Source organism: Oncorhynchus tshawytscha, linkage group LG16, assembly GCF_018296145.1.
Source record: "Oncorhynchus tshawytscha isolate Ot180627B linkage group LG16, Otsh_v2.0, whole genome shotgun sequence".
Lineage (NCBI taxonomy): Eukaryota > Metazoa > Chordata > Actinopteri > Salmoniformes > Salmonidae > Oncorhynchus > Oncorhynchus tshawytscha.
The window spans coordinates 52,326,379-52,579,990 of NC_056444.1; the positions used below are offsets into that span (position 1 = coordinate 52,326,379).

General features: G+C 41.9%; 7 protein-coding genes and 1 pseudogene across 14 annotated transcripts; 6 read left to right on the plus strand and 2 right to left on the minus strand.

Annotated features, from left to right (window-relative positions):
- The first annotated feature begins 3,191 nt into the window (after nt 1-3,191).
- Nucleotides 3,192-12,399, plus strand: LOC112233016 (annotated as a pseudogene).
- A 7,902-nt stretch (nt 12,400-20,301) lies between these two features.
- LOC112215887 (histone-lysine N-methyltransferase SUV39H1) lies at nt 20,302-31,058 on the plus strand. 3 transcript variants are annotated; one of them, XR_002948264.2, is made up of 7 exons: nt 20,308-20,404; nt 21,276-21,450; nt 26,971-27,633; nt 28,350-28,496; nt 29,339-29,468; nt 29,617-29,751; nt 30,508-30,639. XR_002948264.2 is itself a non-coding variant. In XM_024375351.2 (6 exons), exons 1-6 carry the CDS (start codon nt 20,386-20,388, stop codon nt 30,639-30,641), a joined length of 1,239 nt encoding a protein of 412 aa, XP_024231119.1. In that variant the 5' UTR covers nt 20,302-20,385; the 3' UTR covers nt 30,642-31,058. The 3 variants fall into 3 exon arrangements, 2 of the variants coding, with proteins under 2 accessions (XP_024231119.1, XP_024231118.1); XM_024375351.2 differs by lacking the exon at nt 29,617-29,751 and having other exon boundaries at nt 20,302-20,404; nt 21,305-21,450; nt 30,508-31,058; XM_024375350.2 differs by lacking the exon at nt 29,617-29,751 and having other exon boundaries at nt 20,309-20,404; nt 30,508-31,058.
- Nucleotides 31,059-37,202: 6,144 nt separating this feature from the next.
- On the minus strand, nt 37,203-49,282 carry LOC112215888 (probable G-protein coupled receptor 173). 4 transcript variants are annotated; one of them, XM_024375355.2, is made up of 4 exons: nt 48,257-49,282; nt 48,025-48,087; nt 42,558-42,623; nt 37,203-40,244 (listed from the first exon to the last, which is right to left on the minus strand). In XM_024375355.2, exon 4 carries the CDS (start codon nt 39,999-40,001, stop codon nt 38,838-38,840), a length of 1,164 nt encoding a protein of 387 aa, XP_024231123.1. In that variant the 5' UTR covers nt 40,002-40,244; nt 42,558-42,623; nt 48,025-48,087; nt 48,257-49,282; the 3' UTR covers nt 37,203-38,837. The 4 variants fall into 4 exon arrangements, with proteins under 4 accessions (XP_024231123.1, XP_024231122.1, XP_024231121.1 ...); XM_024375354.2 differs by adding an exon at nt 43,211-43,285 and having other exon boundaries at nt 48,025-49,282; XM_024375353.2 differs by having other exon boundaries at nt 48,025-49,282.
- Nucleotides 49,283-54,761: 5,479 nt separating this feature from the next.
- Nucleotides 54,762-67,139, plus strand: LOC112215889 (forkhead box protein P3-like). 3 transcript variants are annotated; one of them, XM_024375359.2, is made up of 14 exons: nt 54,762-55,602; nt 56,215-56,274; nt 61,954-62,129; nt 62,717-62,794; nt 62,944-63,064; nt 64,120-64,306; nt 64,454-64,558; nt 64,658-64,745; nt 64,899-64,973; nt 65,125-65,272; nt 65,467-65,543; nt 65,839-65,940; nt 66,055-66,176; nt 66,356-67,139. In XM_024375359.2, exons 3-14 carry the CDS (start codon nt 61,962-61,964, stop codon nt 66,411-66,413), a joined length of 1,329 nt encoding a protein of 442 aa, XP_024231127.1. In that variant the 5' UTR covers nt 54,762-55,602; nt 56,215-56,274; nt 61,954-61,961; the 3' UTR covers nt 66,414-67,139. The 3 variants fall into 3 exon arrangements, with proteins under 3 accessions (XP_024231127.1, XP_024231125.1, XP_024231126.1); XM_024375357.2 differs by having other exon boundaries at nt 54,767-55,602; nt 65,122-65,272; XM_024375358.2 differs by lacking the exons at nt 54,762-55,602; nt 56,215-56,274 and adding an exon at nt 56,299-56,426 and having other exon boundaries at nt 65,122-65,272.
- Nucleotides 67,140-75,948: 8,809 nt separating this feature from the next.
- Nucleotides 75,949-180,494, plus strand: LOC112233057 (semaphorin-3F-like). The gene is made up of 18 exons (XM_024400436.1): nt 75,949-76,353; nt 126,502-126,635; nt 160,984-161,144; nt 161,507-161,569; nt 161,709-161,828; nt 164,010-164,103; nt 164,215-164,334; nt 164,653-164,798; nt 165,172-165,286; nt 165,443-165,512; nt 167,287-167,431; nt 167,821-168,043; nt 173,678-173,766; nt 173,903-173,944; nt 174,048-174,205; nt 178,556-178,623; nt 178,850-178,980; nt 179,098-180,494. Exons 2-18 carry the CDS (start codon nt 126,533-126,535, stop codon nt 179,500-179,502), a joined length of 2,253 nt encoding a protein of 750 aa, XP_024256204.1. The 5' UTR covers nt 75,949-76,353; nt 126,502-126,532; the 3' UTR covers nt 179,503-180,494.
- A 9,314-nt stretch (nt 180,495-189,808) lies between these two features.
- Nucleotides 189,809-214,292, minus strand: LOC112233056 (sodium-coupled neutral amino acid transporter 3-like). The gene is made up of 16 exons (XM_024400435.1): nt 214,106-214,292; nt 209,983-210,105; nt 208,659-208,734; nt 208,413-208,528; nt 203,277-203,350; nt 202,791-202,883; nt 202,230-202,311; nt 197,355-197,437; nt 197,055-197,113; nt 195,353-195,478; nt 193,526-193,605; nt 193,193-193,293; nt 192,901-193,025; nt 192,005-192,149; nt 191,659-191,762; nt 189,809-191,414 (listed from the first exon to the last, which is right to left on the minus strand). Exons 2-16 carry the CDS (start codon nt 210,039-210,041, stop codon nt 191,310-191,312), a joined length of 1,428 nt encoding a protein of 475 aa, XP_024256203.1. The 5' UTR covers nt 210,042-210,105; nt 214,106-214,292; the 3' UTR covers nt 189,809-191,309.
- Nucleotides 214,293-218,314: 4,022 nt separating this feature from the next.
- Nucleotides 218,315-226,682, plus strand: LOC112215893 (coiled-coil domain-containing protein 22). Its single transcript, XM_024375362.2, has 15 exons — nt 218,315-218,729; nt 219,212-219,389; nt 220,094-220,226; nt 220,435-220,541; nt 220,858-220,942; nt 222,361-222,530; nt 222,638-222,850; nt 222,990-223,181; nt 223,314-223,550; nt 223,629-223,730; nt 223,849-223,956; nt 224,087-224,182; nt 224,323-224,382; nt 224,523-224,597; nt 224,744-226,682. The coding sequence occupies exons 1-15, from the start codon at nt 218,680-218,682 to the stop codon at nt 224,855-224,857; spliced, it is 1,920 nt and encodes a 639-aa protein (XP_024231130.1). The 5' UTR covers nt 218,315-218,679; the 3' UTR covers nt 224,858-226,682.
- A 650-nt stretch (nt 226,683-227,332) lies between these two features.
- Nucleotides 227,333-248,304, plus strand: LOC112233054 (5'-nucleotidase domain-containing protein 2). Its single transcript, XM_024400434.2, has 14 exons — nt 227,333-227,959; nt 228,484-228,668; nt 228,782-228,856; nt 228,995-229,050; nt 229,184-229,277; nt 229,793-229,921; nt 239,000-239,060; nt 239,757-239,859; nt 242,391-242,492; nt 242,632-242,713; nt 245,926-246,012; nt 246,213-246,353; nt 246,637-246,701; nt 246,854-248,304. Exons 1-14 carry the CDS (start codon nt 227,605-227,607, stop codon nt 247,113-247,115), a joined length of 1,797 nt encoding a protein of 598 aa, XP_024256202.1. The 5' UTR covers nt 227,333-227,604; the 3' UTR covers nt 247,116-248,304.
- Nucleotides 248,305-253,612: the final 5,308 nt, after the last annotated feature.

Genomic DNA, 253,612 nt, shown 5'->3' on the forward strand with positions numbered 1-253,612 from the left:
CGAGCCACTTTTGCCTTATGGCAAGGTGCTCCGTCATGCTGGAAACGGCACTTTTCGTCACCAAACTGTTCCTGGATGGTTGGGAGAAGTTGCTCTTGGAGGATGTGTTGGTTTTATTCTTTATTCATGGCTGTGTTCTTCGGCAAAATTGTGAGTGAGCCCACTCCCTTGGCTGAGAAGCAACCCCACATATGAATGGTCTCAGGATGCTTTACTGTTGGCATTATACAGGATTGATGGTAGCGCTCACCTTGTCTTCTCCGGACAAGTTTTTATTCGGATGCCCCAAACAATTGGAAAGGGGATTCATCAGAGAAAATTACTTTACCCCAGTCCTCAGCAGTCCAATCCCTGTACCTTTTTCAGAATATCAGTCTGTCCCTGATGTTTTTCCTGGAGAGAAGTGGCTTCTTTGCTGCCCTTCTTGACACCAGGCCATCCTCAAAGTCTTCACCTCACTGTGTGCAGATGCACTCACACATGCCTGCTGCCATTCCTGAGCAAGCTCTGTACTGGTGGTGCCCCGATCCCGCAGCTGAATCAACTTTGGGAGACGGTCCTGGCGCTTGCTGGACTTTCTTGGGCGCCCTGAAGCCTTCTTCACAACAATTGAACCGCTCTCCTTGAAGATCTTGATGATCCGATAAATGGTTGATTTAGGTGCAATCTTACTGGCAGCAATATCCATGCCTGTGGAGCCTTTTTTGTGCAAAGCAATGATGACGGCACATGTTTCCTTGCAGGTAACAATGGTTGACAGAGGGAGAACAATGATTCCAAGCACCACCCTCCTTTTGAAGCTTCCAGTCTGTTATTTGAACTCAATCAGCATGACAGAGTGATCTCCAGCCTTGTCTTCATCAACACTCACACCTGTGTTAACGAGAGAATCACCGACATGATGTCAACTGGTCCTTTTTGTGGCAGAGCTGAAATGCAGTGGAAATGTTTTTGGGGAATTCAGTTCATTTACATGGCAAAGAGGGACTTTGCAATTAATTGGAATTCATCTGATCACTCGTCATAACATTCTGGAGTATATGCAAATTGCCTTTATACAAACTGAGGAAGCATACTTTGAAAATTCATATTTGGGTCATTCTCAAAACTTTTGGCCACGACTGTATATAAATGCTTCAAAATTCACAAAAAGTGAAGTTAGCTGATTAAGATTCTCATAGAACAAAATGTTTCCGATCTCCTAAGCCTGTGTTTACCAAAAACCTTATTTTCAGAGTTCAATAAAACTAGTGATGCACTGATATTACATTTTTGGCCGATACCGATATCTGTTATTTTCCTTGCCAAAAAAAAAAACGATACTGACCATCGATATTTAACATTTTAGCAGCCTTTTAAGCATTCTAGTACAGTTAAATAGTTAACACACACACATGGATGTAGCGGTCTAAGGCACTGCATCTCAGTGCAGGAGGCATCACTACAGTCCCAGGTTCGAATCCAGGCTGTATCACATCTGACCGTGATTGGGAGTCCCATAGGGTGGCGCACAATTGGCCCAGCGTCGTCCGGGTTTGACCCGAGGTCGGCTGCCATTGTAAATAAGAATGTATTCTTAACTGACTTACCTAGTTAAATAAATATTACAAACACGCACATACACAGCACACTGACCAAAAAATGTATTTTGTTGGCATTTATGTATGTCCCCATTACCAGTAAAACTTAATCAAAACCTATTTCTTTCACTTACTTGCTGTGTTTCGTTGTTCATTTGTTCAGTCGTTTCAATCTCAACTAGGATTTTATCATACATGTCAAGCAGTGAAGTTTCAGCTCGGCCTGTCCGTGGCCTCTCTCCCCCAATGCGCACTGTAACTGGGTCCATTTCCATTTTGTCCAGCTGTGTGTTCCAACCCTGCAACCACTGACATAACAGGGAATCAAGTAGGAGACGGTTTGGATTAAAAACCTTTTTGCTGTTCTATAATTTGTGAACTGTCCCAAAATGACAGTTTTTAGAGAAACAATCTTTTCATGTCAACAGTTTGACCCTGACACTTTTGTAACAGGAATGTGGCTGGGAAAATTTACTCGCATTGTACATTATTGACAACACACAATCATGGAGTAGCACATGATTTTTTAATTTTTTAATTTTTTAATTGTATATTTATTTCACCTTTATTTAACCAGGTAGGCCAGTTGAGAACAAATTCTCATTTACAACTGCGACCTGGCCAAGATAAAGCAAAGCAGTGCGACAAAAACAACACCGAGTTACACATAAACAAACGTACAGTCAATAACACAAAAATAGAAAAATGTATGTACAGTGTCTGCAAATGTAGAAGAGTGGAGAGGTAGGCAATAAATAGGCCCGAGAGGCGAAAATAATTACAATTTAACATTAATACTGGAGTGATAGATGTGCAAGTAGAGACACGGGGATGAGGTATCTTGCCTAATAGATCAGACTGTGCTACCAATTATCTACCGGTTGTCTGTCGGTTGTCTACCGGTTGTCTGTGCGGTTGGTCCTTCAGCTGTTTGAAATGTTAGACAAAATATCCACAGGAAATTATAATTTAACCAATTTTTCAGAGTGCCGGTACTGCGGTTAAAATGTCTATCACCTGGCACATGTGCAAAACCATGTAAAGACTTCGGTTTGTAAGCATGCGTCGCGTACATGTACTTATCTTTTACACATGCCTTAGGTTATGAGCAAACACATCGTGATTGCCACACACAGAGACCCATGTTTTGAATTCGTTTTAATAATACTTTCCTGTGTATATTTTGTTTAACATTTCAACCAGCTGAAGGAGCGACCCCACTGACAATCGGCAGAGTAAGTTCAAATATAACTTTATTCGGTATTCGTGACAGACAAGGGACTTTTAGAAAAAAATGCAAATGGATGGATATGCTGTATACAATGTAAAGAATTACCACATTTTGGGACTATACCAATTTACAATGCATAATAAGTTATACACAAGAAAGCCAGGGCTTTAATTGAAATTACATTGACAATTGAACAGTAGGAAATCTTACACTTTATTTTTTATTTAACTAGGGAAGTCAGTTAAGAACAATTCTTATTTACAATGATGACCTACACCGGCCAAACCCGGATGACGCTGGACCAATTGTGCGCCGCCCTATGGGACTCCAATCACGGCCAGTTGTGATACAGTCTGGATTTGAACCAGAGTGTCTGTAGTGACGCCTCTAGCACTGAGATGCAGTGCCTTAAACCGCAGTGCCATATTGTGACTTTAACATTGATCACTCACTTACAACTACATTGTTTCCATGTTTCTCCAGTGAGAGCCAGGCATAGTTGAGGCTACACCATGGAGTTCAGCAGGATAGAGTTCTTCCAAGAGCTAGCGGAGAGCTGTGTTCTGCCTACGTCCCAGCAGGGAGTGGAACAGGTCTGGCAGCTTCTGCTCCTCTGCCTGCTCTGTCGACTCCTCTGTAGGCCGGGTGAGTTCACTTGACCAATAACATGATACACTACATGACCAAAAGTATGTGGACAGCTGCATGTCGAACATCTCATTCTAAAATTATGGCCATTAATATGGAGTTGGTCCCCCCCTTGCTGCTATAACAGCCTCCACTCTTCTGGGAAGGCTTTCCCCTATACGTCGGAACATTTGCTTCCAGCGACAGTTTGAAACTCGGTAGTAAGCTCTGCAACCAAGGACAGAGGATTTTTACGCACTTCAGCATTTGGCGGTCCTGCTCTGTGAGCTGTGGCCTACCACTTCTCGGCTGGGCCGTTGTTGCTCCTAGACGTTTCCACTTGACAATAACCGCACTTACAGTTGACTGGGGCAGCTCTAGCATGGCAGAAATTTGATGAGCTGACTTGTTGGAAAGGTGGCAACCTATGACGGTGCCACGTTGAAAGTCACTGAGCTCTTCAGTAAGGCCATTCTACTGACAATGTCTATGGAGATTGTGCTCGATTTTATACACCCGTCAGAAACGCGTGTGGCTGAAATAGGGGGAAACACAGATGATGTGCCCCACTTTGGGGATACAGTTCCTCTGCTCAGGCATTGCTGACGCATGCCAGATTTTACAACGCCTGGATAGGATGTGTTTAGCTGATAAATAAAATACCTATGTTATAGCAGTCTGGTGCCCAACGGCACAGTAAATGAAGTGGCCTGCGATCATTGGTTGACGCATGCAACATCTGAGCAGGGGGAACACAACCAAAGACTGAGTCATGTAATTTATACTTTGCCATGAAGCCATCTGCTGTGTATGGGACACATGTAATGATGACAGATAAATGAGTCCCATACCGAGACCTATAAGCAGCCCAATTCCTACAAAAACCTTTGGTGCCAGCCTGGTATACCTGTATTTAGTATTGCCTGTCCTCCAGTAGGTCTCTTGTCCTCTGTGAAACATCTGGGCTCAGTGGCAGCGGGTCTATATGCCCTCTACCTGTTCTTTGAGCAGTCCATGGTGTGGGTGTTACTGCTCAGTCTGCTCTGCTACTCTGCCTTGTTCCTCAACCGCCACTTCAGCAGCCGAAGAATCTTCCTCTCCGCCACCATCCTCATCTATCTACTCATGGGGTAATGAATAATTAACTCCATCTATAGTTAATGCTCTATGATAGGCATTGGTGCTGGCACCATCCTCCAACTGTTTTCTCATATTGTTTTCTTACAGGGAGCTGCATATGATTAACACAGTGACCTGGCATAAAATTTGAGGTAAATGTCCTGCAAAGACTATATTTGTCACAAAATCTGAACTTTATTTTCCTGAATTTCTATGAAGCATTACATTTGATAACACATCATTTAATACATTGAACAATATTGAACGATTGGATGGCAAGGCAGTGTGAGACAAGTATGATTGTATAGTTTCAGCCACAGACATCCTCCTGTAGTATTGAATTCGAGGCCTTACTGATGGAACCACTGTCCATGCTTTGCCTGTCATCCGCAATTCCCCAGGTTCTCAGATGGTGTGGGCCATGAAGGGCAGTTCTCTGGCCTTTGACCTAGACAGAAGCACTGTGCTTGCTGTTCCCAATTCTCTGGAGTTCACAGGCTACATTCTCTTTGTGGGCACTGTCATCTTTGCGCCCTGGGTCAGCTACTCAAGCTACAAAGAGGCCATTGAGAGGTACAAGCTGGTAAGCCTCAGCTGAAGAGGCGAAGAAATGTGTTCTCAGTGAACTTGTTGAAAGAAAGCTAACTAGATGCCTGGATAGTACCTGAGTTTACATTTCGCATATAGGCTTACAACATATTGGTCCATATTTACTAATTGTTTGCACTTGTGCAAAAAGTTGACACCACTTTTCACTATATTTAGATCAATATAGCTGCTTAAGTAAAAATGGCTGCTAAAATCTGTCATTTTTTACATGGTCTTTCTGTCCCCTAGACTTTGGCCTGGCTCCAGATGTTTTCAGTGAGCTGGGTCAAATGCCAGGTGTGCTTGGTGATATCCAACTGCATTGCCCCATACCTCTTCCCCTACTTCATTCCAATCCACGGGGGCGGAGGACTGAGCACATGAGTGCACATTTCACTGAGCAATTCCTTGGTCATGCCATCTCTGTCAGGGTTGTTTCGACATGTGAATGTAGTACAACTTTGTTAGTGATTTCCATTTGATTTGACTTTCTCTGCTTCCAAGAGGCACAAAAGCAAGATAAGGGTTATCGTGACGAAGAAAGTTCTTTAGACAAACACTGGTAGTAGCAGTAGTTAAGTCCTAGCCTAGTAGATCACACTTCAAGATGGCGTCAGTGCATAATGCTATTGCATTATTGCTGAAATGAGAAAAGGCTATAAACAGTATCTTAGAGCTATCTTGTCTGTTTTTCCCCTGTGTGCAGGTGGCTCCACGCCTATGAGAATGCTATATCCTTCCACTTCAGGAACTACTTTGTTGGCCACCTTAGAGAAAGTACAACTGTGCTAGCAGGAGTAGGTTTTACTGAAGACGAGGACAATGTTAAATGGTGAATTCAATACATAAAATCTATGGTTCAGTCAGTATATTATCAATTTGCCCTTTTAACTAAGTGTATGTTTATAATTGCAATATTGTGATTGGATAGTAACGCAATGTGTATGTGCCTATTGTAATATTAGTTTAGGTAGTTTAAGTAATGTGAAAATAATGTGTGTTTGCATGTGCATAGACTCATGCACAAAATGTGTCTTTAGGGATCTGAAAGTGGTTAAGCTTCTCAATGTGGAGTTGCTCAGGTCCATGGTGCTTGTGGTGACCTCCTGGAACATCCCATGTCTCGCTGGCTCAACATATGTAAGCATCATTACAACTCAATTTATTATAAACAGATTAGAGGTCGACCGATTTACTTTTCAACGCCGATACATGTCATTGGAGGACCCCAAAAAAACAATACGATTAATCGGCCGATTTTTATGTATGTATGTGTGTGTGTGTGATAATGACAATTACAACAATACCGAATGAGCACTTTTAATTTAACTTAATATAATACATAAATAAAGATCAATTTGGTCTCAAATAAATAATGAAACATTATCAATTTGGTTTAAATAATGCAAAAACAGTGTTGGAGAAGAAAGTAAAAGTGCAATATGCGCCATGTAAAAAAGCTAAAGCTTAAGTTCCTTGCTCAGAACATGAGAACATATGAAAGCTGGTGGTTCCTTTTAACATGTCTTCAATATTAAGTTAAGAAGATTTAGGTTGTATTCCTATAATAACTATATGTCTCTATACCATTTGTTTTTCATATACCTTTGACTATTGAATGTTCTTATAGGCACTATAATATTTCCAGCCTAAACTCGGGAGTTGATAGGTGTAACGGCTTTCTTCTGTGGACGAAGGAGAGGACCAAATCGCATCGTGGTTAGTGTTCATCATGTTTAATAAAGATGATAACCGGGAACACTACAAAATACAAAACAACAAATGTGAAAAAAAAAAAAACAGTTCTGTCTGGTGCAGACACACGAAGACAGAAGACAACCACCCACAAAACCCAACACAAAACAGGCTACCTAAATATGATTGGGAACCATATTTAGGTAGCCTGACTAACACCTGCCTCTGATTGAGAACTGTGTCAGGCCAAACATAGAAACGGGAAAACTAGACACACAACATAGAATGCCCACTCAGCTCACGTCCTGACCAACACTAAAACAAAGAAAACACAAAGAACTATGGTCAGAACGTGACAATAGGCTTGAAATCATAAACAGCACTGTGCTTCAAGCATTGCGAAGAGCTGCTGGCAAATGCAGGAAAGTGCTGTTTGAATGAATGCTTACGAGCCTGCTGTTGCCTACCACCGCTCAGTCAGACTGCTCTATAAAATATAAAATCATAGACTTAATTATGATATAATAAACACACAGAAATACGAGCCTTAGGTCATTAATATGGTAAAATCCGGAAACTATAATTTCAAAAACAAAACGTTTATTCTTACAGTGAAATACGGAACAGTTCCATATTTTACCGAACCGGTGGCATCCATAAGTCTAAATATTGCTGTTACATTGCACAACCTTCAATGTTATGTAATAATCATGTAAAATTCTGGCAAATTTAATTACGGTCTTTGTTAGGAAGAAATGGTTTTCACACAGATTGCAATGAGCCAGGCGGCATATACCCTGACTATGCTTGCACAGAACGCAAGAAAGGTGACACAATTTCCCTAGTTAATATTGCCTGCTAACATGAATTCATTTTAACTAAATATGCAGGTTTAAAAATATATACTTGTGTATTGATTTTAAGAAAGGCATTGATGTTTATGGTTAGGTACATTGGTGCAACGACAGTGCTTTTTTCACGAATGCGCTTGGTAAATCATCACCCGTTTGGCGAAGTAGGCTGTGATTCAATGATAAATTAACAGGCACCGTATTGAGTATTTGCAATGCAGGACAAGCTAGTTAAACTAGTAATATCATCAACCATATGTAGTTAACTAGTGATTATGTTAAGTTTAATGCTAGCTAGCAACTTACCTTGGCTCCTTGCTGCACTCACGTAACAGGTAGTCAACCTGCCATGCAATCCCCTCGTGGAGTGCAATGTAATCGGCCATAATCGGCGTCCAAAAATGCACATTACCGATTGTTATGAAAACTTGAAATCGTCCCTAATTAATCGACCATGCTGATTTAATTGGTCGACCTCTAGATTAGATAGAAATGTTAAAACTATAGGCCTTGTTTAACCAAACCAGGTTAGAATGTTTTTGCGATATTAAAATGTCAACTGTTTGTGTCTTTCCCCCATTTTGTTATGCAGATGTTTTAAAAAATGTGTTGAAACTTGGCACATTTCCTTCCATCATTGTGACTTACACAGCCAGTGCCTTGCTACACGTGAGTATGAGTCAACCAACTGAGTGAATTCATCTTACGTGATGACTCAAAGGTCACCATCGCACTTGAATACTGCTCTGTGTTTTTAGTATGATTTTGAAAATGTCCCTGCCTGATCCCTCTGGCTGATGCCAAAGTGAAGTGTTGGTTGAGTTGCTTCCTCTGTTGTGAAGCCAATCTGACATGTAGTTTCTTCTAGGGCATGAGTTTCCATCTTGGGGCCGTGCTGCTGGCTTCATCACTTATGTGGAACATGGTAAAGTTACTTCTATCTGCTTTTCACATTCACCTGCTCACTGGTTTTGCATTGGCATCACCTTAGTTGTCTTTCCATCTTCTGTCAGTTCTGAGGGAGAGGCTGGCAGCCATTTTTAGCCCCTGTATCCTGTCCAAACAGTGTCCCACCAATTGCTGCCATCAGCACCAGAAGGTACATGCTTGTCACATCCAGGACTGTTTAACACCCATGTTTATATTTCATATTTTGACAGTGCATTCCATAAGAGACCCTATTGTTAATTGCATATTCAAATCAAACTTTATTTGCCACATGCGCTATATACAATGCTTGCTTACTTACAAGCCCTTAACCAACAGTGCAGTACAAGAAGAAAAAAATATTTACCAAGTAGGCTATAATAAAAAGTAATACAATAAGAATAACAATAACGTGGCTATAATAAGGGGGCACCGGTATGGAGTCAGTGTGCAGGGGTACAGGCTAGTTGAGGTAATCTGTACATATAGGTGGGGACAAAGTGACTATGCATAGGTAAAAGGTTTTGTCGTACCCTCTTCACGACTGTCTTGGTATGTTTGGATCATGACAATTTGTTGGTGATGTGGAGACCAACAAAGTCGTGTTTGTCACATCCAGGACTTTGGAGTCGTGTTTGGCCACGCAGTCGTGGGTGAACAGGGAATACAGGAGGGGACTAAGTACACACCCCTGAGGGGCTCCAGTGTTAAGGATCAGCATGGCAGACATGTTGTTGCCTACTCTTACCACCTGGGGTTGGCCCATCAGGAAGTCCAGGATCCAGTTGCAGAGGGAGGTGTTTAGTCTTAGAGTCCTTAGCTTACTGATGAGCTTTGTGGGCACTATGGTGTTGAACACGCTGTAACAACGCTGTAGTCGATGAACAGCATTCTCACATGGGTGTTCCTTTTGTCCAGGTGAGAAAGGTCGGTGTGGAGTGCGATTGAGATTGCGTCATCTGTGGATCTGTTGGGGCGGTATGCGAATTGGAGTGGGTCTAGGGTTTCCGAGAGGATGCTGTTGATGTGAGCCATGACTATATTTTCAAAACACTTCATGGCTACCGACGTGAGTGCCACGGGGCGGTAATCATTTAGGCAGGTTACCTTCGCTTCCTTGGGCACAGGGACTATGGTGGTCTGCTTGAAACATGTAGGTTTTACAGACTCGGTCAGGGAGAGGTTGAAAATGTCAGTGAAGACACTTGACAGTTGGTCCGCGCATGCTTTGAGTACCCATCCTGGTAATCCGCTTGGCCCAGCGGCTTTGTGAATGTTGAGCTGTTTAAAGGTTTTGTTCACATTGGCTACTGAGAGCGTGATCATACAGTCATCGAGAACAGCAGGTGCTCTTGTGCATGCTTCAGTGTTGCTTGCCTCGAAGCGAGCATAAAAGACATTTAGCTTGTCTGGTAGGCTCGCATCACTGGGCAGCTCGCGTCTGGGTTTCCCGTTGTAGTCCGTAATAGTTTTCAAGCCCTTCCACATCCGACGAGCGTCAGAGCCGGTGTAGTGGGATTCAATCTTAATTCTGTATTGATGCTTTGCTTGTTTGATGGTTCGTCTGAGGGATTATTCTCCCGCTCCTTGAAAGCGGCAGCTCTAGCCTTTAGCTCGATGTGGATGTTGCCTGTAATCCATGGCTTCTGGTTGGGATGTGTACATACAGTTACTGTGGGGATGATGTCATCGATGCACTTATTGATGAAGGCGATGACTGAGGTGGTGTATTCCTCAATGCCATTGGATGAATCCCGGAACATATTCCAGTCTGTGCTAGCAAAACAGTCCTGTAGTGTAGCATCCGCGTCATCTGACCACTTCTGTATTGAGTGAGTCACTGGTACTTCCTGCTTTAGTTTTTGCTTGTAAGCTGGAATCAGGAGAATAGAATTGTGGTCAGATTTGCCAAATGGAGGGTGGGGGACAGCTTTGTATGCATCTGTGTGTGGAGTAAAGGTGGTCTAGGATTGTTTTTTTGTGTGTTTTCCCCCCCCTAGTTTCACGTGGCATGCTGGTAAAACAGATTTAAGTTTGCCTGCATTAAACTCCCGTCCACTAGGAGCACTGCTTCTGGTAAGAATTTTCTTCTTTGCTTATGGCCTTAGAGTTGGTTGAGAGCGGTCTTAGTGCCCGCTTTGCTTTGTGGTGGTAAATAGACGGCTACAAGTAATACAGGTGAGAACTCTCTTGGTAGATTGTGTGGTCGACAGCTTATCATAAGGTACTCTACCTCAGGCGAGCAATACCTTGACTTCTTTCATATTAGACATCGCACACCAGCTGTTATTGACATAAAGACAGACACCAATACCCCTCGTCTTACCAGAGGTAGCGTCTCTGTTCTGCCGGGGGTGCATTGAAAATTCTGCCAGCTCTATATTGTCAGTTTCTTTGTTCAGCCACATCTCGGTGAAACATAAGATGTTACAGTTTAATGTCCCGTTGGCAGGATAATCTTAATAGGTCATCAATTTTATTTTCTAACGATTGCACGTTAGCAAGGAGAATGGAAGGCATTGGGAGTTTACTCGCTTGCGTCCGGATTCTCAGAAGGATCCCTGATCTGCGTCCCCTTTTCCGGCGTCTTTTCTTCATGCTGAAGGCGTGGATCTGGGCCTGCTCCATTGAAAGCAGGATATCCTTCTCGTCAGACTCGTTAAAGAAAAAAGTTTCTTCCAGTCTGCGATGAGTAATCACTTTTCTGATGTCCAGAAGTTATTTTTGGTCATAAGAGATGGTAGCAGCAACATTATGTACACAAGTTTAAAAAATAAGTTACAGAAAACACAAAAAAATAACAAAATTGCACAATTGATTTGGAGAATGTAAAACGTCAGCCATGTTCTTCGGCGCCATCGTATCACTTATATTAAATTGGTCCAAGTGGGGGGAGTGAGCTAGCTAGTGCACATAGCATGGAGAAAGTTGGGGATTCAGAACACCGCCCTGGTGTAGTGAATGGTCTGCTTCTCTTGTAGGAGCTATGGGTGTATGGGATCAACATCACCTTCAGTGCCATGGCCATCTTCCATCTGACATACCTGGGCTCCCTGTTTGACGCTGACATAGAAAACTTGGCTGCAGAGGAGGTAAGACACACCAAAGAACTGCTACAGCTGCCTGGGGCCAAGTTAATGGAGAACATAATAATTAACAGTGGTCTACATGAACTGCATGAATGTATTACTTCTACAAATTTAGTCACCGTTGTTGTCCTCTTCCTCCTCAGGGTTATGTGGCCAACCACAGCATTCAGAAGTGGTCAGAGTTGAGCTGGGCCAGCCACTGGCTGGTCTTCGCCTGCAGGGTATTCTACCGCCTCATTCAGTGATCTCATTTGACGGAAGGTCTGGACTGAACAGAAGACAATAGCCTGGTTCAAAAAGAACCCTTAGCTCACGGGTGGGCCATCTTACCTGGTATGGGTTGGTGTGGGTGAAGACTTAATGGACTCAGAGTAGCTTAGTGTGGGGCCAGGATGATTGTCCCACTCCATCATGATTGGAAGAATGCTGCTTTGTTTACCGGGGTCTTGCTGTATTCGTTTGTTTGGTAAACACTTAAGAACCAGTCACTCACTAGTTCAATGCCATGATGTATCACACTGTTGAGATTGAGAACCAGCAGTAGGCTGAAGATTCATCAGTGGTTTCTGTAAAGGCTACTGTTCTTTCAGGGCTTTGTAGTTTGATCACACACAATGCTATAGGAATATTGATGTATCTGTGTATATCAGTAGCACTATGATTTTTTTGTTTGTTCATTATACAGTATATTTGGCCAGTGATGTTTATATAATACATTATGTTCTCAATGGAGTTACTTTTTTCAACTGTATCTGTTTTTCTAATAAAAGGCTATTTTTTTCTAGTTCTGTTGACCTACTTACACATGAATAAATGAAGGGTTTATTTGATGGCTGGTAAAACACATGTCCTAGTTGCAGTATTTATTCATCAAGGGTCAGGCAGATTGCAAAGTATTGTACAGTCTTTTGCTGCTAATTGAATAATTTAAAATGCCACATGAATATTATGGTTAGTACATCAAGAAGATGAGGCTGCACTGCAGAAATAGCTCCATCATTTCCTGGTTGCTAAAATTTGAATAGTTCACTTCATTTCAGGTTGTGACAAAACAAGCACGTATAGCGTAGAGAATCATTGTACCATCTAAACCCACTGTGAAATATCTTTTCCATAACCAAAAATATTTTATTTTCAACTGTTTGAAGCTGGTGTACAAAACCGAAAGTAAAAGTTTAAAAAACGAAAGACAGAGAAGCATAGAAATAAAACAGATCTTCTTAGACTTTCTTTCAATGATGACAGATCTATAACTCACATTTCTGTGTGAATTTGGTCGGGTTGCCCAAAAAGTTACATATTGCAGCTTTCATCTTAAGTATTTAAAAGAGTACTATGCTTATTATAACAGTTAAGTGTCCTGCACAAAGACTATTTACTATCATTTCTTGTCTCAGACAATATTTTCACCACGTAGCTTGTTTGGATACCCCTCATGGTCGGTTCAGAAACAACACAAGTTGACACATTCCAGAGTGGACTTGGCTCCCTACCTGTCGGTTCGTTTACCTGTGTTTAGGCAATCATTACTCACTGCTATCGGAAAGGAATCATTCAGACAATGATGCCACCTCAACACGGAACTGACAAGACACCCACCAAGTGTCCGTCTTCGGAGAACAGAAAAACAATCAGTCTTTCTATAGGAGGTCAGTCAGTTCAAATTGAATTGTCCCTTCTGAAATGTGACAGATATCTGGTTTTATAGAAAGCCTACTCTAGATTCTGTTCTATTCATGAGTCTGGCGTTTGTGATGTTTGTTGGTAGTAGGAACTGTACTCCCTGAGAAGATGAGAGGAGACAACTGCAGCTGGTTAGGAGCAGAGATCCCACTGTCATGGGAGTTGTTCAGGGGTAAGACCAGCATTTATGCATTCACACAATCTATATGGGTTATGTTATTGACTGGCCAGAGATTACTTTATTTTTTTTTGTTCATTGGATCTGACACACATTAGGTTCTGTGTGATAGGTCTGTGCTTGAAGGCACCAGAAAGTGAAAAAATGCCCAAAACTGCGCAATGCTTTTTTTAATGCTTTGTCTATGTGCAATATTAGTGTTTGCCGTCTTAGATTCTGAGTGATAACTTAGTCATCCTGTGCTACACCAGCTCTTCTAGTCTGTGTTGTATATGATCTGTCCCACCACTAGTCCATGTATTGTGTGTTTGTCCTCAGTGGTCAAGGATGAGCTCTGGTTGTTTATCATTCCTGCCGGTTTTGCTGTGATCATTCTGGCCCTGTTCCTAGAAGAGGTGGGCTTCTTCCTGCGTCACGTGCCCTCCTCCAGACGCCGGTGCCTCTACCTGTGGATACTGGGCATGTACCCGGTAAAGGGACACCTCCTTTTTGCCACACATTTTTTTTTTTAATTGGATAAGTATTTGTAAATTTTGTCCAACTTCACTCATTCTCTTTCGGTCAGGTCTTTGGATTAGCCTCCATCATTGCACTGTATGTTCCTCGCTCCTCCTCACTTTGTAATTTCATAGCTTCTCTGTAAGTATCGAGTACAACCATTTTTTTCACCATCACGATTATTGCGTACAAACTTAAAGTTGACGGAAACATTATTCACGTCATTCTGTGCTAAAAACCTCCAGTAAAACAAACTAGCTCTCTGTCTGTCTGTTTCTCTCAAGGTACCACTCAATCACTCTGCTAAAGTTTATGGGGCTCATCACAGACTTCTTTGGGGGAAAGGCCCGCATGCTGGAGATCTTAGCTGGAGAGCAGGGTTCTCCAGATCCATTCCCATGTTGCTGCTGCTGTTGCCTCCCTATGATAGCGATCAACAGGTACTTTACCAATGGATGTCCTCATCCCCAGTGTGCACATCTATATCGCGATAATGATAGATTCATAAGATATTGCCGTACCGTGATAATGATAGATACACAATATATTGCTGTAACTGCCCCATATTGCAATATTGGTAAATACACAATATAGTTGCCATTATCGTATAATGATAAATACACAATATATCGCTGTAATCGCCCCCACCCCACTACCCCTCCATAGGACCAGCCTGGGGTGGATGATGGCTGCTGTGCTTCAACTGTCTGTAGTCAGAACCATCCTGTTCTTTGTCACTCTGGTCCTCTGGACAGATGAGCAGTATGACTATGAACATGTGAGTGGCAAGCATATACTGCAAGACATATTTGCATTATAACCATTCTCTGTGTGTCCTTAATTTAACCAGGTGAGCCCGTGGTTAATAAGTCAATGAGTTAATTATACAAGTAGATGCTGCTATTTGTTAAACCATACCCATGTCATTTTTCACAGGTGGATTCTGTCAATCCCAATGTGTACGTGAATGCCATCATAAGCGTGTCTACCTTCCTGTCTTTCTATGGCCACTTGCTGTTTTACAAGGCCACCAAAAAGGCTCTGCCTGGCTATGGGCTGAGGGCCAAGTTTGTCTGTATCATTCTAGTGTTGGTGCTGTGTGGCCTACAGAATGGAATCCTGGAGACCATGGGGGCCCTGGAGGTGGTGCCCTGCTCCCCTCCCTTCTCTGTTCTCATGCGTTCTCAGCGTAAGTGCACCGTGATGGAATTTATCCCCCATACATCTCCCTCCCGATATCATCTCCATGTCAATATTGTTACAGTGGAGAGAAATGCATATTAGGAAATTATCAATGTGACATCTATTTTATTCTCTTCCTCTCTCAGTAATTTACCACTACTCTGTGATTGTGGAGATGTTCTGCATATGCCTCTTTGCCCGCCACACGTTCCGTAAGGTGGAGCCCAGTCCGGAGGAGGCCTTTGCGTTGGAGGAGAGGCCCCACAGAGGCATGCTACTGGAGAAGGCAGTTCAGACTGAGGACGTGGTGCCACTCAGGGAGAACCCCTGGCCTGGCTGGTGCGGCGCTGGTGTCTCCAATCCCGACTATAACAGTGAGAGCAGCGAGTACAGCCTCTGTAAGATCGAACACGCCTCCCTGGATCGCTTCCCTTTCCCTCTTCAACCCAGACGTCAAAAGATGATGCTAGAGAAGGTAACTGATGAAAGTGCCACTTTGGAGCTGTCCAAACTGACTGTTACTGCTGACATCAACTTTGCGGAGTCTAGGGATGTTACTGTTGTATGACACTATGGAATGGACTGTCCTGGAATCTCCTAACAGGAGAGCAACATGGGTCACCTCCAGGAAATGGAAGAGAGACACCACACCGCTTGAGGTAGTACCTTGCCCAGTTTTTATTTTTATGTATATTGACTGAGATCATGCATTTACTCATTCCTCAGCTGAATGAAGATGGTAGCTAATGGTGTGGTAGGATATTTTTGTTCTACCCATAATTTCTTGCCTACATTTTATATTGAGCATGCTCAGTACATTTTGTTTTGCAATGTTATCTCAAAAAGCCAATAATTAAAAAAAAAGCCTATTACACAATACTTTCAGAGGTATTCATCAGTCTCTCATGCCTTCTCTCAAAACTTACAATAAACCTTTGGAGTTTGAAATCAATTTGATTACCTTAATGGGTACATTTCATGTAATATTGAATACAAAGTAAACACTAATAGAATCTGTTCCTTGGAGTAGATGGTATTTGCTCCATGAGCTTCTCAAACCACACACACAGTATGCCTCTGGCCTAGCCTTCCCTCTGAAGTACATGGATACCAAAGATAAGTCTCATATTATCAACTAAAACGTAAAAAATATTTTAAGTAGTTAACTCTGGCTCGGTGCTCGACTTGGGCCGGAGCGCTGTACCGGCACTACTAATTTTTGGGGAATTGCATACCAGATCTACATTGAATAAAAATAGAGTACTACAGTATGAGTCATAATACCCATATCCACGGGAAGTAGGGGTGCTGAGGGTGCCCCCCCCCCCCCTCACTTTGATAACATTTGCAGAACCCCTATCCCCCAAACTAAACTCAGCAAAAAAGAAATGTCCCTTTTTCAGGACCCTGTCTTTCAAAGATAATTCGTAAAAATCCAAATAACTTCACAGATCTTGATTGTAAAGGGTTTAAACACTGTTTCCCATGCTTGTTCAATGAACCATAAACAATTAATGAACATGCACCCGTGGAACAGTTGTTAATTAAGACACTAACAGTTTACAGACAGTAGGCAATTAAGGTCACAATTATGAAAACTTAGGACACTAAAGAGGCCTTTCTACTGACTCTGAAAAACACCAAAAGAAAGTTGCCCAGGGTCCATGCTCATCTGCGTGAACGTGCCTTAGGCATGCTGCAAGGAGGAATGAGGACTGCAGATGTGGCCAGGGCAATAAATTGCAATGTCCGTACTGTGAGACGCCTAAGACAGCACTACAGGGAGACAGGACGGACAGCTGATCATCCTCGCAGTGGCAGACCACACGTAACAACACCTGCACAGGATCGGTACATCCGAACATCACACCTGTGGGACAGGTACAGGATGGCAACAACAACTGCCCAAGTTACACCAGGAATGCACAATCCCTCCATCAGTACTCAGACTGTCCGCAATAGGCTGATAGAAGCTGGACTGAGGGCTTGCAGGCCTGTTGTAAGGCAGGTCCTCACCAGACATCACCGGCAACAACGTCGCCTATGGGCACAAACCCACCGTCGCTGGACCAGACAGGACTGGCAAAAAGTGCTCACCCCTGTCTCACCAGGGGTGATAGTCGGATTTGCGTTTATCGTCGAGGGAATGAGCGCTACACCGAGGCCTGTACTCTGGAGCGGGATCGAGGTGGAGGGTCCGTCATGGTCTGGGTTGGTGTGTCACAGCATCGTCAGACTGAGCTTTTCGTCATTGCAGGCAATCTCAACGCTGTGCATTACAGGGAAGACATCCTCCTCCCTCATGTGGTACCCTTCCTGCAGGCTCATCCTGACGTGACCCTCCAGCATGACAATGCCACCAACCATACTGCTCGTTCTGTGCATGATTTCCTGAAAGACAGGAATGTCAGTGTTCTGCCATGGCCAGCGAAGAGCCCGGATCTCAATCCCATTGAGCACGTCTGGGACCTGTTGGATCGGAGGGTGAGGGCTAGGGCCATTCCCCCCCAGAAATGTCCGGGAACTTGCAGGTGCCTTGGTGGAAGTGGGGTAACATCTCACAGCAGGAACTGGCAAATTTGGTGCAGTCCATAAGGAGATACACTGCAGTACTTAATGCAGTTGGTGGCCACACTAGATACTGACTTACTTTTGATTTTGAGCCCCCCCTTTGTTCAGGGACACATTATTCCATTTCTGTTAGTCACATGTCTGTGGAACTTGTTCAGTTTGTCTCAGTTGTTGAATCTTGTTTATGTTCATACAAATATTTACACGTTTGCTGAAAATAAACGCAGTTGACAGCGAGGACGTTTCTTTTTTTGCTGAGTTTAGTTCTCGTGGCTATGATAATACCCATAAAACCTAGCGGTCAAACAGGGAAATGGTTCCAATAATTTTTCCACCATTTGTTTTATGGGTATTATGACACCTCCACTCTGGGGCACTATGGGGAGTGGGCATTCATTTTCTGATTCGGCATTGTTCAAGTTTATTTGCTGCGAGGCTGTGAATCTGTGCATGACAGTAGGCTGTTCGAGATTGTGCAGATTGAAAAGGCGCCAACCTGAATGGGCATGATGTGCTGTTCCAAGTTGTCAAATTAGGGTTTGTAAGGTTATGAAAAGTAATGGAAATTAGTGTCATACTTTTGTTAATGTAATTCATTTAGACACATTTAAATATGATCAATCACTTAAAAATCGACATATCAACCGTTATCGGAATGACTCTTCAGTGCGTATCTGTGTGTGCCAGTGCAAGTGGGCCGTTGCCTAAGAGGAGAGTTCAACATTTCAGCTGCAGGTATAAAATAATGACAGTATCTAGATAGCCAATTCAAAAAATAACTTGTAGCAGCTAACCAATCATTAAAGTAGTTGTCGCCTTTCCACTGACCTAAATAAATCTGCACCATTGGAAAGCTGTGATTCCCCTCCAAACAATAGTCATAATTGCGACAATGTTAAAAATATTCTACAAATATCATAATTGACAAATAACGTGCCGTGCATAGATCTCCCCTGAAACATTAATATTTTTTGCCTTATATATAAACAATGAGTGAATCATTTTATAAAGATAGCCAAAAATATTGATGTTGTAATGCAATATTTTATGTCAAGGGTGGCAACCATCTTCCAGGATAGCTACTGGGTGTGCAGGCTTTTGTTCAAGCCCTGCTCTAACGACATTGTAGCCTAAACATAATCTGCTCAACACGACCTTGATAAGCGAACTTGGGTATTTCAGGGCTGGTTCAAAAGCCAAGCCTGCACACCCAGGAGCTATCCAGATGGAGGGTTGACAACATGTGACTAACAGTGCAGTTCTACTTTGTGGGGGGGTTAAGTGCCTTGCCTTGATCAAGGGCACAACAGCAGGAGATGGTAGGCCTACATGGGATCAGACGCTGTAGGCTATAATAGTCATGAACATTTGGTTAAACGTCATAAAATGTGTATGAACCCTTTAACATTGAATAATCAGAGGTCTCTATATCATAATGTAATTTGCGAATTTCGGTGAACATAGTCTAGACAGACAGACTTGGAAAAAGACAGCTCTTGCACGACTTTCATCCTAAATCAAGCACTGCTCTGGCTACAAACTGAAATGGTCCACCCACACAGAAAGTGTGGTAAAGAAGGTGCAACAGCGCCTCTTCAACCTCAGGAGGCTGAAGAACTTTGGCTTGTCACCTAAAACCCTCAGACTTCTACAGATGCACAATTGAGAGCATCCTGTCGGGCTGTATCACCGCCTGGTACGGTAACATCACCGCCCACAACTGCAGGGCTCTCCAAAGGGTTGTGCGGTCTGCACAACGCATCACTGGGGGCAAACTACCTGCCCTCCAGAACACCTAGAGCACCCGATGTCACAGGAAGGCCAAAAAGATCTTCAAGGACAACAACCACCCGAGCCACTGCCTGTTAAACAGCCATCATTAACAGAGAGGCTGCTGCCTACGTACAGACTTGAAATAATTGGCCACTTTAATAAATGTATCACTAGTCACTTTAATAATGTTTACTTATATTGCATTATTCATCTCATATGTATATTTTATTCCTTCTATTGCATCTTGCCTAAGCCGCTCAGTCATTGCTCATCCATATATTTATATATTCCTATTCCATTCCTTTACTTAGATTTGCTTATATTAGATAATTGTTGTGAAATTGTTAGATTACTTGTTATATATTACTGCACTATCGGAACTAGAAGCACAAGTGATTCGCTACTCTCGCTATTACATCTAACAATGTGTACATGACCAATACACTTTGATTTGATTTTCAACTCCCATGCATGTAGCAGAGCCAATTTTGAAATGGTGTGTCTACTGCACCCTCTAGTGTTACACATTTCAAATGATTTAATTAATAAATAAGGATATGTTTTATTTTTAATATTCGCTGAACATGTGTGAATGACTATTATTTTTTCCATACCTTGCTGATCTTGCAAAACGATTACATATTTGCAAAGTTTTGCAGTCGCAGAGCTTTTTCTGCTCCAATAGAAATACCGCTAGAATATTCTGCATCCAATCAACAGCATAGAACAGCTGCTTCCTCGAAAGAATTTTCCCCCAATCGAAGGATTGTTCAATTTTGGCGGCGCAGTAAACATGGCGGAAGAGTTGGAAGGTAAGGAGAGTGGGAAGTTAATACTTATATGTGTTGTGTTTCTTGCATGTTGTTGCTGTTTGAAATTAAAATGTTACACTTAATTCCGCGACCTTTATCACACGCTTGTCGTAGATTACCTAGCCAGGTTAAAGCAAGAACGATGTTTGAGTAGGCAGAACTATCTGCACATGTGGATTGTGTGGTCTTTTTTTCAGGACTAACAGCTTGAAGTTGATACCGTTAACTTTTAAAAAGCCCAACGAATGCAAGCGGATATGGAGTAATTACTAGCTAACTAAAGTAGCCCAAGAACTAGCTAGTTAGCAAGCTGTGTATCATTAGGACGCGTCAATTTTTTTGAAACTCGCGTGTTTTTCTGACAGCCCTACTTGCTTGCAAACATTTAGCGCGCCAAAACACAGACCTTGTTCTGTAGAACCACAGTTTCTGAAACCAGAGGCGCAACATCGCGAGACTTCCAGGAACGCTAGCGAAACAGACCAAGAAGACCAGGCTGGGGTTTGAGAAGTGAAGAATTATTCCTTAGTAGTTAATTGTCTCAATCTAAAGACATAACCTAGATTTGAAGGAATGTCTTAAGTGGTTGAACAATTTACTAATCCAATCTCGTGACACTGACACGCTTTCATTTTCCGCGCAGTTCGGCACGAAACAACCGTTATACCCGGTGACGTGTTTCTGCGCATGAGCTTAACTAGCTACCTTTGCCATGACATCGCCTACAAGCGCTTTCAGGGATTTCTATTGGATGAGCCGTTTCTGCCTGTCTTCAAACTGTCTTTATTGTGGAACTGTCTGGCAGTGTCTGCAATTACAAATAAGAATACTCAAGCTGAATGTCTTTTTTTCTCGTTTATTTGTAACGTAGCTAGCTAAACATGGTGGCTACAATTGCAGGTTGTAGCGTATCCTGCAAGCTGTCTTTGGACGATCTGCAGGCTGTCTGCCGCAGGGAAAGACTCCATTGTAAACAGCTACGGGTGAACAAGCATAACATCGATGACTATGAGGTTGAGTACCTCTGTGACTACAAGAAGTCTAAGGTGAGTGAATTCATTCTCTAAGGGACTATGAAGGCTGAGGCAAGTCCTGGAGTTATCTCAAGAATTGCAACCTTCAGTTGGTGATTAATTTAAACTTTTGTTTTTTTAAAGCCACAGTCCATAAAGCAGTCCATGGAAACAGATCATCAGCCAGAATTTACAGCTACAGGCATGTGACCATATAATGATGTAATTTAATAGGATCTCTATTAGTGATGAGGGAAAAAAATCGATAGTTACAAATCAGGATATTATTTTTGATATCATTTTGACAACATTGCAATATTATTTCTGTGCTAGTTTGCTGTACCTGCACCAAAACACCAGTATTTTTCCTTGTTCTCAATCTTCTTTTTAAATAGGGAGCCAATTTGTTTTCAACACTTATTGCAATGACTGAGCCAAACTCGTTTTTATCATGTCTTTCTCTTGTCCCTCTGCAGCAGACATATGGTGAGTAATATGTTTGGAACATTGTATCGCAATACATATCGTATCGGCACCTAAGTATCGTGATAATATTGTATTGAGAGTTCCATGGCAATTCCCAGCCCTAATCTGTGTTTGTGTGGCCAACTGTTAGCCCATTATACCGTCTATTAACATATCTGCAGTCCGGGGGATATTCCCACATGCTGTCCTGACGCTCTGTCTACTAATTACTATTCACCTTTTAACATGGCCCACCACACGGTCATATTTCCAACCTGTTTTAATTAGCTATCTAGGGTCTCTGAACACCTGGGTGTAATGGAAGAAGGATGCCAGAAAATGATGTCCTGTTGGCTGCAACTGTGTTAACAGTGTACAATACGTATATATTTTATAAACTATTTTGTAGTGTCATGAAAGTAGAGGGCCTTATGGTTCTAGAACAGTATCGCAATTGAGAATTGTTTCACATTTAGATGGAGTACTTAGCTGTTTTGGCTGCCAGACCCAGTTTACCTTTGAACATAACATATATAAAGGTCCTTGGACATTAAAGGAGTCGGTTAGCCTACACTCCTTAACAGTACATCTTTGGCTAACCAATTGTTAGCAACTTAGGTAACTGTATATGCAAAAAGCACTTTCAGACCTGTCAAGACATTTTGTGTACCAACTATGAAATTAGTCCATGTACGCAGGTAACAAGATCTGAGCAGAAATGAATAGGGCCTGATATTTATTTTTCAACATTTTAATAAAAAATAAATTCACTGAGTAAATCTAACATCCTGATTCTCGAGCTGCAACACACAGACATGTATGGAGTTTGTGTCAACAGACATGGAGATGAATACATCATTATTTGACGTAGCTATCCCGTGTCTGCCCCTCCTCCTGTTTGTTGTGATGCTGAGTTTGCTGACTGTCAGCTGTACGTAAACACATGGCCTAATCCCTTTTCGACGCCGTGTGTTGTGGAAAGGTAAACACTGATTGTTTAATGCTAACGTTAGCGAACATAAAATGGACATTCAGTGGGCTCTAAAGTGCCAGCAGTTCACTCGCATTTGCTAGTGAAAGAAATTAAATGCAAATACAAAAAATAACAAGTCGCATTTTTACGTGTGATTTACATTTAATTCTGTGTCCCATTAATTGTATTTTCCACGTAACGTTACGATGACCTGATAGACTAACTGTAATTATGATCCACGTCACAAAAAGCATAATCAAAAATAAATATAAACATCTTGGCATTAAATGGAGTTTAGAAGACTGCGATAAAGAATGAGTGAGTGTCTGGTATTAGCTATAGAGGCAATGCTTCTAAAATGCCTTTGCGCTAGATTTAAGATTTTATCAATTTTGAAAATCTGAAAATTATGTGTGCGCTGCAAAGAAATACAATAGGCATATTTACATATGCTGAAACATCACTCTTCTAGCGAACAACGACTTGAATCTCTAATTTGCTGCTCGGGTCTGGTACTCTAAAAAGTTGGACAGGTTTGGCAGGAATGCTCTTTTATAAAATATGAATGTATATACAGTACCAGTCAAATGTGGACAGACATAGTCATTAAAGGGTTTTCTTTATTTTTACTCTTTTCTGCATTGTAGAATAATAGTGGACATCAAAACAAGTAACATATGGAATCATGTTAAGCAAATCAAAATATGTTTAATATTCTTCAAAGTAGCCACCCTTTGCCTTTGACTGCTTTGCACACTCTTGGCATTCTCTCAACCACCTTCACATGGAATGCTTTTCCATCAGTCTTGAAGGAGTTCCCACATGCTGAGCACTTGTTGGCTGCTTTTCCTTCACTTTGCGGTCCAACTCATCCCAAACTATCTCAATTGGGATGAGGTCGGTTGTTCTGATGCAGCACTCCATCACTCTTCTTGGTCAAATAGCCCTTACACAGCCCGGAGGTGTGTTGAGTCGTTGTCCTGTTGAAAAACAAATGATAGTCCCACTAAGTGCAAACCAGATGGGATAGCGTGCTGCTGCAGAATGCTCTGGTAGCCATTCTGTTTAAAGGTGCCTTGAATTCTAAATAAATCAGTGTCACCAGCCAGCTCCATCACACCTCCTCCTCCTATATTTCACGGTGGGAACCGCACATGCAAAGATCATCCGTTTACCTACTCTGCATCTCACACAGACAGAGGTTGGAACCAAAAATCTCAAATTTGGACTCAACAGACCAAAGGACAGATTTCCACCGGTCTAATGTCCATTGCTCGTATTTCTTGGCCCAAGCAAGTCTCTTCTTATTGGTGTCCTTTAGTAGTGGTTTCTTTGCAGCTATTCAACCACGAAGGCCTGATTCATGCAGTCTTTTATGAACAGTTGATGTTGAGATGTCTGTTTCTTGAACTGTGAAGCATTTATTTGGGCTGCAATCGGAGGTGCAGTTAACTATAGTGAACTTATCCTCTGCAGCAGATGTAACTCTGGGTCTTCCTTTCCTGTGGCGGTCCTCATGAGAACCAGTTTCATCATAGCACTTGATGGTTTTTGCGACTGCGCTTGAAGAAACTTTCCAAGTTCTTGAAATGTTCCTGATTGACTGACATTCATGTCTTAAAGTAATGATGGTCTGTCATTTCTCATTGCTTATTTCATATGTTCTTGCCATAATATAGACTTGATCTTTTACCAAATAGCGCTATCTTCTGTATACCACCTTGTCACAACACAACTGACAGGCTGAAATGCATTCAGTAGCAAAGAAATTCCACAAATGAACTTTTAACAAGGCACACCTGTTAATTGAAATGCTTTCCAGGTGACTACCTCAAGAAGCTGGTTGAGAGAATGCCAAGAGTGTGCAAAGCTGTCATGTTTTGCATGTTTCAGTGCAAAACAAAGTCACTTTTTTGTGTCCTCACCAGTTTGCCTCCCTGCTCTTGACTTTTTCCACATTTTGTTAGGTTACAGCCTTATTCTAAAATGGATAAAATAATTTTTTAAAAGTAAATCTACACACAATACCCCATAATGACAAAGAGAACACGTTTCTAGATAATTTTTTTTGCAAATGTATTAAAAACAAAATACTTTATTTTTCTAAGTATTCAGACCCTTTGCTATGAGACTCAATCGGGTAAGCTCAGGTGCCTTCTGTTTCCATTGATCATCCTTGAGATGTTTCTACAACTTGATTGGGAGTCCACCTGTGGTAAATTCAATTAATTTGACATGGTTTGGAAAGGCTCACAACTTTCTATTTAAGGTCTCACAGTTGACAGTGCAAGTCAGCACAAAAACCAAGACATGAGGTTGAAGGAATTGTCTGTAGAGCAGCACAGATCTGGGGAAGGGTACAGCAGCAGGGATTAGGAGACTAGTCAGGATCGAGGGAAAGAGGAACGGAGCAAAGTACCCAGTGCCCGGACTTGAAACTGATCAAACACCTGAAAATAGACTTGGCAAAAAAAGAAACGGCCCTTTTTCAGAACCCTGTCTCAAAGAATTCGTAAAAATCCAAATAACTTCACAGATCTTCATTGTAAATGGTTTAAACACTGTTTCCCATGCTTGTTCAATGAGCCATAAACAATTAATGAACATGCACCTGTGGAACAGTCGTTAAGACACTAACAGCTTACAGACGATAGGCAATTAAGGTCACAGTTATGAAAACATAGGACACTAAAGAGACCTTTCAACTGACTGAAAAACACCAAAAGAAAGATGCCCAGGGTCCCTGCTCATCTGTGTGAACGTGCCTTAGGCATGCTGCAAGGATGCATTAGGACGGCAGATGTGGACAGGGCAATAAATTGTAGTGTCCGTACTGTGAGACACCTAAGACAGCGCTACAGGGAAACAGAACGGACAGCTGATCGTCCTCGCAGTGGCAGACCACGTGTAACAACACCTTCACAGGATCGGAACATCACACACCTGCAGGACAGGTACAGGATGGCAACAACAACTGCCCGAGTTACACCAGGAACGCACAATCCCTTCATCAGTGCTCAGACTGTCCACAATAGGCTGAGAGAGGCTGGACTGAGGGCTTGTAGGCCTGTTGTAAGGCAGGTCCTCACCAAACATCACCGGCAACAATGTCTCCTATGGGCACAAACCCACTGTCGCTGGACCAGACAGGACTGGCAAAAAGTGCTCTTCACTGATGATTTGCGGTTCTGTCTCACCGGGGGCGATGGTCAGATTTGTTTTTATTGTCGACGGAATGAGCGTTAGAGGCCTGTACTCTGGAGCGGGATCAATTTGGAGGTGGAGGGTCCGTCATGGTCTGGGGCAGTGTGTCACAGCATCATCGGGCTGAGGTTGTTGTCATTGCAGGCAATCTCAATGCTGTGCGTTACAGGGAAGACATCCTCCGTCATGTGGTACCCTTCCTGCAGGCTCATCCTGACGTGACCCTCCAGCATGACAATGCCATCAGCCGCACTGCTCGCTCTGTGTGTGATTTCCTGCTAGACAGGAATGTCAGTGTTCTGCAATGGCCAGTGAAGAGCCCGGCTCTCAATCCCATTAAGCACGTCTGGGAACTGTTGGATCGGAGGGTGGGGGCTGACTTTACACGTTAAGTTTGCTCAAAATAAACACAGTTGACAGTGAGCGGACTTCTTTTTTTTTTTTGTTTTTTTTGCTGAGTTTAGCTCTGCAGCATCACTCCCCATCAAACCTGACAAAGCTTGAGAGGATCTGCAGAGAAGATTGGGAGAAACTCCCCAAATACAGGTGTGCCAGGCTTCGGGACGTGCAAAGAAGACTCAAGACTGTAATCGCTGCAAAAGGTGTTCCAACAAAGTACTGAGTAAAGGGCCTGAATACTTATGTAAATGTGATTTCAGTTTTTTTATTATATGAATTTGCAAACAATTCTAAAAATCTGGTTTTGCTTTGTCATTATGAGATCTTGTGTGTAGATTGAGGAATAAGACCAATTTCATCCATTTTAGAATAAGGCTGTAACATAACAATGTGGAAGAAGTCAAGGAGTCTGAATACTTTTCGAATGGACTATATGCGTGCATAATGTATAAAATGTTAAATATTTTGTGCCATAATATGCAACCCAAGTCATGTCTCCTTTTGTGAATCAGGAGCAGGAGTCCTACCTGGTTAAATGGAAGGGCTACCCCGAGTCGAGCAACACCTGGGAGCCCCGCAAAAACCTCAAGTGCAGGAAGCTAATGACGCAGTTCCACGAGGACATGGAGCACGAGCTGAGGCAGAAGAAGAGACGCACCACCTGCCCCAAGCGGCTGGACAAGGACGTGGCCTGGACCCTGGTGCAGAAAGCCAAGCTCCGCAAGAGGCTCCAGTGCTGGGAAGCCGACCTGAACAAGACTCGTAACCACCCGGGGCGCATCTTTGTCCTGAACGAGGTGGACCTGGACGGTCCGCCCAGGGACTTCACCTACATCACTAACTATAAGGTGGGCGAGGGCATCGTGCTCAACGAGATGGCCGTCGGCTGTGAGTGTAAGGACTGCTTTAGTGATCCGGTCGGCGGCTGCTGCCCCGGGGCCTCCCTCCACCGCCTGGCCTACACTGACAAGGGCCAGGTGCGAGTGCGGGCTGGGGAGCCCATCTACGAGTGTAATGCCCGCTGTAGCTGCGGGCCTGACTGCTCCAACCGCTTGGTCCAGAAGGGCATTCAGTTCGACCTGTGCATCTTCAAGACTGGGAATGGCCGAGGCTGGGGCGTACGTGCACTACAGCACATCAAAAAGAACACCTTTGTCATGGAGTATGTTGGAGAGGTAAGTAGTATAAAGTATTGGCCAATATTTGGGGTAAAAAGTATTGGCCAATATTTGGGGTAAAAAGTATTGGCTGATCATGTCCGCTGCGTTTACCAGAATTAGCTATTCTGTCACAAAAAGAAATTGGATTAAAGTGTGAGGCGTGCCTCCCTAGGGAAGCACTAGCATTTAATATATTTTTAAGGGTTTATTAGGTTATTTATACATTTGTCATTTAAAATAAGTTTTGATTGCTACATTTAAAAAAAAAAATGTTTTTTAAATTGATCCCAGCTTTCCAGTGCTACAATGTTTATTTCTCAACTCCTAAAATTACACTTGTGGCGCAGTAAAAAAAAAAAAAGTTTGGTGCAACTGCGTAACAGATGTCTTAATTAAAGGGGCAATGACATGCCTTGTATTAGAATGGAAAAGAAATCAGATAGCTAGCAAATTATAAAGAGGGGATGGAGTGGCCAAAAATAGTGGTTCCCTAACAGATTCATTACAACTATTTAAAACTGAAAAATAAATAGTTGCAATGGGGGGGGTGTTGTCTTGATGTTCTGAAGGGTGGCCCACAGTCTCAGACGCCTGGATTAGAGTAATGGACAAAGGACATAAGACAAATGTTTGTGTCGGAGTCTGCTTTTTTAACAGAAGCTTACTTTAACTTTCCATTCAGGGTGTTTGTGAGCAGTTGCTAAAGTGGTGTGTTCGTCTGCCTCCGTCAGATCATCACATCGGATGAGGCGGAGAAGAGAGGACACCTGTATGACCGGCAAGGCGCCACCTACCTGTTTGACCTGGACTACGTGGAGGACGTTTATACGGTGGATGCCGCTAACCATGGCAACATCTCCCACTTTGTCAACCACAGTGTGAGTGGCACATTATCAAAAGAGTTAACCTTTCAATAAACATACCTGCAGAATAGCCAAAGCCAAATGTCGTACATTGGTAGTAGTATATTTTGGTATTCTATGTGCAAGTGAAAGCAGATGCATTGTAGACACAGCAGAATAAAAGCTGTTAAAAATGCCACTTGAGTCCCCATGGACGTGTTCTAGTATTGCAGTGTAATATGCTTTCGCATACGGAACAAGAAGTGCACCAAATTTTTCTAACTGAATAAGATTTGTAGTGAAAAAAACAATTTTTTCCTCAATGAAAGTCATAGTATAATTGTGTTTTTCTGAAATGTATTATAAGCTTTCGGCTATTCTGAAATATAGCATTGATTGCTGTAGATATGCTTTGACCTTAAAGGCCCAGTGCAGTAAAAATGGGAATTTTCGTGTTTTTATATATATTTCCACACTGAGGTTGGAATAATACAGTAAAAATTATTATTAATGCCCTTTTAGTGTAAAAGCTGTTTGGTGGGATCGAGTTTTGGCCTTCCATGCTGACAACACCGTGTGGTAAATTAGTTTAATAAACCAATAAGAAAGCGTTCTAAACCGCTCTGCCAATAACGGCAAATTATCAGTTTTCCCCTCCCAACTCGGACCACTCCCAGAAAGTCTACGCTAAATTATTGCTTGAGAAATTGCACTTTGCTAAGAAACTATTTTGGTTTATTTTTTACCGTTTTTTTTAAATTGAAAACAATCACAGTGAGATACTTAATTGTTACCCAGAAAATATTTGATATTGAGAACTGCTACATTGGACCTTTCTTAAATTGTTTACCTTTTAAGTTGTCTTCTCTGTTTTGCAGTGCAACCCCAACCTGCAAGTATACAATGTGTTTATAGACAACCTGGATGAGAGGCTCCCGAGGATAGCATTATTTTCCACACGCTCCATCAGGGCAGGAGAAGAGCTCACTTTTGACTACAAGATGCAAAGTAAGTGTAATGTTCCACTGCCTAGTATGACGCCAATGTGACATTTTAAACTTTAAAGGGATACTGAGATATATTGGCAATGAAGCTGTTTTTTCTTTTTTACCCAGTCTGATTAACTCCTGGATACCGTATTTTTTGTCTCTGATAGCGTATGCTACCGTACCTGTGTACTTTGAAGTCATTGCGCTAACGCTAGTTTGCATTGGATCAAGAAACCAGCTCTAACTTTCTTCATACTACACTCAAAGACCTATAAACGGTATCCACAAGTTAATTTGACAGGGTAAGTGAAAAAAACAGAATCCTGCAGTATCCCTTTAAAGGTAGATAATACAGCTGCTGTTACTAATAGTGACTAACAGTTGATATCAACTGAAAGTCACTTGATTTTCAACAGTTGATCACCATGTAGGTGTCTCTTTCGAGCAGCAGGCCCACAGCGTGATAGGTAGTGAATTTATCAACCTCCGATACAGCACCGGCAGGACGCTATTGTGAGCATCAATTGTTAATCTTGCCTCAATATCGCTGGAGTCCAGCTTTCCAAAACATATGTGCATCGCTTTCTTTGATTTGCACATTTCACCTGGCTCATTTAGGCGTGTCATTTTCCTTCCATTGAAAATGAATGGGCTCTGTCATTTTGCCATCACCCATTGCTGCTATTAGAAATTGCCGTTAACTTACTAGCTACATTGACTAACTACATAGGTGGGTGTGGGCAGTGGACACCAAATGTGTCAAATTACCTACTCAGTCCTTTTCAGGGCTAGGTAGGCAAGCGCAATTGGGTAAACCCTCTTTTGTCTTTTTAGTCACACCTTGAAATTGTATAATGCAATGGAATCAGTGAGCACTGGAAATTCCAACATTAAACTTTGTTTTTGCTTTTTAGTGTTTGATGCTTGGACAATACTGCTTTTCATATTTGGCTTGTTAAACAGTTTGGCAATTATGTGGTGCAGGTGAGAACCATGACACGTTTCTCAGTTGTGTTGGCTATCTTGGCTGAATTTGGCTCTTGACATTGTCGTTGCAGTTGATCCAGTTGATGCAGAGAGCACAAGGATGGACTCAAATTTCAGTTTAGCGGGACTCCCAAGCTCTCCCAAAAAGCGGATTCGGGTGGAGTGCAGGTGTGGATCTGACACATGTCGAAAGTATCTCTTCTGATATAGATTGGAAGCGGAACGTCAAAGCTAGAACAGACACATCATATATTTTGGGGAATTCTGAAAGTTGTACAGCGTTTACATGACTTTATATTTGTCTACTTTTACTTTACTTTCATTAACTTTTAAGCCACATTGGCGCATGGGTGATATCAAAACTGATATGTTTGGGGACATAAAAAATAAATCACCATATCTAGTATGTTGGTAAACGATTTTAGTGAAACAATGAACAATATGGTCTACATTCACAAATCTGCGTTTTTAAGAATTTCTTCAGAGATTATACACTGCGTGTACAAAACATTAACAACACCTGCTTTTTCCATGACAGACAGACTGACCTGGTAAAAGCTATGATCCCTTATTCATGTCAATTGTTAAATCCACTGCAATCAGTGTAGATGAAGGGGAGGAGACTGGTTAAAGAAATACTTTTTTTAAGCCTTGAAACAATTGAGACGTGTTTGTGTGCCATTCAGAGGATGAATGGGCAGGACAAAAGATTTAAGTGCCTTTGAACGGGGTATGGTAGTAGCTGCCAGTGTTTTATGCGAAACAGTTTCCTCTGTATATCAAGAATGGTCCACCACACAAAGGACACCCAGCAAACTTGACACAACAGTGGGAAGCAATGGAGTCAACATGGGCCATCATCCCTGTGGAACGTGTTTGACATCTTGTAGAGTCCCTGCCCCGACGACTTGATTGGTGCAACTCAATATTAGGAATGTTCTTAATGTTTTGTTCACTCAGTGTATATCTGTAGTGCACTGTTGTCAGTTTGTCAATTTTCTCAATGTTTGAGATTTCAAAAGTTTGTAGGCTATGTACACAGGCAGACAAATTCTGATATTTTCCCACTTATTGGTCTTTTGGCCAGTCGGGTCAGCTCTTTTGATGACAATTGGGCAAAAGATCAGAATTAGACTGCCTGTGTAAAAGCAGCCATTGAGCTTCAAGCCCTGTTTGTGGAAAGTAATGTAATTAAGAGGTGTACTTGTACTTTTTATACTAATAGGCTTTCAGTTGCACTTACAATTACCGGTAAGTGCAGTTCTTCCACACTTCTTGCAAGTAGTGCTGTATATTCTTGTCTTAAAATAAGGTATGAATTAGTTTACCCCCAAACTGTCCCGGTGCTTGTTGGTTTTCAATCTGCCTGCTTTTTCTTAAATGTGAATGATTCCATTCCGACGCTCCCATTTTGTTGTCCTGCAATTCACGGCAAGCAAGCAGTACCATGAATCCGCTCTCCATGCTTTTAACCTATTTTTGTGTGAAGCAGTTGGAAAATATTCTTTGTGTAGTTAGTCATTTTACTTTTCATGTAGCTCTGATAGCGAAAGTAAACACAGTTCTGTTTTTTCACTTAACATTACATTTGATACATTGTTTTTGCTGGCTGCAAACCTTCACATTTTAAGTAAATGTTTTAATCAATGTATTGTCCTGGAAAATGTAATGAGAATTTACCTGACGCAAAATGTAGTTTAGTACAACCACAACACCACTAGATGGTGTAACTGCATTCCTATTGACTTCAGATCAACAACTGAAAATGTACACTTTCCTTTTATACTTGTCCTGAAGTTATGGCTGCGTTTAAAAAATGAAGTCCAATGCTGATATTTTTTCTCACTAATTGGACTTTTGACCATTCAGATCAGCTATTTTACCAATAATTGGGCAAAATTTTAGAATTGGGCTGCCTGTGGAAATGCAGCGTAACTATTTGCGTCAGCTCAAATGGCAAAAATAAGACACGTCTCTGGGTAGCTATTTAGACAGCAATACCTGCATTGTCTTTCAGTTAAGAGTAGTGCTTGTTTCCCCACACACGACACACATTGTCCTTGTCCCCGCCACTCTGCCTGTTCTCACCTCCCACTCACTCAGATGAAATCACCAGGCCACAGCTGCCTCTGCTCTTGGCTCAAGGATATGTACCGGAGCTTTTTAGTCATGGCTGCATATGCAGTAACTGGCATTAGTGAGCACAGCACATGCGCTGTTAGTAAGATATTCCCTGATCGCTAATGATATCAGTGCTCTGACACATTTGCTTTCCTTTGGAGGTCAGATAGTGTGCTCGTGAGGGTGGCAGCGCTAGGGTAGGTTAGATGTATGCTGAGACCCTTATTGAATTTGCTGAATTTATGGAGGATCAGCGGCGCTAAGCACAGGCAAAGAAACACGAGGCTAAGGAAATGGAGCATAAGCCAAAGCACCCAGATGGCCCTAGTGTGGAATGGCCATGTGTGAGAACAGGGATTTGATTATATGAATAGGCTGACTAGAGCGTTGTTTTCAGGTTGCTCATCAACAATGGTTGATGAATGAGGATATACAGTATAACACATTAATTCTCTGAAGAACCATTAGAAAGATATTCAAGTTTTTTATACTTTGGTCATCTTCAAAAAAATATCTATCTACAGCATGTGGGATAGCATCAAATTAAAATACACTGAACAAATTTAAATGCCACATGGAAAGATTTTACTGTGTTACAGTTCATATAAGGAAAACAGTCAATTGAAATAAATTCATTAGTGCCTAATCTATAGATTTCACATGATTTGGAATGCAGATATGCATCTGTTGGTCACAGATGCCTTAAAAATGGTAGGTCCGTGGATCAGAAAACCAGTCCGTATCTCGTACATGAGGCAAATGGTGGTCACACATTTCCTTCACATAGAGTTGATCAGGGTGTTGATTGTGGCCCGTGGAATGTTGTCCCACTCTTCAATGACTATGCGAAATAGCTGGAGTTTGGTGGGAATTGGAACACGCTGTTGTACATGTCTATCTAGAGCATCTGAAACATGCTCAATGGGTGACATGTCTGGTGAGTATGCAGACCATGGAAGAACTGGGACATTTTCAGCTTCCAGGAATTGTGTACAGATCCTTGCGACATGGGGCCATACATTATCATGCTGAAACATGAGGTTATGGCGGTGGATGAATGGCACGACAATGGGCCTCCGAATCTCGTCACGGTATCTGTATTTAAATTGCCTTCGCTAAAATGCAATTGTGTTCATTGTCTGTAGTTTATTCCTGCCCATACCATAACCTCACCGCCACCATGGGGCACTCTGTTCACAACTTTGACATCAGCAAAGCGCTCGCCCACATGAAGCCATACACGCTGTCTGCCATCTGCCCAGTCAGCTGAAACCAGTATTAATCTGTGAAGAGCACACTTCTCCAGCGTACCAGTGGCCATTAAAGGTGAACATTTTCCCACTGAAGTCTGTTATGAGGCCAAACTGTAATCAGGTCAAGACCCTGGTGAGGACGAAGAGCATGCAGATGAGCTTCCCTGAGACGGTTTGTGCAAAAATGATTTAGTTGTGCAAACCCACAGTTTCATCAGCTGTCTGGGTGGCGGGTCTCAGACGATCCCGCAGTTGAAGTCAGAGGTTGAGGTCCTCGGTTGGCGAGGTTACACATGGTCTGTGGTTCTGAGGCCGGTTGGACGTACTGCCAAATTCTCTAAAATGACGGAGGTTGGCTTATGGTAGTCAAATTAACATAAAATTATCTGGCAAGAGCTCAGGTGGACATTCCTGCAGTCACCATGCCAATTGCACGCTCCCTCAAAACTTGAGACATTTGTGACCTTGTGACAAAATTGCACATTTTAGAGTGGCCTTTTATTGTCCCCAGCACAAGGGGCACCTGTGTAATGATCATGCTGTTTAATCAGCTTCTTGATATGCCATACCTGTCAGGTGGATGGATTATCTTGGCAGAGAAGAAATGCTCTCTAACAGGGATGTAAACAAATTTGTGCAAAAAAAAATTGAGAGAAATCAGCATTTTGTGCGTATGGAACATTTCTGGGATCTTTTATTTCAGCTCATGAAATCTAGGACCAACACTTTACATGTTGCTTTTAATATTTTTGTTCAGTATACATTTGTGAGGAAGCTTTGCAAGTTTGATGCTGAAAGTTAGTATAAAGGAAAGATGGCATCAAAAGTTGAAACTTAATGTGACGGTTCTGCAAGCTGATCATGAGCCTCTTTCCAACCTTTCCACAAGTGGGCTAATCTGGGGCTTTGTAAACTCTTTGCAACTTGGTGACCTGATGAAGATGGATAACGCATGGGAAAGGAAGACCGTATATTTACTGCCTTTAAATGTATTAACTGTACAAGATGGTATCTTGTAACCCTTTGACATCATACTTTTGGGGTGGGGTTATGTCCTCTTTCTGTTGCGTGGGCTAAAAAAAATTGTGAGTCCAATACCCACAATAAATGCTATCAATAATACCCCAGGTGAGGTGCAACATAAAAGTAACTGCCAAAATAATGGAAACACTTGAGTAAATTAAGGATTCAAAGTGTATTGAAAGCAGGTGCTTCCACACAGGTGTGGTTCCTGAGATAATTATTAAGCAATTAAAAATGCTGGGCAGGCCATTATTTTGGCTATCATGGCGATGCCCTCATTCACAGGGCACGAGTGGTCACTGAATGGTTTGATGAGCATGAAAACAATGTAAACCAAATGCCAAAGCCGTCTCAGTCACCAGATCTCAACCCAATTGAACACTTATGGGAGATTCTGGAGCAGCACCTGAGACAGTGTTTTCCACCACCATCAACAAAACACCCAAATTATTGAATTTGTCGCATCCCTCCAATAGAGTTCCAGATACTTGTAGGGTCTATGCCAAGATTCTTTGAAGCTGTTCTTGCTCGTGGTGGACCAACTCTATAAATACACTTTATGTTGGTGTTACCTTTTTATTTTGTCAGTTACCTGTAGCTGACAATGTTTTATAACCGGAGCCATGTCTCGACGACTGGTTGGCGAATTTGGGTGTCTTATGTTTGCATTCACAGCATAGAATAACTTTGTTACAAGCTCCTAACTTTTAGATAATGTGTTATGTTTAGTCATTGCAATCTGTCAATAGTTTCAAAGGAAATTAATGTTTCATTACAAAAACCAATGACAAAAAAATCATAAATGGCCAGAGATGTGCTTAAACAGCTCAGGCAGTTTTTATTTATTTTTATATAATACAGAAAATATATGGAAACCACACCCTCTGACTTCCAAGATATGTAGGGGCCCAAAGACATTTACATAGGTATCCTTCAAACCTCTGCTATTTTAGATTTGATATTCAACTGCAGATTTTTTTTTTGTGAGCTTTGACATTTTGTGGTTCAGCTTAAAGGGCAAAGTCAAAAGTATTTCAGTTCTGAGATTCAGGATTTGTTCCACTATTCAGAGACATATAGGACTATCCTTACGAGTCTTGTCTTTTCATAGATTTAATGTATAATAACACTGTGGTTGCACATGTGTCTGAGACAGCTTTTTCTGTCTTTACATTTCTTTTCATCCATAATGCAGTCTCTCCACATACAGAGTCATAATAACTACAGCCACACTGTAAAATCAGTGAGTTATTAAATAAGACATTCAGATGTCAAATTGGGTTTTGGCTGGCTTTGGGCTTTTGCAAAGTCAAAACTACAGAAGAGGCAGAAATGAGAAATACGGAAAGTATTAGAATGTTAGTTCTATGACCAACATAACTCAGTGTATTTCAAATGTCAAACCCCAAGCCAGGATCATGTATAAAAGTTATTCCTTTCACTGAGACACATTGGAACTTAATAAGAGTGCAATAATCATAGAAGCTATGTGGATAGAACCACTCGCCCCAAGACACAAGCTCAAACGGATTTCACCCTTCATATTCCCATACATGTATGCAAGAACAGAATCTCCATTGAGATAGAAGGCTCTGTAGTCCAATTTAGAGGAACTGCATGTGTATAAAATGTTATTTGGCTACCTCTTGAGGCTCTGCAGTTGAATGGTTTAAGAAGACACTCGCCTCAGATTTTTTTAATGAACCTCATTGGTTTTAGCACATTCAATTCTCTGTGTCAGGAACAGGCTGAGGATGAAAAAGACTGAATAAGCATTTGCAGGAGTGTCATTTCAAAATGCAAAATTTCTGGCCATTCCTATTTCCCACATGTCCTTTGTTTTCATCCCTCTAGCCTCTAAACATACGCACATTCATACTTGCGTACAGAAACACTCACACACACGTGTTGTAAAAATGCGATGACCAGGAACCCCCTTCTCCCCCTCTCAATTCCAAGTCAGTCCATTGTCCATATAATACACATTAAATAGTACGGAGGTCATAGATAATTTACAAAAGATAGTCTGCCTGAAGCAACTAAAAAAGCACTGTCAGGCATTTCTGCTTATCAAAAAATCACGCCCGGTCTCCCTCCTTACCTCCCCAACAAAAACCAACCCCAAAATCCACACACATTTTTTTAATCCTTGTTTTCACAGATCAATGCACAACACCAGCCTCAGCCCCCCCACTGACTGATAAGAAAAGAAACAACAACAAAAAGTCTAAAATAAATCCACAATAATCCAGGAAGGGCTTTTGTTAATTCCATTAATTGTCGATGTTGGATTAAAGTTTCCTCTGTCCTTTACACACAATTGCACACTCCTGTGTTACAATTCGGCAAGCGTTCTTTCTTTATTACCATTAAAGTTTTTCACTGGTGTTTTTTTTTTTTTTAAGGTTGCGAGGAGGAGAGATGTGTCCTCCGAAAATAATTAATTACACAGTTTTGTGTTTCCCCATTAGTTGGAATAATCTCTTTATGTTTATTACTTTAACACATAGAGGCATACAGCTGTCAACTCTTTCTTGCATTGGTTATAAACCTTTTTTTTTGAGAGAGAGAGTGAAGAGTAAGGCCATAATGCAGATAATAGAAATAACAATTCAGTTATCTGTAGCTTCATTGTTATTGTTAGTTTTTGTTGTTGTTATTGTTTGCAGACAACATTAGAGCATTTTGAAAACTAAAATAAATGTACATTTGTACATATCATGTTCCAGACCTCTGCTTGACATTCACTTAAGATATTACAATCTCTGTGTCCCGGCCTACACTTAGTTAGCATTCTGGTTCAAGTCTAAATCATGTTAAGAAAAAAAAAAGGATTTATCAATTCCTCAATTCCTGTGTGCAAAAATATAAATGGGCTGAATTTTCCCCCACCTCTCTACAAAGACCTTCATGTGAAGTGATGAACTTTATCCTATCTGAAGATCTAAACATTCTGGTTAAGGTTTTATGAACATTTTCTATCAACTGTCTTTTTAAACAATTTCAGATTGAAGAAAAAAAAATCAAAGGTTCAGTCATCTGCAACAATACCACCTACAGCAAAAGGAATTTGGCAAGAGCATGGAGCATTTTCTGTCAATTTATCATAGATTTTTGTGTGGTCTCAAGTTCTCAGTTTGTCACTGATTGGGGCATTGATCTGTTTAAGTTATCCTCAGAAATCATGTGATTACACATATCAGCTTAACATGCATTTCATAATTCTGTCTGCCTATTAGCACTTCACAATTATTATCTGCTCATTTCTGTTAAACGCTAATGAACACAAGATCAAACTGTTCTCGATGGCAGCTCTTTTAACATTTTCCCATATCCAATAGTGTACTCATCTGAAGTGTTAGACCAAATTAGAATGTAATAGAAACCCCAAATAAACTCCAAATGAAGCCAACAGTGCCTGAATATGCTATTTGTACAAAACTCATAATTTCTCTGTTTGACTGTATTAATGATGCCTTTGATTCAAGTGGATGAAGGAAGGAAGCAGTGCTAGAACACTCTCCTATTAGTCATTCACTAGCAAATTGTCAGAGGACCATCTGACATTTTTGGTCTGAGAGAACAGACGAGGGAGTGACTGAGAAATATGACCAGGTTGTCCCCACAACCTACAGAAAAACTGTCACCCTCACTTCAATCTCTTTCACAATAGCAGGCCCAGAATGATCATTCTCTTGGCCTCGCCTGTTTAAAGACTGCCTACCAGTTTCATAGGTTCCACATTAAAATGAAGAATACAAACATGCATCTGAGTTAGACTGTTTGAGTTGTTGGTTTAGTCTCGTATTCTGTCTGTGTGTAGAAGGAATCCCTCTCTTAAATTTGTTTCCTGACCAAGGCCATTTATAAAAAAGGAAAGACATTTTTTTTAATCAAAGGCCACAACAACTAAAATGGTCCCTCATGCCATCCTAACCACTCACAGACATCCCTGCCACCGCCCCTCCACACCCTCCCCAGGTAACAACCGCCCACCGTCCCCCTCACATGACAAAGTAAGGCTCTCGGGGCAGATGAGGTTTAGTCCTACAGCAGGCTGGCAGGTGGGCCAGGAGCCCCTTCTTCAGGTCCTTGTTGAGGAAGAAGCAGATGATGGGGTTGACCCCTGCCTGGGCAAAGCTCATCCATACGGTGGTGGAGAGGTATCGGTGCGGTATGGTGCAGGCCTTGACAAACACCCGCCAGTAGCAGGCCACTATGTAGGGCGACCACAGCACCAGGAACAACAGGGTGATCACGTAGAACATCCTGCCAAGCTGCTTCTCTGCCTTGAACTCCTCCATGCCCAGCAGGCGCCGGTTCTGGTTGTGCAAGTTCTGCCGGATGCCCAGCAGGGTGGGTGGCATGGGGCCCCGGCCAAAGCCTGCAATCCAGTTGGCTGCTGCCTGGCCGGTAGCGCCGGGCCCGTGGAAGGTCCAGTTTTGGCTGATGGCTGGCACCATCTGGACAGGCTTCATCTTGCGGTGCTTGTACTCGAAGAGCAGCAGCTTCATGTAGACCACGTGCGTGGCCAAGATCAGCACGGCCAGCATCAGCATAAAGCCCAGTGTGTCGTTTGCCTTAAAGTAGCGGTGCTCGAAGATGCACTGGTCCTCCTCGCGGATGAACTTGTAGGTGCCCACATCAAAGACGGGTGGGAAGGCCATGGCCACTGACAGCGTCCACACCATGCACACCACTGCCACGCACGTCCAGAAGGTCATGCGCTTGGAGTAGAAGCGGTGGTGGGCGATGGCCATGTAACGTGTCACGCTGATGCAAAAGAGCATGAAGGCGGCATGGAAGCAGAAGAGCACGGCCATGAAGGCCACCACCTTGCAGCTGAGCACGCTGTAGGTCCAGGCCGAGCCGTTCTTAATGGACACCAGCACGAAGGGGAAGCAGACAGCCGAGCGGATGGTGTCGGCCAGGCACAGGTCCAACAGGAAGTAGTAGGGGGCCTTGTGCAGGGCCCGGTCCCTGAGGACCAGCAGAGACACCACCAGGTTGCCCACCAGGCTGATGCAGATGATCAGACCCAGTAGGACCAGTTTGATGTATGTGGACACGACCGACGATGGGCCCCCGACTGCCATTCCTCCCGTCGTGGCCACCACTGCAGCCATGGGACCGCCAAGCCCCTCGCTGCTCTCGTTGCCATTGGCCATCCCTTTGGCTCCCGTGTCAAGCCCTCTTTTCTCCTGAAATCCACCCCTCTTCCTTCTCCCTCTCCTCCTCCACCGCCACCTCCTCCTCCTCCAGCTGCCCTTTCGTTCGTCCTCGTGGTTGCCTCTTCTCTGGAGCTCACATGGAACCAGAGTGCTTCACTCTGCATTGCCCCATGTTGCACTGAGCCCCTCGTTTCCTGTAGCGCTACCCCTCGGTGCCTCTTGTTCTTACAGCGTCAGCTCCTGTAAACAGGAAGTATGAACAATAAGCATTAAGTTTGGATGGGCATCCTGGTCTGACATCACTGGGGGATAATACAGTGTAAGCATTTGCAGGGAATATACCGTATAAGGTTAAATATGAGAGCTGTGACTTCACGTGTGTGACTTGAGGCTTTTCTAATATTACAATACATTGCTTTTATGATTCCAGCATTGGCTGCTAAAAGCATCAGTTTTTTTATATCAGAAAGCATTTCCAGGAAGTGGTGGTTATTATATCCAGTGATTACCTAACTGCGCTAGGCCAATATGTAGTTAGGTAAGAGTATGAAATGTGAAAGAAATGTGGCCATCCTCCCCAACCATGTAACTACCTGTAATTACAGACAAAGTACACGGTAATAAGAACATATGTTTTTCACATAAAGATGAAAAATTTGTTAAGTCTATCCCATCTGGGTTTATCCCAAAATAAAGTTCCTGCCTGTTGTTGTTAACAACATGAATACATTGTACTAAAGCCCCCATCTTCAAACATAATACAGAATCGATTGTCATAATAGTGGAGATAGACGTTCAAGTCTGAAAACATCATCCTCAGTATTACACAAATAATTTGTCCCACGGAATCAATCAATTGTTTTTCCAATGGGCGAAACAGGGCTCACATAGGCATCTGCTGTAGCATGCTGTGGAACATCTTCTCCTTCCCCCTTAGCACCAATCAGATCAGCTGTTTTCTCCACACGCTACATGGCCTGCCAGCAACTAGTCTGTCACGGTAATTACCTTGCTTGTTGCTAGGCTACAACACCTTATATCCTTTTTCTCTGTGTGTGTGTGTGTGTGTGTGTGTGTGTGTGTGTGTGTGTGTGTGTGTGTGTGTGTGTGTGTGTGTGTGTGTGTGTGTGTGTGTGTGTGTGAGTGTGTGTGTGTGTGAGAGAGAGAGTGTGGGGAGGGATTCTCTGTGTGTATGAGGGTTGGTGTGTGTGAAGCAGATCGGGGAGAAAAAAACAAACGGGATTTGCTTGCTGAAGCCTCATAGGTGCAGTCACTTTGGGGACCACTGACGAGGCATTTCCAAAAGAGGTTGCATTGCACAGTGACACATGAGATATACAGTATGTCTGATAGCTCAGTAGTGTGCATGCGTAGGTGTGTGTGCGCGCTTGTATATGAGTGTGAGTGGAGTCAATCTGTACTGACCATGCCACCACCCTCATTTGTATTGATGAACGCTTCGAGAGTGATCGGGGAATGCACAGGTGATGATTATGGAGTATGAGCCAAAAAGAGAGAAGGGCTCAGGCCCATTGTTTCAGCGCAGGCATACTAATGTATTTCTGTCACAGTAATTACAGCAGCTTGTTGCTAAGCTACAGGACCACTCTGCCTTATGCTGTGCGTGCGTTTGTGTGTGTATAAGACTGTAAGAACTGTTGTGAGGAATGGTGGGGGCATTGGAAAGTTTCAGATATGATCAGCAACAAATAAGACACCTTCCAGCAGTGACATACTGACACTAAACTTAAAGTGTCAGTTTCCCAGACACAGTTTAAGCCTAGTCCAGGAGTAAAAAGTGAATTAAATGGAGATTCTCGAGTGAGCATGCTTTTTAAGTCAAAGCTTAAACTTTGTCTGGGAAACCAGCCCAAAATGTCTAGAAGATTGTGTAGAGAATACAGATGGTTTCATTTTTTCTGAGGCACGCATAAAATATGAGAAGGCCAATGAAAGTAACACACGATAAACTGAGTTGTGTTCAGTTATTAGTGGAGAGTATGATTCGGAGCAGAAACATGTTGTATTAGCTACTCTGTGCACATTGCACATGTATCCAAAGGTACAATAAGGTTAGAGGTCAGGTATGAATGTGTATAAATAAGCCTGCTGTATGTATTTATTATAATTATATACCCCCTGTATGTGTTTATGTAGAGTATGGTGTGTCAAGCTTATAGTTCACTGATGATACCAAAGACAAATGTCCATCCTTGGATGGATAAATAAGTTATAGTCTATATTTTCTTGTGCCTTGTAATACAATGGCAAATGTAGCTTGCCACGTTCAGTGTCTTTTGTCCATTTATGAAATGTGTAAAAAGCTGTTAGTGTGTTACCATCACAATAGTTTTGGCAACATTTGCTTTGACAGAATAACCGGTTAAATACTTGGTAAGTATTTTCAAATGAATATTATGGCCTGAAATTTGACACTCATAGCTAGTTCTCACAGTATATGATAACACTTTAGAATAACCTTCTTAATAAACATGAATAATTTATACACAGAGTACAATCATTATACACATTTAGAATCATTTCTAAGCATACCTTAGTTAATACGAAGTGCTACCGCAGTTCCTCGTGTCCCAGTGTTCCTTGGTGACCCCAGTCCTCCTTCATTCAAAATAACACCCATGTTATTGAACAGCAACACCGATACAGTTGCGGTCAAATATATTGGCACCCTTGCACTTTTCTTAAATAGTTTCCTATTTCTTCTAAAATAAGTTTAAATAGAAATAAAGTATTGTCTCCACACCTTGTTATTAGATTTTCAACATTTCAGAACCAATTGTATTTTTGTAAACCTAAGTTTACCATTTTAATTTTGAAAATACAGACAATGGCAAGGACAGAATGACTGGCACTCTGGATCTAGTACTTGATTGCACACCCAATGGCCAAGATAACTGCAGACAAACTCTTATTGTAGGCATCAATGAGCTTTCTGCACCTTTCTACTGGCAATTTGGCCCACTCTTTAGCAGCAAACTGCTCTACTTCAGTATTTGAGGGCTGCCCTCCACCAACTGCTGTTTTCAGATCTCGCCATAGGTTTTGGAAGTGATTCAGATCTGGACTATTCGCTGGTCATTCCTGGGTGCTCTTTTGATGTGTGTTTGGGCTCGTTGTCCTACTGGAAGAACACAGCCTTCAATGGAGACCCCGTTTTTGGACACTGTGTTGAACATTGGACTCACCTGATAATCTGCTGATATCATGATGCCTTGTGCACATTCAAGGACCCCAATACCAGAGACAGCAAAGCAACCTCCCTGTAGAAGAACTAGGGAATTATTTAACAAAGGTGTAAGGGTGCCAATATATTTGGCCACAACTATTAATGAATAAGAACTGAAATACCTAGCTAAATGTACATTAAACCAATTTCAATATGGCAAAAACGGGGCCTACATTCTTGTTAATTGCCTTTTCATGCACAATCTCTCATATGTAAGGATCTAGTTTTAATTTCTTGCTGTGTTATAATATTTCAGATATTCTTTTAAAATGGGCTCACCAAATCAGTCATGAGAATTACACTCCATGGACTTGCGATTGTTTTTTTCTTTTTCTAAACTAAAGTAAAGTCACAGTTTTGTGTTGCTAGTTAATGAAAGGATACCTGAACTAGGCCTACCCCATTCTTCAAATCAAACATCCATATACTACTTGTTTGCTTCTCTAAAATGGTGTCACCAGGCTTTGTTGCGCCTTACCAACAGTAGGCCTTCTTACAGCCTATTCTAATGTTCTATCCACCAAGGTCCATGTCACATGATGTCACATCTAATAGTCCAGAACCTTATATTTGGATTATAGATTATTTATCTCAATATAATGCTCTGGAACAGACTAATTCATTCAAACATCATAGGACATAGTCCTACAAGGATGGTGGTGCTTGAATGGGAGGCACCAATAGTGTAGGCTACTATAAAAAATTATTCCTCGTTATTTACCAACTATTAGACTATAACAAATGTGAGTTTCTGCTATTGACCCAGACAAGTGACCCTCAACCACATACAGTTGAAGTCGGAAAAGCTTGGAAAATTCCCAAAAATGGTGTCATGGCTTTAGAAGCTTCTGATAGGATAATTGACATCATTTGAGTCAATTGGAGGTGTACCTGTGGATGTATTTCAAGGCCTACCTTCAAACTCAGTGCCTCTTTGCTTGACATCATGGGAAAATCAAAAGAAATCAGCCAAGACCTCAGAAAAAAACATTTAGACCTCCACAAGTCTAGTTCATCCTTGGGAGGATTTCCAAACGCCTGAAGGTACCACGTTAATCTGTACAAACAATAGTATGCAAGTATAAACAGCATGGGACCACGCAGCCGTCATACCACTCAGGAAGGAGACGCGTTCAGTCTCCTAGAGATTAACGTATGTCGTTGGAAAAGTGCAAATCAATCCCAGAACAACAGCAAAGGACCTTGTGAAGATGCCGGAGGAAACAGGTACAAAGTATCTATAACCACAGTAAAATGAGTCCTATATCGACATAACCTGAAGGCCGCTCAGCAAGGAAGAAGCCACTGCTCCAAAACCGCCACAAAAAAGCCAGACTACGGTTTGCAATTGCACATGGGGACAAAGATCGTACTTTTTGGAGAAATGTCCTCTGGTCTGATGAAACAAAAATATAACTTTGGCCATAATGACCATCGTTATGTTTGGAGGAAAAAGAGGGAGGCTTGCAAGCCGATTAACACCATCCCAACTGGGAAGCACGGGGGTGGCAGCATCATGTTGTGGGGGTGCTTTGCTGCAGGAGGGACTGGTGCACTTCATAAAATAGATGAGGAGGGAGGGAAATTATGTGGATATATTGAAGCAATATCTCAAGATATCAGTCAGGAAGTTAAAGCTTGGTTGCAAATGCATCTTCCAAATGGACAATGACCCCAAGAATACTTCAAAAGTTGTGGCAAAATGGCTTAAGGACAACAAAGTCAAGGAATTGGAGTGGCCATCACATAGCCCAGACCTTAATCCGATAGAAAATTTGTGGGCAGAACTGAAAAAGATTGTGCGAGCAAGGAGGTCTATAAACCTGACTCAGTTACACCAGCTCTGTCAGGAGGAATGGGCCAAAATTCACCCAACTTATTGTGGGAAGCTTGTGGAAGGCTACCTGAAACGTTTGACCCAAGTTAAAAATCGTAAAGGCAATGCTACCAAATACTAATTGAGTTTATGTAAACTTCTGACCCACTAGGAATGTGATGAAAGAAATAAAAGCTGAAATAAATCATTCTCTCTACTATTATTTCACATTCTTAAAATAAAGTTGTGATCCTAACTGACCTAAGACAGGGAATTTTTACTCAGATTAAATGTCAGGAATTGTGAAAAACTGAGTTTAAATGTATTTAGCTAAGGTGTATGTAAACTTCCGACTTCAACTGTATATAGCTATTGTTGATCTAACTCAATATAGAGTGCCTGTTGTAATCTTTACTATTCCACAAATGTAAATTTGTGAATGCTATTTTGAAGACATACAGTGCCTTCAGAAACTATTCACGCCCCTTGACTATGTCAAAGTGGAATTATTTATTTCGATTTTTTGTAAAAAATGTATTACAAATGAAAAGCTGAAATGTCTTGAGTCAATAAGTATTCAAGCCCTTTGTTATGGCAAGCCTAAATAAGTTCAGGAGTAAAAATATGCTTAACAAGTCACATAAGAAATTGCATGGACTCACACTGTGTGCAATAATAGTGTTTAACATGATTTTTTGAATGACTACCTCATCTCTGTACCCCACACATACAATTATCTGTATGGTCCTTCAGTCAAGCAGAGAATTTCAAAAACAGATTTAACCACAATGACCAAGGTTTTCTAATGCCTGCAAAGAAGGGCACCTGTTGGTAAATGGCATAGACTTTTAAGCTGATTTGGATCAAAACTGTAACTATGCCACTCCGGAACATTCAATGTCGTCTTGGTAAGCAACGCCAGTGTATATTTGGCCTTGTGGTTTAGGTTATTGTCCTGCTGAAAGGTGAATTTGTTGGTTCAGTCTGCTTTCCAACAGACACCAGGAGACATATTCACCTTCCAGCAGGACAATAACCTAAAACACAAGGCCAAATATACATTGGCGTTGCTTACCAAGTGGCCTAGTTACAGTTTTGACTCAAATCAGCTTAAAAGTATATGGCAAGACTTGATCATGTCTGTTTGCTACCTTAATTACATCTACTGATGTACACAACCTACTCCACATTTCCAAAGTGGAAGAAAAATTATGGAATACTTTTCAAATGAATAAAATAAAAACGAAGATGCCTTGATTGCTGAGTCTTCACACCCCAGACTTAATACTTGGTGGAAGCACATTTGGCCGCCATTACAGCTATGAATCTTTGTGAATAAGATTATACCAACTTTGCACACAACTCTAAGGGCAACATACTGTATATCTATCGTTTTTGTCAAAAATTGCTCAAACTGTGTTGTACTACCTTTTAAGATTTTGTTGTAAGGCAGCCAAATGTGAAGGCAGTGCAAAGGGTGTGTAGACTTCAGCGACTGTATCTATCTATCTATCTATCTATCTATCTATCTATCTATCTATCTATCTATCTATCTATCTATCTATCTATCTATCTATCTATCTATCTATCTATCTATCTATCTATCTATCTATCTATCTATCTATCTATCTATCTATCTATCTATCTATCTATCTATCTATCTATCTATCTATCTATCTATCTATCTATCTATCTATTTATTGTTGGTCTATCTACTAACGTGATATATCAGGTGCCACAGTGCCTGTTGTAAATTATAGTATTTCACAAATGTAACCGTAGTGAATGCTTAAATAGAATACATACTGTACGTCTATGACCATAATTACATCACGTGAAGTGTCAAATGATACCACACCCCTTTCTACAAACAGGTGAGTGGAAAAAGTGTTCAAACGATGGAAAATAGGCCTACAGTAAAACAAAGACATTGAGAAGGAAGATTACATCGTCACGTGTATGTCACTTTGATTGCTAAATGAATATACAGGATAGGGATATTTAGGCCGTGTCCTAAGAGCTTCATGGGAATACTGAGAAGCGATGGCTCATGAAGGGAGGGGCTTGGAGAAATGGGAGTTGGTTGGTGATAGAGGGCTGAGCCATTGCCAAGAACTGGATAGCAACAGCAATCGAGTACCGCTGCCGTGGTCGCGGTGGGAGGAGGCGACGCGGAATTCACCCACCAAAGGTTCCGGAATCACTCTGACACTGTTCAACACCGACCGAATGCAATTATAAACAACGATTTTAGAATATGAATTAACGCATCCGGGGCTTCGGGGAAAATACTTTATTTACAATCGTGAACAATGGGTAGTGTTGTGCTTGACGCGTCATGTTTGAATCCAAAGAAATGCATAAACAATTGCGTATAGGCCTAGAGCATATCGTAGGCTGTGTCATGTGAAGTGTTCAACCAGCTCCGATCCTGTCAAAATTCACGAACAGTTGTTGATGTTTATAATAATTCATCAAAGAGGGCTGATGACGGTACCCCAACACCCCAGTTGCATCGCATTTGCAAATGGATAGATAACCTGTATCGATGCTGTCATAATGGACATTCGCCCAGTGAATAATATACAGCCACCGATGGATATCGGCCTCTTCTACCTCCCTGCCTGTGTCCATAATGCGGTTCCCTGTTATAATTTACCATTGGGCCTATACCACATAAAGGCCACTCAAATCTGCAGTGGTGTGTGTGTGTCTATAATAACAAGAAGATTAGAAGGGCCTACGTGTAGCCTACAGTTTGTCTGTGGCATGCGTCATGGGGCTGCCTGAATCATAACAGTATAGGCTATGTTGTAGGCACAAAAAGGGGTTTCACAAGGGTTTCAACGAATTAACCAGGTAACCGAGGGAAAAAAACATGGCAATGTGAGGCCTAGGAGTACTTACAAAACCACAGAAACTAAAAAATGTCATAGGAAGGTAAAAGGAAATCTTACCTCATGTATTATACTTGTCCTCGAGACAAAGGCTTACGGTTTTATTCTAGGCCGTTTGGGGAGCTTGTTGCGGTCCACATTATATATATATAAGGATTCAAAATCAAGTAAAGCAACAGTAAATGGCATAGAGGGTTCAACAAAACGAGCGTCAATTCCAAATATAATCCACAATGATAAATGACTGAAAACATAAAGAATAGATTAAATAATTAATATAGGGTATTGTCACCTCCATAGAATCGGCCAGATCTTAATGCAAAAATAATGTCTCTTTTTGCAGACTTCTTAAATGAACACAGGTTTTAAAGAACAAAAAGGATCGTTTCCTCTTTTTTCGTGTGCATGTCATGTCTTCAGGTTTTCCATAAAGCTCTCCCAATGTTCAGCAATAAATTCCCATCAAACTGGCAGAATAGAACAAATGAGTAAATTCGAATTGCTGACAATGTTGGCTGTTTTCAAATACTTATATCTCGGTGAATGTCATCAACTGGATCCTGTCACTGGTAAATACATCTAAATTCTGAAAATAACGGTGGTCTTATTAGGCTCCAGCACAAGACACTTTTATTGAGGGTCTACGGATCTTGCTCTGCTTGTTGGATTCTCCATCAAAACCAGAGACGCCTTTTTTCGACCATTCTAGTCTCCAGCGCAAAGAGCTCTCTTTATCTTTTCAGTGATAATACATCCTTTTGCATATCCAACTGAATGTATATGCGGACTCTCCGTTCACAGATCTTATGTGAAAATATGTAGCCTACACTGTGCCTGTAGGCTAGGCGCTCTATATATTTAAACATGTACCCGCCTTGTTTGGTCTTTAATGAGATTGAAAAAAATCCTTGTTTGCGGTGATAAATCCCCAGGTACCATATCTTTCACGGACATGTCAAGTCGTTCTGAATCCAGCCTCAGTCATTGTTTAAATAATGGAAACTAGGAAAATGACCAACATGATAGGGCTGTTAAAGCGATGGTGAAATGGAAACAGCGGCTCTCGTCTATGCGCTGAGCATCGGTTCTCCCTCGGCTCCCTTTGGAATCTGCGAGGCAAGATTCGGGATCTTTCGGCAGAGGATAGGCGCGTTGTGCAGCGTTCTGTAGTAAAAATGAATGTTTGTGATATACACAATCTGTCACTTAACTTCAGACTGAAGCAACAGCTGCCGTTGTAGAAAGCTAAAGGAAAAGTCAGGTCCACTGCTATTTCTGTTTGAGAACATCCTCATCGTGATTTAGTTTACATGACTATCTGTTTTGAGGTCATGTTTTTTTACTTGATGAATCATCAACCTCATTATCTGCCCATTATCACCATCGTCATCCTCACCCTCATCCTTATCATCATAATCGTCATCATGTCTACACATACCTCCATAACATTAGAGAAGGTCAGACTGCATCATGGATGCATCAGGCCACATGGCTTCACCAGGTGATGTTGGCATTGACATAAAATGCAGTGATGTAAATCACCTCCCTTGTAAGGCTCTTGGTGCCCAATCATTTAATCCTGCTCTAAATCCCTGGTAAAAAGTTGTTTTGTCTCGGCATGACACAAGACTGTGCCGAGTGCCCTCATGCCTGCCCTAACAGCTGTCCAAACCACTGGAAGCCAAGGGAGCAGATGGCATCTCCTGACAAAGGGAAATGTTCAGGAAAGAGAGCGGGACACAGAGTAACTCTCCCAAAAATTATAACAACAATCCATTGGAGGTTTTGCTTTGTTCTGTGGGAAATATCGGAAATAATATAAAACTGTAGAGTATTAGCTTGTTCATCCAAGGTCAATATCAAAGTGAATGGTGAATACATTAAATAACAATGGACTTCTAGGAACTGGACTTTTCTGTCATTGTCCTCTTCTTGCCATTGTGTGTATGGCAAGTGAGGCATAATGTGCACCCCCAACCGGGAAGCCTGGTCATAGGTTTGATCTTGGCTGGGAGGCAGAGTGAACTACAGCCTGTCCCTTCTGGTCATGATTCCTAGACAGCTATTTCTATCTGGCTCAAAGGACCATAAAACAGAGCTGAATATCATATGGATTAGTCCCAGTCTCTGATGTGTATGGACCTGTGAGTCTGCAATAAACAGTGGTTATTACCCCCCATTGTTTTCTATGTTATGGTACTAATATTAAGCTATATAGTAATAATCATACCAAAACTATGGATGGCAGATTCTGTAGGTTTTTACACTACTTTGTTAATAAGATTTGGTAAATCTGTAATTTGGGTGAGCTTTCTCTTTAACAGAGATGGTCCAACTCTCTCAATAGCCTTGTGCTCACATGTTTGTGGTGCCATCTGTTGGTATAACCACTACAGTGTTATCTGAATAAAGCCCACATGAAGATAGGTGTGTGAAACTGATGGGTAAATTCTCTAGAATGAGGGCCAGGCATGTTTATATTCAATGACAATATAAAAATGAAAATATAAAAGATGTTGTGTAATGTTTACCATTGGGTAGTTGACTGATCAAGATTGTTTTACAATAATAGTATTATATGACCTCAAGATTATTATACTGGAACTAAAAAGTCTCAAATCCATCTGCATTACTCAATGTCAGGTCCGTACAGGCTAAACCACATATGAGTATAACCAAGAAAAGTATAATTATCTAACTTTAACATGAACTAACTGAAATTTGATGAGAGTTATACAACTAGGCTGAGTTCTGAAATAAGTTTTAGGACAAAACAAAACAACATTTGGTCAATCTGCATTCTCAGTCAAAGCCTTGAATTTAAAAAGAATTAAATAATTACCAATAGATGTAATTAATTGGTGGTATTTTCATTCATAAAGGATCAATAGATTTTTACAACGCATTACTATTTCATTTATTTTGTGATATCAACAGATATATATCAGTCATTTTCTATGTATTTTGTTGCTTTAGTTTCAACATGTAACCAGGGACTGCAGATAAACTATTGGTTTTCAACTAATAGATTTGTGATGATGAATTAACATACACTCTCCTCCATATGTATTTGGACTGTGAAGCTAAGGGTTTTAATTTGGCTTTATACTCCGTTTGAGAAAATGTTTCATGAGGCAACAGTACAGATTGTTTTATTTGAGGGTAGTTTTTTAAAATAAATAACAGTTTTACCGTTTAGAAAGGACATCACTTTATGTGTCTTGTCTCCCCATGTGAAGAAGAAGTCATAAGTATTTGCAAAAATGTACTTATACTGTATTAAATTAGTTAAAAGTTTAGTATTTGGTCCCATATTCCTTGCACACAATGATTACATCAAGCTTGTGACTCATCAAACTCTTTGGATGCATTTGCAGTTTTTTGTTTTTGTTTTTTGGGGTTATATTTTGCCCAAACATTTGCCCTAACGCACTTGCCTTTCGTGAACTAACACTCGCACTTGACTTTTTTCTACAAGCACTGGCTTTGCTGATACAGTGCCTTCAGAAAGTATTCATACCCAATGACTTATTCTACATTTTCTTGTGTTACAGCCTGAATTCAAATGGAAAATACACTTGAAAATCTTGAAAATCTATGGCAAGACCTGAACATGTTTGTCTAGCAATGATAAACAACCAATTTGACAGAGAAATCAATGTTTTTCTCACCCATCTACACATAATACTCCATAATGACAAAGTGAAAACATGTTTTTAGAAATGTTTGCAAATGTATTAAAAATGGAATACAGAAATATCTAATTTACATGAGTAATGACTTCCCTGAGTCAATACTTTGTAGAAACACTTTTGGCAAGAATTACAGCTGTGAGTCTATCTGGGTAAGTCTCTAAGAGCTTTCCACACCTGGATTGTGCAACATTTGCCCATTATTCTTTTCAAAATTCTTCAAGCTGTCAAATTAGTTGTTGATCATGGCTAGACAAACATTTTCAGGTCTTGCCATAGATTTTCAAGTAGATTTAAGTCAAAACTGCAACTCGGCCACATTCTTGGTAAGCAACTCCAGTGTAGATTTGGCCTTGTGTTTTAGGTTATTGTCCTCTTGAAAGGGGAATTCATCTCCCAGTGCCTGGTGGAAAGCAGACTGAACCAGGTTTTGCTTGAGGATTTTACCTGTGCTTAGCTCCATTCCATTTAATTTTTATCCTGAAAAACTCCCCAGTCCTTGCTGATGACAAGCATACCCATAACATGATGCAGCCACCATCATGCTTGAAAATATGAAGAGTGGTACTCAGTGATGTGTTGTGTTGGATTCTCCCCAAACATAATGCTTTGTATTCAGGGCATAAAGTTAATTTCATTGCCACATTTCTTGCAGTTTTACTTTAGCGCTTTATTGCAAACAGGATGCATGTTTTGGAATATTATTCTGTACATGCTTCCCTCTTTTCTCTCTGTCATTTAGGTTAGTTTTACAATGCTGATCCATCCTCATTATTCTCCTGTCACAGCCATTAAACTCTGTAACTCTTTTAAAGTCAACGTTGGCCTCATGGGGAATTCCCTGAGCGGTGTCCTTCCTCTCCGGCAATTGCGTTAGGAAGGACACCTGTATCTTTGTAGTGACTGATTGTATTGATGCACCATCCAAAGAGTAATTAATAACTTCACCATGCTCAAAAGGATATTCAATGTCTGCATTTTACATTTTTACCAATCTACCAATAGGTGCCCTTTATTTGTGAGGCACTGGGAAAAATCCCTGGTCTTTGTGATTGAATCTGTGTTGGAAATTCACTGCTCAACTGAGGGACCTTACAGAATATTTGTATGTGTGGGGTACAGAGATGAGGTAGTCATTCAAATAATGTTAAACACTATTATTGCACACAGAGTGAGTCCATGCAACTTATTATGTGAATTTTAAGCACATTTTTACTCCTGAATTTATTTAGGCTTGTTATATCAAAGTGGTTGAATAATTATTGACTCAAGACATTTCAGCATTTCATTTTGAATGAATTTATAATATAATTCCACTTTGACATTATGGGGTATTGTGTGTAGGCCGGTGACAACAAAATCTCAATTTAACCAATTTCAAATTCAGGCTGTAACACATCAAAATATGGAAAATGTCAAGGGCTGTGAATACTTTTTAAAGGCGATGTAACTACTTTATTGACAAAACATGTACTTACTTTATCTTAGCTAGGTGAGACAACCACATGTATCTTAAGATGAATGAGTTGCTCTGAGTAAGTGCGTCTGATATATTACTAAAATGTTTGAATTTTTTAAAATGTAAATGCAATAGTAACTGAATGGTGAATGATGACTGGAGTCATTTTCTTTCTAAGTGAGTAGATAAGATGTTTCTGACCACTTCTAAATGAATCCTGATAATGCCATGATTTTTTTAAAATCATGAATGAATCTAGAATAATGACGAGTGAGAAAGTTACAGAGGCTACTACAAAATCTCTCACCCATACCAATAATAGAGGAGGTAAGCATTTTTTTTTGGGGGGGGTATGATCTTTGTGCCTCCGTAACCTTCTCACGCATCATTGTTCATGATCCATTCATGATTATCCATAATCATGGTAGCATCCACATAAATGTAGAAGTGTTTAGAAACATCCTCTTTTCTCACAATAAAAGTGACTCCAAAATGGCAAAGTGACTCTACAAACTCAGTTCCTACTGGGCAAAACATCATCCAAAACACAACCAAAACATACTGCAAATACATCCAACAAGTTTGTGGAGTCACAAGTCCTTGTGTTCAAGGAATATCAGACCAAATACTAAACTGACCAAATACTAAATACTAAACTGAGTAGTTTAATACTCTGTAAGTGAATTTGGCCAAAAAATTATGATTTAAAAAAACACATCATGACATTAATTGAGAAAAGTTATGAAAAACAACCCCGACAAAGGTTTTTGTGAAAGCCTGTGTACAGTTGTTATCTAATAAGGGGAATGTTTGTTAAGATTAAAAAGGAAATTGAGATGCTCAAGCAGACCGCTTCCTTGCAACGTTCTGTGGTGTATTTTAGATAGATGACCTTTGAGAACCTGAAAAATAACTCTTCAGAACAAAGTGTTTTACACCTGCTTAGAATGTCATACTTTACCTCGCGCGGGCTTCCCCGTTGCGTAATGGACTATTTTTTCATTGGTTATGTTAATGTTTCCTCTGTAAAATGCCTCGTTAACCATTTTTGGTGGTGATGCTGGTAGTAATGATAATGATGATTATTATCTTTATTACAAAATAAAACAAGTACAGCGGACACAACAACAGCAAAACAAATCAATTTCTCACAAGAAATACACCTTTTGATGTCTCTATCACAATTGTAATGTTGATAGTTTCATATACGGCTCATGCTATTAACCATTTGAGCATACATGTCATAACGAGAAAAAAATGTAATCTTACTTCAGCTCGTCATGATTAGGACACACCTGAGGTCAGCAACCGGCCGCTCTAGCCCCCTATTACCACTCCTCTGCTTCTTCTAGAGATCCTCACACACAAGGAAAAGTTTAATCACAGACAACATTTTTTACAATTCATGATGAATTACATCCAAAGATGTAAGAATGCAAATGGACAACATATGACTTTTTGAATGTCTTGTCAGCAACTATCCTTACAGTATGTGTGGTCAGGAGTGACAGAATATGTGGTAAAAGATGGAGCAGTCTGTGTCCTTGCTCTGTTCCTCCGCAGACTGAGGTCGGCGAGAAAGTGCATAATTTCATTGTTTTCCCTCAGATTGTGTGTTGCGTTCACACGAGAAGACAAGTTTCAAGTAAATGTGTCTTGGTACACATGAGAAATCGTACTCCTCAGCATAGCCAGTCAAAGACTTAAACAGGGGTAAAAGGAGAGCTAGAAGAGTATTTTAGCCATGGAAAGTTATTTAACAATGTGGTTTGGAGAATGTGTTGGGTAATTGTAGGGTTTAGAGCCTGCCGATATCACTGCGGACTGTTTAGGCCCCTCAGAGTCATGGTGCGGCATTGCCTTTGTAACAGAGGTGGTTCAATGAGCCATGCTTGCATGTTGAGTAACTTTGTCGGAAACCTAAAGACTTGCGCTAGCTTCCCAAGCTTAGGGTTTAGCTCAGTGAGCCAACACAACTTTGTGGTGCGCAGACGACCAGGGCTGCAACCGAGACTGTCCCATCGGTGCCAGTCATTCAGTTGATGCCTATTAGCTGCTGGGGTCATTGTGGAGAGGGAGACGAGGTCCTGAAGACTTGCGAAAGCTCCCCAAGCTAATGCCTAGGTTTTAGACCACCGGGCTAACACAGACAACCCAGATTAATTTGATTTACACTAATTCAGTACAATACGGTGGATCAAATAATCAACAATCACAAAACAAACCATTTCTGTGCACTGCCATTGTGGCTTGTAGCATTTATTTGTTCTGAAATAGGTTGTGCTTCATACTATTGAGGGTAGGGTAAGTCATTTACGCTTATTTGTGTGAAACCTGTTACAGTGATGTAGGACATTTCCATTTCGATGGCAGGCGTAAACTTTTTTTCCTACTGTAACTTCCAGGTATAAATACAGACTGGATTCTGGCAAACACACATTTCACGCATCTGTTCCCTCTCTCACACGTTGCTTGTGACATTTTCAGGTGAGTGTTGAATGAAGGGGATCGTGATTCTGCGTTATTCATGCTCTCTGTAATCCGAGTGATTTCTCTTTATTTGAGCATGTTATTGTGATTACGCAACGTTATTTGAACAATTCTACTCATCATGGCTGTCCATTGTGTTGACACACAGTGAAATTATACAAGGCCGCATGATTGTGTTTAGTCTGTATCAAGATTTTTTTTTATGTAGCTATTGTGAAAGTTACCTGAATACGATGTGTTGGAAAAGCAAAAATAAGATACTATTGGAGGAGATTAATGTTAACATTTATTTGTACCTTAGACAAAACATGCTGATAGGTTTTGGTCTTACTTGCCTAACAAATGAATAATTAATGCTGAAATCCAATATAATTGTTTTATAGCATCAAATAAATATACTTTTCATAAACATTTTTATATTTATAAACACATTTTAATAAACATTTCCTTTTCAACATTTCTTTGCTCTTACCATAACCTGTTTCCCCGTTACAGTGAATATTGCTGGTAGTCTGTGTTCTTTCAAACGTAATAAACTTCAAACATCACTTGTGGAATTACTACCCCCTCTCTCTGACATTTGTTACCTTTTTTTTCTTCATTTTCTAGCATCTCATCCTCTTAAGAACAGGAAGACAGAAAGCGAGCAGGAGATACGGAAGGTGTAAGGTGAGAAAAACTGTCTGTTTTAACGTGTGACCTTTACATTTTAGGAATGCACTTCTTTGCTTTCAGCTAGAGTTGGCAACCATTCTGTGTATCAGAAAGGAGATCATTCAGTGGACAAGTGTCTCCCAAATTGGGGTGCGTGTCCCCAAGAGGTACGTACAGTACGCAAAACTCAAGACCATGGTGTAAATCTGGTTTGGTGTCATCTGTAATGGTGGATTGTTTGTAGCTGTGGTGTATGAGCTATTTTATAGTGTAGTCTAATGATCATGTACCTTACTTCTAAAAGCGTACAAAGTATCGATGCTGTATATCAGTTGGGTAACATAGATTGTAGGCATATAGCAAAAGGGTGAAAGGGGAATGATAGGTCTTAATATTAAGTAAACACAACTAAGAAAATAACTTTGTTTGTAATGACTGCTTTAGTGAGGAACCTGTTAAAAGGTGTTAACAGGTGTAAAAGTAAGTATTTAAAGCATCACTAATCATATAGGCGAAAACAATCCAATCTTTCTTCTACACATTTTTAAAGCATTATGTTCAAGAGAACTTTTAACTTCTCATTGAATGGATTATTCAATGACAACCCAGTCGACACAATTCTAACACTGGGCACATTCATTCACAAAATTGAAACGACTTTGGTATGATATCTATCACGGTTAGGGTAGATTAATTTGAACTCACGATATTCAAGGAAATAATTGGTGAAAAAAATGTAATAATTGAAACTCTGAAATATCTATGCGTTACTAAAAAAATGTACAATCTCATTGTGAATGTAATTCTTAAAATGATTTGGGTTTAGACCCAAGACCTGATATTCATAACATGATGGACTGTTGGTGGATTGAAGTCTCATGGTGCAAAAAGGTCATTTGTGACGAATCTGTGGGCTTGTCCAGAATTAGTCTTTAATCATTAAATGATACTGGGATTTTTTTAAATGTATGTCAAGAATGTGTACCAGTATCATCACATGTTGCTGTGTCATCAGAATGATCATACATTCAGATTTTTCTGACGGTAGTCAATATCTGTACTTTGTTACCACAAAAAAAGCAAATGATGGAATATGGTAATATTTTCGGTACCACAATGTCAAAGACGATGAATCACTTTACAGGAATTACACTGTTATACTTTGGTCTTTCAATTGTGTTACTTTTGATCTGTGAGAAAACCAGAAAGCATTTTCTCTCTATGAATATTTTTTTGTCAATATATAAATGTAAGTATTGAGGCTTACACTACAATCACAACATGCATTTAATCTGCAAATTGCCAAAATATTCCAGGTAGATTAGGTTTTTATTCAGTTAACCTAATTTAAAGATCAGATTAGGATGAACAGATTAATTACAAGCATATTTTTTTTTGTATTGTAGTTTATAGAATAATACATGTAGGTCAAATTCTGGCGAAAGCCAATAGTGATACATAGTTATAAATGGAAGCTCCAAGTCAGTGTGACATGATTGTAGGGTGTTGTTGTAGCTGGATTTACGCTGCACATTAATGTGACATTAGTAATCATGAGTAGTAGTTCTATCTCAATTCCTTTTTATTTGTATTTAATTGTATTTGTACTATTAGGGATCTATTCTACTATTAGGGATCCCGATTAGCTGTTGCCAAGGCAGCAGCTACTCTTCCTGGGGTCCAAACACATAATGGCACTTACATTACACTAAAAACAAAAAATAAAACAGTACATCATATAAAAGTATTACACCACTACATATCTACAATACAAAATGTATAATACCACCATACAACAATATTACAATGTACGTGTGTGTAGAGTGAGTGCGCTAGCGTGTGTGCGTATGCGTGTGTGTGTCTCTTTACAGTCCACCTTGTTCCATAAAGTGGTTTTATTCGTTTTTTTTCAAATCAGATTTTACTGCTTGCATGAGTTACTTGATGTGGAATAGAGTTCCATGTAATCATGGCTCTGTGTAGTACTGTGCGTTTCCCAAAGTCTGTTCTGGACTTGGGAACTGTGAAAAGACCCCTTGTGACATGTTGTGTGGGTATGCGTGGGTTCCTGAGCTGTGTGCTAGTTTGAACAGACATCTCTGTGCTTTCAACATGTCAATACCTCTCGCAAAGACAAGTAGTGATGCAGTCAGTCTCTCCTCTACTTTGAGACAACAGAGATTGACATGCATGCCATTGATGTTAGTTCTCCATGTACACTTAAGGGCCAACTGTGCTGCTCTGTTCTAGGTCAACTGTAATTTGCTGATGTCCCTCTTTGTGGCACTTGACTATATGACTGGGCAGTAGTCCAGGTGTGATTAAACTAGGGCCTGTAGGACTTGTTTTGTTGATAGGAATGTCAAGAAAGTAGAGCAGCACTTTATTATGGGCAGACAACCTCTCCCCATCTTAGCTACTGTTACATCAATGTGTTTTAACCATGACAGTTAACAATCCAAGGTTACACCAAGCAGTTTAGTCTCCTAAACTTGCTAAATTTTCACATTATTCATTAGAATATTTAGTTGAGGTTCAGGGTTTGTGAATGTTGGCCCAAATACAATGTTTATAGTTTTTTAAATATTTAGTTCTAGCTTTTTACTTGTCAGTGCTGGGATCTTTGGGACATTCCTAACCCTAACCTTAACCACTATCCTTACCCTAATCCTAACTTTAACTCTAACCTTAACCCTTACCATAACCATTTAAAATGTCATTTATGATGGGGTAGGGACATCTCAAGGATCGCAGATAGCACAGGCCATTCTAAAACTGACTGCAGCTTTTTGTTAAGTTATTTTACTTGCTGTGGTAGCTGACGTTTATAATGTTGAGCCATCAGCATACATAGACTCACAGGCTTTACTCAGTGCCAGTGGCAGGTCATTGGTAAAGATTGAAAAACATAAGGAGCCTAGACAACTGACCTGGGGAATACCCAACTCTACCTGGATTATGTTGGAGAGGCTTCCATTAAAGAACACAAAACAGCAACCACAAGCTTCTTATTATCAATTTATTTCAGCCAATCATCAGTGATTTGTGTAAGTGCCGTCCGTATATGTTGAGTGCCCTTCCCTATAAGTATGCTGAAAGTCAATTGTTGATTTGTTTACTCTGTAATAGCATTGCATCTGGTCAACCCAATTTTTTCCAAAAGTTTACTAAGGATTGGTAGCAGGCTGATTGGTCAGCTGTTTGAGCCAGTAAAGGGTGCTTTGCTATTCTTGGGTAGCGGAATGACTTTTGCTTCCCTCCAGGCCTGAGGGCACACACTTTCCTGTTGGCCTAGATTGAACAAATGGCAAATAGGAGTGTCAATATAGTCCGCTATCATCCTCAGTAATTTTCCATCCAAGTTGTCAGACCCAACATTTCTGCAACTACCGCCCCCTTACAAGCAACGTTTGAAATATGTTCTACCTTCTTGTGGCTTTGAGTCAGTGACTCTTATCACAGAATGAAATGTTACATTTGAGAAGTTAAACAATTCTTTTTTCACCTCTTCCGCACTCACTTTACGGAATTCAAAATTACAATGCTTGTATTTCATAATTTGGTAATTTATTAATGGATGTGTAGGTTCAGGGTTTGTTTTTGGCATGTCATGCCTAAATTGGCTAATCTTGCCAGTAAAAAAACGATTAAAGTAGTTGGCAATATCAGTGGGTTTTGTGATGAATGAGCCAACTGATTCAATGAATGATGGAGCTGAGTTCACCCTTTGGAAATACAGAAGTTGGACATAAATGTTCAAGAAACATCCTAACTTTGTAATATAAACTGCAATATGTTTATTTTATTTTATTTTCTGTAGGACTGGTATTATATGACCATCAAATTGAAAGTTAGTCTTCATGCTTATTTTGCCATTTAGATTAATTCAATAATTTTGGACATAAATGTTAATGTAGCTGTCTCTAAGTCACCACTACAGTATAGTATTTTCTCTAATCTATTTTTCTAAAAGTTTTTCTTCTCATTCAAAAAGAAATGTTGAATTAGAAGAAAACATATTATAAATTAAACATAATATAATATTGGGGGGGGGAAAAAAAAATATTCTGCTTAATACTGTCCTTTGTGGATCAAAGATCAAAAATAATGATTACTCTGCTTATAAATTCCTTCCTCTCCTACTGTAGTGTTATAGGTCAAAGAAAGCGAATCTACAAATCAATATCACCCACAGGTTCCTTCCAAAGTGCCAAGATCAGACAGATATTTTAGATATGGAAGCATAGTGAGTAATAAGAAAACTCACTGAGAAAAAAGTTTCAATATGATACAGAAGGAATAACTTTCCATATGTAGTTGATTGTAAATATAGCATTTTGATAATCAAACCCAGTCCTAGACTATAGTAAAAGCTGAACGTAATTGTCCTCAGTTGAGAGAAGTGTTGTAAGAAGTGTTAATATATCACAATTTTCTACTTGTAATGTCATTGTAGCACATCCATTCATCAAATCACACCCTACAAACCTGTGCGACATAAACATGTACTGTAGCTCTCAATTCCAAATCCAAAAGATGTGCTTATTCATTTAATGTCTGTTTTATGTGACATGATTCAATTGTCACTTTGCATTCCAACAAATACTTTGCCTTGATCTGAGCTTTCTGTAAAGAAGAAATGTTTGGTTTTGCTAGTGAAGTGGAGATAAAAGTGAGAAGCCACAAAGAGCTTCAGTACTTTCTCTTTCTACTGAATTCCTGTTTCCTCTTCCTGGGTGAGAGCGTGCATTTGCAAATGTACACAGTGGTCACCCATAGACTTTTAAACATTTGAGGTATAGAGTTCTATGAGGTTGCCTTTAGAAGCTCTTGGGTAGCACTTTATTCTACAGTACAAAAATGACCAGATAATTTACACATTTACCTAAAAATGACATGATATAATTACACGTTTGTTTTTTTGCTGAGTTTTAACAGATTTTTGGTACCAAGTAGTTCTTTCAAGTATACTAAGCACAATAACGTAGCCATTGATACCACATTATTTCCTTCTAAATACAAGGTGAAGACCACTGAAACAGTATCAGTACCAGTACCAGGGGTACGAGGGGAGAAAAGAATTGGAGCACCCTCTCCCCTTCCCTCTTTCCTGTGCTATATTTTTGAGATACCTGCTGCTATCAGCTTCATCTCTGTACCCTCCACTGTCTGTGTAGTCAAAGGTTGCACCTGTGCACAACCACAAAATCTCTCAGCCCAGACTGTGTTTGAACTCCTCTCCCTTTCATTATGTCTGATAAAGGAACAAAGATAATATGCCTCCAAACCTGTAGCTGTCTAACATTTACCAAAGAGCAAATTTGTATCCCCCCTCACTCTCTCTTTTTCTCTCTCTCTCTCTCTCTCTCTCTCTCTCTCTCTCTCCCTCTCTCCCCCTCTCTCTCTCTCTCCCCCTCTCTCTTATTATATTATATTGTAGCAATATGTTGTTTTAATGTCATACATTGAACAATATGCTGGACTGAATACAACATAACCTTACAAATAGGAACATACCTACATAATTGGTGCCCTGTGTGGAGATGATCTATTGCGATGTGTGTTTATTTACGATTGTTTATGTTGTCTACACATTTGCAGCGTGAGAGTCAACCTTTATCCACCACCACCCCTGCATTCCTAGGGGTAACATGCACTTAGCATTAACCCTCCATTTCTGCTCTTCTGCACCAGGCCCAGGGATGCCACAGACTGAGAGTGAGAGGTTGAAGAGTGGGCGACTGAACAGTGGGCGTCATCAGCGGCAGCGAGAGCGGCGGGGGGGTGAACAGGGAGAGGAGCCAGACGCACGTACCCAGCCCAAAGATTCTGCCTCACCTCAGCTCTGTGCTCGTACGTCTGTTACGCAGGTACTGGTTGAACTGTTACTGTGGTTTCAAGCCAAATTTGAGCCAGATTTACAAAGAAAAATAATAATACATAATGAATACTAAAATAAACATGAATTGAAAGTTAAGAGCTCAAGCTAAAGTGTACATCAATTGGTTTCATACCATTTGCTTTTTATTTATTTTTTGGTCTACAATTTTTTTGTATAATAATACTAATTTAAGACTATTAAAGCTAGAATCCAGAAAAAATAACAAAGCCACACCCAGCCTCTGTTTCGATAAAAAGCTGAGGGACGGGCCTAAAGACATGGAACTACTCTCAAATTCATAGACTACGCTATGGATGCAAGGACTGGCCATCCGTGATATCAAAATGACAGTTTCAACCATGTTTTGAGGCTATACAGTGGTTGTTTACATTTACTTTGTTGAACTCAGCTTATCAGGCCTTAATAAGTTTTCTTCAAGGGTAATTGTTAAGTCCAAACATTAATGTTGCAACTAAGGATTCTAGCTTGGAGGAAATATTTATACTTTCATTACATGGAATATCTGTTGTCCTTGTAGTGAGAGGAATGATGTAAATAAATGTCCATTATTCATAGATGGGCTTCCCATTGATGATTAGACCTGGAGTTTCACTTATGGCCTCGTCTCAGCTCCAAAGCATATTGTTACGGCAGGTATGATATTCCTTCTTATACATGTAAACCCATACATTATTGTTTCAGTTTCACTGACATTAGCACAAGAAAGTTGCTTGTATTTGCTTGGACAACTCCATGCTGGTGAAAAGGGATACTGTAAGTGCCTTGTTGCGTGTCCTCCCCAGTGTTCCAGTGAGGAGGAGGGGAGACCACTCCTGCAACGGGTGTCTCTGTGCCCCCAGTTGAGCCAGCACAGACCCTCTGTTCTACGCCAGGGTGTCCAGGCTGCCCACGTGCGACCGCAGGGTACGCTTTGCGCTGACTGACTCTCTGCAGCCCCCTTGCGTACACATGTTTTTTTATTTTATTTATTAATTTCACCTTTATTTCAACCAGGTAGGCCAGTTGAGAACAAGTTCTCATTTACAACTGCGACCTGGCCGAGATAAAGCAAAGCAGTGCGACACAAACAACAACACAGAGTTACACATGGGATAAACAAACGTACAGTCAATAGCACAATAGAAAAATCTATGTAGTGTGTGCAAATGTAGTATGTCTTAGGAGAAGATATAAAGCCAGCTTGTAGTCCTAAAAAAACAGAAATGAGTTAAATCTGGTTCGTTCAGCCATTCCTTTGGGGAAATGAATGGGGAAAGAATAGGGTTTTGGAACAAACTTAGAAAATAAGGTCTGAGGTTAACACAGGCTTAGGAGATCTTATACGTTTGGTTATATGCGATAATATCAGTTGACATGACATTTATGAATTATGAAGCCTTCATGTGCTTTCTTTCATTTACATACAGTCAATGCTTCAAAATGCACAACAAGTGACGTTAGCTGATGAAGATTATCTCATAGAACAAAACGTATAAGATCTCCTAAGCCTGTGTTTACCACAGACATATAAAACTCCATTCATTTCCCCGTAGGCTTTGTTCCACGGACCATGGCTGTGTCAGTGCTTACTAAAAGACGCCATTATTATTGCTCTCTATAAAACAGCTCTTTATGGAGAAAGACCTACAGTAGAAACACTGTCCATGACTCTCAAGTGTATAATGGATATATAGAATCTATAACTAACCCCATAGTTCTGTCCGCTTGGACAGTATTCACAACTGGACCATTAAATCATTGTCAAAACATTTTCATTTTTCCCTCACCCTATAATGTGTGTGTACAGTCACACTTTTGAATGGAAACACTAGCGGCTTTAAAAGCATGGAGTCATTCTATATGTTGCATACAATTCTATACAGCCATTATACTGTACATTATTCAAAGGAGGCTCATGGAATGTGTATCTAGGTCTTTCTCCATAAAGATCCATTTTTCTCTACCTTCTGCTTCTCCAGCACCATGCACTCTAACAGAGGCCAGTTCAGCTCAGCCCATCTCACTGTGCAAGGTGGAGGTGGACACAGGGAGCCGTGGACAGTCCTCTCCCCCACACTCTGAGCACTCTCCTGGGCCAACTCGTCACCCCTCTCCCCCGGGGACAGCCAGTCCTAAGCAGAGCTCCATCATCACCAGGCAACATGAGTGAGTTCCGCGTGTGTGTGTGCGTCTGTGTGCATGTACGTGCATCTGAGCTTGTGCCATGAACAGAAACTGCATAAACATTGCCAGGTTGGTTTGATTGATTGCGTTCAGTCCTAAGTTTGTAATATTCCTCCCCTCATTCTGCAGGGCAGGTCACCCAACCCTAGAGGGGTCCAGTGCTCTGTTTCTCAACGGACTCTGCTGCTGGCCTGGCTGCGATGCAGTATTTGAAGAATTCCCCAGTTTTTTGAAGTAAGTAATGAGCACCAGTATATTTCATTAGTCATTGTGATACAGTTGTGGCGCTGTTGTTTATAGTCATGACAGTGATGCTCTTTATGGTGTTTCCAGACACCTCCACTCTGACCATGGCCATGGAGACAGAAGCATTGCACAGTGGAAGGTACAACAAGACATGGTGCAATACATGGAGACCCAGGTTTGTTCCTGTAGTTCTACATATTATATAGTTTTACAGAAAAACTCCAACTAGTGAACACGGAGAACCCGGGAAAGGTTGTAAAAGCTCCAAGTCCAGCTAAGTGAAAATGTGGCCCTTAATGAACCTCAATGAATCTTCTCTCTTTTTTAGCTGACTGTGGAAAAACAGAAACTCTTCGCAATGCAACTACATCTGCACCTATCTGGACACAAATCAACTGTCTTGGTAACTTCTCTTTTGAATAATTCCCTCAAGTGACTATAGTAACCGGCCATTGTCCATTATCCTGCACTTTTTAAGACAATTTCTATGTACCTCAACTTGTCCTTGTTGAATGTCTGTGTTGTTGGGTCATGGTCTCTCTCCCTGTCAGAAGGCAGCTTCAGACTGGCCTTACAGGCACAGCCTGTCACTAGGCCTGCCCCAGAACCGAGGTGGAGTGTCACGCTGCACCACTAAAGAGCCAGAGGAGCTGGTGCAGCACGAGTATTGGCCCTCTGCTGCTCCCCACCACCTACGGCCAGGTAACACTGCCCCGCCCCTCCCGCTCTTCTTAAGCCTGAGGGAGTTCCACTCCATTTTGATTCTGAATGCCACTCTGAGTGCATTCCTACAAGTGTTTTGCTTGTCTGTTTTGGTGATGTTGTCTTTCGTGTTGTTGTGAAATCTGATCCAAACTCAAGACCTGGTATGTTTGCTTTCGTTGGCCGTCCTACAGATCTTATCCCGAGTGTTGAGTGTTACAAATACAACAACATTAGGCCACTGTACACCTACGCCTGCATGATAAGATGGGTGAGTTGTCTGATTTAAACAGTAAGAGTCTCTCTGAACACTTGTGTAAAAGGAGCACTTGAGAAAAGGAAAAGGTAGACTGTCGAGAGTCTGGCTGAGTGTCTGAGGAGCATACAGTTTGCTCGGTAGTTCATGCATCCTTGTTGGACTGCAAGACAGCGACAAGTGTGACATTAATATAACATCTGTTGTTTTGGACTACATGTGTAGCAAGACCTCAATCTATGTCTAGACCCCATGTGAGTTGTTTCAATTGCACACGCATATTGTGAATGTCCACCATGTCTGTCTGCAGTCTATACTGGAGTCTCCAGACAAGCAGCGCTCCCTGAATGACATCTACAACTGGTTCACCACTATGTTCTTCTACTTCCGACACAACACGGCCACATGGAAGGTTAGGCTTCTCCTTGGATCATTATGCTCGCTTTCATATGAGTCCTATATTTGAGTCTTGAGCAATATTAGCTCCTGAACTCCTTACACAAGCTGTATTCATTTGCCGCCACAGAACGCTGTCCGTCACAATCTTAGCCTCCACAAGTGTTTTGTGCGAGTGGAGGGAGGCAAGGGGGCCGTCTGGACAGTGGATGAAATGGAATATCAAAGGAGAAAGGGACAAAAATACCACAGGTAGACAGACCTATGGTCTGGATGTGCTCTCTTGATTCATTCTTAGTTTTGCAGCTTCATTCCAACTCAACAAGTGAGGGTGCTATTGTTAACCCTGTTAATAAAACACAGCTTAACCCACCCATTAACACAGACATGTTTTTAAAATGATATTGTAATAATATGAACCATCTTTTTAGGGATCATCATGTGAAATGGCTGGCACCCTACTCCTTATTTCGTCCAGAGGAACCTTGAACATAACCACCCCTTCAGTGAATGAAAAACTACTGGGAAAGGAAGTCACTAGGACCTATTACTGAATCAGGTATTTTTTTAACAAGGCTGGAGAAAAAGCCCTCCAGGAGAGTTGACCTGTCCTGGTCTACAGTATCTACAGAACCTATCATCACCTTCTTTGTTCAGCAGCAGATGGTGCTACAACATAGCACAGCCCAGGACTCTTTTGCCTCTAGACTCTTTTATCATGAAGATGTGTGCACAGCTGGAATGGCTATACGTTTTGCAGCATTTGAAAGAAAAATATATACTTAGCAATTATTTGTCAATCAAACTTAGTGAAAGGGTAAACAATTGTTTTGTTGTGTTGGCTACATACAGTATACTCTATCCCACTGGGCTCATCATTGTAAACTGTTGTTTTGAGGGTGGAATTTCAACCATAGGATTAGTTCAACATTTTAATTAATTTTCAACATAGACAAACATTGTATGAAATATAATGAATTTGTACCTTTGAAATAATGTCAGATCATCACTCAATCAGTTAGCCAACAAACTTATTGACTTCTGATTTATTGAGTGGGTGAATAAAGGTTGAAATCGCATTGATCAACGTTTCTACCAAATATTACCCAAATGTCCACGTTGAAATTAAATTGTGTGCCCAGTGGGATGTTACAGCAAGCATGTACAATTTTACACTGTGTTAGAAAAATAAAAAATACTCTGCAATTAAATGTATCTTTGATTATATCTTGTGGATGTGATCTGTCTAATGAATCTATCAAGGGTTATCCAGTTATTTATATCCAAAGTTACTTTTCTAAAGGACAACATGCCTTTATCTGGTGTGCATGGGTAAGCATGAGACTGTTTGATATGAGCAAACCTCAGTCTGGACCAGATCCATGGAAGTTAATGCATGTGTATGTGCTTTCCAAATTCAAAAGTATACTAAAACCATTTAACTGTAATTCCATATGAGGGGGGTGTTTTTGCACATTCCTTTTCTCCCAGAGAGAGAAAATGCCCCCCCAATATGCAAATTAGCCCCATATTTTGTTTTAGGTCTGTAAAGTGTCTGCCTCGTCTCTCTCAATCACAATCTCACATCCACAAACCTGCTAGCTCTCAGAAAAGGACCTCAGGCAAGGTATTTTTGACAGGACAAGACAGAGAGAGTGCAGTAAATACGACACATTTCCACTTTTCAGACCTTGATTACACATCTCAGGGCATAGTCATAAATAATAACTAGCAATTGCCTGTTCAAGGCAACCACTAACATATAAAAGTGTTCACCTGTAAATCAAGAACAAACTGATTTCATATCACGATTCACATTTTTACCGATAACAGATACATAGATACATCAGATTCATATTCTGACCTGTACATCCAAAAGGATCATATTAAAATACTGATTTTGCAAGCGAGCACTTAATCGGTGGGTATGTTTGTGTATAAATTGAGAAGTGTACCCTTTGGATAAAACAATTTGGTTCTGTTATCATTCTGTCACAGCTCAGAAATACTGTATGACCTGGTGGCTGAAGTCTTGACAGAGTTGTAGTCCTTTTCCAGCTCTCAGTGTTTTGCTGTTGGGAATTATGGCTTCAAAGGTCCCAGACGAGTATCACAGCCCTCCAAGCCCAGCCTACACACTTGAGCCCAATCTATAAAAAATGTTATCCTGTTTTATATATATGTATATATATACATAACAGGATTCATGTCTGATATGAATTCCTATAATGATTGCAAAATATAAATTCAAAGGATTTAGTTCAGAGAAATGGCATTGTCTGTGTCTTCCCATAAGTGATTCCTCTGTGATGGTGCCACTCAATCTTTGAGAGAGAAGACGCTGTATCTAAAGAGAGAACATGAACAGAAAGCTGGTTTCCATTTCACTGGATGGGGTTGTCCCACCGGAGGCCATGACAAGCTTCTGATGCCGTCTGACAGCCCAGAACTTTCCACCACTTTGATGCCATGACATTTGAATGGAGCAGCCTGGGGGGAGACAGATGATAACTTGCATGAGTTCACCCATTTCTCTGTCTCCTGCTGGCGGGCTACATAAAGTATAATTGCTCAGAGCATGATTAAAGTCTTTCAGCAAGGTGTAAACACATTAAACACACCCCTTGAACATCCTTAGCAGTCAAAAGAGAGACGCAACACCCTTGTGACTTTGAAACATATCTCATAGCCTCAGATAAAATAATAAAAGAAAAATGAATTGTGATGTGCTTGACAACAGTTGACACAGAGGGACAGTTTATACTACATTTAAGGTTTATCCCTTTGTGTGGATTTACATGCCCACCGGTTCTTGGCTATTGCAATGGAATTGTCCCACTTTGGCACTAAACATGCTTTTGTAAACAACAATACTATTGTCTGTGATTTCACACAGCAGAGCTACACATAGCTATGCATCTCCACTCATTGACTCAAATACACACGCACACACCACAAAGACAGACAACCCCCTTCCTTACCAGCACATCGGCCTATTTACACACACATGCACCCACCCACGCACGCACGCACACACGCACGCACGCACGTGCACACACCCACACACACACACACACACACACACACACACACACACACACACACACACACACACACACACACACACACACACACACCCACACACACACACACACACACACACACACACACACACATTCTAGTAGAGAGCAGAATGATGCATAGCCCCATCTCCTTGGATATGACAGAGTTATGCAAACCAGATGAATGGCTTGATCCAACACTCCATGTCCCATTGCCTAAATGCTATCCACCCCAATATCCCCCCTCCACGCATGCACGCACGCACGCACACACCACCACCAACACCACCATTCCGCTAGGGTGAGAGGTTGTTAACGTTCAAAGAAACCACACTGGCATCTTTAGATTTGGGTAAATGAAGTCCGTTGTGGGAACTTGAACAACTAGATGTTAACGACCTTCATCCATGTCTAAATGTTATGGATGTTTTCTCCCCTCAAAAATGTACTTTGGAATTATTGTATATCCTTGCACAAGAAGATTTTTCCCAATATGTTTTTTTTAAAGCCTATTGACAATGATTTGTTTTAGCTGTTTTCCAAACATTCTCATCCCTGATAACCTACTGAATGTCAATAAAACTATAACTATATGCTATAAACCATTATGGTAATCCAGATAAATATGAGCTAATCTATCTCATTACTTTTGAAGAGCTATCTTCAATGAATGATCTGTGCCAAATGAAAAGAGCATACATCATTGATGAGTTAAATCATCACCAGAAACATATTTGTCTGCAGTTTCCTGCACTTACAGTACACTAAGGAGTGATAGATTTATACTTTCATTGGACAGATGTCCCAGACTCCCAAATCCCATCTCTGCAGCCTGAGTACTATCATTAGTATGCTTTGGAGGAAATATGTCCAACAACTTGCCTATTGAGCAAGTCATAGCTCTGTTATGGCTAAAATGCAGTGGTGTAAAGTACTTAAGTAAAAATGAAGTCGTTTTTTTGAGTATCTGTACTTTACTATTTATATTTTTGAGAACTTTTACTTTTACTTCACTACATTCTTAAAGAATATATTGTACTTTTTATTCCATACATTTTCCCTGACAACCAAAAGTACATTTTGAATGATTAGCAAGACAGGAAAATCACGCACTTATCAAGAGAAAACATGTGGTCATCCCTACTGCCTCTGGCCTGGCGGACTCACTAAACACAAATGCATATTTTGTAATGTTGGAGTGTTGGAGTGTGCTCCTGGCTATACATACATACATTTTAAAAACAAGAAAATGCTGCCGTCTGCTTTGTTTAATATTGGGAATTTTAAATAATTTATTTTAGCAATTACATTTACTTTTGATACTTAAATATATTTAAAACCAAATACTTTTAGACTTTTACTGAAGTATTATTTTACTGGGTAACTTCTACTTTTACCTGAGTCATTTTCTATTAAGGTATCCTTACTTCAAATCAAATCAAATCAAATCAAATTTTTATTTGTCACATACACATGGTTAGCAGATGTTAATGCGAGTGTAGCGAAATGCTTGTGCTTCTAGTTCCGACAATGCAGTAATAACGAGCAAGTAATCTAACTAACAATTCCAAAAAAAACTACTGTCTTATACACAGTGTAAGGGGATAAAGAATATGTACATAAGGATATATGAATGAGTGATGGTACAGAGCAGCATAGGCAAGATACAGTAGATGATATCGAGTACAGTATATACATATGAGATAAGTATGTAAACCAAGTGGCATAGTTAAAGTGGCTAGTGATACATGTATTACATAAGGATGCAGTCGATGATATAGAGTACAGTATCAACGTATGCATATGAGATGAACAATGTAGGGTAAGTAACATTATATAAGGTAGCATTGTTTAAAGTGGCTAGTGATATATTTACATCATTTCCCATCAATTCCCATGATTAAAGTGGCTGGAGTAGAGTCAGTGTCATTGACAGTGTGTTGGCAGTAGCCACTCAATGTTAGTGGTGGCTGTTTAACAGTCTGATGGCCTTGAGATAGAAGCTGTTTTTCAGTCTCTCGGTCCCAGCTTTGATGCACCTGTACTGACCTCGCCTTCTGGATGACAGCGGGGTGAACAGGCAGTGGCTCGGGTGGTTGATGTCCTTGATGATCTTTATGGCCTTCCTGTAGCATCGGGTGGTGTAGGTGTCCTGGAGGGCAGGTAGTTTGCCCCCGGTGATGCGTTGTGCAGACCTCACTACCCTCTGGAGAGCCTTACGGTTGAGGGCGGTGCAGTTGCCATACCAGGCGGTGATACAGCCCGCCAGGATGCTCTCGATTGTGCATCTGTAGAAGTTTGTGAGTGCTTTTGGTGACAAGCCGAATTTCTTCAGCCTCCTGAGGTTGAAGAGGCGCTGCTGCGCCTTCCTCACGATGCTGTCTGTGTGAGTGGACCAATTCAGTTTGTCTGTGATGTGTATGCCGAGGAACTTAAAACTTGCTACCCTCTCCACTACTGTTCCATCGATGTGGATGGGGGTGTTCCCTCTGCTGTTTCCTGAAGTCCACAATCATCTCCTTAGTTTTGTTGACGTTGAGTGTGAGGTTATTTTCCTGACACCACACTCCGAGGGCCCTCACCTCCTCCCTGTAGGCCGTCTCGTCGTTGTTGGTAATCAAGCCTACCACTGTTGTGTCGTCCGCAAACTTGATGATTGAGTTGGAGGCGTGCATGGCCACGCAGTCGTGGGTGAACAGGGAGTACAGGAGGGGGCTCAGAACGCACCCTTGTGGGGCCCCAGTGTTGAGGATCAGCGGGGAGGAGATGTTGTTGCCTACCTTCACCACCTGGGGGCGGCCCGTCAGGAAGTCCAGTACCCAGTTGCACAGGGCGGGGTCGAGACCCAGGGTCTCGAGCTTGATGACGAGCTTGGAGGGTACTATGGTGTTGAATGCCGAGCTGTAGTCGATGAACAGCATTCTCACATAGGTATTCCTCTTGTCCAGATGGGTTAGGGCAGTGTGCAGTGTGGTTGAGATTGCATCGTCTGTGGACCTATTTGGGCGGTAAGCAAATTGGAGTGGGTCAAGGGTGTCAGGTAGGGTGGAGGTGATATGGTCCTTGACTAGTCTCTCAAAGCACTTCATGATGACGGATGTGAGTGCTACGGGCGGTAGTCGTTTAGCTCAGTTACCTTAGCTTTCTTGGGAACAGGAACAATGGTGGCCCTCTTGAAGCATGTGGGAACAGCAGACTGGTATAGGGATTGGTTGAATATGTCCGTAAACACACCGGCCAGCTGGTCTGCGCATGCTCTGAGGGCGCGGCTGGGGATGCCGTCTGGGCCTGCAGCCTTGCGAGGGTTAACACGTTTAAATGTCTTACTCACTTCGGCTGCAGTGAAGGAGAGACCGCATGATTCCGTTGCAGGCCGTGTCAGTGGCACTGTATTGTCCTCAAAGCGGGCAAAAAGTTATTTAGTCTGCCTGGGAGCAAGACATCCTGGTCCGTGACTGGGCTGGGTTTCTTCCTGTAGTCCGTGATTGACTGTAGACCCTGCCACATACCTCTTGTGTCTGAGCCGTTGAATTGAGATTCTACTTTGTCTCTGTACTGGCGCTTAGCTTGTTTGATAGCCTTGCGGAGGGAATAGTTGCACTGTTTGTATTCAGTCATGTTACCAGACACCTTGCCCTGATTAAAAGCAGTGGTTCGTGCCTTCAGTTTCACACGAATGCTGCCATCAATCCACGGTTTCTGGTTAGGGAATGTTTTAATCGTTGCTATGGGAACGACATCTTCAACGCACGTTCTAATGAACTCGCACACCGTATCAGCGTATTCGTCAATGTTGTTGTCTGACGCAATACGAAACATCTCCCAGTCCACGTGATGGAAGCAGTCTTGGAGTGTGGAGTCAGCTTGGTCGGACCAGCGTTGGACAGACCTCAGCGTGGGAGCTTCTTGTTTTAGTTTCTGTCTGTAGGCAGGGATCAACAAAATGGAGTCGTGGTCAGCTTTTCCGAAAGGGGGCGGGGCAGGGCCTTGTATGCGTCGGGAAGTTAGAGTAACAATGATCCAGGGTCTTTCCACCCCTGGTTGCGCAATCAATATGCTGATAAAATTTAGGGAGTCTTGTTTTCAGATTAGCCTTGTTAAAATCCCCAGCTACAATGAATGCAGCCTCCGGATAAATCGTTTCCAGTTTGCAGAGAGTTAAATAAAGTTCGTTCAGAGCCATCGATGTGTCTGCTTGGGGGGATATATACGGCTGTGATTATAATCGAAGAGAATTCTCTTGGTAGATAATGCGGTCTACATTTGATTGTGAGGAATTCTAAATCAGGTGAACAAAAGGATTTGAGTTCCTGTATGTTTCCTTCATCACACCATGTCACGTTAGTCATAAGGCATACGCCCCCGCCCCTCTTCTTACCAGAAAGATGTTTGTTTCTGTCGGCGCGATGCGTGGAGAAACCCGCTGGCTGCACCGTCGGATTGCGTCTCTCCAGTTAGCCATGTTTCCGTGAAGCAGAGAACGTTACAGTCTCTGATGTCCCTCTGGAATGCTACCCTTGCTCGGATTTCATCAACCTTGTTGTCAAGAGACTGGACATTGGCAAGAAGAATGCTGGGGAGTGGTGCACGATGTGCCCGTCTCCGGAGTCTGACCAGAAGACCGCTTCGTTTCCCTCTTTTTCTGAGTCGTTTTTTTTTTTTTGGTCGCTGCATGTAATCCACTCGGTTACACTGGTTGTAAGGCAGAACTCAGGATCCGCATCGCGAAAAACATATTCTTGGTCGTACTGATGGTGAGTTGACGCTGATCTTATATTCAGTAGTTCTTCTCGGGTGTATGTAAAGAAACCTAAGATGACCTGGGGTACTAGTGTAAGAAATAACACGTAAAAAAACAAAAAACTGCATAGTTTCCTAGGAACGCGAAGCGAGGCGGCCATCTCTGTCGGCGCCGTTAGTCAGTATGACTAACTTTTACTGAGGTATGACAATTGGATACTTATTCCACCACTGGTATTTCCTTTCACCCAGTGGTTATTCAAACTCAGAAAACTAAGGCTTGTGGAGGCCAACAACAACAGGGTATGTCATGGCCACAATACATATTCACAGAAAAGTTTGATATTTTAGTGTATTTGGTCAAAGCACATAGAAGGTTGGTTCAACACCAGGTGGTGATTTTTTCGGTATTGAGGCAGCAAGTTTGTGAGAGAACACCCACACACAGAGGTGGGATTTCAACTCCTGGACCTGTATCCTGTTTTACATCTCGTCAGGGATATTATTAATTTCCAGCTCAGGAAACTCTGTCACACACACCCTGAATGTAAATTACACTGGTGTCTAGATCAACCCAAGGACCTGGAATCACCCAGCCAGTGAATGACTTATGTGACGACTTAGGAATGTCAATGAACAATGTTTTTTTTAATAATTTGAATTTGCTTCTTTCTAATATCCACGTGTTCATTATGCAGTTTTTTTTGTTGTTGAATAAAACATTTCCACGAACATCAGATCTGACCATTTTATGCATAATTATTAATTGTGTAACTTTTCCACGGCGTTGGTTTTTCACCCTAAGAGCAACCAGGGCTATGGTTTATAATTCATGATGATTTATCATACCAAAACACTCAATCTTAACAAAACACAATAATCAGCTTAGTAAAGGAAGAGAGTTTAGCTGTCATTGCAGTTCAATTGAAGTCAAATTCTCCATCATTCTCTGTCATCCCAAAATATGAATAAAGGCAGGTGGAAGTCACACTACATTTCCTTTGGGCCAGTTGACCTAGGGATCACACAAAGTCACAGCGCCATCATCAGTCATACTGTCGCTATTGCTCTATGAAACATCAGGATGCTCTCCCCTAAGACGTGTCTATATTTCCATCCCTACACTTTCAGGGATACACTGACTCAGAACAAAATGCATTAAGGAATTTAGATGGTGATGACAATGAATGAGAAAGGGAGGAGGGAGACAAGCTGGCATGGCCACTGAGTTCATGCTGTGCAATTTAAGAAAGATGTTGCTGCTGTCATTGTTCATGTGGCAGCGAGGGGGTAATTCCAGTGTCTGGGAATTCCAGCGATTCCTGCAGCTTGGTGGCATACAACAGGCGAGTGGAGAAAGGGCAACCATGAGGGGTGGATAAGACAGGTATTCACATCACAGCAAAGCCATTCCTCACCTGCCTGTAAACTCCCAAAACAAATCAGGGGTCTCCATTGGCCATTGTGCAAAATGGTAGCTAACCTTAAACACTATGGAGCAAGATCTCAGTGAAAAATCTTCCTTAGTGAGTAACTGAAAGGCAAAGACAAATGTGGGTGGTCCCTTGAAGTCAACTGTGTTAATCTACAATGACAAAAAGGAAAGATGATTCATCATCATTGTGACCAAGGGGTGTCCTTTCTAGGTCCACCTGGGCACCGTGGGGCTACTTCATGAAATTCCATATACTCTCTACACGCTAATGATGACTCATTGACACTATACTGTTCTGGGAAGTAATGTCCACGGGGAATTAAGCTTTCCTTTTTGAAGAAGTGACTTATCCATTACAGGATTCAGTTCCAAATCGGTAGTGAACACCACATAGTATAGTACTGGCTCAACTATTTACACTTGTTTTAAAGTTTTCCAGAAAACACCCACCTAACAAAATCTTAAGCAGGGACAACAGAGCGATGTCTTACTGAAACAGGAGGCTACCATAGGGAACTAGGCTACCTATTTAAATGGTTTGGTAGACCAATTAATATTGCAATTGCAATTACAATTGTCAATTTGATCAATAAAAAAGTATTTCACATTTAAAAATGAAACTGGATTAAGTTTTCGTTTCTGATTCTTACTCATAATTTATTTAAATATCATTCAATATAATTCAGTTCAGAAATGCAAATAAAAACAGGACAGAAAGAAGATCTCACATTGGTCTTGCTAGAGGAAAAAAGCTGGCATTGAGGTAGTTAACTGTGACATGGTTGGCTTGGTCAGAGGTAGCAAGAATGGGACACGCGCCTTCAACAGTAGAGTTCAGAGGGCGTTGGAGGAAGAAGAACAAGCTCATAACACCTGCCAGCACTAATTTAATGCAAAATTCTAATATTGCCCGGATTTGTCATTCCGGAGTTTTCAGAGGAGGATTTACTGGTAAATGGAAACGTACGAGATTTCTAAAGCATCACGTAATTCCTATTGACTATAATTAGAGGAAAAACTTTTTTGACAACTTGCGAAACCTTAACAAAGCAGCGAAGCCGAATTACAAGTTGCCTACAGAGATACACATTTCTACTTTTAGTTTGGAAGTCTAACGTTACTCAACGCCACGGAATGTGAAATCTAGTCTACTGTCCATCGACATCGCCAGCAGAGCCAACCTGCATTTCAAGTGAGTTTAATACTACTTTATTTTTAGAGCACGTTTGTGTCACAGAGAAAGGCCAATCGTTGTCTTGAAAACGAGTCTACTTTTCTTTCAATGCCATTGTGTAGTGCATATTGGCCTGTGGCATCTTCAGTCGCAGTTAGAGCGCGATAGGCTTACGCTATAGGCTACAAGGAGTCCAACCATTTCTAGAGCTTTATAGGTAACGTTATAACTCATAACATCCTCAGGATTCAGAAATAATGTCTTAGTCAAGTCATACTACAGAAGCTGCGTTATAAAAAAAAGGTGTAGGATACGTGTACTGCCTTGCCAAATGTTCCAAAACTCTTACCATCCTAGCATGCGTTTGCTTATGAATTATTTATTTTTTAAACCGCTATAATGACATTAGCACAAACGACGTTATAAAGGCTTTATTAAAAACGTGGTTCAACGTTATAGTTTTTGCCCCATCAGCCTCCCTCCAAATGATACAATTATGGCAAATGATTCCACATGCTCTGATGGGCATACTTTACTGATGGGGCTTTTATTAGGCTCTCTATCATCTCATTTTAGGTTTACTGATCTGATTGATAATGTTGGTATGAAATCACTCCCCGCATGGAGTTGATTATTTCTTATTTTCGTTACAAACTCCCCAGACAACTTTTTGAGGACCAGAGATGAGGTTACAAAATGCACATGATATGTTTCCCGCTTAGTGGGCCTATGTATAATTCATACTCTGCTTTCCTGGCTGAAGAGCTTATGCATAATGTATTTTAAGTTAAAAGCACAACACTTTTTATGACCTTGGGGTAAATCCATTTGAATTACATTTGACAGCATCCCTTTTAATTTAAACATTTGCTCATGGAAGAAGTAGTCAGAATGTGACTTTTTGGTAGAGCGACACCGATGAGGGATTTTTGGATCCGATACCAATTTTAGAGTGGAAATATTAATGATAACTGATATATTTACCAATATATTTAGGAGCACCAGAATTACACATTTTTTAAATGGAAAAACAGTGTGTTACTCTAGTGAAAGGAGAATAAGATTCCAGACAATAATGTGCCTCTGAAGCCTGAACTGCCTCATGCTAGCCAGCTGGAAAACAACGACATGGGACACCTTTTCAATATATTGATATTTAGGTATGTTTTCATCGATTGTAAGGCTGTAGCCACTGAATTCTGGTAGTTGTCACTTGAAAGGAAAAACAGCAATCACTAAATTTATAGCTGGCACAGTGATGCCTCTTGCCCCAAGCATTGCCTAAGTGAATGGTCTTTGCTCCCCCCTGGATCCTTGGGATGTCCATTTCCCATTTGAACTTGACATTTGAAAATGGTTACGGTAAATGCTCAGACACACCAGTAGGATTGTCAAACGTTTGTCGGCTGTCAATCTCTTTTGTGTTCACACAGCAAAGACCTTGGAAGTCGTCAGCCACTCAGCCTTGTTAGAATACTCCAAACCAGAAGGTGGCAGTAGCGTTGTTTGGCAATGCATATCCGTGCATATTGCTTATGGTCTAGATTCTAAGCTTTCTGTGCTAAGGCTGCTATTTTGTAGGAATACCTTTTTGATACTAGCCAGATGGCCACAGCTAGATAATTACCTAGCGAGATGATGAAGAAACAATTTAATTCACTCTCCATAATCCCATAATGCCATAGCCAAATGTTTAGCTCGCTAGCTAACACTAGCATTTTCCCTAGCTAGCACAACATAGCTAGCTAGCTAGCTAAGGACACTGCACTAACTCGGCAGCTGACACAGGCAGCTGTTTCATGGAAACTAGCTAATCCATTGTGATTTAATTATGTCAATACTACAGTAGCTACAGTGGTTAGCTAGCTTGGAGGAAGTATTTAATGTTGTGTGTATTGCATCTTTGCACTTAGGTAGCTGCCTTCCCATAGCCTACATTGCATATGAAAGTGTGACTGGCTCATCCATGGACGTAACCTATGGAGAAAATGCCCTCTTCTTTCCCAGGTGGGAGTTTGTGCTCTCTGATATGTCTAAGTAAAGTTGTTGGCCACTGACAAGCATTGCAATTCTACAAGTAGAATCGGTAGGTTCGTCGGTACCGGTTCGGCATGCAGCAGGTACCGCTTTTGTTCTAGCGAGAGAAGGAATGGCCTCCCTCAGCGAATGGCATCAAATACTCTCACACAGCTATTTAGCTGGGTAGATGGGGGTGGCAAAACTTACATTTGGAGCAGTCCCTAACAAGTAACAACAAATACATCAAAACGAAGCTATGAAGCGCTACTTTGTAACCTTCTATGTTTTTTAAGTGTCTCTGGAAACATTTGAATGACAAAGCTTGAGCAATACCCTTCTCAAAGACCATATACAGTGAGGGAAAAAAGTATTTGATCCCCTGCTGATTTTGTACGTCTTCCCACTGACAAAGAAATGATCAGTCTAAAATTTTAATGGTAGGTTTATTTGAACAGTGAGAGACAGAATAACAACAACAAAATCCAGAAAAACGCATGTCAAAAATGTTATAAATTTATTTGAATTTTAATAATGAGGGAAATAAGTATTTGACCCCCTCTCAATCAGAAAGATTTCTGGCTCCCAGGTGTCTTTTATACAGATAACGAGCTGAGATTAGGAGCACACTCTTAAAGGGAGTGCTCCTAATCTCAGTTTGTTACCTGTATAAAAGACACCTGTCCACAGAATCAATCAATCAACCAGATTCCAAACTCTCAACCATGGCCAAGACCAAAGAGCTCTCCAAGGATGTCAGGGACAAGATTGTAGACCTACACAAGGCTGGAATGGGCTACAAGACCATCGCCAAGCAGCTTGGTGAGAAGGTGACAACAGTTAGTGTGATTATTCGCAAATGGAAGAAACACAAAAGAACTGTCAATCTCCCTCGGCCTGGGGCTCCATGCAAGATCTCACCTCGTGGAGTTGCAATGATCATGAGAACGGTGAGGAATCAGCCCAGAACTACACGGGAGGATCTTGTCAATGATCTCAAGGCAGCTGGGACCATAGTCACCAAGAAAACAATTGGTAATACACTACGTCGTGAAGGACTGAAATCCTGCAGCGCCCGCAAGGTCCCCCTGCTCAAGAAAGCACATATACGTGCCCGTCTGAAGTTTGCCAATGAACATCTGAATGATGCAGAGGACAACTGGGTGAAAGGGTTGTGGTCAGATGAGACCAAAATGGAGCTCTTTGGCATCAACTCAACTCGCCGTGTTTGGAGGAGGAGGAATGATGCCTATGACCCCAAGAACACCATCCCCACTGTCAAACATGGAGGTGGAAACATTATGCTTTGGGGGTGTTTTTCTGCTAAGGGGACAGGACAACTTCACCGCATCAAAGGGACAATGGACGGGGCCATGTACTGTCAAATCTTGGGTGAGAACCTCCTTCCCTCAGCCAGGGCATTGAAAATGGGTCGTGGATGGGTATTCCAGCATGTCAATGACCCAAAACACATGGCCAAGGCAACAAAGGAATGACTCAAGAAGAAGCACATTAAGGTCCTGGAGTGGCCTAGCCAGTCTCCAGACCTTAATCCCATAGAAAATCTCTGGAGGGAGCTGAAGGTTTGAGTTGCCAAACGTCAGCCTCGAAACCTTAATAACTCGGAGAAGATCTGCAAAGAGGAGTGGGACAAAATCCCTCCTGAGATGTGTGCAAACCTAGTGGCCAACTACAAGAAACATCTGACCTCTGTGATTGCCAACAAGGGTTTTGCCACCAAGTACTAAGTCATGTTTTGCAGAGGGGTCAAATAGTTATTTCCCTCATAATCCTGTTGTGACTAGGGGGCAGTATTTTCATTTTTGGAAAAATAACATACCCAAAGTAAACGGGATCTTTTGTTAGGACAAGATGCTAGAATATGCATATAATTGACAGCTTAGGATAGAAAACACTCTAAAGTTGCCAAAACTGTAAAAATATTGTCTGTGAGTATAACAGAACTGATATTGCAGGCGAAAGCCTGAGAAAAATCCAATCCGGAAGTGCCTCGTGTTTTGAAAGCTCTGCGTTCCAATGCGTCCCTATTGAGTAGTGAATGGGCTATCAACCAGATTACTTTTTCAACTTATTCCCCAAGGTGTCTAAAGCATTGTGACGTAGTTTCACGCATTTATGTTGAAGAATACCCGAAAGCGGCTACATTGTGTAAGTGGTTACTTGATGGCTCTCAGAGTGATTCTCGCGTAAAATACAGAGGTAGCCATTTTTCCAATCGGTCCTACTGAAAAACCAATTGTCCCGGTGGATATATTATCGAATAGATATTTGAAAAACACCTTGAGGATTGATTATAAACAACGTTTGCCATGTTTCTGTCGATATTATGGAGCTAATTTGGAATATTTTTCAGCGTTTTCATGACCGTAATTTCCGGTCGATTTCTCAGCCAAACATGAAGAACAAACGGAGCTATTTCGCCTACAAAAATAATATTTTTGGAAAAAATGAACATTGGCTATCTAACTGGGAGTCTCGTGAGTGAAAACATCCGAAGCTCATCAAAGGTAAATTATTTAATTTGATTGCTTTTCTGATTTTCGTGACCAAGTTGCCTACTGATAGCTGGACATAATGCTATGCTAGGCTATCGATAAACTTACACAAATGCTTGTCTTGCTTTGGCTGTAAAGCATATTTTGAAAATCTGAGATGACAGGGTGATTAACAAAAGGCTAAGCTGTGTCTCAGTATATTTCACTTGTGATTTTCTTGAATAGGAATATTTTCTAGTAATATTTATGTCCGTTGCGTTATGCTAATTAGTGTCAGTCGATGTATACGCTCCCGGATCCGGGATGGGGAGTATCAAGATTAAAATGCAAGTCGATTTATAACATCTTTGAACATGTGTTTTTCTGGATTTTTTTGTTGTTATTCTGTCTCTCACTGTTCAAATAAACCTACCATTACAATTATAGACTGATAATTTCTTTGTCAGTGGGAAATCGTACAAAATCAGCAGGGGATCAAATACTTTTTTCCCTCACTGTATATTACAACATTGAGAGTTGAACGTTCTTAGTGCGGCACTTGCTTAACATTTGGGTTTAGCATCCATACCATGACACTTCACGTAACAGTATTTGGCCAGTGCACATTTTTTTTAACTTTATTGAGCTGGCAAGCTTCTCTCTACTCAGCACTCACTGTAGAAGCAGTAGCAGATAGTTCACAGTAGTTCATTCTCCTCTCCGACTGGTGTAGTTGCGTTGGGTGATAGTGTCTAATCTTGCTGTAGGCAAGATAGGTTTATAGCCATGTAAATAGCGCCCTCTACAGGTCGAATAATGAAACGCAAAAAAAAGTATAGTCCTATGAACAGCTTTTTTCCCGAGCATTTTCTCCGCATCTTATATCGGTCATTTTTTGAGGATTAAACACAGATACAAATACATCTATAAAAGTATAATATTGATTAATCGGTCGGGCTCTAATTTTTGGACCTAAATGCCAAAACATTCAGCTGATAAAGGTGCTCATAGTTGGCCCATTTTGCATACTGGTAAATTTGAGCACCTTTTATCTCTTTAACGTTTTGGCATTCGGGTCCAAAAAGTCACTTTCTGAGCACAATGTACAAATATGTATGGAAGGTTTCATTCAAATCAAAAGGGGTGCTATCAAAAAGTGATTGAATTCAAATGGATTCACCCCTATTCTATCTGATTCACCCCTATGCTATCTGATTTACCCCTATGCCATCTGCCAAGCTCAGATAGTGTCAGAACATATTATTATCCTCTTAGCTAGACTATTATTAGAATAGGGCCCACTCTCATAGTGTTGTTTGTGTAGTGTTTAATCTAAGAGATAAATGCAGGATGTGTTCAGTGTAGGCCTACTAGTTGTTCACAAGTTTTGTGGTCATGTCCCTGCTGTTTCCCCTACCTGCACACTATCCCACATGACACTGGTAAGTCTACACTAAGACCTTATGAACAAATGACATGAAGCTGAAAAAACACAAGCGTGGACACACTGTCATTTCTGACATGGAAATATATTTTCTACACTTACTGCTCCTCCTTTTTTTATTGCGTCAAACAGTGGTCTATAGCGTTGTGGTAGGAGCGAGGGCCTCGACAAATACATGAGGGAAAAACATGGAAAAGCTCTGTGGTTTTCGCCCTTTATAGCCATGGTTGAAATATTAAAGGATTAGACACAAGGACATCTCTTTAGTGAAATCATGGAATGGTTTTGTATTTTAAGTGTATGGATGAAAATGGGGGAAAAGAAAGTAATGGTAGATTTGTGTGGTGAAAAAGGCAGATTATGGTCCTTAAATGGATGTTTACCAACATTTACGTTGTAGTCATCACTACAAACATACAGTACCATTAACTGCACAGTAACCAAATAAACTCTGTTAATTGAGTGTATTTTTACAATAGTAAAATGGCTAATTAAATCTATTCACGTGGGAAGAAATACTGAAAACCGTGCACTTTCAAACTGCCATGGTTGCTTCCCAAATGATTTATTCCTCTCATATTCAACATCTGACAATGCACCAAGCTGGTTACAGTTACATTATTCCCAAATGTTAATGTCTCGGTTGAGTAGTCAGAGATTAGCATCAAATGCTTTGCACTGTAATGTAGCAGACAGCTCCTATAGGATTCTGTATGCCTATCACACATGCACATATCATGAAGCTGGCAGTTGTTTGTTTTTGCTCCTACTTGTGGAATTAACTTTAAGTTTTGATCACATTATTCCAAGTTGAATAATTGTGTAAATTCATTATTGTGATTATTTCATTATTTTTCTCAACATCCCTTGTTGGATTCGGCATCATTCTATAATTTTCTTTGCCTTTTAGAAATATGTCAATATGGTAAGGTTGTCACGACTTCCACCGAAGTCGGTTCCTCTCCTTGTTCGGGCGGCGTTCAGCGGTCGGCGTCACCGGTCTTCTAGCCATCGTCGAGCCACTTTTAATTTTCCATTTGTTTTGTCTTGTTTTCCTACAAACTTGGTTTTCATTTCCCTCATTAATTGTTGTGTATTTAACCCTCTGTTCCCCCCATGTTTTTGTGTGGGATTGTTTATTGTAAGTGCTTGTGCACATGTTGACTGGTGCGCAACGGGTTTTGTACCCATGTTTTGTTATTCTTTATGCCGTTGGTTTTGTAATTAAACTGCTCCGGCTATTACCTAGTTCTGTTCTCCTGCGTCTGACTTCCCTGCCACCGGTTACGCACCCCTTACAGAATCCTACACCGCTAATATGTAGTCAGCTGGAGCAGGTGGCCCTGGTATAGGGGTCGAGGAGCGCGTCCAGGAGCATGTGGCGATGATCCACCATCTCGGCACCACCATGGACCGCATCGTCCAAACCATGGACCGCTGGGAAAGACAGGGAGTTCCTCCAGCACCTCCACCAGCACAACCAGGGCCTCCACTACTCGCCTCCCCTTTACCCGGTCCCAGTGGGATTCGTCTTGCCCTTCCCCGGGAGTATGACGGGACGGCTGCACGCTGCTAGGGTTTCCTATTGCAGCTAGATCTCTACTTGGCAACTGTCCACCCGGCTCCTTCGGGCTGTGAGAGGGTGTCCTCCCTCGTCTTGTGCCTCTCAGGGAAAGCCCTGGAGTGGGCCAACGGCGTGTGGGAAGAAGGAGATGCGGAACTGGAACTTTTCGAGGATTTCACCCGCCGTTTCCGGGCAGTCTTCGAACGTCTCTACCATCTGAGGCAGGGGACGAGGAGCGCCCAGGAGTTCGCCATGGTCTTTCAGACCCTGGCTGCCAGTGCGGGATGGAACGGCAGGGCCCTGATCGACCACTATCACTGCAGTTTGCGCGAGGACGTCGTCGGGAGTTGGCCTGCAAGGACACTACCCTCACCTTTGACCAGCTGGTGGACCTGTCCATTCGGTTGGATAACCTGCTGGCTACCCGCGGACGTCCAGAGCGGGGTCTGTCGGTTTCATCCCCCAACACCACCGCTCCGATGCCCATGGAGCTGGGAGGTGCTGTGCGCAGGAGGACCGGAGGAGGTTCCGTCTCATGCACCATCTGTGGCCGCAGAGGTCACACTGCAGGTCGGTGTCGGGTTGGTTCCTCTGGGGATCGAGGGAGCAGGCAGGGCACTCTGGTGGCTGGGACTTTTATAGACAGATCGTTCACCCATAGTTTAGGGATCCTCATTGTTCCCGTGGCTGTGCCCTTCCCTGTTCACACCTTCGACAGTTGACCATTAGGATCAGGGTTGATTAGGGAGGCCACCGCTCCCCTGGGCATGGTGATGCAGGGGGGTCAGCTCCTAAGTCCTGTTTGTTCGACTCTTAAGGATGTGCATAATAGCTCTATTTTTATTTGAGATTTACCTTTAACTTTTATCTTAGCTCTTAAAAAGAGATTGCCATGACATCTCCAAGAATCCCTGTGAATTAGATAGACAGGTGAGAATGTAAGAAGAAGGGGAGAGAAGAGAAATCTGGCTGACATCTTGCAGTAAATGGTCAAAATATATTTTGAGTGGTGTAATTTACAGTGGCACATGATAATGATGGTATTATGCTTTTAAATGTAATGTTCAGTTCAGGGGGAATCTCTGCGTTTACAAGCTTTATTGATGGAAATATATGCTTTATTGCAGGGATTGAATATTCGTAGGTTCACTGGGAAATATGAATCCCTACTCTGAAACCCTAGTAATAACTATGTGTAATATGTCTCAGTTGTCTATTGTACTTGTTTTTGTAAATCACTTTGCATTGCATGTTTGAAGGTGATCTACTAATGACGTTGTTATTGTGGTAAGTAAAACTTTACATAAAGCAGAGCAGTATAGTATAATACTGCATTACTTGTTATAACCACATATGAGCCTTTATAATGTCTTTTAATAAGGCTTATAATATATTATGTATCTTTAAGTAGCAGATATGCAACTAAGCATGTTCATGAATTGTTCCGTCTTGACATTTGATATAGGAGAACAACTGGAGGGGAATTTCAGTGCATCAGAAGCCCACCACAAAGCTGGTGTCATGTAGATATATGTTCAGATAGGGACCTGGCTATTGTTCATCATCACTTTCTCTGACACTCTCCGTTCCTTAAATTTGGCATCAAGGATTTGGTGCATTCAAGCAGTTGTCAGGCTCCAACTCACCACAAATACAACTGGCCTCTTGAGACGGTTGTCATGACATCCTCAGTGAGTTTTGCTGGGGTAATATGAGGGCCAGCATGGGCCCTATAGGTCAAGAGGAGGTGGAAGTGGGGAAGAGAGTGATAATTGGTGATATCAGTGAGTGTGGCAGACTTAAAATACATAGGCCCACTACTGTTGGTGCCATTATGAGTGTATATTATTTTTATGAGCATTGCCATCGTTAAATAATTTCTGAAACGTGTTTCTCGGTTTTGTGCCTTCTTTTTTTCTTATTAAAGACACTTTCAATTATTACATTTTTTTTGACAAATCTTTAAAAACACAAGACCTAAGATGTACTAGGCTGTATGACGCCGATTTTGTAATTAAATGTTTTTTTTTATTACTCCAGACATTGTGCCAGCTCTGGTCTCTTGGCCCTCCCAGCCCTGCGGGAGGGCAGCTCCCCCTCAGCCCTATCCAAGCTCTTCTCTGTCCTTGCCCCCTAATGATGGAACCAGCTCCCCCCTGAAGCTACGACAGCAGAGTCCCTTACCCTCTTCTGAAACCCTACCTCTTCAAAGAGTATCTTAAATAATCCCATAGCTAAATAACACACACACTTGACTTTTTATGTACTTTATTGAAGAAAAATGTACTTACTATGATTGTGATATGTGGTTGTCCCACCTAGCTATCTTAAGATGAATGCACTAACTGTAAGTCTCTCTGGATAAGAGCATCTGTTAAATGACTCAAATGTAAAAGTACTATTTTTGTACCCACAAATCTGACCTCATCACATCAAAGACATTGGGTGTTTCTCAAAATGCATACTACCGTGCTCCGAGCATGCAAATTAGAGTACGGGAGGGTCAGAGTCCAAATCAAAGTATGCTCAACGGAGTACGGAGGGCACTTCTCGAATGCGTACTCCGTTTGTACATTTCTTGAAGCATGCATCAATGCAAGCGTCAACGGAAAGTTTTCAAAGAAATATGACACAATCACGTAAACATTTTGCACATTTTCTTGAAATTAATGGCGGCCATTATTTGTGCTGAAGCGAGAGAAAATACACTCCCGATTTAGGAATTAAATGTTGCCTATTCACATCTCATATGTTGCTTGACTACAATATTTTATCTTAATATGTTAATAGTACATGCTGTGTTATTTGTGGCATGGTTACCTGCCTACAATACGCACTGTAGTGTGCATAGCTCGTAATCCCATACTAAGTCAATAGAGCTAACTGGCTAGCTACTACTGTTAACTATCCAGATAGCCACAAATAATTGTTAGCTAGCTACACAGGAATAATTGACTAATCTAATCTATCTACTAATCTACTAATCTATCGACTTTTTGACTAATCTACCTCTGATAAAATTGGTTTTGGGTAATTTTTGTCTGTTTTCACATATAGCTAGCTGATAGTTATACACAAAGCAAACATTTTACTTCATATCTTGTTTCGTCTCTATTGCCATTGTCCTGGCTAGAAGAAGGAAGGTTCAGTGAATGGGGAGATGCAGCGTGAGTTAATACAGTAGGGGGAGTGCGAGTGCTTCTCAAATTAAATGTTTTATGTGTTCTCCACACTCTCGTCCTCACAAGAACGTACTCAAGAGAACATCCTCGGAGAATGCGCTTGGAGCACGAGAGTGTGGAGCACGGCAGTATGCATATTGAGAAACACCCAATGTGGCACTCCATGAAAAAGACAAGTAGCTCTCTGGGGAGGAAGGGCAGAGTTCTCTTTTATTATCAGTGTACGCCCACTGACAGTGAGAGATAGTATCAGACTGATTATATACTATTAATAGCATAGAAATGCTGTATACTGCCAGCACAAAGCACTTGTGTATGTCACCAAGACTTCAAAAGCAGAAGCACCTGACTGTTAAACCCCCCCCCTCTCCTCTCCTTTACCCTCCTTCCTAAATCTGGTGCCGCTTTTACAGGGAATGGCACAATACAGGGGCGTCATTGACAGCGGGCAAGGGGAGCTAATCCATGCAGCTGTCAACCCGCGGGGTATTAAGCCTTCATTCTGAAGATTATTGGCCCCCTGCCAGAAATAGAGCCAGTCTTTTTCAGACAAGCATGAAGTAGCGGCATGGAGGGCCTGGTGCTATGCTTACTATATCCCACTGTACTTTGACTGAAGTGAATTTTGGGAACCCAATGCACCATTCTTAAATCTTTTTACAGAGTGAAGTTGTAGCCAGCGATAGTAAGACTCTAGAGAGGCATTTATCATGACTGGTGTCTCTGTGTCCCACTTTGATTTACTCACTTGTTCACTGGTCTCTTGGCCTGGAGACTGAAGTGCTTGTTGTCTTGGATTATTCTATTTCTACTTTAGTGTTCAGTGTTGCATTTTCTAAGTTCTGATTCTGATAAAGCATGTTCTACTGAACATAGAATTCTGGATGTGCAGTGCAGACTGTATTGGACCGTAATGTGTGTGAAATCTATATCTAATAATGGCAACATTACTGAAGGTCTGTTAAGCCAGGATTTTGGTCTGGCAAAAACAAACATGCATGTAAAAAATAAAACAAATAAATAATGTTCTTTCATAAGCCAATCCAATGCTGGAAAACAGCTGTTGTGTATAAATAGTAGGGCAAGAGATAGTGGTAATTACAAAAGAATCTAGTGTTTATTGTTTAAATCAAAAGATCAAGCCCATTTGAAACAGGTGTTGGAATGTGATGGGAGGGTGTCCATAGATCGCCCTTTCTTTTTTCCTTTCTGCAAAATAGCTCTCTAATGCTGCCTTGCTCATGTTGTACCATTACAACACACAGGACCTCCGCTTCAAGGGATTGAGACCTGGGGGGCTGGATTACCAACAGAGACAGGCGGGGGAGGGTCGATGGACTGCATAAATGTGGGGTGACGCAAAAGCTCCACATTTGTTCTATCGCATAAGGGGGAGAGCAGGGGGCATCCTTGTCTCTCCCTGTCCATCTAGATTCAGGGAAACATCTTGAGTTTGTTTTCTAACAGTTTTTGAGACTATCTTTGGAGCTCTTTTGATGTTTAGGGGACCCAAACACAAGCAGATGCTAATTTATCTTCTGAATATGTTTTTTGTTGTTGCTGCCAGTAGTTTTGTAGTCAGGCGCTGTGATATTGTGTTTACTTTGCCCAGTGATTGTTTAGAAATAATTTTGTCAGAGAGTGGGCTTGGACACAGCAGAACGAACATGCTCACTAACACATATGGCTCTGGTTACACCTGAATGACTGGCGACATTTCAAGGACTATTGCCCAGTGTCACGATCGTCGTATGAAGCGGACCAAAGCGCAGCGTGGTATGTGTTCATGATGATTTTTTTATAAAAGAAAGCACTGAATACAAACTATACAAAACAAACGAATAACGACTGTGAAGCTATAATGAGAACTGTGCTGACACAAGCAATTAACATAGACACCCACAAACAAACAGTAAAACCCAGGCTACCTAAGTCTGATTCTCAATCAGAGACAACTAATGACACCTGCCTCTGATTGAGAACCATACTAGGCCGAAACATAGAAATCCCAAAATCATAGAAAAACAAACAGACTGCCCACCCCAACTCATGCCCTGACCATACTAAACAAAACAAAGGAAATAAAGGTCAGAACGTGACAGTACCCCCCCCCCCTCCCCCCAAAGTGCGGACTCCGGCCGCAAAACCTGAACCTATAGGGGAGGGTCTGGGTGGGTGTCTGTCCGCGGTGGCGGCTCTAGCGCGGGACGTGGACCCCACTTCACCACAGTCTTTCTCCCCCTCATTTTCCACCTCCGTGGCCTCCTAAACACGGCGACCCTGCTAAATGGCCCCACTGGGCAGCTCGGGACTGAGGGGCAGCTCGGAACTGAGGGACAGCTCAGGCGGCGCTGGGCAGATGGCCAGCTCAGGCGGCTCTGGGCAGACGGGCTGGGCAGACGGCCAGCTCAGGCGGCGCTGGGCAGACGGCCAGCTCAGGCGGCGCTGGGCAGACTGGAGACTCCGGTAATGCTGGAGAGGAGGAAGGCTCCGGCAGCGCTGGACAGAGGGGCTCTGGCGCCTCTGGTTAGAGGGGCTCTGGCGCCTCTGGACTGAGGGGCTCTGGCGCCTCTGGATTGAGGGACGGAAGTTCTGGCAGTGCCGTACAGGCGGGAGACTCTGGCTGCGCTGGAGAGGAGGAAGGCTCTGGCAGCGCTGGACTGAGGGGCTCTGGCACCTCTGGACTGAGAGGCTCTGGTGCATCTGGACTGAGGGGCGGAAGCTCTGGTAGCGCCGGACAGGCAGGAGCACCTGTATTGATGGGACGGAGAGACAGCCTGGTGCGGGGTGCCGGCACTGGTGGTACCGGGCTGGGGACGCACCTCAGGGCGAATGCCTTGCATACTACGCCAAATCAACTGCTCTCTCTCTTCACACTCCCCCAATTCTATTAACACCTCCTCGAGTGTCTCCTCATCTCCCATCCCTTCACTCTCCTCCATTCTGTCCAATAATTCCTCGACCCTCTCAGACTCAGCCCTCAGCTTCGCCGACAGCTTCGATAACATCCATGGCTCTTTACGGTAAACAGGGGGAGTTGGCTCAGGTCTGGCTCCTGACTCTGCCACACTCTCCCTGTGCCCCCCCCAAGAAATTTTTGGGGCTGCCTCTCAGGCTTCCATCCGCTCTGCCGTGCTAGCTCCTCATAATGCCACCTCTCTGCTTCCGCTGCCTCCAGCTCGGCTTTGGGGCGGCAATATTCCCCTGGCTCTGCCCAGGGTCCTTTCCCGTCTAGGATCTCCTCCCAAGTCCACTTCTCCAAATAGTGCTGCCTCTCCCATTGCTGCTGCTGTTGGTCCTGCTGCTGCTACTTCTCCTGCTGCACCTGTTGCTTCTCATGCTGCTGCTTTTGCTGCTGCCTCTGTTTACCACGCCGCTTGGTCCTTGGTTGGTGGGTGATTCTGTCACGATCGTCGTATGAAGCGGACCAAAGCGCAGCGTGGTATGTGTTCATGATGATTTTTTTATAAAAGAAAGCACTGAACACTGAATACAAACTATACAAAACAATAAATGAATAACGACTGTGAAGCTATAATGAGAACTGTGCTGACACAAGCAACTAACATAGACAATCACCCACAAACAAACAGTGAAACCCAGGCTACCTAAGTATGATTCTCAATCAGAGACAACTAATGACACCTGCCTCTGATTGAGAACCATACTAGGCCGAAACATAGAAATCCCAAAATCATAGAAAAACAAACTTAGACTGCCCACCACAACTCACGCCCTGATCATACTAAATAACGACAAAACAAAGGAAATAAAGGTCAGAACCCAGCTTGCTAGATGCACTGAACAAAAATATACAGTACCAGTCAACAGTTTGGACACACCTACTCATTATTATTATTTTTTTATATTTCTACATTGTAAAATAACAGTGAAGACATCAAAATTATGAATTAACATGTATAGAATCATGTAGTAAGCAAAAAAATGTTAAATAACTCAAAATATATTTAATATTTCAGATTCTTCGAAGTAGCCACCCTTTACCTTGATGACAGCTTTGCATACTCTTGGCATTCTCTCAACCAGCTTCATGAGGTAGTCCTCGGAATGCATTTCAGTTAACAGGTGTGCTTTGTTAAAAGTGAATTTGTTAATGAGTTTGAGCCCATCAGTTGTGTTATTATGTGTTATTAGTCCATATTATGGCAAGAACAGCTCAAATAAGCAAAGAGAAACGACAGTCCATCATTGCTTTAAGACATGAAGGTCAGTCAATCCTGAAAATGTAAAGAACTTTGAAAGTTTCTTCAAGTGCAGTTGCAAAAACCATCAAGCGCTATGATGAAACTAGCTCTCACGAGGACTGCCACAGGAAAGGAAGACCCATAGTTACCTCTGCTGCAGATGATAAGTTCATTAGTTCAGATTGCAGCCCAAATAAATGCTTCACAGAGTTCAAGTAACAGACACATCTCAACATCAACTGTTCAGAGGAGACTGTGTGAATCAGGCCTTCATGGTCAAATTGTTGCAAAGAAATCACTACTAAAGAACACCAATAAGAAGATGAGACTTGCTTGGGACAAGAAACACGAGCAATGGACATTAACCTGTCTAGGCCGTTCCGCTAGCGGAACCCCTCGCCAACAGCCAATGAAATTGCAGGGCGCCAAAAACAAATCAACAGAAATCTCATAAATCAAATTTTGCAAACATACAAGTATTAGGGACCATATTAAAGATACAATTCTCGTTAATCCAGCCACAGTGTCTGATTTAAAATAATGCTTTACACCGAAAGCTCCACAAACGATTATGTTAGGTCACCACCAAGTCACAGAAAAACCCAGCCATTTTTCCAGCCAAAGAGAGGAGTCACAAAAAGCACAAATAGAGAAAAGTAATCACTAACCGTTGATGATCTTCATCAGATGACACTCATAGGACTTCATGTTATACAATAAATATATGTTTTGTTCGATAAAGTGCATATTTATATCCAAAAATCTCATTTTAAATTGGTGCGTTATGTTCAGTAGTTCCAAAACATGCGGTGATTTTACAGAGAGCCACATCAATTCACAGAAATACTCATTATAAATGTTGATGAAAATTCAAGTGTTATGCATGGAACTTTAGATAAACAACCGCTGTATCATATTTCAAAAAAACTTTATGGAAAAAGCATACCATGCAATAATCTGAGTACGGAGCCCCGAGCCCAAATCAGCCATAAGAAATATCCGCCAGTCAACATTAGTCAGAAATAGTATTATAAATATTCACTTACCTTTGATCTTCATCAGAATGCACTCCCAGGAATCCCAGTTCCACAATAAATGTTTGATTTGTTTGATAAAGTTAATCATTTATGTTCATATCCCTCCTTTTGTTAGGGCATTTGGTAAAGAAATCAAAACGCGCGTGCAACTTTCCAAAAAGTTATATTACTATTATTAATTCCAAAAAGTTATATTACTGGTCGTAGAAACAAATCAAACTATGTATAGAATCAATCTTTAGGATGTTTTTATCATAAATGTTCAATAATGTTCCAACTGGAGAATTCCATTGGAACGTTCTCATGTGAATGCGCGTGACTAAGCTCAAGGCTGCTGGCAGACCCCTGACTCATTCCCCTCTCATTCAGCTCCCCTTCATATTAGAAGCATCAAACAACGTTCTAACGACGGTTGACATCTAGTGGAAGCCTTAGGAAGTGCAACATAACCAATATCCCACTGTATATTCAAAAGGGGCTGAGTTTAAAAACTACAAACCTCAGATTTCCCGCTTCATGTTTGGATTTTTTCTCAGGTTTTTGCCTGCCATATGAGTTCTGTTATAATCACAGACATCATTCAAACAGTTTTAGAAGCTTCAGAGTGTTTTCTATCCAATAATAATAATAATAATATGCATATGTTAGCATCTGTGACTGAGTAGGAGGCAGTTTACTCTGGGAATGCTTTTCATCCAAAAGTGAAAATGCTGCCCCCTAGCCCAAACAGGTTAAACCGGTGGAAATCTGTCCCTTGGTCTGATGAGTCCAAATTTGAGATTTTTGGTTTCAACCACCATGTCTTTGTGAGACGAGGAGTAGGTGAACAGATTATCTCTGCATGTGTGGTTCCCACCGTGAAGCATGGAGGAGGAGGTGGGATGGTGTAGGGGTGCTTTGCTGGTGACCCTGTCAATGATTTATTTAGTATTCAAGGCACACTTAACAACTTCGATATAGGTGGCGCTCTTAATTTTTGGATAAAAAAAACACGTTTTAAACAAGATATTTTGTCACGAAAAGATGCTCGACTATGCATATAATTGACAGCTTTGGAAAGAAAACACTCTGACGTTTCCAAAACTGCAAAGATATTGTCTGTGAGTGCCACAGAACTAATGCTACAGGCGAAACCAAGATGAAATTTCATACAGGAAGTGCCCCAGATTTTGAATGCGCTGGGTTCCAATGTCTCCTTATATGGCTGTGAATGCGCCAGGAATGAGCCTACACTTTCTGTCGTTTCCCCAAGGTGTCTGCAGCATTGTGACGTATTTGTAGGCATATCATTGAAAGATTGACCATAAGAGACTACATTTACCAGGTGCCCGCTTGGTGTCCTCCGTCGAAATTATTGCATAATCTCCAGCTGCGTGCATTTTTCCATTTGGTTCAGAGGAGAAACCAGACTGCCACAAATGATTTATCATCGAATAGATATGTGAAAAACACCTTGAGGATTGATTCTAAACAACGTTTGCCATGTTTCTGTCGATATTATGGAGTTAATTTGGAAAAAGGTTTGGCGTTGTAATGACTGAATTTTCAGGGTTTTTTCTTGGCCAAACGTGATGAACAAAACGGAGCGATTTCTCCTACACAAATAATATTTTTGGAAAAACTGAACATTTGCTATCTAACTGAGAGTCTCCTCATTGAAAACATCCGAAGTTCTTCAAAGGTAAATTATTTTATTTGAATGCTTTTCTTGTTTTTGTGAAAATGTTGCCTGCTGAATGCTAGGCTTAATGCTATGCTAGCTATCAATACTCTTACACAAATGCTTGTGTAGCTATGGTTGAAAAGCATATTTTGAAAATCTGAGATGACAGTGTTGTTAACAAAAGGCTAAGCTTGTGAGCCAATATATTTATTTCATTTCATCTGCGATTTTCATGAATAGTTAACGTTGCGTTATGCTAATGAGCTTGAGGCTATGATTACGCTCCCGGATACGGGATTGCTCGACGCTAGAGGTTAACCAGCATGGCTATCACAGCATTCTGCAGCGATACGCCACCCCATCTGGTTTACGCTTAGTGGGACTATCATTTGTTTTTCAACAGGATAATGACCCAACACACCTCCAGGCTGTGCTAGAGCTATTTGTCCAGGAAGGAGAATGATGGAGTGCTGCATTAGATGACCTGGCCTCCACAATCACCCGACCTCAACCCAATTGAGATTGTTTGGAATGAGTTGGACCGCAGAGTGAAGGAAAAGCAGCCAACAAGTGCTCAGCATATGTGTGAACTCCTTCAAGACTGTTGGAAAAGCATTCCAGGTGAAGCTGGTTGAGAGAATGCCAAGATTGTGCAAAGCTGTCATCAAGGCAAAGGGTGGCTACATTGAAAAATCTCAAACATAAAATATATTTTGATTTGTTTAACACTTTTTTGGTTAATAGATGATTCCATATGTGTTATTTCATAGTTTTGATGTCTTCACTATTATTCTACAACGTAAATAGTAAAAAATAAAAAATAAACATTTAGACTGGTACTGTAAATGCAACATGCAACATTTAAAAATATTTTACTGAGTTACAGTTCATATAAATAAATCAATCAATTGAAATAAATTCAGTTCTAACGTAAATTCATTACGTTCTTATTTATGAATTTCACGTGACTGGGAATAGAGATATACAGTTGAAGTCGGAAGTTTACATACACCTTAGCCAAATTCATTTAAATGCAGTTTTTCACAATTCCTGACATTTAATACTAGTAAAACATTCCCTGTCTTAGGTCAGTTAGGATCACCACTTTATTTTAAGAATGTGAAATGTCTGAATAATAGTAGAGATTATTTATTTCAGCTTTGATTTCATTCATCACATTCCCAGTGGGTCAGAAGTTTACATACAATCAATTAGTATTTGGTAGCACTGTCTTTAAATTGTTTAACTTGGGTCAAATGTTTTGGGTAGCCTTCCACAAGCTTCCCACAATAAATTGGGTGGAATTTGGCCCATTCCTCCAGACAGAGCTGGTGTAACTGAGTCAGGTTTGTAGGCCTCCCTGCTCAGGTCAGGGCTTTGTGATGGCCACTCCAATACCTTGACTTTGTTGTCCTTAAGCCATTTAGCTACATCTTTGAAAGTATGCTTAGGGTCATTGTCCATTTGGAAGACCCATTTGCGACCAAGCTTTAACTTCCTGACTGATGTTTTGAGATGTTGCTTCCATATAGCCACATCATTGTCCTTTCCTCATGATGCCATCTATTTTGTGAAGTGCACCAGTCCCTCCTGCAGCAAAGCACCCCCACAACATGACGCTGCCACCCCTGTGCTTCACGGTTGGGATGGTGTTCTTCGGCTTGCAAGCATCCCGTTTTTTCCTCCAAACATAACAATGGACATTATGGCCAAACAGTTCTATTTTTGTTTCATCAGACCAGAGGACATTTCTCTAAAAAGTACCATCTTTGTCCCCATGTGCATTTGCAAACTGTAGTCTGGCTTTTTTAATGGCGGTTTTGGAGCAGTGGCTTCTTCCTTGCTGAGCGGCCTTTCAGGTTATGTTGATGTGGACTCGTTTTACTGTGGCTATAGATACTGTTGTACCTGTTTCCTCCAGCATCTTCACAAGGTCCTTTGCTGTTGTTCTGGGATTGATTTGCACTATTTCACACCAAAGCACGTTCATCTCCAGGAGACAGAACGTGTCTTCTTCCTGAGCGGTATGACGGTTGCGTGGTCCCATGCTGTTTATACTTGCGTACTATTGTTTGTACAGATGAACGTGGTACCTTCAGACGTTTGGAAATTGCTCCCAAGGATGAAGCAGACTTGTGGAAGTCTACCATTTTTCTTTCTGAGGTCCTGGCTGATTTATTTAGATTTTCCCATGATGTCAAGCAAAGAGGCACTGAGTTGAAGGTAGGCCTTGAAATACATCCACAGGTACACCTCCAATTGACTCAAATGATGTCAATTAGCCTATCAGAATCTTCTAAAGAATCTTCTAAAGCCATGACATAGTTTTCTGGAATTTTCCAAGCTGTTTAAAGGCACAGTCAACTTAGTGTATGTAAACTTCTGACCCACTGCAATTATGATACAGTGAATTATAAGTGAAATAAGCTGCCTGTAAACAATTGTTGGAAAAATTACTTGTGTCATGCACCAAGTCTGCCGTTCTGTACCTGCCTGCCTTTGACCTGTCTTTTGCCTGCCCCCTGTTTAGGTCAATAAACATCTGTGGCTCTAACTGTCTGCATCTTATCCTGAGTTCTGATAGTTCAGTGTAGTATGTTCAGTATGTTTGCTAGCTACTAGCTAGCGGAACTGTCATTGTTGACTATGGTGCCTCATCTATAGTTTGGAAGGACATCATCTGCAAGAATAGAATGTATATTTTTTGATTCAATAAGTTGTTGGTATTGTCTAGCCAAGGCAATTTAATTTAAGTGCGGTCTTTAACTAGAAGCCTACTCTGATTCAGCGGGGTTGGGTTAAATGCGGAAGACACATTTCAGTTGAATACATTCAGGTGGACAACTGACTAGGTATCTCCCTTTACCTTTCCCTTAATCATTGCTGTTTGAGCTGTTTGATTGCTCAGTACGTGTGACTGTTGTTGTTGACTTGGATTTGTTTCAGGGCAATTTGTTAATAGTCTTTGGTAACGGTTTGATGTTTTAAAGTGCCTTTGAAAATCAAATCAAATGTTATTGGTCACATACACATACACACAAAATGCTTGTGCTTCTATTTCCGACAATGCAGTAATATCTAAAAAGTAATCTAACAAATTCACAACAACTACCTTATACACACACAAATGTAAGGGAGGAATAAGAATATGGACATATAAATATATGGATGAGCGATGGCCGTGTGGCATAGGCAAGATGCAGTAGACGGTATTGAGCAGTATATACATATGAAATGAGTGATATAGGATATGTAAACATGATTAAAGTTGCGTTATTTAAAGTGACCAATGATAGGCATTGGCAAGATGCAGTAGATGGTGTAGAACAGTATATACACATGAGATGAGTAATGTAGGATATGTAAACATTATTAAAGTGGCGTTATTTAAGGTGACTAGTGATACTTTATTAAGTCCATTTATTAAAGTGGCCAGATATCTGAGTCTATGTTGACAGCAGCCTCTCTATGTTAGTGATCGCTGTTTACCAGTCTGATGGCCTTGAGATAGAAGCTGTTTTTCAGTCTCCCGGTCCTAGCTTTGATGCACCTGTACTGACCTCGCCTTCTGGATGATAGCGGGGTGAACAGGCAGTGGCTTGGGTGTTTGTTGTCCTTGATTATCTTTTTGGCCTTCCTGTGATATCGGGTTCTGTAGGTGTCCTGGAGGGCAGGTAGTTTGCCCCCGGTGATGCATTGTGCAGACTGCACTACCCTCTGGAGAGCCTTGCGGTTGGGGGCGGTGCAGACTACACTACCCTCTGGATTCTTGCGGTTGAGGGCGGTGCAGTTGCCGTACCAAACGGTGATACAGCTCGACAGGATGCGATTGTGCATCTGTAAAAGTTTGAGTGTTTTAGGTGACAAGACAGATTTCTTCAGTCTCCTGAGGTTGAAGAGGCGCTGTTGCGCCTTCTTCACCACGCTGTCTATGTGGGTGGACCATTTCAGTTTGTCCATGATGTGTACGCCGAGGAACTTAAAACTTTCCACCTTCTTCACTACTGTCCCGTCTATGTGGATGGGGGGGATTGTGGATTGGGGCGGTACGCAAATTGGAGTGGGTCCAGGGTAGGGGTCGACCGATTATGATTTTTCAATACCGATACCGATTATTGGAGGACCGAGAAAGCCGATACCGATTAATCGGCCGATTTTATAATTTGAAAAAAGAAACTGTTTTTGTAATAATGACAATTACAACAATACTGAATTAACACTTATTTTAACTCATTTTAACAACACGAAAGTGCTGTTTGAATGAATGTTTACACGTCTGCTTCTGCCTACCACCGCTCAGTCAGATACTTAGATACTTGTATGCTCAGTCAGATTATATGCAACACAAGACACACTAGATAATATCTAATAATATCATCAACCATGTGTAGTTAACTAGTGATTTATGATTGATTGTTTTTTTATAAGATAAGTTTAATGCTAGCTAGCAACTTACATTGGCTTACTGCATTTGCGTAACAGGCAGTCTCCTTGTGGAGTGCAACGAGAGAGAGACAGGTCGTTATTGCGTTGGACTAGTTAACTGTAAGGTTGCAAGATTGGATCCCCCGAGCTGACAAGGTGAAAATCTGTCGTTCTGCCCCTGAATGAGTCAGTTAACCCATGGTTCTTAGGCCGTCATTGAAAATAAGTATGTGTTCTTAACTGACTTGCCTAGTTAAATAAAGATTAAATAAAGGTGTAAAAAAAAAGGAGAAAAATGGGCAGATCGGCGCACAAAAAAACAGATTTCCGATTGTTATGAAAACTTGAAATCGGCCCTAATTAATCGGACATTCCGATTAATCGGGACGACCTCTAGTCCAGGGTATCATGTAGGGTGGAGGTGATATGCTCCTTGACTAGTCTCTCAAAGCACTTCATGACAGAAGTGAGTGCAACGGGGCGATAGTAATTTAGTTCAGCTACCTTAGCTTTCTTGGGAACAAGAACAATGGTGGCCATCTTGAAGCATGTGGGGACAACAGACTGGGGTAGGGAATGATTGAATATGTCCATAAACACACCAGCCAGCTGCTCTGCGCATGCTCTGAGGACACGGCTAGGGATGCCGTCTGGGGCAGCAGCCTTGCGAGGGATACCACGTTTAAATGTTTTACTCACGTTGACCATGGACTAGGAGAGCCCACAGGCTTTGGTAGCGGGCCGTGTCAGTGGCACTGTATTGTCCTCAAAGCGAGCAAAGAAGTTGTTTAATTTGTCTGGGAGCAAGACGTCGATGTCCGCAAAGGGGCTGGTTTTGTTTTTGTAATCCGTGATTGACTGTAGACCCTGCTACATACGTCTTGTGTTTGAGCAGTTGAATTGCGACTCTACTTTGTCTCTTTACTGACGCTTTGCTTGTTTGATTGCCTTGCGGAGGGAATAGCTGCACTGTTTGTATTCGTTCATGTTTACCGTCGCACTGCCTAAAAGCAGTGGTTCGCGCTTTCAGTTTTGCGCGAATGCCGCCATCAATCCATGGTTTCTGGTTAGGAAATGTTTTTATAGTCACAGTGAGGTGGCGGGCCGGGCGCAGTGCGCGCTAACCAAGTTTGCCAGGTGCACGGTGTTTCCTCCGACACATTGGTGCGGCTGGCTTCCGGGTTGGATGGTGCTGTGTTAAGAAGCAGTGCGGCTAGGTTGGGTTGTGTATCGGAGGACGCATGACTTTCAACCTTCGTCTCTCCCGAGCCCGTATGGGAGTTGTAGCGATGAGACAAGATAGTAGCTACTACAACAATTGGACACTACGAAATTGGGGAGAAAAAGGGGTAAAATTCAACAAAAATAAATAAAAAATAGTCACAGTGGGTACGACATCTCCGATGCTCTTGCTAATAAACTCACTCACCGAGTCAGCGTATACATTCATGTTGATGTCGGAGGCTATCCGGAACATATCCCAGTCCACGTGATTGAAGCAATCCTGAAGCGTGGAATCCAATTGGTCAGACCAGCGTTGGACAGACCTGAGCACGGGCGTTTCCTGTTTTAGTTTCTGTCTGAAGACAATGCGGTCGGCATTTGATTGTAAGGAATTCTAGGTCAGGTGAACAAAAGGACTCAAGTTCCTGTATGTTGTTGTGATTACACCATGAGTCGTTAATCATAAGGTATACACCCCCGCCCTTCTTCTTACCAGAGAGATGTTTGTTTCTGTCGGCGCGATTGCATGAAGAAACTGGTTGGCTGTACCGACTCTGACAACATATCCCGAATGAGCCATGTTTCCGTGAAACAGAGAATGTTGCAATCTCTGATATCTCTCTGGAAGGCAACACATGCCCTAATTTCGTCCACCTTGTTATCTACAGATTGGACATTGGCGAGTAATATGCTCGGGAGCGGTGGATGGTGTGCTTGCCTAGTAGGCTGCTCCATCTGCCTCTCCTGCAACGACTGTGTTGTTTTGGGTCGGCCTCTGGGATAAGATTCCATGTCCAGGGTGGAGGTCCGAACAAAGGATCTGCTTCAGAAAAGCCGTATTCCTGGTTGTAATGTTGGTAAGTTGTCATCGCTTTTATATACATTTACAAAATGTAATCAATTTTAGAATAAGGCTGTAACGTAACAACGTGGAAAAAGTCAAGGGGTCTGAATACTTTCGGAAGGCACTGTATGTGGTGCTATTGAATGTCATATCATTTGAAAGGGATGTTTCTCAGCTTTCAAAATAGGTGTCATGTTTTCATACAGAATATGGTTTGACACTAGCAAATTATTCTCATTAATGCATGCAGAGGTTATGGTCTCAGTATATTCAGGAATTCCAAAACTCTTCTGCCAGTGATGCAACAATACCAATATGGCGATTTACAGATAGTTAGCTGGTGTTCTAAACCCTAGTGTTTCCATTCCTATTTAAGATGAATGCACTAATTGTTAGTCGCTCTGGATAAGAGTGTCTGCTAAATTCATAAAATAGAAATGTAATATATGTTGTAGCATTTCTGAAACAGTTAAATTGTGATGACTACCGCAGCTACCAAGCTTTTTGTTGATGTCGAAAATGTATGTATTCCTTATATTCGCTGAGTTTGCAAAGTGTGACACTTTCCTTGTGAAATAGCCTAGAAAATGAGGCTATGCTGCCAGTAACACTTTGAAGGAGACTGGATCTTTAATTTTTATTTAATCTTCATTTAACCTGGTAAGTCATTGACAAAACATTCTCTTTCACAATAATGACCTGACCGAGATAGGGCAATAACTGTGCAGCAAAGAAGACAGGTGACGACATTACAGACAAAGCAGACATTTTTTTAAACTCCATGCATTAACAGAAAAAGCCAAATACATTTACAAAACACATATTGCAAGAGGAAAACAACTTGAGACAAAATACGAAAAATGAGAAAGCAGACAATAGTTAGTCAGACTACTGTTTGCTTAGCTAAGGCTCACGCATGCCAACTTTTTAAATGTTTTTAGTTATTTCTTCTCGAAAAGTAATACATTAATTTGTCTCTCACCTACCACTTGCCTTGAGTCTTGTGCTTGCTGACAGGGCCGGTTGTGGCGCTACAGAAGGAGACATAGTCATGGTCATGGAAGTGAAGGACTTCAAATAGGAGCAGATAAGACAGCAGGGTCTTAACAGCCTTTGAAGGGAGGTGCTGAATCCAGTATTTAGGAGTGCAAGAGCTTAACGGTCAACTCCAAAGTTCACCACTTGGCCTGGATTACACTTTGGACCCTAGACCAGTGTGGAGGAAGCCTGGTTACAGCTACTACTGGAGAGGAGCCACAACACACCCACTGCAGGACACTCCAGACAGACCATCGGGGAGCAGCACGCACCTCCTCAAACACATATTTGGGTTCTTGGATACCGGGCTCTTGATTTAGGAAAGGAAGTCATAACACATGGAGCCTAAAGTGACAAAAGAGACAGAAGAGTAACAGGAGACTACTCCCTACAACAAAATAAGCTATGTATGCTTTGGATGCATGGCGTCATAGCTCAATGAACCGACTATTCTCGAGATGTGTAAAAAATATGAGTCATGATTGGTTAAATGTCTCAAGACTACGCCACAGGTGCATCAGCAGGTGGAGGGGAGGCATTGACAAAATATTCCTTCTGTGAGTCTGAGGCCCTCTGACTTGCCAAGCATTTTAAAAATGTGTATTTTTTCACCTTTATTTAACCAGGTAGGCTAGTTGAGAACAAGTTCTCATTTACAACTGCGACCTGGCCAAGATAAAGCAAAGCAGTGCGACACAAACAACAACACAGAGTTACACATGGAATAAACAAGCCAGCTGGTCTGCTCATGCTCTGAGGACGTGGCTAGGGATGCCGTCTGGGCTGGCAGCCTTGCGAGAATTAACAAGCTTAAATGTCTTACTCACATCTGCCACGGAGAATGAAAGCTTATGGTCTCCAATTCGGCGGCACTGTGTTTTCCTTGAAGCGGGCGAAGGTGTTTAGCATGTCTGGGGAGCAAGACGTCGGTGTCCGCGACGTGTTTGGTTTTCGCCTTATAATCCATGATTGTCTGGAGTCCCTGCCACATTCATCTTGTGACTGAGGCGTTGAATTGCGACTCCACTCCATTTAATTGATTTACGAAGGGCAAAACTGGACTGTTTGTAATAAACCACAGTTCCAGTCACCTTGCCAGTCAACTTTTTGGAGAAATGTCCTCTGGTCTGATGAAACAAAAATAGAACTGTTTGGCCATAATGACCTTCGTTATGTTTGGAGGAAAAAGGGGGAGGCTAGCAAGCCGAAGAACACCATCCCAAACGTGAAGCATGGGGATGGCAGCGTCATGTTGTGGGGGTGCTTTGCTGCAGGAGGGACTGGTGGACTTCACAAAATAGATGGCATCATGAGGGAGGAAAATGATGTGGAAAAATTGATGCAACATCTCAAGACATCAGTCAGGAAGTTAAAGCTTGGTCGAAATGGACAATGACTCCAAATGGACAATGACTCCAAGCATACTTCCAAAGTTGTAGCAAAATGGCTTAAGGACAACAAAGTCAAGGTATTGGAGTAGCCATCACAAAGCCCTGACCTTAATCCTATAGAAAATGTGTGGGCAGAACTGAAAGTGTGTGTGCGAGCAAGGAGGCCTACAAACCTGACTCAGTTACACCAGCTCTGTCAGGAGGAATGAACCAAAATTCACCCAACTTATTGTGGGAAGCTTGTGGAAGGCTACCCGAAACGGTTGACCCAAGTTAAACAATTTAAAGGCAATGCTACCAGATACTAATTGAGTGTATGTAAACGTCTGACCCACTGGGAATGTGATGAAAGAAATAAAAGCTGAAATAAATAATTATCTCTACTATTATTCAGACATTTCACATTCTTAAAATAAAGTGGTGATTCTAACTGACCTCAGACAGGGAATTTTTACTAGGATTAAATGTCAGGAGTTGTGAAAAACTGCATTTAAATGTATTTGGCTAAGGTGTATGTAAACTTCCGACTTCAACTGTAGATCTGTAACAGTTTGGTTCTAGAGTGTCTCCCCCTTTGAAGAGGGGGATGACCGCCGCAGCTTTCCAATCTTTAGGGATCTCAGACGATACGAAAGAGAGGTTGAACAGGCTAGTAATAGGGGTTGCAACAATTGCGGTAGATAATTTTAGAAAGAGAGGGTCCAGATTGTCTAGCCCAGCTGATTTGTAGGGGTCCAAATTTTGCAGCTCTTTCAGAACATCAGCTATCTGGATTTGGGTGAAGGAGAAATTGGGGAGGCGTTCTGAACATTGTGACGGTCAGTACGCTCTGATCAACCCTACACCTCGGCCAGAGCTTCCAGCATGGGCTCTGAATGCTCCGAGAGGGAAACGCTCTGAATTTACAAACAGACAATATGGTAATGCTCTGAATTTACAAATGCACTTTGGCACTCCAGATTGAATTTATGAACACACCGAAGTGTCTGGCTAGTAATTTGCTATGGTAACAAGCTAGCAAGAGGTTGCAAAGCAACAGTATCAACTTCCAGTAGACAGGCGTAGCGCTATTATACACAACTGAAATGATACCATTTGTTTACAGTATACTAAAATGAACGATTAGTATGTAGTATATACTCATTAAGTATGTAGTATACAATATGTTCGTATGAGAATTCGAACACAGCTCTTATCTATCGGCGCCATCTTCAATGTTGTACGGATCATGATAGGTGATACAGCATTGTAGTAGTAAAAGTTTCACAGGGGTATTTGATTGACTTTCATTATTCTATGATTTACAGTGCCTTCAGAAAGTATTCACACCTCTGGACTTTTTCCACACTTTGTGTTACAGCCTGAATTTCAAAATATTAAATTGAGATTTTTTTGTCATTGGCCCCTACACACAATTCCCCATAATGTCAAAAGGGATTTATGTTTTAGATTTTTTTAGCAAATTAATTAAAAATGATAAGCTAAAAGTTGATAAGAATTCATCCCCTTTATTATGGTAATCCTAAATAAGTTTAGGAATAAAAATGTGCTTAACAAGTCACATAAGAAGTTGAATGGACTCAGTCTGTGTGCAATAATAGTGCTTAAATCTCTGTACCCCAAACATATAATTATCTTTAAGGTCCCTCAGTCGAGCAGTGAATTTCCAAACACAGATTCAACCACAAAGACCAGGGAGGTTTTCCAATGCCTCGCTAAGAAAGGAACCTATTGGTAGATGGGTAGAAAAAAAATCTCACATTGAATATCCATTTGAGCATGCTGAAGTTATTGTCACTTTGGTTGCTGTAGCAATACTCGCAGTCACTACAAAGCTACAGGCACCTTCCTAACTCAATTGCCGGAGAGGAAGGAAAATGGCTAATGGTGATTTTAAAACAGTTACAGAGTTTAATGGCTGTAATAGGAGAAAGCTGAGGATGGATCAACACAGTGCAGTTACTCCACAATACTAACGTAATTGGCATAGTGAAAAGAATGAAGCCTGTACAGAATTTAAAAAAAATCCAAAACATGCATTCTGTTTGTAACAAGGCACTATAGTAATACTGCAACAATGTGGCAAAGCAATTAACTTTTTGTCCTGAATACAAAGTGTTATTGAATTTACCTCAAACATACAACACATTAGTGAGTACCACTCTCCATATTTTCAAGCATAGTGGTGGCTGCATCATGTTATGGGTATGCTTGTAATCGTTAAGGACTAGGGAGTTTTTCAGGATAAAAATAAACGGATTGTAGCTAAGCACAGGCATAATCTTATAGGAAAACCTGGTTCAGGCTGCTTTCCACCAGACACTGGGCGATGAATTCACCTTTCAGCAGGACAATAACCTAAAACAGAAGGCCAAATCTACACTTGAGTTGCTTACCAAAAAGACAGTGAATGTTCCTGAGTGGTCAAGTTACAGTTTTGACTTAAATATGTGTAACGATGTACGCTTAGAGTCAGGAAGCAAGTTCAGGGAGTGAATACATTTAATAAATAAATGAACAAAACAAGAAACAAACAGCGCACCGACATGAAACAGGAACAATGACAAGTGGGGAAGAAACCAAAAGGAGTGACATATAAAGGGCAGGTAATCAAGGAGGTGATGGAGTCCAGGTGAGTATCATTATGCTCGTAAAGCTGGTGACACCTGTGCGCCCTAACGAGCAGCCTGGTGACCTAGAAAATATATGGCAAGACTTGAAAATGGTTGTCTAGCAATGATCAACAACCAATTTGACATAGGTTGAAGCATTTTTAAAATAATAATGTGCAAATATTGTACATGCCAGGTGTGCAAAGCTCTTTGAGACGTACCCAGAAATACACAGCTGTAATCGCTGCCAAAGGTGATTCTAACATGCATTGACTCAGGGGTGTGAATACTTATGAGAAATTTCTGTATTTAATTTTCAATACATTTGCAAACATTTCTAAAACCATGTTTTAGCTTTGTCATTATGGGGTATTGTGTGTAGATGTGTAATTTTTTGTATATATTTAATACATTTTGATTTCAGGCTGTAAAACAACAAAATGTGGAATAAGTCAAAGGGTATGAAAACTCTCTGAAGGCACTTTATATGGCATGTGCTGCTTCCATTCCAGAGATAGAGAGAGAATGAGACAGAAAGACAGAGAGAGAGACCCACTCGGTGTTGCAGGAGATGGCACTAATGACAAGGGTTGGGCTTGGGTAAATAATTCTTAGGTTTTTTTTGTAGACGATGTGGAAACATGACCCGTGCTGGCGGTTGCTGTCCCTCCTGGGGTCGCCCTCCAAACCTGTCGCAGCTTTCTTTCCAAGAGGCCGTGCTAATGAGCTCTCACGTTGACAGCCCTGTCCCCCAGCCGGCACGTGTGGAGAGATGCTGCATGGGGATGACTAGGGCTGTAGCGGTCATGACATTTTGTCAGACGGTGATTGTCACACAATTAACTACCGGTCTCACGGTATTTTACTGTTAATTAACATAAACACTTTTAGAATTTCCTGGGTGCCACGCATATTCTACAAGCCATTGATGCAGACAATATTTTAAAAAGTCAAATAAATCCATTTAATATATCCTACACCATCACAATAAATCCATTATTTATTTTAGACAGGTCTACAGAAACATGATACAAAGAAAATGTAGCCTTTTTCAGAAGAACAGAATAGCATATTCTGAGTTGTCCTTATGTTAGGCCCTGATCTGGCTATGCCATATGGCTGTGGGCTACACTAGTTCATTTATCAGACAAGATTTGCTTAGAATTCTGTCTAATTATTTTATAATATGAGGAATATACAGTACCAGTCAAAAGTTTGGACACACCTACTCATTCAAGAGTTTTTCTTTATTTTTAAACTATTTTCTACATTGCAGAATAATAGTAAATACATCATAACTATGAAATAACACATGGAATCATGTAGTAACCAAAAAAGTGTTAAACAAATCCAAATATATTTTATATTTGAGATTCTTCAAAGTAGCCACCCTTTGCCTTGATGACAGCTTTTCACACTCTTGGCATTCTCTCAACCAGCTTCATGAGGTAGTCACCTGGAATGTTCATTTCAATTAACAGGTGTGCCTTAAAAGTTAATTTGTGGAATTTCTTTCCTTAATGCATTTGAGCCAATCAGTGGTGTTGTGACAAGGTAGGGGGTGGTATACAGACGATAGCCCTATTTGGTAAAAGACCAGGTCCATATTATGACAAGAACAGCTCAAATAAGCAAAGGGAAACAACAGTCCATGATTACTTTAAGACATTAAGGTCAGTCATTATGGAATAATGTGCTTAATTTTAAGAATTGAGCAATAAATATAGCAGAACCTGAAAGCTGGGATCCTCTTTTAAATAGTGGCAGTCAAAACTCTGCTTTTACATGCGATTGCGCAATGACTAGGCTAATAAGAAAATGTTTCACTAGGCTCTGTAGGCTATGTGCTCTCTAACTGTGTTTCACAGGTCCTAGGCGTATAGACTGCGTTTTGAGTTATATTTCCACTTTAGTTGTGATCCAAACTTATCAAAACATATGGGGCTAGGCTAAATGATGTGTATGACTAATTCGAAAAAGTTGCAAAAAAAGGCACGTGCAGTTTCTTGCCTTACTGCACATGCTGGGCATCATTCACAAGTGATAAGACATCATTCACAAGTGATAATATTGTCACCCATCAGACTTTTCTTAATTTAATATTGTCTTTACAAATAGTAAATAATGTATGCGTGAAATTAGTTTTGATTTAAAATGGACCATTGTCATGCACCTGTTGGAACAGGGGAAGGGGAAAAAACACATAATCTATGCACTTAATTAGCATATGGAGGACACTTTTCCCACTGTTCATTTTCATGCCAGCCAGGAAGGCTATACTCATGCTGTAAAGCGAAGCAATGAGCTTAATATTAAGAGAGTTGAGAAATAAATATAGTAGGCTTAGCCTATAGAATGCTGATGGGATCCTCCTATTTTTAATGGAGGCCATCAAAACTCTGTTTTCTCACAATTGCATAGCCTATAGAAATGTTGCGCAACATGAGCTCATGCCTCAAGGGCCTTCATAGTGTTTGATTTTGATTTTTGTTTTGATTTGCATTGATGTCAGAGTGATTCGAGGGACAATCAATTGTTGTGTACCTGGCCATTAGCGACTGGCAGTTAGCAAGTTTAGTAGGCTACTAATGACCATCAGCAGCATCAGAGGGCAGTTATGGAGAAGCCTAGTTACCGTGACTAAACGGTTACGTGGAATTCAACTGTGGTCATGACCACAATATGGTCACCGTAACAGCCCTACACTCTTTGAAAAAAAGATGCTATTTACAAAGAGGATTCTACATGGAACCCAAAAAGTGTGCTCCCATGGGGACAGCCGAAAACCCTTTTGGAACCCTTTTTTCTAAGAGTGTAGGGACGACCACTCAGACCAACATCAGGCACTAATCGCTGGCCAAGCGCTCACATGATCCAAAGTCACATTCCCCTCAGCTAAATACTAGACTGACTAGCCATGACTGCCAGGCTCCTACAAGGTTTATTCTATGGTAAGTGTCTGTGGCATGCATTCCTTTAGCATTCAGGAGCTTGACTTGATTGATGTTAGGGTAGACAAAACCAGAGAACTTTAGGCTAAAACTCAAGGACAAGCTTGCTGAACTGTGTAACACTTCGAGTCTGAGTCACAGTGAGGAAAATATGCAATGTTTAATACCAGCCTTTGTCTTTTTATTGAGTTGAATTAATTTGACTTGTGGAATGCTCGACGTCCACATGATCAAATCAAAGATGGAAACCCTCAGAGGGATCCTAGGACATATCATTTTGATTAGATTTATTTAAACTGATGCTATTTGACTTGGAAGCAGTGAAATACAGTAACAATTTCTACAGTTTGACTAATTCAAGGTTCCTAGCGGTAGAGCACTCAAAACACCAGTCAGAGATGAGATAATCATGTTTGTCTCAGACTTTATTCCAGATGGAAACGCATAGGTACAGTTGGAAGAGTTTCCTGGGCAAGTCATTCTTTTTAACTTCTGTCTTGGTTGTTGAACCCCTCTTCTGTGAATATATTGTTTGCTGAAGCATGGAGAACCCCATTTGATATGATCCCAGTCTTCATCAATATACTTTCATGAATGAATGGTGTGGCAAAGAATGGGAGGGGAAATAAGGGCCCAGTCATAGAGATCGAACACTAGTTGTATCTCTATGCGCCCTGTACTGTTGGAGATGCAGTATGCATGGTGACATACACAAGAGATGGCCTCTTGGGCACGTCCTTCCATTTCCCCTGTGACCATGTGCCCTAGAAAACCATATACAATCTGTTACTTCAACCAGCTCCTAATCTGCACTTGAAATCAGAAAATCTGCACTTGAAATTTGAAATTCCTTCTGCAGAAGGATCCAAAAGCCTTATGAACCAATTATTGTATGTTTTTATTTTTACCATCCATATCCACAGTTCTCCTGCCAGAAATGTGCCTTTAGGAAAAAAATAACCTCCATAAGCCTGGTTATATGAAACAGAGAAACCAAGAGCAGGAGGATTACTATGAATGGTGGCTTTTGGAAATGTATCAACATTCTTTATGGACACTAAACCCTCAAAGTCCTGGGTAAACTTCTGCTCTCTTGTGCAAACTCTTAAGTCTTTGTTTCACCTGGGGTGAACTTCTGAGATGTTTGTATACTTAGTGCATTCTGGGTCAAATTAAAGTTTGTATACTTAGTGCATTCTGGGTCAAATTACAGTTGTCCAGATATACAGTGCATTTGGAAAGTATTCAGAACCCTAGACTTTTTCCACATTTTGCTACGTTACAGCCTTATTCTAAAATTGATTAAATCGTTTTTCCCCCCTCATCAATCTACACACAATACCCCATAATGATAAAGAAAAAATAGGTTTTTAGAAATGTTAGGGTTAGGGTTAGAATGGGTTAGGGTTAAAAAATGAAAAATATCACATTTGAGTAAGTAATTAGACCCTTAAAACTTCTTATGGCTTGGCAGTATTTCGACATCTGGATGAGAAGCGTGCCCAAAGTAAACTGCCTGTTACTCAGGCCCAGAAGCTAGGATATGCATATGAATTTTGGAAACTCTAAAGTTTCCAAAACTGTTAAAATAATTTCTGAGTATAACAGAACTGATATGGCAGGTGAGAACCTGAGGAAAATCTATCCAGGAAGTGGGATTTTTTTGATGTGGGTAGTTTTCAATTGAATGCCTATAGAGTATCTCATGGGTTAGGACCCAGATTGCAGTTCCTATGGCTTCCACTAGATGTCAACAGTCTTTAGATATTGTTTCGGGCTTCTTTTCTGAAAAATGAAGAAGAAAGAGACCTTTCTGTCAGTGGACTGTAGAATCATGCAGTGCTGGTTTGCGTGCGTGACCGAGTGCGCGCCTGTCAGAGTCCTTTAAGGACAGTGGGTTTGGAGTCAGGCGCAGAGAGCAGAGGGTTCGAATAAATGTATATTTTATTACCGGAAAAAATGGTCATGCCAAAAACACAAGGCGCATCAACAGACCGGCCCATACACAGGACCCAAAATGTCAGGAAAAATAAAATACAATCGAACATCCACAAACTAACAGTATAAAATCCCGCACAAACCTAGGCGGGCCTAACAGGCTTAAATAGACAAAAATCAAGAAACACAATAAGGAACAGGTGCAACTAATAAGACCAAAGGAACAGAAAAGGAAAAAGGGATCGGTGGCGTCTAGTAGACCGGCGACGACGACCGCCGAGCACCGCCCGAACAGGTAGGGGAGCCACCTTCGGTGAGAGTCGTGACAGCGCCCTTCGTTGTTTTTCCTTTGAAATATTATTGATTATTTAGACAATTTACAACCTGAGGAATAATTAAAAACATCGTTTGACATGTTTCGACGAACGGTACTATTAGGATGTATTTGTCTGCATGTTTTAACCGCCTTTGAGCCAGTGGATTACTGAGCAAAACCCTCCAACAAAAATGTGTTTTTAGAATATAAAGAGGGACTTTATCGAACAAAACAAACATTTATTGTGTAGCTGGGACCCTTGTGACTGCAACCAGATGAAGATCTTCAAAGGTAAGTGATTAATTTTATCTCTATTTCTGACTTTCCTGACTCCTCTACTTGGTTGGAAAATGTTTGTATGCTTTTGTAAGCGGGACGCTGTCCTCAGATAATCGCATGGTATGCTTTGGCTGTAAAGTCTTTTTGAAATCTGACAAAGCGGCTGGATTAGCAAGAAGTTCATCTTTAAGCCGATGTATAACACTTGTATTTTTATGAATGTTTATTATGACTATTTCTGTATTTTGAATTTGGCGCTCTGCAATTTCACCAGATGTTGTCGAGGTGGGTCTCTAGCGGAACGCATGCGCCAGAAAGGTTAACTCAGTACTTTGTTGAAGCACCTTTGCAGCAATTACAGCCTCTAGTCTTCTTACAGTAGGTATGTTGCTACAAACTTAGCACACCTGTATTTGGGGAGTTTCTCCCATTCTTCTCTGTAGATCCTCTCAAGCTCTGTCAAGTTGGATGAGGAGCGTTGCTGCACAGCTATTTTCAGGTCACTCCAGAGATGTTCGATTGGGTTCAAGTCTGGGCTCTGGCTGGGCCACTCAAGGACATTCAGAGACATGTCCCGAAACCACTCCTGCATTATCTTGGCTGTGTGCTTAGGGTCATTGTCCTGTTGGAAGATGACCCTTCACCCCAGTCTGAGGTCCTGAGCACCCTGGAGCAGGTTTTCATCAAGGATCTCTCTGTACCTTGCTCTCCTCATCTTTCCCCCGCCACCACCATGCTTCATCGTAGGGATGGTGCCAGGTTTCCTGGCGTTCAGGCCAAATAATGCAATTTTCATAAGACCTGATTGGTGGAGTGCTGCAGAGATTGTTGTCCTTCTGGAAGGTTTTCAATCTCCACAGAGGAACTCAAGTGCTCTGTCAGATTGACCATCGGGTTCTTGGTCACCAAGGCCCTTCTCCCCCGATTGCTCAGTTTGGCCAGGCGGCCAGCTCTAGGAAGAGTCTTCGTGGTTCCAAACTTCTTCCATTTAATTAGGATGGAGGCCACTGTGTTCTTCAGGACCTTCAATGCTACAGATTTTTTTCGGTAACCTTCCCCAAATTTGTGCCTCGACACAATCGTGTTTCAGAGCTCTACAGACAATTCCTTCGACCTCATGGTTTAACTATAATCTCAAGTACAGTACTCCAGAGCAATTTAGCTTTTCTAATATCAAAGTGAAGGCCATTGTATAAAAATAAAATGCTTAAGACAAATAGTGGAAATGAGTTTGATGACACTGATTCAATACCTTCATGCCTCAAGGAAAGTCATGTATCTTGGGGAATTCCTGTGCAGTTACTACATCCATTTACTGTAACTTTTAATGGATTTCTTAGTGATGAATTTAATCATTATACAGTATCCTAAGATCAAGGATTTAGCACTCAGCTATAGCCTGTCCCTGGTTATTTATGTAGGAACAGTCATCAAAATTGTTTAAAAGGTTTTAAAACAATTATAATAAATGCAACAGTTGGACTGTTGATGAAGATACTCCAAACTTTTTGAATGTTTTAATCTATCAGATATTGACTAAATTATGGCACATAAATATTTTACTTGCACGGACAAATATTGAATGAGTTCAGGCATTTTGGTGGGAATTCAGGTATTACATTTATTGTAAAATTAAGCTTTTTTCCCCCTTAGAATGCACTCTTAGTTTTTCTTATTGTATCAGGTATTTTTAAATATTTGGTGTTTAAAATAAAAACAAAATGGTATGTGTGACATTTGCATAAATACACTGAGTGAATTTACATATATTAATACATTAACATAAAGGGGTGGAACAGGGCGGCATCCACCAAACACTTACTTTCCTGCACTCACCTGTGCTGTCTGGACTTCCTTATTAATTACTGTTGTTGTCACTTTCTCCTGCATAATTCTCAAGTGTGTCAATAGCAGGATACTCTCAGATTAAATATCAACACACTTGGCTCTAGATTACACTTATCTAAACATACTTTACATTGTTTGCGAGGTCAGACATAATATCACTATAATCCGAGTGTTCATTTTCGGAAGTTGCTTTCATTTCAGCGCATCTAATTTGTATACATTTCAACTGTTTTTCTTGATAACTTTATGGGTGTACATTTTTTGTGGAATTTTAAAAAGTAATCTTTCTCGTGTTGTTAGTGTCGAGATGGTGCGTTAAATCCCAAACTAAGCTGTTTTTATAGATTCAATGAAAGCCATTGTATTCCATTGAGCCCATTTCAACCATTACTGGGGTGTTTTACCGGCCATTGCAAACATTTCCACAGTCATAACGTTAATGGGAAACAACAGGTACAAGCAAGAGTTTGAAAGAGTTGTAGGAGTAAAATGAAAGCAATCCAGCGAGATTTACAGTTGAAGTCGGAAGTTTACATACACTTAGGTTGAAGTCATTAAAATTATTTTTTCAACCACTCCACAAATTTATTGTTAAAACCTCTTGCTCCTACCTGACACGCAGGCGTCCCATCTAGAGCTCTGGAAATGCAAATGCGCTACGCTAAATGCTAATAGTATTAGTTAAAACGCAAACGTTCATTAAAATACACATGCAGGGTATTGAATTAAAGCTACACTCGTTGTGAATCCAGGCAACAAGTCAGATTTTTAAAATGCTTTTCGGCGAAAGCATGAGAAGCTATTATCTGATAGCATGTAACACCCCAAAAGACCCGCAGGGGATGTAAACAAAATAATTAGCATAGTCGGCGCTACACAAACCGCACAATAAAATATAAAACATTCATTACCTTTGACCATCTTCTTTGTTGGCACTCCTTGATGTCCCATAATCACTATTGGGTCTTTTTTTCGATTAAATCGGTCCATATATAGCCTAGATATCGATCTATGAAGACTGTGTGATAAACAGAAAAAAATAGCGTTTCATAACGTAACGTCATTTTTTAAAAGTAAAAAAGTCGACGATAAACTTTCACAAAACACTTCGAAATACTTTTGTAATGCAACTTTACGTATTAGTACACGTTAATAAGCGATAAAATTCATCAGGAGGCGATGTAAATTCTATAGGTGGCCGTCTGGAAAAAATGTCCGGAGAAATCTCAACCAAAACATCCTGTTGGAGGCCGGAGGGAATCGGTTCCCTTGGGTCGGTTCGACCAAGAATCAAATCCGAAGCAAATGAGAAGACTCTAGACATCCTGTGGAAGCTGTAGGTACTGCAACCTCGGCCTCATTTAATCCGGTTCACCTTTAACAATTCCTGGAAGTGGCGCATGGATATTTTTTTCCATTTTCAGTGATCAGATTTTCCTGCGCTTTTCGATGAAACAGATGCTCTGTTATAGTCACAGCCGTGATTTAACCAGTTTTAGAAACGTCAGAGTGTTTTCTATCCACACATACTAATCATATGCATATACTATATTCCTGGCCTGAGTAGCAGGGCGCTGAAATGTTGCGCGATTTTTAACAGAATGTTCGAAAAAGTAGGGGGTAGGAGCAAACTATAGTTTTGGCAAGTCGGTTAGGACATATATTTTGTGCATGTCATGAGTCATTTTTCCAACAATTGTTTACAGACAGATTATTTCACGTATAATTCACTGTATCACCATTCCAGTTGGTCAGAAGTTTACAAACATTAAGTTGACTGTGCCTTTAAACAGCTTGGTAAATTCCAGAAAATGATGTCATGGCTTTAGAAGCTTCTGGGCTAATTGACATCATTTGAGTCAATTGGAGGTTTACCTGTGGATATATTTCAAGGCCTACCTTCAAACTCAGTGCCTCTTTGCTTGACACCATGGGAAAATCAAAACAAATCAGCCAAGACCTCAGAAAACAATTGTAGACCTCCACAAGTCTGGGTCATCCTTGGGAGCAATTTCCAAACGCCTGAAGATACCACGTTCATCTGTACAAACAATAGTACGCAAGTATAAACAGCATGGGACCTCGCAACCGACATACCGCTCAGGAAGGAGACGCATTCTGTCTCCTAGAGATGAACATACTTTGGTTTAAAAAGTGCAGATCAATCCCAGAACAACAGCAAAGGACCTTGTGAAGATGCTGGAGGAAACAGGTACAAAAGTATCTATATCCACTGTAAAATTAGTTATCGACATAACCTAAAAGGTTGCTCAGCAAGGAAGAAGCCACTGCTCCAAAACCATCATAAAAAAGCCAGACTACAGTTTGCAACTGCACATGGGGACAAAGATTGTACTTTTTGGAGAAATGTCCTCTGGTCTGATGAAACAAAAATAGAACTTTTGGGCCATAATTACCATCGTTATGTTTGGAGGAAAAAGGGGGAGGCTTGCAAGCCGAAGAATACCATCCCAACTGTGATTCACGGGGGGGTGGCAGAATCATGTTGGGGGTGCTTTGCTGCAGGAGGGACTGGTGCCAAATACTAATTGAGTGTATGTAAACTTCTGACCCACTGGAAATGTGATGAAAGAAATAAAAGCTAAAATAAATCATTCTCTCTATTATTATTCTGACTTTTCACATTCTTAAAATACGGTGGTGATCCTGACCTAAGACGGGGAATTTTTACTAGGAATAAATGTCAGTAATTGTGAATAACTGAGTTTAAATGTATTTGGCTAAGGTGTATGTAAACCTCCGGCTTCAACTGTAAGTGACAAGTGGATTTTGCACCCCTCAAACACAGGAAATAACTGGCTGAAAAAGACAGATGCTCAGGTGGGCAGGGCATGCACGTTGCTACTTTATGGGACAATAATGCTGTGAAAGGTTGTATCAACTGTTGCAGGTTTTCAGGCCCCAACATGTTTTCTTTGGGGGCAGCACACAGCTCTTTCCACACCACTTTAATGACTCGGATTGCAGCGTGAAATGTGGGCAGACAGTAGTGTCCCATTGGGCACATATGTCTGTTCAACATCTATTTTTGATTTACAATTGGTTCTGTTGTCAACTAAAGTGAATTCCACCTGAAATTAAACAAAAAATGGCACCATGACATTGGATTTAGGTAAAAAAGTTGGGTGAAAAAAAAGACATTTCCTCACGTTGATTACTTTTTGCAAATACCATCAGTGTTCCACGTTGATTATTTTATTGAAATTATGTGGAAACAACATTGATTCAACCAGTTTTTGCCCAGTGGCATGTGAGCTAAGAGATGTTGACATGTTCTCAGGATAGGACCACCCCTATCTAGACTTCTGAGGTGAACTGTTTGTCATTTGGAACTAACTCCAGAATACATCTGTGAACACCAGATTTTTAATTGTTTTAATTTCACCTTTATTTAACCAGGTAGGCAAGTTGAGAACAAGTTCTCATTTACAATTGCGACCTGGCCAAGATAAAGCAAAGCAGTTCGACATAAACAACAACACAGAGTTACACATGGAGTAAAACAAACATACAGTCAATAATACAGTAGAAACAAGTCTATATACGATGTGATCAAATGAGCTGAGATAAGGGAGGTAAAGGCAAAAAAAGGCCATGGTGGCAAAGAAAATACAATATAGCAAGTAAAACACTGGAATGGTAGATTTGCAGTGGAAGAATATGCAAAGTAGAAATAAAAATAATGGGGTGCAAAGGAGCAAAATAAATCAATAAAATAAAATAAATACAGTAGGGAAAGAGGTAGTTGTTTGGGCTAAATTATAGATGGGCTATGTACAAGTGCAGTAATCTGTGAGCTGCTCTGACAGCTGGTGCTTGAAGCTAGTGAGGGAGATAAGTGTTTCCAGTTTCAGAGATTATTGTAGTTCGTTCCAGTCATTGGCAGCAGAGAACTGGAAGGAGAAAGCCAAAGAAAGAATTGGTTTTGGGGGTGACCAGAGAGATATACCTGCTGGAGTGTGTGCTACAGGTGGGTGATGCTATGGTGACCAGCGAGCTGAGATAAGTGGGGACTTTACCTAGCAGGGTCTTGTAGATGACATGGAGCCAGTGGGTTTGGCGATGAGTATGAAGCGAGGGCCAGCCAACGAGAGTGTTCAGGTCGCAATGGTGGGTAGTGTATGGGGCTTTGGTGACAAAATGGATGGCACTGTGATAGACTGCATCCAATTTGTTGAGTAGGGTATTGGAGGCTAGATAATATTAATGGGCTTAGTACCACAGGTCAGTGTGGTGTTAACCCTTGCAGGGCTGCCGGCCCAAGTCGTGTCCACAGAGCATGTGCAGACCAGCTGGTGTGTTTACTACATATTCAATCTCTCCCTATCCCAGTATGTTGTTCCCACTTGCTTCAAGATGTCCACCATTGTTCATGTACCCAAGAAAGCGACGGTAACTTAGCAAACACGTCAGTAGCCATGAAGTGCTTTGAGATGCTAGTTAAGGATCATATCACCTCTACCTTACCCGACACCACTACAATTTGCATACTGTCCCTACAGATCCACTGACGACGTAATCGCCATTGCACTGCACACTGCCCTATCCCACCTGAGGAATACCTATCTGAGAATGCTGTTCATCAACTACAGCTCAGCCTTCAACAACATAGTGCCCTCCAAGCTCATCACTGCTCAGTGCCCTGCGTCTGAACCCTTCCCTGTGCAATTGGGTCCTAGACTTCCTGACGGGCCGACCTCAATTGGTGAGGTAGGGAACAACCCCTCCGCCACTCTGATCCTCAACACGTTGGCCCCACAGAGGTGTGTGCTCAGCCCCCTCCTGTAATCCCTGTTAACACATGGCTTCATGGCTATGCACTTCTCCAACTCAATCATCAAGTTTTCTGACATCACAACAGTTGTAGGCCTGATTACCAACAACGACGAGACCGCCTACATGGAGGAGTGTAGAACCCTGACGGAGTGGTGGCAGGAAAATAACCTCTCCCTCAACGTTAACAAAACAAAGGAGCTGATCATGGACTACAGGCAACAGCCAAGAGAGCAGTAGAGAGGTTCAAAAGCTTCAAGTTACTCAGTGTGCACATCACTGAGGACCTGAAATGGTTCCGCTACACCGACAGCGTGGTGAAGAAGGCGCAACAGCGCCTGTTTTCTGGTCACCCAATATAACTACTGCTATACACACCTTTCTATTCATGTACTGTCCATACTGTCTATACACCTCAGGAGGCTGGTGGCACCTTAATTGGGGAGGACGGACTTGTGGTAATGGCTGGAGTGGAATTAGTGGAATGGTATCAAATACATCAAACACATGGTTTCCAATTGTTTGATGCCATTTCATTCGCTCCTTTCCAGACATTATTATGAGCCGTCCCCCTCTCAGTAGCCTCCACTGCTATACACACCATTTATATATATTTTTTATTCCGGACTCTTTCTGATATTGCTCATTCTGATATTTTTTTATTTCTAGTTTTTATATTATATATTAGTGCACTGTTGAAGCTAGAAACATAAGCATTTATCTGCACCTGCTATAACATCTGCAAATCTGGGTAAGCGACCAATAAACTTTGATTTGATTTGTGCCACCGCAATCTTCGCTCTCTCTCTCCCACTAATCTGTCCTCTTCTATCCTATCCTCTCTCCCTTCTCCTAAATCCTTTTCCCTCCTGACTCTGCCTGTTTGACCCTACTCTCCTCCCTTTCTACATCCTTTGACTCTCACTGTCCCCTTTCCTCCCGGCTGGCTCGACCTTCCCCTCCCACTCTGTGGCTGAATGACTCACTGCGTGCTAACAGAACAGGGCTCCGGGCAGCTGAATGGAGGAAAACAAAACTTCCGGAGGACCTATTATCCTTCCACTCCCTCCTTTTCCTGTGTATCAGTGCTAAAGCCACTTCCTGTCACTCTACATTCCAAGCGTCTGCCTCCAACGCTGGGAAACTCTTCTCCACTTTCTCCTCCCTTCTTAATCCTCCACCTCATCCCCTTCCCTCCTCCCTCTGCGGAAAACTTTGTCAACCACTTTGAAAATAAGGTTGACGACATCCACTCCTCATTCACAGACCCCACTGATCCAACTCACACAGAACTACCCTACACCTTGACTTCTTTCTCTCCTCTTTCTCCAGTTAAAACCCCGCGACTAGTGATGTCCAGCCTCCCAACAATCTGCCAACTTGACCCCATCCCCTCCCTTCTCCAGACCATCTCTGGAGATATTCTCCTATTCCTCACTTAACTCATCCCTGACCACTGATTTCAAGATGTCCAGAGTTCCGCCCCTCCTCAAGAAACCAATTGGCCATTTAATTAACATAAACACGTTTAGCATCTCCAGGCCTCCAAGCATACAAGCCGCTGATGTGCGCTTTTGGAACATCTATATTTAAAATTAATTTAATATACACCATCACAATAAATTCATAATTTTTTTAGGCAGGTCTAAAGAAACATAATGATATGAACAAAATGTAGTCGTCCTATGTTATCTGGCTATAAGTCATTCCATAGGCTGTAGGCTAGTTCATTTAGGAGACAAGATATGCTAATAAGTCCCATGCCATTATTTCATGTTATATGATTTTATTGTAAGAATAATATAATGGAATAAGATAATATAATTTAATAAAATATATAAGGATATTTTTCTATTCCTTAGCGAGTGTGCATTTGAAGTGGCTATGTTGAGTGTAAAAGTGATCATTTGAAACAGGTTCTATACGCTATATTTAGAGTTATTTGGCTAATTTAGTTGTGAATGACACAAACCTTAGAATGTCTTAGAAATCAAAACTGCATGATGTGACTATAGGCTATTGACTATTTGAAAAAGTCGCAAAAATGCTTGCTCTCTGTTCCTTGCCTTAGGCTGCACACTCTGTTCTCTCATCAAGCGATCATATTTTCACCCATCGGACTATTCCCAATTTACTCTTGCCTTTACTAATATATATATTTTCAAATCGATTTAGAATGCCCAATTATCAAATGGATAGGAACTGGGGCAGGGGAAAAAAAGATATCATCTGTATTCACTCGAATAGTGAATGGAGGCTGTTTTCCCGCAGTTTAATTCATGTCGGGTGGGCTACTCTGGTTTTATAGTGGAGCAGCTGAGAAATAGTCCTAAATATAGTTTCAGCTGGGATCCTGCTCTTTTTAGTGGCAAGCATCAAAACTCTGCTTTCACACGGGATTGCATATAGAAATATCTGGGCTTATAAGAACACTTATTTCACTTCATGCATCAACCACCGTTTGAGGAGCATGCAGCCTCGCTGCATGACAGGTGATATTCTGCCCAAACTCTGTATGCCATGGGCTCTCCAACCATGTTCCTGCAGCTACCCAGTACATCATTTGGGAAAGCAAGTGAAATCTGTTCGGGAACATTGATAGTAACGTGTTTTCACAAGAAAACATATTTATTTTACCCCCTTTTTCTCCCCGATTTCGTGATATCCAATTGGTAGTAACAGTCTTGTCCCATCGCTGCAACTCCCATATGGACTCGGGAGAGGCGAAGGTCGAGGACATCCCGGCCGGCCAAACCCTCCGCTAACCCTGACGTCGCTGGGCCAACTGTGCGCCGCCTCATGGTTCTACCGGTCGTGGCCGGCTGTGACACAGCCCAGTATCAAACCAGGATCTGTAGTGATGCAGTGCCTTAGACCACTGCGCCACTCGGGAGGCCCCACAACAAAACATATTTAATTAAACTGTTGACAGCCCCTATCACTGCACTCAAGGAAGGAATGAAGGAGAGAAAGGAGGAGATGGAAACGCATGGTGGTGAGATATTCTGTATAGCTAAAGGTAATGTGTCAGCCTATTCATTATAAAATATCAATGATTCCCTATTACCAGGCATTTCAATAACGCAATGGTGTCCCCCTCCCAGAGTGCAAAGAACCTTGGCTTTACCCTGGACAACACCCTGTTGTTCTCTGCAAACATCCAAGCAGTGACTCGTTCCTGCAGGTTCATGCTCTACAACATCCGGAGTATGACCTTTCCTCACACGGGAAGTGGTGCGGGTCCCAATCCAGGCACTTGTCATCTCCCGTCTGGACTACTGCAACTCACTGTTGGCTGGGCTCTATGCTTGTGCCATCAAACCCCTTCAACTTATCCAGAATTCCGCAGCCCGCCTGGTGTTCAACCTTGCTAAGTTCTCCCATGTCACCCCGCTCCACCGCACATGACATTGGTTTCCAGTGGAAGCTCGCTTCATCTTCAAGACCCTCGTGCTTGCTTACGGAGCAGGAAGGGGAACTGCCCCTCCTTATCTTCAGGCTATGCTCAAACCCTATATCCCAACCCAGTGCACTCCGTTCAGCCACCTTCTGGTATCTTGGGCCTCCAACCCTTATGGGAGGGCAGCTCCTGCTCAGCCCAGTAAAAGCTCCCCAATAGTGGAACAAGCTTTCCTCTGCAGTCAGGACAACGGAGTTCTTGCAAATCTTCCTGAAAATGTCTGAAACCCTACCTCTTTGAAGAGTATCTTAAATAATTTCTCCAATGAACAGTGCATTTGGAAGGTATTTCGACTCCTTCCCTTTTTCCTTTTTGTGCAAAGCTGCCGTCAAGGCAAAGGGTGCCTATTTGAAGAAGCTCAAATATAAAATATATTTAGATTTGTTTAACACTTTTTTGGTTACTACATGATTCCATGTGTTATTTCATAGTTTTGATGTCTCCACTGTTATTCTACAATGTAGAAAATAGTCAAAATAAAGATAACACTTGAATGAGTAGGTGTTCTAAAACTTTTGACCGTTAGTGTAAGTATTCAGACCCTATTTTTTAGGGTGGGACCTGTCTATATAAGGGTGCATGTCAGAGCAAAAACCAAGCCATGAGGTCATTAGGAATTGTCCATAGAGCTCCGTAGAGGTTTGGTTTTTCATTATGGAGTATTGTGTGTAGATTGTTAAGGGAAAAAAACTACAGTTGAAGTCGGGAGTTTAAATATACTTAGGTTGGTGTCATTAAAACTTGTTTTTCAACCACGCCACAAACTTCTTGCGAACAAACTATAGTTTTGACATGTCGGTTAGGACATCTACTTTGCGATGACACAAGTAATTTTTCCAACAATTGTTTACAGACAATTTATTTCACTCATCATTCACTATATCACAATTCCAGTGGGTCAGAAGTTTACATACCCTAAGTTGACTGTGCCTTTAAACAGCTTGGAAAATTCCAGAAAATTATCATCTGTTCAAACAACAGTACGCAAGTATAACACCATGGGACCACGCAGCCGTCATACCACTCAGGAAGGAGACGCATTCTGTCTCCTAGAGATGAACGTACTTTGGTGCAAAAAGTGCAAATCAATTCCAGAACAACAGCAAAGGACCTTGTGCAGATGAAAGGCCGCTCAGCAAGGAAGATGCCACTGCTCCAAAACCGCCATAAAAAGCCAGACTACAGTTTGCAACTGCACATGGGGACAAAGATCATACTTTTTGGAGAAATATCCTCTGGTCTGATGAAACAAAAATAGAACTGTTTGACAATTATGACCATTGTTATGTTTGGAGGAAAAAGGGGGAGAGGCTTGCAAGCCGAAGAACACCATTCCAACTTTGAAGCACGGGGGTGGTAGCATCATGTTGTGGGGTTGTTTTGCTGCAGGAGGGACTGGTGCACATCACAAAATAGATGGCATCATCAGAAGGAAAACTATGTGGATATATGGAAGCAACATCTCAAGACATCAGTCAGGAAGTTAAAGTTTGGTCGCAAATGGGTCTTCCAAATGGACAATGACCCCAAGCATACTTCCAAAGTTGTGGCAAAATGGCTTAAGGACAACAAAGTCAAGGTATTGGAGTGGCTATCACAAAGCCCTGACCTCAATTCTATAGAAAATGTGTGGGCAGAACTGAAAAAGTGTGTGTGAGCAAGGAGGCCTACAAACCTGACTCAGTTACACAAGCTCTGTCAGGAGGAAATGGGCCAAAATTCACCTAAATTATTGTGGGAATCTTGTGGAATGCTACCCGAAACATTTGACCCAAATTTAAAGGCAATGCTACCAAATACTAATTGAGTTTATGTAAACTTCTGACCCACCGGGAATGTGATGAAAGAAATGAAAGCTGAAATAAATCATTCTCTCTACTATTATTCTAACATTTCACATTCTTAAAATAAAGTGGTGATCAGACAGGGAATGTTTTACTGGTATTAAATGTCAGGAATTGTGAAAAACTTGGCTACAAATTTGGCTAAGGTGTATGTAAACTTCCGACTTCAACTGTACGTAAATAAGATATTTCTGTTTTTCATTTTTAATACATTTACCATTTTTTTTTCTTTTTTTCGCTTTGACATTATGGTGTATTGTGTGTAGATTGTTAAAGATTTTTTTTAAATTTAGAGTAAGAATGTAACTTAACTTAAAAACTGAAGGAGTCTGAATACTTTCCGATTGCACTGTAAGCATGTTGACAGAGAAAAGCAATATTATCAATGAAGGTAACAGCTCAGACCCACCGTGTCAACGAACGGCTAAAAGCAGCAAGTGGCCATGTTGTGTAAGTGATCACCTGCTGGGTGACTACGAACGGTGGCTGTTTGCGACGATTCAACATCTGGTCAGAGGTGATTGGACTGCCACCCACTTCTTTAAACCGTTTGTATTGTGCATCTTTGTATTGTGTCTGAGTTTTTTATGTTATAGTTATGATAACCCGTCATTAACCTTGGGTATATGTGGGGAAATAAAGTACAGCACCCACGCCCTAACTTAAACAGACATGATTTACATTCGATTTTGAGGCCTAGTGAGTGAGTGTGTGTGTGATCCTTATTGGTGGTTCTCGTGCTTTTAGACAGTCTCTTACTAAAAGAGTTTCAGATTTAAAGCAAGACAATGTGGCAGGGATTTGTATTAGCTGCCAGGATTTGGCTGCAGTGTTTAAGAACTCTGTCTCGGAGTGCTCACTTTCCTCATCTCTTTTGGAGCATGTCACTCATGGGTAAGTTCTAGTTGCCCCACTTTCACAGTCTTTTTTACTCCACCACTGTCCCAGTGTCAGGGGAAGGGCACACAGGTCAATAGAGACATCACTTTGTGCTGCTCCCTGGCTGTCTGATAGCCAATCTATTTTATAAGAACCCAATCACAGGAACAATACATTTCCCTCAATGGAATCATGTGAACCAGGTTGAGTTTTCTGTCTCACTGGTTTTTCTGTATTGTTGTCATTGATTGGCATCATATTTATCTGGGTATCCGTGTTGTAAAGAAGCCCCTGAATGTGAATGACTTGATAAGGCTTTCTACAAAGTTGAACAGTTCAATGATCGTTTAAGTGGTCTATTCTCACTATGTTAAAGGGGGGCTGAACTTCCTGATTTGGCCACTGTTTCAATTCCCCTCATTATCTTTTTTCTTTTTTCTATTCCCCTCATTAGGAATTGATACAGAAAGCGATTTGGGTTTTGGAGGTGTACTTTGATGTGGGTGTCTCTTGTGTGCGTTCAAATGTGGGAAGCTTTTTTTCTTTCACTCTGCCAAAACAGTACACAGTTACACTCACTCACCCTTATAGATAAGTTGAAACAGTCTAATGAGGTCTTGTGTCTTGAAGTAACCTAGACTAGCTAGCAAGCTAACTAATTTTCTTCAGCCTGCCAGTGTGCTACTGTGGCAAAGTTGGTTTGACCTTGTATAGCCTATCTGTGGGGCTAGTTAGGGACCTTCAATAAATTACACAATGTAAATGGGACAATATTTTCATATTGCACACCTTTTAGTTGTCTCATTAAATGCTTTCAATATTTGTATTTGAATTTCTACAATTTATAGTTGGTTTGAGTCACTGAAATTTGGAGCTATCGACATTTTAAAATATTGTCCCATGTACATTGTGTAATTTATTGATGATCCCTAACACAGTAGGCTGCTGGGGGGAGGACGGCTCATAACAATGGCTCGAATGGAGTGAATTGAATGGTATCAACCACATGGAAACCATGTGTTTGATGAATTCGATACCATTCCATTGGTTCCGTTCTATTACTATGAGCCTGTCCTCCCCAATTAAGGTGCCACCAACCTCCCGTTGTCCCTAACTTGCCCAATAGGAATATCGAATGTCAAACCAAATTGACCATGGGCATTACGATTGGGTCTTGTGTAGCTGCGCTCTGAATTGATGATTACTTGAGTGCTGCTGTAGCTGATGTGAAATGGCTAGCTAGTTAGCAGTGGTGCGCGCTAGTGGCGTTTCAATCGGTGACGTCACTTGCTCTGAGACCTTGAAGTAGTGGTTCCCCTTGCTCTATAAGGGCCGTGGCTTTTGTGGAGCGATGGGTAACGATGCTTCGAGGGTGACTGTTGACATGTGCAGAGCATCCCTGGTTCGCGCCCAGGTTGGGGCGAGGGGACGGACGTAAAGTCTAAACTGTTACATTGCCAGCTGGGGGCATGTGGGCAGGATTGAAATAAACCCAACACGGGGAAAACTGTAATGGTACCCTTTGTTTCGTAACATACTATTTTTCTTAATTATCTTGCAAGTCTCAGTTTTGGATGAGACTTTATGACCGAAATGATCCTATTTACATTTTGTAGTCAATTTTGACACTAGAGTAAATGTTTTTGACTCATATGATGCCACATAGGCTGTTTTCAAAAGGAGAAGTTGCATTATTCCTGTACGTTCAGTTGCTCTTTAAATAGGATAGCTTTCTTAGGGCGGGTTTCCCAGACACAGTATTAGGCCTTGTCCTGGACAAAAAAAATAAACATTCTCAACGAGGAATCTTCACTGACTGTGCTTATTGTCCAGGACTTAGCTAAATGTGTGTCAGCGAAACCGGCACTTAATGTTTACTAGTTCCCAATATTTCTGCATCAGATGGTAGTTTTAAGTGCACTCTTTTTTCTTGTCTTGTTATTGATAGTGTTCATGGAATTAGAATTTGTAGCTATTGACATGCTAATGATATATCTTACTAATGAGGACATTTTAGTCTTAACTCTGAAAGCTTTGATGCTCACTGACCTGCAAACAGATTATTATCAGGGTCAAGGCTTTCGAGTGGGTGATTTCAATGTGAATGGGACATTTTAGAGGACTGGAAGTTATTTTTAACTTCTCAAAACTACACTTTTCTGTGCAAGGGATATTTCAGTGGTTGTGGAGGTAGAGATCTTTACGGATCCACCTGTACCCAAATAACCAGGTATGTGTAATTTTAACTGTGACCATACTGATCCGAACCCGACTGCAGCAGAAGAGAGAGAGAGAGAGATTGTATAATCACTCACAGTAGCCTACACACAGCACGGCCCCTGCTAGAGCGTCACCTCTCTCTACCTCCTGTCCCTCGCGCTTTATCACCTCTGGTTAATAAAGTAACAAATAAATTGCCCTTGCTGCTGCTTCCGTCACTCGGCTCTGATTGGAAAGGGTCTGGATCTGACAAGGTCTGTACAGAATGGGTCTAGTTGTCCTAGGGTCCGTTTGGAACTGGTCTGTATGTTTAAAAAATGTATTGATGCGTATCGGGTCCAGATGTAAAAAAAGACCTTGGTCTATTTTCGAATGGCTCTAACTTTTTGTACTCGTGAAGGCCTCTATGTCGAAGTCTCTCTAAATGGTTGCAGTGATTTGACGGTTTTAAGTGATGTTCAGTTAATCTGTACTGCTTTTACCTTTCCCCTTTGTAGGACTCCAAAGGTTAACACTGCTGTCATTGCTATGGAGACCACCCAAGCCCTCCTCCTCTTTCTACTGAGTTTATGTGTCTACAGTTGCCATGCCAATGCACGGACTGCTCCCAGAGTGCATTTGTCATACAAAGGTGAGCCTTACCTTACTAATTTTATGTGAGTGTTCAACAGCAACGTAAGACAATTACAGTCAGTGTATTTAACTATGAATGCCCTTTCAGTGTATTTAACTATGAATGCCCTCATTCAATTTTAGTTTTATGTGAGACTTCAGAGCTGGGGTCTTGAGAGCGACATGAATACTTCAATTTCACTTTATTCACCAAAACATAATTATAAAATGAAAGCAAGCACCCCTTGAACACAATGTAATTTAGAACTCCAAACGTTGAAGTGCGCTGTTGCCCGATATTGACAATAAAGGCTCTTTCTCATATACACTACCGGTCAGAAGATTTAGAACACTTACTCATTCAGGGTTTTTTTCTTTATTTGTACTATTTTCTACATTGTAGAATAATAGGAAATACATCAAAACTATGAAATGACACATGGAATCATGTAGTAACCCAAAAAGTGTTAAACAAATCAAATCAAATTCAAGTGCAGTTGCAAAAACCATCAAGCGCTATGATGAAACTGGCTCTCATGAGGACCACCACAGGAATGTAAGACCCAGAGTTACCTTTGCTGCGAGGATAAGTTCATTAGAGTTACCAGCCTCAGAAATTGCAGCCCAAATAAATGCTTCATAGGGTTCAAGTAACAGACACATCTCAACATCAACTATTCAGAGGAGAATCAGGCCTTCATGGTCGAATTTCTGCAAAGAATCCACTACTAAAGTACACCAACAATTAGAAGAGACTTGCTTGGGGCAAAAAATCTGTCCTTTGGTCGGATGAGTCCAAATTTGCAATTTTTGTTTCCAACCTCTGTGTCTTTGCGAGACATGGTGTGGGTGAACGGATGATCTCCACATGTGTATTTCCCACCGTAAAGCATGGAGGAGGAGGTGTTATGGTGTGGTGGGTGCTTTGCTGGTGACACTGCCTGTGATATTTAGATTCCAAGGCACACTTAACCAGCATAGCTACCACAGCATTCTGCAGCGATACGCCGTCCCATCTGGTTTGGGCTTAGTGGGACTATCATTTGTTTTTCAACAGGACAATGACCCAACACAACTGCAGGCTGTGTAAGGGCTATTTTACCAAGAAGGAGAGTGATGGAGTGCTGCATCAGATGACCTGGCCTCCACAATCCCCTGACCTCAACCAAATTGAGATGGTTTGGGATGAGTCGGACAGCAGGAAAAGCAGCCAACAAGTGCTCAGCATATGTGGGAACTCCTTCAAGACTGTTGGAAAAGCATTCCAGGTGAAGATGGTTGAGAAAATGCCAAGAGTGTGCAAAGCTGTCATCAAGGCAAAGGGTGGCTGTTTGAAGAATCTCAAATGTAAAATATATTTGGATTTGTTTAATACTTTGTTTTGGTTACTGCATGATTCCATATGTGGTATTTCATAGTTTTGATGTCTTAAGTATTATTCTACAATGTAGAACATAGTAAATATCAAGAAAAACCCCTAGTAGGTGTTCTAAAACTTTTGAACGGAAGTGTGTATATATATATTTTGTTTGTTTCTTTATCTGAACATATCACTCTTCCTTCCTGACGATGTCTCTGTGGAGCTATGTGTGCATGTGTGTGTGCCTGCGTCTCACTCTGAATTTGCTATATGTGATACAAAGGGACACACCTTGCTACCCTCTGTGCAGGGGAGGGGGTACAGGATCTGTTGGCCCTCTGCCAGGGCAGAGGGGGACACTGGTGGTGCCCACATCTCAGGAGGTCTAAGCTCACCATGGAACGCTAGAACCACACAGAATGGAGGGGTGAGGAAGGAAGAGGAGAAATTTGGTGAAGATGGAGAAGGAAAGAGAGTTTGAGATGAGAGCTAGTGACAATACAGCCATGGAGAGATTAAAATATAGGCTAGAGGGAAAGGGAGCAAGATGTACATTTTGTGGCTATGTAGAGAGCGAGAGAGAGAGTGTGAGGAAGTGAAAGAGTGGTGAGAATGAGAAATGGAGACAGACATGGGTGTGGGTATTGAGGGAGGGAAGAGGAGAGGTGTCACTGTGAAGGAGAGAGCGGTGACAGGATGGTGGGCTGTCCTGGGTTATGTGTGCGTAGGTGACAGTGAAACAGATTCCTCTTCGGAGAGACAGTCTGTCAGAAATACCTGCCATTGTTGCTATGTTTAGCTCAGTAAACGCACAGGGAAACCCCCTGAAGAATGCGAGGGCCCAGCTCCAACGACCTGCTTCAACATGTAAGACAGACATGTCTGTTATGCAGAGTGGGGCCTGTCTTCTTGTTCCAGACACACTCTATCAAAGCAGACTGCAGAAGCTACTGCTGTCTCAGTTGGTTTATCCTGCACTGTGTCTGAATCAGTTTAATGACTGTGTAGTGGCACAATAAAATTCAAATCCATGATCATGTTCTGAAAACTTGTATTACAGGCAGAGAAGACAAAAACCTCACACAGAAAATAATTGAATAATTGGAAGGATGCACCAAATGTTTGTCCAAATTTTAAAGTGCAAATATCCATTTGGAAAACATCCTTTTGTCCGGCAATATTGTCCGCACTAGCAGCATACATACTCTCTTCTTCATCCTTGGTGTTTGATGGTTTTTCCATCAATCTCTAACACAGACCAGGCTATTTGCAATAGCAGGAACTAAGGAACTTTCCCAGATTTCTCAACCACCTCTGGAGTGACAATGACACATGACACTTCTCCACAAATGTGAGTAATACTTTAATTGGGAAAGAATAACAACCACTGTGTCAATTAGTGTAAAACGCACCGAGATCTGGGAAGAGGATTTAGCCCTTTGACACGTTGTGTCAAACACTTTCTAAAAATCAAAAGTAATCCGATGATGGGTAGCGAGCCACCATGTTTGTTTTTTCACGTCAACCAAAGATAATAAGAGGAGATGAGTTTGGTCTGTTTGCAGTATACATGTTGAAGGGGGTGTGTCTTCTATCATCATTCACTTCCCTTCATTCACTTGCGGAAGTTTACTCGAAACATGAGTGACCCATCCCTTCACCTCATTTTGTAATAACATCGTTGGTCTGACAGACTTTTACGTGACACCCATAATGCATTGTATAATGTCAACAAACATGGCGCCACACATAGCTGCCAAATAGCTTAGCATTAGCTCATCATAATCAGTACAACCTTCAAAAAAGCATTTTACAGCCATCATATGTGTCCATTACAATCTATGCAAGAATCAAAATGCATGATTTATCACCAGTACTTGAAAATGTGAATAAAACAGACCCGTTTTTGGAAATTGATCCGCAGGCCAAAGGGCTGCCAGTTGCCCAGCCCAGCTTTAATGCACTTGCTTCAACTCATCATTGCATCTTGATATCCAGTGATACAATTTCAGAAAGAATATCTTCTAATTATTTAACTTCAGAACGAGTCAAATCCATCCTATGTAGAGTCCGACCTATGTTTTTTGGGGTCTAATTTTTGGGGGGGACAAAACTTAAAGATACCGATATATTTGCCAATATAATATTTGACAGCGGGTAAATTGAAGTGTAATTTTTCCACACTGAATTCTCATAAATTGCCATCCAAAAAAGCAATTGTCCAATAACTATGCTTCAAATGTTGATTTTATACATTGTGACAACAACATCAACCCTATGATATCACTCCAGAAAGAGTAACATCAACCCTATGATATCACTCCAGAAAGAGTAACATCAACCCTATGATATCACTTTAGAAAGAGTAACATCAACCCTATGATATCACTCCAGAAAGAGTAACATCAACCCTATGATATCACTCCAGAAAGAGTAACATCAACCCTATGATATCACTTTAGAAAGAGTAACATCAACCCTATGATATCACTCCAGAAAGAGTAACATCAACCCTATGATATCACTCCAGAAAGAGCTAAATCCAATAATTTCAGAAAAATATGAAATACTTTACGCTTCCCTTTGCATAGTCGTTGCGTTTTCTAGCCTGGTAGCTAGCTGTGCTATTCCCACAACATTCTTGCAGAAAATCCATTATAAGATGATCATATCTTAGTGTAATGGGGTGTATGGCTATAGGATAGATTACATTACAGTCAATTCTGCTTAATAAGATGTATATATAAAAGAACCAAATAAATGTAGAGGCCAAAAAATGTGGGACAACTTAGCTTACTTTGCTTGTAGAAATTTAATTTGTCATAAGAATCAAAAAATGATTCAGTACGTATGTGATTCTTATTGTATTTACTAACCCCAGTTCAGGCTCTCAGGGAATGGATTACATTAGCTGGCTCCTCTGTTTTAAGAGTGGGCTTTTTATTATCAACTTAAATCTATAGCTTCAGTATAATGGCAATTTGCAGCCGGTGACCCTTGTGCAGTGTTTTGAGTTCAAGATATATTGTATGAGTTAATGCATTACACTATTTCTAGATGGAAAAGTATGCAAATGTCCCAAATAGTTATATTCGGTAATGCTCTATTTGGAAATAAAATGTTCTATGGAACATTGATGGATAGAAAGCCGGCAGACACTCAAGGTCCAGCGGCTGAGAACCAAGCATTGCCTGATTACATTTCTTTCCCTTGAATGTTTGTGGGACTCAGCCCAAATGAGTACTTGACCGGCCCAGCTTTGTAAAAAGTCAACCCCTTGAAGGACCCTTGTGGCAATAACAGTCTCTGTCTAAAGAGCTGGCCACCTGCCAGCACTTGGCTAACTGACATTAAAACAGTTCCAAGTGCTTCTAATGATTGAAAACTAAGGGACCCCTGTCAGGGGGGCAGTGGTACGCTGTTGAGACAGTCATTAGCAATAGGGAACACACCAGAAATCAGATAAAGAATGTTTCCACAAGGAGCCCCTATATGCCTGGAAGCTGATAAGTGCCTAGTGGCCAGACTAGTACCAGGTATAGCATGATACCTCTATGGATAGTCTAGATCAGTTATCTGGCATGTCCAAAAACATTATCTGTAAGACTCACTCACTCACTCACTCACTCACTCACTCACTCACTCACTCACTGACTCTTCGCTAGCTCTTAGGATTGTACCACCTATGGCTGTAAAGGTCATGGAATTTTGGATGATGGTAATTGGCCAGACAAAATATTTTGGGGGATGCACATTTTCTCCTTTCCTCCGCTCCTGACTGCATGTGCTGCCATATAAATAGAATGAATAGAACAGGCGACCCCATTCAAGTCAATGGTGGCATAATGGGTGGGGACTGGCAGCCATTGTGAGTGTATCCATAGGCGCAAAGCAGGAAGTAAGAGCAGGAAGTAAATGCAGTACACGTACCCATCAGTATGTGATGTGATTTGTTGATTCAACTCAACTGGCATACAAAAGTCACATCAGTTAACATCATTTGAATGAACATTTTACATTACCATGGAGATTATTGCATCACAATACCAGGCAACCATTGCAAGTGTAACCATGAGTTTACCAGTCAAATTGCCAGGGTTAGAGGTACCAAGCCCATTCTATTCATCGTTTGCTACAACACCTTGCTAACTTCAGCAAGGGGCAACTAAGTTTGTTAAGAGTCCATTTGTTAAGAGTCCATAACATCGTTATGTTATTGAATTTGGCGCTCTGCAATTTCACTGGATGTTGGCCAGGTGGGACGGTAGCATTCCACCCCCCCCCCCTAGAGAGGTTAAGGGCTTGTAAGTAAGCATTTCACTGTAAGGTGAAATGTATTTGGCGCATGTGACAAATAACATTTGATTTGATATAATGTTCCACGAGATCCTTTCCTCCCGGCTCTTCGGAGAACACGGCCGTATTCCGCTGGACCAACTGTCGGAGCGCTTGTCGTTTGGTCAGGCTTGGGTCTTCCCCCATGGAAACTTTGACAGAGGGTGGGTTCTGTTGTGGCCGGTTCCACGTTGCACACAGCTCCTCTCGTGTGTGCCACCTCTTCACTAGATTCACATGGTAAAGCTGAAGAAGTTTTCTGCCCCAGTTGGCGGACACAATATTTGATGTCGCCTACCCACTCAACGATGTCGTAGGGCCTATACCATGTAGCCAGGTGTTTGCTCTCCATGGTGGGGATCAGCACCAGTACCTTTTTCATTGCGCCTGGGCCATGTGCTCTCTCACCACTGGCCAAATCAACTTCATCCTCTCCCTCATCTTCTCCACGTTTTCCACCATGCTGTGAAGGGGGATCGGTTGGTTCTCCCAGACCTCTTTGGCTAGGTCCAGCAGTCTGTGGGGCTGACGGCCATACAAGAGGGGGAGAACCCAGTGGACGCTTGGGGTACCTCGAACTCCGAGAACATCAGGTGCGGCAGCAGCTGGTCCCAGCTCCTCCCATCTCGCTCACTGACCTTTTTCAGCATCTGCTTTAGGGTCTTATTGAAGCGTTCAACTAGACCGTCTGTTTGTGCATGGTACACACTGGTCCTCACCTGTTTAATTTGTAAAAGATTGCAGGCACCGCTTTCTTTACATGAGACATGAATGGGGTGCCCTGCTCCATCAAGATTTCCTGCGGGATACCCACCTGGCTGAATAGATGGAAGACCTCCCGTGCAATACTTTTTGCTGCCTCCATGTGTAATGGGATCGCCTCTGAATTCCAGGTGGCGTAATCCATGATTACCAGGATGTATTGGTGTCCCCTCATGGTCTTCACCAACGGACCCACCAGATCCATCACCACCAGCTCAAACAGCATCCCTATAATGGGCAAGGGAACCAAAGGATTTCTGTAATGTGCCCTCCGGGCTGTGATCTGGCACTCCAGGCAGGTACAACAGCAGCCCTCCACGGTGCGCTTGAATCCGGGCCAGTGGAACCGATTTCCTATCCGCTCCCTGGTTTTCTCCATCCCCAGGTGTGCCCCGAGCAGGTGGGGGTGGGCGAGCTGCAAGACAGAACTAACATACGGGGTGGGTAAGAGAAACAAATCTTTCGTCTCCCCATTGTGCTTTACTACCTGATACAACAAATTATGCTTGATGGCGAAGTATGGGTAGCGCCACTCACTTACCCCGGGTAACAGCGTGCTGTCCACCTTGATCACCTGGCTCCTCGCGTTCAGGATGTTGGGGTCCTCTAACTGAGCCGTCCAAAACTGGCCTGTGAGGATTCCCGTGTCAGACGGCCCGTCTGGTGCCTCCACCTCCATAAAGGGGAGCCTGCGGTCCTCCACGGACGATGGCTCGTTTCCCGGCGCAGGGTCGTCTCCCTCCTCCTGGTCCGACTTGGGCCCAGTGGACATCTATCGCAGCGGGGCATGGGTTGCGCAGGTGACAGTCCATTTTCCTCTCCTTCCTACCTCGTGCGCGCACCTCCCCAGGTCCCTCCTCCACAGTGCCTAGAAGAGAGGGCAATCGCTACTGAGGAGAATGGGCACGGGCAGGTTAGCAATGGCCCCCACGTGCATCTGGCACTCCCCCCTTGGGGTGGTTATCCACACCGGCAAGGTTGGGAACCGCTTTCTGTCCCCAGGATACCATCCCTCAGTTTGTCTTTCCCCTCTTGTGTGAGCCACTGCAGTTAGGCCAGGGTCAGAGCGCTGGTGTCGACACCATCAATTCGTACTGGAACCATCGAAGGGGCCATCTCGGTGTGCGCTGGCTCACCGCACTCATAGCAGCGCCTCTGATCTGGGTCTAGCAGCGGACGTCATCGTCGGTTCGGGTCGCCCTCCTGCTTCACGGCTGGTTCCGTCCGGGCCCCCTTCAGTCCCTCACCTCTCTCAGTGCATTTCTTCCCCCTCCACGCGTCCGTTCTCTCTGCCCAGGCCCTTTTCAGCAGATGCTGGGTGTTCTGGTGGGTTTCCACCATGGTCAGCAAATCCTCCAGGCTTTGGAGGCTCTGCATGCTTGCCGCCTTCTTCATCTCATAGGGGAGGGCCCGAAGGTACCGTTCCAGGACGACCTTATCGATTATCAGGAGGGACATTACGTCAGTCAGTAGCCAGCCCTTGGTAAGGCGCACCAGGTCGCTCATCTGAGCGCGGGGACAATATGTAACAATACAGGCTCCAGACATCACAAGTCAGCAAAAAGAAACTCATGAAACAAGTTACACACACTCATAAACACACAACCTCCTGTGATGGATAGCTGTCGGTTATAGTAGCCACGATTTACCTTTCTTTGTGCAGCTTCAAATGTCGAACAAAGTTGGAAATTGTTGTGCCTCCGTCTGTAATTTTCTTCCCGCATGTTCTGCAAGTTGCAATCCGTTTTTTGTTGATACAGTGTTGTTTTTATATCTGAAAATAATAATTTGGGGTATCATCATTCCAAGGGCTCCATCTGAATTCACCCACCGACGTTCCTCTGCACTGCCACGCACAATTTGATTGGCTGCTGTCCGATTCAAACTGTAATCCGTAAATGAAGAAATGATGCGCTGCACACTTTTTTTAATAGCATCATTTTATATATTTGGGCTTGGGGAGGGTATCAAGTCAAGTCACGAGTCTTTGGTTTTAAAGTCAAAGTCCAGTTGCAAGTCATCATATTTTTGTGACTCGAGTTTGACTCGAGTTCAAGTCATGTGACTCGAGTCCACATCTCTGGTATAGAGCCTACTAAACTACTGCAAAGTTTCATTTTGAGCTTTTTTATACAAAGTTGTCTGTCAATCTACCTAGATTCAGATAATAGGTAACATAATGTGGTTACCTAATGGCTGTAATATTAGAGAATTTGACATTACTTCTGTAAGTGCAAATACAGTACAGTGAAAAAGTATTTGCCCCCTCTGATTTTCTCTATTTTTACAAATAACGAAAAAAATGGATACTTATTTTATTTATTTAATTAACAAAGTTATGCAACATCCAATTCTGTGTGAAAAAGTAATTGCCCCCTTACACTCAACTGGTTGTCACCTTTAGCTGCAACGACTGCAACCAAATGCTTCCTGTAGTTGTTGATCAGTCTCTAATGTCGCTGTGGAGGAATTTTGGTCCGGTCCTGCATGCAGAACTGCTTTAACTCAGCGACATTTGTGGGTTTTCAAGCATGAACTGCTCGTTTCAAGTCCTGCCACAACATCTCAATTTGGATTAGTTCTGGACTTTGACTAGGCCATTCCAAAACGTCAAATGTGTTGCTTTTTAGCCATTTTCATGTAGCCTTGATTGTGTGTTTTGGATCATTGTCTTGCTGCATGACCCAGCTACGCTTCAGCTTCAGCTCACAGACGGATGGCCTGACATTCTCCTGTAGAATTCTCTGATACAGAGCTAAATTCATGGTTCCTTCTATTAAAGCAAGTTGTCCAGGTCCTGAGGCAGCAAAGCATCCCCAAACCATCACACTACCACCACTATGCTTGACTGTTGGTATGAGGTTCTTACTGTGGAATGCGGGGCTTGGTTTTCACCGGGCATAATGGGACCCATGTCATCCAAAAAGTTGACTCAAGTTTGCCAAAAAGCCCCTAGTAGCGCCTGGGTGATTATCAAGGCTCTTGGAAGAATGTTCTATGGACAGGTGATTCAAAGGTATAACTTTTTGGACTACAGGAAGTGTTTGGTTGGAGTCATTGCAGCTAAGGGTGACACAACCAGTTATTGAGTGTAAGGGGGCAATTACTTTTTCACACAGGGGCATTGGGTGTTGCATAACTTTTTATGAAATAAATGACATGTATGTAGTTGTTGTGTTATTTGTTCACTCAGAAACAATGAACCGTCTTTCAGGTCTCTGATGGCTCGGCACAGGCATTCAATACATTTCTGAAATCGCCATCCTGACTCCAGTTAGCCTTTATCTAATATTAGGTTGAAGATCTGATAACATTCAGTATAAAAAATATGCAAAAGCAGAGAACTTGAAAGGGGGCAAATAATCTTTCAAGGCACTGTTGATGACTAGGATGGGCACCATGGGCCTAGTTTAATTAACTGTATTTGTGGGCAGTCCTGATTCTTATAGCACCCCTTAGTTAATGTTGCAAGTGGAAAATGTGACCATGTTTTGTGCCTCACTAATAAATTATATTACAAGACTATCTGGTAGCTTTTTTGGCCATGGCACAGTGACACACAAACAGCCATTGCAGCAAAATGAACAAAAACAAACAAAACTAGATTCCACTGTGGTAAAGAAGGAATTCCCCCCCAAATATCGCTCTGTCTCCCTCCAGTGCAGCTCTAACATGGTTTGGGGCTAAGGGAGTGTTATTATTGTCAGGATGAGCCCAGAGGTGATATGAAGTTTATTATTAACAGAATGATAATTACATAGGACAACTTAACATACAGTATGATGACTGACTTGCCCAAACTACCTCTAACATAATCACCACTCTGATATACATAAGTCTTGCACTGTGACATAAAATAGATCCATTATAACACTGGGAAGTAGGAACACTGAGAACTCGTACATTCTTTGGTGTTGATTCAGTGCAGAGCAGCGTAAAACCTCTCCGCGCTCACAGGAAAATGACCTGCTGTTCCAAATTCTCTCCATTCATCTATTTTTTGGACTACCTGAACCTACCAATTGTTTTTTAAGTATTGAAACCAAACCTTATGGATTTGAATGAAAAGTATTGGAATAAACATGAAAAGGTGAATGTAAACATAATTTCAAATAGGCTACATGTTATATTAAACAGCATATACCCTTGCATTTGGAAATGCACTGTTATGTTCCAGCCTTATTCTAATACCGATTTTGTTTCATTTTAAATCCCTCATCAATCTACACACAATATCCCATAATTAGAACATGTGCATCCTGTTTCCATTGATCATCCTTGAGATGTTTCTACAATTTGATTGGAGTCCACTTGTGGTACATTCAATTGAATGGACATGATTTGGAAAGGCACACACCTGTCTATTTGACAGTGCATGTCAGAGAAAAAGCCAAGCCATGAGGTCGAAGGAAATATCCATAGAGCTCCGAGACAGGATTATGTCGAGGCACAGATCTGGGGAAGGGTACCAAACGTTTTCTGCAGCATTGAAGGTCTCCTAGAACACAGTGGCCTCCAACATTCTTAAATGGAAGAAGTTTGGAACCTCCAAGACTCTTCCTGGAGCTGACTGGCTGCCTGGCCAAACTGAGCAATCGGAGGAAAAGGGCCTTGGTCAGGGAGGTGACCAAGAACCCGATGGTCACACTGACAGAGCTCCAGAGTTCCTCTGTGGAGATGGGAGAACCTTCCAGAAGGACAACCATATCTACAGCAATCCACCAATCAGGCCTTTATGGTAGAATGGCCAGACGGAAGCCAATCCTCAGTAGAAGGCATATGACAGCCCGGTTGGAGTTTGCCAAAAGGCACACTAAAGGACTCTCAGACCATGAGAAACAAGATTATCTGGTCTGATGAAACCAAGATTGAACTCTTTGGCCTGAATGCCTAGCGTCACGTCTGTAGGACACCTGGCACCATCCCTACGGTGAAGCATGGTGGTGGCAACATCATGCTGTGGGGATGTTTTTCAGCGACAGAGACTGGGAGACTAGTCAGGATCTAGGGACAGATGAACAGAGCAAAGTACAGAGAGATCCTTGATGAAAACCAGCTCCAGAGCGCTCAGGGCCTCAGACTGGGCGAAGGTTCACCTTCCAACAGGACAATGATCCTAAGCACACAGCCAAGACAACGCAAGAGTGGCTTTGGGACAAGTCTCTGAATGTCCTTGAGTGACCCAGCCAGAGCCCGGACTTAAACTTGATTGAACATCTGTAGAGAGACCAGAAAATTGCTGTGCAGCGACACTCCCCATCCAACCTGGCAGAGCTTGAGAGGCACCGTAAAGGTCAGGAGCCAGACAGGGAGCCCTGGTATGAATGAAAATGAATTATTTAGGCTTATTTCAATTATTTCAAGGCTATAGCCTACAACGAAATACATTGTGAAGCATTTGTGAGTGTGACACATGTGGCTGGTAGGACATAAAGTGCTCAGTATTTAAACAACATTTTGTTGTAACATTATATTCTATAAATTGAGCATATACAGTACCAGTCAAAAGTTTGGACACACCTACTCATTCATGGGTTTTTCTTTTTTTTTCATTACTATTTTCTACTTTGTAGAATAATAGTGAAGACATCAAAACTATGAAACAACACATATGGAATCATGTAGTAACCAAAAAAGTGTTAAACAAATCAAAATATATATATTTTTTGAGATTCTTCAAAGTAGCCACCCTTTGCCTTGATGACAGCTTTGCACACATACAAATTAAACGAAAAATTACTTATTACTGCCTTTGAATTCATTTTTAGAAACACGAGTTTGGCCAGTCTGCGGCTTCAGGCTTATGTGATGGTGCCTGGAGAGCCGGCCAGCAGCAGGGAATATCCTCTCCAAACTTGTAGAGCCACTGGGGATGCTAAACACCCCTTTGGCCATTCTTGCCAGGCTGAGCAGAGATGCAGAGTTGTTTATTTATTTTTCTATAGTTGGACCGAAAGGTTTTTAGGCAAAATAACCCAATCAAAATGGAAAGCTCCTTGAACGTGGGAATAATTATGGCCTATTGTGTAGGTAGTAGAACAAAAATGAACAAAACGTTTAAGAGAGCAGATTTTTAGTTTATAAATACTTTGCAACAGTGGCACACTTAGTTATCTACCCACCTCGTTCCTTTCGTTTAGCATGTGCACGTAATAAGTCATCATGCTTTTGGGATACATGTCTTTTCAGATTCCACAATGATTATTTAGTTGTGGACACTACATCACCACACCACCTTCTCTTGGTCCTCATCTTTGTAAGTCACCTTGATTTAGCACCTGTGTGCTTTGTCAGTTTCTTTATGAAAATATTGAGCGAACTCCATGATAGTAGCTAAAGCAAGGGGCTATAGCAGCACACAAGTAGACTACAAATGCATGATGGGGTGGGCATGCCCTGAACTCGTGAAGTGAGTGCTACTGGAGTGAAATTGGAGTCTCGCTCCAAACTCCAGTGAAATCGGGCACACTCCTCGCTCCACTCCAGCTCCACTCACATACTCTGTTTCAATGCATGCAAGGCCTGAAATACGACAACAACCTCTCTCTCAACGTGATCAAGACAAAGGAGATGATTGTGACACCCCATTCTCATCGACGGGGCTGTAGTAGAACAGGTTGAGAGCTTCAAGTTCCTTGGTGTCCACATCACCAACAAACTATCATGCTCCAAATACACCAAGACAGTCATGAAGAGGGCACGACAAAACCTATTGCCCCTCAGGAGACTGAAAAGATTTAGCATGGGTCCTCAAAAGTTTCTACAGCTGCACCATCGAGAGCATCCAGACTGGTTGCATCACTGCCTGGTATGGCAACTGCTCGGCCTCCAACAGCAAGGCACTGCAGAGGGTAGTGCGTATGGCCCAGTACATCACTGGGGTCAAGCTTCCTGCCATCCAGGACCTCTATATCAGGTGGTGTCAGAGTAAGGCCCTAAAAATTGTCAAAGACTCCAGCCACCCCAGTCATAAACTGTTCTCTCATCACGGCAAGCGGTACCAGAGCGCCAAGTTGAGGTACAAAAGGCTTCTTTTGTAAAAGAAGAGAAAAGATTCAAACCCCAAGCCATAAGACTCCTGAACAGCTAATCAAAGGGCTACCCAGAGCCCTCTTTTACGCTGCTGCTACTCTCTGTTTATAATCTATGCATAGTCACTTTAACTCTACCTACATGTACCTATTACCTCAATTACCTCGACTAACCGGTGCTCCCGCAAATTGACTCTGTACCGGTACTCCCTGTATACAGCCTTGCTTGTTATTTTACTGCTACTGTTTAATTATTTGTTACTTTTAATTTTTTTAAATTTACTTATCTATTTTTTACTTAACACTTTAAAAAAAAAATGTACTTCTTAAATCATTGTTGGTTAAGGGCTTGTAAGTAAGCATTTCCCTGTAAGGTTGTTGTATTCGGCGAATGCGACTAATACATTTTTTTGTGTGGTTTGATTTGACTTGCAAGGCCTGAAATACTACTACTATACCCCAAACACCCAGTGCCTGCACACAACTTCTAATCAAGTCTACACTGTGTGTAAATTAAAAGAGAGGGGAACAGACAATACAACCCAAAAAAATTTATTCAGCAGGTTAAGCATCTCATCACGGTTAACCTCAGATGTAGATTATTGCTGACGTCCTACAGTAGGCCAATACAGTAGCATTAGTTTGTCCTCATTATTCTCACATCATGTAAAGCTGTTGGTTAAAAGATAAACATATTTGTTCCATTATTAATTGGATTAATTAATACATTTTTGCACTACACTCTGCATGATCTCTTGTGTCCCTCAAACAGTCACAAATACGTCGCTAGTTACAGTATTAGCTAGTTCTGCTAACAAGGTATGGCAGTCAGTGAATTGTGCTAATATAAGAGTCATTGGGGTTGCTCCACTGTGGCAGAGAGGACCAGAGGTGGAGGATACCGGCTTCAGCATGACTCAACACAATGGCCTCTTCCTTTGAAGCTGCTCTAAGATGTCTACATACCCACAACATGATGCTGCCACCACAATCTTATATGTTGCCCTAAGAGTTATGCCAAGTTGGTAGAATCTTATTCCAAATGATTCACAGTTACTTCCACCAAATATTAATTCAGGGGTGTGAAGACATCCTCAATCAAGACATCTTTGTTTGATTTGTTTTTATTATACATTTGGGAAATGTTCTACAATTGTTTTTCACTTTGAAAATGTGGAGTAGGTTGTGTAGATCTGTAGGGGGAAAAAATTAATGTAATCCTTTTTTATATTTATTTTTTGGCAGCAAAATATGAAAACTGTGCAAGGGCTGTAAAGATTTTCACTAGGCACTGTACTTTCCACCTTGTTTTTAATTTGCCACAGGAAAAAGTTAATTTATCATCTAAAAGACGGAGGTTGTGAGATGGAAAGGTTAAAGGTCACCACGAGAGTGTGATCCAGAATGATCCGGTTTGGAAATGTAGCCTACTCTAGTTATTGAACTCTTGTTCCAACGGATCAATGTTGCTAAGTTTAATAATAATGGAACCGAATCGTTAAATTGTGAGATTGTCACAGCCTTAGAAATGGAACAATGCTATGGAAAGTGAAATAATTTATAAGCCCATTTTTCCCCCCTATGCTCTTATCACGAACCAGCAGAAACGATGTGTCAGACTCAATGGCACTCAATAAATGTAATTTAAGTCGCCAATTTTGCATGACCTTGTAGCGGTATTTATTAGAGAGGGGTAAATGACATGACATTTCATGATACTACACTTAGGTGATTGTAGGATGTAGGATATACTGTAGTTCAAGGTAGTGTATGCATATCCAGCATATGCATATCCAGCATACAACATCTCAACAGCCTTCCGTTCCCCACACAGCGTAGAAGCAGCCGCACAGGGCCCCAATAGTCCTGACCTTTATGGCCAGCAGGTGTGTCCTTTTTCAAACAGTCAGCCCTCTGTCCTACCCTTGCCCAAAGATAGTGGATTTTCGGGATAAAGCCACTTACAATGGGATGAGAGAAGTCCTGAGAATAGAAGCGTACTTGCCTTGCCACTCCCCCTGCCTACCTACGCACACCGAGGGGACAGAATCCCAGGCGCTCCACAGAGCGGTGGCTGACGGAATTCTACAGATTGTTTGCGGATCAGTCACACAGCTGCAAGAGAGACAGACAGACGGCCACTCTTCGCCACCTAGTTAGAGGGCCAGATAACGGCACCAAAGACATTCACATGCCCCTCTCTGTTGCCCACTCTCTTCTTTGATGTGTACACACACATAGACTACACACATACACACACACTAAGGGTATGCATAGACTCTTGTAAGCGTATGGTTCTTCATGAAGACATTATCTGCCATAAAGATATGCATGTCTACTACAAAAGATGCATCTTCATTTTTGTTTTCAAGCACAAATGATTAGTCTTTTTGTGGCACTGATTTGAGCTAAAACAAGGTCCTGCTTCAATGTAGGTTAACAGTAGGTATCTTTCAAAAGAAAAGGTAAAAAAGATTCTCTACATTGAGCATCGTCCAAAAGCTTGTTCCCAGAACCTTGGATAGTGTACGTCCGTGACCTTCACACCACTACGGCTCAAGCTATTTTTATGTATTTAACGTTTCAGACCGAGCCCAGACAGGTTAGCAGTTGGAAGGGCAGTAATACCTCGTGAGATCAAAGTGTGTCTGGTATGAGGCTAACGTGAGCAATTTATAGATATGGTCTGTGTCACTGCTCCCCCCAAGGCCCCATAGCCAAACTAGGGCCCGCTCTCATATAGTTGGCGGGCGGCGTTGTCTTCACACTCTCATAACCAGAGATTTATGTCTAAAGTCAACAAGCTGCTCTACCTGTAGGTCACATGAATGTGAGGATTGAAATTGTCCGTCCAATAGAGAAGTGCCATTATCCTGTGGTATATTAGACGGTTGATCATAAAAAACATTCCTTTGGATTGTGGCATGGTATCCATCCCCATTGTGGCAGGCCAGTAACTCTGAGCTAGAACCCAAACTAATAGAGACAATAAGAGACTTGACAGACACACAAAAAGACACGAACATACAAACTAAAGCACGCAGTTTAGGCCTTGGTTGAGAGACAGCTGAACCCATCATTCATCTCTCCACCTGCTTTGGGGCCTTGGCTATAGAGATCTTCACAAGTCCAAGAAGGTGGACCTTTTCCGAAATGGACCGTTGGCTTTCCCACCCGAACCTGATATGCATAAAGAAAAATGTGGACAGAGACCCGCTCCGAATGGGCCCTAGGACATTCAGACACGTTCCGAAAAGCCCTGTGTAAAAACAGATTTATGCCCATTCGGATCCGAGAGACATTCAAATATGAGAGTAGAAAGAGAGGGAGAAAGAAACCTCCGACCTGGCCAGATGAGACACAGTTAACACCTTAAAAAATAGCCTATAACAAATTACAATTAATTGTGTTTTTGATGTGTAGCATATTCGAAACGTCATAGCCTATTGTTTCTTTGGTTTTTACTTTCCTTAAACAATTTTTGTCCACCTCACTGTTCAGCTGTCAGACATTTAAGAACTAAATGCATCAGGGCACTGCATACATAGGCCTAGACATCCAATATATTATATTAATATTGAAAAAATATATATAAAGGACAGAGAAGCTTAGACATATTAGAGAGAGACAAGAGAGAGATATGTCTAGCGGTATGCTCCTTGTCTCCGTGCTGTTGTACTGTTTGTTGCTACTTGGCCAAATGCCAAACCTTTCAGTTTTTACTTTTAATACATTTACCAACATCTTTGTGTTTTCCTTGCTCAACTCTTTTCATTCAACTTTTTCACCCCAGATGCTTTATCTGGACATGGATCTACAGGACCTCCACCAGCTGAAAAGCAAAGTAGTAACATTAACACTATGCTATCTGATTGCAGTCGCTGTACTCATAATATACAGGAGAACTATCGTCTTATTGTGAGGAAAGTCGTGTTGCAAGGTAAGCTTCAGATGCAATCGTTAGGCAAAGGCAAATTAAAATGTTGGAAAGGATGAAACAGCGTCTGTGCCACCAGTAAGTACAGATAGTAGTATAAATCCCACAGCACAGTCCCCGCAGCCGGACAATTTTCTCAAACCTTCTGTAAAGAAATGCTCTCGGCATTCTCAACCGGTGTCGCTCATTCAGCCGACAAACTTTCAACCGGTTCTCCCCATTAAGCAATGAGTCGAAGTCAGAGGCCCAGCCTTCTCAGGTCTCTCCTCCACCCGTTACAGGGTCTGAGCTGCCAAAGCCTCCCATCATTAGCTCTGACAACCCTAGTCATTGGTGACTCCATTACCCGCAATATTAGACTTTAAAAGAATTATCCAGCGATCATACCCTGTTTACCAGAGGGCAGGGCAACCGACATAAAGGCTAATCTGAAGATGGTGCTGGCTAAGGCTAAAACTGGTGTGTAGAGAGTATAGGGATATTGTTATCCACATCGGCACCAACGACGTTAGAGGTCACCAAGCGCAACATAGCTTCAACGTGTAAATCACCTAGAAAGATGTGTCAGCATCAAGTAATTGTCTCTGGCCCCCTCCCAGTTAGGGGGAGTGAGTCAAACAACTCAATCGCTGGTTGTAAACTGTTTTCTTCTCCTCCCAAAAGATAGAATTTGTAGATAATTAGAGGACAAACAGGACCAAGCCTGGCCTTCTGAGGAGTGACAGACTCCATCCTAGCTGGAGGGGTGCTCTCATCTTATCTATGAACATAGACAGGGCTCTAACTCCTCTAGCTTCACAATGAGATAGTGTGCAGGACAGTCAGCATTAGCCACCCTGACAGTTTAGTGGAGTCTGCCACTAGCACAGTCAGTGTAGTCAGCTCAGCTATCCCCATTGAGACTGTGTCTGTGCCTTGATCTAGGTTGAGCAAAACAAAACATGGCGGTGTTCCCCTTAGCAATCTCACTGGAATAAAGACCTCCTCCATTCCTGTCATTATTGAAAGAGATTGTGATACCTCACATCTCAAAATAGTGTTACTTAATGTTAGATCCCTCACTTCCAAGGCAGTCATAGTCGATGAACTAATCACTGATCATAAACTTGATGTGATTGGCCTCACTGAAACATGGCTCAAGCCTGAGGAATTTACTGTGTTAAATGAGGCCTCTCCTCCTGGTTACACGAGTAACCATAATCCCCGCGACTGCGTTTTCGTCTTTTGAGCTTCTAGTCATGAAATCTATGCAGACGACTCAATCACTTTTTATAGCCACTATTTACAGGTCTCCTGGGCCGTATACATCCTTCTTCACTGAGTTCCCTGAATTCCTATTGGACCTTGTAGTCATGGCAGATATTATTATACTTTTTGGTGACTCTAATATTCACATGGAAAAGTCCACAGACCCACTCCAAAAGGCTTTCGGAGCCATCACCGACTCAATGGGTTTTGTCCAACATGTCTCTGGATCTAGTCATTGCCACAGTCATACCCAGATCTAGTTTTGTCCAGTGAAATAAATATTGTGGATCTAAATGTTTTTACTCATATTCCTGGACTATCGGACCACCATTTTATTACGTTTGCAATCGCAACAAATAATCTGCTCAGACCCCAACCAAGGATCATCAAAAGTCGTACTATAAATTCTCGGACAACCCAAGGATTCCTAGATGCCTTTCCAGACTCCCTCCACCTACCCCAAAATCGGTTAACCACCTAACTGAGGATCTTAATTTAACCTTGCATGATACCCCTAAAAACAAAAAACATTTGTCACTAGAAATTTGCTCCCTGGTATACAGAAAATACATGAGCCCTGAAGCAAGCTTCCAGAACATTGGAAAGGAAATGGCACACCACCAAACAGGAAGTCTTCCGATTCGCTTGGAAAGACAGTACCATGCAATATCGAAGAGCCCTGCTCGATCATCCTATATTTTTCCAACATAATTGAGCAGAATATGAATAATCCTAAATGTATTTTTGATACTGTCACAAAGATAACAAAAAATCAGCATTCAACAAGAGAGGAGAGCTTTCACTTCAGCAGTGATAAATTCATGAATTTCTTCGATGAAAAGATCATGATTATTAGAAAGCAAATTACGGACTCTTTGAATCTGCTTATTTCTCCGAAGCTCAGTTGTTCTGAGTCTGCACAGAACTGCCAGGACCTAAGATCAATGGAGACACTCAAGTTTTTTCATCCTATATGTCTTGACACATTCACGAAAATAGTCATGGCCTCTAAACCGTCAAGCTGCATAGTGTACCCTATTCCAACTAAACTACTGAAAGAGCTGCTTCCTATGCTTGGCCATCCTATGTTGAACAAAATAACTGGCTCCCTATCCACCAGATGTGTACCAAACTCACTAAAAGTGGCAGTAGTAAAGCCTCTCTTGAAAAAGCCAAACCTTGACCAGAAATCTCCATTTCCTCTCAACATTTTTTGAAGAAGCTTTAGGCAACTCACTTCCTTCCTGAAGACGAATAATGTATATGAAATGCTTTAGTCTGGTTTTATACCCCATTATAGCACTGAGGCTGCACTAGTGAAGGTGGTAAATGACCTTTTAATCTGTCCTCGTGCTCCTAGACCTTAGTGCTGCTTTTGACACCATTGATCAACACATTCTTGTGGAGAGATTAGAAACCCTAATTGGTCTACATAAACAACTTCTGGCCTGGTTTGATCTTATCTGTCGGAAAGACAACAGTTTGTCTCTGTGGATATTTTGTCCTCTGACAAATCAATTGTAGGTTTCGGCATTCCTCAAGGTTCCGTTTTAGGACCACTATTGTATTCACTATATATTCTACCTCTTGGTGATGTCATCGGAAACACAATGTCAACTTTCACTGCTATGCGGACAACACACAGCTTTACATTTTGATGAAACATGGTGAAGCCCAAAAATTGCCTACCCTGGAAGCCTGTGTTTCAGAAATAAGGAAGTGGATTTGGACAAAACAGAGATGCTAGTTCTAGGCCCCAAGAAACAAAGAGATCTGTTGTTGGATCTGACAATTAATCTTGATGGTTGTACAGTCGTCTCAAATAAAACTTTGACGAACATATCAAGAATATTTCAAGGACAGCTTTTTTCCATTGCAGAAATCTGAAACTTTTTGTCTAAAAATGATGCAGAAAAGCTAATCCTTGCTTTTGTCACTTTTAGAGTAGACTATTGCAATGCTCTACTCTCGGGCTACACACGGCTGCTAGAATCCTGACTAGAACCAAAAAATGTGATCATATTACTCCAGTGCTTGCCTCTACATTGGCTTCCTGTTAAGGCTTAAGCTGATTTAAAGATTTTACTGCTAACCTACAAAGCATTACATGGGCTTGCTCCTAACTATCTCTCCAATTTGGTCCTGCCATACATACCTAAACATGTACACTACAGTCACAAGACACAGGCCTCCTTATTGTCTCTTGAATTTCTAAGCAAACAGCTGGAGGCAGGGCTTTCTCCTATAGAGCAACATTTTTATGGAATGATCTACCTATCCATGTGAAAGACGCAGACTCTGTCTCGACCTTTAAGTCTTTACTGAAGTCTCATCTCTTCAGTAAGTCCAATGATTAAGTGTAGTCTAGCCCATTGGTGCGAAGGTGAATGGCAAGGCACTGTAGTGACGAAAATCCGTTGCTGTCTGTGCCTGGCCGGCTACCTTCTCGCCACTGAGATTCTCTGCCTCTGACCCTATTACAGGGGCTGAGTCACTGGCTTACTAGTGCTCTTCCATGCCGTCCATAGGAGGGGTGTGTCACTTGAGTGGGTTGAGTCGCAGACATGATCTTCCTTTTGCTCTGGAGGAGATCTGTCCGGTTTTGAGCTCGTGCGGTGGAGGAGATCTTCATGGGCTATACTCAGCCTTGTCTCAGGGTAGTAAGTTGGTGGTCTGTTGATATCCCTCTAGTGGGGGCTGTGTGGGGGCTGTGCTTTGTCAAAGTGGGTGGGGTTATATCCTTCCTGTTTGGCCCTGTCCAGGGGTATCGTCGGACGGGGCCACAGTGTCCCCCAACCCACCCAGTCTCAGTCTCCAGTATCTATGCTGCATTAGTCTATGTGTTGGAGGGTCAGTCTGTTATATCTGGTGTAATTTTCCTGTCTTATCTGGTGTCCCCTGGGAATTTAAGTATGCTCCCTCTAATTCTCTCTCCCTCCCTTCCCGGAGAACCTGAGCCTTAGGATCATGCCTCAGGACTACCTGGCCTGATGACTCCTGGCTGTCCCCGCTCCACCTGGTCATGCTGCTGCTCCAGTTTCAACTGTTCTGCCTGCGGCTAGGGAACCCTGACCTGTTTATCGGACATGCTACCTTGTCCCGGACCTGCTGTTTTCGAATCTCTACTGCACCTGCTGTCTCGACCTCTGAATACTCGGCTATGAAAAGCCAACTGACATTTACTCCTGAGGTACTGACCTGTTTTACCCTCTACAACCACTGTGATTATTATTTGATCCTGCTTGTCATCTATGAACGTTTGAACATCTTGAAGAACAATCTGGCCTTAAATTGCCATGTACTTTTATAATCTCCACCCGGCACAGCCAGAAGAGGACTGGCCACCCCTCAGAGCCTGGTTCCTCTCTAGGTTTCTTCCTAGGTTCCTGCCATTCTAGGGAGTTTTTCCTAGCCACCGTGCATCTACATCTGCATTGCTTGCTGTTTGGGGTTTTAGGATGGATTTCTTTATAGCACTTTGTGACATCTGCTGATGTAAAAAGGGCTTCATAAATATATTTTATTGATTGATTGTTCCTGACACCGACATGCACTTCTTTATCCTTGTCGGCTAGCCTACTAGCCTAGGCCTACTGCTATACAGACATAGGCCTACAGAAGGAGGCTAATTCATATATTTTCAATCAGAATATTTTATAAGATAAGCATTATATTGTTAGATTATAGGAGTAACTTTGGTAGCCTAAAACATTCCTCACATCAAGTTCAGCTGTTGGAGTTCAAGGGAGTGCCAGTGCGAACTGCCTTCTGATGTTTTATTAGATGCAAGATCTCTGTCTTTGTCCAGTACAATATACAAATTTGTCCACATGAAGGACATACCCCTTGTCGGCTTCTTTTCACTATACTGTTTCTCAGCGCTTTCATTTTATCTCCATGAAAAAGACCTCCATCTTTGCAATCAACAGCACAGCAGCATAGGTCAAGGATTCTCTCTCTCTCTCCTCAGCAGCAAGCGCACATGAGGTGAGCGGCTGGAACAAGGTTCTCCTGTACCTGGCCGACCTAAGCTATGTGTTTCATTGAGTTTCAATTGACTGACACAGATAACAAGCTCTCACAGTTTCCTCATCACCTCACACACATTAAATTAACAAAGGACGGGTTCAAACGGGTCCAGTTTGGAAATCAATTTTAATTGCACATACCCGAGATCCGTGGCAATTATATCAGACCCGACCCAGATCCGAGACAAGACAGAATTTAGGAACCGGATCCACTCGTGTCCCAGGTCAGATCTTGGAATTTCGTGTCTGATGGACCCGTGAAGACCTCTTCTTGGCTCACCTCACATTTGCAAAAAGAGAGGTGTCTGGCTCCCTTTGCTCTTTACTGTGTGACAGTACATTGCATGTCCTTAAAGATAAATTCCGCAGTAAGGGCAAACAGCTGTCTGGCCCACGGTTGTTATAGTTTTGTTGACAAGCAGAGGTGGGGAACACTGGGGGTAAAATGGTAGTACATACAGTGCCTTCATAAAGTTTTCAGACCCCTTGACTTTTCCACATTTTGTTATATTACAGCCTTATTCTAAAATTGAATAAACAAAACATTTTCCTGAGCAATCTACACACAATACCCCATAATGAGAACGCGAAAACAGGTTTTTAGACATTTTTTTCTCATTTCTGAAAAATAAAATAACAGAAATACCTTATTTACATAAGTATTCAGCCCCTTTGCTATGAGACTCTAAATTGAGCTCAGGTGCATCCTGTTTCCATTGATCATCCTTGAGATGTTTTTACAACTTGATTGGAGTCTACCTGTGTTAAATTCAATTGATTGGACATGATTTGGAAAGGCACACACCTGCCTATATAAGGTCCCACAGTTGACAGTGCAAGCCATGAGGTCGAAGGATTTGTCTGTAGAGCTCCAAGACAGGATTGTGTTGAGGCACAGATTTGGGGAAGGGTACAAAAACATTTCTGCAGCATTGAAAGTACCCAAGAACACAGTGGCCTCCATTTTTAAATGGAAGATGTTTGGAATCATCAAGACTCTTCCTAGAGCTGTCCACCCGGCCAAACTGAGCAATTGGGGGAGAATGGCCTTGGTCACTCTGACAGAGCTCCAGAGTTCCTCTGTGGAGATGGGAGAACCTTCCAGAAGGACAACCATCTCTGCAGCATTCCACCAATCAGGCCTTTATGGTAGAGTGGCCAGACGGACCCGACTTCTCAGTAAAAGGCACATGACAGCCCGCTTGGAGTTTGCCAAAAGGCACCTAAAGACTCTCAGACTATGAGAAACAAGATTCTCTGGTCTGATGAAACCAAGATTGGTTTCTTTGGCCTGAATGCCAAGCGTCACATCTGGAGGAAACCTGGCACCATGCCTACGGTGAAGCATGGTGTGGTGGCATCATGTTGTGGAGATGTTTTTCAGTGGCAGGGACTGGGAGACTAGTTGGGATTGAGGCAAAGATGAATGGAACAAAGTACAGAGAGATCCTTGATGAAAAATAAAATGTATTTATATAGCCCTTCTTACATCAGCTGATATAACAAAATACTGTACAGAAACCCAGCCTAAAACCCGAAACAGCAAGCAGTGCAGGTGTAGAAGCACGGTGGCTAGGACAAACTCCTTAGCAAGGCCAAAACCTAGGAAGAAACCTAGAGAGGAACCAGGCTATGAGGGGTGGCCAGTCCTCTTCTGGCTGTGCTGGCTGGAGATTATAACAGAACATGGCCAAGATGTTCAAATGTTCATAAATGACCAGCATGGACAAATAATAGTAATCACAGTGAACAGGTCAGGGTTCCATAGCCGCAGGCAGAACAGTTGAAACTGGAGCAGCAGCACGGCCAGGTGAACTAGGGACAACAAGGAGTCATCATGCCAGGTAGTCCTGAGGCATGATCCTAGGGCTCAGGTCCTCTGAGAGAGAGAAAGAAAGAAAGAAAGAGAGAATTAAAGAGAGCATACCTAAATTCACACAGGACACTGGATAAGACAGGAGAAATACTCCAGATATAACAGACTGACCCTAGCCCCCCGACACATAAACTACTGCAACATAAATACTGGAGGCTGAGACAGGAGGCGTCAGGAGACACTGTGGCCCCATCCGATGATACCCACGGACAGGGCCAAAAAGGCACTTTGCCAAAGCACAGCCCCCACACCACTAGAGGGATATCTTCAACCACCAACTTACCATCCTGAGACAAGGTCGAGTATAGCCCACAAAGATCTCCACCACGGCGCCAACCCAGACAGGAAGACCACATCAATGACTCAACCCACTCAAGTGACGCACCCCTCCTATGGACGGCATGGAAGAGCACCAGTAAGCCAGTGACTCAGCCCCTGTAATAGGGTTAGAGGCAGAGAATCCCAGTGGAGAGAGGGGAACTGGCCAGGCAGAGACAGCAAGGGCGGTTCGTTGCTCCAGTGCCTTTCCGTTCACCTTCACACTCCTTGGCCAAACTACACTCAATCATAGGACCTACTGAAGAAATGAGTCTTCAATAAAGACTTAAAGGTTGAGACCGAGTCTGCGTCTCTCACATGGGTAGGCAGACCATTCCATAAAATTGGAGCTCTATAGGAGAAAGCCCTGCCTCCAGCTGTTTGCTGAGAAATTCTAGGGACATTAAGGAGGCCTGCGTCTTGTGACCATAGCGTACGTGTAGCTATGTACGGCAGGACCAAATCGGAAAGATAGGTATGAGCAAGCCCATGTAATGCTTTGTAGGTTAGCAGTAAAACCTTGAAATCAGTCCTTGCCTTAACAGGAAGCCAGTGTAGTGAGGCTAGCACTGGAGTAGTATGATCACATTTATTGCTTCTAGTCAGGATTCTAGCAGCCGTATTTAGCACTAACTGAAGTTTATTTAGTGCTTTATCCAGGTAGCCGGAAAGTAGAGCATTGCAGTAGTCTAACCTAGAAGTAACAAAAGCATGGATTTACTTTTCTGCATAATTTTTGGACAGAAAATTTCAGATTTTTGCAATGTTACATAAATGGAAAAAAGATGTCCTTGAAACAGTCTTGATATGTTTGTCAAAAGAGAGATCAGGGTCCAGAGTAATGCCGAGGACCTTCACAGTTTTATTTGAGACGACTGTACAACCATCAAGATTAATTGTCAGATTCAACAGAAGATCTCTTTGTTTTTTGGGACCTAGAACAAGCATCTCTGTTTTGTCCGAGTTTAAAAGTAGAACGTTTGCAGCCATCCACTTCCTTATGTCTGAAACACAGGCTGTGAGGGCAATTTTGGGGCTTCACCATGTTTCATTGAAATGTACAGCTGTGTATCATCCGCATTGCAGTGAAAGTTAACATTATGTTTTCGAATGACATCCCCAAGAGGTAAAATATATAGTGAAAACAAAAGTGGTCCTAAAACGGAACCTTGAGGAACACCGAAATGTACAGTTGATTTGTCAGAGGACAAACCATTAACAGAGACAAACTGATATATTTCTGACAGATGAGATCTAAACCAGGTCAGAACTTGTCCGTGTAGACCAATTTGGGTTTCCAATCTCTCCAAAAGAATGTGGTGAACGATGGTATCAAAAGCAGCACTAAGGTCTAGGAGCACGAGTATAGATGCAGAGCCTCGGTCTGATGCCATTAAAAGGTCATTTACCACCTTCACAAGTGCAGTCTCAGTGCTATGATGGGGTTTAAAACCAGACTGAAGCATTTCGTATACATCGTTTGTCTTCAGGAAGGCAGTGACAGCTTTTTCTAAAATATTTGAGAGGAATGGGAGATTCGATATAGGCTGATAGTTTTTATATTTTCTGGGTCAAGGTTGGGCTTTTTCAAGAGAGGCTTTATTACTGCCACTTTTAGTGAGATTGGTACACATCCGGTGGATAGAGAGCCATTTATTATGTTCAACATAGGTGGGCCAAGCACAGAAAGCAGCTCTTTCAGTACTTTAGTTGGAATAGGGTCCAGTATGCAGCTTGAAGGTTCAGAAGCCATGATTATTTTCATCGTTGTGTCAAGAGATATAGCACTAAAACACTTGAGTGTCTCCCTTGATCCTAGGTCCTGGCAGTGTTGTGCAGACTCAGGACAACTGAGCTTTGGAGGAATACACAGATTTAAAGAGGTGTCCTTAATTTGCTTTCTAATGATCATAATCTTTTCCTCAAAGAAGTTCATGAATTTATTACTGCTGAAGTGAAAGCCATCCTCTCTTGGGGAATGCTGCTTTTTAGTTAGCTTTGCGACAGTATCAAAAATAAATGTAGGATTATTCTCATTTTCCTCAATTAAGTTGGAAAAATAGGATGATCGAGCAGCAGTGAGGGCTCTTTGATATTGCACGGTACTGTCTTTCCAAGCGAGTCGGAAGACTTCCAGTTTGGTGTGGCGCCATTTCCGTTCCAATTGTCTGGAAGCTTGCTTCAGCGCTCAGGTATCAAATCAAATCAAATGTTATTTGTCACATACACATGGTTAGCAGATGTTAATGCGAGTGTAGCGAAATGTTTGTGCTTCTAGTTCCGACAATGCAGTAATAACCAACGAGTAATCTAACCTAACAATTCCACAATTACTAAATCAAATCAAATCAAATTTTATTTGTCACATACACATGGTTAGCAGATGTTAATGCGAGTGTAGCGAAATGCTTGTGCTTCTAGTTCCGACAATGCAGTAATAACGAGCAAGTAATCTAACTAACAATTCCAAAAAAAACTACTGTCTTATACACAGTGTAAGGGGATAAAGAATATGTACATAAGGATATATGAATGAGTGATGGTACAGAGCAGCATAGGCAAGATACAGTAGATGATATCGAGTACAGTATATACATATGAGATAAGTATGTAAACCAAGTGGCATAGTTAAAGTGGCTAGTGATACATGTATTACATAAGGATGCAGTCGATGATATAGAGTACAGTATCAACGTATGCATATGAGATGAACAATGTAGGGTAAGTAACATTATATAAGGTAGCATTGTTTAAAGTGGCTAGTGATATATTTACATCATTTCCCATCAATTCCCATGATTAAAGTGGCTGGAGTAGAGTCAGTGTCATTGACAGTGTGTTGGCAGTAGCCACTCAATGTTAGTGGTGGCTGTTTAACAGTCTGATGGCCTTGAGATAGAAGCTGTTTTTCAGTCTCTCGGTCCCAGCTTTGATGCACCTGTACTGACCTCGCCTTCTGGATGACAGCGGGGTGAACAGGCAGTGGCTCGGGTGGTTGATGTCCTTGATGATCTTTATGGCCTTCCTGTAGCATCGGGTGGTGTAGGTGTCCTGGAGGGCAGGTAGTTTGCCCCGGTGATGCGTTGTGCAGACCTCACTACCCTCTGGAGAGCCTTACGGTTGAGGGCGGTGCAGTTGCCATACCAGGCGGTGATACAGCCCGCCAGGATGCTCTCGATTGTGCATCTGTAGAAGTTTGTGAGTGCTTTTGGTGACAAGCCAAATTTCTTCAGCCTCCTGAGGTTGAAGAGGCGCTGCTGCGCCTTCCTCACGATGCTGTCTGTGTGAGTGGACCAATTCAGTTTGTCTGTGATGTGTATGCCGAGGAACTTAAAACTTGCTACCCTCTCCACTACTGTTCCATCGATGTGGATGGGGGGTGTTCCCTCTGCTGTTTCCTGAAGTCCACAATCATCTCCTTAGTTTTGTTGACGTTGAGTGTGAGGTTATTTTCCTGACACCACACTCCGAGGGCCCTCACCTCCTCCCTGTAGGCCGTCTCGTCGTTGTTGGTAATCAAGCCTACCACTGTTGTGTCGTCCGCAAACTTGATGATTGAGTTGGAGGCGTGCATGGCCACGCAGTCGTGGGTGAACAGGGAGTACAGGAGAGGGCTCAGAACGCACCCTTGTGGGGCCCCAGTGTTGAGGATCAGCGGGGAGGAGATGTTGTTGCCTACCCTCACCACCTGGGGGCGGCCCGTCAGGAAGTCCAGTACCCAGTTGCACAGGGCGGGGTCGAGACCCAGGGTCTCGAGCTTGATGACGAGCTTGGAGGGTACTATGGTGTTGAATGCCGAGCTGTAGTCGATGAACAGCATTCTCACATAGGTATTCCTCTTGTCCAGATGGGTTAGGGCAGTGTGCAGTGTGGTTGAGATTGCATCGTCTGTGGACCTATTTGGGCGGTAAGCAAATTGGAGTGGGTCAAGGGTGTCAGGTAGGGTGGAGGTGATATGGTCCTTGACTAGTCTCTCAAAGCACTTCATGATGACGGATGTGAGTGCTACGGGCGGTAGTCGTTTAGCTCAGTTACCTTAGCTTTCTTGGGAACAGGAACAATGGTGGCCCTCTTGAAGCATGTGGGAACAGCAGACTGGTATAGGGATTGATTGAATATGTCCGTAAACACACCGGCCAGCTGGTCTGAGGGCGCGGCTGGGGATGCTCTGGGCCTGCAGCCTTGCGAGGGTTAACACGTTTAAATGTCTTACTCACTTCGGCTGCAGTGAAGGAGAGACCGCATGTTTCCGTTGCAGGCCGTGTCAGTGGCACTGTATTGTCCTCAAAGCGGGCAAAAAAGTTATTTAGTCTGCCTGGGAGCAAGACATCCTGGTCCGTGACTGGGCTGGGTTTCTTCCTGTAGTCCGTGATTGACTGTAGACCCTGCCACATACCTCTTGTGTCTGAGCCGTTGAATTGAGATTCTACTTTGTCTCTGTACTGGCGCTTAGCTTGTTTGATAGCCTTGCGGAGGGAATAGCTGCACTGTTTGTATTCAGTCATGTTACCAGACACCTTGCCCTGATTAAAAGCAGTGGTTCGTGCCTTCAGTTTCACACGAATGCTGCCATCAATCCACGGTTTCTGGTTAGGGAATGTTTTAATCGTTGCTATGGGAACGACATCTTCAACGCACCTTCTAATGAACTCGCACACCGTATCAGCGTATTCGTCAATGTTGTTGTCTGACGCAATACGAAACATCTCCCAGTCCACGTGATGGAAGCAGTCTTGGAGTGTGGAGTCAGCTTGGTCGGACCAGCGTTGGACAGACCTCAGCGTGGGAGCTTCTTGTTTTAGTTTCTGTCTGTAGGCAGGGATCAACAAAATGGAGTCGTGGTCAGCTTTTCCGAAAGGGGGCGGGGCAGGGCCTTATATGCGTCGCGGAAGTTAGAGTAACAATGATCCAGGGTCTTTCCACCCCTGGTTGCGCAATCGATATGCTGATAAAATTTAGGGAGTCTTGTTTTCAGATTAGCCTTGTTAAAATCCCCAGCTACAATGAATGCAGCCTCCGGATAAATCGTTTCCAGTTTGCAGAGAGTTAAATAAAGTTCGTTCAGAGCCATCGATGTGTCTGCTTGGGGGGATATATACGGCTGTGATTATAATCGAAGAGAATTCTCTTGGTAGATAATGCGGTCTACATTTGATTGTGAGGAATTCTAAATCAGGTGAACAGAAGGATTTGAGTTCCTGTATGTTTCTTTCATCACACCATGTCACGTTGGCCATAAGACATACGCCCCCGCCCGTCTTCTTACCAGAAAGATGTTTGTTTCTGTCGGCGCGATGCGTGGAGAAACCCGCTGGCTGCACCGCTTCGGATTGCGTCTCTCCAGTTAGCCATGTTTCCGTGAAGCAAAGAACGTTACAGTCTCTGATGTCCCTCTGGAATGCTACCCTTGCTCGGATTTCATCAACCTTGTTGTCAAGAGACTGGACATTGGCAAGAAGAATGCTAGGGAGTGGTGCACGATGTGCCCGTCTCCGGAGTCTGACCAGAAGACCGCTTCGTTTCCCTCTTTTTCTGAGTCGTTTTTTTTTTGGTCGCTGCATGTGATCCACTCGGTTACACTGGTTGTAAGGCAGAACACAGGATCCGCATCGCGAAAAACATATTCTTGGTCGTACTGATGGTGAGTTGACGCTGATCTTATATTCAGTAGTTCTTCTCGGCTGTATGTAAAGAAACCTAAGATGACCTGGGGTACTAGTGTAAGAAATAACACGTAAAAAAAACAAAAAACTGCATAGTTTCCTAGGAACGCGAAGCGAGGCGGCCATCTCTGTCGGCGCCGGAAGTACCGGCACACAAGTGTAAAGGGATAAAGAATATGTACATAAAGATATATGAATGAATGATGGTACAGAACGGCATAGGCAAGATGCAGTAGATAGTATTGAGTACAGTATATACATATGAGATGAGTAATGTAGGGTATGTAAACATAAAAGTGGCATTGTTTAAAGTGGCTAGTGATACATTTTTTACATCAATTTCCATTATTAAAGTGGTTGGAGTTGAGTCAGTTTCTTGGCAGCAGCCACTCAATGTTAGTGGTGGCTGTTTAACAGTCTGATGGCCTTGAGATAGAAGCTGTTTTTCAGTCTCTCAGTCACTGCTTTGACTCACCTGTACTGACCTCTCCTTCTGGTTGATAGCGGGGTGAACAGGGAGTGGCTCGGGTGGTTGTTGTTGTTGAGTTTGGAGGGTACTATGGTGTTAAATGTGGTGGGAACTGTTATGATGAACAGACAAGAAGAGGTCTCACTGATAAGGGCCACAGCATTCTCCTGCAGCGGGTCATAGGAACATTTCCCTTTCCCTGAGTCCACATAGCCAGGGACCAGCCTGAACAGGTACTCCTGCACAGAGAGGACAATACATGGATGTAGGTATGTTTCAGACCTGGGTTCAGATACTATTTTAGGTACTTCAATGACTTTTTAACACATTTTATAACTAATATTTAGATAACCTTTATTTGAAAAAACAAATAGTTGAATATTGGAATGCATTTCAAAATACCATTTGGAAAGTTTACTTAACTAAAAATACATATCGTTGGAAGTATTTGGGAAACAAAATAGTTGTGAATGTACATAGTAGTTTAATTTCATGACCGCAGTCAATTTCCACGTGACCATTGAGTCTGTGACGACTTCCGCCGAAGTTGGGCCCTCTTGTTCGGGCGGCTTTCGGCGGTCGAGCGGCTTTTGGCGGTCGACGTCACAGGCCTTCTAGCCACCGCTGATCCACTTTTCATTTTCCATTTGTTTTGTCTGTCTTACACACCACATCTTACTTTTATTTAGTCATCTCTGCTGTCCTGCGCCTGACTCCTCTGCACCAGCTACACACAGACCCTTACACAGTCACTGTAACTGGGCTTCTCCAAAACTGTGCTTTGATGCCACTGATGGTCATTAGTAGCCTACCAAACTTGCTAATGGCCTGGTACTCAGCGCTCCATTGTCTCGCTAATCACACTGACATCGATGCAAATGCAATAGAAAAACAAATCAATCACTTCATGAGAGCAATGGCATTCAGAGTTTGAGCGGACTAGGATCACCTGGTGTGCAGCGAGAGCCAGCTCCTCATAGCTGGTCGATGCATAGAATGAAAAGCCTATGTTGCACCACATTTCTATAGGTTATGCTATGCAAGAAAACAGAGTTTTAATGGCCTCTTTTTAAAAAGAGCAGGTCACATCAGCTTTCTATAGGCTAGGCCCAATATTAAGCACATTGCGTCTCTTTACAACCAGAGTAGCCTACCTGGCTGGCATTTAAATGAACCGTGGGAAAAACCTCTTGCAGTCGCTATTCAATGACATGTATTTTATTCCTCTGCCCCTGTTCCGACAGGTACGTGATAATGGCCCATATTATCACTCGTGAATGATGGCCACCGTGTGCTGTCTAAGTTGTCTGAGAATTTATAGCATGACTTTTGATGCTCCTTGGTTGGGGACTGAGCAGACTATTTGTTGCGATTGCAAACATAATAAAATGGTGGTCGGATAGTCCAGGATTATGAGGAAAAACATTTAGATCCACAACATTTATTCCATGGGACAAAACTAGGTCCAGAGTATGACTGTGGCAGTGAGTAGGTCCGGAGACATGTTGGACAAAACCCACTGATGGCTCCGAAAGCTTTTTGGAGTGGGTCTGTGGACTTTTCCATGTGAATATTAAAGGCACCAAAAATGTAAATATTATCTGCTATGACTACAAGGTCCGATAGGAATTCAGGGAATTCGGTGAGGAACGCTGTATATGGCCCAGGAGGCCTGTAAACAGTAGCTATAAAAAGTGATAATTGTAGGCTGTATAGATGTCATGACTTGAAGCTCTAAAGGCGAAAACTTAGGTTTTTTTTTTCTTTGTAAATTGAAATTTGCTATCGTAAATGTTAGCAACACCTCTGCCTTTGCGGGATGCACGGGGGGGGGATATGGTCACTAGTGTAACCAGGAGATGAGGCCTCATTTAACAGTAAATTCATGAGGCTTAAGCCATGTTTCAGTCAGGCCAATCACATCAGGATTATGATTAGTGATTAGTTCATTGACTATAACTGCCTTGGAAGTGAGGGATCTAACATTAAGTAGCCCTATTTTGAGATGTGAGGTATCACGATCTCTTTCAATAATGGCAGGAATGGAGGAGGTCTTTATTCTGGTGAGATTGCTAAGGCGAACACCACCATGTTTAGTTTTGCCCAACCTAGGTCGAGGCACAGACACGGTCTCAATGGGGATAGCTGAGCTGACTACACTGACTGCTAGTGGCAGACTCCACTAAGCTGGCAGGCTGGCTAACAGCCTGCTGCCTTGCCTGCACCCTATTTCATTGTGGAGCTATGAAATAGGGTGCAGGCAGGGCAGGCAACCTGCTCCAGAGCGCTCAGTTCCTCAGACTAGGGCGAAGGCTCACCTTCCAACAGGACAATGACCTAAAGTAAGCGCACAGCCAAGATTTCGCAGGAGTGGCTTCGGGACATGTCTCTAAAGATCCTTGAGTGGCCCAGCCAGAGCCCGGACTTGAACCCGATCGACTATCTCTGGAGAGACATGAAAATAGCTGTGCAGCAGCACTCCCCATCCAACCTGACAGAGCTTGAGAGGATCTGCAGTGAAGAATGGGAGAGACTCCCCAAATACAGGTGTGCCAAGCTTGTAGCATCATACCCAAGAAGACTCGAGGCTGTAATCGCTGCCAAAGGTGCTTCAACAAAGTACTGAGTAAAGGGTCTGAATAATTATGTAAATTAGATATCCGTTTTATTTATTTTTTTAATTACAAAAAATGTCTAAAAACGTGGTTTTGCTTTGTCATTATGGGGTATTGTGTGTAGATTGATGAGGGGAAAAAACGATTTAATACATGTTTGGATAGGCTGTAGCGTAACAAAATGTGGAAAAAGTAAAGGGGTCTGAATACTTTCTGAAGGCACTGTATGCTGCTGTTTTATCGCGTGTGCAATTATGTCCGAGGTGTTCGTTGTTTGCAGTAACTTCTTTATTGTTGTAATATCCCAAATGGACGTGGCAATTTCACCATTAAGGATTCATGCATTCATGCTTCTCAAGCCAAGTCCCAGGTATATCCTGTCCCCAAATGTATTCTGATCCACATTTTTTATTTTACCTTTATTTAACTAGGCAAGACAGTTAAAGAACAAATTCTTATTTCAATGACTGCCTAGGAACAGTGGGTTAACTGCCTTGTTCAGGGGCAGAACGACAGATGTGTACCTTGTCAGCTTGGGGATTCGAACTTGCAAGTCCAATGATCTAACCACTAGACTACCTGCCGCACCATTAATGATGCCTGTCTTTGTGTTTCTCTCTCTTTCTCTCTCCTCTCTGTCTGTCTGTCTGTCTGTTTGTCTGTCTCTCTCTGCCTATGTGTGTGTGTGTGTGTGTGTGTGTGTGTGTGTGTGTGTGTTGGTCCAGAGCTGATGGAGACGCGGACGGCACGGCCTTTCTCCTTCTCCTTCAACACCAGTGACTACCGCATCCTGCACATGGACCAGGACCAGGGCCGTCTCTACCTGGGCAGCCGGGAGTACCTAGTGGCCCTGGACATGCACAACATCAACAAGGAGCCCCTCATAGTAAGAGCAAACCGTATGATGACTCCTATGATAAAATTCCACAGAGACAGATACATATATTACCTGATAAGATTTCCCTGATGAAGATGGCCGCCCTGGAGTCAAGTTGCCAGTATCCATTCTTGTGTTTTATTACATTTTATGAAATATTCAGCCACTGAAGCCATCTGTACGCCTATGAGTGCAAATAAAAGTCACACTTGACGTCCACAGTTCTAATGCTTTTTTTTATCATGACCTATTTATAAGCATGTATGAGCCTTTATGATGCCCTATTTTAAGGCTTAGAATATGTCATGTCTACATGCAGAAAATCATACAATGCACCAGATCTGAAATGTTTTCTACACTTCTTCCTTCAGATTCACTGGCCGGCCACTACCCAGAGGAAAGGAGAGTGTAGAATGACTGGAAAGGGTGGGCAGGTTAGTGTCCTTTACGTCTTGACCATTAGCTTTAATGTATAAAAAGGGCTACACAAATACTGTTGTTATTGTAGTACAGTAAATATGCACAGTATGTCAAGCGTATTGATTGTAACTCTGTTCCCTCTGTCCTAATCAGGGGGAGTGTGCAAACTTTGTGCGTCTGATCGAACCCTGGAATCGCACACACCTGTACACCTGTGGCACAGGGGCCTACAAGCCCATCTGCACCTTCATCAACAGAGGATGGAAAGCAGAGGTATAGACACAAACAAACATGCACATGCACAGACACACGCACACACAGACATGCCAGATCTGGGTTCAAATGCATGTGTATTTGAGTATTTGTTATTTAAGATACTTTTTTGTGTGTATTTGAGTATTTTTTAATACGCAACATAAAACAATTACTTTTATTTTAGTATTTGAATGGGTATTTGTAAAAACCACAGTGTACCAAATTGTATTTGAACGTATTTTCAAATACTTTCCTGGAATACTATTTGAAACACTTTTCAAATATCTTTTCCCCAAACATATTTCAAATACTCTGCTCCAAAGGTTGAGCTAAAAGGCAGGACACTTCCTACAGGATTGGACTCTTACAGTGTTATGCTGGCATGTTAACAGTTCAAAGGCAGTCATACTGGACAATGCATTGTCAGTACATATGAGGAACTCTTGGATCACTACAAGATCTCAACCAAAATCAACACCATGGTCACCACTAATGCAAATAATATGGTTGTTGCCTTTGCTAATTTTGAAGACGACATCCAAAGAAGATGAAAGATGTTTTTCTCACTATTAAAAATGACTTTAAATCTGCAGATAACCACAACAGTCATTTCCAAAGTCTCCAACATTGTCTCCCACTACCACAAATCAACATTTGCACAGGATAGTAAAATATAGTAAAAAGAACTCGGACCTTGCGGGAGTCCAGATAAACTGTGTTCGGCCAGTGATTGGATGTGCTTAACTCCTTTTAAATAGTGTCCAGTCAAAACTCACACCTGATTGTTTTCACACCTGATTGCGCAAATGACTGGGCTTATAAGAACACGTTTCACTAGGCTCTGTAGGCTATGTGCTCTCTAACTGTGTTCCACAGTTCCTAGGCCTATAGACTGCGCTTAGAGTTATTTGGCCACTTTAGTTGTGATTACAACCCTCATCGAAACATATAGGCATATTGGGTAGGCTGCATGTGACTATGATTAGATAAAGTCCCCCAAAAAATGCATTGCCTTAGACAGCACACGGTGGCCATCATTCACGAGTGATAATATGGGCCATTATCACGTACCTGTCGGAACTGGGGCAGAGGAATAAAATACATGTCATTGAATAGCGACTGCAAGAGGTTTTTCCCACGGTTCATTTAAATGCCAGCCAGGTAGGCTACTCTGGTTGTAAAGAGACACAATGTGCTTAATATTGGGCCTAGCCTATAGAAAGCTGATGTGACCTGCTCTTTTTAAAAAGAGGCCATTAAAACTCTTTTTTCTTGCATAGCATAGCCTATAGAAATGTGGTGCAACATAGGCTTTTCATTCTATGCATCGACCAGCTATGAGGAGCTGGCTCTCGCTGCACACCAGGTGATCCTAGTCCGCTCAAACTCTGAATGCCATTGCTCTCATGAAGTGATTGATTTGTTTTTCTATTTCATTTGCATCGATGTCAGTGTGATTAGCGAGACAATGGAGCGCTGAGTACCAGGCCATTAGCAAGTTTGGTAGGCAACTAATGACCATCAGTGGCATCAAAGCACAGTTTTGGAAAAGCCCAGTTACAGTGACTCTGTAAGGGTCTGTGTGTAGCTGGTGCAGAGGAGTCTGGCGCAGGACAGCAGAGATTACTAAATAAAAGTAACTTTACTCAGTCATCAAAAAATACAAGAATAATTCCAAGCCCACAATACAACAAACAATCACTCACAACCAAACAAGGGGAACAGAGGGTTAAATACTAAACAGGTAATTGGGTGAGTGAAACCAGGTGTGTAAGACAGACAAAACAAATGGAAAATGAAAAGTGGATCGGCGGTGGCTAGAAGGCCGGTGACGTCGACCGCCAAAAGCCGCTCGACCGCCGAAAGCCGCCCGAACAAGAAGAGGGACCAACTTCGGCGGAAGTCGTGACAGACTCAATGGTCACGTGGAAATTGACTGCGGTCATGAAATTAAACTACTATGTACATTCACAACTATTTTGTTTTCCAAATACTTCCAACAATATGTATTTTTAGTTAAGTAAACTTTCCAAATGGTATTTTGAAATGCATTCCAATATTCAACTATTTGTTTTTTCAAATAAAGGTTATCTAAATATTAGTTATAAAATGTGTTAAAAAGTCATTGAAGTACCTAAAATAGTATCTGAACCCAGGTCTGAAACATACCTACATCCATGTATTGTCCTCTCTGTGCAGGAGTACCTGTTCAGGCTGGTCCCTGGCTATGTGGACTCAGGGAAAGGGAAATGTTCCTACGACCCGCTGCAGGAGAATGCTGTGGCCCTTATCAGTGAGACCTCTTCTTGTCTGTTCATCATAACAGTTCCCACCACAGTTCTCACTTACAATACCAATAGCCATCATCATCATCCATCTTCCTCTTTTGTTCTCTCTTTGCTAGATGGGAATCTGTATGCAGGGGTCCACGTTGACTTCATGGGCACAGACCCGGCCATCTTCAGAACCCTGGGAGACAGACCTGCCGTCAGGACTGAGCAATATGACTCCCGCTGGCTGAATGGTAAGCTTGCCCCTGACCCACAGGTGACACTTTGAGCAACTCATGACTATTTTGCCCTGAGAAAAAGTCGGCCACACCTCTCTCTCTCTCTGTCTCTCTCTCTTTCATTTGTCACTTGCACAAATACAGTGAAATGCTTACCTTGCAAGCCCTTCCCAAAAGTGCAGTACCAAATTACAATTTGCAGGGATACTGGAGTAGTTGAGGTAGATACTGTATGTACATGTAGGCAGGGATTAGGAGAAGGTCTCTCTCTCTCTCTCTCTCTCTCGTTCTCTATTACCCTCTTTTCTCAAATTGACTAATGTCTGTCTCCAGAGCCTGTGTTTGTGAAGATCCAGCAGATTCCTGACAGCTCCGAGAGGAACGATGATAAGCTCTACTTCTTCTTTCGGGAGAAGAGCCTGGATTCGGCTGGGGGGGGCAGCCCCAGTGTCCTGGCCAGGGTGGGCCGAGTATGCCTGGTGAGAGACCCTCGTATATCCCCCCCTGACCTCACAAACACATAGACACATACACACACACCACAGGAGGCTGCTGAAGGGGAGGACGGCTCATAATAATGACTGGAATTGAGTGAATGGGATGGCATCAACCACATGGAAATCATGTGTTTGATGTGTTGGATACCATTCCATTTATTCTGTTCCAGCCGATACTATGAGCCCAGCTTCACCAAGTTAGGGGATAATACCTCAGTTTCAAATAATTTTCTCCCATTTCGTTCCTACTAAATGCACAACCGTTGGACACTAGAAAGCCAAGTGGTTGTGGTGATGATATTGAATGATCTACCATTTTACATAAATTCCCCCTAACTTTGTTTCACCTTCCCAGAATGATGATGGGGGTCAGAGGTCACTGGTCAACAAGTGGACGACCTTCCTGAAGGCTCGGCTGGTGTGCTCAGTGATAGGCAGTGATGGTGTGGAGACCTATTTCGATGAGCTGAGTGAGACTGCTTTTAATTCCTGCGGCATTGACATACTGTACAGTAGGCTGCAATTCAATCAGTTGCAGATAAAGGAAAATGGAGGCTTAGTCTTATTTTGACACTTGTTTATAGAAAAGGCACTGTTAACACCTTTGTCAACTTGCTTCCCATCAGAGGATGTCTTCATTCAGCCAACACAAGACGAACGCAATCCTGTTGTGTACGCTGTCTTTTCCACTGCGGGGTAATAGATCACTTGAATCTTTCCAAAATGTTTTTTTACACAACCATACATTCTATGTGCTTTGTTAGTGTCGGGCAAAAAAAAAAGCCTGCCCACCCAGTAGTTCTCCACAAATGAAGTTCTAGAACCCTGGGGTAGTTCAGTAGCGGTGCGTGGGTAAAATCACTGGGGAAGCTAAGCCAGGGGGAAAAAACACATTACAACCTATGGGTAAAATCACTGGGGAAGCCAAGCCAGGGGGGGAACATATTACAACCTATGGGTAAAATCACTGGGGAAGCCAAGCCAGGGGGGAAAAACACATTACAACCTATGGGTAAAATCACTGGGGAAGCCAAGCCAGGGGGACATATTACAACCTATGGGTAAAATCACTGGGGAAGCCAAGCCAGGGGGAAAAACATATTACAACCTATGGGTAAAATCACTGGGGAAGCCAAGCCAGGGGGGGAAAAAAACATATTACAACCTATGGGTAAAATCACTGGGGAAGCCAAGCCAGGGGGGAAAAAACACATTACAACCTATGGGTAAAATCACTGGGGAAGCCAAGCCAGGGAAAAAAAGCCATATTGCATGTGTTGTGATAATTGTGTTGTTTGCCCTACAACCTGTTAGTTTATATTCCTTAATAAATTTAACCACACCTTTGTTTTATCACAAAACCGGAGAGCAGCATCTGTCCTGTGAAGTCCACAAAGCATATTGCATGTAACAAACAGTTCAAGCAAGTTAATGTTTCCGACATTTTCAGACTACTAAACAACTATTGATTTAGAACCATGGAGAATTACCGCAAGTCTCAAAGAAAACCTGAGCTGCCTCCACTATTCCAGCACCACATCAATTTCAATATTTCATCGTCATCAAATCACCTATGCTTAGTCTAATATAGTTACAACTAAAATATACCAAAAACAGTTTGGGAAAGGGGGATACCTAGTCAGTTGTATAACTGAATGCATTCAACTGAAATGTGCCTTCCGCATTTAACCCAACCCCTCTGAATCAGTCCAATTAATGTTAGCTAAATATGATGTGGCTGTCCATGGAACTGATTTATGTGTTTGTGTGTGTGTGTGTGTGCCTGTGTGTGTGCGTGTGTGAAAGTAGGAAAAACTTGACTCACCCTACTTGTAGAGAAACACCAATGCCATCCTCCTCTTTTCCATGTTGCTGAAATGGTCTATGACTCTGTCATACAGTACACACTTTTAGTTTTTGTTGTCCTAGGCTACCTGGCTAAAATGCATGCTCTCTAGCCTAACTTCCTTTCATTGGCAATGATGAGCCAGCTAGTTAAAATTAGCCAACATTTAGCTTCATATTGAACTTCCATCCTCTCAGGCCAGGGGCACAATTTATGAATTTATGGTTGTATCAGAATCGCTGTTATAATCATTGGCTAGTACAACTAATTAAATAAAACCACAAGTCCTTTGACACTCTTCCCTTGACACTTTTTTTCTGGTGCACCAGGACCATTCAAAGTTGATCTCACTCAGTTTAGCTCAACGCTGATTGGCTATTATTTTTTTAATCAAGAGAGGCCAAATGCTCGTTGGCTTCTTTTGCATTCAATGCTACGGACGGCGACAATGTCATACTCTTTTTGACCAGACAGCATCAGATAGATGGGCTACGCATACAGAGACAGAGGGGCGCTGTTTCGCTCGCTCGGATGCCTTTCTTCCCTTGGCATACATGAATACACACCACTGGGGTAGTTTATTTTGATGACTCTCTTCCACCACCTTTCCACCTCTTTCCTTAGGTCTGTGTTTAAGGGCTCAGCCGTGTGTGTGTACTCTATGTCCGACATTCGCAATGTCTTCAATGGCCCCTTCTCACACAAGCATGGACACAACTACCAGTGGACCCCCTACACTGGAAAGATCCCCTACCCTCGCCCTGGAACGGTACGTACACTCAGGACCAATAAACAAACAAATTATGGGTAGCTTTGAAGTTGCTATTGATCATAGAGTCAAATCTAGATCAACAAGTAATCAAAAGAAACAATGTGTCAAACTGTCAGTGTCTTGGTGTGGTCAAGATCCCATAATTCCCACGATCCAACACACAAGAACATGTTGAGCTACATGCTACGTATTCATTGATGTGCATGCTACGTATTCATTGATGTACACCGTAGCAAAACATTGTGCAATGGAAAAGGAAACATGCAGTTTTGATTGGCCAAGTCCAGATACAGTAGTTCTTCCCTGTTTTTAGATGGTTTTCTTCTTTTTGGTGCCACTGAACATGACCCAGTTCAACCAGAGCTATCTATCCTTTTCGTCTACAGTGTCCAGGAGGAACGTTCACCCCGGGCCTCCGCTCCACCAAGGAGTTTTCGGATGAGGCAGTGAACTTTGTGAGGGCACACCCCCTCATGTACCACCCTGTCTACACAATACACAAGCGCCCTCTGGTGGTCCGAACTGGGGTGGACTACCGATTCACCTCCATCGTGGTGGACCTGGTGGATGCTGTGGACGGGAGGTATGAGGTGCTCTTCCTGGGCACAGGTGAGCCATGCTAGCTAGCAGCTGTAACTATTATCCACCTATACCCAGAGATGACTTGCACTAGAGTTCGATTAATGTTCGATGACGTTAATTAGTACCTTAAATCTACTGACCTGGAACTGCCATGATTTAGGTCATGCAATAAGGCTGAAAAAGATATTAAACAAAAAAAAGAAACGTCCTCTCACTGTCAACTGCGTTTATTTCCAGCAAACTTAACATGTGTAAATATTTGTATGAACATATTAAGATTCAACAACTGAGACATAACCTGAACAAGTTCCACAGACATGTGACTAACAGAAATGGAATAATGTGTCCCTGAACAAAGGGGGGTGTCAAAATCAAAAGTAACAGACTTGCAGGAAATCACGCACAGAACGAGCAGTATGGCTGGTGGTATTGTCATGCTGGAGGGCCATGTCAGAATGAGCCTGCAGGAAGGGTACCACATGAGGGAGGAGGATGTCTTCCCTGTAACGCACAACGTTGAGATTGCCTGCAATGACAACAAGCTCAGTTTGATGATGCTGTGACACGCCGCCCCAGACCATGACGGACCCTCACCCTCCAAATTGATCCCACTCCAGAGTACAGGCCTCGGTGTAACGCTCATTCCTTTGACGATAAACGCAAATCCGACCATCACCCCTGGTGAGACAAAACATGCACCTGTGGTCAAGTGGTCTGCCACTGCGAGGACTATCAGCTGTCCGTCCTGTCTCCCTGTATCGCTGTCTTAGGCATCTCACAGTACGGACATTGCAATTTATTGCCCTGGCCACATCTGCAGTCCACATGGCTCCTTGCAGCATGCCTAAGGCACTTTCACGCAGATGAGTAGGGACCCTGGGCATCTTTCTTTTGGTGTTTATCAGAGTGAGTAGAAAGGCTTCTTAAGTGTCCTAAGTTTTCTTTTCATAACTGTGACCTTAATTGCCTACCGTCTGTAAGGTGTTAGCGTCTTAACGACCGTTCCACAGGTGCATGTTCATTAATTGTTTATGGTTCATTGCCTGGGAAAGCATGGGAAACAGTGTTTAAAGCCTTTACAATTAATATCTGTGAAAGCATTTGGATTTTTACAAATTATCTTTGAAAGACAGGGTCCTGAAAAAGGGACGTTTCTTTTTTTGCTGAGTTTGTGCTCTCAAAAAGGAAAAAGCAGACATTGCGCTATTACGAGAGACCACCCTCTGTGTTACTGAACATCCTAAACTCCGCAGAGCTTGGGTGGGACAGCTGTATTTCCCATCTCTCAAATCAAACAGTAGAGGCACAGCCATACTTATCCATAAGCATGTTTTATTCATAATTGACAAAACCATATCTGATCCGGAGGGGAAATGTATTCTGATATCTGGGTCACTATATGGGCAACCAATTCCTATTTTAAATATATATGCCCCTAACACAGATACTCCTGATTTCATGTCGAAAATGATAACCCTGTTCAATGAGCATTGTATTTCCTTTGGAGTGCTGGCTGGAGATTTTAAGTGTACCCTCAACTCAACTCTGGACAAATCATCTCAAGTGCCCACCACAAACCCTAGATCGGTAAAGATGTTGAACTCTCTTACTAAATAGATCTTGAGATAGGAGCTGGAACGCTGCAAAAAAGTACACTGCTCAAAAAAATAAAGGGAACACTGAAACAACACAATGTAACTCCAAGTCAATCACACTTCTGTGAAATCAAACAGTCCACTTAGGAAGCAACACTGACAATAAATTTCACATGCTGTTGTGCAAATGGAATAGACAACAGGTGGAAATTATAGGCAATTAGCAAGACACCCCCAATAAAGGAGTGGTTCTGCAGGTGGGGACCACAGACCACTTCTCAGTTCCTATGCTTCCTGGCTGATGTCTGGATCACTTTTGAATGCTGACGGTGCTTTCACTCTAGTGGTAGCATGAGACAGAGTCTACAATCCACACAAGTGGCTCAGGTAGTGCAGCTCATCCAGGATGGCACATCAATGCGAGCTGTGGCAAGAAAGTTTGCTGTGTCTGTCAGCGTAGTGTCCAGAGCATGGAGGCGCTACCAGGAGACAGGCCAGTACATCAGGAGACGTGGAGGAGGCCGTAGGAGGGCAACAACCCAGCAGCAGGACCGCTACCTCCGCCTTTGTGCAAGGAGGAGCAGGAGGAGCACTGCCAGAGCCCTGCAAAATGACCTCCAGCAGGCCACAAATGTGCATGTGTCTGCTCAAACGGTCAGAAACAGACTCCATGAGGGTGGTATGAGGGCCCGACGTCCACAGGTGGGGGTTGTGCTTACAGCCCAACACCTTGCAGGACGTTTGGCAAATTTGCCACTGGCGCCCTGTGCTCTTCACAGATGAAAGCAGGTTCACACTGAGCACATGTGACAGATGTGACAGAGTCTGGAGACGCCGTGGTGAACGTTCTGCTGCCTGCAACATCCTCCAGCATGACCGGTTTGGCGGTGGGTCAGTCATGGTGTGGGGTGGCATTTCTTTGGGGGGCCGCACAGCCCTCCATGTGCTCGGTAGAGGTAGCCTGACTGCCATTAGGTACCGAGATGAGATCCTCAGACCCTTGTGAGACCATATGCTGGTGCGGTTGGCCCTGGGTTCCTCCTAATGCAAGACAATGCTAGACCTCATGTGGCTGGAGTGTGTCAGCAGTTCCTGCAAGAGGAAGGCATTGATGCTATGGACTGGCCCGCCCGTTCCCCAGACCTGAATCCAATTGAGCACATCTGGGACATCATGTCTTGCTTTAGTCCAGGTCTGGGAGGAGATCCCTCAGGAGACCATCCGCCACCTCATCAGGAGCATGCCCAGGTGTTGTAGGGAGGTCATACAGGCACGTGGAGGCCACACACACTACTGAGCCTCATTTTGACTTGTTTTAAGGACATTACATCAAAGCTGGATCAGCCTGTAGTGTGGTTTTCCACTTTAATTTTGAGTGTCACTCCAAATCCAGACCTCCATGGGTTGATAAATTTGATTTCCATTGATAATTTTTGTGTGATTTTGTTGTCAGCACATTCAACTATGTAAAGAAAAAAATATTTAATAAGAATATTTCATTCATTCAGATCTAGGATGTGTTATTTTAGTGTTCCCTTTATTTTTTTTAGCAGTGTACATAAACAATCCCCAGACAGTGCCTCCTGGAGTCAACTTAAAGCAGCCAAACCCAAACTAAACTTGGACTATACTCGGGAGAGTATAGTCACTAAACAGAAATACCATGAGTATAGCAATAGGCCTAGCAAATTGCTTGCTTACCAATTAAAAAAAGAGCAGTCAGAGCGTACAATCATGGCCATCCGAACAGCAATGACAAGGTCACATATGATCCAAATCAGATAGATTTAACTTTTCATTAATTTTACTGCAAATTATACTTCTGAGAGAACATACAGAGGCAAAACTCCATTCCTTCCTCATCAGCCACCTTGTGGAAGGGACTTTGTGGATCTGAGGCTCTTTCCCCTGTTGCCTCCCTCATCCTCCAAATCCCACCAACATCAGCCGTCTCAGAGCGCAACTGGTCCTTGTTTGGGAACACACACACCAAAACATGCAACAGGCTGACCAATAAAAGGGTTGAAAAATTGGTGGCCATCTGGGTATTTTTTTGTGCTTTTTGAGCCTGACAGCGAGCTGTCCTCATCAAGGTTGGAAAGTGACAGTGAAGATGAGGCCTCAGAGTCTGATGTTCAAGAGGTGGACATTGGGAAGGTCCAGGAAGAAAACATGGAAGCCTGAGAGGAAGACAACCAAAGCTTTAGTTTCTAGCCTATCATTTTACAGAAGTATGTTGAAAACGTTTTTGAGAGATGTGATGGATCATTGGGGATCATTCAATATTCCCTTTCTTTTGTTGTTCAGTAAAATCCTCCCATGTGAAAAGTCAACTAATTTAATTCAAGTTGAATTCGTAACTAAATTGTTTTTTAAAATTTCTATTGGAAGGATTTAATCATTTGCAATTATGTCTCCATATATGGTAAATATATCCAATGCAAAAAACATCTATATTTAAATGGTATTAATATTTTATTTGCATATATTTCCGTTAATTCCCATAAATTCCGGTTAATTCAGACGGAAAGTTTCCACCTCTAAATATTCCCCAAAATGTGCAACACTACTTATGACCCCAGGTTTGATAGACTCTGGTCTTCACTACTCAACTATATTTCAAATTGGACAGAGTCAATGGGGTGATTAGGGAAATTAGTGTATATACATGTTGTGTAAGGTGCTGTAAAAACTCATTATTTGCTCCTTGTCTCAGCTAAAGCTGGAAACAGCTAAGATGATTCACAGATAGTGCTGCTGCAAATCGGTTTGTTTTGTTTTATATTTTATTTTATTATTTATGTCTGCCACATCTGTGAATGTGGAATGTGTTTTGTTTGTTGATCGAAAAACAAGAGAAGGTAACTAACTGTAAATTGAAAAAGACTAACACATTTGGGATCATTAACCTTTAGAAAAAAATCCCTAACCGTAAATTTTGTAAAATAAATTGTACACAATTAAAATCAGTATACTATCAAAAAGCTACGATTAACAGGTCCCGGTCCTCATCATAAAGGCTAAAATATATATATTTTATAAATACGTACCGCAATAATGCTGTAAGTAGGAGAAGATACGCGTCTTTCAAATTATTTGCCATGGATATAAATAAAGTCTTCCACACGTCATCTTCGTTAACAATTGGAAAAATGGAGAGGAAGCGAAAGCGGCGAAGTCCTGTAATGGCAATAATTTGAGAAGTGAAAGGAGAAGGTGATGAAATACAAACTTTGCAAGGTGGAATTGACCTACAGCGGCAGTGCAGGTGCATTGCTGAAAGAGTAAGCAAATCACATCGCTGATTAGAGAAATTATTGCTGTTGATGTCCAGCCATTGTCAATGGTAGAGGATGTCGGCTTCAATACCCTAATGGCATATCTAGAACCTGACTACAAGATGCCATGTCGAAGAACCGTGATGGCCCTGATGGAGAGCTCTCGAACACCATACGTAGCGTTAACAACAGATTGTTGGACATTTATGAACACGCTCTCATACATCACTGCAACGAGCCATCACATTGATGATAAGTGGGACATGAAGTACGTACTGACAACGGAGAACCTAAAATAGCATTAATACCATCGTTGCTGAGTGGGTGGGGGAGGGCAGTAAAAGTGAACGCTGTCTGGCTGGGTTTCCAGTAGTAACCACAGTCATTTTTTTACATTGTGGCAATCTTAAAATAAAAATGTTTTTGGTCTTAATTTAAGGTTCGGGTCAGGCATAGGGTTAGCAGTGTGGTTAGGGTTAAAATCACATTTTAAAAAGAGAAATGTAGAAATAGGCGGACTTTGTGGCTGTGATAACTAGTGACGATCTGTATGTAGCCAGGGCTGCTGTAGATTGAACTGCATTGCCCCCTAGCGGTCACACGCAGAACCATATCTAGATTATGAATTTACGCCATTTGATATTTTATTTAACGTTTAAACGATAAAAAAACATATATTTTTTTGTGATTTTTACATTTCACACATACCTTCTCTAAATATGTTTCTAGAATATTTAGGCTATCTGTGGTACTATGTACGCTATGAACTGCTCTCCCCTCTTTTGTAGATCGTGGGACAGTCCAAAAGGTGATAGTACTTCCTAAAGACACTAGCACAACAGAAGAACTCACATTAGAGGAAGTGGAAATGTTCAGGGTAATGACAATCATTACTATTTCATGTAAATCACTGTCTAGTATGAATTAATACAAGACGGGAGATGGGACAAGCCAAAAGCTTCATACTGCAGTATTATCTTCTCCTAATCCCTATTTGTTGTTCTTTTTTGCAGACTCCAGCTCCTATTAAGACTATGAAGTTATCATCAAAAAGGGTACGTTTCATCAATTATCACTTGTTCATCTATGATTACTGCTGTTGTTGTGTTGCTGTTTGTATGCCTCTGATAGTCCTTCCTCTTCCCTTCTGACCCACAGCAACAGCTGTATGTGTCATCAGAGAGGGGGCTTACCCAGTTGTCCCTGCACAGGTGTAGCGTCTATGGGAAGGCCTGTTCAGACTGCTGCCTGGCCAGAGACCCTTACTGTGCCTGGGACGGGGAGACATGCGCCACCTTTAGCCCCTCCACCAAGAGGTCAGGCACCTTAGCATCAACATAATAGAGTGCCTTCAGAAAGTATTCATACCCCTTGACTTATTCCACATTTTGTTATGTTACGGCCTGAATTCAAAATGGATTAAATAATGTTTTTTCTCACCCGTCTACACACAGTGAAAACAACATGTTTTTAGACATTTTTGCTAATTGATTGATAATGAAATACAGATATATTCAATTTACATAAGTATTCACATCCCTGAGTCAATACTTTGTAGAAGCACCTTTGGCAGCGATTACAGCTTTGAGTCATCTGTATCAGCTTTGCACATGGATTTGGGGATTTTCTCCCATTCGTCCTTGCAGATTTTCTCAAGCTCTGTTAAGTTAGATTGGGAGCAGCGGTGAACAGTAATCTTCAAGTCTTTCCATAGATTTTCAATGGAATTCAAGTCTGGTCTTTGGCTGGGCAGCTCAAGGACTTTCACATCCTTAATCTGAAGCCATTCCAGGGTTGCTTTGGCTGTATGCTTGGTGTCATTGTCCTGTTGGATAGTAAATCTTTGCCCCAGTCTATGGTCATTTGCACTCTGAATCAGGTTCTCATCAAGGATTGGCCTTTATTTGGTTCTGTTCATTGTTCCCTCTATCCTGGTGGCATCATGCTGCCACCACCATGCTTCACGGTAGGGATGGTATTAGATGGGTGATGGGTTTTCTCCAGACATCACTTTGCATTCAGGCCAAACAGTTCAAATGTTGTCTCATCAGACCACTGAATCTTTTGTCTTATGCTCTGTCTTTCACTTGCCTTTTTGCAAACTCCAGGCATGCTGTCATGTGCCTTTGTCTCGAGAGTTGCTTCCGTTTGGCCGCTCTCCCATAAAGCCCAGATTAGTGAAGTGCTATAGAGACCGTTGTCCAACTCGTCCCAAACCATCTCAATTGGTTTGAGGTTTTGTGATTGTGGAGACCAGGTCATCTGCTGCAGCAATCCATCACTCTCCTTCTTGGTCAAATAGCCCTTACAGAGCCTGTTAGGTATGTTTTGGGTCATTGTCCTGTTGAAAAACAAATGATAGTTCCACTAAGCACAAACCAGATGGGATGGCGTATGCTGCAGAATGCTGTGGTAGCCATGCTGGTTAAGTGTGCCTTGAATTTAAAATAAATCACTAACAGTGTCATCAGCAAAGCACACCCACACCATCACACCTCCTCCTCCATGCTTCACGGTGGGAACCACACATGCAGAGATAATCCTTTCACCTACTCTGCATCTCCCAAAGACACAGCGGTTGGAACCAAAAATCTCAAATTTGGACTCAAAGGACAGATTTCCATTGCTCGTGTTTCTTGGCCCAAGCAAGTCTCTTTTTCTTATTGGTGTCCTTTAGTAGTGGTTTCTTTGCAACCCTTTGACCATGAAGGCCTGATTTACGCAGTCTCCTCTGAACAGTTGATGTTGAGATGTGTCTGTTACTTGAACTCTGTGAAGCATTTATTTGGGCTGCAATCTGAGGTGCAGTTAACTCTGATGAATTTATCCTCAGCAGTAGAGGTAACTGGGTTTTCCTTTCCTGTGGTGGTCCTCATGAGAGCCAGTTTCATCATAGCGCTTGATGGTTTTTGCAACTGCACATTTTCTGCATTGTCTGATCTTCATGTCTCTAAGTAATGATGGACTGAAATTTCTCTTTGCTTATTTGTGCTGTTCTTGTCATAATATGCTGTATACCACCCCTACCTTGTCACAACACAACTGACTGTCTCAACGCATTAAGAAGGAAAGATATTAATTGAAATGCATTCCAGGTTACTACCTCATGAAGCTGGTTGAGAGAATGCCAGTGTGCAAAGGGTGGCTACTTTGAAGAATCTCAAATGTGAAATATATTTTAATTTGTTTTTGATTACTACATGATTCCATATGTATTATTTCATGACAGTGATTTGAGAAGAGTAGGATAATGGTCCCACTTAAGTTCACTTTTCTAGATACTTAGGACAGCTTATCAGCCATACCAGTGATTGTCGGAGAGGTGACATTATCGCCTCTACCTCGTGTTGAGATTGAGTTCGAACCACTTTGGACGTGAGCTGCAGCTACAGTTGAAGTCGGAAGTTTACATACACTTAGGTTGGAGTCATTAAAACTCGTTTTTCAACCACTCCACAAATGTCTTGTTAATAAACTATTGTTTTGGGAAGTCGGTTAGGACATCTACTTTGTGCATGACAAGTAATTTTTCCAACAATTGTTTACAGACAGATTATTTCACTTATAATTCACTGTATCACAATTCTAGTGGGTCAGAAGTTTGCATACATTAAGTTGACTGTGCCTTTAAACAGCTTGGAAAATTCCAGAAAATGTCATGGCTTTTGAAGCTACTGATAGGCTAATTGACATCATTTGAGTCAATTGGAGGTGTACCTGGATGTATTTCAAGGCCTACATTCAAACTCAGTGCCTCTTTGCTTGACATCATTGGAAAATCAAAAGAAATCAGCCAAGACCTCAGAAAAAAATTGTGGACCTCCACAAGTCTGGTTCATCCTTGGGAGCAATTTTCAAATGCCTGAAGGTACCACGTTCATCTGTACAAACAATAGTGCGCAAGTATAAACACCATGGGACCATGCAGTCGTCATACCGCTCAGGAAGAAGACGCAGAGATGAAGAGTACTTTGGTACGAAAAGTGCAAATCAATCCCAGAATAGCAGCAAAGGACCTTGTGAAGATGCTGGAGGAAACGGGTACAAAAGTATCTATTTCTACATTAAAACGAGTCCTATATCGATAGAACCTGAAAGGCCGCTCCGCAAGGAAGAAGCCACTGCTCCAAAACTGCCATAAATAAGCCAGACTACGGTTTGCAACTGCACATGTCCTCTGGTCTGATGAAACAAACGACCATCGTTATGTTTGGAGGAGAAAGGGGGAGGCTTACAAGCCAAAGAACACCATCCCAACCTTGAAGCACGAGGTGGCAGCATCATGTTGTGGGGGTGCTTTTCTGCAGGAGGGACTGGGGGACTTCACAAAATAGATGGCATCATGAGGTAGGAAAATGATGTGGATATATTGAAGCAAAATCTCAAGACATCAGTCAGGAAGTTAAAGCTTGGTCGCAAATGGGTCTTCCAAATGGACAATGACTCCAAGCATACTTCCAAAGTTGTGGTAAAATGGCTTAAGGACAACAAAGTCAAGGTATTGGAGTGGCCATCACAAAGCCCTGACCTCAATCCTATAGAAAATGTGTGGGCAGAACTGAAAAAGTGTGTGTGAGCAAGGAGGCCTACAAACCTGAGTCAGTTACACCAGCTCTGTCTGGAGGAATGGGCCAACATTCACCCAACTTATTGTGGGAAGCTTGTGGAAGGCTACCCGAAACGTTTGACCCAAGTTAAACCATTTAAAGGCAATGCTACCAAATATTAATTGAGTATATGTAAACGTCTGACCCACTGGGACTGTCATGAAAGAAATAAAAGCTGAAATAAATAATTATCTCTACTATTATTCTGACATTTCACATTCTTAAAATAAAGTGATTGATCCTAACTGACCTAAGACAGGGAATTTTTACTAGGATTAAATGTCAGGAATTGTGAAAAACTAAGTTTAAATGTATTTAGCTAAGCTGTATGTAAACTTACGACTTCAACTGTACATGCTTCTCTGGTCTGATATGTTAATACTTAACCCATCATGTTATACAGTTCTTCAAAAGAGGCGGTTCGTGAGGCTGACACGCTCTCTGACCTCACTCAAGGGGGTGGTGACTACTTACTTATCAAAGTTATAGGAACAATTTCCTCTTATAGTTTCTAAGATCATATCCCTCTCTTAACAAAAACACTAATACATTTTCATATTTCATACACAATGTAGAGGATGGAAACTTTGTACATGTTGTGTATATACTTTTCATGTTACAGTATTTCCTTTTATACAATTTTTAATGTCATCACAAAATATCAACCAAAATGACATTATTATTCTTTAGATCGCCTTTGACCATTCCCCAAGTTCTATGTTAGAAATGTTGTTCCAGTATTCACTTTAGAATGTGTTAAGCGTTTCGTCTAGACAATGTCTGTGAAACAAAGGCACATTCCTGTGTGAATTGAATATTCTAATCCTTGATTTATAACAGGGTGTGAACTGTCAACCTCCCCCCAGCTCCCAGCTTCCATCTCCCCCCTCTGTGGGTGAGAGAGGGTCTGGCTGAAGTTATTTATTGCTAAGCTGATCTGACCTATTTGGATCCTCACAGGACAGTCATGACATTAGTTTAGCTGAAGTAATTCCATCCAAACTGCTTACCGGGTTTCAGGCATAAGTCAAAGTTGTGATAATTGTTACTTGTTCACAGGCGAAGCAGAAGACAGGATATTAAGCATGGAAACCCCTTGCGGCAGTGCAGAGGGTTCAATGCAAAAGGTACGTGACGAACAATATCTCCCTTACATCTTATATAGAGTGTGTATCTGAAAGCCTGGTCTGGCGAATAGATTTTTGTATAAAGAGTAATTTTTTTCTGCATACAATGGTCTCGCAACACATTCTCACGAAGGAGTTAACCACTGTTAATGAGTCAAAAGGCCTTTTATTCACACTATGCCATAATCTATACTTCACTTTATTTCTCTGATTCTGTCTCCTCCAGTGGAGAAGCGTCTCAGTGAAACAGTGCAGTTTGGGGTGAAGGGGAGCAGTACGTTCCTGGAGTGCCAACCTAGATCTCCACAAGCGACAGTCAAATGGCTCTACCAGACACCAGACGGCAGGAGGAAAGTGGTAAAACAAGGCCTAACGGACCGTTTAGTAAACTTTTGTAAGATGGCTGTAGATAATGTTGTCTTTTCCTTTTCGCTCACGCTGATGTTCCTTATCCCTTCTCTCCCCTTCCCCCAGCTGAGCCGAGACGGAGAGGTGCTGAAGACAGCTCATGGCATCTTGCTCAAGTCTCTGAGCCACGCTGACAGGGGGCTGTACCACTGCCTGGCCACTGAGAACAACTTCAAGCACACAGTGGTCCGCGTGGCCCTCCGCATCCTGGACCGGGAGATAGTGGAGGCCCTCACCTCCCTGGATGCCCCGCTGGAGGACCAGAACCTCCATCACCATCCCCACCACCCACCGCCCCCGCCTCAAACTCTGCCACTGCAGTTCTCCTCCCAGCCGGAGATCCGCCTCATCAACCAGTACTGTCAGTCCTACTGGCAGCAGTTCAACCCCAACCTTCCCACAAAACGCACCAACAGGAAGCATGTCAAGAGCCAGCCAGAGCCAGCCCCAGGGGGCCCTATCCCCTCCTAGACTCCTTCTCTCCCCTCTCCTTCACTGGTGCCCGGGCCAGGTCCTGGAGTGTCACAGTGGCCCGCCACACTGCAGAGTCACTCACTCATGTTGTGATGTTGATGTTGTTATGTGTATTGTTCATCCCATTCCCATTCAGGGTTAGTCTCCATGGGCCCAATTCTGACTTTAGATCAGTGCACATAGCTATGCGCTTTCTTGTAAATCCTCTATTGATGTCATTGACAGTTGAGGTCAAATTGGAGTTACACGCACAGAGGGTTTGGTCCTAAAAATCTTCTGTTTATTTAGCAAATGAACTGCCCTATTCAGTCCAAATTGGTAACTAAGTAACCTGAATATAATCCCTGATCCTATAAACCTGGGTATTATCAATTGGATTGCTACTTATGTTATAGTATGTCTCACTCAGTATAAGCAGGTTTAGAAACTGCAGAGGATTGTTAGTGTACACAAGAGTTGTGTAGCAAGCACCATGGTAGTTAGGCGATAGGGAGACCCTATCATATGAATCATTGTGAAACCATACTTTTACAATCCATTTGTTCCCCTGAATCTAACATTTTCAAAAATCAGTGTTTCAAACATTCATTTGAACTAATTGATGAAAAATTGGCAATTTTTGTATTATATTATGTGTATTGTGTTTCCATTCAAAATATTGTAACAGTAGAATCCTGCCAATGTCAAATCAGGAAGAATATGGCTCAGTTTTTCATCCGCCATTTATTAAGATTCTGATATAACAATGTGATCAATTTTAGCAAATTTACATTGTTTTGATTGTGTTTTTAAAATGACGTATCACAGAAAATGTGGATACTCAGAAACTCCTGCTTAATTTGACCAAACGTATTTGTTAGCAGGAAGAATCTGACCAAATGAGTCTCTACTTTTTATTTGTTGTACTCTTTGGGTTTATGCATATATATATATATACAGTGCCTTGCGAAAGTATTCGGCCCCCTTGAACTTTGCGACCTTTTGCCACATTTCAGGCTTCAAACATAAAGATATAAAACTGTATTTTTTTGTGAAGAATCAACAATAAGTGGGACACAATCATGAAGTGGAATGACATTTATTGGATATTTCAAACTTTTTTTAACAAATCAAAAACTGAAAAATTGGGTGTGAAATTATTCAGCCCCCTTAAGTTAATACTTTGTAGCGCCACCTTTTGCTGCGATTACAGCTGTAAGTCGCTTGGGGTATGTCTATCAGTTTTGCACATCGAGAGACTGACATTTTTTCCCATTCCTCCTTGCAAAACAGCTCGAGCTCAGTGAGGTTGGATGGAGAGCATTTGTGAACAGCAGTTTTCAGTTCTTTCCACAGATTCTCGATTGGATTCAGGTCTGGACTTTGACTTGGACATTCTAACACCTGGATATGTTTATTTTTTAACCATTCCATTGTAGATTTTGCTTTATGTTTTGGATCATTGTCTTGTTGGAAGACAAATCTCCGTCCCAGTCTCAGGTCTTTTGCAGACTCCATCAGGTTTTCTTCCAGAATGGAAGGGTATTTGGCTCCATCCATCTTCCCATCAATTTTAACCATCTTCCCTGTCCCTGCTGAAGAAAAGCAGGCCCAAACCATGATGCTGCCACCACCATGTTTGACAGTGGGGATGGTGTGTTCAGGGTGATGAGCTGTGTTGCTTTTACGCCAAACATAACGTTTTGCATTGTTGCCAAAAAGTTCAATTTTGGTTTCATCTGACCAGAGCACCTTCTTCCACATGTTTGGTGTGTCTCCCAGGTGGCTTGTGGCAAACTTTAAACAACACTTTTTATGGATATCTTTAAGAAATGGCTTTCTTCTTGCCACTCTTCCATAAAGGCCAGATTTGTGCAATATACGACTGATTATTGTCCTATGGACAGAGTCTCCCACCTCAGCTGTAGATCTCTGCAGTTCATCCAGAGTGATCATGGGCCTCTTGGCTGCATCTCTGATCAGTCTTCTCCTTGTATGAGCTGAAAGTTTAGAGGGACGGCAGGTCTTGGTAGATTTGCAGTGGTCTGATACTCCTTCCATTTCAATATTATCGCTTGCACAGTGCTCCTTGGGATGTTTAAAGCTTGGGAAATCTTTTTGTATCCAAATCCAGCTTTAAACTTCTTCACAACATTATCTCGGACCTGCCTGGTGTGTCCCTTGTTCTTCATGATGCTCTCTGTGCTTTTAACGGACCTCTGAGACTATCACAGTGCAGGTGCATTTATACGGAGACTTGATTACACACAGGTGGATTGTATTTATCATCATTAGTCATTTAGGTCAACATTGGATCATTCAGAGATCCTCACTGAACTTCTGGAGAGAGTTTGCTGCACTGAAAGTAAAGGGGCTGAATAATTTTGCATGCCCAATTTTTCCGTTTTTGATTTTGTTAAAAAAAAATTGAAATATCCAATAAATGTCGTTCCACTTCATGATTGTGTCCCACTTGTTGTTGATTCTTCACAAAAAAATATAAAACTGTATCTTTATGTTTGAAGCCTGAAATGTGGAAAATGGACACAAAGTTCAAGGGGGCCGAATACTTTCGCAAGGCACTGTATATATATATTTTCCCAATACAAATTTACTAGATACAAAACCATTAGCGTCAGCTAAAAAGCTATCCAAGTCTCCGACCTTGTGCTTCTTTCTGCTCAGCACTTCAACAGTGTGTTAGGCAGAGACAATATTTTGGACCAAACTGTTCCATTCTCCAGCCAAGACTATAGAGAGGGATTTTAAAAATGTACATGTAAATAGAGCAAGTTTGGTTTGGAACAATTCATTCAGAAAAAGAGATTCATTAGCTGTTGATTATTGCAGTGAGAAAAGAAATGGAGACAGTACAGGAGTTTGCTATTGCATTGCTTCAAAATGACAATACATATTACCTCTTCTATGGGAGCTACATTACTTTTACACAGCCTGACACCTGATATGAACCTGATCCAACAACAGAAACTGGACTGGAAGGCTCTTTACAGTTTGACTATATGACATGGCCACACTGTATTTCTTGTCTTCTAGAGATGAGACATGATTATTATACTCGCTAGCACTCACCTGGCTCTTATCAACAATGTTTCTTTGAGCTCCTTTTGCCTGATTCATAAGCTGTGGTCATCTTTTGACCTTATGTCATGTACTACGTGTGTACAGTGCGTTCATATGGACTTTTAGATCTCACAGAGATCTATGCTAGGTTTGGACTTTTCATGAATCCATTGCACTCCCTCTCACCCATGCCATGAAACATATTTTGAGACTGTAGATATTCTTGTTCTGCACTTTGGTGGTGGGGGTGTGAGGGCTGGGATGGGGAAGGGGATATTATAATTATCATGTGGTTTACAGGACCAGTATTAACAGAAAGAGGATTTGAGGAAAAAGAGGTAGACCTTTTTGGAATCTAAAAGTAGAAAGATTAGAATAAATACATGGTTATGGACAGGAAAGCTCTAACAGATTACTCAACTCTGAAGCCAAAGAATACTCTTATTTGAATGAAAATGTGTTCTATTTAACATATTTTGCACTATATTCACATTGTTTGTGGCTTCACGTGGCTTCTTTGCCTTTTCTTAGCTATAGAGTTTGAATCCAGAAATGTCTACCTCTCGTTTCTGGAATATAATATGTACCAAAACAAAAATCACTCAAACAAAACAAAGTAACACTTGATACCATATTCCTTCTAGAGCAGGTAAAAATGTTTATGTGAGCTGATTCATGACGCCACAAGAGTGACATGAGTAAAGAGTGACATGGTCTAAGGCACTGCATCGCAGCGCTAGCTGTGCCACCAGAGACTCTGGGTTCGCGCCCAGGCTCTGTCGCAGCCGGCCATGACCAGGAGGTCCGTGAGGCGACGCACAATTGGCTTAGCCTCGTCCGGGTTAGGGAGGATATGGCGGGTAGGGATATCCTTGTCTCATCGCGCACCAGCGACTCCTGTGGCGGGCCGGGCGCAGCGCGCGCTAACCAAGGTGGCCAGGTGCACGGTGTTTCCTCTGATACATGGGTGCGGCTGGCTTCCGGTTTGGAGGCGCGCTGTGTTAAGAAGCAGTGCGGCTTGGTTGGGTTGTGTTTCGGAAGATGCATGGCTTTTGACCTTTGTCTCTCCCGAGCCCGTACGGGAGTTGTAGCGATGAGACAAGATAGTAATTACTAACAATTGGATACCACGAAAAGGGGGTAACATTTTTATTTCATTCAATTAAAATATAGCTGCTAGCAGCCATGGTGGGGGTCAAGCAATGGCCCAACTGCGCCACCATGTGGCCAAACATAACCACTCTACAGGTTAGCTATACTTACGCCCCTGATTCCAAATTCCATGACTTTGAGTCAAACACATCAAGAGATATGCAGTTCCTTATTCATTCATATCATACCCCTTATTCCACATGTTTCAACCACTCCACAAATTTCTTGTTAACAAAGTATCGTTTTGGCAAGTCGGTTAGGACATCTACTTTGTGCATGACACAAGTAATTTTTCCAACAATTGTTTACAGACAGATTATTTCACTTATAATTCACTGTATCACAATTCCAGTGGGTCATACACTAAGTTGACTGTGCCTTTAAACAGCTTGGAAAATATCAGAAAATGTCATTACTTTAGAAGCTTCTGATAGGCTAATTGACATAATTTGAGTCAATTGGAGGTTTTCCTGTGGATGTATTTCAAGGCTTAACTTCAAACTCAGTGCCTCTTTGCTTGACATCATGAGAAAATCAAAAGAAATCAGCCAAGACCTCAGAAAAAAATTGTAGACCTCTACAAGTCTGCTTCATCCTTGGGAGCAATTTCCAAACGCCTGAAGGTGCCACGTTCATCTGTACAAACAATAGTACGCAAGTATAAACACCATGGAACCACGCAGCCGTCATACCGCTCAGGAAGTAGAAGCTTTCTGTCTCCTAGAGGTGAACGTACTTTGGTGCGAAAAGTGCAAATCAATCCCAGAACAACAGCAAAGGACCTTGTGAAGATGCTGGAGGAAATAGGTACAAAAGTATCTGTATCCACATTAAAACAAGTCCTATATCCTCCAGGACACCTACACCACCCGATGCTACAGGAAGGCCATAAAGATCATCGAGGACATCAACCACCCGAGCCACTGCCTGTTCACCCCGCTGTCATCCAGAAGGCGAGGTCAGTACAGGTGCATCAAAGCTGGGACCGAGAGACTGAAAAACAGCTTCTATCTCAAGGCCATCAGACTGTTAAACAGCCACCACTAACATTGAGTGGCTACTGCCAACACACTGTCAATGACACTGACTCTACTCCAGCCACTTTAATCATGGGAATTGATGGGAAATTATGTAAATATATCACTAGCCACTTTAAACAATGCTACCTTATATAATGTTACTTACCCTACATTGATGCATACGTTGATACTGTACTCTATAATCGACTGCATCCTTATGTAATACATGTATCACTAGCCACTTTAACTATGCCACTTGGTTTACATACTTATCTCATATGTATATACTGTACTCGATATCATCTACTGTATCTTGCCTATGCTGCTCTGTACCATCACTCATTCATATATCCTTATGTACATATTCTTTATCCCCTTACACTGTGTATAAGACAGTAGTTTTTTTTTGGAATTGTTAGTTAGATTACTTGCTCGTTATTACTGCATTGTCGGAACTAGAAGCACAAGCATTTCGCTACACTCGCATTAACATCTGCTAACCATGTGTATGTGACAAATAAAATTTGATTTGATTTGATTTATATCGACATAACCTGAATGGCCACTCAGCAAGGAAGAAGCCACTGCTCTAAAACCGCCATAAAAAAGACACTACGGTTTGCAACTACACATGGGGATAAAGATCGTACTTTTTAGAGACGTCCTCTGCTCTGATGAAACAAAAATAGAACTGTTTGGAGGAAAAACGGGATGCTTGCAAGCCGAAGAGCACCGTCCCAACTGTGAGGCACTGGAGTGGCAGCTTCATGTTGTGGGGGTGCTTTGCTGCAGAAGGGACTGGTGCACTTCACAAAATAGATGGCATCGTGAGGGAGGAAAATTCTGTGGATATATTGAAGCAACATCTCAAGACATCAGACAGGAAGTTAAAGCTTGGTTGCAAATGGGTCTTCCAAATAGACAATGATCCCAAGCATATTTCCAAAGTTGTGGCAAAATGGCTTAAGGACAACAAAGTCAAGGTAGTGGCCATCACAAAGCCCTGACCTCAATCCCATAGAAATGTTGTGGGCAGAACTGAAAAAGTGTGTGCGAGCAAGGAGGCCTACAAACCTGACTCAGTTACACCAGCTTTGTCAGGAGGAATGGGCCAAAATTCACCTAACTTATTGTGGGAAGCTTGTGGAAGGCTACTCGAAATGTTTGACCCAAGTTAAACAATTTAAAGGCAACGCTACCAAATACTAATTGAATGTATGTAAACTTCTGACCCACTGGGAATGTGATGAAAGAAATATAAGCTGAAATAAATCATTCTCTACAATTATTCTGACATTTCACATTCTTAAAATAAAGTGGTGATCCTAACTGACCTAAGAGAGGGAATTTTTACTCTGATTAAATGTCATGAATTGTGAAAAACTGAGTTTAAATGTATTTGGCTAAAGTGTATGTAAACTTCCGACTTCAACTGTATATTTTCTCACCCATCTACACACAATACCCCATAATGACAAAGTGAAAACATGTTTTTAAAATTGTTTGCACATTTATTGAAAATGTGAAATACAGAAATATCTCATTTACGTAAGTATTCACACCCTTGAGTCAATACATTGTGGAAGCACCTTTGACAGCGATTACAGCTGTGAGTCTTTCTGGTTAAGTCTCTAAGATTTCAAAATTCTTCAAGCTCTGTAAAATTGGTTTTTGATCATTGCTAGACAACCATTTTCAGGTCTTGCCATAGATTTTGAAGTAGATTTAAGTCAAAGCTGTAACTTGGTCCCTCAGGAACATTCACTGTCTTGGTAAGCAACTCCATTGTAGATTTGGCCTTCTGTTTTATGTTATTGTCCTGATAAAAGGTGAATTCATCTCCCAGTGTCTGGTGAAAGCAGACTAAGCAGACCAAGTTTTCCTTAAGGATTTTGCCTGTGCTTAGTTTCATTTCTTTTTTTTATCCTGAAAAACTCCACAGTCCATAATGATTACAAGCATACCATTAACATGATGCAACCACCACCATACTTGAAAATAAGTGGTACTCAGTAATCAGCTGTATTGGATTTTCCCCAAACATACATAACACTTTGTATTGAGGACAAAAAGTGAATTGCTTTGCCACATTGTTTTTGCAGTATTACTTTAATGCCTTGTTGCAAACAGAATGCATGTTTTGGAATATTTTTTATTCTGTACAGGTGTCCTTTTCACTCTGTCAATTAGGTTAGTATTGTGGAGTAACTACAATGTTGTTGATCCATCCTCAGTGTTCTCCTATCACAGCCATTTAACTCGTAACTGTTTTAAAGTCATAATTGGCCTCATGGTGTAATCCCTGAGCAGTTTCCCTCCTCTCTGGCAGCTGAGTTAGGAAGGACAACTGTATCTTTGTAGTGACTGGGTGTTTTGATACACCATTCATCCATGCTATTTTGTTTGTTTTTCGCATTGTTTGTAATTTATTTTGAACATAATGTTGCTGCTACCATCTCTTATGACCGAAAAGAGCTTCTGGACATCAGAACAGCGATTATTCACCTTGAATTGGATGAAGAATTTTCCTTTAATGACTCGGACGAGAGGGATTTACTCCAGACACTCGAAAAGGCCCTCATCCAGTCATTCGCAGGAGAAAAAGACAGGGATTTCTCGGAAGGAGATCGGGATGCCTTGTGAGGATCAGGCGACGGACGAGTGGTTAATCTGCCTTTGTACATTGACCAATAGTATAGATGGAAATCACTGGATAATAAATTGGACGAACTTAAAGCACATATATCCTATAATATACACCATAATTTGCAAATAAATTCATTAAAAATCCTACAATGATTTTCTGGATTTTTTTTCTAATTTTGTCTGTCATAGTTGAAGTGTACCTATGATGAAAATTACAGGCCTCTCTCATCTTTTTAAGTGGGAAAACATGCACAATTGGTGACTGACTAAATACTTTTTTGCCCCACTGTATGTATATTTGTAAACAACAGCTGGTGCACGATATCTAAGGAAGTCTCAAGGTTTTGCTCGCCTTTGGTAGAGTATCTCATGATAAGCTGTAAACCACACTATCTAACTATAGAGAGATTTTGTCTGTATTTTTCGTAGCTGTCTACATACCACCACAGACCGATGCTGGCACTAAGACTGCACTCAATGAGCTGTATGCCGCCATAATCAAACAGGAAAATGCTCATCCAGAGGTGGTACTCCTAGTGGCCAGGGACTGTAATGCAGGGAAACTGAAATCCGTTTTACGTAATTTCTATCAGCATGTTAAATGTGCAACCATAGGGATAAAAAACTACACCACCTTTACTCCACACACAGAGATGCGTACAAAGCTCTCCCTCGCCCCCCATTTGGCAAATCTGACCATAATTCTATCCTGATTCCTGCTGACAAGCACAAATGTAAGCAGGAAGCACCAGTGACTCGGTCAATAAAAAAGTGGTCAGATGAAGCAAATGCTAAGCTACAGGACTGTTTTGCTAGCACAGACTGGAACATGTTCCGTGATGGCATTGAGGAGTACACCACAAGAGAAAGGAGATGATTGTGGACTACAGGAAAAGGAGAACCGAGCACGCCCCCATTCTCATCGACGGGGCTGTAGTGGAGCAGGTTGAGAGCTTCAAGTTCCTTGGCATCCACATCATCAACAAACTAACATGGTCCAAGCACACCAAGACAGTCGTGAAGAGGGCACGACAAAACCTATTTCCCCTCAGGAGACTGAAAAGATTTGGCATGGGTCTTCAAATCCTCAAAAGGTTCTACAGCTGCACCATCGAGAGCATCCTGACGGGTTGCATCACTGCCTGGTATGGGAACTGCTCGGCCTCTGACCGTAAGGCACTACAGAGGGTAGTGCGTACGGCCCAGTACATCACCAGGGCCAAGCTTCCTGCCATCCAGGACCTCTATACCAGGCGGTGTCTGAGGAAGGCCCTAAAATTGTCAAAGACTCAAGCCACCCTAGTCATAGACTGTTCTCTCTGCTACCGCACGGCAGGCGGTACCAAAGCGCCATGTCTAGGTCCAAGAGGCTTCGAAACAGCTTCTACCCCCAAGGCATAAGTCTCCTGAACAGTTAATCAAATGGCTACCCCAGACTATTTGCATTGCCCCCTCTGCCCGTTTGTTTACGCTGCTGCTACTCTCTGTTATCTATGCATAGTCACTTTAATAACTACCTACATGTACATATTACCTCAATTACCTCGACTAACCGGTGCCCCAGCACATTGACAGGTACCCCCTGTATATAGCCCTGCTATTGTTATTTTACTGCTGATCTTTAATTATTTGTTACTTTTTTTGTGTATTTTTCTTAAAACTGCATTGTTGGTTAAAGGCTTGTAAGTAAGCATTTCACTGTAAGGTCTACACCTGTTGTATCCGGCGCATGTGACAAATACAATTGATTTGAACTAATAACTGTGAGAAAAGGTAGTTATTCAAAAATCATGTTAAGCACTATTAATGCACACAGAGTGAATCCGTGCAACTTATGTGACTGGTGAAGCAAATATTTCCTCCTGAACGTATTTAGGCTTGCCATAATAATGGGGTTGAATACTTATTGACTCAAGACATTTCAGATTTTCATTTTTTATTCATTTGTAAAAATTCAGAAAAATATAATTCCACTTTGACATTACGGAGTATTGTGTGGAGGCCAGTAACAACAATGTTTTATTTAATCCATTTTAAATTCAGGTTGTAACACAACAAAATGTGAAAAAAGTCAAGGGGAGTGAATACTTTCTCAAGGCACTGTAAACATATGCCACTATTATCTAGTGTGAATGATGTCACTCGTGTTCTTTATGAGGAATCAATTTAATTTAGCTCCTCACTTCCTTTCAGCCTAGTTCTAAACGTTTGTTTTACTGACCAGTAAATCTTAGGACCAAAACCAATCTACATGTCTATAACCAATAATCTAACTTTAAAAGCTTGATTGTGGTTGGAGTTCCTCTTTAATTATTATTGTCTGCATGCTGAAGGAGAATTACAATTTAATTTGTCAATCATTTATGAATGTTGTGAAAAGCAAAAGACATAGAGCATGCAGATGACAGTAAAGACATCTCAATAAATACTGACAACCACTCGTCTTTATTGAAAATAGAATATAATTGACAATGGTGCCATGTCAAACACAAAATGTGCTTAGCAACAGACCGTAGGCTGGTGACATTACAAAAAGCTATCACCTTTTTGGAACGATGTCTCCAAGACACTCAGCCTTGTCCTTCCTAAACAAGCATTCAGCCACCCAAATGGGCTCCGAGATCCTCTTGCTCCACATTATCTATTGCTTCTATGTCAATATTTGACATTATTCAATAGTTTTACCTCAGTCTCCACTATACAAATCATTATAAGCAGGGACATGAACTGAAAATCTGCACAGACTGTACATGTCAAATAAGACACAGCTGAATGTCATCATTCAGTTTGTTTGGCACTCGCTTCTTCACTTTTGCCTCATTGCTTTGTTGGATGTCAAATATACAGAGACATTATTGCGGATTCCCTATTTGCATAACACCAGCATAAAACTTTTTTCACAAAAGGAGAACAAACATATGATAATTATACTGTACAAAGTATTTTGGGTTCACAGTTGTTTTGTTCACTATGCTCATGTGTTTTGAAACGTGTCATTTCATTGTTCTGAATATTGTGGTGAAGACTAGATGGGATACCAAATTGAAGACATCGTGTCCAACAGATTTCAAGGCCAAACTTGCAATATCTCGAAGAGTGACTCGACAGAAGGATGAAATGAGATGGCTGCTCCATGATAACTGGAACATTTGAGTCAATACATTATTTGGAAGGAAGCAACATGATAAAATATAAATAGGTAAACCATACAGAAAAGTGTTTCATTTATCATTCTTGGCTCATTTGGTTTATAATGGTCTGCAGCTTCTGAGGAAAAAAACACCGGACACTACCAGTCCCACATCTCGGTCAATTACCTCAACAAATATTGCTGAAATGACGTTCAACAACCAAATCTAGGGGTTCACAGACAGGGTAATATCATAAAAGTAAATCCCTTTTAGAAGAACATTTTCTTCTCTTCTCCTTAAACCTGGTTGATTAAACCACAGCCGATATTTGATCGAGAAACGAACCTGGGGTGAATTGTTTGGCAGTTGGGTAGCTGAGGACTGACTGTTCAAGAGATCAAGTCCCCTTGCATAGAGAAAATTAACCCCTCCCCTCTATCTCTGTCACTTTTTTGAATGGCTTTTGACACAGGCAGCAAGTAGTGGTTTAGGGGTTTCTACAGGCAACACCCTCGTCAGCTCCTCTGACACTGCCTAGAACTCCTACCACAAAGAAAGTGACATCACTGGGTTCCTCAAAGACTCGCCTCCATTGAAGTGTAGCATGTCCATTTGATTTGAATTGGTGGGGAAATGGTCTTACCATCGGGGTGGTATGGTAAGACTCATGATCATGTGGGTCCAGCCTTTAGATGGTGTTTTATCCTTCTCACAATCCAGACGGGATTGCGAAGTGGCACGGCGACAGGGCGTGCTGCTGTGTGGCATTTGGACCCTTATCGTCAATGGATGTGCTCTAATGGCCACCTCCAGCTCGTTTCTCTCCGGTCGTCCAGTCGATGATGATGAATGTCAGGCTCATAGACATGAAGATGAAGCCCATGGCTGTGAAACAGGCAGCCTGAAACCAGCCAGAGAAAGAGTTGTTGGAATTCGCCTTAAAGTCATTCATGTTGTTAAAAATCTCCACCCAAACCCGGGTTTAGGATGTTTTTACTACCACCCATTGTGATACCACCCACCCATTCCAAACTGTAGCGAAAGTGTCATGCTATATGGTGCCAAAACCTGGGGATTGTGTAGAGAGTTTTAACAAACGTGTCTAGACAATGGAAGGAAAATTTATGAATGATGTGAAGACCTACTGTGATCTTTGGTCTAGACTTCATTGGTTCTTGTTCAGTGGGAACAATGCGGATGTAGAATAACCCTGGGAGAATGAAGATCAGGCTAGGTGCAGTGGTGGCCCCTGGACAGATAAAGGAGACAATGAGTTGTTCCACTGGCAAGTACTCTTGTATGAGGCATTTGTAATATATAATGTCAATATGAAGGTCTTCCTTCCCCTGGTGTTAATAAGGATGATGATGATGAAACAGTGGTACACTGGTGCAGTGTGTCTGGTTGGTTTGTGAGTGTGGGGAGAATGAGCATCGGAGGCTGGACGGCAATAACTGTAGTAGTCTATATTCATGAATATATAAGTCTCACCAATGATGCCAAAGATGTCTCGGATGTTGGGCACAAGGATGACGAGCACGTTGACCACGAAGAGGAGACACAGGGCGATGGTGATATGGCGTGCCCAGTGGAAGGGTTTCGCTGGGAACAGGAGCTGGAGAATGGCTCTGCGAATCTGGAAACCATACACAACAGAGAAGACTCAGAGGAGTGCCTAGGGCGAAACTTGAAATATGGCTGTCAAGTTAAGAGGTATGTGTGAAGTCAATCTAAATTAACAGAATGTAGAATGTACAATCCGGCATCAGCTATTCTGTGTGACACAGTAAGTTAACATTTAGAGGGAAATGGATATAAAAGTAACTGCCAAAATAAAGGAAACTGAGTAAATGAAGGATACAAATTATATTAAAAGCAGGTGCTTTCACACATGTGTGGTTCCTGAGTTAATTAAGCATATTAACATCCTATCATGCTTAGGGTCATGTTCATGCCTAGTTGCCCATTATTTTGGTAACCATAGGGAGAGTGTGTGTGTGTGTGTGTGTGTGTGTGTGTGTGCGTGTCAGTCACCAGATCTCAATCCAACTGAACACTTATGGAAGATTCTGGAGCGGCGCCTGAGACAGCGTTTTCCACCACCATCAACAAAACACCAAATTATGGAATTTCTCATGCAATAGAGTTGCAGACAGTTGTTGAATCTATGCCAAGGCGCATTGAATCTGTTCTGGCGGCTCGTGGTGGCCCAAGACTCTATTAAGACAATGTATGTTGGTGTTTCCTTTATTTTGGCAGTTACCTGTATATCAAGGCTATGTCGGTTTTAAAATGCAAACAATGTTTGAAATGCAAACCACTTGAAGTGTCCTTAGAAATACAGTCATTTCAGTATGTAATTAGAGCTTATGAGAGGAGGCTCTTACAGGGAAGAGAACCACAGGGACAGTAAGGGTGACTGCCACCAGTACGGCCACACGCACACACAGGATAAGTGTGTCCAGAGGGTCCACTTTGCTGTAGGTGTGCAGGAGCTCAGATTCTGTGTTCACTACATAAACATATATACGCAACACGCATACACACACGCACGCACGCACACAAACACGCATGCACACATGCACACACACAAATTGAGTATCATTTGAAATACTAAAATCATAATTTTTCTTCTGTAGATTGTATACAACTAAAGCCCTCTTGAAGCCCTGGTCTTACCGTAGAAGGTGAGGTAACCAAAAATGGCGGTGAGGAGGTACATGACGAACATGCCCATGATGGACACATTAGCAATACCCTGCATACGCCTCTTGGTGGCACTTTGGTGGAAAAGAAAGCAGGTTTTTTTTTTTCAATTAATGAGGTACAGTAATGATGTTACATTTATTACATAAAAAATTGACCCTTGATTTAATCAAAAGCCAACAGGTACAATAGGTATTGTACTGCAAAATGAGTATCAGTAAAGAAATATAAAGGCTGTCATCCCGACATGGCTATGGTGGCTATGGTGTTTATGAAGGGAGCTAATTGGGAGTTTTATCGACTTACTTTTTCAGTTCAGTGTAGATGGGAAGCACCTCGGGGTGACAAACAAAGGCGAACGCTAAGATGGGGATGGTATACGCCGTCTGAAATCCATATAAAGGGTAACTAAAATTAGAGGCGTCGCATGAGGAGTGTTTGAGGAAACTCACAAGACTGTGTGGATAATTGTGCCACACTGGGTTCTGCTCCGCCTCAAAACACATGGACAAGCACTTGTCCCGGCAGCAGTTTTGGGGAGAAATGGATTGCCAAAAAACGGTAACTGTAATCCGTTACGTTACCAGCAAGAATATTGTAATCCGTTTACAGATACTTTTGAAAAACTAGATGATTACTTCAAGGATTACTTTTAAATTCAGAAAGGATGTTTGTGGAAAAAAATCTTTGACACTTCTCTGTTTTCTCAATGATAGAATACCAAGAGTGTGCAAAGCTGTCATCAAGGCAAAGGGTGGCTACTTTAAAGAATCTCAAATATAAAATATATTTTGATTTGTTTAACACTTTTTGGTTACTACATGATTCCAAATGTGTTATTTCATAGTTTTGATGTCTTCACTATTATTATACAATATAGTAAAATAAAGAAAATCCCTTCAATGAGTAGATGTGTCCAAACTTTTGACTGGTACTGTATGTATATCCATTGATTCTTGAAGAATATAACTTATAAATTCCTCATGAGCTTTAGTTCAACTGTCACACTCCATGAGAACCCAAAATATAAGCTTGTATTACTCCAATGTTTGTAAAACATTGTATATGTAAACAAACACTGTATAGCCTCATAACATGGTTAAAACAATAATGTTGATATCATGGATGGTCAGTCCTTGTATTCATAGCTCTGTCTATTAATCTGAGAGTGGTTACATTTCTCCAGGCCCATCGCTCAGCGTTTTACCAAAACAGAGGCGGGGTGACCGTTTTGTTACTGTTTCATCTGTGGATTTGCCATTTAAACAGCTGCATATGATCAAGATATCAAATTGTCACCAACAAAAAGGTAAACAATAGGCCTATAGCAAATGCAGCATATGGCATTCATTTTTCACATGTAATTAGCACTTTTCAGTAGTGCTCAAAGCATGCCATTCCAGCATTTATTTTTCAACTCGAATCAATGAGCCCAATCAGTCCTACATAACAACAAAATCAAAACAACCGAGTGGGGCTGACTAATAAGTCCTTAGTTTTGGGGTCATGCTTAGATAAAACCATTTGGCTAATCTATATTTCCAAGTCCTATTCTTGACGATCAAGGGGTATAACATTTTTTGGAATGACAAAAATGCTGATAGACTTTGATTTTTAATGTAAATATATAATTTTATTGTATTATATGTAGTAGAAAGTGATGGGTTAGAAGAAGCCTACATAATCAACCCATAAAGTAAAATTGAACATCCATATATGGCCAGCTATGTAAATTTTAAGATTGATTTATCCTGCAATAAATATAATTGGTAACATACATTTTTTACTTCTTCTAAAGGGGAAAGTAATCTAAAAGTAACTGGATGTAATCAGATTACGTTACCAAGTTTGGGTAATCCAAAAGTTACATTACTGATTACAATTTTGGACAGGTAACAAGTAACTGTAATGGATTACATCTAGAAAGTAACCCACCCGGCCCTGCCCGGCAGTAACATGACACCATGTCATTATAATATTGAATGACCTCTGCTCCAACTGCAAATAGCTCCTAACCTTATGTGGTCTTAACACAGTAAGAACCTAAGAGCAGAGGTGATGTGGAATAAACACAAAAAATAATATTTGAACTGATATTTGTGTAACTGTGCCGTAAACACTTCATTTCCTAACCTCCTGGTTGATGGTGAACATTCTGCCTTCGCACTGTCCCTCTTCCACGGTGGTGTTGATGATTGTTGTGTGATTTCTGCCATATGGTACCATGGGGCAGGGGATGTTGAACTTCTTGTATATGACCTTTGAGATAGAGAGGGAGAAAGAAAGAAAGAAAGAAAGAAAGAAAGAAAGAAAGAAAGAAAGAAAGAAAGAAAGAAAGAAAGAAAGAAAGAAAGAAAGAAAGAAAGAAAGAAAGAAAGAAAGAAAGAAAGAAAGAAAGAAAGAAAGAAAGAAAGAAAGAAAGAAAGAAGCTGAGCTGTCAGAGTTAGCGGAACAGCTTGACCCTCTATCGCTGACAACCATGATGACATACTGTATCTCTGGTTAATTTGTGAAATCCTGTCCCAAGCCTCATTCCTCCTTCTGCTAATTGATCAAGTTCAACGATAGAATTTGTTACATTATTAATGTACCTTTCTGCAGCAAGGCATTTCAAAAAGTAGCTTGTTAAATGCCCAGAACTGCATCAGCAACATGCACAATAGTGTAATCTAGGATTGTTCTCAATTATTCAAGCAACCTTGAATTGTAAGGTTCTGTATTTATATTCTTAGTCAACCTTGTGTTCTGTTTCGTTGTTTTCTTGAACGTAGCCCTGTTTCTTTGTGTTCTTCAACATGGCCCTGTCTTTCATTTTTGTTCATTGATTTCACCTGTGTTAGTTACTCACCTGGTCTCATCAGCTCCTTATATAGTTCAGTTCATTCTGTTTGTGCCTTTGTGAGGTATTGTTCATATTGACTCTACTAAGCCTTTTCCTAGCTCGTTTGTGAGAACCGGTTATAGCCTTCAGTCCTAGTTTTGATTCACCTGCCTGTGTATGACCATGATTCCTGTATTCTGTGAAGGTGAAATAAACACCTACCGCGCTCTTCGTGTGAATCTACTCCTTTTTCTCCCTGACTATTCATTACATGAATAGTATCAAAAATGGTTGAGCTATAGATTTTACATTTGACAATATCTAAATAATTATTGGGACTAATGTTTCATTTATAATGTTGCCCCCCTTTTTCCTTGTATGTCAACATAATTAGATAATGACCTATTTCAGAAGGTTAACGTACAGATGCAGGATCTCAATTTGCAATGCAGGAAATGTAAAACTTGAGGTTTAAAAAGGCTTCTGACATTTGTAATTTCCACTTTGAAATTTCAGATTAGATTTCCCCTTATGAAAAATGTATCAACTCCCCCCAAAAATGTTCATTCACTTATAATCCACATAATACTTCACATTTCCTGTTGGTGCAGTATTTTCCTGCAGTAGCAAACTGGCTCAAATTAAGATCCTACACCTGTATCCATGTTAGCAAATTTCAACAACAATGCCTGGCTGGCAGTGAGTATAGGAAACAGGAGCTCACATGAAATGTCATGTGAGGTAGAGTGGCACAAGATAAAAATATCTCCTCATAAATTATCACTAGTCATGTCCTATGATAAGCTGTGAACACAAAAGCTATGAGCACATTAACAAGGGTAAAGAATCACTAAAACAGCCAATCACCAGGAGGAATTTAATTTCCCAAAATGGTGAAAAGCACATGCAGTATTAGTATAGCATTGAAATGTATAATTGTTTGTATAATATATAGTGTAATATAATAATACAATATAGACATCTGTCGTCAGATGTCATCAAAAAGTCACTCACCGAGGAAAGGAAGAAGACCATGCAGGTGAGGGAGAAGCCACTGGTGTAACCCAAATACCCTGCAAGATGCAGTTGAGGATTGTTACTACAACAAAAACAACAACCATCCCACAGACCAGCTGACAATGTTTGGTTTCCAGAACACGTCTGCTCCTGACCTAAAACATATCCTAAACAGATACACATGTATTGTTTTATGAATATATGAATCAAGAGGTGTTGATTGAATGATTGACAGACATAGAGGTCATTAGCAGCCGTTATGAAAGGTCGAAGTTCATGATGAGATCAGTCACATACCCAATTGTCTCATCAGGGCAAGTGGAAGGATGATGCACACACTGACGATGAGGATGAGGTAATTCCCGTTCAGGAACCACTCTCTAGTTTAAAACATAAAATTAAAATAAAAAACACAGCCAGACACAAAAGTTAGTTACTTCTAGTTTTAATAAGACATGCAATGTAGACTATGTAGAAAACATACTGTTTAGGGACAATTGATTTAGTCTAAGGGAGAAATAGATTGGCTTTTACTAACCTCTCACCATTACCAATAACAGGGGAGGTTTGCATTTTTTTGGAGTGGGGGTAATATTTATGCCTCTGTAACTTTCTCACTCATCATTATTCACGATTCATTCAAGATGATCCGTAATCATGGTAGCATCCACATTAATGTAGAAGTGTTCAGAAACATATTACATTCTTATTTACAATAAAAGTGACTCCAAAATGACACAATACATTATTTACCATTAATTTGTATTGGGCACAACATGATCTGAAACACAACTAAAATAATACACAATTGATGTAGTCATCGTGTGCTAGGAATATGGGATCAAATGCGAAACGTTTGACTACTTTAATACCAGTACACATATAAGTGACTTTGTCCAAATACTTATGACACCTTCAGACTAGATACATAAAGTGCTTTCATTTCTAAACAGTAAAGCAGATATGTATGAAAATACCCTCAAATAAAAAAAAGGTGACATTCTGTACTGTCACCTCATTTGAAACATTTGATCTCAATATTTACTATATCATTGCGCTGCCGAACAGGAGACATTTTGAGGAACAACCCCCATTACGTTTCTTTCTAGAAGTCCAGTCATCCCAAGAGGCAGCCGCAAAGTGGAAAGAGCTGGACGTCAAGATGGTCTTTGAAAGTTCCGGACGGGCAGAGTTCCAGATCACAAGGTCAAAATGTTTCTAAACAGGTACTTCACTGTTTTACAACCTTCTTTGAAACCCGTGGATAAGATTGGGATATGGTATGGAGTACCCAAGTACAAAGTGCACGAAACAACAAGTGGGCATTTGATAACAATCCGTAACTCAATCTCCCTAGGCCCATACAAGAGGAAGATCTCCTGCCCTGGACAGGCCCCTCATTGTTACATCTGCCAGGGGATAGACCATCAGGGCAAGGAATGGCCAGAGGTGAAGTGTTGGAGATGTGGAGATCTTAGACACAAATCCAGGGTATGTGAGTCTACAAGCAAGTGCACCCTGTGTGTAAAACAGGGCCATGACTTCTTCAAGTGTCCCCAGTCTTATGCCTACAAAGTGAGGGTTGATCCACAATCCAGCCCAGAGGAAGAGCCAGAAGAGGAGACAGAGACAGAGACATCGACCCCGACAACGAGTTCCATCGCTCGACAGGTCCGAGCGCAGCTGAGAGACAGGTGCCAGTGAATGAGAGAGAAGCCAAGGGAGCTGAATCCAAGAGTGAAGGCGACCAGATCTCCGAGGAAGGTGTCGACGAGAGTATCCAATCCTCCAAGTTCAGCCACAGAGAGAGTGAGGAAGTCCTTTGAGGACGCGAGTGAGTCAGACTTCAGTATTAATTATCCGACCCCCGGGTAATTAGAAGAGGACGAGAAGAGGACGATTGAGTTACTCAGTCATTATTATGAAACACGTTTAGGCAATCTGTATCACATGAATCACGTGTGCGTGTGCGTGTGAGAGAGACAGAGCGAGTTTGTGGTGTTCTATATTATGGATTGAATCATTTTTTTGATGTGAGTTGGTGCCTGTTTGATATCTGGTTGACATCAGATTTAATTCATTCATTCAATTCAATCCATTAAAGGGGCAATTTGGGACTGGTACATTAATTTTTTGGACTTATATATAGACATTGATTATTGAAGAATGCAATTTAGAAATGCCTCATGAGCAATGGTCTTACTCCATCAGAATCCAAAATGTAAGCTTGTTTTACTTCATTTCATGTAATTGTAAGCAAACAATGTATAGCTTCAAAACATTGTTAAAAATATAATTTGGATCTCACGGATGGTCAGTCCTTGAAGTCAAAATCCATATGAGAGAGTCCTTGCATCTATGTATTTGAGAGTAGTTACATTTCTCCTGCCCCATTTCTCAGCTGTTTACCAAATAAAGTGTGGGGATAATGCTTTAATGATAATGCCATTCATGTTTGAATCCCAGATTACCCTGCAGTCGACCTACAGGACTATTCTATGTCCATAATAATGACTTACTATCTCATAATAATGACTTACTATCTCATTGTTATGACTTACATACAGTTGAAGTCGGACGTTTACATACACCTTAGCCAAAGACATTTAAACTCAGTTTTTCATAATTCCTGACATTTAATCCTAGTAAAAATTCCCTGTTTTAGGTCAGTTAGGATCACCACTTTATTTTAAGAATGTGAAATGTCAGAATAATAGTAGAGAGAATAATTTATTTCAGCTTTTATTTCTTTCATCACATTCTCAGTAGGTCAGAAGTTTACATACACTCCATTAGTATTTTGTAGCATTGCCTTTAAATTGTTTAACTTGGGTCAAACGTTTCGGGTAGCCTTCCACAAGCTTCCCACAATAAGTTGGGTGAGTTTTGGCTCATTCCTCCTAACAAAGCTGGTGTAACTGAGTCAGGTTTGTAGGCCTCCTTGCTCGCACACACTTTTTCAGTTCTGCCCACACATTTTCTATAGGATTGAGGTCAGGGCTTTGTGATGGCCACTCCAATACCTTGACTTTGTTGTCCTTAAGCCATTTTGCCACAACTTTGGAAGTATGCTTGGGGTCATTGTCCATTTGGAAGACCCATTTGCGACCAAGCTTTAACTTTCTGACTGATGTGTTGAGGTGTTGCTTCAATATATCCACATAATTTTCCTACCTCATGATGCCATCTATTTTGGGAAGTGCACCAGTCCCTCCTGCAGCAAAGCACCCCCACAACATGATGCTTCCACCCCCGTGCTTCACAGCTGGGATGGTGTTCTTCAGCTTGCAAGCATCCCCCCTTTTCCTCCAAACATAACGATGGTCATTATGCCCAAACAGTTCTATTTTTGTTTCATCAGACCAGGGGACATTGCTCCTAAAAGTACAATCTTTGTCCCCATGTGCAGTTGCAAACTGTAGTCTGGGTTTTTTATGGTGGTTTTGGAGCAGAGGCTTCTTCCTTGCTGAGCGGCCTGTCAGGTTCTGTCGATATGGGACTTGTTTTACTGTGGATACAGTTTTGTACCTGTTTCCTCCAGCATCTTCACAAGGTCCTTTGCTGTTGTTCTGGGATTGACTTGCACTTTTCACACCAAAGTACGTTCAACTCTAGGAGACAGAACGTGTCTCCTTCCTGAGCGGTATGATGGCTGTGTGGTCCCATGTTGTTTATACATGCGTACTATTGTTTGTACAGACGAACGTGGTACCTTCAGGCGTTTGGAAATTGCTCCCAAGGATGAACCAGACTTGTGGAGGTCTACAATTTTTTTTCTGCAGTGTTGGCTGATTTCTTTTTGCTTGACATCATGGGGAAAATCAAGAGGCACTGAGTTGGAAGGTAGGCCTTGAAATACATCCACAGGTACACCTCCAATTGACTCAAATGATGTCAATTAGCTTATCAGAAGCTTCTAAAGCCATGACATAATTTTCTGGAATTTTCCAAGCTGTTTAAAGGCACAGTGAACTTAGTGCATCTAAACTTCTGACCCACTAGAATTGTGAAACAGCAAATCATAAGTGAAATAATCTGTCTGTAAACAATTGTTGGAAAAATGACTTGTGTCATGCACAAAGTAGATGTCCTAACCGACTTGCCAAAACTGTATGTAAACTTCCGACTTCAACTGTATCTCATAATAATGACTTACTATCTCATAGTTATGACTTACTATCTCATAATTATGACTTACTATCTCATAATAATGACGTACTATCTCATAATTATGACTTACTATCTCATAACTCGTAGTCAGATTTTAAAAAATGTGGGTGGCGGGAATGGGCTTCCATGCAGATACAAAATAATGTCTTAAAAAATCTCCTCTGTGCACAACTGTCAGAAAATGTCAGAGATCCTGCCTGGTTGATTTCAGTACGACGTTTACCAGTGCGTGCTGTAGTAAAGTGGAATTGTTTTGTCATGATGAAGAAAATGTAACACCTTTTAGTGAAATACTACAAAACTAAAGAAATATGGAATCTGATATGAATTATGATGTAGGCCTATGTATAAATCCCAAGTCCGTCTTCGATATTCACATGGATGACATTACTAAAGAAGTATGGTGGACAATATTATGCATTGACATTACTAAACAAATATTGTGGACAATAATTGTGGACAATGCATTGTGAAAAGTACAATTTGGAAGACAAGATGCCTATAAGTCTATAAAACTTTTTTTTTTCAAACACTATTTATATTTATTTTTTTACAAATAAAAATGGAATAAAAAAATAAGAAATACGACTCCAAAAAACTTCCATGGATACTATTAAATCTGTAAATCATGTTATGTAATTATGAACTCAAATGCATTGATGTGAAAGTTTATTTGTATTTGTGTGAATTATTTATGATTATAAACTGGGTGGTTCATGCCCTGAATGCTGATTGGCTGACAGCTGTGGTATATTCTGATATACCACAGGTATGACAAAACATTTATTTTACTGCTCTAATTACGTTGGTAACCCGTTTATAATAGCAATAAGGCACCTCGGGGGTTTGTGGTATTTGGCCAATGGGTCATGCCTAAGAACAGCCCTTAGCCGTGGTATATTGGCCATATACCACACGGGCCTTATTGCTTAATTATAAAATGTGAAAAACTTAAATAAAGATTATTTTTAAACAAAAAAAGAAATGTGCTGCTCCACTTACCCAGTGTTCGATGACAAGCCCAGGAAGGCTTGAATGACCAGAGGCAACTCATACTTCACAATGAAGAGGTAACTGGACATTGCTGGAGGGGATTAAACATATTTCAGAGTTGTTAACTTCTATTTTCAAAAGAAAACAGACATACAAAGCCCATTTACCTGTGTTTAAAACACAAACATTGGAGGAAAAAGTCCTGTTCTGTCCTGAACCACTAAAACTTTTATGAGCCATGAAATCCATGAGTGTCACGAAGCCATGAGTGCATTTGTATGTGTCACTGTGGTTATTTTTTAAAACAGATGCTGTGTTAGTGGAAGTACTGTACTAGGTACACCACCCCATTCACACCTACAGACATTTTCTGTTAAGGTATCTTTACTTTTACTCAAGTATGACAATTGGAAGAAGCGGCTCCAGTGGGCACACGATCACCAACACTGGACAATTAAGGAGTGGACCACTGCCTGGTCCGAGGAATCCCGGTTCGTGTTGTGCCATGCTAATGGAAGAGTCAGGATTTGGCGTCTGCAGCATGAGTCCATGGTCCCCCTAGCCACTTACCGCCGATGTTGTGAAAGGTTATAATGACTCCCGCTGCTATTTTTCCTGGGTGTCCAAAAGCACGGAAACCCAGCTGTTCATACGCACGAATACCTGAACAGACAAAAGAGACATTAGTCTGTGAAAGAGTAGAAACGGAACGGAATCTATCTGTCATGTCATAAGGATACACTTTTATCTAAAGCAACTTACAACAGATAGTGCATACATTTCAGTATACATGACTCCAGCAGGAAATCAAACCCACAACCACTAATTTACAGACAGCTTGGTTCATATAGTGGATCCCTACTATAGTTTTCTCTATAAAAAAGCTATGTATTTCTGTGAAGGGGTAAAACAACAGGTTTTTCAATGGTCCAGATGTGAAGGGAAAGTTTGTTCACAGAAAGTGTACTTTTCTCATCTTGTTATGATACACTCTATGATTCAGCTACTAATTTGTCTTTGATTCCATGGGCTAGTCCTTAGTGACACATTACTCACCCACAACTCCAGCACTCTTAAGCAGAAGGTGAACCGAGTAGCTGGACAAACAGGCGATACATATCAACAGGATTCTGCGGAGCACAAACAACTGACTTAGACATTTTGGAAAGGTAAACAACATAATTGATTTCATGTGGTTTCATCCAATGTTAAATGATGAGTAGCCGACCTCTTCACCGATTAATCAAACCGTTTACTACGAAGTAAACACTGGAAGAAGAAACTGGCCTCCTGTAATAGCAACTTGACAATGACAATGCTCAAATGATTTATTCATAAGCATTCAAAAAGAAATGGACTCCTGCCTGACCCTGACATGAATGTGAGCAACCCAAAGAGCAAAGCATGCTTGGGAGCCATATATGTGGTGTGCCCATACGCAAGCTATGATTCATCTGCCAACTCTAAGCTATTTTTAGCTCCTGAAATTTGATTTAGAAGTCTCATGTGTCTCAAATCACACCATTAAAGTTACATATGGACACACCAACACACACCACTCTTCTCCACAGTTTTTTTTAACCATTCAAAGACCGTAATTGTCAAATATTATATTGACTATTTTTCATAAACATTTTTGTCAGCTTTCCACTGTACTGTTTTGGTAACATTGTTACAACGCATTATGCAGTAACAGTGTATATCAAACCATATTGGGAGTAGCTGCATCTGTGACCTTTTGACAAAAAGAAACTGTCGCGACATCCGCCGAAGTTGGTGCCGCTCCTTGTTTGGGGCGGCGTTCGGCGGTCGTCGTCACTGGCTTTCTAGCTGCCACCGATCCACGTTAGTTTTTCCATTTGTTATGTCTTGATTGTACACACCTGGTTCCCATTACGTTATTATTTGTTCCCTATTTAACCCTCTGGTTCTCATTATGTTTTGTGCATGATTTTTCCTGGTTTTGTGTATGTCTGTTGTGTTAGGGTTTGTTATCCCTGCGTGGATTTATGGGCTGATTATTTTTCTGAGTTAAGTACGTTATTTTACTCAGTTCTGTGTCCTGCGCCTGACTTCGTCCTCACCTCTGCACAACTGACACTTGACAGAATCACGCACCATTTTAATGGAGTTAGCAGGTGCACCCAGTCCTCCGGTACCAGTGGAGGCATGTGTCCAGCAGCAAGCGGCGATGCTCCAACATCTTGGCACAGCCATGGATCGTGTGCAGCTCAACATGGAGAGATGGGAATGAGGGGGTTGTCCCACAACTCCATCAACTTCACTCCAACCAACACCACCACCAACACCACAACCCACACTGCTGTCCACCCCTCCGTCACCTGGACCCAGTGGGATTCGGCTCTCGCTCCCGAGCGCATATGATGGGACGGCTGCCATTCCTGCTCCAGTTGGAGCTCTACCTGGCGACCGTCCATCCGGCTCCCTCGGGATATCTCCTGTCTGTCGGAAGGCGCTTGAGTGGGCCAACGCTGAATGGGGAAGTATAGACGCAGCGTTGGTCCGCTATGAGGATTTCACCTGTCGCTTCCGGGCGGTCTTCAATCATCCACCTGAGTGGAGAGTGGCGGGGGAACGCTTGTTCCATCTCAGACAGAGGATGAGGAGCGCACAGGAATTCGCACTGGATTTCAGGACCCTGGCTGCCAGCGCAGAATGGAATGAGAGGGCCCTGATTGACCATTACCGATGTAGTCTACGTGAGGATGTTCGTCAGGAGCTGGCCTGCAGGGACACCACCCTTACCCTCGACCAGCTGGTGGATTTATCCATCCGGCTGGATAACCTGTTGGCCACACGCGGACGTCCGGATCGGGGTCCGTCCATTCCATCCCCCAGCCCCTCCGATCCTACACCTACGGAGCTCAGAGGTGCTGCTCTAAGGGTGACTGGAGGGGGGGCTGTTTCCTGCACTACCTGTGGCCGCAGAGGACATACTGCTGGTCAGTGCTGGAGAGGTTCCCCAGGAAGTTGAGGCAGCAAGCAGGGCACTGGTGGATCATCCCAGGTGAGCATGCACCCAACTCACCCAGAGCTTTCTGTTGCGCACATGAGTATATCTATAGAATTTCCTGAGTTTTCCCCGCATAAGGCGCTAGTAGATTCAGGCGCAGCTGGGAACTTTATTGACCGTTCATTTGGGGCGGACGGGTAGCCCAGTGGTTAGAGCATTGGACTAGTAAATAAAAGGTTGCAAGTTCATATCCCTGAGCTGACAAGGTACAAATATGTTGTTCTGCCCCTGAACAGGCAGTTAACCCACTGTTCCTAGGCCGTCATTGAAAATAAGAATTTGTTCTTAACTGACTTGCCTAGTAAAATAAATTAAAATGTGCTTGTAGATTAGGGATCCCTATTGTTGATGTGCTCTTCCCTGTACATTCCTTAGATAGTTGTCCTTTAGGGTCAGGTCTGATTAGGGAGACCACAGCTCCACTATGTATGATAACGCAGGAGGGTCATGAGGAGAGAATCGGTCTCTTCCTGATCGATTCGCCTGTGGTTTTGGGGTTTCCCTGGTTGGCCCATCATGACCTCACTATTTCGTGGCAAAAGAGGGCTCTCAAGGGATGGTCACGTCAGTGTTCAGGGAGGTGTATAGGTGTAATTACGGTGGAGAGTCCAAACCAGGTCTCCACCATGCACATTCCCCCTGAATATGCCGATTTGGCTCTCGCCTTCTGTAAAAGGAAGGCGACTTAACTACCACCCCATTGACAGGGGGATTGTGCAATAAATCTCCTGGTAGACGCAGCACTTCCCAGGAGTCACGTGTATTCTCTGTCACAGGAGGCTATGGAAACATATGTCACCGAATCTCTGGGACAGGGATACATTCAGCCTTCCACTTCACCTGCCTCCTTGCGTTTCTTTTTTGTGAAGAAGAAGGATGGAGGTTTACGCCCGTGCATTGACTATAGCATTGACTATAGTTTAAATGCATTGACTATAGTTTAAATCAGATCACAGTGAAGTATAGTTACCCTCTGCCTCTCATAGCCAGTGTGACCGAGTCATTGCATGGGGCGCACTTCTTCACCAAATTGGATCTCAGGAGTGCTTACAACCTGGTGCGTATCCGGGAGGGGGATGAGTGGAAGACGGCATTTAGTACCACCTCTGGGCACTATGAGTACCTCGTCATGCCGTACTGGTTGATGAATGCTCCATCCGTCTTCCCATCCTTTGTAGACAAGATTTTAAGGGACCTGCACAGGCAGGGTGTAGTGGTGTATATAGATGACATTCTAATGTACTCCGCTACATGCGCCGAGCATGCGTCTCTGGTGCGCAAGGTGCTTGGTCGACTGTTGGAGCATGACCTGTATGTTAAGGCTGAAAAATGTCTGTTCTTCCAACAGTCCGTCTCCTTCCTAGGGTACCTCCTGTCCGAGTCAGGGGTAGAGATGGAGAATGACCACATTTCAGCCGTGCGTAATTGGCTGACTCCTACCACGGTAAAGGGGTTGCAGTGGTTCTTAGGGTTTGCCAACTACTACCGGAGGGTTATCCGGGGCTTTGGTCAGGTAGCGGCTCCCATTACCTCTTTGCTGAAGTGGGGACCAGTGCGACTGCAGTGGTCAGCTGGGGAGAACAGAGCTTTTGGTCACTTGAAGGCTCTGTTTACCTCGGCTCCTGTGTTGGCTCATCCTGATCCCTCTTTAGCGTTCATAGTAGAGGTGGACGCGTCTGAGGCTGGGATAGGAGCTGTGCTGTCTCAGCGCTCGGGTACGCCACCAAAACTCCGCCCCTGTGTGTTCTTTTCGAAGAAGCTCAGCCCCGCAGAGAGAAACTATGATGTGGGGGACCGGGAGCTGTTGGCTGTTGTCGGGGCTCTGAAAGCGTGGAGGCATTGGCTTGAGGGGGCTAAACACCCTTTTCTCATTTGGAGTGACCACCACAATCCGGAGTACATCCGGGCGGCGAGGAGAATGAATCCTCGCCAGGCGAGGTGGGCCATGTTTTTCACCCGTTTTGTGTTCACTCTATCCTACAGACCAGGTTCTCAGAACGCTAAGGCAGACGCACTGTCTCAGATGTATGACACAGAGGAGCGGTTCACGGATCCCACTCCCATACTTCCGGCTTCTTGCCTGGTGGCACCGGTGGTATGGGAGGTTGACGCAGACATTGAGCGGGCATTACATGCGGAGCCCACTCCCACCCAGTGTCCAGTTGGGTGTAAGTACGTTCCGTCTGATGTTCGTGATTGATTGATCTGTTGGGCTCATATGTCACCTTCCTCTGGTCATCCTGGCATCGGTCGGACAGTGCGCTGTCTTAGTGGGAAGTACTGGTGGCCCACTTTAGCTAAGGACGTGAGGGTGTATGTTTTCTCCTGTTCGGTGTGCGCCCAGTAAAAGGCACCTAGACACCTGCCCAGAGGGAAATTACAACCCCTACCTGTTCCACAACGACCATGGTCACACCTATCGGTGGATTCCGTGACGGATCTCCCTCCGTCACAAGGAAACACCACGATTCTGGTTGTTGTGGATCGGTTTTCTAAGTCCTGCCGTCTCATTCCTTTGCCCGGTCTCCCTACGGCCCTACAGACTGCGGAGGCCCTGTTTACACACGTCTTCCGGCACTACGGGGTGCCTGAGGATATAGTGTCTGATCGGGGTCCCCAGTTCACATCAAGGATCTGGAGGGCGTTCATGAAACGTCTGCGGGTCTCAGGGTCTCAGGGTTTCACCCCGAAAGTAATGGGCAGGTGGAGAGAGTTAACCGGGATGTGGATAGGTTTCTGCGGTCTTATTGCCAGGACCGGCCGGGGGAGTGGTCGGCTTTCATCCCCTGGGCAGAGATGGCCCAAAACTCCCTCCACCTCTCCTCCACTAACCTGTCTCCGTTTCAGTGTGTACTAGGTTATCAGCCGGTTCTGGCACTGTGGCATCAGAGCCAGATCGAGGCACACTAGATAAATAATCCCACCCCACAAATTTTGACCTGGCAAGTTAATATTTAACTTTGTTGGAGTGTGTGTGTACTAATTTCCCACTGGGCACACACTGGTTGAATCAACGTTGTTTCCACGTCATTTCAACAAATTACGTTGAACCAACGTGGAATAATCGTTGAATTGACGTCTTTGCCCAGTGAGTTGTCTGTTGTCACATAGGAAATCACATAGGGACATGGCACACATGAGTGTGCTGCTGTACTCACATAAAGAGAACGATGCCTGTGTTTGACATGGCGTATGACAATCCCAGAATTCCACTCCCCATGATGGCGTTACTGAGGTTAAAGACGGACATTCCGAAAGAGGTTTTTCCCTCAAACTGCCAAGGATACAAATACATGAATGTCAGTTGTTATAACTCCTCATAATGACATTTCATGACATGACATCTCAGCATAAAAACAATGACTGTCGGCTCCAGAGCTGTGACCATAGTTCTTCATACTCACATCGGTAAACTGGGGCTTCTTGGTCCCATCACTCTTATGTGGTAACATCTCCTCTTCCTCTTCTGCCTGCGGGATGCTATTATGTCAATCAAACCAAGGAAATAGAAATCACCGAGGTTAAACAACACTCCTTTTTATCAATGTCCAATATCAGCCAAGCATCATTATAATCCATTGGGTGCTTGAAAATGCTGTCCATGAAAGTACTGTATTCATTTAAATGTTTAAAATGCATAAATGTAAAACTGTGAAATGTAAAAACTAGTATTTACAAAAAGCACGTTTTCACAGGCATTTTTCCAGGTATATATAATATACACTCAGTGGTCAGTTTATTAGGTACACCCATTTAGTACCGGGTCGGACCCCCCTTTGTCTCCTGAACAATCTGAATCCTTCGGGGCATGGAAACCTTGCTCAATTGATATCAAGGGACCTAACGTGTGCCAGAAAACATTCTCCACACCATTCCACCACCACCACCAGCCTATACCGTTGAAACCAGACAGAGTGGAGCCATGGACTCGTGCAGCTTAAGCCAAATCCTGACTCTGTCATCAGCATGACGCAACAGGAAACGGGATTCATAGGACCAGGCAATGTTTTTCCACTCCTTAATTGTCCAGTGTTGGTGACCATGTGCCAACTGGACCCACGTCTTCTTGTTTTTAGCTGATAGGAGTGGAACTCGGTGTGGTCGTTTGCTACAATAGCCCATCTGTGACAAGGACCGACGAGTTGTGCGTTCCATGATGTCATTCTCACACCGCTGTTGTACTACGTCATTATTTGTCTGCTTGTGGCCCACTTGTTAGCTTGCATGATTCTCCCCCAACCTCTCATCAACGAGCTGTTTCCGCCCACAGGACTGCAGCTGACTGGATGTTTTTTGTTTGTCACACCATTCTTGGTAAACCCTAGACACTCTCATGCGTGAAAAGCCCAGGAGGCCAGCTGTTTCTGAGATACTGGAACCGGCGCGCCTGGCACCGACAATCATACCATGCTCAATGTCGCTTAGGTCACTTGTTTTACCCATTCCAATGTTCAATCGAACAGTAACTGAATTCCTTGATGCACGTCTGCCTGCTTTATATAGCAAGCCATGGCCCTGAGACTCACTCTCTGCAGGAGCGAACCATTTTCATGAATGGGTGGTGTACCTAATAAACTGGCCATGGTGTAATTATAGGGTGGTAATAGTCTTCTTTGTCAGAAAATGCACAAACACAAATGCACAAAAAAAGACTATCATGCACACAACTGGGGGAAAGATATTATCATGCATGCCAGGTAGCAATATGTGCAGTCAAAGAGGACATACCCATCTTCGAAAGGGACAAAGCCATGGTGGAGGCCATTTGATAGCTTTTGGAGTTCCATATTGTTTTAGCTGATACAAAGACGGGTGGGTGACTGATGTTTTTTTACTGGCTAGAGTTCCAATCTGAAACAAAGCAAAGAGGATTGACCTTAGATAAATGAGTTATCGTTTGCATGTCATTCAAGATGATAGACAACAAAAAAATGTACAGTCAGGTTTGACCGTCAATGAAAACGGTTTGGGGAATTTGCACGTCGCAATGCCTAGACTCTAGGGCTGGGCTCTCCAACCCTGTTCCTGGAGAGCTACCCTCCAATAGGTTTTCACTTCAACCCCAGTTGTAACTATTCTGATTCAGCTTATCAACCAGCTAATTAGGGTTGGAGCGAAAACCTACTGGACGGTAGCTCTCCAGGAAAAGGGTTGGAGAGCCCTGCTCGAGGGTAACTGTGGGAGTTGTCAAGGTGTCTGCTGTTACTATGGGACCACATGTCTGCTTCCCACCAGTGGAATCCATAGCACCACTCTCTCCTTGCATGTGTCATTTCATTTGACAGCTCAGGTTGCAATGCCAGTAATGAGACGCCTGACTACTTTTGAAATCCTTCCAATAGAATTCCTTCCAATAGAAGAGGCTAACAAACGTAATAACAGTATCCATTACCAACACCTGGACGCACTGTGTTGTCATCACAGACTTTGTTGTGAACACAGACTCTGATGTGAACACAGACTTTGTCCACTGTTATTTATCTAGATTTTATTTATCCAGAGTGCCATTCGTCTCTTTTTGAACCGATTTGGATTTCACTCTTGTCCCTCTCCACTGCAGGGCTACCATAGGGTAAGATACCAGCCCTATGCTAACTGAGGTGCCAGATGTGATTTGATGTCAGTACAGACAAAATTGGCAAACAATAAATATTGCAATTTGCTGAACAAATAGTGTCATATGAGGCTGCTTACATATCGCCTTCTGATACATTGACAAAATAATTATACAAGAAGATAAGTCATGTGGCCCTTTATCAAGGCTCGTGAGTTGTGTTGGCTCACAGCTGAGGCAATGTTGTATTTGATCATTTTATAGCTAGGCTACTTTTGTTCTCCGTGTGCTGTATTTACAGACAATAGTCTTTTCATTCAGAAACATATGGTCTGACCAGCCAAAGAAAACAAAACTTTCAAAATGTAGTCCTATGATTAACTCATAACTAATGTCCTTTGCTACCCCCACACAACACTTCTGTCTATTTCATTACGGCATGAAAGTGAAACCTAAATATCTTGGATAGTGCTTTTGAAAGTAAGCTTTCCTGTTTGACCTTTACCATAGAAAACATTACTGCTTCTTACAAACTGTGTTGCACTGCTGAGTCCAATGACCCTAGGGAGGTGTGTTTTATAACACAAGTGATGTGGAACGTTGGAATTCACATTTATATGCACGCCTGAATTTTTCCTAACCCCTGAGATGGATACGTGGCTCACTGGCTCCCAAGTTGCAGTTTGGAGCAAGTCCAGGTTTTTACCAGCTACAACTCCCCACCAGTTGCTGGAGACCTCAGCCTTGTTATGTCAAACGCGATTTTGATAACGGTTCGACTCACTCTGACATAACATGATGCATCACACGCTTTTCAAAGGTGATTCAGGTAGCGGGCACCCTACATACCCTAATACATTGGATGATCACTCAGAATGTGCCTTCTGATGATGACCCATACTAAGTGTACAGTACTTTGGTATGGGTAAATTGTACATAAATTCTACCCTTTGGGCAAACTCTAGTTTCTATAGCAATAATACCCAACAGCATTTAGAAAAGCCACATGTGAATTCACACCAGTTCAGTGGAAATAAATAACTCCCAAATGTAAATTCTGGTAGTCTTCAGCTGCAGTTCCTGCAGACTAGAGCACAGTAGGTGTTGGTCTGCTGTTCCTACAACCATTTCACCAACATTCCTTTCCCTGTCTCTCTTCCTTTTCACATTTCGACATTGCTACGTTACGTGTGGGATTTTTCTCCTTTGGTAAATCTCTCCCTACATTTATTCCAATACTTTAAGAGCCCCTGGAAATATTTTTTTTACGTAACCCAAATGCTTTTCTTATGACAGGCACCTTGTTGTGAGTGAACGGGAACTGTCGGGCAAGCCCATACTTGCATTGTGTTTTGGGAATCAAAATCCAGAATATGCCTTTCTGCTCGGTTCTCACTTCGCACCAACACAAAATGTCTCAACGACCACAACTACAAACGAACACACACATACAGGCACTGGTGACCCATTCACACACATGCACACAAACCTAGAAACGCAAGCACTCAGACACACCATCTATTTTTGTATGCATTATTTACATTGCAAGGCTCTTTCGTGGAAATGTAGTCTTTTTCTGATGTTTATTTTCGATATTTTAGGAAGCCATAGTGGTCGGCAACCAATACAGCCAGGAAATCCTCTCTAAGTGAGGAAAGATGTCCGATATTGTAAATCAAATGTGTGATGTCAGGTAAAAAATGCAATGGTCTATAATTAGAGTGGTATGGAAACCATCTATCATTTCCGATAAAATGTCTGTTTTAAGGTTTTGCTAAAAAAGAAAACTAGCTAGATTTCTGATCTTATGTATTATTATTATTATTGACTGACCTATCAGAAAACATATAGCTTAATCTGTAATGGGAAGAAAAAGTCCTATATAGCCTGTTGAATTGTGCATTCGGCCAACAGACGACCCACAAATAAGTGCCACCATGTGACGCTAGTTTGGAAAGGTGGATAGACATTGCCTTTATAAAACTGAGAAACAATAAGAGGGCTCTTTGTACAAATTAAAAACCTCGAGGGACATATTCATATGTTGACTATGTCTTGTGTGAATGTATCTTGATAGCTCTGTCGTTTTTGATTCATCCAATTGCAATGGTGGCAACTTCCCTCTGTTACTGTATCTACTATTAAGCTATTTATATGATACTGTACCAAGGCTGAGTTTCCGAGTGAGTGAAGGAAACAAATGTGCCTGTAAATAGGGAAAGTATATGGCAGCAGAGTGCAGCACATAAAACACCCTCTGATCCCCCTTTTCTGTGCAATAAAGCGGTGTATTCATTACATATTATGTAATAACCTTAATACCTTAATTGTTTCTTGCTTTCCATTGGCCGATTGAGAGGTTTTTATGCTTTAGCAATAGTCCTGGAGTTAGGTGTAGTTGTACACTTCACATCGAGGCTAGTGGATAAGAAAATTGACTGGGTAAATAAACAATGTATGAGATTCTGTCAATTCTATTTGAGGAAGAGCTATAAATTAAGGTCTCCAATGATACAGTACGATGAACTGATTCTTGTATTTATAGACAAAGGGGAAAACAGGGTTTTGTGCTCAAACAACTATATTCGAAGGCACTCCATTAGACACTAGTGTCCAGTAGACACTCTCTCCATTATAACAATATAGTTTATTATAGATCCATTGTTAAAAACATACTGTGACGTTTCGGTCAAGGGGGTTTTGCATTAACAGACAAAGATCCAAGACACTGTTGTGTTGGGTTGTATGATTCACATTACAAAACAGTCAACTGCTATTCTGAGCAATTGCTTGAATACAGTGTCAGTCACACAAAGAAAGAGACAGTGGCCACTGAATTCACTGTCAGTTGGTGTCCTTACTCTCATAAGCTCACTCGACCTATCACACAGTGTCTGTCTGTAACCTTTCCAAATGGACATATTCAGACCAGTCTTCCAACAAGTCATTTGACACCCACCTGCTCAATCCATATTGGTAGAAATAAAAGGGCTTTTAAAAGCTGCAAAAGCTGACAACCAAAAACAGTAAAAAATCCACACATGAAACTGGTCAGGAAAACATTCCCAATCATGAATAGTGAAAAAAAGACTTTAGTACTTCAATATGTTGTGGAAGTCAAAAAAATAAAGTAGTTCAACTGATAATGACAAATTCCAAAAACACTATCTCACAACAAACCTTACTGATGTGGATCAGTGAAATTCCCATAGTACTTAACCCTTCCTGTAAAGTACTTCATATGACACACACGTGGCATGGCAATACATGGAAGAAAAAAGGACTGGGTTCTCTTACCTTCTAATGCAGAAAATATAGTTTCAATGAAGACAGAGAGATAGTGAAGGGTGTCCTGAGGAAAATATATGTTTTCTTGACCAAGGTGTTGTTTTTCTCAGTTGTAATTGGCCTGAGTTTAGAGACAAGAAGAAAGAACAGAGAGTGTCTGCTTAGGGGAAAGGGAGACGGTTTGGGTGGGAGCACATGTATAGGAAAAAGCACTAAAAGGGAGGGCTGTTCAAAATTATGGTCTCAAGTTTCTTGTGATGTCACACATGGCCACTCCTATCTCTACTGTCAAAAACAGGCATGCAGGGGCATATTCTCACAACAACTCTGGTGAATTGCTCCATTGGGATTCCATCACATTTGGAAGAGGCATTGACTTCTCTTATCAGAAGACTGTATTCTCACATGTCCTCTCCTCCAAAAAATTGCAATATTAGAAATAAATATGGTGAGGTGATCAATCTCAGGTTGCATAAGAGTCTGGCTCAGTGGAATGAGTTCAGCCCCCCATGAGAAATACAAATACACTGGAAGGGAAAGGTAAACCACAAGGCACCACTATAAGAGTAACAGTGCATTCGGCCAAAAGACGACCCACAAAAACGTGCCACCATGTGACGCTAGTTTGGAAAGGTGGATAGACATTGCCTTTATAAAGCTGAGAAACAATAAGAGGGCTCTTTGTACAAATTAAAAAGCTCGAGGGACATATTCATATGTTGACTATGTCTTGTGTGAATGTATCTTGATAGCTCTGTCGTTTTTGATTAATCCAATTGCAATGGTGGCAACTTCCCTCTGTTACTGTATCTAGTATTAAGCTATTTATATGATACTGTACCAAGGCTGAGTTTCCAAGTGAGTGAAGGAAACAAATGTGCCTGAAAAAAGGGAAAGTATATGGCAGCACATAAAACACCCTATGACCCCCTTTTCTGTGCAATAAAGTGGTGGTACATAACATATTCTGTATGGCTTATTTGCTGCGTAAGGTTTATTTGATCGAATAGATATGTCGTAACGCTTAAGTTGTTGCGAGTGTACTGATATAAGTAGGACACGTGACATCCCGGGAAACTTTGAGAATTCATTTTTGTATCGGACTTGTCTTGAGATGGCTATGCATATTCATGGCATGAGGCTAATAGCGCAGAATCGCTCTCCATTGAATACAGGCAGTTGACATCAACATGTATCCACCAATCCAAAGAAATGATAGGTGGGAGCTAGACAGCCCACCGTGCCGCTTTGTAGTCTCCCATTGTTAGGGCAGAGATACATGTATCTTGTATCTTACATCCATAATACATGTATCTTACATCCATAATCTTTGACACAGACCACATGAGACAGCATGAGAGAAGAATGTACACAACAGAGACAGTTCAGATAGAGACAGTTCGTGAGGTAGCTCTACCCGATTGATAGTTGTAGTAGTCTACCTCCACCCCAATGGACATGTATTTTTTCATCACTGCCACAGTTGTTATTATGTGTAGAGTGCTATTTCTATGTATATTGTTGTTTTTAATATCATTTTTATTATTTTATTTAACTTAGTCCTGCATGTTGGAGTTCGAAGCATAAGATTTTCACTGTACCCTGCAATCACACCTGCAACCCGGTACATGTGACTATTAAACACTGAATAGTAGTTGGTAATAAGCAAATCTTGAAAGTATGCTTTATCTACTTTGAAGAACAACTAGACTGATTTTGTCAGACGGCTCTGCAGCACAGTCATCTACCAGCTAGCTAATAGCCTAGCTAAATAGGATGACTCAATTGAGAGAAACAGAGATACATGGTTATCTGTCTGGCTGCTACTGCCTGAGCAGAGATGAGATGATGACTTGAATGAAACTTGAATGAAATAATAGAGTCATCAAATAAAAAAAAAGTTATATACACAACTGAAATATTTTACGAAAGTATGGTCATGTGAATAAATGATGGTTAATAAGTATGCAGTAAGGGTCACTTCCATCGGCTGTTATTATTTTTTTTATTCTGTGTTGTTAGACAATGGAACGTTTTCAATGTTTTGGCAAATTAATGTTCTCAATATTTGGCTTTGGAATTTCAATGAAATAGCTCTAAAACGATTTCAATGTCATATTTCATAATGTATTCATTATTCTTTTTTATTATCCATGTCACGAGTCCGACCGAGGGTCATTTCCCTTCCCGGGCGGGTGGCGCTCGGCGGTCGTCGTCACCGGCCTATTAGCTGCCACTGATTGTCTTTCCTCCCCCTCCTTGTATGTTTATTGGTAGCACCTGTTTATGTATGATTAGTTTGTCTTTATTAGACAGCCGGCCCGCCTGGTTGTTGTGCGGGATTATTTCAGTGTAACCTTCGGCTCTGTTGTAGAGGTACGTGTTAGTGCCTGGTCGTGATTTTTCCGTTGTACATTTTCATTCCCTGTGTTTGGGGACGTTACTATTGTGAGCACCCTGTGGTGCGTTGGTGCTATTAAAGACGCACAGCATTGAACTCTCTGTCTCCTGCGTTTGACTCCACACCCACGACACCCGGAGCATTACAATCCAAACAGAAATCAAATTTTTTATTATTTTTCCAAAACAGAACCGACCTCAAAAAACACTGATCACTCAGCACTAATACGTTATATTCTTCAAGAATCAATGGGTATATATCACCAATTTAAAAGTCAAAAAATTGATGTAGCAATCACAGATTGCCCCCTTTAAAGTGAAGCAGTGAATATATAGTCGTAGTTAAATATATCATTTGGGGAGAGCTATATGATGTTGCATCTAGTGGAAGAAGTTTAGAAGTTTGTTAGTGTTGAAAAATGTTGACTTGTTTAATAGTAAGTAGCCAAGAAGTACTTGTAGCAGTAATAGTGTAATCGTGAATGGGTAGGTAAGTTTTTATGTAAGTTGTTGAGAAAGTTCATTTGTTTGTAAAAGTTGAGATGAAATGTAGTTATAGTAAATATAATTAGAGGGTGCTTATTTATATAGTCCTGTTTCACTGTATGTGCAAATGGGTAACCTGTACAAGTGTGAGGTGTGAAATGGAAATGTGTTTCTGCATATCCCACTTCCCCTGTGGGGTGACAGCCAGGAGAGCAGCCATTATTGATGGCGACCATGGAGCAATTACGGTTACTTACCTTGCTCAGGGATTTGACCCAGCAACCTTTCAGTTACTAGCCCAACGCTCCTAACCGCCATGTTACCCGGCGCCCCTATTTGATGTGGTTACAAAAACAGCTGCATCGTTTTATTGGTACACTGTTCTGATTTCAGATTTGAAAAGCAGGAAGTAGACCAAGATTTCATAAGTTGTTGGGAAAGTGGTCAAAGTAGCTGATTTGTGTCAAAAGTTACATTCTTTACAGTCAATAGAATGTTGGAATGAACAGGAGTTTTCAACAATGGGGAGCTTTAGAATGTTAAAGAAATACCATTAATGTGGCTGAAGGACAAAAAGTATGAATGTTATCAAAAAATGGTATACAAGCACACTGGTCCTGACCAGTCTACACATTTTAAAGTTTTAATTATGTTTCTACCTTAAAGGGGCAATCAGCAGCTGAAACCATATCAAACAAAGTGATCTCCCCACCCCTGTTTCGGTAAAAGGCTGAGGGATGGGGCCGGAGAAATGTAACCACTCTCAAATTCATAGATACAGCTATGGATGCAAGGACTGACTATCCATGATATCAACATTGTAGTTTTAACCATGTTTTGAGGCTGTATAGTGTTTGTTTATATATACTTTGTTTACAAAGTTTGGAGTAAAACAAGCTTATATTTGGGGTTATGATGGGTTATGATAGATGAACTAAGCTCATGAGGCATTTATAAATGATATTCTTCAAGTATTAATTGGTACATATCATTAGTTTATAAAGAAAAATAATGGATGCAGCAAATGCAGATTGCCCCTTTAAACAGTGTACAAAAAAATGTTGTACCAAATAATAATAAGTCTAATAAATAAATAATAATAAATAAGTTGTACAATATTTAAAGTGTGATTAACAAGTCCTATTAATACACATCCCATTGAAAACAGGCACACGTCTAAAATAATGCAATTTCCAAAATGCACGTGCCAAATCGCAGTTGCCAGTCATGGGTTGTCACTAAGCGACTAGTCGGGGCTTGCTGGGAATCAGAGTTTTACTTGCCCAGCTCTCCAGAAGATTGTTGAAACTCAGCATCCCATAAAGCACTGCTACCATGTACTCCTCCCATACGACTTCCTGCCTTTAGTTTAGATATGCACAATTTTATATTACACGAATGTGTTAGCTAGCTAGCTTTCGTAAAATGAAAAGCAATTTGCAAGACATTTAGGGAAACACACAGCATTTTTTAAATGGAACGGTTGCTGAAATAGCCAGTGCCTTTTGTTCATGCGCTGTGGAGTGATAACGTTAGTTTAGCTACCTAGGTCGCCAGCTAACACAGGCTCGCTAGCTAGCTTTTTCCAATGGACAAGCCTGTTAAACCGCTTTCTAGCTAGCCAACAGAAGCCTAATTATATGTAATTTAGGGGAAGATTTTTTTCTAAAAGAAATTACAAGGCACTTCTTGCAGTGATGGATGAAGTTGATAAGATTTTAATTCACTCGCTTAGACAGACTGGCACGTAAGTATCTAGCTAGCTAAAGTTACTTTCTAACATTATCAATAAATAACCTGTTGTTGCTAGCTTGCAATTTAGTTAGCTAACGTTTGCTAGCTTATGTGTCTACTGTAGTGAGTTTGGCTAGCTCTTGTCTTTGATTTGATAGCCACTGATACCCAGATCTACATTCACTCACTCACCAGAGCCATTTCATATAAGCTAATATTTTCCTTGTGAACGTTTGTTGAAGTGTAGAGCGCAAATCATGGCTACATTCATCCAAACGTTTAACATGTGCTTATTTTGTTCTAACAGCTAGTTGTTTGATTTTCACTCTGCCAATAATAAAATATGTTCGATAGTGTAATGAGCAGAATTCGTCTATCTTTGAATGTCATTTGAAAGTTTAACCGGCTGATCACATGACTAGTGAGAAGTGGGTGTGACACAAGTGGGAAGTTAACCCTGTGCACCTGCACCTCATGGTGTGTCTGTTCGCACAGGGACGTGGGGAAGGATGTGCAGAGTGTGAAGCACTTCACCAGTGAGCTGATAGTGGAGGCGGTGGTGAGATGTCTGCGAGTGATCGACCCGGCCCTGGGAAGCGGACTGTGCCCCTCCTTACCCCCAGGCATGTCTGCCCGCTTCCGTGTGGGCATGAGCCTGGCACAGGCCTGTCAGGTGAGAGGTCGAAAAGGAAAGGGATAGTTATAGTGCTCCCCCTCCTGTTGCGAAATGGGGCTCACTCCTCCTTTTGATCACATGAAGATTAAGATATTGTTTGCTGTAAATGGATAACCATGCATGACTTAATGATGTACCCATATGACCTATTCCCCTTTTGCATGACACTCAGTCCAAGGTTTTTTTTTTTTTTGTATTCTGAAATTAATTTACTGTCATTAGATCAAGCTCAATTTTTCATGGTCCCAACTACATGCATGCAGTCTGGACCACTGATGTCTGAAAATAAGTCATTCAGCAACCAATTTGACATCCTGCTACAATGTGAAGTGATGTCATATAGACTAATGCCATTCCATCTCATTGAGCATTGTTTTGAACTGTTTTTGTTTCCTCACTTGATTGACTCTATTGAATAGCCCAATTGCTTGCGTAACTTCGGTTGAGTGATCTCCTGAGATTAACAGTTTACTTACAACATTTCGAATCTGCCAAGTGTGAATACATTTGGTTTGATCATTTTGTGAAGCAGGCTACATCATTGGACATGTTCATGGAAATCTCATAGACATTTCTCGTTCCATTTCTTACCCGGAATGACCCTCATGTTCTAAAGGGTGAGGGTGAGGCATTATACTAAGGTCAATGACCTGTGTATGAACAGACTCCATAACGAGGTTGACATGCATTTTTATTTGCAGGACCTTGGCTACAAGGGAGAGATTGGCTACCAGACCTTTCTGTACAGCAATGAGCCAGAGATCCGCTCCCTGCTCATGTTCCTAGTGGAGAAGCTGCCCAGAGAAAGTGCTGAGGCCTCGGACCAACCAGCAGGTACAGACTCAATGTCCCACCATTGTACTTCTTGTCATTAATAAATACCATTCATCCCTTAGCTTTAGTTCTCCCCTTATACATTGGTTTTATTTTTTGCTTTCTGAACTGTAATCTGATCAATAAAAAGACATGGAATGTTTGAACTTCTAAAAATGACAATAATCTGAAAGTATTTCTTTGTCTCATACATTGTACCCCCTAACAGGTAAATCGGCCCTCCTCCAGAAATCCATAGCTGCCCAGATTAAAGCTCAGCTGGCCTTGCCCTGGCTCTCTCCATCCTGCAGACTACCCCTCCTCTGTAAAACACAGGTATGTCCTGCTAGCTATGCTACAAAGCATTATCAATGACGTGGCCTGCTAAGTTTAATATACACTGATAAATAACTTTGGGTTTCCTAGATCATGAAGGAAGCTAGATTAAGGCTATATAGGGAAAGTAGTGAGGCAATAATGACTCATGTTCATCCTGTTTTTCATGGCTTCATGGATATTTACTCAAGTCAATATTCCCCAGAACTACAAACATCCAATTTGAATCTATACACACTTCCTATTTGAATCTATGCGTCTTTGTGTCAAGTGTTCCCTCTTGTTGTATGCGTTCTCACTTCACGTTTCTTTTTAGAACCCAGGACCGTCCCACAGTTTCCACTCTCAGACCCTTAGTTTACCCCACTGCCTCAAAGTGCCTGGGAAAAAGCAATTGAAAGGTAAACCCCAGAATACACAGGACCTTCGTAACTTACTGTCATTGCATATCATTCTGTAATCCAATTCTTCCAGTTGTGTAGGATTCTGAATGAGTAGCCTATATACAGTACCTGTCAAAAGTTTGGACACACCAAAGCCTTCAAGGGTTTTTCTTTATTTTTACTATTTTCTACATTTTAGAATAATAGTGAAGACATCAGAACTATAAAATAACACATGGAATGCACTTGTTGGCTGCTTTTCCTTCACACTGTGGTCTGACTCATCCCAAACCATCTCAATTGGGTTGAGGTTGGGTGATTGTGGAGGCCAGGTCATCTGATGCAGCACTCATCACTCTCGTTCTTGGTCAAATAGTCCTTACACAGCCTGGCGATGTGTTGGGTCATTGTCCTGTTGAAAAACAAATGATAGTCCTTCTAAGCGCAAACCAGTTGGGATGGCGTATCGCTGCAGAATGCTGTGGTAGTCATGCTAGTTGTGTGCCTTGAATTCTAAATAAATCACTAAGTGTCTCCAGCAAAGCACCATCACACCACCTCCTCCTTGCTTCATGGTGGGAACCACTCATGCAGAGATCATCCGTTCATCTACTCACAAAGACATAGTGGTTGGAACCAAAGATTTCAAATTTGGACTAATCAGACCAAAGGACAAATTTCCATCGGTCTAATGTCCTTTGCTCATGTTTCTTGGCCCAAGCAAGTCTCTTCTTATTGGTGTCCTTTAGTAGTGGTTTCTTTGCAGCAATTTGACCATGAAGGCCTAATTCACGCAGTCTCCTCTGAACAGTTGATCGGTGGTGGTCGGGTGGTGGTCAGGTGGCGGTGGTCAGGTGGTGTTACTTGAACTCTGTAAGGCATTTATTTGCGCTGCAATTTCTGAGGCTGGTAACTTGTCCTCTGCGGCAGAGGTAACTCTGGGTCTTCCTTTCCTGTGGCGGTCCTCATGAGAGCCAGTTGCATCATAACAAAATTCTTGACATTTTCCGGACTGACTGACCTTCATGTTTTAAGGTAATGATGGACTGTAATTTTTCTTTGCTTATTTGAGCTGGTCTTGCCATAATATGGACTTAGCCCTATATGGTAAAAGACCATCTTCTGTATACCACCCCTACCTTGTCACAACACAACTGATTTGGCTCAAACGCATTAAGAAGGAAAGAAATTCCACAAATTAACTTTCAACAAGGCATACCTGTTAATTGAAAAGCATTCCAGGTGACTGGAAAAAATATATAAAAAAATAAAGAAAAACCTTGAATGAGTAGATGTGTCTAAATCTTTGACTGGTACTGTACATAAGCAGGTGTTACATTAAGCTTGGTACAAGATCTTCTTTGCCACTGAAATGAGAGCATATGGTGACAGTTCAATACCAGTATACCACGTCATTCTTTTCTCCCCCTCTTCAGAGGAAAATGACTACCACAGGGACTTCCTTCCCCCTGTAACTGCCCAGCCGTCGCAGCATGCCTCCGTGCCGGCCTCCCTGCTGGAGCAGCATGCGGGGGAGCTCAGTGCCGCCCAGGAGTGGGAGAACGAGTGGAACAGCCAAGGCCTCCTTTCCCGCCTCACACCCGAGGTATGCTCTTTAAGGGATAGTTTAAGTTTTTGGCTTGAATTTGAGAACAATAATAATATTTATGTGTTCAATGCAGTGTTTTCATCTGTGAACTCGTGTCCACCCAGGAATATCGCTCCAGGAAGCGTGCTCGTCTGCAGAAGCGGATCGAAGAGCAGCTGCGCACTGCGGCCCAGACCCGCCCGGACACCCTCGGTGCCCACGTGTCAGGCTCTGACCTCACAGAGCTGCTGCAGTCCTTCGGGGGCTCTCCCCTCATTGGTGACATCCTCGCCAAGGGCACCCGCTTCACCCACACTGAAAAATTTACTTTCACAGAGGTGAATGATGGGTTAAACAAAGCCTGCTCCAAAGACATTGAGCAAGATCTCCAAATGTTCCCCCTTTTGATTTCCAATCTGAATCCAGCCTTTGTTTCTCTCTAACTGGTCCATGCCTCTCTCTGTGTGTGTTTGTCAGGAGCCTGAGAAAGCTGCCAAGCAGATGGCAGCAGCGGCCAACTCCCTCCCCAGCTCACATCAGTCGGAGGAGGATCTGCAGGCCCGACAGCAGGAGGAGCTGGCCTCCCTGCAGCAGCAGCTACAGCAGCTCTCCCTCAGCCTAGAGGAGGTGGGCGGAGACATGAGGCAGCTCACTGTGTCCATACATCAGGTAATTGGAGCCTCTATTCTTCAAAATAGACTGTGTATTTGCGTAGACCTCAGACCAGAGTTACCACAGTGGAATGAACTATGACATGTAGACATAGTCACCCTGCAACACTTGTCTCTCGTCTGTGTGCAGGTGTCAGATGAGCTGAAGCAGAAAGAGCTGAGCAACACGGAGGAGGAGGACTCTGTCCGGGTAAAGAAGCAGACCATATACCTGCTGCCGGACGGGGAGAACAACCTGGCCAAGCTGCAGGCCCTAGTGGAGGGAAGTGCCGAGCGAGTGGTCAACCTGGCCGCCCAGTGGGAGAAACACAGAGCTCCACTTATCGATGAGCACCGCAGGCTCAAGGAGCTCTGCAGCAACCAAGAGGTAGCGTTCATCTCCTTAGATATCCCCAAGTGTGTGACAGAAAGAAACTCTTAATTCAACTTCCATTCTTTTCTCTAGATGGAGTCCTCCCGAAAGCTATCTGAAATCAAAGAGCTTCATGAAAAAATCAGTCAATCTGCGGAGGAGGCCAAGAAGAAGGAGGGACTGTATAAACAACTGGTATTAAAACGAATTAAATGTATTTGGGATGATTTTACTTCCGCAATGTGTATTAATTTGGTTCCTGTCCAAGCATTTTGTCTAACACCAGTTTTGGGAAATCGGATTTGTCCTTCAGATAACAGAGTTTGAGAATCTCGCCAAAGATATCTCCCGCTCGGCGTACACTGCCAGGATCCTGGAGATCGTTGGCAACATCCGGAAACAGAAGGAAGAAATTACAAAGGTACACTGTCTGAGACACCTCGCATCAATACAGTCCTGAGTATCTCCTTAAAAACAAAGTAATTAAAACAACATTTGAATCTGAGTAGAGTGATTTTAAGTATGGTGTTGTGTGTCCCCTTTTTCTCTAGATTCTGTCTGACACTAAGGAGCTGCAAAAAGAGATTAACAGCCTGACTGGAAAACTGGACCGAACGTTCGCTGTGACTGATGAGCTGGTCTTCAAGGTAGAGCACCTAGCAAGAGAACTCCATGATTTTACTTTTTTCAATTAGAGGTCAAAGGAATACCTGAATTTTATTTCAATTGTTCTCTATACCACAGTTTTCTTCAATTGCCTAATATTACTTTTCCTCATACTGTGCAGGATGCGAAAAAAGACGAATCTGTCCGCAAATCCTACAAGTACCTGGCAGCCTTGCATGAGGTAAGAGCTTGTTGGCAGAATATATCCTTCTTAGAAACTGAAGAGCAATGTGTATATCCTTGGATGTGGTGCACTGTGGTAATTTTAGGGCCTTTTAACTATATTGGTTAGTTGTGACTTGATTCTCTTTCCTGGTATAGAACTGCACTCAGTTGATCCAAACTATTGAGGACACTGGCACAATCATGAGAGAGATCAGAGACCTGGAGGAACAGGTATATATGGACCTCTTATTTTATACCAATTCACTAACTTGCACTGCTACTGTACAACATCAGGCATAGTTTGTGATTTTATTTGGCATAGCGATTATAGGTCTGACTTGGTAAAGCAAACTTTTAAAGTTCCCGTTTCTCCATAGATTGACACAGAGAATGGTAAAAAGACTGTAAGCAACCTGGAGAAGATCCTGGAGGACTACAAAGCCATTCGCCAGGAGAACTCTGCTCTGGCTGCCAAGATCAGAGAGGCCTGACGTGACCCTCCTCAGCATGATGCAACGTAGTGGCCGCCTGACTCATCTGCTGGTCAAACTGACCGGTAGGTAGCATGCCCTCGAGACTGCCGGTCCTGTGTGTGTGGAACCAAGAAAGCACACTCTCGTCTCAAGACTTTCAACGCTTTCCTTCCTCCAACGTCACTTTTGGTTTTGCCTTCTGGGAGCACTGACATCATATGGGGAGCGGAGATTGAATTTTGTACTGAAAATACTTAATTTTTTATGCACAAACTTTGGCTGATTAAAATCCATGCAGGATATAGAAAAGAGTTGTGTGATGCATAAAACAGTGAATTAATTATACTTGCCTTGCATCCCTGGTGTCCCATACTGATTCCATATTGATTCCACACAATCAAAAAATAGGTTCTGCACAAATGATGCTCTCATACTTTCTATTAGAAATGTGTAGTAGATCTTATCTCAATTGCAGTAGTTCTGATTGACCCATCAAGTGAATGTCTTGATGATCGAGGTACAATTACACAAGCACTGATTTACATTTCTATGAATTTGAGTACATCAATCATTACCTACATTCTTAGACCAGTCATTGGAAATGAATGATTGATTTAGAACTCACGAGGTTGTTTGAATGTCATCCAGTCCTAGACTAGTAAACCTAGTGATTGTAAGTGATTCTGCTGAATCTGGTGAGGTTAGTGTGCTTTGAAAATGTCAGGTCTATGTTCCCTCAAAGTGCACCATGTTTCAGGAGTAACATGCACCATCACAATCCCCCTGAGTAATGGTTGCTGTACAAATGACCAGCTTTAAGCTTTTTTTTTTTTTTTTTTTTACTGTACAATACTTCCAAGTAATCTTGATACTACTTTGAAATGCAATGCAGTTCCATGTGTTAAGGTGAATTTCTTCATTCCTCCATTCCACAGACAAATGCAAAGGCTAGGTATGGCCTAAGATACCATTGACTTGTGCAGAAAGAAATCCATGCCATATTTTGTCTTACAAACGAATCGACAAGGAGATTACTAGGTTTGTCCTTTCTAGGTCATGCTCATGCCTTGAAATCAAATGCTGCTTTTGTCTCTCTTTTGCTGAGTATTATTTGGTTTAGGGTAAATTGCCTCGCCTTTTGGGCATTGATCTCCTGAAATGGCCAAGATTAGATAACAAATAAACTACATTGATTGACAATGATTCATGCAAAACTTGTATAAAAATGATACAACAATGTTAGTCAGCAGCAAATTAACATTTAAATGAATGTCCTGTGCTATGTTGTGTTTTCTTTCACACGTTAAGGTTTAGTTAATGTTGAAATGCTGAAACGTTTTTTTTGCATCACGTTCATATTCTGGCCTTTTTTCCATGATCCTGTGGGAATGCCTGTTGTACTGGCTCTTTAGCCCTGTTTATACCTGGTGCCAACATGTGTCCTTTGTCCTGATCTTGTCAACGTTCTAATTGTGCCACATTTTTGGCGGGTGTAGATGATTAAAAGACACATTGTGATCTCTTTATCAGATCTTCCTAATCACCTCGGGAGGTGGTCAGGCACGCATTGGCTGTGTTCACACAGGCAGTCAAATTCTGATCTTTTACCCATTTATTAACAAAAGAGCTTATCTGATTGGTCAAAATGCCAATTAGGGAAAAAAGTATTATGCTGCCAGTGTAAGCACCGCCATTGTGTCTGGATATCAGTCAAGTGTTAACAGATCCTGATGGTCAAACTAAATCATCATACTGGCCTCTAAGATCATTGACACTGAGCACCATTGACTTATGGCATCAGCAATTGTCTTAAAATAAATACCTTCATATTGTTTTGAAAGAATATCTGTCAAAAATGTGCATGCAGAAAGACTCCAGCTAATCTGTTCATAATGTGGACAGTGGCTGGGTAGATGCATCACCTGGATCAGATCACAAAACTCACATAACTCATGTAAACAAGGCTTCTTGTTTTTGGAACATTTGCATCAGGCACAAATATCCATTATCAATCATTAGTATATCCACACATGTACCTCTCTCGGATCCATCATGCTGCTATTTTCAAGAATGTACTTGCAATATTGAGTTGCATGTATTAATATATTTTCAATATTTTAATATAAATTGATGTGTTCCAAACTGTAGTCATGCAGTTACAATTGACACACGACATTGCTGGACATGGTTGATCTCGTAATATTCACTAGATGGGCTACCAACCCTACAATGTGTAACTTGTTACTGCGGGAAACCACTTGCTGAATCCATTGGCGTCTAATAACGCAAATTTTTACCAAACTTTTTCATCACAAACAATTTTATTAAAATATGATTATTAGAATAAAACCTACATTTAATTAAATGATGGTTCCCAGGTTTGATAAATATTTCATCCATGAAATAAAACATGAGATGCTTCTGCCAGCTGGAAGCTTAGATCAGTCACGTAGCAGGCGTAGGTCGAACTGTGTGTGCATGGAAACACGTTTTGGGAAGACTGCATTCTTTCCCACCATAATAGGCTGAACGTGAAATCAGTCATCGTCTCACCGCTCGTGATTCGATGAGGATGTTGATACCACAGAGGAAGAGGCGAAGCGAGAGAGCTGACTCCGCCCCATAATCTGTCCGGCAATGGGAGTGTCGAATATGCACTGGATCTTACTTGTGCATCAGACTCAGTGGCTATTGTAGGCTATTCACTACATATTTTTGGGGGTGAGATAACGTTCTAAAGATACTCTGATAAATGCCAAGTACTAATGTCCTGTCACAAAATAAGAATGTTTAGCCATGCGTTATGGCAGACAAGTAAGTCCACGTCGCTTCGCAAAGTTTATGTGGCTTCTTGTGGTAGCGTGGCATCTACAGGTCCGACCACGCAAATAGGGAAATGCTGCGAAGATGAACAAAGTTGTGGATCAGATTTAGGTATCCAGCCTGTACGGTCCACAGCCATCCCAACTTCTCCATCACCCGCAAATCACAGACACGTAGCGAGCAACAACCAGAGGGTGTCGCCTACCTTGTCTGAAAGGGCATTCACTACAGGACTCCAGATTGACTCCAAGACTTACCTTTGGTCAAGGTATAATGAAATGAAACGGCTTGTGCACGGTAAGATGTTTTTATGTAAATGTTAAAGTTTGCCTAAAATATGTTAGTTTGTTTTGCCAACTGAAACTTTTTAATCACTAACCCATTTCCCTTTTGTCAATACTGTTTTTCCATCCATACCAGATAGATTGTTGGTTGTCAGTTGACAAATGTTAGACCCCTGCCATATCATCTTATTATTGCTACACTCTGGAAACTTTTCAACCTCTTATTTGTCATTTTAGTAACAAAATGATTTGATTAGATTAGAATCAGGTTGACCAATAAACCTAGTCTTTTATATTAACACCCCCCTCCCATTCCAATTATTATGTCTGTAATAAACTCTGAAGGATGTGCTAACTGTGAGTGAAATGTTCATAACCTAATGAAATACATCTTTGGCCATTTTTAACTAAAGGCCCCTACTGCCCAAAATTGTCCAGACTTCAGTTTACCCACACAATGCATTGAAGACGATTCATGAAGACTGATCATGGTAGATTTGGTATTTTGTTTAATGTCTCCCCCCTCCTTTTCTGCAGATCTGATTCCTCCAGGTGTATGTAACTTACTGAACCCCTCCACCATCTATGCCAACAATGAGGTTGACTTGGACGAAGTGGACATCTATGGCTTTGATTATGACTACACACTCGCTCTGTACTCCAACACTCTTGATACAATGATCTACAACACAGCTCGAGACTTCCTTGTCAAACACTACAAGGTGTGTCTGATGGAAATGCGATGCTGTTTGCCTCATATTCTCATACAAATGTTCACAATGCACGTTTGTTTGATTTGAATTTGTTAAATTCTTTCTTTTAACTCCCCAAACAGTATCCAGGGGGCATTAGCAAGTATGACTATATTCCCAACTTCGCTGCACGTGGTCTCCACTATGACATTCAGAAGGTAAGTGCTTTTTTTCTGTATAAAAGCTTATAGTATAAACATTCAACAGGAAAAGTTTGAAATTAGCTGAAATAGTTTTACAATTTTTTTTACTAGAGTGAAATGGTAGTTGAACTAATAAAATAGTTTTCCGTGCAGGGACTGTTGATGAAAATAGATGCCTTCCATTACATCCAGCTGGGGACTGTATACAGGTAAGTTACTTGCTCTGTGAATATATGGAAAACAATTTTCTTTTTCTAATAACAATAGTCTTTGCTATTGCTATGTCATGGATTAAATACTGTAGTCCAGAGACCATAGTGAAAGAGATGTTAATTCCCACAGGGGTCTGAAGCCTGTTCCAGATGACGAGGTTTTGGAGCTCTATGGTGGAACTCACCATGTCCCTCTTCAGGAAGTCAGTGGCTTCTATGGAAAGGTCACTACTTCACCACATTCTTCGACATCACTTGCCTGTGTCTTCCTGAACAGATGAGCTAGATGATGAGCTAGACAAGGATCGGAGATTGTGCATAAACATATTTGACCTATAGGCCTAAATGTTGAAAAAGCATGCAAAAGTGATGATCTTTAAAGTAAAATAGTTCACAATTGCAATTCCTTCTAGTTGCAATGGCAGTAACTATAAGACACGTTTTACCATGTCCGTGACCTGCTCTAAACCACATTCTTTCTTTTAATCACAAAGAATCCTATGGAGACTTTAGGCCAGCTACTGGAGAAATAGACATGGTCTGACTCGTTTATTGCTCTGTTCTCTGTGCCTTGGGAGAAGTTGAGTTTATTTGCCCACTTGATTAAATACCCTCCAAACCAAATGGTCGGTGTTCTCATACTATACTACGGGAATAAAAATCTATTAACTGACTGGTGTGCATGAATATGTATAACTTGGTGTGTCTTCTATCCCGTTGGGCTAACGTTATCTTACAGGGTCCAATGATGAAGCAGTTCATGGATGTTTTCTCCATCCCAGAGATGACTCTCCTGGCAGCTGCCAATGACTACTTCAACTCCAATGACATTGAATATGACCCTGGTCATCTCTACAAAGATGTTTCGGTGAGTGCATTCAGCAACAAAACATGAATCCAAAGATAATACTTTATTTGAATTCAGACATCAAAGTAGGACCAGTTTTTCAAATGTGGGCAAATAGCTGGTTCTGAAAATACAAGGCTTTTAACTAAAAAGTCTAACTTAGTTCATTGCTGCACCCTGACTCCTGAGTTGTTGCACCGAAGTCAATGTCTGTGAATTTTCCTTTTGTCTACCATTGTGCATGGCAGTTGAGAATGTGGGCTAACTTTGTTTTTCATGCTGTGTTAGTCAGTCAGTGTGCCAAAAGCTATTTTATTCCTCCTCTCCCTCTCTCCCCTTCAAGTGGAGCCACTTACTAATGCTTAGTGTGTCTAAATGGAAAAGGTTGGGCTAAAGAAAGCTAAAGAAAGACAAATTTATGTCGGTGAGGTAGCTTTTGGTGCCTGCCACGTTACCAGTGTGTTGGGCTCTGTTCAAATGCTGTCAAGACATAGTGAAAAGTTCCCCATCTGTGTCCTGAGAACCCAAAAGTCGCATACCATTTTATCTTCTCATTGACTATAAATAGCTGCTGAACTCGATATTTGTAATGAACATTGATTTTAATGTAAAAAATTACAAAAACTGTAAATATCATCAATTTGGTCATAGTCAGTATTTTCCAAAAAACTTTTGCGAGATTTAGGGAAGCTGTTACATTCCTAGATTCATTGGATATTTGAGGGTTGTATTTTTGATTTCGATCATGCCATCTAACACGGGATGGTAAAACCTAGGGACAATTGTCATGCATGGAGAGAACTGCGCTGATTGCTCTCTATCCAACTGTGTGGCAGAATCAACAGGCACTGAGACAGACCTGCCCACATGACGCAGTGCCTCAGACTTGTTTACATATCGTCGCTGTCTGATAACATTTGAGCCATTTTAATTTGGTTATTTATTCAAAGCAGTATCCCCTTAATGTATGCTGACTCTAGGAAGAAAATGTATTCAAAATAGCTTCTAAAGTTTCATGTATTTTTGTTAATGGGATAATATGGTCGTTTAAAAAAAAAAATCCTGAAAAGAAGATGTTTTGGACATGAGGTTTTCGTCAGACAGTGACGATAAGACAATACTTGGCCCATAAGCCCATAAGTGATCACTCGGGTCTTTCACAGTTTTGGGCAAAATGAGAATTGAGACGATGCACGCTTGCATCCCAACTGCCACTTGTCAACATTCCAAAGCCATTTGTGAGCATCATGGGGCCATACTTGCAAACATTAGAAAAAATTTAAGTTTGACAAAAAGTTTAGTCTCAAAATGCGCATCAGCCAATTAAAATCGTAGATGTAATTGCACGTGATCAAATACTTACCCATGAAGCATCCTTAACAGAAGTCTAATGGTACATTCTGATAATCAAAGCAACTAGATCATGTGTGTTTGACTGATTAGTCAAATAGCTTTCTGTGTAGAGTGCTTAGCTCCACGTAATTGTGGCAAGGGTTCGAATTTTACATGAGTTTTCCCTGTTGAAATGTAGAATTATATTAAAAATTTAAATTTTAAAAGATAGAAAAAAGCAAGGGGCCTAGACAGCTTCCCTGGGGAATTCCTGATTCTACCTGGATTGTTTTGGAGAGGCTTCCATTAAAGAACACACTCTGTGTTCTGTTAGACAGGTAACTCCTTATCCACAATCTAGTAGGGGATATAAAGCCATTACACACAGGTTTTTCCAGCAGCAGACTGATCAATAATGTCAAAAGCTGAACTGAAGTCAAACAAAACAGCCCCCACAATCTTTTTTATCATCAATCTCTGTATCAGCCTATCAAATATCTTAGACTTTATATCCACCAACAAATGCCATTTCTTAAAATAGGTCAACTTGGTCACCAAATTGCATAGATGTATAGGCTATAGTTTACATGTACAATGTTTCATATGCATTTTTATAATCATCCACTTTGTCACGTGTTATTTGAATCGAGCATCGAGTACCAGCAGTGAACAGTGTTTTCTTTAACAAAAATGCTTTATGCGAGGGGGCTCGAACCCACGGTTAATGTGCACTGGTTTTAGTCAACCGCTTTGACTCTAAAACCACAGTGAAACAGATGAGCAACAATGTGGGATTTTGTCATATATATGAAAATGTGCCTTTCTGAATTTTGTCAGGTCAACGAGACATCATGCAATATTGGCACTCCAACACATGAGAAGGACCAAGCGGAACAAAAGTAAACCTTGAATTTGAAGGTTTAAAATAGCCCTCTGGTGGCCACATTGACCTATTCTAAGAAATGCCATTGGTTGGTGGATATAAAGTCTAAGATTTTTGATCGGCTGATGCAGGATTTGTTACAAGAAAATAATCACTGCCACCTGCTAAAGTTAGCATAGGGCTAAATGTGCCAGGTTATGTAATGAGAACAGCATTTAATCACATGCAACTATGTCGATGATTTTAATTGACTGATGCCCATTTTAAGACTGAGAGAAAGTTTAAACCTAAACTTTTCTAATGTTGGCAAGTATGGCCCCCTTGCGTCCCACCACAACCTGTTTTGTAACATGATTTACTATTAAGCACTGCCAGACAGCCTCTCACTCCGGTAATAGATAGTGAGAACGTTCAAAACAATGTCACCGAAGCTCTTTGCCACTCGTCAGTGACTTGATAAGTTGATTTAGTTAACGTTGCCTACTGCTCAATGTGCCTGCTAGCTACTAGCTAGCTTCATTGACAAACACAGATGGAAATTAGCTAGCTCGTGGTTTTGGGTGATGATAATGGTTTGATGGCACCGGAGAGGATGGCTGTCATTTCATGGGCTCTTAACAAACCGTGCTATTTTGTTCAAAACTTATTTTGTACATAAAGTTGCTCACTGGAGAGACTCTATCCGAAGCGGTGCAGCCAGCGGGTTTCTCCACGCATCGCGCCGACAGAAACAAACATCTTTCTGGTAAGAAGAGGGGCGGGGGCGTATGCCTTATGGCCAACGTGACATGGTGTGATGAAAGAAACATACAGGAACTCAAATCCTTCTGTTCACCTGATATAGAATTCCTCACAATCAAATGTAGACCGCATTATCTACCAAGAGAATTCTCTTCGATTATAATCACAGCCGTATATATCCCCCAAGCAGACACATCGATGGCTCTGAACGAACTTTATTTAACTCTCTGCAAACTGGAAACGATTTATCCGGAGGCTGCATTCATTGTAGCTGGGGATTTTAACAAGGCTAATCTGAAAACAAGACTCCCTAAATTGTATCAGCATATCGATTGCGCAACCAGGGGTGGAAAGACCCTGGATCATTGTTACTCTAACTTCCGCGACGCATATAAGGCCCTGCCCCGCCCCCCTTTCGGAAAAGCTGACCACGACTCCATTTTGTTGATCCCTGCCTACAGACAGAAACTAAAACAAGAGGCTCCCACGCTGAGGTCTGTCCAACGCTGGTCCGACCAAGCTGACTCCACACACCAAGACTGCTTCCATCACGTGGACTGGGAGATGTTTCGTATTGCGTCAGATAACAATATTGACGAATACGCTGATTCGGTGTGCGAGTTCATTAGAACGTGCGTTGAAGATGTCGTTCCCATAGCAATGATTAAAACATTCCCTAACCAGAAACCGTGGATTGATGGCAGCATTCGTGTGAAACTGAAAGCGCGAACCACTGCTTTTAATCAGGGCAAGGTGTCTGGTAACATGACTGAATACAAACAGTGCAGCTATTCCCTCCGCAAGGCTATCAAACAAGCTAAGCGCCAGTACAGAGACAAAGTAGAATCTCAATTCAACGGCTCAGACACAAGAGGCATGTGGCAGGGTCTACAGTCAATCCCGGACTACAGGAAGAAATCCAGCCCAGTCACGGACCAGGATGTCTTGCTCCCAGGCAGACTAAATAACTTTTTGCCCGCTTTGAGGACAATACAGTGCCACTGACACGGCCTGCAACGAAAACATGCGGTCTCTCCTTCACTGCAGCCGAGGTGAGTAAGACATTTAAACGTGTTAACCCTCGCAAGGCTGCAGGCCCAGACGGCATCCCCAGCCGCGCCCTCAGAGCATGCGCAGACCAGCTGGCCGGTGTGTTTACGGACATATTCAATCAATTCCTATACCAGTCTGCTGTTCCCACATGCTTCAAGAGGGCCACCATTGTTCCTGTTCCCAAGAAAGCTAAGGTAACGGAGCTAAACGACTACCGCCCCGTAGCACTCACATCCGTCATCATGAAGTGCTTTGAGAGACTAGTCAAGGACCATATCACCTCCACCCTACCTGACACCCTAGACCCACTCCAATTTGCTTACCGCCCAAATAGGTCCACAGACGATGCAATCTCAACCACACTGCACACTGCCCTAACTCATCTGGACAAGAGGAATACCTATGTGAGAATGCTGTTCATCAACTACAGCTCGGCATTCAACACCATAGTACCCTCCAAGCTCGTCATCAAGCTCGAGACCCTGGGTCTCGACCCCGCCCTGTGCAACTGGGTACTGGACTTCCTGACGGGCCGCCCCCAGGTGGTGAGGGTAGGCAACAACATCTCCCCGCTGATCCTCAACACTGGGGCCCCACAAGGGTGCGTTCTGAGCCCTCTCCTGTACTCCCTGTTCACCCACGACTGCGTGGCCACGCACGCCTCCAACTCAATCATCAAGTTTGCGGACGACACAACAGTGGTAGGCTTGATTACCAACAACGACGAGACGGCCTACAGGGAGGAGGTGAGGGCCCTCGGAGTGTGGTGTCAGGAAAATAACCTCACACTCAACGTCAACAAAACTAAGGAGATGATTGTGGACTTCAGGAAACAGCAGAGGGAACACCCCCCTATCCACATCGATGGAACAGTAGTGGAGAGGGTAGCGAGTTTTAAGTTCCTCGGCATACACATCACAGACAAACTGAATTGGTCCACTCACACAGACAGCATTGTGAAGAAGGCGCAGCAGCGCCTCTTCAACCTCAGGAGGCTGAAGAAATTCGGCTTGTCACCAAAAGCACTCACAAACTTCTACAGATGCACAATCGAGAGCATCCTGGCGGGCTGTATCACCGCCTGGTATGGCAACTGCACCGCCCTCAACCGTAAGGCTCTCCAGAGGGTAGTGAGGTCTGCACAACGCATCACCGGGGCAAACTACCTGCCCTCCAGGTCACCTACACCACCCGATGCTACAGGAAGGCCATAAAGATCATCAAGGACATCAACCACCGAGCCACTGCCTGTTCACCCCGCTGTCATCCAGAAGGCGAGGTCAGTACAGGTGCATCAAAGCTGGGACCGAGAGACTGAAAAACAGCTTCTATCTCAAGGCCATCAGACTGTTAAACAGCCACCACTAACATTGAGTGGCTGCTGCCAACACACTGTCAATGACACTGACTCAACTCCAGCCACTTTAATAATGGGAATTGATGGGAAATGATGTAAATATATCACTAGCCACTAAACAATGCTACCTTATATAATGTTACTTACCCTACATTATTCATCTCATATGCATACGTATATACTGTACTCTATATCATCGACTGCATCCTTATGTAATACATGTATCACTAGCCACTTTAACTATGCCACTTGGTTTACATACTCATCTCATATGTATATACTGTACTCGATATCATCTACTGTATCTTGCCTATGCTGCTCTGTACCATCACTCATTCATATATCCTTATGTACATATTCTTTATCCCCTTACACTGTGTATAAGACAGTAGTTTTTTGGAATTGTTAGTTAGATTACTTGTTCGTTATTACTGCATTGTCGGAACTAGAAGCACAAGCATTTCGCTACACTCGCATTAACATCTGCTAAGCATGTGTATGTGACAAATAAAATTTGATTTGATTTGAACAGGCCCTCATTCCTGTCATTTGCAGGAGAAAGAGACAGAAAAGATATCGTGGAAAGGGATCGGGGTGCCATGGAGGATCTGCCGATGAGTGGCTTATCTGTCCTAGCCATCCGTACTACTGGCCAACATACAATCCCTGGAAAATAAATTGGATGAACTAAAAGGATGTATATCTAAAGAAGTCTCAAGGTTTTGCTCGCCTGAGGTAGAGCATCTCATGATAAGCTGTAGACCACACTATCTACGAAGAGTTTTTATCTGTATTTTTTTTGTAGCGGTCTACATACCACCACAGACCGATGCTGGCACTAAAACCGCACCCAATGAGTTGTATACTGCCATAAGCAAAAACGCTCATCCAGAGGTGGCGCTCCTAGTGGCCGGGGACTTAAATGCAGGGAAACTTAAATCCGTTTTACATGTTAAATATGCAACCAGAGAGAGAGAAACTCTAGACAACCTTTACTCCACACACAGAGACGTGTACAAAGCTCTCCCTCGCCCCCCATAATTCTATCCTCCTGATTCCTGTTTTCAAGCAAAAATTTAAGCAGGAAGCACCAGTGACTCGGTCAATAAAGAAGTGGTCAGATGAAGCAGATGCTAAACCACTGGACTGTTTTGCTAGCACAGGCTGGAATATGTTCAGGGAGTCTTCTGATGGCATTGATGAGTACACCACATCAGTCACTGACTTCAAAAATAAGTGCATCGACGACGTCGTCCCCACAGTGACTGTCCGTACAAACCCAACCAGAAGCTATGGATTACAGGCAACATCCGCACTGAGCTAAAGGGTAGAGTTGCCGCTTTCAAGGAGCGGGACTTTAACCCGGAAGCTTATAAGAAGCCCCACTATGCCCTCCGACAAACCATCAAACAGACATTGTCGGATGTAGCAGGGCTTGCAAACTATCACAGACTACAAAGGGAAGCACAGCCGAGAGCTGCCCAGTGACACAAGCCTACCAGATGAGCTAAATTCCTTTCTATGCTCGCTTTGAGGCAAGTAACATTGAAACATGCATGAGAGCACCAACTGATGTTTGTGTGATCATGCTCTCTGCAGCCGATGTGAGTAAGACCTTTAAACAGGTCAACATTCACAAGGCCTCAGGGCCAGACGGATTACCAGGACGTGTACTCTGCTGTCTTTACTGACATTTTCAACCTCTCCCTGTTTGAGTCTATAAACCAACATGTAACCTGCCTAAATTACTACCGACCCGTAGCACTCACATCTGAAGCCATGAAGTGCTTTGAAATGCCGTTCATGGCTCACATCAACACCATTAGCCCAGAAACCCTAGACCCACTCCAATTTGCATACCACCCCAACAGATCCACAGATGATGCAATCTCTATTGCCCTCCACACTGCCCTTTCACACCTGGAACACCTATGTGAGAATGCTATTCTTTGACTACAGCTCAGTGTTCAACACCATAGTGCCCTCAAAGCTCATCACAAAGCTAAGGACCCTGGGTCTAAACACCTCCCTCTGCAACTGGATCCTGGACTTCCTGATGGGCCGCCCCCAGGTGGTAAGGGTAGGTAACAACACATCCGCCTTGCCGATCCTTTACATGGTGGGCCCTCAGGGGTGCGTGCTCAGTCCCTTCCTGTACTCCCTGTTCAATCATGACTGCATGGCCAGGCACGACTCCAACACCATTAAGTTTGCAGATAACACAACAGTGGTAGGCCTGATCACCAAAAACAACGAGACAGCATATAGGGAGGAGGTCAGAGACCTGGTCGTGTGGTGCCATGACAACAACCTCTCCCTCAACGTGATCAAGACAAAGGAGATGATTGTGGACTACAGGAAAAGGAGGACCAAGTGCCCCCCCCCATTCTCATCTATGAGGCTGTTGTGTAGCAGGTTGAGAGCTTCAAGTTCCTTGGTGTCCACATCTAAAATGAACATGGTCCAGGCACGCCAAGACAGTTGTGAAGAGTGCATGAGAGAACCTATTCCTCCTCAGGAGACTGAAAAGATTTGTCATGGGTCCTCAGATCCTCAAAAGGTTTGACAGCTGTACCACTGAGAGCATCCTGACTCGTTGCATCACTGCATGGTATGGCAACTGCTCGGCCTCCGACCACAAGGCACTACAGGGGGTGGTGCGTACGGCCCAGTACATCACTGGGGCCAAGCTTCCTGCCATCCAGGACCTCTATACCAGGCGGTGTCAGAGGAAGGCCGTAAAATTGTCAGACTTGTCAGCCACCCCAGTCATAGACTGGTCTCTCTGCTACCGCATGGAAAGCGGCACTGGAGCGCTAAAGTCTAGGTCAGGACGCTTCTAAACAGATTCTACCCCCAAGCCAGAAGTCTACTGAACATGTAATCAATGGCTACCCAGACTACTTGCATTGCCCCCCCCCCCTTTTACACTGCTGCTACGCTCTGTTATGCATAAATCACTTTAATAACTCTACCCACATGTGTATATATTACCTCAATTACCTCGAAGCCGGTGCCCCCGTACATTGACTCTGTAGCGGTACCCCCTGATTATAGCCTCGCTATTGTTATTTTACTGCTGCTCTTTAATTATTTGTTACTTTTTTTATTAGGTATTTTTCTTAACTGCATTGTTGATTTAAGGGCCTGTAAGCATTTCACTAAGGTGTTGAATTCGGCACATGTGACAAATCAAATTTGATTTGATGAACAGCATGTAGCTTGTGCATTATTTACGATAGTTTTACAGCTTGCCGATGAAGTTGTAGACATGTTCTCAGAAATCAGTCCTGAGTGCAGCTACTTGAAAGTACTACACCAAGCACCTTACCAATATGTACAATTGTGTGACTAAGACCACCCCTGCAAAAAAAATCATTTATATAAATTAATGTAGCGAACATAACACACCCACATCGAACCAGGCCTTGTTTTGTTAAGTTGCTGATTCAGGATGTCTATGATTGTTCAGAATCAAACTGTACTTCCCAGTTACAGAAGTGAGTGGCAAGATTCCAGGAATGCTAGATCTTTACAGCACACTCCGCAAACATTCAATTGGATCTCTCCCAAGAGAGGAAAAACGTGGCTGGTTAAATGTCCTTTTAGGTGGGAGCAGTAAGCCCACAAAAGTGTTCGGTCAGAAATGTCTTTTAGACTTTGAGCAAGACAACTGTATACAAACATTCTCAGTGAAAGTTGAGCTTATCCACACTCTTTTAATTTTCCATAGGATGCCATTGGAATGGTGCATATCAAAGGCTACATGTACAAGTGGATAATGCAAGACTTGGGTGAGATGTACTATTTTTTTTTTTTTTCATCTTCGGTTTTAGACATTATATCTCATTTGTTTGTTGTATTGGATGCTCCCCATCTCACCCATGCCCAGATTGCAGGTTCTTTTAAACAGAACATTGTTAAAATCCCCTAAATAAAAAAAAGTGTTGTCTTGATCCACTGTTTATTTCTCTGTATTTGAAAACATAAACAGGAGAGCAATTTAACTGCCCTGCAGATAATAGTTTTGGGGTTATGATAAGATAAGAAGTACTAATATTTTCAAGTATTTTAAATCTGATTCTTCCAAAACCATTGCTAAGGGTAAGTCGAGATAATTGATCAAATGTTGCAAACATACATTAAAGTGCAAAAAAATGACTGTACCCTTGACAATTTATAATGTTAATAGGTTTTGTTTAAAGATGTGTTTACGGAGTTCAGGTTTGTCAGGAATTGAGAGGAGAGGGCATTTCAAGACAGTATAAAATGTATCTTTATACTCTGCTGTACCACAGTCTCACAATTACTTTTAAATACCTTTTGTATTTTGCTTAAATGCTACATGACTGTTTCCCACTGGACAAAGCTATCAGTTTCTTCCAAGGGACAACACGTTCTGACGGAAGTGGAATATTTACATACTTGAGAAATACTCAAGGGAAGGGGATATTCCTGTCTGAATTGACCCTTTCATCTCCCTCCCACAGAGAAATATATTCTCAGAGGAGATGAGACATATGCAGTTCTGCACCGTCTGGCCAGCCATGGCAAGAAGCTCTTCCTTATAACCAACAGCCCATTTAGCTTTGTGTAAGTGTCACCATCAACCAAATAAATCAGAGATATACAGTACCAGTCAAAAGTATGGATACAGATACTCATTCAAGGGTTTCTTTATTTTTACTATTTTCTACACTGTACAAAAATAGTGAAGACATTAGAACTAGGAAATAACACATATGAAATCATGTAGTAACCAAAAAGTGTTAAGCAAAAATGTTATATTTTCAAAGTAGCCACCCTTTGCATTGATGACAGCTTTGCTCTTGGCATTCTCTCAACCAGATTCACATGGAAAGCTTTTCCAACAGTCTTGAAGGAGTTCCCACATATCCTGAGCATTTGTTGGCTGCTTTTCCTTCACTCTGCAGTCCAACTCATCCCAAACCATCTCAATTGGGTTGTGGTCAGGTGATTGTGGAGGACAGGTCATCTGATGCAGTACGCATCACTCTCGTTCTTGGTCAAATAGCCCTTACACAGCCTGGAGGTGTGTTGGGTCATTGTCCTGTTGAAAAACAAAGCACAAACTAGATGGGATGGCTTTCTAAATTCTAAGTAAATGGTGTTCTAAATAAATCACTGACTGTATCACCAGCAAAGCACCATTACCACCACCTCCATGCTTCACGGTGGGAACCACACATGCAGAGATCATCCGTTCACCTACTCTGCGTCTCACAAAAACACTGTGGTTGGAACCAAAAATCTCAAATTTGGACACATCAGACCAAAGGACAGATTTCCACCGGTCTAATGTCCATTGCTCATGTTTCTTGGCCAAAGCAAGTCTCTTCTTCTTATTGGTGTTTTTTAGCAGTGGTTTCTTTGCCGCAATTAGACTGAAGGCCTGATTCACGAAGTCCCCTCAACAGTTGACGTTGAGATGTGTCTGTTACCTGAACTCTGAAGCATTTATTTGGGCTGCAATTTCTGAGGCTGGTAACTCTAATGAACTTATCCACTTAACTCTGGATCTTCCTTTCCTGTGGCGGTCCTCATGAGAGCCAGTTTCATCATAGCCACCAAGCGCTATCTTCTGTATACCACCCCTACCATGTCACAATACAACTGATTGTCTCAAAAGCATTAAGAAGGAAAGAAATTCCACAAATGAACTTTTAAGGCACACCTGTTAATTGAAATGCATTCCAGGTGACTACCTAATAAAGCTGGTTGAGAGAATACCAAGAGTGTGCAAAGCTGTCATCAAGGCAAAGGGTGGCTACTTTGAAGAATCTCAAATATAAAATATATTCTGATTTGTTACAACATGATTCCATATGTGTTATTTCATAGTTTTGATGTCTTCACTATTATTCTACAATATAGAAAATAGTAAAAATGAAGAAAAACCCTTGAATGAGTAGGTGTGTCCAAACTTTTGACTGGTGCTGTACATTCAGACAAAGGCGGCGGCGTGCGCTTTCAAGTTGTTTGGGGAAGCGCATGTTCACCATTAAAAATGCACCTTTATAATAAATTATTCCATGCATCCTCGCATTTGCAGACTTATGTAAGAGAGCCTACTATTCGTAATGTGATGAGTAGATTGGATAGTCATAATTTAGGCTAATGATATAACTCGATCACTGTTCGCAGAAAATACTGTTCAATGCAAGGCTGAGCGCGTTGTAGAGTAGATCTATGCTATTGTAGATTATCCTTTCTTTGCACGGGAAGAATTTGGCCTTTTTTTATAAACATATTTCATGCAATCCTACTACACTTTATGACTAGAGGCATGAGCAGAATGTTTTCATCATCAACTTAGCCTGCTCTGCTGACAAACAGATCAATAAAAACAACGTTGCTTGATCCATAGAATAGGCCTATGAGACGGGGAGACACAAATACAATATGATGTCCATCTAACTTGGAGGAGGAAATTATTGTCCAAAAACAAACTCATGTGGCACTGATCCAACAATGATAAAGAGTGAATATGCACACTCACTGGGGATATGGCCTGTGCTCTCTTCTGGTGCCAATAAAATAGGCTATACTGGCCGCTCAATTTAGTTGAGAATTTTGATAACTAAAAGACAGATGAGGATTTTTATTGTCTTATCTTTACAGCAATATAGCCATTTGCCTTCCAAAGTACGTTTTCTCACGGTTGTATTTTGAAATATTGCGATATGCCTGGCTGGGGCTCTCTACCTCTCACTGACAGTTGTAACTCGACAATCATCTATTTGGTATTTGCCGCGCACGCTACCCAAATTGCGGGCCCTTACGACTTTAGGCAATGTGATTTAAACAATCCACAGCTTATTAATTTTATTTTAAGACGCTAATGTTCCTCTGTGGCCAAATCATGCTTTCTGGTGTAGTAGCCTATTTTGAATTATTTTATTTATTTCTGAATACACAGGAGTAGGTTAATTAGGTTATAATTTTGGAAATTTTAATTCAATTGACTTTCGGGGGAAGCTTTGCTTTTATTTGTAAAAATTGTTAACCTTATGGATGTGCCATCTGTGGGCACTTTCAGGTCTCAACAGTAACTGTACATTTTGTGGTTGTTCACTAACCAGCTGTTTTCTGATTTTATTTAGAGACAAAGGGATGAAATACATGGTAGGAAAGGACTGGAGGGACTTTTTTGATGTTGTCATTGTTCAAGCTGACAAACCACACTTCTTCAACAACTGTGGCAAGTAAGTCTGAGACTCTATATCTTTATACTCCCAACCAAGAAGTGTCTAAGTTCTATAACCTTGGTCTATGAGAGAAAATGAGAGCATTCTACACACTGTTCAGGTCATTGTGTGACCTGATCATATTTTCTACTTGCAGACCTTTCAGACGTTTGGATGGCAACGGGGACCTTCAGTGGGACAAGATCAAGAGCTTGGATAAGGGCCAGATCTACAAACAGGTAGGAGCGGAGACATTACCCAGAAATATTACTTTATTCAGTGCATTCAGAAAGTATTCAGACCTCTTGACCTTTTCTACATTTTGTTACGTTACAGCCTTATTCTAAAATGAATTAAATCTAAATTTTCGCCTCAATCTACACACTACCCCATAATGATAAAACAACAATTTGATTTTAGCAAATATATGAAGAAAAAACCCCTGAAATATCAGGTATGACGCTACAAGCTTGGCACATCTGTATTTGTTAAGTTTCTCCCATTCTCTGCAGATCCTTCAAGCTCTGTTAGGTTGGATGGGGAGTGTCGCTGCACAGCTGTTTTCACATCTCTTTAGAGATGTTAGATCAAGTCCGGGCTCTGGCTGGGCCACTCAGACATTCAGAGACTTGACCCGAAGCCACTCCTGCGTTGTCTTGGCTGTGTGCTTAGGGTCGTTGTCCTATTGGAAGGTGAACCTTGGTCCCAGTCTGAGGTCCTGAGCGCTCTGTAGCAGGTTTTCATCAAGGATCTCTCTGTACATTGCTCCGTTCATCTTTCCCTCGATCCTGACTAGTCTCCTGGTCTCTGCCGCTGAAAAACCTCCCCACAGCATGATGCTGCCACCACCATGCTTCACCATAGGGATAGTGCCAGGTTTCCTCCAGATGTGACACTCTGTCACCTCCCTGATCAAGGCCCTTCTCCCCTGATTCCTCAGTTTGGCCGGGCGCCCACCTTTAGGAAGAGTCTTGGTGGTCTCAAACACCTTCCATTTAAGAATGATGGAGGGAGGCAACTGTTCTTGGGGACCTTCAATGCTGCAGAAATATTTTGGTACCCTTCCCCAGATCTGTGCCTCAACACAATCCTGTTCCGGAGCTTTACGGACAATTCCTTCGACCCCATGGCTTGGTTTTAGCTCTGACATACACTTGTCACCTTTGGGACCTTTATATAGACAGGTGTGTGCCTTTCCAAATCATGTCCAATCAATTGAACTTACCACAGGTGGACTCCAATCAAGTAGAAACGGCTCAAGGATGATCAATGGAAACAAGATGCACCTGAGTTCAATTTCAAGTCTCATAGCAATGAGGGTGAATAATTACTGCATGTAAATAAGGTATTTTTTGTTTTTATACATTTGCAAAATTTTCTAAACTTGTTTTCACTTTGTCGTGGGGTAGTGTGTGTAGATTGATGAGGAAAAAAACTAATTTTAGAATAAGGCTGTAATGTAACAAAATGTGGGAAAAGTAATTGGGGTCTAAATACTTTCAAATCCGCTGTGTATATATACGCAAAATGATACGTGAGAGTGTGGGCCAAAGTTCTATGCCAGCTTGTAAATTATGAACTTCTCCATTTGAATTGCAAAGTGACTAACTCAGTTGCAGGACTTACCAGCACTTGTGTTCCAGGTAGTGGTCATTTGTGAGATTCACAATGTCAATGTCGCATTTGATCCTTTTACTGTGGGAAATTAATGACATGATTGGAATGGCATTACATTTTTTACATTTGAGTCATTTAGCTGATGGTCTTATCCATTGCGACTTACAGGACATTTATGTACTTTTGCGCACAAGTCCCCTATGGGAATCGAACCCACAACCTTGGTGTTGCAAGACTATTGTGATGTGTGGAACATTAGTCCAAGTTACTATTTAATCAACCTGAATCAAATGTCCCTAGTCTGAGTAATGCTGGTCTTACAAAGATGGCCTTTGAAGTCTACGTAAAGATGTTAGTCTTGTCCTTGAAGTTAGTTCCCTGTTGTAGCTGAAAATGGATCAGGTTTAGTGAAAAGTGGATTATATTTTGATGCTGTGACATGTATTGCCTCTAGGGTTGCAAATGGAGGGTATATTACTGAACAATAACAAAGTTTACCTGTAAACTACCAGAATCTGGGTGACTAAAGTTTTTATTTGTATTTTATCAGATTATATTTTGTGTGGCCTTTTTGGGTACTTCAGATTACTGTAATGATCTCTGGCCCTCTGTGTGGTCTTGTCACATGTAAATATAAAATAATCAAATAAGATGATTTTTAAACTAAACATTTGAATGACAAAACTGTAAAGCATTATCCTAAATATAAACTATCAACTTGGTGAATACCATTGGTGTTTTAATATGAGGGTTTCAGCATGAAATATCCTTAATTTTTATACACACATTTATTTTACTATGTCAATATATCTTTATTGTAAATGTTTTTTCACCAAACTGGTGGCAGATGGGGAAAAAGTCAAGTTCCTCTTGAACCAAATGGTCTATCCACTAGAAACACATGGACAAAGATTTAAAAAATGTTTTCAATATATGAATACATTTTTTTTGTTATTCAAGAATAAATGACTGAAGTTACCATAGATTGACATAGATTACCTGTTAATTCTGTTAACTTTGGTAAATTACCAGTAGTTTTGCAACCCTAATTGCCACAGTAGGACATGGTAACCATGCAGTACTTTTCCGCTCTCCCTAAGAGCACTGCCAACATCATTGGCAGATTGACCCACAGTCAAGGCCAATAGTTGTCTGCTGCTAAGGCCTCAGCAGAATTTGGTGGAAGACCACATCTTTATATTAATTGTCATGTTATAGTTCTGCCAATCCACAGTCCTTTTTTTGCCTTATTTCCTCCTGTTTTTACTTCAAGCATTACAACTTAAAGGCCCAGTGTAGTCAAAAAATGTGTGTTTTCATATACACTGAGTGTACAAAACATTTTAAGGACACCTTCCTAATATTGAGTTCCATTAAGGTGTCCTTAATGTTTTTTGCACTCAGTGTATATGTCCACACTATGAGATTGGAATAATATTATGAAAATTATGATAATGCCCTTTAGTGTAAAAAAAAGATCACCTGAAATGTTTGCCTGTTTTTGGTGGGATGGGGTTTTGGCCTGCCTGGTAGGCCAGGCGATTAAATTTGTTCAAAGACCAATTAGAAAGTGTTCCAAACCTTTCTGCCAATACGTATTTTTTTTTCTCGTTTTCCCCTCCCCATTCAGGACTGTCTCGGAGTGGTCAATCTAAATTCTTGCTTGAGAAATTGCTCTTTGCTAAAAAGCTATTTTTGTTAATTTTTTTAACCATCACAGAAAGGTACTTAATTGTTACCCAGAAATGATTTGATATTGAGATCAAAATGGCTGCATTGGACCTTTTTAATCATCTTTCCTAGTGACATTCATTATGCTGTCTCCTTGTTGTAGGGCAACCTGTTTGACTTTCTCAGGCTCACAGGATGGAGGGGATCCAAGGTGCTCTACTTTGGAGATCATCTGTACAGTGACTTGGCAGTGAGTCATACTATATTATGTCAGAAGTTTTGGTTACTGATACAGGCAGTGTAAATGTGATTTCAGAACACAAGAAATGCACACATGAATTGATTGTGTTTCAAGGACTGTGCCTCGCATTGTTGTGCTTACAATGTAATAACTTGTGGCATGCTGTGGCTAATCGTTGTGCTGGGCTGACTGCTCATGCTCTCCTGCAGGACCTGATGCTGCGTCACGGCTGGCGGACAGGGGCCATAGTACCAGAGCTGGAGGTGGAGACCAGGGTGGTGAATACGGAGCAGTATGCACAAAGCCTCACCTGGCTGCAGGCACTCACCGGTCTACTGGAACGCATGCAGGTACACTATTGGGCATTTTACCACATAGAACTCAGCAAACTGTGAGATCAAAGCAATAGGTTAAGTTACACGTCTTGCATTTACCATGACGGGTCCCTTGCCTTTATGGGATGTGTTCCCAATCAATTGTACCCACGCAAAAAACATGACTACAACAAGCTAATATTATGATTTTGCTACCCATCAGCCATGCAATTGAGAATGGAGACACTTGACGCCATGTTTTTCTTGAATGTTGAGATGAAGGTATTCAAGTGAAACATTTTTTATTGAACCTGTGCAGGTGCATCGAGATCCAAAGTCAAAGGAAGTTCTACAGGATTGGTTGAAGGAAAGAGAAGAGCTTCGGTGAGTCTAGTTATAGTAGATAAATTGTACTTAATTTATCAAAACCGTCGGACAGCTAGTCAGACCTTAAGGATTCTGTGTAATTTTGACTTGGCAAGCTTCGTACAGACCTAGGGCCGAAGGAAGCTCATTTCTTTCATTTTCCCCCTCAGAGCTGTGACCAAGAACCTGTTCAACCCTCACTTTGGCAGCATTTTCCGCACCTGCCACAACCCCACCTTCTTCTCCCGTCGCCTGTGTCGCTTCTCTGACCTCTACATGGCATCCATCAGCTGTCTGCTCAACTACGACCTCTCCTACACCTTCTACCCTCGTCGCACCCCCCTGCAGCACGAGGCGCCCCTGTGGATGGACCAGCTTTGCACTGGCTGCATGAAGACTCCCTTTCTGGAGGAGATGGCTCACATCCGCTGAGGGCCGCTCCGAGGTTTCACAAACTTCAAACTTGATATAAAGAGGCAGGAACTGAAGCTATGCCGGGAGTAAGGAGAATTGGGGCATGGTGCACAGATCATGAGTGCCACCTCCTGGGTGGTTGTATGCCAGTAGGTAAAGTGAAAAGGAAGGGAAAAGGGGATACCTAGTCAGTCACACAACTGAATGCATTCAACCGAAATGTGTCTTCCGTATTTAACCCAACCCCTCTGAACCAGCATACAGTAATGGTAAACTATCTGGCTATTCGAGTTACCCAACATCACTTGGTTGGCAAGAACATTTAACGGGTTAAGCCTTTCGTTACTTTTTAGGTTAGTTAAGTTGAGGTTGCAACTTGTAATTAAAAACCAAAACAATTTGAACAATAACTGTTTGTACATGGTGCGGATATCTGTTACTTGATAACTCTTCTTTTTTTTTTCTCTCTCTCATTTTAACCATGTAGCCTCCTCACTGTAACAGACTGATTTAATGACCTCATTAGTTTGAGTTATGAGTAATGGATCTTAAGTTTATTGGTGTATAGTCTTGGCTGTTACTGTATTTGAGTACGACCATTCACATTGTAGTATGGTTCAGGGCAAGCTAATTTGTTGCAGTCACTAGAAATCTATTTTGGGTCAATCTTGAATCGGTGGCACTTTTGCAACCATGAGTTAACACTTTAAAATGGGAAATAGTTACACATCATACATGTTTTTGTTTGTCAATAATACAATATAGGCTAATGCAAGTCGTTTATACTGCAAAACGTTTAAGTCTCAAATTAAATATCACATCTTTTGTTGCTCAAAAGCTTAATTATCCATTTGTGTCACTTCAAAGTAATAAATGAGTTAAGAGTACCAAATATGACTGCTGAAACAACAATACAAATAGGGTATCTCCCTCTCATAAATGAGAGTTAAGTTATATGATATAAAAGTGTAATTTAGCTGACAAATGTGTGGTAATGGTTTATATATTTGCTCCTGGCTGTCAGTCTGTCTATCTCTGTGGGACAGCCAGTGGCGACCCGTCATTCAGGGCAGGTGAGAGCCCCACCTGTTTAAGCCCCACTCTTTTAGCCTGTTTTGCATGTAATTACGTGTCACATATCACTTTGCAAACATTGTAAAAAATATATATAATCATTGAGTTAATAAAGCTGCATACAAACATGGTCTATTTTTTGCTTTCTTGAGTAAGGCAGCTCAAATGCAGGTGTTTCAGCATAGTGCTTTCTGTGGTGGTGGGGCAGCCAGTGAAATACAGAGCGTTGGGGTTGGCAATGTTCTCGAGTTGCGCCGTGATTGGGTAATGTTTTTCTAGTTGCGCTGTGATTGGCTCAGTGTTCTGCCATATCTAATGGTGAAGCTTGAAAATTCAAGCCCATTAGGTGCTGCCATAGTTACATTAGAAGTGTCCATCCAAGAAGGCTCAAGGGCTCCCGAGTGGCGCAGCGGTCTAAGGCACTGCATCACTACAGACCCTGGTTCAATTCCAGGCTGTATCACAAGAGTTGGCCTTCATTGTAAATACAATTTTTTTTCTTAACTGACTTGCATAGTTAAATAAAATAGGTCATTGGCCACAGATAAAATTACATCAAATCACATATCTACAGTAACTTTGATTGGACTGATCATGTCAACATCATACTTTCAAAATCTTAGCTAGCAGTCATTATGAATCAAGTCAACAATCTAATGGCAAATGCTTTTTAATTCTTGTCATATGAAGAGAAATAATAGAATGTATTGGTGCACGGCCATTGGACATACTTTGCACAACAAGTTGGAAATCGCAAATTCAACAATGAGTGGTTTGGAAGGAATCAGTGGCGAACTGCAAGCATTGCAAATCAATCACTAGTCTGCTATTCAGTGGAGTGGGTGTGTGGTCACAAGTTTGGGTTTAAGGGTCTCTTTTCCAAGCTTAAAAGGATAAACATTCAACATTGGCCATGCTGACTTCTGCTGCGCTCAACTTGAAACTCGGAACTGGGAAATCTAACTTCAGTGAGTTCAAGACAACTGGGAACTCTAGCTCTGACTGGGAAAATAAGTTTTGAATGGTCATCCAACTCGGAATTGCAAGTCGAGAATTTGGGCCTCTTTCTAGAGCTCAGACCTGAAGATCACTGACGTCATGATTGAACCTTGTTTATTTTTGTTGTTTTTTTGTTGTCTTGAAAGCACCATAAATCCAGAGAATTCCAGACTGATGACAAAGTTTGATAACAAAATTTCCCCACGAAGGACCGCTGCGCCACCTTCCTGTTCAAATGAGCACAGCACAACAAGGTGAGTCCAAAGAAATGTATTGTATGCTGCTGCATAAATTGTAATAATTATGTAATAATATGTGTATACATACTGTAGCTAAGAAAGTAATACTAAGTGAATATTCTGTAGTAAGCTGTTAGTAGCCCATGTGCCTCACCCTAATAATTTTACCTACTGTTCTGACTTAGTACCACCTAGGTTGCACATTTCAGGGATTATTCAGAGGTGGAAACTTTCCATGGGACTTAACTGGAATATATACAAATTATTATTAATACTATTTAAATGTATATGTTTTTTTGCATTGCATATATTTACCACATCATATGGAGACAGAAACGTAAACCTTTTACCTTATATCAGTAGACATAATTTAAAGTGATTAAATCCTAACAATAGAAATAAAAAAAAACAATTTAGGTACGAATTGAACTTTAACTAATTAAAATGAGTTGACTCTTCACATGGGATGATTTCACTGAACAACAAAAGGGAATATTGAATGATCCCCAATGATCCATCGTATCTCCCAAAAACGTTTTCGACATACATCTGTAAAATGATAGTCTAGAAACTAAAGCTTTGGTTGTCACCCTCTCAGGCTTCCATGTTTTCTCCCTGGACCTTCTCAATGTCCACCTCTTGAACATCAGACTCTGAGGCCTCATCTTCACTGTCACTCTCCAACCTTGTTGAGGATGGCTCATTGTCAGGCTCAAAAAAAAAAGAAGTTTTGCCCAGATGGCCACCAATTTTTCAACCCTTGTATTGGTCAGCCTGTTGCGTGTTTGGTGTGTGTGTTCCCAAACAAGGACCAGTTGCGCTCTGAGGTGGCTGATGTTGGTGGGATTTGGAGGATGATGGAGGCAACAGGGGAAAGAGCCTCAAAGTTCCTTCCACAAGATGAGATATGTTGGCATGACTGCCATATTGCATCTCCATCCCAAAGCCCTTGCTTGGGAGTGTACTTCCTTATGGGCTTCAGGCAGAAGTCTTCACACTTTTTGATGTATTTCAGAACTGCAGTTTCCTCAACAGTGAAGTGAGCAGGGCAGTATGGATTTCTACTCTTACATCTACAAACAGAGTCTGAACATCAGACAGGGTGGCATTGTCTTCCTCAATCCATGCAATGGCTACTGCTATAGGTTTCAGGCTGCTTACCGCTCTCTCCCAAAATACATTATCCAGGAGGATCCTCTTGATATGGCCATTTCTTGGAGAGACTCCTTCCCCTCCAGGAGACTGTCAAACATGATGACAACACCACCCCAACAGGTCTTGCTGGGCTGCTTCAATGTGGTGGTCTTATTCTTCTCACTTTGCTTGGTGAGGTAGATTGCTGCTATAACTTGATGACCCTTCACATACCTAACCATTTCCTTGTCTCTCTTGTAGAGTGTATTCATTGTTTTCAGTGCCATGATGTCCTCGAGGAGCAGATTCAATGCATGAGCACCACAGCCAATGGGTGTGATGTGAGGGTAGGGCTCCTCCAGTTTAGACCAATGTCTGTCACCAGACAATGCAAATACCTTCTGTGGTCCAAGGTCATTGATGACTGCCTTCAAAGTAGGTGTGTCCAAACTTTTGACTGGTACTGTGTGTGTGGTGATAATTGAGTTGTTTGCTCTAAGCTAGTTCATATGCATTGCGACCCTGGTCTATAGGGTTAAGGCAGAGACAATAAGAAGGCAGAGTGGCAGAATAAATTCAACCACACCTTTGTTTCATACAAAATCGGAGAGCAACCTATGTCCGGTGAAGTCCACAAAGCATATTGCATGTAACAAACCATTACATAACCTACAGCATGGTCAAGCAAGTTAATGTTTCCGACATTTTCAGACCACTAAACTATTGATTTAGAACCACAGAGAGTTACTGCAAGTCGCATAGAAAATAGGAGCTGCCTCCACTATTCCAGCACCATTTCGACTTAAACATTTCAATATCATCAAATCACCTATGCTTAGTCTAATACAATGACAACTAAAAGATAACAAAAACAATTTACTCCAATCAAAGCTAAATATGATGTGGCTGTCCATGGTTCTGATTTGTGAGCGTGCAAGTAGAAAAAACATGTTGACTCAAGCTACTTGTAGGGAAATGTCAATGCCTTCCTCCTCTTTCATGTTGACAAAAGAGTATATCACTCTGTCATACAGTACAAACTTTTTTTGTTGTCCTAAACTACCTGGCAAAATGCTTTCTCGCTAGCCTAACTTCCTTTCAAGGGAAACATTAGCTAGCATGAGCCTTCTAGCCTACATCTAGCTACATATTGAACTTCCTCTCTCAGACCAGGGGCACAATGTATGAACTCATGGTGGGATCAGAATCGCTGTTATAATCATTGGCCAGTACGGAGAATTAAGTAAAACTACAAGTCCAAATCCCCATCGCCATTCATGGCTAATTTAGGAAAGGGACAACATCACAACGAGATGCATAATGAGTTTCTATCAATGACGTATACAATCTAGGTGATGTGATTGGAGTGAAGCCAAATCAAAACTGGCTTCCCTTGACACTTTTTTTGGGTGCGCCAGGACCATTCAAAATTGAGCTAACTCAGTTTAGCTCAACACTGATTGGCTACTATTTTGTGAAGGTTTTTTTTATCAAGGGAGGCCAAATGCTTACAGGCTTCCCTTGCATTCAATGCTATGGGTGGCAACAATCTAATACTCATTTGGACCAGACAGCATTAGATAGATGGCCAACACATAGAGACGAATAGAGCTGTTTTGCTCTCTTGGATGCTTTCTCCGGTGAAATTCATTAATCCTTTCGCAAATTTAAGGGAAATGTTGAAACAGAAAAAAAGATATATATATATATATTATAAACATACACACACACACCCACCCACTGCCTTTGACAGGTATTTAGACTTTTTACACATTTTCTTAGGCTACAGTCCTATTCTAAAAAATAATATTTTTTAAATTTCCCTCATCAATCTATGCACAAAACCCCATAATGACAAAGGAAAAACTGTTTTTTTAATATATTTTTTAAATAAATGTTTGCTAATTTATTAAATTAAAAATATATATATATATTACATTTACATAAGTATTCAGACCTTTTACTCACTAATTTGTTGAAGCACCTTTGGCAGCAATTACAGCAGAGTCTTCTTGGGTATGACGCTACAAGCTTGGCACACCTTTTCCTGTAGTCCATGATCATCACCTTTGTCTTGATCACGTTGAGGGAGAGGTTGTTGTCCTTGCACCACACTGTCAGGTCTCTGACCTCCTCCCTATAGGCTGTCTTATTGTTGTCAGTGATCAGGCCTACCGCTGTTGTGTCATCAGCATATTTAATGATAGTGTTGGAGTCGTGCCTGGCCGTGCAGTCATGAGTGAACAGGGAGTACAGGAGGGGACTGAGGACGCACCCAAGGGGATATAGCAGCTAACGACCCCTGAACGCACAGCCGCTAATCTGCGGCCTGCTAGCTATCTAAAGCACATTGGACTGCTGGTTTAAGAGGCCCTTCGGTCATATTTCTTTGCCACTATACATATTTTGCCAATTGGTCTGGTTTACCACACGAAGCCCTGCTGATCCATCCGCTGATGTAAATGCACGAGGCGGCCACAACAGACTTTCCTCCGTTGTGTCATCCCTCTAAGGCCTTTCTGTTAGCCTGCTAGCCCCGTTCCACTAGCTGCCTGAAGCCACGTACTGGACTTGTATGATCACCCGGCTACGCATGCCTTTCCCTAACGTCACCATGCCGTGTCGCTTGCTGTTCTGGTTTGTAACTATTGTTTTATTTCACTGTAGAGCCTCTAGCACTGCTCAACATGCCTCGGCTAACAATTTAGTTCCACCTCCCACACACACAGTGACATCACCTGGTTTAAATGCTATCTTTCATTATCACTATATGCACAGGTTTACCCCTACTGTATTCACATCCTACTATACCTTTGTCTGTACATTATGCCTTGAATATATTCTAACGTGCCCAGAAATCGGCTCCTTTTACTCTCTGTTCTGAACGTACTAGGCGTCCAGTTCTGTTATCCTTTAGCCGTACCCTTATCCTACTCCTCCTCTGTTCCTCCAGTGATGTAGAGGTTAATCCAGGCCCTGCAGTGTCTACTTCCACTCCCATCCCCCAGGCTCTCTCATTTGTTGACTTCCGCAACCTTAAAAGCCTTAGTTTCATGCATGTTAACATTT

Coding starts and splice junctions, on each gene's coding strand:
- LOC112215893 (XM_024375362.2), top strand. CDS start 218,680: ATGGATGAAGTTGATAAGATTTTAATTCACTCGCTTAGACAGACTGGC. Junction 220,227..220,434: donor GGCCTCGGACCAACCAGCAG/GTACAGACTCAA, acceptor ACCCCCTAACAG/GTAAATCGGCCCTCCTCCAG. Junction 220,943..222,360: donor TGGGAAAAAGCAATTGAAAG/GTAAACCCCAGA, acceptor CCCCCTCTTCAG/AGGAAAATGACTACCACAGG.
- LOC112233057 (XM_024400436.1), top strand. CDS start 126,533: ATGGAGACCACCCAAGCCCTCCTCCTCTTTCTACTGAGTTTATGTGTC. Junction 161,145..161,506: donor TCAACAAGGAGCCCCTCATA/GTAAGAGCAAAC, acceptor TTCTTCCTTCAG/ATTCACTGGCCGGCCACTAC. Junction 164,799..165,171: donor GGGTGGGCCGAGTATGCCTG/GTGAGAGACCCT, acceptor TCACCTTCCCAG/AATGATGATGGGGGTCAGAG.
- LOC112215889 (XM_024375357.2), top strand. CDS start 61,962: ATGCCACAGACTGAGAGTGAGAGGTTGAAGAGTGGGCGACTGAACAGT. Junction 62,795..62,943: donor AAAGCATATTGTTACGGCAG/GTATGATATTCC, acceptor TGTCCTCCCCAG/TGTTCCAGTGAGGAGGAGGG. Junction 65,273..65,466: donor TCCCCACCACCTACGGCCAG/GTAACACTGCCC, acceptor GCCGTCCTACAG/ATCTTATCCCGAGTGTTGAG.
- LOC112233054 (XM_024400434.2), top strand. CDS start 227,605: ATGTCCTGTCACAAAATAAGAATGTTTAGCCATGCGTTATGGCAGACA. Junction 229,922..238,999: donor ATCTCTACAAAGATGTTTCG/GTGAGTGCATTC, acceptor AATTTTCCATAG/GATGCCATTGGAATGGTGCA. Junction 246,702..246,853: donor AAGGAAAGAGAAGAGCTTCG/GTGAGTCTAGTT, acceptor TTTCCCCCTCAG/AGCTGTGACCAAGAACCTGT.
- LOC112215888 (XM_024375355.2), bottom strand. CDS start 40,001: ATGGCCAATGGCAACGAGAGCAGCGAGGGGCTTGGCGGTCCCATGGCT.
- LOC112233056 (XM_024400435.1), bottom strand. CDS start 210,041: ATGGAACTCCAAAAGCTATCAAATGGCCTCCACCATGGCTTTGTCCCT. Junction 197,114..197,354: donor TGCCCTGATGAGACAATTGG/GTATGTGACTGA, acceptor TGCATCTTGCAG/GGTATTTGGGTTACACCAGT. Junction 193,606..195,352: donor TGTTCACCATCAACCAGGAG/GTTAGGAAATGA, acceptor TATGGATTTCAG/ACGGCGTATACCATCCCCAT.
- LOC112215887 (XM_024375351.2), top strand. Junction 21,451..26,970: donor GTGACTACAAGAAGTCTAAG/GTGAGTGAATTC, acceptor TTTGTGAATCAG/GAGCAGGAGTCCTACCTGGT. Junction 28,497..29,338: donor CCCACTTTGTCAACCACAGT/GTGAGTGGCACA, acceptor TCTGTTTTGCAG/TGCAACCCCAACCTGCAAGT.